At 41.8% G+C, this 288,358-nt stretch overlaps 1 protein-coding gene across 1 annotated transcript; it reads right to left on the reverse strand.

The window, feature by feature from the left end:
• Positions 1–62,385: 62,385 nt before the first annotated feature.
• LOC126263308 (glutamate receptor 2-like) lies at positions 62,386–200,995 on the reverse strand. Its single transcript, XM_049960396.1, has 6 exons — positions 200,958–200,995; positions 192,823–192,993; positions 170,452–170,675; positions 121,944–122,170; positions 103,395–103,648; positions 62,386–62,695 (listed from the first exon to the last, which is right to left on the reverse strand). Exons 1-6 carry the CDS (start codon positions 200,993–200,995, stop codon positions 62,386–62,388), a joined length of 1,224 nt encoding a protein of 407 aa, XP_049816353.1.
• Positions 200,996–288,358: the final 87,363 nt, after the last annotated feature.

Below are 288,358 nucleotides of genomic sequence, written 5' to 3' on the forward strand. Positions count from 1 at the left end.
CACCTGCATTTTTGAGAAAATCCTTTTCACTTTCATTGGAGACTTATACATTTGAATCGCACTCATAACTATATACCTCTGCTTTGAAGTCACAAATATCAAGAAGAAAATGGCTGTCCCATAATCACGCTAATTATCTTCAAAAACTATCACATTAACTCAATTGATATCACATTAATCCCATGAGAAGGAAATAATTTCATGTTCTGCACACACCTTTGAACTATGGCACTGTCTCACTCACTCTCTCTCTCTCTCTCTCTCTCTCTCTCTCTCCCTCCCTCCCTCCTCCCTCCCTCCCTCCCTCCCCCCTCTCTCTCTCAATCTCTCTCCCCTTTAATTTTGGTAGAAGTTTCCTCTGGTCTCTACCCCCTTTATATTTCTCATTTTCCCCTTCTCTAAACGTATTACACATCTGACAGAGTTCATTCTTATATATTCTAAATGGTTCATTTGTTGGTAATTATAGTCATAAGACATGACAATATGCTTCTATTGATATGTCCACACACTGGTCCTGAACTTCTGTTCTTTCATCACCATTTACAATTACCTCTGATCGATAATCGGTTTCATTATTTACTTCATTTGCGATTGTTTCTGTTCTTGTGTCCCTAGTTTGTACATCCACTGCACTCATTTTACAGTTTCTATTTTGAAATCTATTCTTATTGTAACAGCATTTTGATTTCTTGTCCCTGTTCTGAAAGTATTTGTCCTTGTGTTGCTCATGGGCCATTAACCACTGACTGCACCCATTCGGCCTACAACCTGTGTGGTTTCTAGTTTTCCAAGTCACTATGTAAGCTGTTAAAACTGTAGCTATCATAACCATGGTTAGCAAAACACACATCGTTAATTTGTTGTCCATTCCATCCACCTCTTTCAGATACAGTATTGTACCTGAAGTTTCGTTGGATACTTGTTCCATACTAATGCTCTTCACTATTTCTGTAAGGAATTCATCAAAAGTTTTGTAACTGCTGCTGACATATCTCTTCGAATTGTCTGGCAGTTTTTTTCCATAAGTTCCACACTATTTTTGACTTTGATCATCTTCCAATTAAACATTCTGGTGTCCTAAGCCAGTGTGCACAGAAATCTTCCATACAATTTCTCCTGTGAATGTCCGACTTTCTTGTGGGGACAGATTTGAGCCACCTATTAATTTGAGATAGAACAAAATTCTTCCAAAAACTTCTTTTGAATTCGGTAAATGACAGGTTCGCCAGGTTTAAATTAAGCCCCATCATTTTTCGTTGATTGCTAAAGCATCAATCACTATCTTGATTTCCTCTTGTCACTCATCTAGTAAGTCTCTGCCACAGTTCTTTATGAAATTTGATGGGTATCAACCCCTTTCCTTCGTTTGGGGATTGAGTTTTTTTCTTTACTTAAAAGTTAGTTTCTGTGTTGCAGTAGTAGTGGACAACTCGTTCTCTTTTGTATCTACAATCGTGATAACTCTGCCTGAATAAAAATTTCTAAAGCAATATATTCAATTTCACACACATCTACTCAAACATTTATTTCAGTTTTTAATTGCAGAAACAGATTCTTGTGCTTTACTTTTCTGTAATTGGTTCAACAGTCTCTTCAGTTCTCTGTGCATCAGAATCGAACCAACTGTTGCTATCAGCAAGTGAGTCTCAGCTTCAGATAGGTCTTTCTATGTATAACTTATTGAGTTCACTTATCCTCTTAGTTTGTTTGGTCAAAATAGAGAAGGAGACATCTATTTGGTAAACACAGTTTGGTATCTAACATACACAACATCCCTTCCATTTTGGTTTTACTTACTGTTAATATTGGTCTCCAAGTTTTTATTATGCTTGTGCATTTTATTAGTGGAATCATGTTGTATTATTATTCGTCATACTCATATTGTTTGTTTAGACACTTTTTTTCTAATATTTGTGTGATTTCAGAAGCGAATGACTGCTATACTTCAACTATACTCTGGCTCATTTCTTCTTTTGCATCTTCATATTTTACTGGTTCAGTTTTCATATTAACTGGACATGGACTTCCTGATTCTGTTTCCACTTTAATTTGAAACAGACTAGCTTTATTTACTGAGTCCAGAACATCGTCCACACCCACATATTCTACTGCTGGTGTCACCTGTTTGTCACCACCTGAAGCTTATACATTAACGCACTTACTGGTTCCAACTCCTGAGTCAGTGCTCACTTCCATCTTGAATTCTACTCAAATTTCTTTTTTGCAGGTTAAAATATGATACTCTCTTTCCTATCTTGCTATCACATGTATACAATCAAAAGCAATTCAGCGCAATGTCTTGGAATTTTTTCCACCACACTTTTGTGAATTTGTGCCAATGATTTTACCAAGTTTTGCAATTGTCCTTTCACGACAGTCTCAACAATGTAAAGTCCTGTCGTGGGACAGCTACATGTAACTGCACTCACTTCCCTGTTGTTAAACATTTAGAAAGGTATATGCCACAGACCTATGGTAACAAATCTTGTGTAACCTGATCCTATTACAGTACATGATATTACAGTAACACATAAGCCAGCTCAGAGCGTTTGGCTATGTGACTTCGTTTCGTGACATCGATTTCCAAGTGTATCGTAAATTTACACTCATAAAGAACCATTAATTTAGAGCGTATACGGCTTATAATAACAGTCAGAGATAAATAATTGTTACTACACTGGAAAAATACGTAACAAGTTGCAATATTGAATATTTATAACTGCCTCTAAACCTAGACTGAATTTATTGGTAAAGGCAGATGTATATTTAATTTCAAAGTGTAAGGTGGATGTGGGTTGGTCATTTACCTATCATATGCATTTAAATACTCTTCATGTCTTACCTGCAGTATCGTTTTGATATTTAGAAATATCCACCAAACTAATAATGATTAATAAGAGCCAGAATTGGAGCAGCAACTAACTTACCATTAGCATATCCTTCTGAAATATATACTAAAATAAAAGAAGAAGGTCAACTTTCATGACAGGACAAAAACTGAATAGTTTTTCTAATGAAATGGATTACTTTAATGAAAGCCTTTCTTTTATTGTTGCAAAATTAGTTGGTGACAAGATGGACACAAGCAGACACTGTGACTTCATAGCCTTTCGAATACAGTTTTAGGCATTAACCTGATATAGTTATTGAACATAATTAACATTAAATATTTGTTTGATCATAAGCAGATTTAACTGTAGTTGGTTGATAAAAAGGTGACAAGTTCCGCTCATATGCTTTCTTTAGTTGTATTTCGCTCTATTCAGTACTTTGTTATATATGACATTCCACACTGTCATTTCAGATTTCTACATTTTGTGAAAACACTGTTCAGCAAAAAATTACTTTTTTCAAAATGACAGATGAAGAGGATGATATACATTCATAGGTAACATTGAAATGTAAAACTACTTAAATTAAATCAGCTACATTGTTCAAAATTAAACAAATAGAACATGTGCACTGAGATGACTGTTAGTCTTTATAAAATATAGTTAATTATTTAATTACACAAGAGTTGTTGCCTTGTAGCAGTTGTGTGTTCTTAGTTTATGGTGACAAAAATGTTATACGATTTCTTCAGATCTCAAACATTGCAGACTAATAACGACTCACCATACTGCCGACCAGTGCCGTGGTTCTTGAAGTGCTTGTGGTGTAATTACTTTACCATAATTTTTATATTAGTGACCAACAATTTTGTAGACAACTTACAACTGTACAGACTGGTGCCACATCATTAACTGACTACCATTTTGTTGCGTATAAATGCCAATTTTGGCTTATTTTTATTTATTTATTTATATGGCTCAAATGCAGCGTCAAAATACAGGTATATAACATTAGTGTAGGTATGTAACAAGAATACAGAAAGACAAAATTACATATGAAACTAACTAAATGTCAGTATCTAAGTTTCTAATCCTTATAAGAGCTATATCGTCAATTTTCATGTGGTCGCTCCAACTCCTGTGATAGGAACGTAAGAGGCATTCATCTCCACTGTGCTAGATTGTCTGACTCAGACTCGTATAGTCACAATGTAGAGACTCTATAGCACACCATTTGTAAGCCGAGTCTGTGCGTCTACCATACCCTGTGTGAACTCCGTTCAACTTGACTCATAGTTTCCTGTCGAGTTCTGTGCCAGCGCTATCACAGCTATACTTTCGGAACCATCACGCTCTTCAGGATTTTCAATAAATTCTGATCTCATAGGTCTCTCAGCTCGATATTTCTGGCATATAGCTTTTCTAGATACTGTAATAGTGGGTTTCTTGAATGGAGTCTATTTCGTCGTAGACTTGATATGTGCTCCTGTACGGGTAATTACAGGTTCTCCTGTAGATTGCGGTATTCGCTAAGCAAGACGTCACTTCTATGGATTGTGGGTGGATAGATGTTGATCAGCAGAGGAAGAGAATAAATGAGTGTTGTCCCAGCCATTAACCGCATAGTGTGGCAGCTATTTAGCCATATGGGGATGCAATACTCGGCTGCTGAGAAGACCAGCGCAGTGGATAATGTGTGCAAGTATCTGCTGAAGCTGCCCATGTCATTAAACACAATTTTTGAAAAATATTGTTACGTGTTCTTATCTTGGAAGCGGTATTTTCAGGATGTTTTTTATATGAAAGTGTGCAGTCAAGTGTGACTTCAAGGTACTTACATTACTTGCTATATCAAAGGCTGTTTCACTCTGCGCTTTCTGTTAGCTTGTTTGTTGTTGAAATGGAATGTACATACTTCAGTTTTACTTGTACTCGGTTTAAGTCGCCATTTTATAAAATAGAAGCTCATAAATATTCTGTGAGAATTGTCTCTGTTTGTAGGAGATCTGGTACTGGGGAGATCGGAGATATATAGGTTCAATAACAGAGGGGATAAGAAGGAGCCCTTTGGTAGACCATTACTAATTTCCTCTCCTGGCTCACATTTTCTTCCAAGTAAACGCGGAAATACCTATTGTTTATCGTGGTGTCGAGGAGAGCTACAGTTTTTCGGCATCGAATTCTTTTAGTGCACTGAAACACCAAAGAAACTGGTATAGCCATGAGTATTCAAATACGGAGATATTTAAACAGGCAGAATACGGCTCTGCGATCGGCAATGCCTATATAAGACAGCAAGTGTCTGGAGCTGTTCTTAGATTGGTTACCGCTACTACAATGGCTGTTATCAACATTTATGTGAGTTTGAACGTGGTGTTATAGTCGGCGCACGAGCGGTGGGACACAGAATCTCTGAGGTGGCGATGAAGTGGGAATTTTCCTGTACGACCATTTCATGAGTGTACCGTGAATATCAGGAATCCAGTAAAACATCAAATCTCCGACATCGCTGCTGCCGAAAAAGATACTGTAAGAACAGGACCAACGACGACTGAAGAGAATCGTTCAACGTGAGAGAAGTGCAACCCTTTCGTAAATTGCTACAGATTTCAATGCTGGGCCATCAACATGCGTCAGCGCGCAAAAGCCCACTCGTGCAATTTTTATAAATGCACGACACGAAGCTTTACACCTTGGTTGGGCCCGTCAACACTGACATTGGATTGTTGATGACTGGAAAGATGTCGCCTGGTCGGATGAGTCTCGTTTTAAATTGTATTGAGCAGATGGATGTGTCTGGATATGGAGACTATCTCATAAATTCATGGACCCTGCATGTCACCAGGGGACTGTTGAAGCTGGTGAAAGCTCTGTAATGGTGTGGGGCGTGTGCAGTAGGAGTAGAGATGGGTAAAACAGTTCTTTTTAGAGACTGGATCAGAACTGGTCACTCACTGGAATGAACTAGTTCTTTTTCATGACTCACCACTCACCATTCATTCACAAAAATAAGTAAAAGGAAGGTACATTGCCTTTTCAATTTGGGTCACTAAATCTGTATTTTTATCTGATTTGGTCCTACTTTGAAAGAGTATATAAAGAGGTGCAATAATTTTGTGTTATGTCCCTAGTAGTTTTCAGATACAAAAGTTTTGAATTTCGTTTACTGCAAAAGTTATAAATATTACAACAAAGTCCTAAATATTTTTTATCAAGTGCAAAACTTTAAGAATGAAGACTGATTCTTGTTATATTTTGATATTTTTATTGGAAAAAACGCAATGTAAGAATTATAGCAATTGTAACTGAAGTGTATCTGCAGTCAGCATTACCATATACCTTCCCATAAAGGAAAAATAAATCAGTATTGTCATTTATGAATAAAATTTGATCCATTTTAGTCAATGAGCCGCCTCCTGTCCTCAGTGCATATTTGTTCTGCTTTTGAAAATTTTTGCTCACTGGCCACTGATGTTGCTGTGATACATAACACTTTTAGAACCAATTGATACAGCGCTGGCCATAGTAATTTTTTTTTTGCCACCAGTTGAAAGAATCGCTGTTTCTATGCAAATATCCCTCCAATACGTATTTGTCCAATTTGACAATTGCTGCATTTTCTGGTTTGTGGCTTGCTAGAAGTTGACTAATAGTTTCATTTAACTCCTACCACTGAACAAGTTTCATGTGCAACGGTGGTAACTGTTCGAGATATGAGCTCTGTTTTTTCTTGTTGAATGACCAACGCCTTCATTTTTACAAGAACCTTCATGTGGCAGTCGTGAAATGTTTTGTCATCTGAAAATCCTTGCCTTTGAATTAGGGGTCCAATAATGTTGCCTGACTAATCATTTCGTTGCTGGAGATAACACCAAATCACTCTGATAACCCTTTAAGCAAATTATCAACCAGTGACTTTGTTTCTTGAGGATATTCTGTACTTTTGTCTTTAAAAGGTTGTAGTTGCCAATCCATTAATCTTGGTAAGATTTTCATTGTGAGGTTGTCTCATCAAAAATTTTCCAAATCTATAAAGCCTGTTGCATTATCTTCCAGTCTTTTAAGTTTAAAGTGATCATTTTCCACCTAAAATAGCGAGATAAGAAATTATAGGATCTTTATTTAAAGTAAATCTTTTTAATATTTCGTAAGTAGTTCCATCAGGTAGGGACATCTTGTTTGAATTTCAGTCGGTCTTTTTTTCTTTTCTTTCTTTTTTTCTAATTTTATTGCATTTCAGCAAGTTTGCTTAAAGCAAGGGGTTTCTCCTTAAGAAACACAACAACTCATTTGAACTCATCAACGGTTTTCTATACGGACTTCTGGATTGCATGTTTTGTAGTGGGGTTTAAAGAATGTGCAAAGCATTGTGTATGTGGAAGTTTTAAAAGCATGGCACTTAATTTCGAATTTGGAGCATTTTCTGTTATTATGGAAGTGATTTTAAAATTGATATTGTATTTGGGATATCAGACTTTACCCAGTTTTAAGATGTTTTCTACAGTCTGTCTGTCTTTGAAATGTGAGCAGTCTAAAAGGTGTGACTTTAGTTCACTTATCTCTAACTTATGTTACTTATATTCGTCCACGCATCAGACGTACGGCAGACTGCCTTTTCGGTGACTGAAAATTTTTTAAGTTTTACTGCAAATCATTTTTAAATGCAGGACTTATAATGGCGTACATTTACTTAATGTGAACGGCTTTACAATATTTAAAAAAATACTAATTGGTTGTTGTAAATTAAAAGGAGTTAAGGGTGAAGGCATCACAAAAGAGATAAATCAGGACTTGGCCCAGATCCAGATGACACTGAAGGGTTGGACAGTGCTTGAGACTTAATTTGCCTTTTTGATAGGATACCTTCACCCGAGGTGGAAGCAGACGTCGGTGAGGACAGTTAACGAGAAATTATTTCTCAAATTTCTGCATCGATTGAAGGCGATATTGATCGGCTTCCTGACCTACATAGTTGTAGAGATACTGTAGGATGCTTCGATTTTAGATGTCTCTTCAGGTTTGATGACGAGCCAGAAGCCATTATCTGCTGACAATAGCGGCATTTTCCTTTTTCTTCCATTTTGGTAAAATGGTACCAAACATCGCTCGTAATTCTTCTACACAAAGGCAATCTGGATAACATGTTGTAGTGCAGCACTGGAAGTACACTGGTAAAATTAAAACATTTGCTATTAACATAGCCATTTTGCATTGTAAAAGCTTAAAGTGGGAACAAATGTACATGCAGCACAATACTAGTGAAGACAAACAAAACAAATTTATGTCTGTAAATATCATATCCCTTCAAAAACTTGCCTAATATGCGTCCTATGCAGACCTCCGCAAATAGACAGGATAGCCTGTTTCAAAACCGACTGTTGAAAATTCGATTCAACTTGGGATAATTCATTAAAGCTAGGAACACTAACATAAATATTCTGCCCTTTCATTGTGAAATTCAAGTGCATAGTTTCTTCTTCAAATGCAATAGTATTTCAGCTTGCACCTACCCATAATGCAGCCTATAGTCAGACCCCCATACATGTAAATATGCTCCCCCAAAAGACTGGAAACCTGAAGGGAAAACCTACACCTCGGCTAATGGAAGAGTTAAAATAGTCCATGAATGTCGGAGTCACTGACATCAGACTCACAAACGACCTCCTACCCTTGAAAATAAAATTGATTACGTACAGAAAGCAAACAGAATCAATGAAACTGAGAGTCACGGTAAGTAACACATGCCAATACATTAATCTAAAACATAAAGACCAGATGCTCTATGGAAAAGCTTGTGTGACCTAGGGAAGAGTAGGAAAAGTACGAGCTGCAGCTGATCCCATTGTCCCATCCAAGGAACTAAACCAGTACTTGACTTTAGCGATAACCTTCATTGAACCGTAAACAAAGCACAGACCTACTGATTATTTCACAGAGGTAAATAACGGTACTTGCGAAAAATTCTTTCTTGAGCTGACAACGCTGTCGAAAAATCCTTCAGCTCAGCATTTACTGTACAGGACGGCGCCGCAGTCCAAATACTCAAGCTTATTGTTGATCCACTAATGCTCCCTATACCTTGAAGCTCTTTCCTGAATAACACAGTAGAAACACTCGTTCCCATCAGAATACCAACATTAGAGATGTGATTGTTAAGAAGAGTAGCTGGGTACATTCTGTCTGAGGGGAGAATGAATGTAGACATCAGAAAAGAACCGAGAGTGAAAAACTTAAATGAGCAGATTAAGAATACAAAAACAACAAGGTTTATGTCAAAAGAATGGAAGACGGCAGATTACAGTACGTTTTGCAGTTACATACATAACTCTGGTCTGAAGTAAGAGGACTACTCAGGGCAATAATCTATTCAGGTTAAGGGAATAAATAAAAAATTAAACATAATATACAGGTTGGCCCAGGTGAATGGTCAATATTCAGGGATATGACAGGAACAATCATTCGACTCAAAAATCTTCATATGGATATATGTGCTCATTTGAATGGTTTCCAAGATAGAACATATTTAATGTACATTGTTGCTAATTTTTTTTGTTATTTAGTAGACTGCCATTCTTTACAATGTATCATAGTAGTGTAGACGAATTCGAGACGATATGGGACATGTGGTCTATCAAGTCGAGAAAGTACCTGAAACTGGCTTACCTACACCTCAATTCATGGGCGTTGCGCAAGAATTTCCGTATTGTCTTGCTCTCTTCACGCAATCTAAAAGCCCTTGAGAAAAAATGAATAGGACCCTTTTAAAAGAAATTTAATGTAGTTTAATTTTGTATTGTGACAAGTTTTCACTAGAGGGCGCGGATATCGTGTTATTCAAGAAAAACATACAAAAACAACTTTAAATATGTTTCGCCTCAGAAACCATTTGAAATAGGACATATCTCTATATTCAGTTTTTTGCTTCAAATGATCGTTCTTGTGATATGTCTGATAATTGACCATTCCTCCTAAGACAAACCCGTATATGTGGATTATCATGTATGTTAAAATAACCATTACATTTAGTATCCTATCCATCCAAAGTAATTAACAGGCGCATAAAGGCTACTGACACACCAACAAAAGGAACAATAAATCAACAGACATAGAAGAAGACGTAATAGTACACCTAACAAGAACACTCACACAACATGGAAACAGAAGAGCAACAATGCAAGATGATGATGATTAGAACAGATAAAATAAGAATACAAAGAATTAAGAGCTGAACTTGGCTGGAGACGTGCTCAGTGATGAAAGCGAGTTGCGAACTGTATCACTGAGCCAAGAGCGCAGAGAACAGGGTGATGCCTCAAGAGTTAGTTGCTTTGGTATAGAGCAGTGAGCTATTTGCAATCCATGCTTAAGAATGTTGGGGAGCAGTGAGCTAGTGAGCTAACTTGCAGTCTGATCCCTGAGAGTGGTCGGGAGCAGTGAGCTAGTGAGACAGCCACCTGTCTGATCGGTGAGAGTGGTGGGAAATGCTGAGGTATTGGGATGGCAGCGATGCCTAGATCACTTTGCGACACACTCCGGACACGCTGTGGACGAAGACCACAGCTTCTATGATCACTGGCAACACATTACGAGTGTGATGCTAAGTTAAAGGATAAGAAATAACAACTCGCTGAGAAGCATGTAAACGTGTATTGAGCCTCTGAAATCCGAGATAATATCTCTTCGAATTCAAGAGCGGAAACATGCTGGAAGTGTTTTCTGCATTAATGTATCGTTCTGAACACCGCGATTTTCATTTGCCTCGGTAGCTGCGCGGTCAGCGCGGTGGATTGCGAAATGAAACGACCTAGGTTCGATTCCCAGAAAAGATGAAAATTTTCTCTCCACTCACAGACTGGGTGTTGTGTTGTGCTTACTTTCATATCATCATAATTACCTTCATATTGAAATGACTGAATGGATACTGCCAGACAGCCAATAAATTGCAAAGAAAAGGAGCTTTCTTTTATTTTTTGTTTTCATGGAAGAAAAAAGCTTCATGTATTAATTAGGTTTCCAAATCCACATGCACACATGGTCTATAACACATTTTTTGTAGCTTGGGAAACATTTTCTTACAGATGTGACGTGGGAGGCTATTGCAGCAGCCTAGTGCAGAATTTTTTCCCGCTCATTACGGCCACCAGAAACGCATTTTGAAATCAGATGAGCTACCATTCATTTTTTTCGAATCATTCACCACATTCTCCCTAGAAAGATCCGGTGCTTTGAATCAGTTCAGGAGCAGAGTGCCCATTTCTAAGTTGGAGTGATATGGGACCCCTGCTATGTCTAGAGAAGACTCTTGACAGGTTACTTGTAAGCAAGCATCCTGTCTCATCACATGCATCCATTCATGTCTATTGTGCATTTTGACGGTCTTGGGCAATTCCAGCACGGCAGTGCGACATCCCACATGTTAGAACTTGTAACCTCCCCCTCACTTATCGACCTTAATGACAGTGAAAATTTAAACCGCATGTACCTAATGGAAATTTGGGAAAAGCAATCGTCACCGAAGTCAATTTGTCGGTAAAGAGGGAGGAAGGGTTACATCTAAATGAAAGGAAAAATGCAAATGAAACTGGTGGAAATTAATTTTGAAAAGGGGTAAAGTTAATAAGGAAAGTAAATGTGCGGCCGTTACGTTAACAATTAACTAGCGGTAATTAGGTATTTGAGATTTGGGGGAAATTATGGTCGCCAGTCCTAGGGACAATTACTATAGTAACTGAAAAAGAAAGGTTATTACACATATAATTAGCACTAGAAGCGTGGCAACTGAAGGTTGACACGTGTAGTGTGAAAACTGAAAGTTTGTCAGAAGTAATAAATTTCGCTACACTCTGACTTAATTTAGCAAAAGAATTAATAAAACCAGAAAATCGAAAGTTAATTTAGTGACTGAAGTTAATAGTGAGCTTTCTTTCTGAAGCACATCGAAATTCAGTAAAATACGGTTAGTCTTGGACTACCTCAACAATCATTTCAAAAGCTACTTGAATCTACGCAATTTAGAAATAAGAGATTTAACTTTGAACTTGAATTAAATGATTCTGAACAATTAACAATAGTAAAATTTAGTACGTACCAAGCCGAACTGCAGTCACAGGTAAGCTAAAATACGGTAACAAAACTCGCACTCTTAATTTGTGCTTGTGTAATCTAAATATTGTAGCCAGCTATGAATACCTTAACTGAACTTTGAAATTAAAGTGAAATCGAATGATGCTGGCGTTTGAATTTCAACGACACTCGGGTTCATTCCGGAAAAGGAAGGGACCCTGCTTGGTAATGCAACTGGGACAATGAGCAACAAACGTTCATGCTAAGTTGCTGTAATTTTGTGATGCAACAATTTTAAAAGTTTGAAAAGCTGAGGTCTGCCATACACTTCTAAAACTTTACGTGCTTCCAGTCTTCCTTGTTGGTTGATTGGAGGTTTGAAGCCGTCGATCGAGGAGGTGGCGACAGTCACTCATTGTCGGCCGTCGCTGTTGCAGAAGCTGGATGTTGGCGCGCCTTCTTCTCGACACGGTCACCAGACGAAATGGGCTCTTGATGTGTGCCAGCTAATGCTTCCCGTCCGCGACACCGTGTCAGAAACTAGCATCGCAAGTCGAGCGCAATTACATGCTGCCAAACTCCGAAAGCGCGGCAACTCGCGGGAGCTTCACACAACACACCTGCTCCACTGCTCCACCCCAGCCAGACTCTCTCTCTGCCCGCGCTCCATGCGACAGAGTTAACACTACCAAAGATCCTGAACACTTTGGTTCTCCACACGACCTATCGATGTAATGGTTCGATAGCATAGTTTTCCCTAGGCCAGACCCAGCGTATAAATACAAATAATATTCACAAAACAAACCAACATATATATATATATATATATATATATATATATATATATATATATATATATATATATATATATACAAACAGTAAAACAATTACAATATATAAAGAGACAGAAATGTCATATCTTCAGGTGACAAAACAAGGGAAAAAAATTATAGTACAATAGATGGAAATAGGACGATATGCATTTCCGGCGTTACACGTGCCCCACATTGTCTGAGGATGTTCGTAAACAGACTCAGAAAATGTCCCAAAAAAGAAACAGCGGAAACGCATATGCTCAAAACATCAACAAAATTTATTATTCGTCTAATTAACCATAAATCAATTTTTAGACCATAATAATTGAGTGGAGACACTCCTAATCTTATTCCACTCTGTCATCTTGCACAAAATAAAACAGGTTGACAACATATTAAAATTCATAGAAAACATAGAAGATGGTTTAGCTATTCCAAAATCGTCAAAATTTGTAACACTATCAAGAAATGGAATACTATTTACAAAATTAATCAGAGTACATGGTCATAAAAACAGGTAGATCAAAATACGCAAATTAATTATTAATTACATATTATACACATTTTTCTTCCCCCATGAACCATGGACCTTGCCATTGGTGGGGAGGCTTGCGTGCCTCAGTGATACAGATGGCCATACCGTAGGTGCAACCACAACGGAGGGGTATCTGTTGAGAGGCCAGAAAAACATGTGGTTCCTGAAGAGGGGCAGCAGCCTTTTCCGTAGTTGCAGGGGCAACAGTCTGGATGATTGACTGATCTGGCCTTGTAACACTAACCAAAATGGCCTTGCTGTGCTGGTACTGCGAACGGCTGAAAGCAAGGGGAAACTACAGCCGTAATTTTTCCCGAGGGCATGCAGCTTTACTGTATGATTAAATGATGATGGCGTTCTCTTGGGTAAAATATTCCGGAGGTAAAATAGTCCCCCATTCGGATCTCTGGGCGGGGACTACTCAAGAGGACGTCGTTATCAGGAGAAAGAAAACTGGCATTCTACAGATCGGAGCGTGGAATGTCAGATCCCTTAATCGGGCAGGTAGGTTAGAAAATTTAAAAAGGGAAATGGATAGGTTAAAGTTAGATATAGTGGGAATTAGTGAAGTTCGGTGGCAGGAGGAACAAGACTTTTGGTCAGGTGATTACAGATTTATAAATACAAAATCAAATAGGGGTAATGCAGGAGTAAATTTAATAATGAATAAAAAAATAGGAGTGCGTGTTAGCTACTACAAACAGCATAGTGAACGCATTATTGTGGCCAAGATAGACACAAAGCCCATGCCTACTACAGTAGTACAAGTTTATATGCCAACTAGCTCTGCAGATTATGAAGAAATTGATGAAATGTGTGACGAGATAAAAGAAATTATTCAGGTAGTGAAGGGAGACGAAAATTTAATAGTCATGGGTGACTGGAATTCGTCAGTAGGAAAAGGGAGAGAAGGAAACATCGTAGGTGAATATGGATTGGGGGGAAGAAATGAAAGAGGAAGCCGCCTTGTAGAATTTTGCACAGAGCATAACTTAATCATAGCTAATACTTGGTTCAAGAATCATAAACGAAGGTTGTATACCTGGAAGAATCCTGGAGATACTAAAAGGTATCAGATAGATTATATAATGGTAAGACAGAGATTTAGGAACCAGGTTTTAAATTGTAAGACATTTCCAGGGGCAGATGTGGATTCTGACCACAATCTCTTGGTTATGAACTGCAGATTGAAACTGAAGAAACTGCAAAAAGGTGGGAATTTAAGGAGATGGGACCTGGATAAACTGAAAGAACCAGAGGTTGTACAGAGTTTCAGGGAGAGCATAAGGGAATAATTGACAGGAATGGGGGAAAGAAATACATTAGAAGAAGAATGGGTAGCTCTGAGCGATGAAGTAGTGAAGGCAGCAGAGGATCAAGTAGGTAAAAAGACGAGGGCTAGTAGAAATCCTTGGGTAACAGAAGAAATATTGAATGTAATTGATGAAAGGAGAAAATATAAAAATGCAGTAAATGAAGCAGGCAAAAAGGAATACAAACGTCTCAAAAATGAGATCGACAGGAAGTGCAAAATGGCTAAGCAGGGATGGCTAGAGGACAAATGTAAGGATGTAGAGGCTTGTCTCACTAGGGGTAAGATAGATACTGCCTACAGGAAAATTAAAGAGACCTTTGGAGAGAAGAGAACCACTTGTATGAATATCAAGAGCTCAGATGGCAACCCAGTTCTAAGCAAAGAAGGGACGGCAGAAAGGTGGAAGGAGTATATAGAGGGTTTATACAAGGGCGATGTACTTGAGGACAATATTATGGAAATGGAAGAGGATGTAGATGAAGATGAAATGGGAGATAAGATACTGCGTGAAGAGTTTGACAGAGCACTGAAAGACCTGAGTCGAAACAAGGCCCCGGGAGTAGACAACATTCCATTAGAACTACTGATGGCCTTGGGAGAGCCAGTCATGACAAAACTCTACCATCTGGTGAGCAAGATGTATGAGACAGGCGAAATACCCACAGACTTCAAGAAGAATATAATAATTCCAATCCCAAAGAAAGCGGGTGTTGACAGATGTGAAAATTACCGAACTATCAGTTTAATAAGTCACAGCTGCAAAATACTAACACGAATTCTTTACAGACGAATGGAAAAACTGGTAGAAGCGGACCTCGGGGAAGATCAGTTTGGATTCCGTAGAAATGTTGGAACACGTGAGGCAATACTAACCTTACGACTTATCTTAGAAGAAAGATTAAGAAAAGGCAAACCTACGTTTCTAGCATTTGTAGACTTAGAGAAAGCTTTTGACAACGTTAACTGGAATACTCTCTTTCAAATTCTGATGATGGCAGGGGTAAAATACAAGGAGCGAAAGGCTATTTACAATTTGTACAGAAACCAGATGGCAGTTATAAGAGTCGAGGGGCATGAAAGGGAAGCAGTGGTTGGCAAAGGAGTGAGACAGGGTTGTAGCCTCTCCCCGATGTTATTCAATCTGTATATTGAGCAAGCAGTAAAGGAAACAAAAGAAAAATTCGGAGTAGGTATTAAAATTCATGGAGAAGAAGTAAAAACTTTGAGGTTCGCCGATGACATTGTAATTCTGTCAGAGACAGCAAAGGACTTGGAAGAGCAGTTGAACGGAATGGACAGTGTCTTGAAAGGAGGATATAAGATGAACATCAACAAAAGCAAAACGAGGATAATGGAATGTAGTCAAATTAAATCGGGTGATGCTGAGGGGATTAGATTAGGAAATGAGACACTTAAAGTAGTAAAGGAGTTTTGCTTTTTAGGGAGTAAAATAACTGATGATGGTCGAAGTAGAGAGGATATCAAATGTAGACTGGCAATGGCAAGGAAATCGTTTCTGAAGAAGAGAAATTTGTTAACATCTAGTATAGATTTAAGTGTCAGGAAGTCGTTTCTGAAAGTATTTGTATGGAGTGTAGCCATGTATGGAAGTGAAACATGGACGATAACCAGTTTGGACAAGAAGAGAATAGAAGCTTTCGAAATGTGGTGCTACAGAAGAATGCTGAAGATAAGGTGGGTAGATCACGTAACTAATGAGGAGGTATTGATTAGGATTGGGGAGAAGAGAAGTTTGTGGCACAACTTGACTAGAAGAAGGGATCGGTTGGTAGGACATGTTTTGAGGCATCAAGGGATCACAAATTTAGCATTGGAGGGCAGCGTGGAGTGTAAAAATCGTAGAGGGAGACCAAGAGATCAATACACTAAGCAGATTCAGAAGGATGTAGGTTGCAGTAGGTATTGGGAGATGAAGAAGCTTGCACAGGATAGAGTAGCATGGAGAGCTGCATCAAACCAGTCTCAGGACTGAAGACCACAACAACAACAACACATTTTTATGTAACCTTTTCATAATTAATATTCTCGTCATGAGAGTCCAATTAACGCTAAACAAGAAAATAATATTCAGTAGATCGAAAAAAACCATAAATATTGACAGCAGAATTCTTTCACATAGACTGTCCGGGAAGAAAAACAACTCCGCCTTCCGTACCCGCAAGTACAAAGAATGCCGACAGCGGCACAAGCGCCGACAGCGGCCCAAGAGCCGACAGCGACTCCGCCTCGCCAGTATTGTTGCTCCCGCCTGTGCGGCACGCTTGATCTCACTCGCCCTTGTAACGGCACTTCCAGAACGTCCGTTTCACTGAATTCTTTCGGAAAAACTCACTCCCGAGTAATCTCAAAGAGTCCATTAACACTATCACAGTACATAACTCAACACTGTCCATCATCATACGCATGTACTAGCCTGAAACTTAAAACAGCGTCTAAGTACATCGGCAATGACTAGTAAAACACACATTCATGAAATCTTACAGCTAGTTACAGGTGATCTAGATGTTTCAACTGCATGGTTAGCAATTTGGTTACCTGAAATACCAGGCTTCTGACCACGTTTATTGGAAGCTTCGCCAACCTTATGCAGAAAGCTCCATGCCTTCCTATGTGAATGTTAGAAGTTTATACTTTCTGCCGTCTTGCATCATCATACTCTTCTAGCAACGTCAAGACTTTGGAGAACGTACTCTGCAGTATCACTGTCGCCAGTTTCACTATATTCTTCGTAAAGTTGTTTGCATTCCACCTTGAAATATGTTACTTTCTATATCCACGGGGGATAAACAGTCCTGACAAATCGAGGGTAATTTTTAGGTTCTGGTGGAATAAAAGATATATTTATGTAGATAGTCGACAAAACTCCACCAATCAGCGCAGCGGAAATTCCATCTGGGTCGCGATGCTAGTGGGGCAGAGAGCCCCATATCGAGGATTACTGGCCGCTGTTGGCTGTGGGGTAAATTATTTAGGTATGACTTCTATGGATAGAAGTACTGAGTGTCCTCTGCAGTCCTGGGACTCAAAGTAGACATCAGGGTTGTAATCTCTTCGCCAAGCGGCGGATCTGAAAGTTCCCAAATCCTTCGCAACATAAACCAGATATAGATTTTCATTTTCAGCCCAGCCATTGAGCGTGATATCACATTCGTTGACATGCGCGTAGTTCCAATGACTATGGTGACCACCTGTGTAAGTAGCAATATTGAGCACGCTCGTATCATTTAAAAACATACAGAAAATGAGATCCATTATGTCTTGATGCAAATGGAGAAGACTATTATATATAAGATTTGGAAGCCTCCAGACGTGCCGTGGCCACTGGATGTTCTGCCGATTACCGTCCACCCGTTGATTTACGCTGAAGATTTTGGCTTAATGCATGAGAGTGTCATTTACACTACTTTATTTTCTGATAACCGGACTCTGATATCGAAACGATATTAAATCACGGACATTATTATTTACCAAACTGCATCAGTTCTACATGCGACCATAACAGTGTGTGCACCAGCGACTTGTCCTCCAGGTTGGCTCACCGTCGACTTTGTTCTCCTCTCACCGCTAAAAGCGCGAAAGGAAACATCCAGGAAAACGCACCAGAGGAAAATACAACGTAATTCCCTGGCTTACTTGGTTGACTGTTGCAAACGCGAATTTAACACAATAGAGTTCCCTTGGGAGTCGAATAGTCATTTAAAACAGATTACTTTTACATAGCATTCCAATTATTAATTCACGTATTTCAATAAAATTTCCAATTATTTAACATCAAAGATAATCATACAGTTTTATAAGCTTCATTTACAAACTAGTGTTGCTTATCATACTAACAGGTTTAAAATACAACATAATCAAAACATTTTAGCTTTTTATAGTCCAATTATGTATTTTGGTGTAATTACTTCACAGATTGAATATAAAATAACAATTATCAAAATTCAAAAATTTTAAAAATAAAATTTGGGTTATAACTATATTTCTGGCCATTGAAACTGCAGCACCAGAAGATAATAAGTGAAGCAATTTTCATTTTGTGCTTATACAATACATCAGAAAAATACACAATTAAATTTGTGAGCTATCACTGGGTATAGAGGGTGCGAAATTGTCCGCCACTGCAGCTAAGTGGTCAGCATGTCTGACTGCTGTGAAGAGAATCTGGGTTCCATTCCTTATACTGCCATAGATTTCACGCAGCCAAGGTTTGCCATTTGAGGAGCTACTTTAAGTGAGAAGTAGCCTGTCGATGGTCTGAGATATTCACCATGGCATGATGTTACCCCTTACCTCTCCATTCATAACTGAATGATGCCATTGTAAAGTCCGGCACGGCGGTCTGTTGGCACTGAATGATCTGTCATGGCCAGTATGTAGGGCTAGTAAGGGGTACAAAATTTAATACATAGAATTGCCACCTCTGGCAACAGCGATCGCTCTAGCCCACCCAGACATCAAGTCAAACTTAGTTTGCATAATGGATACCTTTACATCACTTCATGCTGCTTCAAACGTGTGCCAGAGTTTATCAGTCATAGTGCTGGCTAGCGATAGATGCCAGTCTCTCAGCAAAGTGTGACTACATCTTTTCAATGAATGAGGTATCTGGAGCATACCCTGTGTGTCAGGACAATATAGGTAAAATGTGGCCGTGTACTACATTATTGAGTGATAACGCTATGGAAACCTCGAAGATACAACACATACAATGGCCTTAAAACAGAAATGTAACGGCTGCTATACACATTACCGGATATGTGAACCAGAAGTGATAGTGTCGTGTACCCAATAGCGCCCCACCCCATCCCGCTACCTGCGGGGCCCATATGACACTGGTAAAGGCACTCATGCAACGTTCATTCTCCTCATGACCTCTACAGACTGATACATCCATTGTAGCTCGAGAGCCAGGACTCCATTAAAAAGACAGTGTAGTGCCACTTATATATCCAGTGATGTCGTTGGGTGCCTTACTGTTTGTGGGAATCTCTCTTCTGCATATCAATGGAAGCCGCAACGATGGTCGTCAGTTGTGCTGCAGACGTTGTCACTCGTCTTGCTGTAAACAAGTGTACGATATTGTACAGCCGAACAACATTGTCTGTCCTCTCGGTCGCAAGTCACATACGGCTGTTGAGATCCAGCATGGCGCTGAGAATGGCCGTTTCAATCCCATCGATTCTATATCCGCGAGGTGGTTGTGTGATTCAGACCGACATAAGTAACGATATCCTGGAAAGGTACACCATACCCTCAATTCTGACACCTGTTGGTACATATTTCTTCTTCTGACACAAGGCATAACACCATCTGATGACGGACAGTTAACATTCAAGTGCGATTTTGAATGAGATGTTCACTGTGTAACCTCTCATTACATACAGAATGTAGTCAGTGTTACTTCTACCTACTTTTACTTTGACTGACTGTGTTGAAATGCGAATCATTTGCTTAGCCCACCATTTGGAAAACGTTATGCAAATTTGATGATTTTCGCATGCCGCCTACACGGCAGACGGCATTGTATATGAGTCTCTACACACTTGAAATGTCAGAAAACTGTTGTCTTGATGAGCGGTCGTAATTTTTATAATCTTGATTTGGTTTGGAATACTTTCTCTGTCTTTCTTCTACATAGCAAAAATGCTTTATACCTAAATTTTCGACAGGCATAAACACTTAAACTATGAATACAGATCTCGTAAAACTACACTGGGAATATGAAACGGTGTCAAGAAAATTCGTAACCGAGTCAGAAAAGGTTTTGTTAATTCATCCTTACATTTGCTTCTTCCCTGTTATGCCATGACAGTTGCACAAATTCTAACAGTGGGGTCGACCTTTGGCTGCATGGGTGTCAACCCAAGAGTGGCTCGCTATTTCAGCTCATTTTACTGATTTTGCGTGGCTTCTTGGAATCTTTTGATGACAAATGAATCTAAAGCGGCAGGAGACGTATAAATGCCCGAGCGAGCTCCTTATCGCTAGCAAAATCGTCAAGACGAAATAAAAAACGTTACTGTAAATCACGGGACTAAACGAATCACTTTCTGTGGCATCTGAAACAAACGGTTTTAAGCCTTTAGAAGGCAAAGTATTGCAAAAGCTTTTGCTAGTGAAGCATGCAATACCTGAAGAGACAGAAGTGTCCTTTTTCTGTTGTTCAACGCTCCAAACGTGGGAGAACCAACTTGTGAGTAGTCTGGAGATTTTAAAAGATGGAATAAATTTAGCTTTATTACTATAATGGCATTGCTTAATACATTCGAAGAGATAGCTATCCTCAACTTCGATGAAATTAACGTTGATAATCCAGTAAGTTACTTTTTCAAAAAAATGGTTCAAATGGCTCTGAGCACTATGGGATTTAACATCTGAGGTCATGAGTCCCCTAGAACTTAGAACTACTTAAACCTAACTAACCTAAGGACATCACACACATCCATGCCCGAGGCAGGATTCGAACCTGCGACCGTAGCGGTCGCGCGGTGCCAGACTGAAGCGCCTGTAACCGCGTGGCGACACTGGCCGGCTTACTTTTTCATGTGATACTTAAACCACACAATAACGTTCAGGTGATGATGGCTTGCAGCTTTCTTTAGACAAGCAGGTGACCACTATATTACGCCTTCGACGTCACAACGAAATGTGAGGTCTTAGAAACAACTCTCAAAAAGCTGGTATGTGCTCCACTGCAGGCTATAGCTGTTGCTTTCGACATGGCAGCTAAATATTTTGGAACTATGGAGTAGCTTATGTGTATCCACATGTTAAACGTATTGTTAAATTCCTCTTACTGTGACAAAAAGTGTAGGCATTCTGTGTAGTATATTATTTGTTGAAATTACTGCTAAGGCACTTAGAAGAAGGACAAATTTTGAATGATGTAACGATGATACCAGAAAAGTTAGTACGAGATCTACTGTTCCATCAGAAAGGTGATCTTTCAGTTGTGTATCCTGTATGTTACTGGCCATGTGCACAAAAAAGGGGACAGCTGTAAAATTACGCTGTGGTGTTTCAGTAGGTAATGTGGCCAATAAATAGGAAATCAGATATCTACAAGATTGTTAAAATTAAACAATGAAAAATCCAGGATGTAATGTAACAATACTATGAAAAGGAAAGTTGCTGCTCACCATAAGCCGAGATGCTGGGTCACAGATAAGCACAACAAAAAGACTGTCACAAATAAAACTTTCGGCCAGTAAGGCCTTCGTCAAAAATAGACGACACACACACACACACACACACACACTCAGCAGACGCAACTCACACACACATGACTGCAGTCTCAGGCCACTGAAGCCACACTGCAAGCAGCAGCACCAGTGCATGATGGGAGTGGCGACTGGGTGGGGTAAAGAGGAGGCTGGGGCGGGGAGGGGGAGGGATGGTAAGATGGGGGGCAGACAGTGAAGTGCTGCTAGGGAGGATGCAGGGACGAGGTGGTGAGAGGGTATGACAGCTAAGGGCAGTCGGGAGGTAAGACGAAGGGCAGGAGGAGGTGGGGAGGGGGGGGGGAAGTAGCAGAAAAGGAGAGAAGTAAAAAGAATGGGTGCGATGGTGGAATAAGGACTGTGTAGTACTGGAATGGAAACAGGAAAGGGGCTGGTTGGGTGAGGCCAGGAAGGTTACAGGAATGTAGGATATATTGCAGGGAAAGCTCCCACCTGTGTAGCTCAGAAAAGCTGGAGCTGGTGGAAGGGTCCATATGGCATAGACTGTGAAGTAATCATTGAAATGAAGGATGTCATGTCTGGCAGCATGCTCAGAAACAGGGTGGTCTACTTGTTCCTTGGCCACAGTTTGTCAGTCGCCATTCGTGCAGACAGACAGCTTGTTGATTGTCATGACCACATAGAATGCAGCATACCTGTTGCAGCTTAGCTTGTAGATCACATGACTGGTTTCACAGGTAGCCATGCCTTTGATGGGATAGGTGATGTTTGTGACCAGACTGGAGATGGTGGTGGTGGGAGGATGTATGTGACATGTCTTGCATCTACGTCTATTACAGGGATATGAGCCATGAGGTAAGGGACTGGCAGCATCGGTGGATGGCGGAATACCACTGTGGGAGGGGTGTGAAGGATAGTGGACCGTACATTTCCCATTTCAGGGCATGACAAGATGTATTGAAAACCCTGTCAGAGAATGTAATTCAGTTGCTCCAGTCCTGGGTAGTACTGAGTCACAAGAGGAATGCTCCTCTGTGGCTGGACTGTAGGACTTTGGGAGGTGGTAAGAGACTGGAAAGATAAGGCATGGGAGATTTGTTTTTCTTTATGGTTGGGAGGATAATAATGGTCTGTGAAGGCTTCAGTGAGACCCTCAGTATATTTCAAGAGGGACCACTCATCACTGCAGATGCAACAACCGCAGGCAGCTAGGCTGTATGGAAGGAACTTCTTGGTATGGGATGGGTGCAAGTTGTCGAAGTGGAGGTATTGCTGGTGGTTAGAAGGTTCAATATGGATCGACGTATGGATGTAGCCATCTTTGACGTGGAGGTCAACATCTAGGAAGGTGGCTCGTTGGGTTGAGTTGGACCAGGTGAAGCAAATGGGGGAGAAGTTGTTGAGATTATGGATCAATGTGAATAGGATGTCCTCACCCTCAATCCAGATTGCAAAAATGTTATCAGTCAATCTGCACCAGGTGAGGGGTTTAGGATTCTAGGTGTTTAGTATGGATTCCTCTAGATCGCCCATAATAGGGTGGCATGCAATGGTGCCATATGGGTGCCCATAGCCATACCCTGGATTTGTTTGTAGGTAATACCTTCAAAGGAGAACTAATTGAGGGTGAGGTATAGTTGGTCATGTCAACTAGGAACAATGTATGGTAAAGGGACAGGAACTGTGGAGTTTCTGTGGAGGAAATGGTTGGTATCTTTTATATAGGACGGTAGGTTCTGGGTAATATGTTGAATTTGTTGGTGTACAAGAGCAGAGAGCCTCTCAGTGGGGCACAGTAACCACCAACAGTGAGGCATCCTGGGTGGTTCGGTTTATGGACTTAAGGGAGCATGTAGAAGGTAGGAGTGTGGCGAATGATGGGGGTGAGCAGAGAGATGAACTCCAGGGAGAGGTTCTGGGATGGGCTAAAGGATTTGGGGGGTGACTGGAGATCCTGCTGGATTTCTGGAATTGGGTCACTATGGCAAGGTTTGTAGGTGGGTGTATCTGACAGCTGGTGGCGTCTTTCTGCCAGGTAATCCTTGCAGTTCAAAACATCAGTCGTGGAGCCTTTGTCCGCAGGTAGGATTATACGGTTGGGATCAGTATTTAGATGATGGACTGTGGTTCTCACTGCAGATGTAGGGCTAGTTCACATGTTAGGGATTTGGGGATTGCATGCAAACTAATCTTCCATATCGCACCCGTATTTCGCCGAGGGAGCGTTGGAGGGACCTGTCACATGTCCGCAGGCTCGAACCGAGTTTTTACATTTACATACCGTAAGCTGCCTGCTCTATTCTTTGCCAGAAGAGTTCACCCCATAGTTGCGCTAATACAACATCCCTTATGGAATTAGTTGGAAATCGCTGTCACAGTTGTCAAGACGATTGTTTACTCTCATTTTCACTTGCTCTTTCGCTCGCAGAGCCCCAGAACCCTGTGGAACGATGCTGTACTTAGCAACAGCAAACTTGTCTGTGTGGGTGAGGCGAAAGCTCCTAGTGTTTGCCACACCACACTGTGATACCGCGTTATGTCTGCCCGATGTCCTGGCTGGTATACTCTTTCTCAGTGCTGTGTTTGACAAATACTCGTTACTTTCACTGATATTTCACGGATTTCGTTATGCCTTCGATTTTGTGAGCTAATGAGTTACTGAAATACGATTATATGCGCTATTTTTGCAGGGTCCTTGCAACCTTGCCATTGAGCGATTCTGTGTGTGGTAGGAAGGTCTGATTCTTGTGTTTTCTTCCCCTTCTTGCAGTTTGTCGGAAACACAGGAGTAACTGCTCATACATAAGGGTTCTTCCGAGCAGGATTTTCTCCTCGCAAATGGCTCAACGTCTTTGCACCTGAATAGTGTGAACAACACTGAGAAGTCGTAGCGATTAAGTAAAGCTCTCTCTGTCGCTCTCTCTCTCTCTCTCTCTCTGTCTCTCTCTCTCTGTCTCTGTGTGTGTGTGTGTGTGTGTGTGTGTGTGTGTGTGTGTGTGTGTGTGTTTTCTTCCAGTAGATGGAATGTCTCAACGTACTGTCAGGATTCATCTTCGTTAGATTGACCGGGCTCGGCAGGCATCAACCAGTTTTTTCGACAGATGAAATTAACTTGATGTCGTCGTGGACGCTGTTCAGTTGTCACACAAAAATTTCAGCTTTTCTTCAGTGAAGAATCAAATCAAGGAAGTATCATACATATCTGTAGAATGATTCAAGTTTCAGGCAGCGTTTCCCAAAACTGTTTTGTCAAAATGCTCCATAATCCATGTGATTCAGCCGCCCCTACCGATGGGTATTACGCAACCCGCAACGTCTTCTAAAACCATATGCAATATTTTCATGTTCTTCTACTCGCTGCGTGCAAACTATTAGTCCTACAGAAAAAATGAACAACATCTTTTTGTAGACAACATAGTTTAATTAGATTTTGTACTGCTATAATTTTTGACTTTTGGCCATAGTTCAGGGGTTATTCAAGAAAAACGCATTTGAAGGTCACTTTTGTACGTTTTTCTTGAATAATTCGAAAACTACGACCCCTACCGGAAATGTATCTTAGTAAAAAATTGGACTACATTAAATAACCTACAAAAATGTCCCATTAATTTTTTTCTGTAGGACTAACAGTTCGCACATAATGACCAAGAGAATATGAAAATCTTGTGTGGAGTTTGAATGTGTTGCAAGTAGCGTAAAAGCCACTGGCAGGGGAGCCGAATCACCATTTGTAAGTTTACAATACCAAGAGATAGAGCAAATCCCATAGTGACCTTTTCTATTTGTTTATAGAACTGCCAACATCACTTAGTGGAAGTGGCAGTGAGCACATGGCACAACATTACCATACCAAGTCAGTAGCAGAATTTAATAACCCCTGTAAGGAGAAGTGGTTCTGGAGGACTTGCAATGTGGAGTGACAATGAACTGATTCACTCCTTCAACTGTCCCTTCTGCTTTCTACCGAGTGAAGTGGATAGTGAACTTGTCTTTGGGAGGATGGCGACTGACACCCCCTGCAATTTACATTAAACGAATAAGGACAGGATGATTCTTTCGACTAGGATAGGGCAAATTTGCTTCCTCGTCGTCTCCAATACGAGATCCATCTATAATGACCTCTCTGTCGATGGGATTTTATTCACTAATCTCGCTTTGTTCCATTTTCTGGTATATTGATTGTGAAAAAAAATTATTGAAATTGTAAGTCAAATTTCTTATCGTACTTTCGAAAATAATTATAAACGTTAGTATGTAGATCCTTTAATAAGTGTTATAAATTGCTGTATTTCAATTTCATAGCTTCATCAAAAAAAGTCTGTGCTAACAGTCTAACCCTCTCATGCACTCTATTCCCTGACCCTGATGAATATACCCTTCCCCCTCCCCTCATACCACTCTTTTGGACATTGCTCTTGTGTTTTTCCGGCAGCACAGTCATTTCCAGTAACGGGGTACAGCATGTAACAAATTATAAAACCTTCTTCGCTATCAGAAACATTACTGTCACTCATCGATCCATGCTCCAAACATTTTTCCAGATTTGAAATATAAAAGATAAGTTTAAAATAATTAACACCTGACAGACATATATGAGTTACGTGTTAAGAAAGTTATCGAAGACCATTTCTATAGAGGTGGGAGCCAAAAAAACGATAATATTGGTTTTAGAAGTTTTTTGTAATCTGAAGTTTTTTATATCTGGCATCAGCGTGTGTGTAGATTGCAGAGTGAAAAAACTACTGTAAGTGCAGCTCGTGCACTTTTCCTGAGCATCTTATACCATGAACTGACAAACGAATTTACGTCATTTGTTCTCTTAATTCTGTCCACCCCATCTATCCAATAGCACCATACGAAGGACTGTAGCACCCATTCTTAATGTCATTTCTCGTGTCATTGTGATTTTACTCATCATGCTCAGTGCGGGTAGGAGGCCAGTAGGAAGTACATAACAAAAGTGCTGAGATTGCAGTTAGAGAGGTTGTCAGGGCGTGCTCTCACTGTACCCTTTCAGTATACATACAGGCCATTCTTCCACACCCTGCATCCCTGCTTTAAAATTGGCCAAAGAAAAATGTGGGCATAGTACAGAGGAGAGCACGTGGCTGTATGGTGATTGCAGAGAATCATGGCGGTGGCGGTGCGTCTGGTGGAGCTGATGGCCCTAGTGGCAGTGGTGACAGTGCTGTCGACAGCTGCGGCGGTGGCCATCGTGGTGGAGAGATTCCTGAGTGCGACCTTGCTACTCATGCAACCGGCTATCTGGGTGGTGAGTACATTCCTCCACGGTGCCCAGTTCGTCGTGCTCAACATTATACAGCTGATTGTGGCCACAGCCAGCCGTGTGGGGCAGTTCTTCTCGTCATCTGACAAGCCTCCGGAAGAAGATATCTGCTACAGTGACTAGGGTGCAGCAAGTGGTCGCTGCTGGCAGAAATACATTGTATCTGTACGCTTATGAAGTATGATAATAAAATTTGACTTATTTGGGGGATATCCCTGTTAACTGGCCAGGAGAAATAAACACACGGATATTGAATTCAGAACAAACTGAGTGTCGAAACTTCGTGCTGACTTTGAATCAGATCCACACTCTGACTTTTGTGAAATTTGTAGTAGCATGAGAAATATATGCTGCACATGCCTGAAATTAACTTTATGCTGCTTTGAGAATTTAGTGTGGTGTGATCTTCCTCACGCATTCATCAAACAGTGTTTGTAAACAGGACCTGGATATGTTTATAGGGAGTCTCCCACTATCTGGTGTGTATGCGAGTCCACAAGGCATCGATCATGGTTGTTGGAGGACTTCAGTGAACGTACTGTCAGTCAGCTGTAACGTAGACTGTCATTCAGTGACATGCCAGATGAATCTGCTGGACAGAAAAGCTCTGGTGCTGTAACACACAATTCGTTTGAAACTAACGGTATAAACTGCGTAGCCCAGACCAGAATGAATATTTTGAATTCACCATCTTTATTACACGTAATATTTTAACAATTCCTTGTTCATATACCATTCACCCTGACAAAACTGAACTTCATAATTTAATAAGTCCATTTGTATCCAATCACAGTCTCAACAAATATTTGCCATTGTTATATCGAAGATTAGAAGGGTAGATGATGTAACTAATGAAGACGTACTGAATACAATTGGATAGAAAAATTTGTAGCACAACCTGACTACAAGAAGGAATGGGCTGACAGGACACATTCTGAGACATCACATGATCACTGACTTAGTGCTGGAGGGAAGTTTGGGACGTAAAATTCGCAGAGGGGGACCAACAGATGAATACAGTAAGCAAATTCAGAGGTATGCAAGTTGCAGCTTCTATAACGCAGCATGGGTTTAAAACTAATGGTATAAACTGCATAGTCCACACCAAATAAATGTTTTGAACTCGCCATCTTTATTACACATACTGTTTTAACAACTCCTTGGTCATGCACCATTATAAATGACAGAGCTGAAGTTCATAATTTAATAAGTCCATCTGCATCTAGTCACAGTCGTAACAAGTATTTGTCGTCGTTATAACGAAGATTAGATGGGTCTTCGGACCAAAGACTACAACCACAGACAACATATCACTGTCTTCGGCTGCCTTAGCGTGACATTTGGTAATGAGTTTGATGGCAGAGAGTCCGACCTACTAGTGATGGTATTCATAAGTTGGATTAAACAAAAACCATATCAATAAAAATAAAGGTAATGTATGTAGACGGAATGGTTTATTTCAAAGCGGGGAGAAATTTCATTACAATGCAGCTGCAGACTGTACTGCTGAAATACGGTATAAGAATGAGGGGAATTATTCTAAAACATCACTAAATTATCTGTTATTCCTTAGACAGCCTTCAAAATTTGACAGTTAACATGTTTTGTATCAGTGGTGTTCCAACGCCAAACACTCAGAGTTTTCCCACTGCACGTCTCAGTAAGCTGCTAGACTGTTTATCAATTGAAGACATAAAGTCTGAAAATGAGTCCATAATCATATTTTGGAACTTCATTTTACAGGTCCATCTTGATCACACAAACTTTTACACTACACTATTGCCGGCTTCAGCTACTACCGTCTTCAGATCTGTTACAAACAAATACAGGGAGTAACCAAGTAAGTTCAGTTTGCTGACGCTAAATCTATAAAAAGCCTGGTGCTACATAAGAAAGATAAAATGTGTTTACATGATTAACAGCCTTGTATATCAGCCATACATACCATAAAATATTCTGATGTATCAACGTCAAACTAAACATTAAGATACATAGTAAGTGCTGGGGATGATCAGAATAATGAAGTGTAACAGTTTGTGTGATCAAGACGGACCTGTAAAATAAACTACTAGACAGTGGTCGCCACAGTGAAAATTAACGAGTGTGGTCACATTGTTGTAGAACAGACTGTAATGTCACTAGCCCAAGAACACAATAGCTTGTATATCAGGCATAGTAGTGACAGCAGTCACAGTTCTATTGCAGTTCAAGACGTTTATGTTTCTGAACAGCATATGTCAACACATCACAATACATATCACTAGTCCATCTGCAAGCAGACGGCATCTAATTGTCGATGTAGGCTGCTCCATATCTGTTGGATACTCCAGTGTTGAGCAAAAAATTTGGTCGTACTGTACTGTCCATTACGACCCTGTGGACAAGAAGGCGGTAATCCCATACTGTGATTACTATGGGTGCTGCGGCTGCAACAATGGATGTGCACAACACAGCTCTAATGATTGGACATATGTGCCATTGTCATAGCTGTGAATGTAGTGAAATTTTTCGGCACTTTCTCAAGCCTTGTGTTTTCTCTTTTGATGGCAAAGGAAACTGAGGTGGCAGCAGAGCTGTAAATGGGCGGGTGGGCTTCTATTCATTACAAAGGTACATTAAGACAAAGAAATGTAATTTTTCCCATAATGGAATTTTTTTCTCTTAAAAAAATATATATATGTTACTGTTAATCTCTAAACTGAACGGCTGAATTTGTTTTGCAGCCACGTTAGGTGCAATATGACGGCGTTCCCAGCATTAAGTAATGAGTTAAATATTCATAGTGTGCTTCTGGATGTTCTAGTGAGTTGCTACTTTTTCATGTTTCAATATACAATTAATAAAAGTCTGTAATGAAATAATCATAACGAACTTAATCAATTTCAGTCTTCAAAATTGCAGCGAACTATAAAATGTTTACAGAATATGTGTATAGACTGTAAGATAAATTAATAAAATGCTCAGATAGTGCTAACATGATACAACATGAATTACAATCATTCTTTCTGAAATTGCTATACCATTCTAGGTATAAATTGTCAAGAAAATATACATTTGTTAATTTACGTAATTCTTTACTGAACTGCATGGGTGAGAATGATTTTATATGGTAAATTATTACAGCCATTTCTTTGTCGCGCCATTCGCCACTCTTAGTGACACTGAAAGAGGTCTACAGAAAAGATGTTGCAGAATATCATCAACTGAGCATACTACTTGAGTTTATCATTTTGCATACATTGGTGTGCAATAGGTGAGCGAGAAGAGCACGTTCGTGGTGTACTGTCTTGTGACCTGGCGTCCTTGACTTGTGTCAACAGTATTTGTGAACATGAAATATTTACAAATGTGTACGAATTTTCGATAAAACTTTGATGCTATTCTGCTTCCTGAAAGTGAAACTCAGATTAACACATATACAATCACATTTATAAGATTTAATTCATCATCCAAAGATATTTATATAAATTAGAATACTGATATTGAATAATGTGCATCCTTTTGCGGCAGATGACATATCTAATTATCATCTTAGGCTCGGAGACCCCACTAATAAGTCAAGAAAAATGTCAAAACAGACTTCCGTAATAAAAAAATGCTGTGTCACCAAGTGTCTAACGCATGAAATACCAGTCTTTGCATTTCTAGCTGACGGTCTAGTCTACCTACGTTTATTACCGCTAGCTCCACCACTTGACATATGCTATCCTGAGTCTCATGTTGCGCTGCTAGCTTAGACAGCATTTTCTTAGAGTTCACTGTGTTTAGTGGTTCAAGTTTCACAGTAATCAGTCTTCTGCAGATCGGCTGTTCAATATTTATCCATTATAGGCTGTGCGTAGTGCCTGTCGTCACTTAATTTAGAACATTTCCATTTTGCATGTTAGATCCCGTATTCACTCTAGGAATCTGATTCCAGTGTTTTGCAGTACTATGTTCCACGCACCTTGCTTCACTGCTGACAACCTAGATAAATACTTTGCACTACACTGCTATCACAATTATCATGTGTTCACTCACTGTGAACCTGCACAGTTAACCATTTTGCAGGAATCATTCTCCTGCCTCCTCAGTAAACACACATCTGTTATATAATTCCTCTTTAAATCTCTCACGAAATTCTAACTCGCTTCTGTCACTGAATAGTAAACATTTAATGTCAAATGAAATCAGACATTACTAAACAAATTGATTTCCAACTTAAAGCATCTTCTGCTACATATTACAGTTTCAATCTATTTTTATATTCATATGATGACTGTTTCTTGCATTGATAATTATACTTGAACATTCATATTATATATCATAATTTATCCCGTATTATATCTAAAAACCAGCAAGCAGATCACATCGAGCCATTGATGACACTATCTAAAATAGCCAGGAATAGTACACTTCAATCCTTAAGAAGACGTCTCTTCTGTACATTTTATCACATCAAAAATATTTCTTAAGGTAAGTCTTCACTAAAATTCTTGCCGAACACATTTGGAATGTATACTTTATTAATCACAGAATACACTCTCTTTAGACACATTAATAAGTAAACAAATGAGAATACGTTACTCTGTTACTGTGATACAGAAGAGCTCCTAATGTAAACTGCTTGCTATTAAATACGAGCCACACTTGTGACCTATTGCTGAAGATCACGCGTGTCATCACCTATGTGGAATAATAGGCTTCCATTATCCTGGTAAATGTAAAGATAAAACTACAACATAAAAGCATTTCACAAGCTTATCAATAAACAAACTGGTTCCATTACAACTAATGTATGTGCAGCACTTACCCAGAACGCTAAATATGATACAACAATAACATAAGTTTACTGCAAGTTGTATCCAGAGGATTGAATGGGACCCATCTGTTTGGAGGGCACAGAGGCAGTAAATTTTAAAACTTTTTATTAAGAACTTTCATTCCTTTACTTCATGTTGAGATGCATTGACAGACCATCCAGTGCCTCAGTACATGCTGTTGAGCTGTTGCCATTCACACAGTCAGAATCTCTCATCAGGGAACACTTAGAGTGGACTATCTCCAGCCAAAACAGCCGCAAGAGAAAGTCACGTGGTGCGACATATGCGGTCACCAGGGCCTGCAGAGTTATGGCTTGCCTCTCTTGCTTGCCAGCCTCCAATCTACTTAAAAGTTCCTCTGCAGCACTCCCACGTCATCCTCTGGAATTTGGCCATAGAGGCCACCTTTCCCAGCAATTGGTTGCTTCCCCAGGAACCTCAGTTGTACATCCTTTTATCGTGAATAAAACCTTCTAGGATTTCTCTTTAACTTTTCTGGTAGTTATTTCAAAGGACCCTATTGATCTGGCCACACCATTCCATCATCCTGTACAAATTTGGTGTCATACCAGGGAGTTGATGTAAATAGTCATATATTTGATGCTGGGTGGTTGGCTGGCGGTAACAGTTATTTGCGTGGATTGTAGTTGTATGTGGCTCGCATTAGCCAGCGCTGCTTAGAGCACAGACTCTGTCCCTGCCACACGGCGCATTCTGCTTATGCTGCCAGGTGTTGCTGTTGTCACCTTGAGGGTCCAGGCTCGACACCAGAGTCGTTGCCACTGCCATCTCCATGCCATCGACTAATTGAGGGTCGTGACACTGGCACTATTGCCGCTATCTCCACACGACTGCCGCTAGCCACTGCTTTTGCATCCTGTCGCCGGTCTGCCGGCGAATGTATGCTCCTGCTTAGCAACCAGAAGAAGTAAGGAATTCCCTTCCTGTAGGGTTTCGTTTTTATTTCTTGTTTTGCTTTGATCTGTTATTGTTAACTGTTAGGTCCTTTTTTTGCTGGAACCATGTCTGAAAAGACACCCTCTCAGACAGAAAGTCCTGCTGAGAGTCATGTTACTGGATCCTTGCAACAAAAGTTCACAAATTTATGGATATAAATGTAAAGTTAGAAGGTCAGAATAGTATACAACGAAGGCAAGCCACTCCACTGAAGGCAGACTTTAATCCTCAAGCTACTCTTGATGAAGTTACAGGAATTTAAACTAGGTTGGCTGATTGTGAATGGAGAGATACAAGGAAGACTGGCCTGAATTTTGGTTTGTATGAGCTTACACAAAAGTTTAATTTTTCATACTCCTAACAACTGGTGACAGCTAAAACCACCATGCTGTCATATTAGTGGTTTGAATAGTTAAGTGACAGAGCCTACCAGAGTGCGTTCAATTAAGTTCACTGTCAATGCTCCTCTTGTGAATTTGAGATGGAAGCCAACAGACAGAGAAAGCTTGAGTTTGAAATCACACTAGGAAATGATTTTCTATGCCGGATTCAGAGTGTGAGTGATTTCCAGTCCCTCAGTGACGGATTCGATGGAGCAATTCACGATTTTGGTAGCAACAGCACCTCACAGACATGAGGAAATCCAGAGTAGGGAGCCACTCCCCAAAATTTAGATTCACACTGTACCTTGGTGCTAAAGGCACAAATCCCTGTAACAGCAAATGATTGTACTGCAAGAGTTTTCTGGCTGACAGTCAAAATGGAAGAGCCGAAAGAGACTAATTTTTGTTGAACCACACAACCAAAATGACGTTCTCAACAGGATATAGGTGCATGTCAAATGAGGCACGTGTAGAGAAAAAACTGTGGGGCAGAAAGTAAAAGTCCTGGTGTGTCTACACAATTTTTGGAGTACAAAACATAGTAATACCATGAGCAACCACACTGCCCGGTATGCAAGAAGTAGCTGAATGTGAAGAACCCTTTTCTGAAAACAGAATTAAGAAAGGATGGGAGTTATTATAAATCTGAATGGTGTATACAATCACACCACTCCTTAAGCAGCAGTTGCAAAATGAGTTGTTGCGTTAGACAGACTCAAAGCAGAGTTTACTCTATTTGGTTTTACAAGAGTATTCGTGGTTGTTTGAAGAAAGACAATGCTTGCCAGCTACTGATCTTGTATACCACGAAATTCCTATTGGAAATACAAGACGAACAGCACAGAAACCATACCGAATTCCACAGTTACAGTGTGTTGTGGAAGAAACAATACAGTAATAAGAGAATACATAAATTATTCAATCACCTGCCAGCCCCTGATCAAGTCCTGTTGTAGTTGTACCGAAGAACTCAATCTGTGGCAAAAACACGTATTGCCTATGTGTAGAAATGAGAGCATAGACAAGGTTACAACACCCAATACCTGCCCATGTATTGACAAAAAGCTGTACAGATTAGGGAACTAAAAGTTTTTCAGTTTCCTTGATATGCACTCAAGATACTATAAGATTCTATAGTCCCGCAGGACCAGTCAAAAATAAGCTTTCGTTGCATCCTTACGTTTGTATTAATTTTATGGATCCACCCAGCACATTCCAGAGATTTGCCAATTTGTTGTTCAAATGGTTCAAATGGCTCTGAGCACTATGGGACGCAACTGCTGTGGTCATAAGTCCCCTAGAACTTAGAACTACTTAAACCTAACTAACCTAAGGACAGCACACAACGCCCAGCCATCACGAGGCAGAGAAAATCCCTGACCCCGCCGGGAATCGAACCCGAGAACCCGGGCGTGGGAAGCGAGAACGCAACCGCACGACCACGAGATGCGGGCCAATTTGTTGTTATAAAGGTTAAAACCCACTACCTATCTGGACTATTTACATGACATCAGCGTTCTCTCAAACCATTGAAGAGCATGCTGAACAATTGAGAAATGTATTGATGAGGCTGCAGAATGCTAATTTAAGTTTGAAGTTGGAAACAGCTCCTTTGCAGAGTTGCAAACTCAGTATTTGGGACTCATTATTAACTCTGATGGAGTACAGCCAGAGTCACAGCTGACATGTCATGGATTATTACCCTGCTCCTACAAATGCAAAATAATTACGAAGTTTCCTCAGATTAGTAAATTGTTATCGTTGATTTGTAAAGGATTATGGCACTGGTAAGCCAGATTGCTGAAAAAAGCAGTAACATTTTAACAGACAGCGGAATGCGAAACCACTATGCTAAAAGTTAAAGAGGTGTTAACAGGTTCTCCTTCATTGGTATACTCTGACTCTGAAAAGCCATTTGTACTTATGTGATGTTTTGAAGTTTTCCATAGATTGTATTCCAAGCCAAGAGCACAATCACGAAGAAAAATCTTTGTTTATGCTTCTCACCTGCTCACCAACGCTTAAATCAATTATATTACTACATAAAAGAGTTGTTGGCTTTGGTATTTGATGCCAGATACTTCAAACATTGTAACTAACCTTGCGGCCCCTTGCGGTATTTAAAAGACCCGGTCACTGACTGATACACAGCGCTTTAAAATTTACTGGGTATGCTAATGAAGTGCGCCATAAATTGGGTGGCCTACATCAGAGCGCCGATGCCCTCAGCACAAAAGACTGAGTGGTGTAAGCAGATGAAGTGCTAATAGTAGAATTACAAGATTCCCCGAGAGAAGACTCCGATTGTACATAATGTACACGATGCCTGATTTTGAGTCTGATGGTAGTATATTGTACCACAAGCCCTTCTTTGAAACTGGTTAGTATTACGAAAATCGCTCCAGACCCACATCATCACTCACTGCCATGATAGCACTAAGCTTGTCACAGTGGCAACTGGTCTACAAAAGCCCGTTATGCTACTCACTATTGACGGCAAGGCTGGCTCCGTGATATAGATAAGTATATACACCCGCCCCTGCGGGCCACAGCCGATGCAGTTGTGAATCTCTTTGCAGACCTTACCGAAAGCTTTCAGATCTTTTGTGAAATCAGATATAATGGGGCCCTTCTCCCAAACATAACAGGAAAATGAGTTAATACGTCAATAGCTTACCATTCTTCCCTGTACTAGTACAAGTAACAGTTGCCAATTTGACGGGAAAACCATGGCTAAGGTATTTTTAAACAACTATATAACATCATTTGGAAGTCGTAGGGTCAGTATTGCCTCACGTGTTCCAACATTTCTACGGAATCGAAACTGATCTGCCCCGAGGTCGACTTCTACCAGTTTCTCCATTCGCAAGTCTTGGAAGTCCTGATGCCATCTTAACTGATCGGGGAGCACATTCTATGTTCTCATTATTTGTATAAGTGTGTAAACTACTTAGAATTAAAAGTGGAGGACTACTCCCTTCCACCCCAAATCTGATAGCCATATTGAATGAGTCCATAAACTCATCGCTCGAATGTTTATAATGTGAATAAAGCACACTCAGGTTAGGGTAGATATATTCCTTATGTCCAATCAGGTTACAGTAGCGGAAATGATGAGGCAACTGGACGCACCTCCAAGGAGGTGACTTATAGTCAGCCTATGAAATCACCTTCTGAGATAGACAAGTTACCTTCCAGGAGTAGATTCAAAGGAAGAAAGAAGCTTCTCACATCAACTTAAATATTTTTGGAAAGAAGTACAGCGAAATAACATCAGGGCCATAATTAGGCAAGTTCAGAGAGAAAATAAAGAAGCAAAATTAGCTCCTTACCAGTTGTTAAGTAATTACAAAGGGAAAGACAAAGAAATTCTGCTCTCCTTCTGAAGGACCATAGCAAATTACGCAGTTAATCTCCCCTGTTAATGCAGAGCTACAGCTAGCCGAACACTCCATGGTAGTTAACTTTGACAGGCTACAGCCTTATCAGTGAGTGCTGTGCCAGCCTGCCTGCTGTGCTGATGGTACCGTCCTGAGACGAGCTGCTTGCTATTAAAGCAGCACCGAGGAAGAAGACGCTACCTCCTGTGTAACGAGGAGGTAGACACGCTGGACCTTCTAGGTATCCTTATGTGCTCCGATCACGAGACTAAATGTTGGGCTGGCTGAGTCTTGGCTTGGCTACCCTTTCTTTCTGCAAAAATGGGACATTGTGACTCCAAAAACAGTTTTGTGTTGCCATATTGTGCTATTATGCACATTGTGGCGTGTGGACTGCTTAAGATTTAGCCTTTATGTAATGTTTTTTGGTATTTGTGTATGCAGAGGAAGTAAAAGTAGTGACTAACCCATTAAACAATGTTAGTGACAATAGACAGATGTAAAAATTACCGAACTATCAGTTTAACAAGTCATGGATGCAAAATACTAACACGAATTCTTTACAGACGAATGGAGAAATTGGTAGAAGTCGACCTCGGGGAAGATCAGTTTCGATTCCGTAGAAATGTTGGAACACGTGACGCAATACTGACCCTACGACTTATCTTAGAGGATAGATTAAGAAATGGCAAACCTATGTTTCTAGCATTTGTAGGCTTAGAGAAAGCTTTTGACAATGTTGACTGGAATACCCTCTTTCAAATTCTGAAGGTGGCAGGGGTAAAATACAGGGAGCGAAAGGCTATTTACAATTTGTACAGACGCCAGGTGGCAGTTATAAGAGTAGAGGGGCATGAAAGGGAAGCAGTGGTTGGGAAGGGAGTGAGACAGCGTTGTAGCCTATCCCCGATGTTATTCAATCTGTATATTGAGCGAGCAGTAAAGGAAACTAAAGGAAAATTCGGAGTAGGAATTAAAATCCATGGAGAAGAAATAAAACCTTTGAGGTTCGCCGATGACATTGTAATTCTGTCAGAGACAGTTAATGACTTGGAAGAACAGCTGAACGAAATGGACAGTGTCTTGAAAGGAGGAAATGAGATGAACATCAGCAAAACAAAACGAGAATAATGGAATGTAGTCGAATTAAGTCGGGTGATGCTGAGGGAATTAGATTAGGAAATGAGACGCTTAAAGTAGTAAATGAGTTTTGCTATTTGGGGAGCAAAATAACTGATGATGGTTGAAGTAGAGAGGATTTAAAATGTAGACTGGCAATGGCAAGGAAAGCGTTCCTGAAGAAGAGAAATTTGTTAACATCGAGTATTGATTTAAGTGTCAGGAAGTCGTTTCTGAAAGTATTTGTATGGAAGTGAAACGTGAACGATAAATAGTTTAGACAAGAAGAGAATAGAAGCTTTCGAAATGTGGAGCTACAGAAGAATGCTGAAGATTAGATGGGTAGATCACATAACTAATGAGGAGGTACTGAATAGAATTGGAGAGAAGAGAAACTTGTGGCACAGTTTGACTAGAAGAAGGGATCGGTTGGTAGGACATATTCTGAGGCATCAAGGGATCACTAATTTAGTATTGGAGGGCATCGTGGAGGGTCAAGTCGAAGAGGGAGACCAAGAGATGAATACACTAAACAGATTCAGAAGGATGTAGGTTGCAGTAGGTACTGGGAGATGAAGAAGCTTGCACAGGATAGAGTAGCACGGAGAGCTGCATCAAACCAGTCTCTGGACTGAAGACCACAACAACAACATATTCCTCCTTTATGGTGCCATTTTTGAAACAATTAGCTAGAAAATCTGGGACGTGATCGAGCCTGTAATAGAATGAGTTTATGTGTGTTCCCTGTTAGTGTGTATTTTACTTTACTGGATTAAGACTCCGTCCTGCAACTTTTGTTTTGCCTATAAAACCCCTCCTGTGCACCTATATAGCATGTCGAATACATATTCTTCTAATGTAATGTAACTTGCCCATGTGCTAAGGTTACAAAGGAATGGTCCAATTCGAAACCCACCCTGATGTTTATTATGCGGGAAGAATACAGCGAAAGAAATAGATTGGCAAAATTTTAGCTGCTGAGATACTCTCGAAGTACTTTTTAAACGTTGTTCAAATTACCCGTTTTTGTTGGACGAAGAACCGGTCATAACAGTTGTTTTTATAGCCCTTCCCGTCCAGCGCGCAATCGGCCCGTGACGAGTAAACGTATTGTAAATTTGCAGTATGTTTGAAGTACCTAAATTTTTTGAATAAGACGCAGTTCACATCGACAGCTAACCTGTTGCAGATATAATTCTTAAAAAGGTGAATAGCAGAATAAAATAAATCAAGGCAGTGTTCGATGTTTCAGAGGTTCCATGACATCTTTTGCATGTCGCCTCTCATTTTCATCAATTTTATTACTGTTTTATGTCATTGCACGAAGGTAACAGGCCGAATAAGGTTATTCTAATGAGAGTATTTGTACTGAGAGCTCGAAGTACTTTTCACTTGATTGCTATGCATGTTGGGAACTGTATGCAGTCTTGCATTTCGTTTCCTCTGTTACTTCCCTGGGTGGCCTGTTACGAGGCGAGCACCGGAGGACATGGCACACTGCGTTTGCGGAGGAAGGGGGAGGGGGAGGGGCGGCTGCACTTCTATGAATACTAAGAGGGTCGTACATCAATGTGCTTGAGCGCCTGGCAGGACGACTGACGTCGGCCGAGTTTCGCCTATTGTATGCAAATGGTTCAAATGGCTGTGAGCACTATGGGACTTAACTTCTGAGGTCATCAGTACCCTAGAACTTAGAACTACTTAAACCTAACTAAACTAAGGACATCTATGCCCGAGGCAGGATTCGAACCTGCGACCGCAGCGGTCGCGCGGTTCCAGACAGTAGCGCCTAGAATCGCTCGGCCACTACGGCCAGCTATTGTATGCAGGGCGAAACGACAGGCGAGCCGTCTGAATGTCGCCGCAGTTTATGTGTTTAACATTCCTGCACGTCTGGAATGAAGACTGCTGGAGTCAATTGACTGCATTGTCCTCATGATTCTGAGAATACTTGTGGACCATGGCCTGCTGGGCGCGACTGTCTGGCGCTGGATAGCCGGTGGTCTAGGCATGTTGTTTTCGTAACCGGTCAAACGGCAAGTTCAGTGCCCTCAGGTAAATAGCAGAGGCATGATTGGTCAACTTAAACTGAGGCCAGTTGACGTCACAAACCCCTGCTCGAAATTGGAGGGAACGGTCGCTACTGGTGCGAATGATGTTCTGAGACAGTGTGGGGGAATTTTGGAATCAGCACTGAACGCTGGTTCGCGGTTTTCGAGGGTAGTGGGGAGTTGAGTAACGTTGACTTCGCTCTTGTGTTGCGTGGGCGTAGTGCAGCTGGGATCTGATCTTCATCGGAGTCAGACGGTCTTGCAACTTAGTCGAACTTTTTCGGCGGAACTTAGAATCCTCGAGCACCCTTCGAGGCCAGGGGTTGGAACAGAGTTGCTGCACAGCGTCTATATCATCCGAGCGCTGCCCACCGACGACCTGCTGCAGGTTTCAGGACTGGTAAAGTATTTTGCGCTCTCAGATCGGCATGATGAAGAAGGTATCGGGAATCATCAGACCATGCAACGCTATGCCACTGCGCCAACGTCCAGACCCGATGGTCACGTGCCCATTTGAGCCGTAGTTGCCTACGTCGTGGAGTTAACAATGGCAGATGCATGGATCGTCGACTGCGGAGGCACATTGTTAGGAGTGTTCGGTACACTGTGTGTTCAGAAACACTTGTACTATGCGCAGCATTTAAGTCTGATATTAGTTCCACCACAGTTCGGCGCGTGTCCTATTTTACCAGTCTGCTCAGCCTACGACGTCCGATGTCTGTAATGAGGTGCGTCCGTCCAACCCCACGACGTCTGGACGTGGTTTCACCTTGGTTTCGTCATGTGCTGAAGACACGCACCACAGCATTCCTCGAACACCCGACAAGTCATGCAGTTTCCGAAATGTTGGTGCCGAGCCTCTGGGCCATCACAATCTACCCTCGGTCGAAGTCTGATAGATTGCACGCCTTTCCCATTCTTAATGATACTACATGCACCGTGTGTGCCTGACTAGCAGTCGTCCCTCGCCAGATGACGCTGCTATCGTCTGGACGGGTGAATATCGATAGTAGGTCGGTGGTCATAGCGTTCTGGGTGTTCAGAGAATTGCAAAGCATCCTGTTGAGAAGGACGCCGTTCTGTATAACCTCTCCAGTCATCCTGCACGGGAATGTGCCCTCATTTATTCACTCCATTCTACAGGTCGTTCGTAACAGCTAACAGCCTGTAGTAGAATTGATGCGTTACAGAACAGCGAAAATGTACATGTATTCATAGCTCTCAATTACGCATTTTCGACCCAATGGTTACTGTACATTTTCGCATTTATTTGCTCTATGCTATCTCCTCTGAAAATGTACATTGCTTTATAGGGAAAATTGAAGCTTCTAAGTCAATACTCTCTTGGTGGTGTAACAAGTGTAAGCTTCTAAGTCATGCAGTCAAAATGTACAGCCATTTCTATCACATATTTGAATCTCGCAAACTCCCTCATCAAAACCCATAGGGTACTTAATTTGGCAAGAAAAAAGCTTTCATAGCGAAAGTGAATGAAAAGATCAGAAAAGCGTTAATTTGTAATTATCTAATACAAAAAATACACTACTGGCCAGTAAAATTGCTACACCAAGAAGAAATGCAGATGATAAACGGGTATTCATTGGACAAATAAATTATACTAGAACTGACATGTGATTGCATTTTCACGCAATTTGGGTGCAAAGATCCTGAGAAATCAGTACCTAGAACAACCACCTCTGGCCGTAATATCGGCCTTGATACGCCTGGGCATTGAGTCAAACAGAGCGTGGATGGCGTGTACGGGTATAGCTGTCCATGCAGCTTCAACACGATACCACAGTTCATCAAGAGTAGTGACTGGCGTATTGTGACAAGCCAGTTGCTCGGCCACCATTGACCAGACGTTTTCAATTGGTGAGAGATCTGGAGAATGTGCTGGCCAGGGCAGCAGTCGAACATTTTCTATATCCAGAAAGGCCCGTACAGGACCTGCAACATGCAGTCGTGCATTATCCTGCTGAAATGTAGGGTTTCGCAGGGATCGAATGAAGGATAGAGCCAGGGGTCGTAACACATCTGAAATGTAACGTCCACTGTTCAAAGTGCCGTCAATGCGAACAAGAGGTGACCGAGGTGTGTAACCAATGGCACCCCATACCACGCTTTCAATGTGCGTTCACCGCGATGTCGCCAAACACAGATACGACCACCATGATGCTGTAAACAGAAGCTGGATTCATCCGAAAAAATGACGTTTTGCCATTCGTGCACCCAGGTTCATCGATGAGTACACCATCGCAGGCGCTCCTGTCTGTGATGCAGCGTCAAGGGTAACCACAGCCATGGTCTCCGATCTGATAGTCCTTGCTGCTGCAAACGTCGTCGAACTGTTCGTGCAGATGGTTGTTGTCTTGCGAACGTCCCCATGTGTTGACTCAGGGATCGAGATGTAGCTGCACGATCCGTTACAGCCATGCGGATAAGATGCCTGTCATCTCGACTGCTAGTGATACGAGGCCGTTTGGATCCAGCACGGCGTTCCGTATTACCCTCCTGAACCCACCGATTCCATATTCTGCTACAGTCATTGGATCTCGACCAACGCGAGCAGCAATGTCGCGATACGATAAACCACAATCGCGATAGGCTACAATCCGACCTTTATCAAAGTCGGAAACGTAATGGTACGCATTTCTCCTCCTTACACGAGGCATCACAACAATGTTTCAACGGGCAACGTCGGTCAACTGCTGTTTGTGTATGAGAAATCGGTTGGAAACTTTACTCATGTCAGCCCGTTGTAAGTTCCGCCACCGGCGTCAACCTTGTGTGTATTCTCTGAAAAGCTAATCATTTGCATATCACAGCATCTTCTTCCTGTCGGTTAAATTTCGCGTCTGTAGCAGGTCATCTTCGTGGTGTAGCAATTTTAATGGCCAGTAGTGTATTTTGTTCTTTTTTATCTGACTTCAGACTGAAAATTAAGACATCGTCGAACGTCTTGAAATTCCTGGGACTGATATTTTGCCTGTATCAATGTCGATAACAGGTAAAAATCGTCGAGATTCCCAATTCCTGGGGTGGATGAACTGTGTATATAAACCCAGTATATTCTGCCATGTAATATTCGAGAATTATGGTCCAATATACATCACTTCCCATTCCTGTATACGCCTCACTATTAGTATTGACTTTACGTGACTCTATAAGTGAATTAGACTCCAATTTTGTAGTTTTGCTTGTGTGATGTTTTTCTGTCAAAATGCTTCTTTCTTTCTTTTTTTCTTTCTTCCATGCTTCATGTCACTGTTTATACAATATCTGTCACCCCGAAGTGTAGGATACGTAGGGAGAAGAAAATGTACTTGGGACTTCAGTTTCAGGTTATGTTCGTATTCCTTAATTGTGCCAAATCGTTCATTGGAACATCCGAATAGCTACACAGAATATCTTTTATCTTATTTAAGTAATCTAATTGTTCTTGGGCTACTTGCTTTACATTTAACTTTACTCTTTCTTTCTTGTGTTCCTCTTGTGGTGTTTTCAGTAAGTATTACATACACTTTCATCTGATGAAAAAATGTTCCATGCCTGGTATTGCATCTCATTAAATGAACGTCAGTTACTTCTCCCTTGGTGTATACCATTTAATTTACTATCCAAGAATTCCGTCTGTGCTGCTTCTCCCATAAAAAATCTTATCCCAAATTAAAGCAAACCGATAAGTCTCTAATTACCAAAAACGAATGTTTCACTATCTTGCCATTCGGTTGAAACACTACTTGGGCTTGACTACTTTCGTTACAGTTTACAATGGGTCCGATTAATTTTATGCTACATACTAGTAAGGCCAATTCTTCCCTTTTTTCCTGAATTCTGCGAAATAAACCTGCAGAAAGGACATTTAAATCAAATTCTCTGTTGACATCAGCAACAACCGTTATCCTTTTATTAATGCTGATTGCTTAATCACATTCGATAAGTACTTGTTTGTTTTCTTTCCCTTTTTGTCGTTTCTGTAGCGTAATAGTTTTATTTTTGTTCTCCCCCGCCCCAACCTATGCCTTCAGCCAGTGTTTCAGAGCTAGAACTGACTGCCTGTAGTTTTCCAGTTCCGTTAGCAATGGAATGCTTCTGTTCCTATTTTTACTAATCCTCATGCAGTCCTTGATGGTTGCCAGCGTTACTGTTCCATCGACCTTTCCTTTGTCCACTCCTCCAACGTTTCACTTCTACACCCTAGTATCCTTTACTGATATCTGTTGTAATGCCATGATTGCAAATGTCAGCTACTAATATTATCATGATTTGCATTGCAGGCGTGACCATTCACCGATCGTTTGATTTTTTTGCCGTTCTCGAGCCGTGTATCTCTGGTATTGGCCCTCGAAGTTCCCCCGCTTCTGCTGATCTCATCGCCTCTGACGTCTTTTGATATCATTCACGTTTTCTCTCCATTTGTGCTGTGCGATCTTCCTCCAAGAAATCTATAAAACTGAGAACCGCATGAAAGTCTTATAAATCGTTGCCTGATGCAATAAATATTTTTCTATAATTACAAAGATTAATTTGCATTTCAATATGCATGTAACTTCAGATTGTGGTGTATCTTTCTGTCAGTACTTTGTTTGCTCAAAGATTTCTCAAAACATTCAAATAAGTCCCGGGCTTCTTTTTACATAGTCTTTAACGACAGCTCGTAGGAAGCCGAAAACTTGTTTGAATATTCAGTTCGATGGCGAAATTTTAAAATTCACATTTCTCAAAACGCACTCTAAGACAAAGAAACGACGGACCACGAAGGAATTATCCAAATGGGACGAAAACCGGTAGATGAGATGTACATGCGCAGGCAAACAAACGATTACAGTTGCAGAAAAATTGGATATTTTATTTAAGAGAAAGAGATTCACAAAAGGAGCAAGTCAATAACGCGTTGGTCCACTTCTGACCCTTATGCAAAGAGTTATTTGGCGTGGCACTGATTGACAAAGCTTTTGGGTGTTCTGTTGAGGATTATTGCGCCAGATTCTGTCCAATTGGCGCTTTAGATCGTCAAAATTCCGAACTACTTGGAGGGCTCTGCCCATAATGCTCCAAACGTTCCCGATTGGCGAGAGATCCGGCGATCTTGCTGGCCAAGATAGGATTTGACGAGCACGAAGACAAACAGCTGTAACCTCTCGCCTTGTGTCGGAGGACATTATCTTCCTGAAATGTAATGTCATAAAGGGCAACAAAGCGGGCCTGGGATCTCATTGACTGGATGACCAGCGAAGAAGTGTCTGGCGCCGCCCCAGACAGCAGTGGAATACCAACCTGACTGTCGCCCACTGTACGACCCGATAACCAGGAGTGACCGTCTCAAGTGTCGTCTCATTTTCATAGCAGGGCCCCTTTCATTGTCATCTATGGCATCCTTCCAGCAAAGCAGTATGTCGACGATGTTCTATGTCCCCGTTTTGTTACCCTTCACGGTAAACCATTCTGGCCTTACATTTCAGGAAGATTATGCCCTCCTGCACACAGCGAGAGTTTGCTAGCAAGGTCGCATAACCTCTCCCAATCGAGAACGTTTCGAGCATTATGCGCAGGGCCCTCCAAGCATCTCGGGATTTTGACATTCTAACCCACCAAATATTGTTCTACCTTTTCTCTTAATAAAATGAAAACTTTTTTGCTCATTTCTTGGTAGGCAGACAATACTAACCTGAGTTGATGCCGGTCAATCTAGATCTAGAAAAACTACTACCAGAAAATTAAATATTGTTATGAAATACTGAAGGTAATTCTGAAAAGACTTTTTAACACACCCTTTTATCTTCTTCTTCCCTATTACCTGATAAGCGTGAGAGGGTAATTATTTCGTGTTAAGTGTTTTATGTACCTTTGGAGCAATAAGGTAATGAGACTGATTTTCTTTGCAAGATGTGTCAACTCTGCAGGCTTGCGTAGGCACAATATCTTCGATCTTGGTCTATAAGCTTTTTCTAGTCCAAGTGGCACATCGACGCAACTGCTCATTTGTGAGTTGTGCTGTAATGAGTTAACACGTGTTTGTGTCTCTCGTCACGGAAATGGAACCGCATAATACTGCGCAACGGTATGCCATTTCTTTTTGCGTTAAGTTAGGTGAAAACGCGACGACAACTTACGGTAAGCTTCAGAAGGCCTTTGCTGAGGAGGTTATGTCAAGAGCTCAAGTTTTTCGTTGGCATAAACTGTTTAGTGAAGGCAGAACGAATGCTGAAGATGAAGACCGCGGTGGACGACCACCAACCTCACGGGGAATTGTTCATAAAGAGTGAGTGCCTCCTGGACAAACAGTTAACCAATATTACTACAAATAAGTTCTAGAAAAACTTCGTAAAAGAGTTCTTTCTGTCTGTGCCAACATTGCTGATAATTCGATTCTTAATCACGATAATGCGCCATCCCATACTGCTCTTTCAGTACAGCAATTTCTAACCTCAAAACAAATTTCAGTACTACCACAGTCACCTTATTCACCAGATATCGCTCCGTGCGACTTTTTCTATTTCCAAGGGTCAAAACGGCGGTCAAGGGACACCATTTTCAAACAACACAAGACGTCCAAAAAGCTGTACTGAGAGTCTCGGAGGATATTACAGAAGATGAGTTCTAGAAATGTTACCATTAATGGCAGAAGCGCTGGAAAATGTTTGTGCAATCAGAAGGGAACTACTTTGAAGGAGACAACACTAAACTTGACTAAAATGTAAGCAACATTTTTTTTCACATCAGTCTCATTACTTTATTGTTGCACCTCGCATAAAGTGAACATTTGAAAAATTAATATGCCTGAAGTGATTTTTACGGATAGATTCATTGAGCACTGTGGGACTATTATAGTAGATTTTTTATAAACGTTAATCTGTTTTGAATTATATCCTGTAGTGTGCATCCCACACGTCTACACCAGACTTTTCACATAAATAATAAATGAAACATTAAAAGTAGTGGCAGCATTACTAAGTAGACATATCCAGGGATGTGTGAAGCTGCTTAGCTTTAGTTCTTTACACACAAAATGGTTCAGCTTCCCCTACCACTATAACTATAGCTGGCATTCATAAACCACGTGCAAGATTTTCATATTCTCTAGCTCGCTATGTGCAAACTATCAGTCTTACAGAAAAATAAGCACGACCAGTCTAGGAAATTTAATGCAGTTAAATTTTCTACTGGGACACGTTTTCACTAGAGTCTGTAGTTTTCAAGTCATTCAAGAAGAAAGTACAATGTGACCTTCAAATGCACTCCCACTGGTCGGGATTTCTAGTATGTTATTCGTGGCACTCCCTCCCACCACCGTACAAATACTTGTGACTGCACGAATTATTTTTCATGTTCGGCCCTTACTCGACTTCGTTGACTGGCCACCACCATTGTCGAGCACTTACAAATTGTAAAATTAACGTCTGCGTAATTTTACCTAAACCTTTCGTGAATTTTAACAGCATAAAATAAAGAGTCACGTTGTTGTATTCATCAGGCCTTACGCTCACAGAATTACTGTGCTTGTAACGGTTAAGTTTGGATCAAACTGTCAACGTAATTAGCTTTAGCAGGACGTTTACAATCGTTGTTTGCGATCATTTACCTCAAGGTGACATTGAAATTAATAATGTTAACGAAATATCCGACTTTATTGTCAGTGTAATAGTCCAATCAATAGAGACCAAAGAAGTTCGAATATCGCGAATAGTTGGCGTAGTCGGAAATGTTTGTACAGGTGTGGGAAGCAGTGCCATCGACAACATACTAGAAATCCTTACTGGTCAGGGATGAGTGTGAGGTGCATTTGAAGGTAACTTTTGTACGTTTTTCTTGAACAACTCGAAAACAACTCATGTGTGGTTTGTGAAGGCCAGCAATAACATTGCAAACCGCATGAAACGAGAGCGGCAGGGACAGCTGAATCGCCCTGAATTTTAGTAACCGCACAATGTAAGGCACTGTTTACCTGGACAAAATCGTTATTTGTGGGCGAACCATCTAACTTAGAGAAAAGCAAAGAACAGCAATAGAAAGCTGAGGAAATCTGCAAATTAACTGACGTATGCTACATGTGTATAGCAATGAGTTTATAGCTTTTAAGTATGTTACGGAAATCTGAAGCGTGTGCACGTGACTCATGTAAAGTGAGGGCTTAAACAAGGGAAGCCATCTTGCGCGGGAGACTCTTTGGTTGCCACTAATTCGGCAGTCAGGATTGAGATCTGGGACAGGTACTACACATGTGTGGCAGTAGGTAGCATTTCGAGCTGTAACATCTATTTTCGACTTACTTGGTATCTGTATCGATATTTCTATGTCAATTTGTTTATATAGGAGGATATTACTTGACTACGTGTACATGTTTCAGTTATGTGAATTTTTTGAACAATGTTGTTCAAAATATGCTTGTTTCTTTGAATAACTACTGGAATGATTTTTATATAATATACTGTAAATGACTTGGTCCATAGTTAGGAAACGTAAGGTTGAGTGTGGTTGGCGCGCAAGTGACAACTCGTCCTTTGCGACAGGTAAGGAGTCCGGGCTGAGCAGTGCTGTCGTTAACATCTCGCTAGCAGTAGCGGATCATTGTGGCTCCTGTTATTGGATTTTTGAGGCCAGAAGAGCTTAAGAGCAGTATTTATGGGCCTTGGATGCTGCATTTGGTGATACTATTATCATGGCATGGTTTTTGGCCCTATAAATATATAACTCCGACGCCAAGAAGATCTGTAACAGGGTGAGGCCAACAGTACTGCCATGACTGCATCACCGCCATGTTAACAGCCACTGCAAATTACCCCACCAGTACCACCAGCCTTCCACTAAATTGTTTATATTTGGCACTATGTAAATGGACCAGGTATTTGTGAAATTTGGTTGATTTTAATAGTAATAGTGGTGTTGCTAAAAACTCTTACACCCGTGATTATCCAAAATCACAAACCTGGACAGGAACCCTATCCTAGTGAATTTAATTCCGAGTGTCCTAATTTATTATGGAAAGACTTATTTGGCAGCTGTAAAAATAGTTCTGACTGCTCTTTAAGGTGTACAGGTATAGTGTTTAAGGTTTCGTTTTATAGTTAAAGAAATACACCATTTCCAGTGCAATTTTAAATCATTCTGCAGTCATTCCATTAAATAATTTGTCTTACTTGAAAAGCTGCCTGACAATGGTAAAGTTGATCTGAACTGAGAAAGATTTTTAATTTTTGCATTTATGGACTTTGATCAGAATTACAAAGTTTTATCAGTGTTCATTTCATGAGAAAGTGTTTGAACTTAAGTTTAATGTTGTGTTGGCATTTGCACAGCAAACTATATTTTGAGTAAGTTAAAAGACTGCTTATCAAAGCACATTTGATATTTAAAGAGTTATAGTTTGTTGTGCTTTACTTAATTAATAACTATTGATGAGGACACTTACCCTTTATCATACGTACTTGTGTAGTTTTGTTGATGAGCATAGTTCTTCAAACTGTGAAGGTTTAAGAACCCTCATGTACTAGGCTAGTTAGTTAATGAAGCAAAGCTAAGGCTGCTTCAGAGCCTTTGCATTCTGTTTAACTGCTTCAAACCGGGTTTAAGAAAGAAATATTTACTGTGTTAGCTATTCTAATGCTAGTTGGTTAATGCACAGGCATAGAAACCCTGTACTAAGCAATTATGATACAGAGTATTATAATTAATAGACCCCATGATTTAACTCACAATCATTTCACAATCAGTTCATGCTCTTCCCTGTTTAGTATTGCAACTAGTTTCAGATGTGTTGGTGATTGGTTCTGTAAAGTGCTGCATCTAGTTCATTTTTAAGGTACATGTTGTTGAGAGCCATATGTTATCGTTTGCTACCTCATTGGCCATTTGTTTGTCTGACTTCCAAGTTAGTAGTACATTTATTTGCAAGGTTAGATTACTGTGCTGTAGTGTGAACAGATATAAAGAAAAAGTTTATTGTATGTTTGAAGGAAAGTTAGGTTAACCTTAGTACTGCCTTCTGCTTCATTATTTTGCTTGACACAAGAATGCCTAATTAGGCTGGTGACTGATTTTAATATGTAATGTTCCAACTTGCTTTTGTGCTGGGAGAATGTCTGTTCCTGACCCTACCGTTTACCATTGGTTATATCCTGCCTAGGGCATGGATGTTTGTGATGTCCTTAGGTTAGTTAGGTTTAACTAGTTCTAAGTTCTAGGGGACTAATGACCTCAGCAGTTGAGTCCCATAGTGCTCAGAGCCATTTGAACCATTGGTTATACTCTGCTGGAGTGTTTCGGAAATGAATCCCAGTTTGATTGTTCTGTTCCAACTAGATTATCTCAAGGTCAGCTTTCTCAAATATTCCTCGCAGAGGTTTAACGTTAGACTCGATTGCCGTTTACGATGGTCGGTGGTACCATTACAGAGTGAGCTGAAATTTTTCTAACAAGGAACCGCTTGATTACGAGGTCACAAGTTGAATCTCGAGTCAGACAATTATAGCAGGAAGAGTATTAGTTGCTAATGACCCATCATGTGCATCAGGAAGGTGACAAAAATGAGTATCCGGGAGATGCAGAGACCAACCTTCTATGAGATGTATCTACAATGCTTCACAAAATGGACATGTCGACATTCAAACCATTAACTTGCACCATGAACACTCAATGGAAAATGGCACTCCATAGTGATCACAAAGGTTGGCACCATTCAGATTGTAGGCAAAGGCCTTGAGAGTTACAAACCGTGTAGGACGTTCAGCTAGCTACCCACTCTTAAAGAATGCATTACTGTAGAATCGTATTGGTGTAATCGGGTGGTGAGAACTGATGGAGTATGACTGCATACAGATGAATGTGAAAGAGGCTTTCGTGGAGCTTGTCATGCTACTGGCTACCCTTTAAGGTGTATCTGCAGACAGTGCTATAATACGTTTTATAGGCGCAGGAAAAACAAACATCCAGAGGCTGAATTTGTTTGAGGTAATATGAATTACAATGTCACACACTTTTCAGGAGAGATAATTTGCTCTGAAGGAGTATGATTTTTATATGCACAATAGGAATCAAGCAAGGGCAAGTTATTTTGACCAGCTATTGGCCAAAAGCAGTGAACATACTATAGTTATAGTTCTCTTACGCCCATTTTCCCGCTCTTACTTGCTGTGGCGTATATATACCCTAGTGCCCTTGCAATATCACGCACACGATAAAGAATCGCAGGGGCCAGAGCACCTCCAACTTCTCGCTGCACAATAAATAACTTTCCAGTCAACTTACTGTCCAGATTAAAAGTCGACATAGTTCTATACGAATGTGTTAAGGCATTGATGTTAGTTGATCTTGACACACCTGTCTTGGTCCCTCTGATTTCCAGTGTTCCTTTCATATGCATTTTCTTTTCAATTCTCTATTAGTCGGAGATGAAAATAAGTACCTTACTGAAGGTTGGGATAAGTTTGTTTATCTCATCTACAAATTTGCGGGCCAATTCCGCAGTTTGCTGTACGTCATCAAATTGGCTGTCTGTCTGAAATTTCGTTATCTTATGTCTTTTAATTTTGAGGCACTATTTGAAGTTGTGCAAATCATTCACTACTACTGTTGAAATCACTGTAATCTAAGTCACTCGCAGTTTGTTCAAAATGTAGTAGGTCGCTATTACGCACATTCTGTAAGTTATATTGAGCATCCTTGAAACGTGCAAACACCAGTTTTTGTAACAAGTCTGCCTTGCCCTCCCTTGAATATCCATACTTTTTCTTATGCACTACGAGGTCATATTGCTGCAGACTTATTAGAAATCTGTTTATAAGTGTTCTCTTACTGTGCTGCGGATGATTTTCCATGTACGAAATTATGTTTACAACACGCTCCTTAGACTACGATTGTCCTTTACTACTTTTCACTGCAGATGGGATTTGTGGCGCCCTGTCTAACAAGACTGATGAACTACATGGCTCGACACCTGATTCAATATGTTTCATTTATTAAGCTCGTATAGTCATGATTTGACTCCTCATGTAGAACTGTTTTCCACACAGTCGAGTGTATACAACACCACACACTCCACTGATTCATCTTTCAGAAACGCCAATACTTCATCTGCCACTTCTTTCTCACTCTGCGAAATTCTTTGCATTCCCTGTTGACGAAATTTCAACTTCGACAACTGCTGTAGATGTAATGCAACGTTTGCTGTGTTTAACGTTACCATTGCTATGCTTTGTGCCAACACCATTTGCACTGTAGCACTGTTGTTATTCATCGACAAAGCAGTTCAACTGCATTATGTAGCCTCACGCTGAGCTGAGCACACCCTGTTGCCATTAACAGCCAATATTGTGTGGTAGACAATACGTGGGCTTCGAATGCTGTAAACATCATTGGCTTCTTGTAACCTTGCACTTGTAGTGGGTGTCACCAGATGTAGTGGATGGAGGTACTAGGCACTGCATTAAAATTCGGCGAGAACCTTCCAACTGATTTATTGTTTCCAACTACAGTGTCTTCATTCACCTCAGTCTGCATCACTGGGACCCACAATGCTGAGGAAGCATCCCAGCGGCCTGTGCAGCGTAATGCTGCATTGTGCACGCCTTGGCCGGCCTGCTGAGTTCTGATGATGTCAGGATGGCTGCGCCAGCAGCCGACTCAGCGGCCACCGCCTCTTTGTCTCAGAACTGCTCCACCGGGAGCCGTAGGCTAGCCCCACTGCTGCTTCTTCCTTGCTGGCGTAGTTGAGATTGCGGCAGCAACAAGCGCCCACGCTCTGGCGTCCGAATCTGCGGCCCTCGCCTTGGGATGTCTCCAGCGTGTGTCGGGAGCCGAGATGACTGCCCGCAGTAGCGAGCTGAAGAGTGGCCTGCGGCTGGCTGGCTGCGGACCCCACCTTGGCCTCAGAGGGTCGAACCAACGACCCGCCGTGGACTGGGATGCTCGTGCCCCAACTGTTGCTGCATGTAGCCCAGTGGTGTGACATGCCACGCTGTCCAGGAAAGCTGCCATACTTGAATGAATCTCATTAGAAAACGCTACCTATTTACACTCGGCTGTGTGCCTCTGTTTCGATAATGTGCCACTTCACGTCACATACTCATAACACGCTAGGTTGGCCAGTGGGCCCCTTCTGCCTGCAACTTGCGACTTGCATAATACCTATGCATACTCTTTCAGCAATTTGATGGCCCTGTGGCCTCTATTCTACTTCGCAACTGTTGGTATGCGTAACTCACTGCAATCTGGCCCACACCTGGCTGTAACTTGTGCTCGGAATATCACACAAAACTAACTTTCCCTATCCTAAACTGTGGTGCCACTACACACGTAAGGGATTCCTTTTAAGTGTTGAGTCGTGGTCTTGTGATAGTAGCATGTGTCATTAGCAAATATTCTGAATTATTTTGAACTTGTGGGCATTGAATATTTCACACTAGGCGAACTGGTCTAAACTCAAAAACTTTATTGCAGTTATTTTTGGGAGTGAACTGCACTCGGTATTTAGTTAGTTGGCAGTTGTGTAACTTTAACTTTGAACTTGAACGAAACTAACTTTCATTTAGCTCTCACTCAAACATTCATTAGTTCAATGATAAACAGGTATAAAGCTGTGATGAGAGTTACAGTAAACTGAATAAACTGAATTGTGTTAAAAATTTAAAATGCTATGAGTAGTGAACATTATTTTTCACGCAAACTACTACCTATATTTATTTAAACTTTGTGACACGATTTTCTAGGGTTAATGCGACATATTCATTGCTGGCCCCTAGAACATAAAGCAGCCCATACTTAGAAATCCAATCACATATTGAGAGGCCCTATAAACAGTGACTTTCTAACTTACAATTTATTAATCATGCAGATGTATGTGGAGGCTCATGAGCTAGAAGTTTACTTAACAATTTTTTTTGAGAGGTGGAGCTACTGCATGCCCACCCCCACATGATAGCCAACATAAAAGGTCTAGTTAACCATTAATATGTGCTTATCTGAAGATAGCTTGGGTCGAAAATTGAACACAGGGCAGATGGAAAAAAAGTGCCAAGGCAAGCGCCAAGGGAGAGAAAACTTGGCGATAGTTGGGTTGGGCAGTAAGAGCTGTAGCGGATATCTTGCTACTGCCACAGCTCATGCAAGTGCAGGTAAAGTTAACAGTGAGTATCATGAAAACGGATAATGTGTCAGTGCCATAGATCGTTATAGAGAAAGGAGTCCAGTGCGGCATCACAGTACGCTGCATTGCGTCCTCTGCTGCGCCGTGTCGTTAGTGACTTTGCACAGCATGATCAGCCTGACGCTGAACGGCGGCAGAACGCTGTTGATCGGCGTCTCCTGCTACTGCGTGGCACAGTTTTGCCACAGCTGCTCCTCGAGCACCTGTGCTTGTTCAGCATACTGCACTGCACATTCGTCAGTGAGCTACAGGCCGTTTTGTCGCGCATAGGCGATATATGCTGTCTTTCTGTTTTCTTTTTCCTTCGTGTTGCTCACACCCATGGCTATAGGAGCCACAGCCATTGGGGCGACGGTTTCCTTCTTGGTGGCCTTCTCCAGTGCCACTGCTGCAGCGGTCAGAGGGGCAGGCACCCGAACGCCCTTCTGTGTGGATGCAGGAGCATTCACCACAATTTGTCCACCTTTCACTGATAGCAGGCCTCAGGCAAGGACTGCACTTAGTTGCCTCAAGGCCTCGTCCTTTTCGGCAGTCATGGCGGCTTTAAAGCGGCCCCTCTCTCCCGCCATGGAGGCTCTGAGACCTGTTGTGCCTTTCTTCACGACGGTGCGGAAGTCGACGCTGCTGTTGTTCATAGGGGTGCAGGCTGTATCCCATCCGTCCGCCTCTGGGCGGTCGTTCCCACTGCTGGAGGGTGAAGCTACTTCTGCGCGGTCCCTCTTTTGTGCTGGGCTGGTCCATCCCCATCATCGTTGCTGTCGTCGTTTTTTCTGCTGCGTCGTTGTGGTCATGGCCGCCTCGTCGCATTCGGCACGCCAATGGCTGAAAACCCTGGGCAGCCGCGCCAGCTGACGACCTGCAGTCCGCCACACTAGGCGCAATTCGACAGAACTTCTCTGCCACACCTGCATTGCATGCTCACTGGAGCGCTTGACACACCGAGCCGTGTTGCGGCAACACTTGGTGAATGGCCCTTGCCCTGGCACTTGAAACACTGAAGCTGAGGGTCGATGCCAGATGGGGGAGCTTCTGCCATTATAGGAAAGCTCAGCAGCTTCCACAGCAGTAGTATATGTAAGAGAGAGTACTGGTGCAAAGAGAACATTTTTTTATATTCTCAGATTTAAAAACAAGATTTTGGTATAAATCTTTCCACAATCAAAAATTTATCCATATCCAAGAACTAAATTTTCATTTAATTAAAAAAAAGTTTATTCAATTTAAATTTAATATAAGAAACTAAATTTAAAAACAAATTTAAAATTTATTCAAATTTAGTAACACGATTTGAGCGATCTGTATTTTGATTTTTACCTTGAAATACAAAATGTAATCCAAGAATTTTCTCCAAGTTATTACCATCTTCTGAAAAGATTTCACTATAATTATCTGGAAGATTAATGTTATATTTGTTATCTAAAAGTAATAAATCTTTTTGTCCCTATTTAATTACCAAAATTCCAGATTTTGAAATATTGTAAGATTTATTTCTTCAGTTCGGTTAATTTAGTAAACACTTCTGCATAACAATTACTATAACTATTAAATTCACTTACTAGATTTTCAACACTATTATTCATGTCCACTTTGTTTTGCATTTATTTATATAAAAAAATTCGATTTTCACATGTTTGAAATTGAAAATTTTAAAAAGTTGACAGTATAAAATTCAAAAATTTTGAAAATTTAGATTTAAAAAAATTAAAAGTATCGATAAACATTTTAGTTTTTGAAAATCCAAATTTTTCAGTTTTCATTTCGCCTATCTTTCTGGAAATACTTCAAAAGGAAATGTAAACATGAAGTAAACACTTCTACAACCTTTTCTAATTTTTTAATTACTTACATAATTAAAAATTTCACTTGAAGTTCTTTGTTGTGGATCATAACTTAAATTCTTTGTACCATACATAATTATGTATACAGTTGAATTATTTGGTATATTTCATTTAAAAATGCACATAATTAAATTGTAGCTTTTTAGTAGTTAAAACATTCATTCCTCTAGGCATATTTATTTTGAATAAAACTGAATAGATTTACACTTATATCGTTATTTAATAGTGTTATTATTTTAAAATCTCTAAAAGCATCATACCCTTCAAAAGATTATTCAGTTGATCAAGATTCCATAATACTTGGGGAAAAATTTAATTCTTTCATTCTTTACATAGATATTTTGTAATTTACTATGATTGAATAAAGAAATATCAGTTAACTGGTTATTTTTTCAGTTGGTTTGGAAAACAACAAAAATAAAGCAAGACATATAAAATTCATCAGAATTATAACAATTAGTAATATCTAGTACTAAATTTCCTTTTCTGCTTGAACCAAAAATATCAATTGTTTGTAGTTAAAAAAATTAAAATTTCTGGATTCTTCAAATTCTTTGTTCTAGGAATATTCTGGTTCTTCTTTAACACCAGGAACAGAAATTTTCATACTATTTACAATAATTCTACCTTCTTTTGGAAGTTAACTATTATCATTATTAGTAGCCCATCAAAGATTAGGATCTTCTTGATCTTTTCTTCAACTCCAAGTGAAAATTACTGTTAAATCTCCTTCCCAAATTATTTCTTTAAAATCTTTAAAAAATTCTACCAAATAATTCCAATAAATAACGTACTTCATTTTGTTAGTATTGACACTTGTCATTGTTAGGAATATGGTTTTCCATAGTTCATTCATTTGACAGCTAGGTGAAGTTACCTCAGTGAGAGTTGATGCAGAGATAAATGAATGTTACATTCTAGATAAAATATTGTTTCCTTTTTTAACTCTAGTAACATCAAACAATTTTAAATAATAATTATCAGTCAGTTTAATATTCGATTTACCATCTTGTGCTGCAAAATCTATTCCATTTGTGTGAATAACATCAAAAATCATTACTTTCAAAAATTTAATTATTAAATAATATACTTTGACCAATACAATCTTCATTATTGATAAATAAAGAAACATCACTTTCGATAATGACTCTATTTAAAATTTTATCTTCTTTAATGTGTATATTAGATTGTTTTGATTGAATAAATTTTTCTAAAGTTTTCAGACTATATGGACGGACATGATTCTCTATAGTTCCTTTGTGAGTGTATAATTTATTATTTTTATGAAATATTTGGGGTTCAGAAATTGTATAAAATCCAACTATTGAAACGTTTTTACGAGTTTCTCTTGTTGTAATAATTAATTTCTTTTCTAGGAAAGATGATGTACACATTTATATTAATAAAATTTATGTAAATAAATGACAGACTGAAAACCAAAAATAAGAGTTCCAGAATAAAAATTAATAAATTAACATAGTAAACTTTTACCAATACTCTATTCAATGTTCAGTTATAGGACCCAATGGTTGTTTAAAAACAACACTAATGATTGATAGTTATATACTAGCACCTGCATGGTTAAATTGGAAAAAATATAATCATTTGTATGTTTATTCTAAAAGTCTGGATCAACCAAAATATCAACAATTTATAAAAATTTGTAAAAAATATAAGATGAACACAATGAAAAAAATTGCTACTTTTATTGAAAATAAGGATGAAATTATTGCTTTAGATGAATGTGAAAAACATAAAAACTTTCAATTTTAGTTTCTGATTATTTCATTCTTGAAAATCAAAATAAAGTTAGAGAATATTTTACTAGAGGTAGACACGATGGAATACATTTTGTTTACTTAGCACAAACTTATTCATCAATTCGAAAATAATTAGTTAGAGAGATAATCTAAGCTTTTTAAATATTTTCATACAAGATGACACAAATTTGAATTATATTTATCATGAATTAGATGGGGCTGATCTAAAATTCGATGAGTTTAAAGAAATATCCAGTAAATCTTGGAATAAAGTTGAATTTGGTTTTATTACAATGATATGACTAGAAAAACCAATAACAGTAAATGCAGAGGAAAAACTAAAATATTTTTATATATTAAACATAAATATTAAACTTAGATGTTGAACATAAATGTTAAATATAAACGATGAACTTAAATGTTCAATGTAAAAAAACGATTATTGCTTTTTATCCTTAATAAATGTTTTCAAAATATGAACCAGAGTCTGTTAAAAAATCTAAACGACACAGAATAATATAACAACAATCAAAACAAGAGTGTAAAAATGAAAAGAAAAAGAACAGTTACTGATACAATTGGACAAGTTAAATCAAGAATCGAAGGGTTAGGTGATAATGCTTTGAAAGCTATTGAAGAAAATAGAGACATTGAAACACAAATGGTTCTTTATACTCAACATTATTTAGAAGAATTAAGCTTATCCAACAACTAAACAAGATGATGGTGTAAAATAGACTATACATTAAGTGAATCAGATATAAAAACTTTGTTAGAGGATTATGAAAAATAAAGAAAATAAAAAATTGGAGAAAAATCGCCAAATGTTAAAAAAATAAATGTAAGTGAGGCAACATTAAAATTTGTCAATCATAGTCAAGTTACTGTTTTTGGATTAAGATCTGTTGGTACATTGAAATTTGTTGGTAAAATTACCAGTCAAATTTGGTGGAGATAAATTAACTTTTGGTGATATGAAAGTACAGATGGATGGGTGAAAGTTTGATTAAAGAATATTAAGAAAAATCAATGGAATATATTTGGATGAATGATGTTCATCAATTAATTGATAGATTAACACTAATACTGTGTAAAGAATAAAATATGATTATTATTATAAATTGGTTGATTTTGTAAATAACAATCCAAAAGGAATTCCATATTTTATTAGAATTTTGAATAAATTACCACATACATGTTAGGAAAGTCAATATGGAAAAGGATTAGTTAATACTTTAATTAATAAATTACCATTTGAAATGCTTTTACCTGGTCATAATTGCTGTTGTCCTGGGACTACAGTAGATGAAAGATAAGCATGTGGTGGTAAAGGAATAAATCTATTAGATGAGGCATGTAAATGAAAATATAGAGATAATAAGACATGAAGCAGAAAGAGAACATCAATTAATTGTGAAAGAAAGAATGTATGCTGCTGATGGTCCAATTGGTGAAAAATTTGCTGCAACTGCAGTTAGAAGAATATTGTATGGAAAACAAAAAGCGTTGCCCCAAAGGTCGCAACATGCAGGTGCGGACCACAGAGGAAGCGCCTGGTGAAGGGAGAAGGCCACAGGCATGAATACTGGACCAGGTCCACTCAAGGAGTAGTCTCAGGTCGCACCTGATGATGGTAAAAACGTACATTTCCGAAATATTGTGCAAGTGCGATGCTGACATCTGGCAGAACACCCAACAAAACAAGATATCATTAGTATGCCGGGAAAGCCTAAATATTAGAAACTATTAATGAATGACATAAACCAACGCGAAAAAATTTATTAATTCGTTTAGATGCTTTAAAAACTCATCATCTAGAAAACTGTAACTTTAAAATCTTTTCAAATAGTTTCATTTCTTGATATTTATCTACTAGAAGCTTTTGAAAACAATTGTCATTATTGTTAATATTAATATTACTCTTAGATATATTGATAACATCGATTAACTGTTGTTTATTAAGTTTAGGATAAGTGTTTATTTTTTATATAATTATTATTAATATTGTCCTCAGATCTTTCGATAAGAATATTCATAGTTGATTATTAAGTTTCGAATAATTTTTTAAATTCTCCATTTTACAGATTTCATGAAGCTCTTTTAAAGATTTTTTATTCAATTCATTATCGTTATTATAAATATTGTCAACAAGATTTAGAATAAGGTTAAATAATTTTCCTTTATTATGTTTGAAATAAATCTTAAAATTTTTTGTTTTACCAATAGATCAAAGTTGTTTTATACTTCCATATTATATTTCTCTCTTCTTCATGTTGTTCGTATTAAAATAATCAATAAATTCAAAGAGATCTGGTCTACTTTCATTTTAATAACCACTTGCTTTACAATAATTTTCTAAATCTGTATAACTCAATTCATGATTCTCTTTACAACAGTTTTGTATGTTTTGTAATAGCTCAGCTTTGGAATGCACTTTGTTGTGTTTTTATTTCTACAAAAAATTTAATTTAAAAAAAATCAAAACGCTCGTGGTTGAAATGTACCTTTGAGTTTTTAAATGAAAATTTCAATTGTTGTTACAGATAAGTAGTCTTTGACAGAACCTATTTATAAAGAAAAAGTTTATTAGATAAAGACTATCTCAGAGAAGTTAATCATAAAGAAAAATATTATTACAATTTTTATTTTTTAAATAAGTGAAAATTGTGTTTATGGATGTACGTAAATTTTTAAATGGGGGAAACAACAAAACTAAAATCTTGTTTTTAAACCTGAGAATTTTTTAAACATATGGTCTTTGCACCAGAAATTTAATACATATACTCCTCACAGCATAGAGACGTCACCCACGATGGTGGTCTCCGCTTGTTTCTCCGCGTGTGCAGCCTCGCGGTTTTGTTGCAAAAATATGCTCGCAGTAGCCAAACATGGACCACTGCCTCATCACATTGCCAAGGCAGCCCCCTTAGGGGTGCCTCAGTCGCCTCCATCCTTTCAGGGGAAGGTGTCTTCTTATGCGCTGGTGGCGCTTAAGCTGTATGGGCTCTTGATCGCCCTGTGATTGGCCACATTTGCTGCCAGAACGCAGATCAGCGAGTCTGAATCAACAGACTCGTAGACCAATTCGTTCTTGATGCAGCTCGTCATTCAGTTGAACCTTTGCGTGCATGGGCGTCAACACAACAGCACAGCTAAATTTCTTCGATTGATTTTAGATTTCTTCTGTTTCCTCTTTTGACGACCAGTGAATCTGAGGTGGCAGCATTTACAGTATATAAATACTCATGTGACTCCCGTTTCAGTAGGAAACTCGTCCACCCGCCTCTGCATTTGACATGAAAGGCTGCGACTCGTCTTCTCGGTTCTGCCTGACCTGGTCAGTAGATTCAGTGAGTCGCACAACCGATGGCCTCCTTATGGCAGCAAGTGTCTCCTGCAAAGTTTTCTTTCCCACGCTGTGGGGCGCAGAACACGACAATCTGCGTTGTTAAAACAACACACGACAATTTGCTTCTCGCCGCGGCCACAGCACAAAAGTTCTTCCTAAGCTGTCTTTGGCCAAGACAGCGTAGAGCACAGTGGCAGCGATGCACACGCTCGCTAGCTAGGGCCAAACTCCTACAGACAGTGAAAGCGTCAACTACTCCATTTTTATCTGTAGATTCGCAAGCATTACACAAATTCTTCGAGCGATCGTTTGACCTTTGCGTGCGTGGGCGTCAACACAACAGCACAGCTAAGTTTCTTCGATTGATTTTAGATTTCTTCTGTTTCCTCTTTTGACGACCAGTGAATCTGAGGTGGCAGCATTTACAGTATATAAATACTCATGTGAATCCCGTTTCAGTAGGAAACTCGTCAAGGCGAAACCAAATATGCTAATGAAAAACGCGTAACTAAACGAATAACTTGATGTAGCAGCTGAAACAACCAGTCGTAAGACCATAGAACGCAAAGTGCTACAAAATGCGTTTCCTATTAGAGCATGTAATTATTATTTGAAGAGACTGAAGTATCCTTTGTTCTGTCGTTAAACACTCCAAAAGCGGGAGAAGGAATTTGATAGTAGTCTGGAGATTTTAAAAGAGGTAGTAGATTTAGCTCTGTTAGTAGAATGGCACTGCTTCAAACTCTTCAAAACGTATATGTTCTCCCCTTTTACAAATTGAACGTTGATAATCGTGCAAGTTACGATTCGATGTGGTGCTTGGTCTACGTAAGAACGGTAAGGTGATGATGGCTTGCAACTTCCTTACGACAAGCAAGTAACCACTATATTACTATGCCGACGTTGCAGTAATATGTGATCTGTTAGAAACAACATAGAAAGAGTTGGGATGTCCTACAGTGTACATGGTAAAATGGCTACTGTTGCTTTCGACATTTTTTCGAGTATAGAAGCAGCTTGTTGGTAACCACATGTAAAACGTATTTCTTGACCTCTGCTGACGATTAAAGAAATGCGTGGGTCCGCAGCTCGTGGTCGTGCGGTAGCGTTCTCGCTTCCCGCGCACGGGTTCCCGGGTGCGATTCGCGGCGGGGTCAGGGATTTTATCTGCCTGATGATGACTGGGTGTTGTGTGGTGTCGTTAGGTTTAAGTAGTTCTAAGTTCTAGGGGACTGATGACCATGGCTGTTAAGTCCCATAGTGCTCAGAGCCATTTGAACCATTTTTTGAAAGAAATGCGTGGAAATTTTGAGACTGTCCTGTTTTTTTTAAATTATTACTAAACAATTTATTGAACAAGAAACACATTTTGTCTGACGGAACAATCAGATAGGCGACCTCTCAACTGCATGAATTGTTTCAGAGGCACATGTGTAAGATGCTGGATGTGCACATCTAAAAAGGAGAGCAGTTGTTTCATTACTTTAATGCCATGCTGAGAAAGGTACAAACCACGTGCTGAATAAAAGAACATGGTGGTAACTGTATTGTATTAGTACACGACAGCAGTAGGCACAGGGTGGACAGAGCAGCGGCTGCCAGCACTGCCAGAACTGGAGCCACTCCCTTCATATCCACTAGCAGTACGGACTACTTCTGCGCCCCTCCTACAGCACGCATTCTCCAGCAGCAGCAGGCATAGGGCCACCATTCCAGCAGCTGCCAGCACCACAAGTGCTGGAGCGACCTGCCTCGCACCTACCATCGGCGTGGACTGCTGCCGCTGGCGCTGTGTGCCATCCACCCACCACGAGTTCCACAGCAGACGATTGAGCACTCCCTCGCTCCTTAACCGCAGTAGGCTGTAAACAGTGGCAACTCTCAACAAGGCTTCTGTTTGTACTCACCTTATTAGTTGCTTCATTACATTGGCTTCAGAATATACAATGGTATCGAACGATAAGAGAGGGCTACAGTTAAATGCAAAACAATAGAATGAGTAGTAGGGAACCTGCTGTTTTATGAAAGACTTCTCTTGTAACACACAGCAGCCAAAAAGCCAAACGGCACCGTGGGCTCGTTGTAAAATTTGTTTCAAAATGAATCTTACATCCTGCTATGGACAATGCACTGTTTTGAGACTGCAACATAGAAAATATGTGTCAGACTGGGCCTTGAACATAGAACCCTGCCTTTCATGTTTGATATACTTTCCAAATGAGGTATCCTAGAGATATCCTTTCTGTTAGGATGCTAATTCGGCGATGGAAGCAGAAAATCTTGTGTGAAATTTGGAGAGTAGGACTGAGTTACTGACAGTGCTGAAGCTCATGAGTCTTGGATGGCTCTGTCAGTAGGAGCATTGTCTGCAGAAGGTAAAGTTCCTGATCTTGAACATCATGTTAACTTGTCAGCAAATGTTAAAAATTGTTTGTCTCATTGGCTAGGCCTGGAAGACAGCTACAGATTGTGTGGTCGAAAAGTCTCAGGAAGAGCAGGATGAGGCAATCTGATTTCGGGGACTGACTCTAGGTTGGCATTAAAGTTAAATAAAATAAAATAAAATAAAAAAGCAAATTTCATGATAGAGTACAGTCTAGATAGTGAATATTTTAAACTTTCATTATTTATCATTCACAAATGACAATTTTTGGCCACTGGCAATCATCAAATCTGTTAAATTCAAACAAAATTTACTGTAATATTATGAGAAAAAGCAAAGGTACAATATTAAAAGTCTCTTTCTATTTATTAACTTCTATTTACCTTTTAATCTAAAATTAAAATTTTCTTTCATTTCAACAAGTATTATAACGTCTAATAACAACATGTAGTCATTTGTGAAATATCTGTGGTAAAGAGAATTGTAAGAAAACTGCCTAAAATTATGCCAGAAAACGTTAATTTTTTAAAAATTCCCAACTGTTTGACCAGCATTCATTAAATTTTTTGGTTCCTTTGGTATGGATTCTGTAAATCCGGACTGGTAATTTATACAAAAAAGGTGCCTCAGCAATTTATGCACAATAAATTTATATGAAAGAAATTGTTACATTCCTACCTATCCGCTTTATAGCACAGACAATGTGGCCTGCAGTGGGACGTTATTTGTAACTAAAGGCAAACTATCTGCATAGCCACGATAACGAATCTGAACAGGAGATGGAGGCAGCACATCCTCTGTACATTATGTTGTCGCTCGATGTCCTATTGTTCAGAGAAAGTGCAGGTTGCTGAAGCTTGTAGGGCTGCATGAAATAAACTCCTGAAGATGACAGTGGTTGAGTGTTTCTATAAAGCAAATTCGACACTTTGGAATGCTATGTGCTTTAAGTAGCTAAAGAACACCAAGACTGCGTCCATCTTTATAATCTGCTTTAACAATATGAACTAGCTGCCCTCTGAAAAGTTCTAAATATGATCTGAGCACAACATCAGAAATATCAGCCATTCTGAATGAAAATTAGTTACTCACAGAGAAGAGCTAAAACTTACTGATAGTCCGCCTTTAACTGCATTTCATGTACAGTAGCCTGAAACATCGTGCTATTTTGTCTCTGTTCATAATACAGACCAAGGAAAAATTTTTTTGAAAAACTTTTTTTACTGTGATAGCTGACCTTTATAGATTTTTTATGAGCTGAATACAAATCTAGCTGTTGTTTTTTTTATATCATTCGTAGTTTTCGAGAAATATGCTTTTTATTATATAGTATCAAAATCCTATGCTATACGGTAAACGGGAAAATTAGTGTAACGCTTCGTTACAACATTAGCATGAACGTGAATGTATGGTGTCCCGGCGTATACAGCTGGTGAAGATTCTCGGGCTTTCAGACGGGTGGCGCTGTCTTCAAACTGCGACGTTTCCACGAGTGACATACTCATCGTACATGAGAATATCACCTTCACGGTGGAAGTAGAGGAGAATGGCTGTATTCCATTTCTGGAAATACTGATTAGAAAGAAGGCGGATGGCACGCTGGGCCATTCAGTGTATAGAAAGAAGATGCACACAGACCTGTACTTCCATGCAACCAGCTGCCACCATCCGGCGCAACGCGTCAGTACTGACCACCTTGGCACATAGGTCGGGCGTCATTTGTGACAAAGAAAGTCTCTCAGACGAATTACACCACCTAAGAGAAGTATTTCGGAAAAATTGGTACAGTGAAACACAGATTGGTAGGGTCTTCAAGAGGAGACAGGCTGACAAATTTCGGGAAGAGGAAGAAGAAGAAGAGGAAGATAACAAGAGACTCGACTTTCTGCCATATTTGAGGCCCCTGTCAGCCAAAATCGGGAGGCTACTGAGAAAATCGAACATAAATACCGTCTTCCGACCACCGCCGAAGACGAAAGACCTGCTGGGCTCAGCTAAAGACCCACTCAAACTCAATACACCTGCCATATATAGCATTGCCTGCGAATGTGGTTTACAGTACATTGGACAAACGCAGCGCTGCATCTCGAAAAGGTGCGAGGAACACATCAGACACGTTCGACTTGCACAGACAGAGAAATCTGCTATAGCTGAACATAGTATCAAAGAAAACCACACCTTTGATTCCGAGAACACCAGGGTGCTCTGCTGAGCCGGGAGCTATTCGGACACCGTCATTAAAGAATCGATCGAAATACGGGTCCACGAGAATCTTGTCAACAGGGACGAAGGTCATCAACTTAGCGCGGCTAGTAATCCAGCATTAGCCGCAATACGCCGTGAACGCACCAAGAACCGTGCAGCTTGCGATACGCGACCGGAATGCTCTGACGGAGACACGAACAGCGCACCCGCTTCCCACTCCACCCCGCCCACCGGCTCCTCTGGATCCAGCCTCCTGCGGACAGGTGGTGGGGGCACGCTGCAGGTATAAAGGGACCGGCATCCGCAAAATCTCGGCACTACGCCAGAAGATGATGAGTATGTCACTAGTCGAAACGTTGCAGTATGAAGACACTGCTACCTGGCTGGAAGTTCGGGAACTCTTAACCAATATAAGCATGGTTTGCATTTACAGTAAGCTACTTAAAACAATCATGTGTGTTAATAGAGGTTTCACTTGTCAGCTGGAATAGGTTTGTGTTTTCTTTCTCTTTTTTCTTTGAAGCTTCTTGTGTAGCTTTTTCTGCAATGAGTCTTTTGCTGAACTCGTTGAAGTGACCAACAGTAGTCCCCCATCATGTTGGTGTTCCAGTGGCCTTGGTAGCGTTTTTCCATCACTCTAATGTCCCAGTGAAAACACTCTCCTTGCTCCTCACTAACATCTCCCATATTGTCCGGGAAGTAATCGAGGTGACTGTTCAGAATCTTTCAGGCTCATTAAACATCCAAACATTTTAACTTCTTTAACATTGTAGCTATAATAGAAACATATTCTGGATCTTTTTCAGTCCTAAGAGTTTTGTAACAACTTGCTTGAATGATACCCACGCTTTTTTCTCATTTAATGGCATTGTGGATTCAAAGTTAACATCAAACATCAGTTTTCTAATGTCAGGTCTAACAGAGACGCCTTCTTTTGGTTTAGCTTCTGTAAGGTGTGGAAACGTTTGGCAGAGATACTTAAAACATGGTCTATCTTTAGGCAAAGCCGTTACAAACTGTTTCATTAGGCTTCACTTTATATGTAGAGGCAGTAGGAGTACATTATTTGGATCTACAAGGTTTTTACGTAGAATGTACCTCTCATCATGTTTTAAAGACTCCCTCACAGGCCAGTTCATCTACGCCAGTGTTGATCCCTAGCCCTACTGTTCCATTCACACAGAAACATGGAAATTTGGTAAAGCCACCTTGCTGACCAAGGAGCATGCATGTTACCTTTACATCGCCACATATCATCCAGCCATGAGCAGAATAGTATGTTTTATTTAGGACTATTGATAGGTTTTCATAGCTTTCTTTCATATGTACAGAATGTCCAACGGGTACAGAGGCATACATGTTGCCATTGTGTAATAAAACAGCCTTTAAAGTAGTTTTGGATAAATCAGTAACCAGCCTCCAGTCTTCCTTTTTGTATTCAATACCAAACTCATTCATCAGACCAGGAATGTCTGTGCAGTACACTCAATCACCTTCTTCTTGAAAAACCTTGGGAAATTGCTGCTCTCTATTTCTATACATGTATATTCTGGCTCCAACTGGCAGTAAGTGCATTTCTTTTAATCTGGACCCAAGCAATTCAGCTTTTCCTTTCTTTAAGCCCAGATCCCTAACCAAATCGTTAAGCTCGGTCTGAGTAAACAATTTGGGCTCTAGACTTCCTGTATTACAATGGAATTCGTGATCATCTGGTTCAATCTAAATCACATTGTACATCAGAAAATACTTCTGTTGGAATAGAATTTAAATCATCTGGTGGTTTAGGAACCGGCAAATCTATCTACACCATGTCCTACTGCTCAGATGGCGGACTGAAGGTTATGGTAGCTTATTACCTTCTTGTTTTTCGAATTATGATCAGTAATGTCAACACTGCAAAAGTACAGTCATCAGAATGACTTCTTGGCTCCCTCTATATCATTGGAACAGCAAATCTAAAGGCTTGTTTCTCCTTTTTGGACCATTTTCTTAGATCTTCAACGTACACATGACATACCTTATGCAGTGCCCAAGATTTATCTTGATCTCGAAGTTTAGATCCAAAGTATGATAGATAAACCTTTTTCACAAAGTCATAATGTTTCTTTGGTGTTTTTTAATCACAAATTCACCGCAAATATAACAAAAACTGTAAGCAGAGTTTTTACATGTACAGGAAATGGGAAAGTGAGGTTAGGTTGACAGTAAACAATACACCATCTGTTAACTCAAAAGTAGAACCCTCCTTTTTTGCCAGCAAATGTTTTTCAGCAGTGCTACCAACATCATCTACATTCATGACACCTCCATTTTAAAAGTATTTTAACTACTTAGAAGCTGTTAAATTCTTTAAACAATCGCTTAATTTAATAAATTTAACTGTACAATGCAAAGAAATGGTGGGTGATACAGTTTTTTAATTATCATATTTGGATTCCAAACCCTAAAAAAACATAAAAATAAGGTATTTTCAGCAAAAAATTTTCCATCGTCGGCCTGTGTAATCGTCCTATTGACCCTTTTGCTTGTTAAATTAACAGGAAATTAACATGAGAGAACATACTGGTACTGTCAAGCAAAGGTATTCTTTCATGCATATTTCCCGACGATGCAATATGTTTTACACAGTCACTTTTCCCGCATTTTGTTGCGTCTTATCCGATAGTGATCTTTGGTTCCCCTCAGTCTGAGCCTAACGACTGTTGTCGCTTCCCATGTTGCCATGCCACCTGTCGCACTTATGGTGGAGTCCACGCAAGAAGGTGGATGATCGGGATACGTGCAACTTCACGCAATAGTGCATCAAGTGACGCTTCAGCTGATAGCGTCATTCTGCAGTGTGCGATACAGGGTGAGCGTTGATTCTCATGTTAGTTTAGGCATGGTAAGGGTATTATGATTATGAGAATCACAAATCAAATTTGACAATTATTATGTCCAAAACCGACAGCAGTAGTTTACCAGTAGTGTTCACCTCAGCACTGCCAGTAACCAGGGTAGACAACGACTGGAGTGTGAGGTGTTGGACAGAGATAGAGCACACTGGCCACACCACAAAACATTCTCCTGCTGCATCTGCACAGGACACACCACACAGCTGCCTTCATACTTGTTCACCACTATAATCACTGAAACCTGGAAACGCTTTATCAACAGCATGTAACTGGGCATTTCCACCTAGCTATATCTGCTGGCAGCTGTAACCAGCTACGAAAATCAATCAAAAATCCCTGTTGAGTTGTGGCCAGACTAGGCAATCATGTCACACGTTTTATTACCAAAGCACATGATAAAACGAACTTTGGATTAACTGGAAAGATTTTAAAAAATGAAAAAGGCCATGTTTTACTCAGCTGTGAATCTGTAAATTTGCAGTTCTTGAAGTAGTCTCTACTACCAAAGCCTGTCGCGATATCACAACTTACATCGGTACAACTGCAGATTAACTAAAAGAGGGGTCGTTTTCTTTTGATGGTTACTGCTAATCCCTGTGCAGTTGACAGTCCTCATTGACACATACTGATGTACACAGTCTGTAGTATTGTTTCTTCTATACATGGTATCCATGTATTTGAGGGCACTAAAAAGTAAAAATAATAGTAGAGGGACCAGTTTATGTATGAGCTGTGACGAAACCTTCTTCACATTGTAACGGTATCAGCAATGCTGACACCACTATCAGCCAGAATGGATGCTTGTACCTCAGAGAGGCGTGTACAGGAACTGTGGGTTGTTTTTTACTAATGCTGCGGCAGAGCAGAAACAAGAAAGGTCATTCAGTATTCAAATTGTTTATTCTGCAAGACTTCTGTACAGAAGCTGTTGTCAGTGTCCCAGCTGTGCCACCCAGAGTGCCAGAGTAAGGCACCCTAGAAGTGGTCTTCATTTGGCTCCGGCTCGTGACATGGAACCGTCACATAAAGTGGTGGCTTGCAGACCAGCGGCTGGCTAGCTCATGACGCTGCTAACCAAAGTTGAAACTCTTTGGCCCCGTATTGTTCTTACGTCTGTTATGGAAACTGTCTTGAGCGTCAGTTACAATCAGAAGTGCCAGAACCAGTTGTAGTACAAATACAAGTGCTGCTAAGGGCTGAGGGGCAAGTTTTTGTAGTCAATCTGACCAGCTATGTTGTGACAGGAGCCTACCCCTGGCATGTAGCTCACTAAAGAAGTACAGCGTTGTGCTACAGCATTTTGAAGGCTGTCTCACTATTATGGCAGACTGTGGTACTGCAGCATGCAGTGACAGCAGTATTCTAGCACCTGGTGGCAGAATTTCGTATGGAGCTCGCGTGCACACCCCTCAACAGGCTCCAAAAACTGGTCTCCAATTGTTGGTGCAACTGTTTTTCTTTTCCTTTCATTACTATTATCTATGTTAACAAAAAAATATGTAAATTTGTATCTGACAGGGGAAGTTTCTGTGGGCAAAAAAAAAAGATCTTGATGAAACGTAACAAGTGTGTTGAGGGGACAAATAATGCAATATGTATTTTCTTGTTTGTGCCCAGTTTCAGTGTTAAGGAACAAAACACACCTCAAAAGTTAATTTGACATTTTAGATTTTGAGGGAATATCTTAAAAATGATGATGTATAAAAATGCTTTTATGTAAAAGTTGATATGTAATTGACATTCTTGAAAACTGTATAATCAACTTTTGTAATATTTGAAGTTTTGCAAAATACCCTGACTATCAATTAATTTTGAAAAACGAAAACTTTTGTTACAAGATCAATTAAACAAGCTTTCAAGCCACATACATCAATGTGTTATAAATCTGGTTTCTGGAATACCATTTTTGGGAAATAAGCTATGCTCAATGTACTGTCTGAGTGTCTTCAATATACCTAATTAAAATATCTAAACATTCATTATAATTCTATTTATTTCTTTTACTCATCTTTGTTTTTATGTTTTGAATATTTATTTAGCGTTTTCCATTTATGTTTTTAGTTTTTTTGTATAATATTTCACATCCATGTATTTTATTAATGAAAATAATAAGTAGCATTATTATGATACACAATCGTTACAGTAATGATTATCAACAATGTAATGCTTAAAACATAATGTTTTTACACCATGCACATAAAAGGAACGAAATTTCTTCAGGTAATATACATGATGGAGAATGAAACATGAAACAAAATTCAGCAGTATTTAAAAATGTTGCTATTGGTCCTCTAAATAACCTGATTTGTATCAGGCATATTTCAGAACACTGGTAAGCTTCAGCAAAGAGAACTGACTACAGCTTTATTATATTGTTCTCAATTGGAGATTGATGTCATAACCATTCAACAGAACAAGATTTGAACATCTTCTCAGAAAGTTCTTTCAACATCAGAAGCGGCTTATGTCCCACAACTCCACCTGTGCCATCAGGCCCTTTGGGATTACGAGATGAACAAATTTCATGTCCTTGGTTACGACGCTAAAAACGGCTTTTTCACACTGACCACTCAGATTTTCATAGTTTTAGAAGAAACAAATGGTGAATTTGGCGCGAGAATTCGAGAATCTCTTTTGGAAGCCCAAATGTGATTGTGACAGCATCTAAATCTGATAAAGAAACGTCAGACCATGCGAAAAGATATTTGAATAATGTTTTATTTTAAAGTAGGAGAGAAAAACCTGTGTTATTGTTAGATTCTTGGGGGTGGTAAATGTGAAAGAAACGTGTAGAGCATCGACAATGGAAAGGAACCTGAATCTGGTGACCCCAAAGGGCTTGACGGCACAAGTATAGCTGTTGAGCCATATATGGCTATCGATGTTGGAAGAACTTTGTGAGAAGATTTTCAGATCTAGTCTCTTCAATGATTATGATGTTAATCTCCACTTGAGACCACTAGTACATAATCAGTTCCTTTCGCCAAGGCTTACCAATGTACTGAAATATGCATGATACAAATCAGGGTATTTAGAGGATTGCCTGTGACAATATGAAATATTGCTGAATTTTCTTTTAGATTGTATCTCCAACATGTAGACTAAGTGAAGAAATTTCTTTCATTTTACATATATGGTGTAAAAAAATTGTTATGTATCAAGTAATTGTATACAGTATATCAGTATTGTATTAATATTTTAGCATAATAATTTGTTACTTATTATTTTCAACTAACGAAATACATATATGTGAAATGGTAAACTATAAACCAACAAGAACATGAATTTAAATTTAAAGTAACAATGTAAAACATAATACAAATATAATTAAATCAGATGATTAGAATAATAGTGAATGTTTAGATATTTTAATTGAATCAAGAACTTCCAAAAGGGACCAAGTCCACCTTTTGACAAAATAAATTTTTAATACTTTCTGATTCTTAAGAAGTCATTTGTAGAATTTAGTAACAAATGGACCAAAGTCTAATTTATTCTACACTCATGTTCAGGAAAAAACAGAACACCTTGAACGAGTAGAGATAGGATGATCATATTCGCAGGACATTTACATTAGTATTTTCTGTAGAAATGATTAGGAGTTCAACCATGTCGGCCTGTGGGTACAAGGTCAACATCGATATTGGGGCATAACACCATCTATCACTAAAAGTGGCCTGCAGCTCTCGTTGTCTCTATGAACTGACGGTATTGGAGACAGCGTAACTTGAGCAGATGTGAAGGCTGTCTCGCAGACATATGTACGAACTGCACCATCAAACCAGTGATCTTGGAGGAGGGAGCATTATTGCGATGAGAGAATGTGATGCATCCATCCTGGAAATTGCTGCTCCTGTGGGACGAAGTGTTTCAACAGTGCAACAAATGTGTGCAGAATGATTCACAGAAGATGGTAGAAAGTGGCGAGTTCTGTCAGATCGCACCATCCAGACCACCCCTTGAGAAGATCTGCACCTCATCCAAGCAGCATTGCACGACAAATCTGAGTCCTCCTCGGCTCACCCACATTGATGGAACTGTGTGACACATGGTACACTGTCAGGAGTGACAGTCCATGGTCGCTTATTATGGCGTGGGCTATGTACGAATCGTCCACTTTCCCGCCTACCTTTGACGAATGTGCAGAAACATGCTAGACGGCAATGATGTATGGAACGACATCACTTGGAATAGGAATGCCATCAGACAGTATATTCGGATGAATCCAGGTTCCGTTTGTTTGAAAATTATGGCCGCACATTGGTCTTCCAAAGGTGGGGGGAGCTGCATCACATTCGCACAAGACAAACAGCACCAACTCAAGGCCTTACGGTGTGGTGTGCTATTGGGTACAAACACAAACCACAGTTGATGTGTGTCCAGGGCACTGAGGCCAGTGTGACCTGCGTGAATGACGTCCTGCGACCTGTAGCCATACCCTTTCCGCACAACACCCCAGACGTCATTTTTCAGTGAGACAATGCACGACTGTATGTTGCTGCACGAACACGTGTCTCCTTGGTGTTACAGGATGTCAGTACTCTGTTCTGGCCTGCCAGATCACATCCCAAATCGAAAATGTGTGGTATATGGAGAAAGGGTGGATGGAGCACTGTGACCTAATGCCAACCACCACAGATGAACTTTGGAACCTGGTGAATGCAGCATGGCTGGATATACCACAGGACGCCATTCGCGCTTTATGGAACAAATTATCAGGGCCCATGGAGGAGACTTTGTCTACTAGGCAACAGGACACATGCTGAACCAAGGTAACTGAAAGACCTATCATTTCTGCAGAAAACACTTAAGTACATATACTGGAAATATGAACGTCCTATCTCTAGTCATTCAAGGTGTTCTGTTTTTTACGAACATGAGTGTATATGCCACAATGACATGAAAGTTCCCCTTGAACCTGCAAAAGACGCCAAGTCCAGGACTTGGTGACTTTTGCTAAAGAAACAATGTTACCGAATGGTAGAATAATGCATCTTCACAGTTGGTACTACTGCTTTCTTGATTTTATTTACGTTGCGAGGATTGCATTGTTGTTTGAAGACATAGCAAAATAATGGATGAAAGTGTAGCAAAAATGAGAAAAGAAGTGATCAACAAAGATCTGTATAAGAGAAAAACCGATTAAGAAAGCTAAAATTGAAGGTTTGGCTCACAAAAATCACAAAGGAAAGGAAGTTCGTACAAGGACAACTGGATCTCCATGCAATTACTTGCAGAGGTTATTACATTATTTTGAAATGCTTTACAAAACACGTGATTTTTATATGGCTTGGTGAGTTGTGTAGATATATTTTCATTCTCAGATGCGAGAAACATTGCTATAACTATTTTACTGAATATCAGCAAATAGGAATAATCCAGCATGTAAACAACAAACAAGATATATACCTACAAGTGTTAACAGTAGCAATACTGTACCCATAAAACACAGACGTCCTCGAAATGGTGAAGGATCAATGAAAGCAAATTACTTAACCTTAAATGTTCTTAACGAGGGCATAAAAGTAGATGTGATCCATGAAGCATTTGTGAAATTACATAGAATTACCGTAAAACGTCTCAGGTAGCTTTGTGCATTACTATTGCCAGAAAAAGCGGAGCAGGATGCTAGTGGGAAACATAGTAACTAGAAAGAAATGCCTGCAGATGAACGTCAAAGGATAAATGACCATATAAATTCATATTCAGTGCCTGAACCTCATTATTCTGGCGAGGAGAAGTATTATTTAGATGTCAAATTAAATGTGTTCAAGCTATATGAAGTTTTTAATGTAAAATAGCCAGATTCAAAACTGTCATATAATTACTATACAAAATATTTCAGAGAAAAGTTTTCGCTACTTTGGGATGTTCTCGAATAGATACATGTTGCAGGTGTGAAGATCTGTCTGTGAAAATTACAAACTCTGGAGTAAATGAAATTTCAAAGAGGATTGCTGTGGCAGAGAAAATAGTGCACCTGATATGAGCAGAGAAATTTCACAGACATACAAAAGTGGTAAAAGAGATAGATGAAAAGGACAGTACTGTAGCAGAATTGTCATGGATTATATGCAGAGTCTGTCATCGCCACATATACCATTGCAGGAAATATTTTATGTACGACAGTTATTGGTAAATGTGTTCAATATCCATGACTTAAGAAGTGGTAAATCCGTATTTTATGTATACCATGAAGGAAAGGCTCAGAAAGGACCAAATGAGGTATGTTCCTTCCTGTTATATTACACAAATTCAAGATAAAGAAGTACATTTTTTTTCAGGTGGGTGCCCAGACCAGAACAGAAATAATAGAGTTGCAAGTAGTAGTTATTATTGAAAGACACTTATCGTTTTGAGAAAATTGTCAAATATTTTCCCATTAAAGGGCATCAGTACCTTCCATACAACAGGAACTTTTCAGTAGTAAAAACAGCCACGAAAAATATTGACAAAATATCAACTGTGAAGGACAATTTTGAAATTATTGTGAACTCTTCTCCAAAAATAATTTCATGGTAGTCATGATTGTAGCTGAAGACATCACTGACTTTAAAAGCTGGTGTTCTACTGTATTAAGAAAACAGTTATCTCTTTAGAAATAGTAAAAAGGAAGATGTCAAGAGATAGAAAGGAACAGTTTGCTATTTCCAAATGCAACCAATTTTTATTCACATCTGATTTTAAAGCAACAATTAAAACACATGTCTAGCGATTCATACCTTTCATCTTCGCCTTCCAGGGAAAAGTCAAGCGGTTGCATTGGCAAAAAACAGGAATAAGATGAGTAGAAAAGTTTCCATTAAAAAAACAAAGCTGGAAGATATTAGAATGAGTAACTATTAGCTTGGTCAGTCACAGAATGAATGTCCTTGGGAACTTCATATTTCTGTTTTTTTTTTATCCAAATGAATACTTTCAGTATATTCAATACAGATCAAAAGGAATCTTTTTTGTAAAGAATATACATAATACTTGCAATAAGTATTGGCACAAATACGTATCACAAGTAATAAACTCACTAGAAATTTATCTTCACTTGCAAAAGGTACCAACTCCTACATTTTTAATAATTCAAAATATTATATAAATAAATAAAAGATATTACAACAGCAGTACTACTCCACTGGTCCTAAACCACATCAGATACCACCATATGCGCAAATAATTAAGCCATGAGTCTTAGGAAACACTTTTTGGTGTTTTCTTTGTGTTTGCTATTTTTTTACTTTGTCCATTTTGTAGCTTCCGGTTTCAATTACGTATGCTGAAAATACCCTGACAGTACATTCTGTATAGCTTATTTTCCAAAAATGCTATTTCAGAAACTCTATTACACATGGATGTATGTAACTTAAAAGCATATTTAATTTATGTTGTAACAAAATTCATCATTTTTCAAAACTAATTAATGGTAGTGGGGTATTTAGCAAAATTTCAAACCATTACTTAAGTAGATAACACAGTTTTCAAGAACTTGAATTGCATATCAACATTTAAATGAAAAGCATCATCATATATCATCATTTTGAAGATATTACCTCTCAACCCAACATGCCAAATTTCCTCTCCCAGTGTGTTTTACCACTAAAAGAAATTGAAATTATGCTAAAAAAATACATATTGCATTATTTTTCACCCTCTAAATACCCGCCAAGTTTCATCAAGATCTTTTATTTACACATGTGAATGTTCCCTTGAAAGTACTGTAAGCGTTACATATTTGCTATTGTATGTAAGTCTTTTAGATATATATTTTTCACTGCATGAGTGCTGTGCTCAGAGAGATAGTATCAGTGTAAAGTCAGAGGCATGGACTATTAAAGGAAGGTGGAAGTTGACACAGATAATATAGACCGCTAATGACATCATTATATTGAATCCAAAATCTTGATCAGCGGACTAGTAGCAGCATCCATTTGCTGGAGACTTCTGGAATACTGTTCAATTTTTCTTTATACCAATAGTGCCATTGTTTGTAAAGTTTACTTTGTGCAGCGTCTGGTTGCAGTGAAACATATTTGAAAAGAAGTAATATTTCGACACACAGCTAAACAAATTATGAAATTTAACTAATCTCCACAATGAGGCCCTGAAGACCAGCCATCGTGTCATCCTCTGCAATCTAGTGTCATATAGATGTGGTATGGAGGGGTACTCCACTCTTCCAGCTATTGTCAGCTTTGCAGACCTTGGAGCCTCCATTTCTCATTCAAATATCTCCTGAAATGGCATCACGAGACTGAGTGTAACGTTTTCCAATTCTTCCCCTCCTATCCCCTCGCCCAGGAAATCGATCCTGAGTCCTCCGCATAAGAGTCATGTGTGGTGACCGCTCTGGCTGCGGAGTGGACCTCAAAGATAAAGTTGTACTGAAAATGCGAAAATATTTGCAAACTCATTTTTCGAGGTTAAGTCAGTGAATTTGCAGATTGAGGCTAAGGAGCTGCACCATTACCAAGCAGATTCCAATGGCCTCTTATTTGAGAATATTTATTTGTGTCTAAATGTAACGAATTAAATAAGAAGGTTCTTTATGTAGCTATCTCATAAAAACACGTTTCCAGAAAAAACATTGTACATCCATTTAGAGGTTTCCACTTAACTACAGATGTATTGTTGCAACATGCATATGGAATACAAGAACTGTTTACATTTACAGATCAATAAGACAAGTGGTTGTGGGTACCATATCGGCCAACGTTGAAACACCCATATTAGTATGCTGTGTAGCCTCCATGGGCGTGAATGCAGGCGCTAACTCTGGCATCCAGTCTTTCGTACAGAAGGCAAATACTGTCCTCGGATACGTTAAGCCACGCCGCTCGACTGTTCACGAAGTTCTGTGAGGGCTGTTGGTTGATAAGTCACACGAGTGACTTCTCTTCCCATCATATCCCACACATACCTGATTGGAGACAAGTCTCGAGATCGTGCTCCACAGACAAGCTGCTGTATGTCTTGCAGAGCGCGTTGAGTTTCACAAGCAGCGTGTGGGCGAGGAATATCCTGTTGGAAAAACACGTCACCTTCCTGTTGCAAGAACAGCGAAAGAACAGGTCCAAAGAACATTTTGCACATACTGAGCGCTAGTTAGTGTCTCCCCCAGAAACACCAAAGATGATCGAGAGTTTTAGCTCATCGCACTCCAGACCACAAGGCCTCGGTGGGACCAGTGTGCCTTGAACGAATGCAACTCATTAGACATCGCTAACCAGGTCTATGTCGTACACGCAAAGACCAACACCTGCATGTAGACAGAATCTGCTTTCATCGCTGAAGACCAAGGTATGCCATTCCATCTTCCAAATGATTCACTGACAGCACCAGTCGAGCTGTGGCTTGAGTAGAAGACAGGCTAGAGGTATACATGCCTGTAGTCCCAGTGGTAGTAACTGGTTCGCAACAGTTCATGTTGTCATGTCTGGGTTCACAAGCTGTCTTATCCATGCTTTGGCAGCTGTAAGATCTGTCACTTTTGTCCTTATAATACGACGATCCTGGCGTGCGTCTTGATTCGTGTACGTCCAGAACCTTGTCTACATGTGTGAAAATGCACGTGACCACTGATACCACCATCATTGGCAACTGACGCAGCACGTCCAACTTGTATGGCTATTCTCCGAAAGGACAATCCTGCGATTCAGAAGGGCACAATTTTACCTCTTTCAAACCTACTCAGTTGGCTGTAGGAAGCACGAGTGCATGACCACGATATGATTGCCTACTTGCTTCACGCGTTTGCACCCCACTGAGCCTTCTGGCTGTGAGCATCCCCTATTAAAGGATAAGATACAAATGGCGCTCCAGTAGCTATGCCACTACGCTATCTATTGGCGGTCGACGCTGAAACCATTATTCCTGCATCTGCTATCCATCAGGTGTAATCGGGTGAAAATCGACATCATCTTTCCACCTGAATTAATTTTTTTCCAGTAGTGCATGTTGGTCCTGAAATCTAAACCTTGATGAATGACTAAGATTTTGAGATGACAATGTTAATATCGAACTCACTACCAGTGATTTCAATAATTATGTTTTCTATCTTGACAATTATTGTAGCAGTATCTGTAGATCTAATGCATTAGGCAAAAGTCATAAAACATAAATGCTTATTTTGTGTAAAAGCTGGACATTGTGAATAGAAAGGGATATCATATCTTATGAAAGCATAATGAAACATTTCGAACGTATTGCTGAGAACTGTCAACACAATATTTCAGACTGTTAATTATTCTCCCACCTGTCCAAACGCAAAAATGGTAATCATCACATCAACACTGGAAATTTCGGTGAAACTGGGTTAAGTGTTCTGCTACATTTGTAATACTAACACAAGTCTTTAAAGTTATTAAAATCAGGGCTTCATTTCAGTTATAAATGAGAAAAACTGTAACCATCAGATCTAGCTCGCATAATGAACTCAGCATTTTGCCCTCCACCATGTGACTTGGCTGTTGGTTTTTATGGACGCTGAATTATGAAAATGAGGATTTGATCGTCTCAGGGACTAACAGTAAGTGAAAAAGGTATATAAAGGTGGAGCAAAGAATGTATGCTTCCAAGTGATTAAAGCTGTTAAGGTTCTGCAAGCATAGAACTGCTGTGTGAACTACAAATGACAGAAGAATGTAATCTCTTACTGAATTATAGCGATAAATGATTACGACTACATTTTGTCAAAATGTAACACATCCTATTTCTTTGCATATCTTTTCTAATTAATAAAGGATTTCACCAATACATGTATATACATATCAGTCATTATGGTAAAATAGGCTGAAAATATCTTCTCAGGGACATGAGATATGTTGCCCCACTACTTATCTTTAATTTGGTGGCAAAACTACATGTATAACAGACATATAATCATTCAAATACATAATAGCGAGACCTGTGAAATTTTACATGTTATAATACTATTATTAAGTAAACTTGTAATATTGAATGCAGTTACTTAGCTTATTACTGGTTCCAAAAATTGCTGAAAATTTTATCACAAAATTACAAAAGGATAAAACTACAAAGAAAAACATTATACCATTGATTCAATACATATAAGACATTCAGGTTCCAGACATGACCATCCTCCTCTTGTTTGATGTAGGAAACGTGTTCTAAAATACCAGTAAGAGAAACAATAAACATCCCAGAAAAAAATCACAAACCACCAAAAAGGGAAATGAATATCATTATACAAACAGTCAAAAGAATGACTAAATAGAGCACAAACTCTGGAGCCAAAATCAACAAAAACAGCCACAAACAATGGATACAAAGAAAATTTAGTGACAAAATGAAACAATAAAATTAAGAAACAGAAAAGAGCAAATATCCAGATATCACCAAGACAAGGCAGAATTCCACACTAACTAATTACAAGAGACAATAACAGGAGTAACACAGAGTGAGAAACAAATAGAAAAAGAAAACAAAAGATGGTATACAATGATATGCAACTACAAACACACACATAGAAAGTATAATATTTTCAGAGAAAAGGCATCAAAATAATTCACCATACCAACAGGCCAATTGAAAGAACTTGCCAAAGGTAATAAAAATAACAGAGCTTTATTATAAATTGGAATAGATCAAGTAAAATGTAACACATACGTAGGTCAAGCCAAGAGAATGTTTGACACCAGATATGAAGAGCATATACGAATATAGAAGTACAGGACAGATCATTCACGATGTATATATGCAGCCTGAAGCGACGAATGAAAATTTCTGCCAAGGGTATGATTCTAACCCATGTCTCCCACTCAAAAATAATAGTGAGCAGGAGACCTGGGTTCGAAGTGCAGCCTTGACACAAATTTTCATTCGTCGCTTCCGTCTGTATAAATACATCGTAGATGTTTGAGACCTTAAAATTTCTCTTGAACCAAATACTTTCATTTGACAAATCATTCAGCTTTGGCTAAACACTTACACCAATCTTAATATAAAATTGCCACCAGACACACAGAAATGGAAATCGCAAGGATAAACAACAAACAATATTTCCTCATTCTAAAAGAAAACTAAGAGAAAAGAAACATCGCAAATGATGATACCAACATGGCAAGCCACACACTTCTAAAATTAATAGACAGTTTAGTATAATCTTAAATACAGACATGATATGACCACATCTCTAAATACATCACCCAGTCACTACCACCCCTCCCATTCAGTTCCAGAGCACTGCACCCACGTGGCAAACACGTGTGCATAGCACTCGTCTACATCACTCATTATGCACCCGCAAGCGGAAGCATGAGGCTGGAAATTTAGTCACTTGGTACCACGCTGCAGTCACTCACGGAGTGACAGGCAACAGCCGCATGCCCTTGCCACTTGGGTAAGGAAACGTAAACACTATCCTAACAGCGTCGACACAACATAGCGACACTAATAGGCCCAGCAAGTGATCAGCTGCATTTAGAATTAGAATTTGTTTTTAGCCGTCGATTTTCCGTATTTTCTATGGAGAATTTGTGCTGTATACCTATCACCGAGCGTTACCACAGTATAAGGACAATTAAAGTGATAAGTGAATATAGAATGTTATTGAAGGTCATTGTTTCAGTTGTGGAGCTGTATATTCCCGAGAAATAATAGTCGATGAATTAATATTCGCTTTCAGTCAGCTGCAAAAATCGCACTGAGATTTAAACATATTTTGAACAGAAGGAATTAAAAAGATTTACGTTGAGGATTGTGGTAACAGACTATATTTGTCAACTTTGTTTATAATTTACAAAGAAATCTTCAATCCAGCTACACCATAGTCCAGGAGGACTAGTTACATTTGATAATGTGAACAGAAAGAGAAAAGAGGCGTTATGTGTAGTGGTGAAAAGGCGTGGATATTATTCGAATAGTTCCTATCTGGATAATTATTCGTATGAGTAGGAGAATGAAAAGTGGCGTTCTACGGGTCGGAGCGTGGAATGTCAGATCCCTTAATCGGGCAGGTAGGTTAGAAAATTTAAAAAGGGAAATGGTTAGGTTAAAGTTAGATATAGTGGGAATTAGTGAAGTTAGATGGCAGGAGGAACAAGACTTTTGGTCAGGCGAATACAGGGTTATAAATACAAAATCAAATAGGGGTAATGCAGGAGTAGGTTTAATAATGAATAGGAAAATAGGAATGCGGGTAAGCTACTACAAACAGCATAGTGAACGCATTATTGTGGCCAAGATAGATACAAAGCCCACACCTACTACAGTAGTACAAGTTTATATGCCAACTAGCTCTGCAGATGAAGAAAATGAAGAAATGTATGATGAAATAAAAGAAATTATTCAGATAGTGAAGGGAGACGAAAATTTAATAGTCATGGGTGACTGGAATTCGAGTGTAGGAAAAGGGAGAGAAGGAAACGTAGTAGATGAATATGGATTGGGGCTAAGAAATGAAAGAGGAAGCCGCCTGGTAGAATTTTGCACAGAGCATAACTTAATCATAGCTAACACTTGGTTTAAGAATCATGAAAGAAGGTTGTATACATGGAAGAACCCTGGATATACTAAAAGGTATCAGATAGATTATATAATGGTAAGACAGAGATTTAGGAACCAGGTTTTAAATTGTAAGACATTTCCAGGGGCAGATGTGGACTCTGACCACAATCTATTGGTTATGACCTGTAGATTAAAACTGAAGAAACTGCAAAAAGGTGGGAATTTAATGAGATGGGACCTGGATAAACTGAAAGAACCAAAGGTTGTACAGAGTTTCAGGGAGAGCATAAGGGAACAATTGACAGGAATGGGGGAAAGAAATACAGTAGAAGAAGAATGGGTAGCTTTGAGGTACGAAGTAGTGAAGGCAGCAGAGGATCAAGTAGGTAAAAAGACGAGGTCTAGTAGAAATCCTTGGGTAACAGAAGAAATATTGAATTTAATTGATGAAAGGAGAAAATATAAAAATGCAGTAAATGAAGCAGGCAAAAAGGAATACAAACGTCTCAAAATTGAGATCGACAGGAAGTGCAAAATGGCTAAGCATGGATGGCTAGAGGACAAATGTAAGGATGTAGAGGCTTGTCTCACTAGGGGTAAGATAGATACTGCCTACAGGAAAATTAAAGAGACCTTTGGAGATAAGAGAACGACTTGTATGAATATCAAGAGCTCAGATGGAAACCCAGTTCTAAGCAAAGAAGGGAAAGCAGAAAGGTGGAAGGAGTATATAGAGGGTCTATACAAGGGCGATGTACTTGAGGACAATATTATGGAAATGGAAGAGGATGTAGATGAAGATGAAATGGGAGATACGATACCGCGTGAAGAGTTTGACAGAGCACTGAAAGACCTGAGTCGAAACAAGGCCCCCGGAGTAGACAACATTCCATTGGAACTACTGACGGCCTTGGGAGAGCCAGTCCTGACAAAACTCTACCATCTGGTGAGCAAGATGTATGAAACAGCCGAAATACCCTCAGACTTCAAGAAGAATATAATAATTCCAATCCCAAAGAAAGCAGGTGTTGACAGATGTGAAAATTACCGAACCATCAGTTTCATAAGTCACAGCTGCAAAATACTAACACGAATTCTTTACAGACGAATGGAAAAACTAATAGAAGCCAAGCTCGGGGAAGATCAGTTTGGATTCCGTAGAAACACTGGAACACGTGAGGCAATACTGACCTTACGACTTATCTTAGAAGAAAGATTAAGGAAAGGCAAACCTACGTTTCTAGCATTTGTAGACTTAGAGAAAGCTTTTGACAATGTTGACTGGAATACTCTCTTTCAAATTCTAAAGGTGGCAGGGGTAAAATACAGGGAGCGAAAGGCTATTTACAATTTGTACAGAAACCAGACGGCAGTTATAAGAGTCGAGGGACATGAAAGGGAAGCAGTGGTTGGGAAGGGAGTAAGACAGGGTTGTAGCCTCTCCCCGATGTTATTCAATCTGTATATTGAGCAAGCAGTAAAGGAAACAAAAGAAAAATTCGGAGTAGGTATTAAAATCCACGGAGAAGAAATAAAAAGTTTGAGGTTCGCCGATGACATAGTAATTCTGTCAGAGACAGCAAAGGACTTGGAAGAGCAGTTGAACGGAATGGACAGTGTCTTGAAAGGAGGATATAAGATGCACATCAACAAAAGCAAAACGAGGATAATGGAATGTAGTCGAATTAAGTCGGGTGATGCTGAGGGAATTAGATTAGGAAATGAGACTCTTAAAGTAGTAAAGGAGTTTTGCTATTTGGGGAGCAAAATAACTGATGATGGTCGAAGTAGAGAGGATATAAAATGTAAACTGGCAATGGCAAGGAAAGCGTTTCTGAAGAAGAGAAATTTGTTAACATCGAGTATAGATTTAAGTGTCAGGAAGTCATTTCTGAAAATATTTGTATGGAGTGTAGCCATGTATGGAAGTGAAACATGGACGGTAAATAGTTTGGACAAGAAGAGAATAGAAGCTTTCGAAATGTGGTGCTACAGAAGAATGCTGAAGATTAGATGGGTAGATCACATAACTAATGAGGAAGTACTGAATAGGATTGGGGAGAAGAGAAGTTTGTGGCACAACTTGACCAGAAGACGGGATCGGTTGGTAGGACATGTTCTGAGGCATCAAGGGATCACCAATTTAGTATTGGAGGGCAGCGTGGAGGGTAAAAATCGTAGAGGGAGACCAAGAGATGAATACACTAAGCAGATTCAGAAGGATGTAGGTTGCAGTAGGTACTGGAAGATGAAGAAGCTTGCACAGGATAGAGTAGCATGGAGAGCTGCATCAAACCAGTCTCAGGACTGAAGACCACAACAACAACAACAACAACAACAGATCATTCAAACAAATTTACTAGCCAACAAATTATCTGTAAATTAAATAGCCTATACATATAATGGCACTGTATTTTATTTGTTCACTTCTTGTACAGAATAAGTGTTTGTTCCCTTGGCTCAATGGAGTATCTGTTTCATAAATGGCTTATTAATGGCTTGTGCAGAAATGAGCCCTTGTGGCTAAGTGGTTTAAGTTCCAGACTACAAAACTTAGGCTTCGGTTCAATCTCTGTTCCCATCGCTTCTTTCACCTATAACAACAACAATAACGCCACGTCAAGTTGCACCATATTTCGGAGTATGTGTTGAAACGTAGATTCGCCTCCAATTCACTGTAGAAGTTTGTTCAGAAGTGGGAGGAAGTCAAGCACACACCGCCATACATAGAAAAGCTCTGCAGTGCTGAAACCATCCTTCAAGTTGGGCACAGCTTTACGCGATTTACAGCGTTGCAAATGATATACAAAACTACTTACAGGTGGACAGTCTCAGCAGGATGGGCCATAATGCTCTGGGCAGCCACAATGTTAAGCAGCCAGTTTAGGCAGCCAGCTGACGGTCAGTCGTGGCCGATCAGCCAAGCGCAATGGCCGTGGAATATGTTAATGCCTTTTTTCTTATAAGGTACTGTATTATAATTGTAAAAATTATTTTCCATGATTTTACTTGCTTTATGCACTGCAGATTATAAGTTCACTTACATAGGTGTTGGAGCATGCGGAAAATATAGTGACTCATTTTTATGCAATCAGTTTTGCAAGTCTCACTAGTAAAAATTTACAAATACCGGAAAAAGCCACATATTAAACAAGGGAGTATCGATGACGTTCGTCATTGTTGGAGACAAGGCATTTGGTATATCTGAAAACTTAATGTGTCCTTATTGCGAAAGGCGTTTAACGAACAATAAAAAAATGTACTTTTAGCACTCTGGCATATAAATGGAGAATGGAGAATTTTTCCATCGCCTGGTGGATGTTCGAGAAGAATTTGCAATTGCAATAATAAATGTGTGCTGCGTCTCACAAAGTAATGTTCCAGAAAGAGATATCTGTTGTAATCGCGACAGGAACTTTCGCAAGGTTGTTGCTAACGAAAACGCGGCGGGACCGACAGGAGTGGCCCGCGAACAAACAAGACGGGTGAACGGGAATGGAAGGACAGGCACGACGAAAGACAACAGAGCAAGATACCAAAATCAACAACAAAGTATTAAGCAATGGGGTCACAAGAGACAACCACACGAAATCAAAACCACACCCACTCATAAACGAGAAATAAGCACACACAACGTAAACACGATGTCTGTAAGCGAGATGTCAACTGAATCAACGTGAATACCAGATTGCCTCGCTGAGTTGTTTTTTCTTTATTCTTATTTTGAAACCTTTACAATAAAGGTAGGTCGGCAGCGGGTTATGTATGCCGCTTTTCGGCCACAGTGAACAGAGACAGGAAACAGAAAGACAGAAAAACAAACAAACATGGTGGACAAAAACGGGAGACAGACATAGCAAAATAAATGAAGCCATTCACAGGCACACTGTTGGAATAAAAAACGTTCATCACTAAACACAACGGGGAAAAACGAGTTTAAACACGTGAACGGAGGAGCACAAACAGAGAAACACTGAAGCATTGACGGAAAGACAACACGAGCACTGGCGACGATCTCTGGCACACGAAGATGCACTGTTCGTGCACAAAGCGGGGGACCTTCCAAAGGGAAGAGGTGCGGGTAGGAGGGAGAGGAGGGGGGTGTTTATGCCAGTGGGAGAGGAGAAGGGAGGAGGAGGGGAGAGGGTAGGGGTGTTGTGGAAGCCCGGGGGAGGGGAGGGAGGGAGGAAGAAGAGAAGGGAGAGAGGGTGCCCTGGAGGAAAAACACAGGGGGGGGGGGCAGGGGAGGATCAAAGTTGGTAGGAGGGGTAGATGGAGGGGATGAGGGCATCATCAGGGAGGGGGAGTTGGCGCAAGACACCTTGGGCAAGAGTATGGAGTGTGGAGAGCTGGAGAGCGGGTGGGATGTGGGAGGTACAGGTGCGGCAGCAGACGGGAGTGGGAAAGGATGGGCAAGACAAAGGGGATCAAATTTGCGGGAGGTTTAAAGGATCTGTATCCGTTTGAGGAAAAGGAGGAGGTGTGGGAACGGAATTAAGTCATACAGGATCCACGTGGAGGAGGGGAGGCGGATGCGATGGGTGAGGTGGAGTGCATGGCGTTCCAGGATTTGAAAGGATTTGTAGAAGGTAGGAGGGGTGGTGATCCAGGCAGTATGGATATAGCAGAGGATAGGGCGGATGAGGGATTTATAGGTGTGGAGGACGGTGGAGGGGTCCAGACCCCATGTGCAGCCAGAAAGGAGCTTGAGGAGGAGGAGTCGGGAGTGTGCCTTGGCTTGGATCGTCTGGAGATAGGGGTGCAGGAGAGGTGACGGTCAAGGGTGACACCAAGGTACGTGAGGGTGGGGGTGAGGTTGATAGGACTGCCGTAGATAGTGAGATAGAAATCGAGGAGATGGAAGGAAGGGGTGGTTTTGCCTACAATGATCGCCTGGGTCTTGGCCTCGCTGAGTGAGATGCAGCCGCCTAAATACACGACAGGATATGTCGCTATAGGCCGCTGGGACCACATGCTCCACACAGTGGCGCTCTCACGCTAGACTCAGGGCCAGGAGTGCGTGCGGCCACGGCTTACGGCGCGACTGCTGCAGCGACCTCTAGTGGTCATCGAGTTCCATGCCGACTGGCGTGGATTCTAATCCCCGCGGCGCTCGGTACCAGAGTATCTATAAATTTGAAGACATATTATACGTACCACCAGAACTGAAAATTCCCTCAGGTCGTACTATCTGTCGAAAATCAGCATGAAATTTGCTTCAGGATGCAAGGAATGTGTGAATACTTCGAGAAGTGCACGGAGACTGAAAGCAGCCACATATGTTCTCCACGAGACACCTCCTCACAACTGGCAGCGCGGAGCCAGCTGGTTGTCGCAACGGTCCAGTGCGCGGGCTGCAGTGCACGTCATCCTTTTTATTGGCTGCCGCAGGCGTCCTGCCTGGTGCTTTACGGCCCTTGCACTACAAACTCGGCCCCCTTCAACTATCACTCCACCTGCCAATACGTCTCCACTTCCTAACTGCTAACATGACGCAAGAACTCTACGTCAGCAACCAACAACGTCAATGCACCCGACAAATACTCTCTATCTTCAACACCTTTCTTAGATTGCTAACACTGTCAGATATGCATGGCTCCTTAATATAATTACAGAATTCATGTTTGAAGTGCTACAAAATGGGAGAAACAAGCAAAAACTCAGTGGTTCCTGACGATTAGCGTCAACAGACTTTTAATCTAAAGCCTCCTAAAACGTTTATAGAATGCTGCTGGATGTCTACAGTCATCCAAAGTGTCTTAGGATTAACTCTGAGCGAGCTTGCCTCCGAACGAACATGCTTATCTACAGTGCCAGCTAAACTATCTGGCAAGGAGTCCATTTCCAAGTGATTAAGTGCATAGTTTCACAAGCGCAAGGTCCCTGGATCACATCTCGCTGTTGGAGCCTTTTTTTATTCCCACATAACTAATTACATAATATTTATCCTGAAAAATAGCTAAACAAAATATTTTTGTAAGAACATTGGAAATGAAATACGATACACGGCCATTTAAAATCAAATCAGGTTAGTCTTCTATTTATATTATTGTACCTGCATTTGTGACACGTATGGAGCACTGCACGAATCAGGATGATACTGATCGTAGAAACATGTAAAACAGTTATTATTGTCGCATATAGCTCCGTAATGAACTCTGAGTTTTTGCATGAGCATGTTTTTTCAACGTTTCTAATGCAAAACAAACTTGGTTTGCTCTCATAAACGGTTCTAGGTCATCACACAGTTTCGCGGCGTACCAAATATTGGTGCAGACAATTGATGGTGTGTGATGGAATGAATTGTTATGCACTCTTCTCTTGAAGCTATCTCTCAGTTGTATTCGATAAGATTCCAGCAATTTTGTAGTCGTTTTATACAGCTTTTCCCTTGGCTGTAAAAATATAGCTGCTCCACCAAAGCAATACATTTTGGAGAAATTACCTTAATATCCACGTTGGCAGACCCTTTCTGTGCTGAAAAATTTCGTTGTGCAAAACCGGGTACGTCTGCCCTTCCCATGAATCGAGGAGCAAAACAATTTGTTCTTCGCTCACACGTGGCTTCAAGACGTCAATTACACTCACGCTCATAAATTAAGGATAATGCTGATACATGGCGAAACAATGCTCTGGCGGGCGGTTTGAGGGTTTAAATCACCTCAGGGTATGACAATGCGGTCCATTTGACCTGCGGTCGTCGCACGGTGGCGTTGTCAGCAGTCCACATTAGTAGAGGTGTGTTGATGCATGTCAGAGTACGTTGCAGCGTATAAGTGTGCAGATGTGCTAATGGTGACTGTGTGTTGAAAATGGCTCAAAGAACACATATTGTTGACGTTATGAGGGGTAGAATACTAGGGAGACTGGAGGCTGCTCAAACACACCAGGTCGTAGCACAGGCCCTCCATGTGCCACAAAGTGTAATCTCAAGGTTATGGCAACGTTTCCAGCAGACAAGAAACGTGTCCAGGCACTACAGTACGGGACGTCCACAGCGTACAACACCACAAGAAGACCGATATCTCACCATCAGTGCCCACAGACAGCCACGGAGTACTGCAGGTAGCCCTGCTTGGGACCTTACTGCAGCCAATGGAACAGTTGTCTCCAGACACACAGACTACAGACGACTGAACAGACATGGTTTATTCGAGACCTTCAAGGTGCTTTACACCGACGCCTGGCCACAGGAGAGCCCGTAAAGCCTGGTGTCAAGAACACAGTACATGGTCATTGTAACAGTGGTCCCAGGTTATGTTCATGGATGAGTCCATATACGAGTCTGAACAGTGACTGTCGCCGGGTTTTCATCTGGCGTGAACCAGGAACCAGATACCAATCCCTTAAAGCCTTTGAAACGGACCTGTATGGAGGTCGTGGTTTGATGGTGTGGGGTGGGACTATGATTGGTGCACATACACCCCTGTATGTCTCCGACAGAGGAACTCTAACAGGTCAGGTGTATTGGTACGTCATTTTGCATCAGTATGTCTGCCTTTTCAGGGGTGCAGTGGGTCCGAACTTCCTCCTGATGCATGATAACGCATGACCCCACTGAGCTGCCATCGTGGAGGAGTACCTTGCAACAGAAGATATCAGGTGAATGGAGTGGCCTGCCTGACTTCTTGACATACTCTTCCCTTTGCTATCACAGTACTCCAAGTCAAACCTAATCCTCCTTACATCTGGACATAGTCATTTCCGTTCCACAAACACATACTTTATAAACATAAAGCTCAAATGCTAACATATCACGCACCCACCACTACTACTAAGTTTAATACTTCCGCAGTAACTTATTGCCTACCATACGAAATAATTCTGACCGAAAATCAACCACGAGTGGGCGTGTCCCTTCTGTTTTTCTAGCATCTGCTACCACTGTGTCTTAGAAAGAGAGAGGTAATCAGTGAGATGTTAAAGAAAACCCCGATTGCAGCAACTACCGTATGTTACTGTCACAAGCGACCTTGGTTCTACAGACGCACACAAGTATCCAGGTTAAAAACTATACCCACTTTACAAATCTAGATACGACATTACCTCTGAATGAGGTGGTTTTTTCGGGACAAATACCGTGACGGTGATCATAGGAATGCGAATTACCAGACCACGATGCAACCTCGGGATAAAATTACCGCATTTTGGAAGTGCATATACACAGACATACAGGCAACAGGGTAAACGCTCTCCGAATGTGGAGGTGACCGGATACAGTCGAGTAGAGTGGTATATTACGCCTCCCGATCAGTGCATTTGGGCTAGGTGTTCGCAGCTGTGCTACATTTACAGGCAATTTTAGAACACAGAACGAGATGTTATGTCGTGATCGCATGGATAGATCTGACCTAAAATGGATAGAATTGCGAAAAATGACGAGGGAATAGGTATAAATTGACACAGTATACACAGAAATGCTGTGAAATTTAGGAAGTACTTGCTTATCTTCCGGTTCGCACAGAACAATTTGTACATGGGAACAAGTTCGCAGCAAGAGGAGGAATCCGGGAAAACGTCGACATAGAAATGAAGGGAATCAGGGAGGTAGTCAATTTTTTTCCGTCGAGGCATTATTATACTGTATGTCTGTTGAGGTACCAGTGATACACGTGAGTTGACTAGTGTATTTGATGCTATTCAGGAGGACAGAGAACCATTCACCTCTCAACTTACATGTATTTGCGTTAAAGGATAACAGAGGGCAGACAGGATGATCGATTGAGATAGAGCTGTAACGAAGTACGATTTAATGGTTGAGTGATTCATTCTAGAGAAGGAGAAGTTGCTGCAGGTTAATTTTTTTCCAGTGTTCTGTCGGGATGCAACAGTCACGTGACATAGCCTGCGTTCTACTTGTATACAGCCAAGCTTTCTGTATGCTGTTTAAAGTACTGTCTACTTGCGATCGTTAACGGTAAAAATGTCGTTGATCAGAGGACTTCCATCTCATACGTGATCAAACTTGATACACTGCTCTAAACTAACTTTGATGTATATGATGTATTCCTTCCCTCCTATTGCATCTTGGGTGTAAAATCGAGACTTCAGCATCATAACTATGTTAGCGATAGGAGCTTGTGATGCGTTGCAACCCTGTGTACACATTTGCCTGACAGAGTGCTGTTTACGGAGTTGGTGATGGAGTGAGTTGAAAGTTTCACATGTCAGACGCTGCTGCTATGCGTTTATTTGTTTCCTTCTAGGATGTATCCCCTGCTACTAACGATCGTTTTATATAGGTCTGATGCAGGCATCGTATAATTCCTGAACGGTGATTGGATGTGAACAGTGCACACTATACGTCTCCCAAAAGTTATATTGTGCTCGTATCATGCAGAGCAAGTGTTTTACGATTCGATGACATAGTTTCCGTAGAGAAACTGGGAAGGAGGATGTATGCCATGCGCTTGAAATATATTTCCCAGAAAGGAATATTAACAATAATACATTCCATACCTCTGATAGGTCGGAAGAACAGTTGATTTAACATTATAGGCCCTTTATAAGTGCATAATGTTGTAGGCTTAGGAGTGCATGTGTTTATGTTCTCTCTTAACAATACCTTCCAGGTACCAATCCTAGACTCTAGAACAGTACTTTATAGTTGATAGCATGGTTGATTTACGCAAAAATGCGTTGAACTCCATCCCTCTGGAGCTCCATCACCTATAAAAATCATCCCTTTCTTGTTCTTCTTAACTGTCCGCTATTACATGACGGCACTTTGAAATCTGTTACTATACATCGGTAAAGAGTGCTAAGCTCCTCGACATGGACGCATCTCGAGATGGGTGAGGACTCGGAAAGCTCCATTAATTCATCAGAGGTGGAGTGTAGCAGTCTTCATCTGCTCGGTTGCAGATTAATTCGCTAATGGTGTTGCATTGTGGGTTGGTCAATGACAATGTGAGGAGGGTCTTTCACTCTCTAAATTTACCATAAGATGGCGAGAATGCTCTGTGACTCCCATACGCAGAGAGATAGATTGTAAATTAAACACTATGCTCGAGGTGATAGAAATATGTGGAGCACTGTCAGATATACTTTGATTATTTGTTTATTCGAGAATTAACACTGAATGGATGTACTGCACAGTCATCTATCCACGTTCGCACTGATACGCGCAAAGTGGAGAAGGGGTGGTTTAGCTGTTATACTGAAATTGGGGAAACATGCTGTCACATCACTGGTCAGTGTTGAGGTTACTGTAAAATTGTTCGCGCTATCAACTGTGATGCTTATTATTAGAGTACATGGATGGTGTCTTTTACATCCCATCCATGCACTTGTTACCACATAATGATTGACTGATATCGCTTGTTTGAGTTGGGGAGAAGGTTTTGGTGGATGGACAGCAACTTCTGGGGTGGATAGCACCGAAACACTGATCACGTACATGAGTGCAATATGAGGAATCAGTTGAAAGGGAAAGCAGAGTCATCACCTATTCTGTCAGTGTGAAAGTCGAGTTTAAATGCAGAGCTCGTGAATCATCTATGGATTGTAGTTTGGAGACCTACGCCAACGCAGTAAAACTATTCCAGTTTCCTTATATTGTAACTGTCTTTTATTTAAAATCAACCAGTGTGTTTCGTGTTATGCTATCCGCCATAAGAATACGATTTACACCATGCAAGGTCTAGTTTCCTGCGAAAGGCCGTGGATCGGAACTTCTTAATCTCAGTCTAGAACGTGACACTGGCCTCGAAGTTGTGTCAGAAAAACGAAATGTTTAGCATTGTACAAAAGCGTGTTAGAAAACAGTGTTTGAACCAGGACCAGAGGGAGCGTCTCTTGTGACTTAGTATAGTCTGTGGGATACGACAATTCGCCTAGAGTATAGGTGATCAGAGTTTAAAGTGGTGTCTGCGGTGCCTGTGTATTTAATAGGCGACAGTAGCAGCAGCAGTTTGAGGTGTGAATTCGGTGAGAGAGTGGGTATACCGTTAGGAACGCTTGGAGGGCTGTACGCTTTGCTATTCTGGGATGAGCACTGCAAAATCTTTTTCTCCACACTGGAGGCCCACTGCAGCTATGCGTCATTGCTTTGGCATCGGTGCCTATGTGACTTCTATATCAGATGAAGTTAGTGCAACTTCTATAGGTCGTAATTTTTCTCTGTTGGAGAGTAGAGAATAACGATGATAGCATGTTGGGCTGAGTGATCTGAATGGACGCAGGTCTGCAGTACTTTTATGTAGTTTTGGGACGTATCACAATGTGCGCTTTTCCATCGAATGGGCAAAACCTGCTCCTGTTGCACTAACTCAGGTCGTTCTGTTTCTACATGGTATGCAGAATTTGGTGGATGTGTCTTTCTCTGAGTTCTGCTCAGTTACGACTTAAAATGGAATGATCACATGCACGAAGCTGTAGAAATGGGCTCGGCTGCAAGATGCATAGGGGGTGACTAAAACCAGGTTGTAATTTTACTGTAGCAGACATGCTCGAGGAAGGTGACTCGTTTCGAGATATCAGAGTGCCAGAAATATGATTCACTTGCGGGTGTGATCCGATGCAGGTATGTGCTTGAATGGAAAGACCTGATTCCAAATGATGGACATCATTTCTAGCGCATAGCGTAAGACTAGAGATCTGAAAAAGCTAGTGTACATTTCATACGACCTCAATTGGCACATCATCTACTACTACTGTTTGCGTTCCTTCTCAATCAGTCATCGCCTATAACTCAGTGGATATATTGCAGAGCCTCTGACATGGTATCGAGACAGAATACGCTAGACATACTATATAATTATCTAGTTGGGGCGGTGTGAGGGAGTCGCAAATACCGATTACATACTACGTTCCTTAGCCGAATTACTTTCAAAATTCGGTATTTTATCCCGAGTTTGCATTGTGGTCTGGTAATTCGCATTCCTATGATCACTGTCACGGTATTTGTCCCGAAAAAACCACCTCATTCAGAGGTAATGTCGTATCTAGATTTGTAAAGTGGGTATAGTTTTTAACCTGGATACTTGTGTTCACCAGTAGAACCAAGATCGCTTGTGACAGTAACATACGGTAGTTGCTGCTATCGGATTTTTCTTTAACATCTTACTGATTACGTCTCTCTTTCTAAGGCACAGTGGTAGCACATGCAAGAAAAACACAAAAGACATGCCCACCCGTGGTTGAATTTCGGTCAGTATTATTTCGTATGGTAGGCAATCAGTTATTCAGGAAGTATTATACTTAGTAGTAGCTGTGGGTGCGTGATATGTTCGCATTTGAGCAGATGACTGAATAGCGAACTAATACTTAGTATGTGTTGGGCGACTTTAGTGATCAAGTGGAAATTTGAGAAGATTGTGTATAGAAGTGCATTTGCGCTGGACTGTTATTCCCTCCCATGTAAATTGTTCGGTTGACTGCTTCTGCACATTTCGCGCCTTTATTTAGTTGAGAGAAGATCGATTGTGGTGTGTGCATTTGGCATGTGGAAGACAAGTTTGCCTGTTCGCTAGATATAGGGAAGACCTTAGTTGGCTTGTAAATTGTAGGGGTGATTTGGAATATGTTACATAGCCGCCATCGATATTCGAGAGTAGAAATAAGAGTTTAATATATTTGTATCTAGTTAGCCAGTGGTTTACAGCATGCTGCACCTCGCTAAAGTTTGGGGTTTGTAGAGAAATATTTTCCAGTTTATATGTTGGGAATTATGTCGCGCTAGCAATCGGTTGGCTGGTGGCTAGTGCTTGATATCGAGAAGTACAGCGAAAATGGTATAATATTATGAGGAACCGTGTGGAAATACTTGTGTTTGTGTAATCCGAGAGTCTGGAGATGGGTGTAGAAATGCAGGCAAGCAGGCAAGTCCAGACCAGTAACAGTAGCGCGTTTGTACGGAGGGGGGAACGAGCCTGTGTTTGCACATCAGTTCTGTGAGTGACTTCCATTCATTGAGGGCTTTCTGATGGAAAAGGAGTGATTTTGTATGGCGTAGGATACGAATTGTATGTTTACTACATGGACACAGTTCACGTTGACATGTTGCTGAGTTGGAGATCAGTTTCATGTGTAAATGAGTAGGTGTCTTTAGGTATGTGACGATACGTACAGCATTTTGCGAGGTTTAGTTGTTGGTGCAATATGTATCAGTGTAAAATAGTTCATTGCGGTTGAATGTCAAGTCTGTAGAAAGAAAGAAAAGGTGGACGGTGCTTTCCTAGGACTAGGGAGCATTGTGATATACAGGGTGTTACAAAAAGGTACGGCCAAACTTTCAGGAAACATTCCTCACACACAAATAAAGAAAAGATGTTATGTGGACATGTGTCCGGAAACGCTTAATTTCCATGTTATAGCTCATTTCAGTTACGTCAGTATGTTCTGTACTTCCTCGATTCACCGCCAGTTGGCCCAATTGAAGGAAGGTAATGTTGACTTCGGTGCTTGTGTTGACATGCGACTCATTGCTCTACAGTACTAGCATCAAGCACATCAGTACGTAGCATCAACAGGTTAGTGTTCATCACGAACGTGGATTTACAGTCAGTGCAATGTTTACAGATGCGGAGTTGGCAGATGCTCATTTGATGTATGTATTAGCACGGGGCAATAGCCGTGGTGAGGTACGTTTGTATCGAGACAGATTTCCAGAACGAAGGTGTCCTCACAGGAAGACGTTCGAAGCAAATGATCGGCGTCTTAGGGAGGACGGAACATTGCAGCCTATGACTCGCGACTGGGGAAGACCTAGAACGACGAGAACACCTGCAATGGACGAGGCAATTCTACGTGCAGTTGACGATAACCCTAACGTCAGCGTCAGAGAAGTTGCTGCTGTACAAGGTAACGTTGACCACTTCACTGTATGGAGAGTGCTACGGGAGAACCAGTTGTTTCCGTACCATGTACAGCGTGTGCAGGTACTATCATCAGCTGATTGGCCTCCACGGGTACACTTCTGCGAATGGTTTATCCAACAATGTGTCAATCCTCATTTCAGTGCAAATGTTCTCTTTACGGATGAGGCTTCATTCCAACGTGATCAAATTATAAATTTTCACAATCAACATGTGTGGGCTTACGAGAATCCGCACGCAATTGTGCAATCACGTCATCAACACAGATTTTCTGTGAACGTTTGGGCAGGCATTGTCGGTGATGTCATGATTGGGCACCATGCTCTTCCACCTACGCTCAATGGAGCACGTTATGATTTCATACGGATACTCTACCTGTGCTGCTAGAACATGTGCCTTTACAAGTACGACACAACATGTGGTTCATGCACGATGGAGCTCCTGCACATTTCAGTCAAAGTGTTCGTACGCTTCTCAACAACAGATTCGGTGACCGATGGACTGGTAGAGGCGGACCAATTCCATGGCCTCCACGCTCTCCTGACCTCAACCCTCTTGACTTTCATTTATGGGGGCATTTGAAAGCTCTTGTCTACGCAACCCCGGTACCAAATGTAGAGACTCTTCGTGCTCGTATTGTGGACGGCTGTGATACAATACGCCATTCTCCAGGGCTGCATCAGCGCATCAGGGATTCCATGCGACGGAGGGTGGATGCATGTATCCTCGCTAACGGACGACATTTTGAACATTTCCTGTAACAAAATGTTTGAAGTCACGCTGGTACGTTCTGTTGCTGTGTGTTTCCATTCCATGATTAATGTGATTTGAAGAGACGTAATAAAATCAGCTCTAACATGGAAAGTAAGCGTTTCCGGACAGATGTCCACATAACATATTTTCTTTCTTTGTGTGTGAGGAATGTTTCCTGAAAGTTTGGCCGTACCTTTTTGTAACACGTATAGCCTGTGTGTGTGTGTAGACATAGGATAATTTATAAAAGATAACTGCATTGTTGTGTAAAATGTGTATATATTGTACTGTAAAGTTACTGTGGCTTATGTTGTGTAAAACGTGTATATATTGTATTGTAAAGTTAGTGTGTTTTATGTTGTTGCATGACTAAAGAGGATGACTGTGTGTACTATCATGAGGGCGTATAGATTTTTTGTGGAAAATTACGTAGGTAATGAGATTGGTTCAAGAAGCACAGCCGTCAAGAGTAGACATTAACTGTATATAGATCGGTGTCAGACTGTAGTAGCAATAGTAATATTTAATTGTAGTTACACTGGTAGATATGTTCCTGGCTTCCAATACTGTTGTGAGTCTGGTATGTATTTGATGATCTATAGACAAGTTACCGGTTTAACTGTCAATGCAATTTAGCGATCTGTGCAAAACAATTTTATGGCTGAAAGTACCAGAAAGAAGAGGTGGATGGTGCTTGGATACCGGCGGCATCGGAAATTAGGCGAGTAAATTCGATAAGAGCCAATCATAATGCTCTATTCATTCACATCCTTTGTGCTGGGATATGGGAGCATCTACATAGCTGTGAGAACATTTGCGTTTGTTGAGAGCAGGAAGAGTAGCACATGATGAAGTGGGTACCACGTTAGGTCTGCGAGGAAGACTGCATTCGATGTTATACTGCGCCATTTTGGTAAAGACGTTATGTTAGAGGAAGAATTTCCATGCTTACAAGCTGAGACAACACGAAAACTCCTACAAAAGCACACGTTAAGTATTTCTGTGGGGGCTATGGAATTTACTAGAGTTCGACTTGGTTATTATTTTAGAAAGCAATGTGGCTTCAGTGTAACATTGAGAAAGTTGTTAGATGCACTTGCGATGGTAAGTAGCTACGAATGGCTAAGCATCAGTCAAACGTCACACATGGTCCGTTAGAATCGCAAAGGAGAAAGCAGCTTGTGCTATTCTGGAATGGATTTCTGCAGCGTCTTCGCCTGACCGCAGTTAGAATGAGGGTAGCGACGAACCCACGCACATAGCCCTGCTTGGAGCATGCACTCTGTAAATAAGTCTTTGCTCCCATCCGATCGCATCATCAATGGTGCCTAGATGCAACTTTCACCTGCGTTCGGCGGCAGCTTGCGTCTGCGCTCCCACCCGATCACGTCAGCACGTGGGTCTACCTGAACACTTATTTGGATAGGAATTTCTGAGAAATATAGTATGAATGAGATTTCACTGCCCCATGCTTGCGGGACCCTGGTGTGGATCTGTGCGTGGTTTGACAGCTGACGGCCGCGCCGCTTCGTTGGGGTGGTCTGTGCGCTCTATTGGAAAGGAGTTGGCGGAGGGTGCTTGCACACGTTGTTTGCATTATTTTGCATGCATGTCTGTAGGCTGTGCTATGCGTTATTTGGACAGTTTATGCATACTGAGTGTGTCTACACAGCCATGTGCTGCATTATTTAGGAGGAGTCTGCCAGTGTCTAATGAAATTATTTTGGAAAATTAGGAGTTGTTTTACGTGTGTGGACAGCGTTATTTAGAAGTAGTTTACATGTCTTTGAAGTGTGTGAGATGGCCGCAAGCATGTCAGAGGGTATATTTTGTGACACTATGATAAATATAATCCTTCACTAAATAAACTGTTTCAAAATAAATAGAGTGCAGTCCTTGCTTACTCTATACAGCAACCCAGAGCAGGATGAGTCATTTTCGCGCCATTTTCCCCCTCCAGACCACCATCTTGGGTTACGTCACATCTGGTGGCAGTACTGTGCACTAGGTCAGTTGGAGTCTAGATCTCGTGGTGGAGAAACTGCCTGTAAAATAAACACTTGTGTCCAGAGTCGTTTTCCCGCCATTCCCCTCCCCCCCCCCCCCAACCATCTTGGATTACGTCACGAAACGGACGACAGCACCCTCTGCTGGTGGTACTGAGTACTAAGCCTTGTGGTGAACACATTGTATGCCGCCACGTTGAATAACAGTACTTGCATCATCACCTGACATCACGACAGCGCCCTCTGGCGGCGACGATATGAACTAAGTCAGTTGGGGTCTGGACCTCGTGGTGAACACACTGGGTGCCGCCATCTTGGATTGTGGTACTTGTGTCATCACCTGACACCATGAGAGCGCTCTCTGCTGGTAGTGATGTGTACTAAGTCAGTTGGAGTCCTGACCTCGTGGTGAACACACCTGCATGAAATTGGTTAAATAATAAAGACTTATGTCCAAGTCCTTTTCTCCCACGAATCCTTAGAAGGAAATGGTGGTTGGGAAGATGAGGTTAGTACAAGTGTCCTTTCTTTGGAGCCATTTTCTTAGATTAGCAGCTAAACCCCAAGTGAGCTTTGTTTATCACCAAAATTCAAACTTGGTGCGAGTTCGTAGGAAGAGGTGGAGGTCGGGTGACTTAGGTTAGTGGAGGTAGCCATGTGATCTATCTTCCCGCCATTTCCTTTGCTTAGTAGAGATAACCGGGGTGTGATGTATTATCCTGTTGGAATTAAAACTTGGCACCAGTTCATAGGATGAGGTGGCGGTCGGATGACTTAGGTTAGTACATGTGATCTACCTTCCCGCAGTTTTCTTAGGTTGGTAGCGAAACCTCAAGTGACCTTTGTTTACTGCAAAAATTCAAACTTGGTTCCAGTTCGAAGGAGAAAGTGGCGGTCGGTTGACTTAGGTTAGTGGAGGTAGCCCAACTGAGCTATCTTCCCGCGATTTTCTTTACTTAGTAGAGATAACTGGGGTGTGGTACATTATCCTCTTGGAATTTGAACTTCGCGCCGTTTTTATGAGTGGGGGGGGGGGGGGGCGTGGCACTTTGCAGGGCTGTCCATACATCCAAAAGAGTACGATGGAGTGGGAATCTCTTCTGAACAGCTCGTTGCAAGGCATCCCATGTCTGGGGAGTTTGATGGCCAGCGGAAGTGGTTGAACTCAGAAGAGTGTTCCTGGAGCCACTATGCAGCAATTGTGGACGTTTAGGGTGCCGCATTGTCCTGCTGGAATTGCGAGAATCCGTCGGAATGCACAATGGACACGCAGATGATAAGACAAGATATTTACGTGTCATCTGTCAGAATCGTATTTAGACGTATCAGGGTTCCCATATTACTCCAACTGCACACGCCCCACACCATTACAGAGCTTCCACCAGCTTGAATAGTCCCCTCCTGACATGCAAGGTTCATGGATTCATGAGGTCGTCTTCATACCCGTACACGTTTATCTGCTCGATACAATTTTAAATGAGACTCATCCGACCAGGCAACATGGTTGGGTTGGGTTGATTAACGGGAGGAGACCAAACAGCGAGGTCATCAGTCACATTTGATTAGGGAATGATGGAGAGGGAAGTCGGTCGTGCCCTTGCAAAGGAACCATCCTGGTATTTGCCTGAAGCGATTTAGGGAAAACACGGAAAACCTAAATCAGGATGGCTGGACGCGCGATTGAACCGACGTCCTTCCGAATGCGAGTCCAGCGTGTTAACCACTGCGCCACCTCGCTTGGTCCAGGCAACATGTTTCCGATGGGCTCAGGGAGGCGTATAGCTTTGTGTCGTGCAGTCATCAAGGGTACTCGAGTGGGCCTTTGGGTCCAAAAGCCCATATCAATGATGTTTCGTTGAACGTTTCGCACGCTACACATGTTGATGGCCCAGCATCGAAATCTGCAGCAATTTTCGGAATGGTTGCTCTTCTGTGACGTTGAACGATTCTCTTTAGTCGTCGTTGGTCCCGTTCTTGTAGGGTCTTCTTCCAGCTTCAGCGATGTCGGAGATTTCATGTTTTGCCGATTTCCTGATATTCACGGGACACTCGTGAAATGGTCGTATAGGAAAATCCCCACTTCATCGCTATCTCGGAGACGCTGTGCCCCATCGCTCGTGCGCCGACTGTAACACCACGTTCAAACTCATTTAAAATTTTGATTACCTGCTGTTGTAACGGTAGTAACCGATCTATCAGCTGCGGCAGATGCTTGTTGTCTTATACAGGTGTTGCCGACCGCAGCGCCATAATCTGCCTTTTTTTTCTGTATCGAATACGCATGCTTTTACCAGTTTCTTTGGCATTTCAGTGTATATGCGAAACATGTCTGACGAAAAATAATCTTGAATTTCAGAACTATTAAAACGAAAAATTACCCTCTTGCAAGTAAGACTTGTACTCTGATGATCCGTACAAATTTAATTATGTATACAGACAATTAATCCATTCCGGGAATCGATAATCTCGACCTGTTTTGCTTGTTATCGACGTTGATACTGGAAAGATACCGGTCCACGAATTCCAAGATTTTCGAGAATGTTTTAATTTCTATAATATAAATGTGACATAACGTGACGAAGGAGGCAGGAGGCCATTATTGTAATCATTAGTAGTTCCCCATTCAGGCTGACTGCGCCGCAATGGTAAAAGTCAGTCATCAGGCAAGGAATGACTTTATTGCTCATATGACTGGTTTCGTAATATATACATGATCAGATATCCAGGATCAATTACTGCACTTAGACATCGCCTTTCAAGTCGATGTAAAACAACCACTCGCACTTCTTGTAACTGAACAGTGCTTTTAAATAAATGTCAATTGTGTGAGCAATTGCCTCTTTTATGTGGTCTTTTAAGCAGTGTGTTCTGCTCTACAAACAAAATATCTCAAACTCATTTGAGACAGACACTGATCAGCGAGAACATTATGACCACCGACCTATCGATATAAACCCGCCCAAGAGATAGCAGCATCACCTGGTGAGGAATGGCCGTTAGTAAGGCACATGCATGACGCATGTAGTATCAGTGAGCTTGCTGCCTGTGTTAGAAAGGGGAACACGTGTGACCTGTCTGAGTTTGACTGAGTCCAGATTACGATGGCCCGGAGGCTCGGCACGAGCATTTTGGAAACTACGCGACTTGTCAGGTGTTCGCGGAGTGCTGTTGTGAGTATCTTCAACTTGTGCGGGCTGGGTGGCTACCCCCCATTACAGATGTATGACTTCGTAGACTCGTAAAACAAGATGGGTGGCGAACTGTGGCGGAACTAACATCAGATTTTAACTCTGGGCAGAGTAAAAGTGTGTCTGAACACGCAGTGCACCAAACACTCCTAATGATGGGCCTCCGCAGCCGACGATCCATACATGTGCCATTGTTAACTCCACGATACGTCAACAGTGAGTGAAATGGGCACTGGACCACTGGACGTTGTCGCGTGTCAGAGCGTTGCACGATCTGACGAGTCCCGATACCTTCTTCATCGTGCTGATGGGAGGGCTCGAATCAGTCGTCTTCCTGGGGAATAGTTCCTTGACACCTGTACTGTGGGATGGAGACAAGGTTTAGTGGATTTCGTGCAAGGCACCATGACCTCCAACGAGTATTGTACACTGGTTGCAGGCCACATTTGTCCTTTCATGACAATAACGTTTCCCGACAGCAGTGTTATATTTCAACAAGATAATGCGCCATGTCACAAGGTCAGGAGTGTGACAGAGCGGTTCAAAGAACACAGTGCTGCGTTCCAATTGATGTGCTGACTCCCCAACTCACCAGATCTGAACCCGATCGAACACGTATGGGATGTGATTGAACGGTGGCATTAGAACTCATCGGCCCCCTCCGCGGAAGTTACGGGAACTAGGTGACGTAAGTGTGCAGATGTGGTGCAAACTCCCTCCAGGGACCTACCGAGGCCTCATCACTTCCACGCCACGACGCGTCGCCGCTGTTATTGGTGTCAAAGGTGGATGTACTGGCTATTAGGTAGGCGGTCATAATGTTCTGGCTGACCATTGTATGTTGTGGAATGATCTTGTTGCAAAATGGCGGTGCCAGTTTGCTGTTTAGTGTACACTGCATACAAAATTCGATTCAGCTATCGTTATCCACACTGTATACATTATGTACTTCCATTTATCACCAGTCTTTACAACCAAGTATGGTCTCTTCCTTTGTTCTAATCGTAGCAAATCAAAATCATTTGCATTACAAATCGTTCCTGCAGGTTTTCCGGATCAAAAAATATAATTTAAAACGGTGTAACGGTCGTTACACCTTTACATAATGGAATGTAGTCGAATTAAGTCGGGTGATGCTGAGGAAATTAGATTAGGAAATGAGGCACTTAAAGTAGTAAAGGAGTTTTGCTATTTGGGGAGCAAAATAACTGATGATGGTCGAAGTAGAGAAGATGTAAAATGTAGACTGGCAATGGCAAGGAAAGCGTTTCTGAAGAAGAGAAATCTGTTAACATCGAGTATAGATTTAAGTGTCAGGAAGTCGTTTCTGAAAGTATTTGTATGGAGTGTAGCCATGTATGGAAGTGAAACATGGACGATAAATAGTTAGGACAAGAAGAGAATGGGAGCTTTCGAAATGTGGTGCTACAGAAGAATGCTGAAGATTAGATGGGCAGACCACATAACTAATGATGAAGTATTGAATAGAATTGGGGAGAAGAGGAGTATGTGGCACAACTTGACAAAAAAAAAGGAACCAGTAAGTAGGACATGTTGTGAGGCATCAAGGGATAACAAATTTAGCATTGGAGGGCAGCGTGGAGGGTAAAAATCGTAGAGGGAGACCAAGAGATGAATACACTAAGCAGATTCAGAAGGATGTGGGTTGCAGTAAGTACTGGGAGATGAAGAAGCTTGCACAGGATAGGGTAGCATGGAGAGCTGCATCAAACCAGTCTCAGGACTGAAGACCACAACAACAACAACTGTTGTAACGCACGAAACCACTTTCACAGGATAAAATATCAAGAATTAATGATTGGTTGCCATGATTAATGTACCACGAGCGTCTATACTTACTGGTAATTAATGGCTTCTCGGTAGGGATTCTTCTTTGTGAATGCAAAACCTTCTTGCAATGCTTTGGACTCGTGCACTGACGTGACTGGGCACTGCACGTCGCTGTTGCTCTGCAGATACCTCGTCTTGGACACCATCACGGCGTGCTTCTGTGAGCTGCACAGCCTTCTAAACATTTCGGCTGCTGTACGAGGCATATCTTTGCCCTCTATGTGCAGCTTGTAAATCTTCCTTTCGACTGGATTTTTTGAATCCTGCAAATCGGCAAGAAAGAAGTAATTTATATTTTGTTACATTATTCTAATATTATTACTGTACCATTTACAATTTTCACAAAAAAACTTATTTTGCGAACAAGCTGAAATATTCTTTGGTATGATGAGAGTGATAAGTGAAGCCGCCCTCTGTGACTATCTCTGCTTTGTTGCCGAAATTGCATCAAATGCCGAACCATACTGATAATATATTATTATCGAATACATCGTGGTTTTAGGAAAATTATTAGTAAAATGTCTTCAAATATAGAGAAAGAAGATGGAAGGATGGTTAGGGTTGGACGTCGTGTCGACGACGAGACGGTGCAGAAACTCTGATTTGGAAGAAGAGTCTTAACCGATTTAGGGAAACCATATAAAACCTAAGTCTGGATGGTTCAATAGGGATCTAAACCGCTGTCACCCCGAATATGAGTCCAGAGTCTTTTCAACGCGCTATCTCACTGGTCGTTACTTAAAAGACCATAGCGCCTCGAGTTTTTGTGCAGATCTCATCTTTGCTTCAAGTGTGGAAATTTGGAAAGTTCACCTTGGTCATTCGCAGTACGTACAACAGCTCTCATTGGATTCCCTCACAGGATAGTGAATGAAATCGTGCCAATTTGAAATAGTGAGCCCTAGTTCGTAAACTACCGATCGAAAGCTATAAATGAGGATGTGTAAATTTAGATTTTCCATTAGCATACAAAAACTAATTAGTACATTTAAAAACTAGTATACTGAGAACAGTTTTTAAAATGGAATCTCCCAGCTTATATGCAGACATGGCGTCGTCGCGTCAAGTTCCTTGTGGTTGCTTACACACCCACAGTGTCACAGGCAGTGAAAATTCTAGCGAGAAATTCCTCCTCAGACTCGTCAAGTGTCTCGTTCACAAGACTTTTCTCGTGACTCGAGAAAGAGAATCCAAGTGAGTACAGATAAGGAGAACGAGTTGACCATGAAACAAAATTCGATCTTCCTAGCCATCTTTTAGAGGATGTCTGACGCAGGCACTCTCACGCAAAATATGCAAAATGTGCGGACACTCTATAACGATGTAACACTTTTTCTCTGAGAGCAGATTGGTTTTATTCAGGATTACAATACACCATATTGTGCCCCAATCTTTCGGCTACAAAATCCTATTTTTCAACATAATCTCCATTCAATCGGAAGGTCTTATACCACGTTACTGGGAGGACCTGTATGCCCGCATGGTACTACTCTACTGGTCGACGTCGGAGCAAATGTCGCCCTGCATCACTAATTGGATCAAAAGTTATCAATATCAACATCGTAGTTCATAAGCAACGCCGCACAGGCGGCCCTTCGTTGCTCTTTAAGGTCTTCTGTTAGGTGCCGAGGAACACAGCGGGAACATACCTCTGAGTACCACAACTCGGGGACGAGTGTGTCAGCACCACAATCGAAAACGTCCACGAGCAGTGAGGTGTTCGTGATCCGTGAATCACCTCGAATGAGAGTGTCCGCACGTTCCAGCATTGGAAGAGTCACAGCTGTGTGCGGTCAGTCAGCGTGCGGGTGACTGTACACGACGACCTTGTTGTGATGATGACAGACACCTCGCCCAACCATTCATCGTGCTTTCGTTCACTGCCAGTTCTCCATAGACATTCTGCAACCGCTAATAAATATCTGCGACGCTCTGATTCCCCGTCAAAAGAGTCTCAATGACAGCTCTCTACTTGGAACCCAACTCCGTTACAAACGCAATTTTGAAGGCTACTACAGCACCACCATCTCTCGGAACTCCATGAAACTCTAGGAGCTGAAGTGGGAATATTCTGCGGTGTTCCACAACAAATTCCGCATTTTTTCAACCGAGATTGGCCAAGAAAAAAAACTGTTGCATTTCTTGTTGGACGCCTCTTGTGGGATATCTCTAAATAGCTAAGAGATGTTCTTAGGTGCAGTTAAGTGCGCTTCACATGTATAAGGATGTGTTAACTAGTTGTTGACATCCCTCCATATCCTCGAGCGCCATGCACTCCACCTCGCCTTCTGTATATGCCTCCCGTCTCCCACAAGGATCCTCTACGACCTGATTCCTTTACCCCATCTGCTACTATTCCTCGAACATATCCGCATACTCTACACCCCCCGCCGCCTTGATCTCACTTGTCCCCTGGTTGCTCCTCTCCTCTCCCATCCCCGCCCCCTGCCACGCCTTCACTGTTGTGTCCCCCCTACCCTCCATCTCCACACCATTCATCTCCTTTCCCAAGGTGGTTTCCGTAAAATCCCCCTCCTGAATGATGCCCTCTTTCCTTCCATTTATCCCTCCTATCAACTCTGATCCTCACCTCCCCCTCCCTTCCTCTGTCCTTTTCCTGGGCTCCCTCTCCTCCCCTTCCATCCTGTTTTTCCCCACCTACCCTCTCTCTGCCTCCTTTCACCTCCTCCCCCCCCCCCTGAGTCCTTTTGCATTCCCCTCCTCTGCCTTTCCCCACTCCCTCTTGCGTCTTCCCAGCCCCCCCCCCCCTCTTGTGAGTCCTCGTCCTCTCTCGGTTCCTTCCCCCCTCCCCCCACTTCGTTTTTCCTCTCCTTTTTCTTTCCCATCATCTGTCCAGGTTCCCCCCATCTGCCCTCGGCTGTGGTGTGTCATCTTTGTGCCAGCTCTTTTGTGCAGTGTTTTAAGTGAGTGTTCAGTGTTATGCTTCTTTTCCAAACTGTTATGAACAGAAATCATGCTGTCGCTGGGTGTGATTTTTATATCTCTTGGGAACAGACACCAGACTGTCGTCGTGTTTTTTAATTTGTCTGAGTATTATTTTACCTGTCTGCTTCCTGTGTATTTTATTAGCATCGCCAACTCTTTGTTTTATGTTTTAAGTTCCCCAATTTTCCGCCATTTTACCATTTAAGTCGCCGATTTTATCGCCTGCTTTTATTATTTATTATCTTCATTTCTTTAAGAAATTCTATAGGCTGAAGAGCGGCGTACTAAGCTGCTGCCAACCCACCCCCTTCGGGGGGAGTCGAATCTCAATAAAGAAAAAAAAATCGTTGACAGTATACAGCTACAAGGTCATTGCAAATCTGTGTTGATGACTTGTGACGTTGCCAGTCACATTGAAGGTGCTTCTGTTATTTAGCGAAAGGTATAAATAAGATAAGGAGGCAGGGCCATGCTGTACACTCTTGTTGGGGCAGCAAAGTTGGTACTCATGACCTGCAAGGGACTCATGTGTGAGAATCCTGGTTCCCAAAGCCGTAGCGAGTGTGTAGACCCACATGGCACAGTCGAATTGCTGAGCTCATATTTTGATAAACGTTTACGGAAATCAGTGGTAACAAATTGCGTTATCTGAGGAAAAATACTGATTCAAGTTGTTGTTGTCAAAGTTTAGAAAATATAGTAAGCTTGCAAACATGAAAATTTATGAAGATATTATTCAGAAGCGGCCGAAGATTTCTGAACATTGACGCGCAGACTTGAATCGTTGCGACTCACAGAACATGCTGTAGACGGTATTCCTGTTTGAAATTACAAAATGTAACAAATTATCGAATTCACAAGCCTCGATAAGACAAATTTTTGAAACGGTAACCCCAAATTCTAGTTTCGTCAATCAGTCACACCCGCTGCACAGTGACTAGCTATATACTCAAAGTCACATTTTTCGATTGCACTTACGGCTGTGAGGAAAAACAGAAAGACTGATGTAATTTGACCATCGTCAGCTCGCAGATGCCAGAAACAGGCGTGCATTATTTATATGTGCCCCCATGAGGTACGAGTTTGCCAGATAGGTTGCACGACGGCATAAAAACATCCGACATTTATGTGTTGTTGTATTCTATAGGAGCAGCTGAAAGGAGTTAGCTCGCAGACTTTTCAAAACCATAACATAGGGAGTTTCAGCGGCAGAGTTATGCAGTAACACTCCTTGCTTCTCAACTTTCGACTCAAGGTGTACCGGATTCTTCTGATAAATCTGAGTCTGGTGTCTGCTTTTCCCACAGTCTGTTTTATGTGGTCATTCCACTTGAGGACGCTCTGGATGGTTACCCCTAGTAATTTTACGGCATACCCTGTCTCCATTTGTTTGTCATCAATAGTTCAGCTGTACGGTAGTGGATTTCTTTTCCTATGTATGCACAATATGTTACATATATTTACGTTCAGGATCAACTTCCAGAGCCTGCACCATTCATCAATTCTCTACAGGTCGTTCTGCAAATTCTTACTATCTTCTGGCGTTGCTACTTTGGTATAGACAACTGCATCATCTGCGAATAGCCTTAAAGATGATCCAACGCTTTCTACTAGATCATTTATATATTACCAAATAAGCAGCAACCAGTCGCAAAATCATGTTTTCTTTATTTACTTATGCAAATCGATTTCAACTGATTAACAGCCATCATCGGTGCTACAAATACAAGAATAAAAATAATTAATAACAGTGACCAAATGAATAAATGTACATAAAGCAACGTAAAACCAATTAAATGTATATAGACGCATTAAACCATTTAAAATGCACATACAAATTTACCTTTCAATGTATATGGTCCCTGAGTAGTAACACTGTCTAAAGCACAGGTCAAACATAAAGTGATACATAGAGAATTGACTATGACAGCGAGAAACCATAAGGGGGCGCTGCAAAGCAAACTCGCCCTCTACGCGGAAAGATACACTCCTGGAAATTGAAATAAGAACACCGTGAATTCATTGTCCCAGGAAGGGGAAACTTTATTGACACATTCCTGGGGTCAGATACATCACATGATCACACTGACAGAACCACAGGCACATAGACACAGGCAACAGAGCATGCACAATGTCGGCACTAGTACAGTGTATATCCACCTTTCGCAGCAATGCAGGCTGCTATTCTCCCATGGAGACGATCGTAGAGATGCTGGATGTAGTCCTGTGGAACGGCTTGCCATGCCATTTCCACCTGGCGCCTCAGCTGGACCAGCGTTCGTGCTGGACGTGCAGACCGCGTGAGACGACGCTTCATCCAGTCCCAAACATGCTCAATGGGGGACAGATCCGGAGATCTTGCTGGCCAGGGTAGTTGACTTACACCTTCTAGAGCACGTTGGGTGGCACGGGATACATGCGGACGTGCATTGTCCTGTTGGAACAGCAAGTTCCCTTGCCGGTCTAGGAATGGTAGAACGATGGGTTCGATGACGGTTTGGATGTACCGTGCACTATTCAGTGTCCCCTCGACGATCACCAGTGGTGTACGGCCAGTGTAGGAGATCGCTCCCCACACCATGATGCCGGGTGTTGGCCCTGTGTGCCTCGGTCGTATGCAGTCCTGATTGTGGCGCTCACCTGCACGGCGCCAAACACGCATACGACCATCATTGGCACCAAGGCAGAAGCGACTCTCATCGCTGAAGACGACACGTCTCCATTCGTCCCTCCATTCACGCCTGTCGCGACACCACTGGAGTCGGGCTGCACGATGTTGGGGCGTGAGCGGAAGACGGCCTAACGGTGTGCGGGAGCGTAGCCCAGCTTCATGGAGACGGTTGCGAATCGTCCTCGCCGATACCCCAGGAGCAACAGTGTCCCTAATTTGCTGGGAAGTGGCGGTGCGGTCCCCTACGGCACTGCGTAGGATCCTACGGTCTTGGCGTGCATCCGTGCGTCGCTGCGGTCCGGTCCCAGGTCGACGGGCACGTGCACCTTCCGCCGACCACTGGCGACAACATCGATGTACTGTGGAGACCTCACGCCCCACGTGTTGAGCAATTCGGCGGTACGTCCACCCGGCCTCCCGCATGCCCACTATACGCCCTCGCTCAAAGTCCGTCAACTGCACATACGGTTCACGTCCACGCTGTCGCGGCATGCTACCAGTGTTAAAGACTGCGATGGAGGTCCGTATGCCACGGCAAACTGGCTGACACTGACGGCGGCGGTGCACAAATGCTGCGCAGCTAGCGCCATTCGACGGCCAACACCGCGGTTCCTGGTGTGTCCGCTGTGCCGTGCGTGTGATCATTGCTTGTACAGCCCTCTCGCAGTGTCCGGAGCAAGTATGGTGGGTCTGACACACCGGTGTCAATGTGTTCTTTTTTCCGTTTCCAGGAGTGTACATCAAAAATAAGAATGAGAAGAAGAAATGACATACAAAGTGCAGTAAAATATAATGACAAAATACTGTTGCTGCAGAATAAGTGTTTTGCAGGGTTCTCTAACACTTGCACTAATAGTGCAGTGATGTGATCATTTTTGTCTTCAGTGTTCTATTTTTATTTTTGTGCAAGTATCTGTCTCAATATTTGTCTTTCGAAGTTAATTTTATTTGCTGTGTGTTTAGGGCAGTTCCAAATAAAAGGAAAGTATATAGGTTTTCAACTTTGTTGACTAGCTTAAAAATTCTTCATGCTAGTTGTGCTCAGATTATTATAAAATGTGACACCAAACATTTTGAAACAATGAATGTGATGTGAAACATAATGATCTACAGCCAACAATAACTACTTAATTGCTACTTCATTAAAATTATAGTACTTCATAACACACACACACACACACACACATATATATATATATATATATATATATATATATATATATATTCTCTGGAACTTGTTGGCTTGACTGATTGGGAACCATATGGAGCCTACCGTTCATTTATATATGTTGTAAACAGCAACGGTCCCATCACACTTCCCTATGATACTCCGGATATTACCTTTACGTCTGTCGATTTTGTTCCGTTAAGACGAACGTGTTGAGTTCTGTCTGCAAGAAAGTCTTGAAGCCAATCGCAAGCCTGCTCCGATACTCCTTAAGCTCGTATTATTTTCATTAAACGGCGGGACGGTGTCAAACGCCTTACTGAAATCAAGGAACACGGCATCAACCTGAGCGCCGTTGTCCACTGCGCTGTGGATCTCATGGAGGAACAGAGCGAGCTGAGTTTCGAAGGATCTCTGTTTGCGAAATCTATGTTGATTTTTTTAGAGGAGATGCTCATTTTCCAAAAACGTCGTAATTCTTGAGCATAAAATATGTTACACAATTCTACAACAGATTGACGTCAACGATATAGGTCTATAATTGTGTTGATCTGTCTTCAAAACTGGGATGACCTGCGTTTTTTTCTAGTCGTTAGGTACATTTCGTTGCTCAAGCGATCTACGATAAATTATTGCTAGAAAGGGAGGAAGTTCTTTCTGATAATCTTTGTAGAACCTTATAGGTATCTCATCTAGTCCTGACGCCTTTCCACTACCAAATGATTGTAGTTACTTTTATTCCGTGATTTGTTACCTCAATATCTTCCATTTCGACGTTCGTACGACGATTGAAAGGAGGGACAGTGCTACGATCTTCCGCGGTGAAACAACTTCGGAAGACCGAATAAACTTCCGAAACAGGCAAGGACTATTTGGATAGAAGAGTTTAGCGATTGTAAATCATATCCGTTTGGATATCATATGACCACACCACAGTGTACCTAGCACAGATAAAAGTTCAAATTATTACATAACATAACAAGTGGTGGCTTTCCTGAAAAAATGGTTCAAATGGCTCTGAGCACTATGGGACTCAACTGCTGTGGTCATCAGTCCCCTAGAACTTAGAACTACTTAAACCTAACTAACCTAAGGACATCACACACATCCATGCCCGAGGCAGGATTCTAACCTGCGACCGTAGCAGTCGCACGGTTCCGGACTGCGCGCCTAGAACCGCGAGACCCCCGCGGCCGGCGGCTTTCCTGAAATGAAAACAGTATGTACCCAAATGGCCTTGACTGAAGTCAGTGTTCACGTCAGTCCTAATCGCATTGGCTGTTCGAGATCCGGAAATAAACGCCGAGAAACAAAGGGACGGCTGCACATCGCATCTACGAGTATTGTCACACTACGACGGCACAACTATTTCCTGCTGTTTAACAAAATGGGAAACAAGATCTGTCACTCAGGTGCCACAGCATACTGGAAAGCCCTTGCCAAACTGAAAATACTATGACAGAGTAGTAGAAAAGAGAAACCATACACAGTGTTGGTGGGTGACGCTCTTGATGCGGACAGCAATGAGTTCTTCCGAGAGTATTACGCTTATGACATGCCTGGAAAACGTCCCTTATTGGTGCATAAAAATCTGAAAGTTTATTTCAGGTAAAAAGGTGCAGCACAGTCCAGTTTAACCGCTTGTTTATTTTAGTTTTAGTTTTAAATTATTGTATTCCAGCAGTAGATATAAACATGCTGCAATAACAGTCGGTTCCTTGCACCTCGTAAGCAGTCGAGATGATTGACAAAGTATTTAAGAAAAACATTGTTTGTCAGAATCTCCGAACGTGGGTGAAACGTTCTGGTAATGAGGCAGAGTGGATAATATGGTCTAGCGCTGCCAGATGACGTTACAGGAAAGTACAACGTTCTAAAATTTGTACAGTGTGCCAACCAGTCAGGGAATAGTTTAGGGAATTGTTTTAAAACTTTTACTTCAAAAGTAAGCATCAAGACTCTACATGTTTTCTCCTTGAATAACTTCTGCCATGCTTGTGTGACCCAAGCTGCTTGCCTTTCAGGACCGAGGTACTTCTGTCTGGTTAAAGCTGCTAACAAGAGACGCCTTCAGCACTCTGTGGGATGGACGTAAAAAAACTCTGTTGAAGTTTCTGGCGAATTCATGGAATCGATTTAGCCAATAGTGAGCTTTGGGGGCAAGTGACGTGTGTGGACACTGGAGACCTTTGGAGAGCAGAACACCGTCGCTTCCCTCGTTTGTGATCCAGACCTCGACTAGGAGAGACGTCTTTCGTGAGAGGCAAAGCTTCTGGCGCTACGCCCTGTGACCGGCTACCGGCAGAAAGTAACAAGAACCACAACCTTCCCCACAGTCCACTTATTTAGTTTGTTCGACCTCCTAAATTAGTAACTTCCTACCCTAGGCGCGGCCCATATATTCTGTACAAAATTATACGCTCTTCACTAGGCCTAAGCAGTAAAGGAAACAAAAGAAAAGTTCAGAGTAGGTATTAAAATCCATGGAGAAGAAATAAAAGCTTTGAGGTTCTCCGATGACATTGTAATTCTGTCAGAGACAGCAAAGGACTTGGAAGAGCAATTGCACGGAATGGACAGTGTCTTGAAAGGAGGATATAAGATGACCATCAACAAAAGCAAAACAAGGAAAATGGAATGTAGTCGAATTAATTCGGGCGATGCTGAGGGAATTAGATTAGGAAATGAGCCACTTAAAGTAGTAAAGGAGTTTTGCTATTTGGGGAGCAAAATAACTGATGATGGTCGAAGTAGAGAGGACATAAAATGTAGACTGGCAATGGCAAGGAAAGTGTTTCTGAAGAAGAGAAATTTGTTAACATCGAGTATAGATTTCGGCGTCAGGATGTCGTTTCTGAAAGCCACGCGGGATTAGCCGAGCGGTCTGAAGAGCTGCAGTCATGGACTTTGCGGCTGGTCCCGGCAGAGGTTCGAGTTTTCCCTCGGGCATGGGTGTGTGTGTTTGTCCTTAGGATAATTTAGGTTAAGTAGTGTGTAAGCTTAGCAGTTAAGTCCCATAAGATTTCACACACATTTGAGCATTTTTGTTTCTGAAAGTATTTGTATGGAGTATGTACGGAAGTGAAACATGGACAATAAACAGTTTGGACAAGAAGAAAATAGGAGCTTTCGAAATGTGGTGCTACAGAGGAATTCTGAAGATTAGATAGGCAGATCACATAACCAATGAGGAGGTATTGAATAGAATTGGGGAGAAGAGGAGTTTGTGGCACAACTTGACTAGAAGAAGGGATCTGTTGGTAGGACATGTTCTGAGGCATCAAGGGATCACCAATTTAGTATTGGAGGGCAGCGTGGAAGGTAAAAATCGTAGAGGGAGACCAAAAGATGAATACACTAAGCAGATTCAGAAGGATGTAGGTTGCGGTAGGTACTGCGAGATGAAGATCCTTGCACAGGATAGAGTAGCATGGAGAGCTGCATCAAACCAGTCTCAGGACTGAAGACCACAACAACAGCATTTAACATCAGTCCTGGACACCCAATCTCAAATCCTTACCGCTCGATTACATGCATTGATGTCAATACATTCCGCTGCTACAGCGTGACAAAGTGAGCACTGCGATAAAATTCTAACCTATGTTGTTGTGGAGACTAATAATCTTCAAAACCAACTCTAATCATCAAAATAGCGGTTTAGCGTAGCCTCGTTTAGCATAGCCTCCATACATATTCGTTCGTGACCCAAGTGTATTTCCACAAATGGACAGAATTTCTGTTCTAGCCAACTTCTTGTTGTTGCGAAACTGACATGGTTGCTGCAAAGACGCAAGCGGGAGAACAACAAGGAAAGAAATCAATATGTAGCTGAAATTAACTGTCAAACATTAATTTGTTTCAAATGAAACTACATGGTTCCAGAGACCTTTTCAAGGCTCAGACATCTGTGATGTATGTATGCATTTACACTGATGGGAAAAAATCGAAACACCAGAAAATAATTAATATAGAGTAATGAAATTACATCTACATTTATACTCCGCAAGCCACCCAACGGTGTGTGGCGGAGGGCATTTTACGTGCCACTGTCATTACCTCCCTTTCCTGCTCCAGTCGCGTATGGTTACAGAGAACACGTTTGTCTGCACAAATATTAAAGTGACTAACACTGAAATATCACAGTACGATGTAAGCCGGAGATAAACCATTGCAAACGTCTGCTGATAGGGTAGGGTACGAAGTTACCAGCTGTAGGCCAGTCTAGGAGGTCGAACAAACTGAAGAAGTGTACAGTGGGAGAGGTGGAGGTTCATGTTAACTTCTGATGGTGGCCGGTCATGGGGCGCAGAGCTGAGGCTCTGCCTTCCATGAAAGACGTTTGTTCTAGTCGAGAAAGAAGCAGCGTTGTTCTGCTCTTATAAAAATGGCTTTTTTTATAATACGAATATTTATATATGTGTTTGGAGAGAGAGAAAGAGAGAGAGAGAGATTGATTTTTGACTGAAATTTTTACTTTAAGTCGTAACTGGTACCTGAATTTTGGTCGCTGCCTCCTTGAATGATCAGCTTCTGCACCAGTTGTTGACGTATTGCAATTTGGAGGAAGTTATTGTTCTTTAAGGTTTAAAATACGACTCTGTTAGTTACTTGCCTGTATTGCTGATAGCTTTGAGCCCAAGTTTTCGTACCTTTTCATACCCAAGGGACCACTGTTGTAAGTAAGATCAAAAAGCAATCTGCTTTTCGTGAGAAAAGGAGATTGCTTAGCACACAAACTTCCTTCAAACTACACGTCCTGCTACATCAAAATTGGTCAGTGGAGTTGAGCACCATATTATTGTACAAGAACATAATCCAATTACTGTAATTAAGAAATTATGAGAGGTTGTTACTTATTGAATGAAAATTATAGAGAATGCATTTCTTTTCCTGTGTTTTAGTGAACTTCGTACACTTACAATTCTGTCGATTGAAAGACGGCGACGACAATGAATTTCACCTCCTTTTCCAAAAACAAGATATTTCTATTCTTCACTTCCAGAAAATTTGTATACATAAATGTTTGGCAACTCTTACACATACTTTACTCGGTTTTATCACTAAAATATCAATTTTCATTAAATGTGACAATACGTTCTGAGCGACGGCCTAGCAACACGTAGTCTTTCCACAAGATACAGATTAACAGTTCTCTCTTTTTTTTTTAGAGAGAGAGAGATTCACAACTACTATCGTTGCGGCGATTGCGCGCTAAAGAATTTGTTGCTGTCCAGCTATACGCTTCACTTCACTTCAAGTACTTTTTGAATCAAATTTACATTTACGGTATTTCCACACATTACTGAGATTACTGAGCTTCTCAGAATAAAATCAGACACAGTTTAGTTTAAAAAAAAGGGGCAGTGAGGCTCACATAACATTACACTCTCCAGAATCCTTCAGTGTCCACACAAGTCACCTGCCACCTAGGCTTATTACTGTCTAAACTGATGGCGTGCAACTTGAGCAGAGGGCTGAAGGCGTCTCTCGTCAGCAGCTCTAATAATCGGCGCAACCGCCAAAATGTTGATTACAAGCATGAAGACGTGCTTGCATTATGTGGACGACACAGGATTTGTCATCCAATGAAATCCCACATGTGCTCGATTGGAGACATATCTGGTGATCAAACAGGACAAGGCAAGATCTCGACACTCTACAAGAGCATGTTGAATTATAACAGCGCCACGCGGGCGAACGCTATCTTGTTGGAACGCCCCCCCCCCCCAACCCCCCCTCCCCTGGAATGAGGTTCTTGAATCGCAGCTCAACAGGTGAATCACCAGGCTGACGTACAAATTTGCAGTCACTGTGTGTGGGATAACCACGAGAGTTCTCCTGATGCCATACGAAATCGTACCCCAAACCGTAAGTCCAGATGTAGGTGCAGTGTGTCTAGCTTGCAAAGACGTTGGTTGCAGGCTCTCAACTGGCCTCCTCCTAACTAACACACAGCCATCATTGGCACCGATGCAGAAATGGCTTTCATGAAAAAACACAACAGACTACCACCCTGCCCTCCAATGAGCTCTCACTTGACACCACTGAGGTCACAAATGGCGGTGGACGGGGTCAGTGAAATGCACGTTACATGGCGTCGAGCTCGAAGCTGTCGTTGAAGTAACCGATCCGTAATTTGTAAGTAGTCTGTTTAGGTTTATACGCCGGTGACGCCACGTAGCGCTCTGTATGAAAATCGCTGACTGCGCTGTGTGCAGTCTGTGGCTGGTTGGACTCATTGTTGGAATATTCGCTTGTGTAGTGTTGGGCAGTTGGATGTGAACAGCGCGTAGCGTTGGGCAGTTGGAGGTGAGCCGCCAGCAGTGGTGGACGTGGAGAGAGAGATGTCAGACTTTTGAGAGGTTGCTATAAGCGGACGATCTGGACGTGTGTCCGCCAGAAAAAGGAAATTTGTAATGATGGATATCATGAACTGATAGATATACAGGGTGTTACAAAAAAGTACGGCCAAACTTTCAGGAAAAATTCCTCACACACAAAGAAAGAAAATATGTTATGAGGACATGTGTCCGGAAACGCTTACTTTCCATGTTAGAGCTCATTTTATTACTTCTCTTCAAATCACATTAATCATGGAATGGAAACACACAGCAACAGAACGTACCAGCGTGATTTCAAACACTTTGTTACACGAAATGTTCAAAATGTCCTCCATTAGCGAGGATACATGCATCCACCCTCCGTCGCATGGAATCTCTGATGCGCTGATGCAACCCTGGAGAATGGCATATTGTATGACAGCCGTCCACAATACGAGCACGAAGAGTCTCTACATTTGGTACCTGGGTTGCGTAGACAAGAGCTTTCAAATGGCCCCCATAAATGAAAGTCAAGAGGGTTGAGGTCAGGAGAGCGTGGAGGCCACGGAATTGGTCCGCCTCTACCAATCCATCGGTCACCGACTCTATTGTTGAGAAGCGTACGAACACTTTGACTGAAATGTGCAGGAGCTCAATCGTGCATGAACCACATGTTGTGTCGTACTTGTAAAGGCACATGTTCTACCAGCACAGGTAGAGTATCCCGTATGAAATCATGATAACGTGCTCCATTGAGCGTAGCTGGAAGAACATAGTGACGAAACTAAAATAAGCTCTAACATGGAAATTAAGCGTTTCCGGATACATGTCCATATAACATCTTTTCTTTATTTGTGTGTGAGGAATGTTTCCTGAAAGTTTGGCCGTACCTTTTTGTAACACCCTGTATATATGATGACTTTTGAACACTATTAAGGTAAATACATTGTTCTCTATAAAAATCTTTCATTTGGTAACTATGCCTATCAGTAGTTAGTGCCTTCAGTAGTTAGAATCTTTTACTTGGCTGGCAGTATTGGCTCTCGCTGTATTGTAATAGTTCGAGTAACGAAGATTTTTGTGAGGTAAGTGACTCATGAGAGGTATAGATTATTGTTACTCAGGGCCACTCTTTTGTAGGGATTATTGAAAGTCAGATTGCACTGCGCTAAAAATATTGTGTATCAGTTTAATGATGATCAGAATAAGTAAAGAGAGAACTGTCTGAGTACGTTCAGCTTTGCTCAGCTGTTTGAAAATCAAATAACGTAAGAGTTTTTCCTGCACTGTAAGTCTTTACACACTAAGGGGAAGTTTCACATTCGTTATGTTACTGTGGAGCCAGCTGCTGCTCAAATCGCTGCTGCAGATGCAGTACGATGCGCCAGAGCCACACATTGAACACGTTGGTCTTCCCTCTGGGCAGTGCCACATGGCTGTCCAAAGCCCATGTTCTTGTGACCGTACGTTCTCGTGATCATCACTACCAGCAGTCAATTGCAGTGACTACATTTATGCCAAGTTTTTCTGCAATATCGCGGAAGAAACATACGGCTTCTCCTGGCCCTGTTACATGACCTTATTCAAAACTCAGTGAGGATTTGATAATGTTGTCTTTGTTGCATGTATTTAATGCAAAACAGACTTACATCCCTGTAGTGGCGTTATGGTGCTACTAGCGCCACTCTTGTACGACTGGTATGATTGAACCGAGGAAAAAATTGCTGTTTTGCAGCGCGCGCCGCAGCGCGTTCTGTGAAGCAGTCGCCCTCCGTTTCTGGCGGTGGCACCGCTGTGGTAATCGCAGCTTTGGTGTCTCCCTCTGGTGGAAAAGGGGAAAGGTTGCCTGTTCACGTGCATTTAAGGGGGCTATAAGCTCGCCAGTCAGTCGGAGTGAGTCTGGGTCAGTCACTCGTCACCAGTTGCTCGTCTGTCTCTCGTTCGCATTTGTGCGGCAGTTAGTGCCTGTCTGTCGTTCGGAGTGCTAGTATGTCTGTCGTTTGGATCAAACTTTAAAGCCAACGAAATGAGAGTCTTATCACTCCGACAGTAACAGAACTCAGCTAGTGGTCGCCCGGTCGGAGCTGAGTTCCTGCATCTGAGTTTGCGCGTTAGGCCGCCAGTCTGCTCGAGTTGCTCGGGCAATGGTCATTGGCGGTTGGATCGATCGGTTGGTCGGTCGCGCACTGAGACACAAGATGACTTGTCCGCCTTGAGCGTCGTGAGTCCAGTGGGCCGCGCCGTATAGCGAGGGATAGTGGCTCCGCGGCCGACACGAGAGCTTCAGGAGTCAACCCACGACGTCGGTCTGGCTGGTGCGAGCTGCGACGCTGTGAGACGGGAGATCGGCGCGCCTTCTTGCGTCCGTTGAAGCGGCTGGCAGCGGACGGTTCGGGAGAGCGTTGGGGGTGCTGCGCTAGGTCTCCGCCAGAAATCGCAGTTTATTAGAAGTTAAGTGATTGGAGATATGTTGTTTCATTTACTTGTTAAATTCTACTTGTTTTCTTAGTGAGGTCACCAGCCGCTTTGTTTTGGGGTCATCCCACCATTCTTCTCCGTTTGCCCAACCACGGGAAGGTGGTTATTTATGAATTGACTGGTCCGTTTTTCCCTTGTGGAGTAGGGGTGGGTTAGAGCAACCTGCAGTTCTGGTTGTTCAGTAATCTCCCTGTCAATCTGCCATACGTTAACATCTGTCTCTGTCATGTTTGTCGGATTCGGTGTTAACGAATTTATTGCTTGAAGTGTAACGGCCGAATTCCTGAAATATGTTTTTATTTTGCCTATCACCTTGAGAGGCGGTATATGTGCAATGTAGAGCATCCATGCCTCCTACGGGGTGCATAGTTTATGTGCGTATGTGAGTTGTTAAAATTTTTAGTTTAAAGTAATCTGGTGTGTTGCAGATTTGCACCAGTGTAGTCTTTCAGAGGTTGTTGTGAGCAGTGGTGGCTACGGCTGTGTCAAAAGGGAGCAGTAAGGTTCTCAGCCCAAAAGCTCATACTGCTAAAATTTTGTTCTTTCTGCCTCTGAATAAATTGTAACTTGATATTTAGAGGGTGCTTTCTGATTATAATTTTAAATATGTTTCTAAAAAAAAGAGAAAAGGTTTTAGGAATAAAATTTCCATCTGTTGAAAGAAATTTGATTTGTTTTCATCGGTTACCCACTGGCAACTACTTCCACGCTCACATAGTGTGATTAAATGTGTTAATGTTCTTGATGAATCGCTAGTAAATAAAGTAAATTATTAAGAAAAAGTTTTGAAAGTAAATTCACGGTTCAGTGATATCATTTTTCGGATGTAGAAATACGCCTATCAGCTTTCGTTTACATCGCGCAACTCTTTCTTGTTTGGCAATATTTTTCCGTCAGTGTATAAATCACAGAAGGCTGAGACTTGAGAAGGTCTCTGGAACCACGTAGTTTCATTTGATTAAAGCACTGCCTGAGTTTCAGGCAGGATCCTCCCTTTCGTTCGGTGCTGAGGTGTTATTCCAACAAAGTTGGAGAGAGTCTGCAATGCCGTTGGAGTTTAGGCGGAATACGAAGTGGGTTGAGGTGTGAACGGCGATTTGGATTCATGAGGGAGGCGTGCTAGTGTTGTCTGTGCAGTTGTGCCATGCTACTGTGCGAGGGTCGTATAGTGGTTAGGAAAGAGGAGATCTGAGTTCGAATCCCGGCCTTGGTATAAATTTTTGTTCATTGCTTGCATCTGCACATATATATTTATTGTGGTGTAAATGTTTGGCAAAGTACACTACTGGCCATTAAAATTGCTACACCACGAAGATGACGTGCTACAGAAGCGAAATTTAACCGACAGGAACAAGATGCTGTGATATGCAAATGATTAACTTTTCAGAGCATTCACAAAAGGTTGGCGCCTTTGGCGACACCTACAACGTGCTGACATGAGGAAAGTTTCCAACCGATTTCTCATACACAAACAGCAGTTGACCAGCGTTGCCTGGTGAAACGTTGTTGTGATGCCTCGTGTAAGGAGGAGAAATGCGTACCATCACGTTTCCGACTTTGATAAAGGTCGGATGTAGCCTATCGCGATTGCGGTTTATCGTATCGCGACATTGCTGCTCGCGTTGGTCGAGATCCAATGACTGTTAGCAGAATACGGAATCGGTGGGTTCAGGAGGGTAATACGGAACGCCGTGCTGGATCCCAACGGCCTAGTATCACTAGCAGTCGAGATTACAGGCATCTTATCCGCATGGCTGTAACGGATCGTGGAGCCACTCTTGATCCCTGAGTAAACAGATGGGGACGTTTGCAAGACAACAACCATCTGCACGAACAGTTCGACGATGTTTGCAGCAGCATGGACTATCAACTCGGAGACCGTGGCTGCGGTTACCGTTGATGCTGCATCACAGAAAGAAGCGCCTGCGATGGTGTACTCAACGACGAACCTGGGTGCTCGAATGGCAAAACGTCATTTTTTCGGATGAATCCAGGTTCTGTTTACAGCATCATGATGGTGGCATACGTGTTTGGCGACATCGCGGTGAACGCACATTGGAAGCGTGTATTCGTCATCGCCGTACTGGTGTATCACCCGTCATGATTGTATGGGGTGCCATTGGTTACACGTCTCGGTCACGTCTTGTTCGCATTGACGGCACTTTGAACAGTGGGACCGAGCGAGGTGGCGCAGTGGTTAGCACACTGGACTCGCATTCGGGAGGACGACGGTTCAATCCCGTCTCCAGCCATCCTGATTTAGGTTTTCCGTGATTTCCCTAAATCGTTTCAGGCAAATGCCGGGATGGTTCCTTTGAAAGGGCACGGCCGATTTCCTTCCCAATCCTTCTCTAACCCGAGCTTGCGCTCCGTCTCTAATGACCTCGTTGTCGACGGGACGTTAAACACTAACCACCACCACCTTGAACAGTGGACGTTACATTTCAGATGTGTTACGACGCGTGGCTCTACCCTTCGTTCGATCCCTGCGAAACCCTACATTTCAGCGGGATAATGCACGACCGCATGTTGCAGGTCCTGTACGGGCCTTTCTGGATACAGAAAATGTTCGACTGCTGCCCTGGCCAGCACATTCTCCAGATCTCTCACCAATTGAAAACGTATGGTCAATGGTGGCCGAGTAACTGGCTCGTCACGATACGCCGGTCACTACTCTTGATGAACTGTGGTATCGTGTTGAAGCTGCATGGGCAGCTATATGTGTACACGCCGTCCAAGCTCTGTTTGACTCAATGCCCAGGCGTATGAAGGCCGTTATTAGGGCCAGAGGTGGTGTTCAAATTGCGTGAAAATGTAATCACATGTCAGTTCTAGTACAATATATTTGTCCAATGAATACCCGTTTATCATCTGAATTTCTTCATGGTGTAGCAATTTTAATGGCCATTAGTGTATATGTTTATGGTGGTGTAAATATTTGGCAAAGTAAATAAGTGAAACTTTGTTTTACTGACACTGAGGGTGTTCATTGCAGCAGCGCCTGCTTGGGTAATCAGGGTGTACGAGCCATCGCGCAGCAGCCCCGACATGTCGTGGAAAGGCAGCCGCGGTTGCCCTGAAGCCAGAGCCGCCGTGAGTGCGCCGCAGTAGGCTGTGTACAGCAGCAGCGCAGACAAAGACGCCACCGCCAGCGACGCCCGCACGCAGTCACGTGACGTCGTATCCTGTCCGGTGCCGACACCTGTACACAACAGCAGCGCGCGAGGGCGCTGTACAAAAGCGTAGCTGCCACTGCCGACGCTAGTAACGCAAAACGGACACAGCAGACTCCCAAAGAGTTAAGGAAGCTCAGTCAGCATTCACATGCCTACTAACTATCTGCTTTATACCGTCGACTTGGCGCCGCGTGGTCTAAGGCGTCTTGCACGGTCCGGGCGGCTCCCCCATTGGAGGTTCAAGTCCTCTCTCGGGCATGGGTGTGTGTTGTCCTTAGTGTAAGTTAGATTAAGTAGTGCGTAAACTTACGAACCGATGAACTCAGCAGTTTGGTCCCGTAATACCTTACCACAAATTTCCAATATCCCTCGGCTTGTTTCAATATACAACATAAAGGAAAATCTGAGGCTGAGGGTCATGCTAACGACTGTCGCCAAAGCTGGCATCCAAGAACACGGCACATAACGTCATGTCTATCAATCTGGCATAAGAAACTGACAACAGATGTGTCTGTTGTCAGTTTCTTATGCCAGATTGATAGAGATTACTGACCCCTGACAAACTGGAATAACTGCAATTTCCAAATTATTTACTTGCGAAGTTACTGAATGGTTTTCTGCTGCTGTGTAGTTGCTCTCTAACCAGCAGTCCATATGAGCAAATAAATTGTGATTTTACCTGCAGTTACTCATATTTTTGGTAACTGTTCTATGCATAGCTCTGTTTAAAAAACATAGCTCGATGATGTCAAATGTTTGTGAAATCGTATGGGACTTAACTGCTAAGGTCATGAGTCCCTAAGCTTACACACTACTTAACCTAAATTATCCTAAGGACAAACACACACACCCATGCCCGAGGGAGGATTCGAACCACCGCCGGGACCAGCCTCACAGTCCATGACTGCAGCACCTAAGACCGCTCGGCTAATCCCGTGCGGCCTGGATGATGTCATAGAGTCGAGCTGAACATGTCTGCTTTCGTGCCCAGCAACTACCCTGCTGTAAATAATAACCTGAAGCTGTGATCCTGCAGTGAAATTATCTATGCCTTGGCTAGAACTACGAATTAATTAAATACACGAAAATATGAAATAAAAGATGAATGAATAATTTTATAAAAAGGGTTCTGCCCTAACATCTGTAATTGATGTAGACTATGGAGAATTGTGTTGAATAATGTTTATTCGATAAAGCATATCTCAAATAAATGGAAAGTGGTCCTACGATTTCCAGTGAAAATACAGACAGATAATAACATTATCAAATGCCGTAAAGATGCATAGAAAGTGTTATGAGAATGGTAGTAGAAACCCCAAGCTAAATAGTCATCCAAGATGGGCGAAAGCTATATCCATTTCATGATCACAATACACAAAATATTCATAGCTCAAAGTAGTTAAGAGTTAAAAAATATGATTTACTCATTAACACGTGTGGGATAAAATGTAAATGTCGTGTGAGTAGCGCCTCCCGTCGGGTAGACCGTTCGCCAGGTGCAAGTCTTTCGATTTGATGCCACTTCGGCGACTGGTGCGTCGATGGGGATGAAATGATGATGATTAGGACAACACAACACCCAATCCCTGAGCCTCCTTTGTAGACTGAACAGAAGTTACCACTTGCTTTACCTGCGGCTAAAATTACGCCATCCAATCCCATAAATGTGACCACCGCCTATGTTCGACGTCGACAAGCAATAACTTGTCACAGACGGCAGGTGGCAGGACTTACTTTGGAGGGTATATACAGCGTGTCGGGGGGACGTGGAAAATAGTGCAATCGTTGCCACACTGTGGAAACCCAGCGATTTAGCTGACGTCCAAACCGGAATGATCACTGGCTTTCCTATCAAGGGTTGAGCGTCTCCGGAATGGTGACGCTATGGTTAAAGTGGACTGTGAGTGGCAAAATGTCGCTATCCAAACCGGCGTCGAGTTAGCTGTGGCGCACCAGGGCCGGAGACGACAGGGGTGACTGACGGCTATAGAGATGTGTAGGGGCGAATAGAAGTGCAGCTCTAGAACAACAGACTACTCAGAGGAACCAAGGTGCCACCAACAGTGTCTCCTTAGCGAGTGTTCAGCGAACGTTGCTGCGAATGGGGCTCCGCAGCGGACGCCTGATTTATGCACCCATGTTAACTGCTGTTAATCGGCGATGAAGGCTGGAATATTTGCGCCAATATCGCAATTGAGTGGCGACTGGTAGCCTTTTCAGATGCATCGCGTTTTATGCCCCATCAGACAGACGCCAACGATTGTTGTCCAGGCCAAATGAGGCAGCGTTATGGTCTGGGACTGTTTTCATGGCATTCACTGTGTGAGCTTGTCATTCTGCATGGCACAGTGGATCAACTCAAGTATGTGTCTTTCCAAGGGGACCATGTCCACCCCTACATGCACTTAGTTTCTTTCCTGTCACGATGGCTTCTACCAGCAACAACAATGCGATATGTCACACAGCTCACAGTGTAAGTGTGTTGTTCAAAGAGCACCAAGATGAGTATACCATATTCCCCTGGCAACCAGACTCCCTGTATTGAAACACAATAGATAATCTGTGGGGAACCTCAATCGGACTCTTCCAACCATGGATACTTAACCGAGAAACATAGTGCAGCTGGCCACAGCACTGGAATCAGCATCGCCCCACATTCCTGTTGGTGAACCTCATTGACTCTTTACCTGCACGTCCATGCTGTGAAAGGTGGTTATTCAGCCTACTGACAGGTGGTCACATTAAAGTGACCGGATTTTATACCCTTGCAAATCGTTGCATCCTGGTATTTGTATGAGATTTTAACTGTGACACATTGATATTATAGTTCTTGGATACAACGGTTTTATGAAGTTCACAATAGTACATGTCTGAACATTCAAAGCAAGCTTCCAGTCTTTGCACCACATTTAAATTTTGTTAATATCCGAATGAATTCTTGTATGGTCTTTTCAGAAAGTACTTCATTATAGATAACTGCATCACCTGCAGAAAGTCTGAGGTTGCTACTAATATTGTCTGCAAGATCACTGATATACAACACAAACGGTAAGGGACCTAACACACTTTCCTCACTACACCCAACGTGACTCTCCAGCCAAATTAACTTTCCGCTTCCTTCCTACCAAACCATCCTCAGCACTGCCACATATTTCGCTTAATACCACATGCAGTCGGACTTTTGGTAATAAACATAGCTGTGACACAGTCAAATGTGTTTCGGATGTCGAGAAATACTGCATCTACTTGACTCGCTTAATCCGTAGCTTTCAGTATGTCATGTGAGAAAAGTGCAAGTTGGGTTTCATAAGATCAACGTTTTCAGAATCCATCCTGTTTGGAATGAAGGAGGTCATTCTGTTAGAGATACGTCATTCTGTTACAGCCCAAAATATGTTTTAAAAATATACAACAAATGGCTGTGAAGGATGTCGGACGATAGTTTTGTGGACCTGTTCTGCTACCCTTGCTGTAGACAGATGTGGCCTACGCTTTTTCCCAATTACTGGGCATGTTTTTTTTGAGGTGTCTACGACAGATTATAGTTAAAAGAAGAACTAACTCAGCTGTATATTCAGTACAGATTCTGATAGGGTCCCCATCAGGCCCCGGAACTTCGTTCAATTTCAGTGATTTTAGCTGTTTCTCAGAGCCACTGTTACTAATATATATTGGACTTATCTTTTCAGTGGTATGAGAATTTAACTAGGGTAATAGGCCTGGGTTTTTCTTTGTAAACCAACATTTGAAAACGGGGTTAAAAATTTTTGCACTTGTTGTGTTACTTACAGTTTCAATTGTTGTCTCTTAGTGAGTGTTTGGAAACTAACTTTGGCGCAACTAACACCCTTTACACACACGAGAATTTGGTTGAGTTTTGAGAAAGATCTTTTCACAATATTCTTTTACCATAGTTATTGCTCTCTTGAAAGCTAAACACTGTTCATTCAATATCTCTCTACCTACTGTACTATACTTTGTTTTACACCTATTATGCAGTACACACTGTTTCTTAGGAGTTTATTTACAGTGACTGTACGCCACGGAGAGTCCGTCCTATCATGGACTGTTATATTACGTACGTAATCATGTATACTGTGTGGTAAACTACAATTTTGAAATTGAGCTATAGTTCCTCTACATCCTCCTGTCCTGAGCTAAAAGTTTCAAGTTCCTCACTAAGCCGTAACACAACTCCTTCTTTATCTAGTTTATTGAGTGTATAAGTCTTTCTTCTTGTTTTCATTGCCCTTTATACTTCGGTAATCATTATGGCCACAACTGCCACACGGTCATTGATACCAGTTTCGATCTGGACGTTCTCAGAGAGTTCACGTCTATTTGTTGCCTAAGATATTTTCATCATGTATGGGCTACCGAACTACATACATATTATTTCAAATCTTTACGAAACATTTTCTCGGTGACATCCTCCAGAAAATGATAAAAGGGGAAAAGTTTATCATGTACTACATTTCTGCTGTTCATGTAGTCAAACTTCAGCATCAGACATGATGTCTTGTCTTCCAGCATAAAGTCAAGCGCCAGCACGCCAGGTGGGAACGTTAGAGCAGAGAAGGCTGTGAGACGACGTCAGCCAATTGCACGCTGACCGACCCCTCTCCAGGATGACAACGCGACAGCAGCGCGCTCTACACACAGCAGCGCGCTCTACACAAAGAGGACATAAATGCCGCACCATCTGGCCGCGGCCCAGTTCTACGAGTTCTACAGTGAGTTCAAGAATAGCATCAAAACTAGTAGCATCAAGAGTAAAGACTAGTCATTTCGCTTCTACTATGTAGCATTGTCTATACTGAAGAGCTTTTTTATTTCGTTTGTCGCCCTTTGCTTGCGACGCATCTGTTTAACACAAAGTTAAGTATTGTAATCATTTCCTTATGCAGCAACATTCATTAATACGATTTGTTTTAATTGTTATCCCGCGATCCGATAAAGCAGGTTTCCTATACTCCCCATATTTGATGAGTGGCAGTATACAACATTGGCGACGAGTTATACGAAATACCCCGTGCCTGGTGGCCACCGTTTTTCGTGTGCTATTCTATTTGCTGGCGCCTTAATTCTGCATTGTCTTTTCTTTGCAGGGTGTGTTTACTTGCTTTAATAGTGTCTCTTGTAGTGTTTTTGCTAATCAGTGTTTTAAGGTGGTCCTTGCAGAATTTTTCTTTTTGCTTGTGTGCTTATTTTTGTTGCTTGCCTTGTTTGTTTATTGCCTTTGTCTCTTCCAACATGCCCACCCCACCTCTCCCACCCCCTGCTCAAGCGCCACAGCTGCAAGCGATAGATGCAACGCAGCTAACACAGATGTTTCAGTTTCAGACCCAGCAAACATTAACACTGCTAAACACGTTACTGCAGCTCCTGGAGAATCAAACGAATACAGAACGACAAGCACAACCTGCAGCTCGAAGTGCTACACCGCCTTTTCGCCAGTTTAATTAACAACAAGAGGAATGGCTTGAATAATTGCAACAGTTTGAAGCCCTCCCTTTGTTCACAATGTACCAGGTACTGTGAAACTTCACTGTTTTTTGTCCACGGTAGGAAGTGCAGTGTTCCACCTCATTCAAAAACTACTCCCTAATGCCATACTGAGTGAACTTTCCAATGATCAGGTTGTAGATTTGCTAGCTAATTACTATGAATGAAGAAGTGAATGCGGTAGCAGCTAGGTATCAATTGTTTAATTGCAAGAAAAAGTCAGAACAAACTTATCGTGAGTGGGTAACAGATTTGCAGGCTTTGATGAGGGAATTTAGATTACATTAGATCAGATTAGTACTTTTTCCATAGATCATGAATACGACACTGTAATGACGTGGAACGTGTCATGTTAATAAAAGGTGTCTATACAAGATATTACATTGCACAAAATATTACATGACACTTAATATTTTTAAATTTTTTGCGGTAGGGGAAATTACCCACTTACTATATCCAAAAATTCATCTAATCAGTAAAAGGAGTTACCATTCAGTAATTCTTTCAATTTCCTTTTAAATGCTATATGGCTATCTGTCTGACTTTTCATGCTATTAGGTAAGTGTCCAAAGACTTTTGTGGCAGCATAATTTACTCCCTTATGAGCCAAAGTTAGATTTAACCTTCGGTGGTGAAGATCATCCTTTCTCCTAGTGTTGTAGCCATGTACACTGCTATTACTTTTGAATTCGTTCGGATTGTTAATCTCAAATTTCATAAGTAAATATATATATTGTGAGACTACAGTGAAGATCCCTAGCTCTTTAAATAAGTGTCTGCAGGATGATCTTGGATGAGCTTCAGCAATTATTCTGATTACAAGCTTTTGTGCAATGAACACTCTTTTAGGCAATGATGAGTTACCCCAGGATATGATGTCATACGAAAGCAGGCATAGTAAGCTAATTTACTGAGATATATATCGCCAAAATTTGCAATGACCCTAATAGCATAAGTAGCTGAACTCAAACGTTTCAGCAGATTCAGTGTGTTTTTTCCAGTTCGACCCCTCATCAACGCATACACCTAGAAATTTTGAATATTCTTCTTTAGCTACCGATTTCTGATCGAAGTCTGTATTTATTAATGGTTCATTCCATTTACTGCGTGGAACTGCATATACTGTGTTTTGTTAAAGTTTAATGAGAGCCCATCTGCAGGGAACCACTTAATAATTTTCTGAAAAACATCGTTTACAATTTCATCAATTAATTCTTGTATGTTGGGTGTGATAGCTATACTTGTATCATCGACAAAAAGTACCAGCTTTGCATCTTCGTGAATATAGAATGGCAAGTCATTAATATATATTAAGAACAACAGAGGACCCAAGACCGAACCTTGCCGCACCCCATTCTTCATTGTTCCCCAGTTTGAGAAATCACCAGTTTCTTGCATATTATGTGAACTGCTTATCTCAACTTTCTGCACTCTTCCAGTTAGGTATGATTTAAACCATTTGAGCGCTGTCCCATTCATAGCACAGTACTTGAGCTTATCCAGAAGTATTCCATGATTTACACAATCAAAAGCCTTTGAGAGATCACAAAAAATCCCGATGGGTGACTTCCGGTTACTCAGAGCATATAATGTTTCATTAGTGAAAGTATATATAGCATTTTCCGTTGAAAACCCTTTCTGGAAACCAAATGACACTTTGTTAAAACTTTATTTTTACAATGGTGTGATGCTACTGTACAATACATTACTTTTTCAAGAATTTTGGGTAAGGCAGTCAGAAGAGAGATTGGGCGATAGTTGTTCACATTAGGTGTATCCCCTTTTTTATGCAGTGGTTTAACAATGGCATACTTCAGTCTATCTGGGAAAATACCCTGCTTCAGAGAGCTATTACATATGCAAATTCAAATGTGCTTATGGTGCTTTATATTTAGATGTTATGCTGCATGATGCAATTGTGTACAATGTAACTGATGTCAGATTTTGAAACAGTCCGATCCGTCATTCAATCACATAGTGCACTTCTAGATTAGTACAATTCAGGCGCCATGTCGGCCGATAAATTTGAACAACCGCCAATTTGTTGGGTCGAGTCGCCCCTTGTTCACGACCGGCCCGGTAGGCAGCTTGCACGTGCCATGCCACATAACCAGTTCTCCAGGCCGCATCAACAGCTCTCTAAACAGGTGAACAGAATTAAGACATGCTGTCGATGCTATTCGCAGCACATACGCCAAGACAAGCACAGTGTTATGCTTGTGGCAAGAAAGGTCACTTCCAATCTATATTTTTGCAATGGTACAAGCATAAGAGTTCCACTGGCTAACAAAATTCTATCACAAGGCCCATGTAATCAATGCAGCATATTCTAAGATGGCTGCAGACATTAGCACAACTAGCAAGCACATAGTTTCTTCACTGCTCCGCCAGTCCAACATACTTTTTGTACATTTGCATATCAGAGGAAACGTGTGAAATTTCAGTTGGACATGGGTACCTCTGTTACATTGCTGAGTTGTAACACGTATGAACTGTTTGGCTCCCGACGCCTATCTCGAACTAGCACTCACCTGGACGAGACATTCCTGTTCCCAGAAAAAGGACTTTGCCTGCCATGTATCACTCGCATATGCGAACTGTTACTTTCACTGTACTACAGTCACGCGATTGTGAGACCATATTTGGCCTTGATTCGTTTGATTTGTTTGTCTTTACCATTCAGGATAATGTGATGTCAGTGACAGCATTCAATGCAATAGACTGTGTCGCTAGCTTGCTGAAAGAATTCCCTGAATTCTTTTCGTAAGATTTAGGCAAGACTAACGATTTTCTTATCCATATTACTATGAAAGCCAATGCTCAGCTGAAATTTAGCCAGGCCAGAACTGTTCCCATTGCATTATGGGACAAAATCTTGCTGAACTTAAAGAATTGCAATATAGCAGAGCTATTGGGACCATACAAGCTAGTCAATGGCAAATCCACTGGTTTTGCTCTACATCTACATCTACATTTATACTCCGCAAGCCACCCAACGGTGTGTGACCTTCAGGTGACATTCGCCTCTGTGTTGAATTTATGTCTACAGTGAATGATGAGTCTACTGAGATTGATATGTATCCGTTTCCATGCCCAGAGGATCCCATGGACAGATTAGGCGCTTGTCGTTACTTTTCAAAAACTGATTTTCGCGGCGCATATCTTCAAATAACGCTAAATGGAAAATCTCAAAAAGTACGTGTTGTGAACACTCATTTAGGTTTGTTTAAATGTTTGCGTTTGCCTTTTGGTAATGCTTCCGTACCTGCCATTTTCCAACGGTATTTGGAACAGCTGACTACTCAGGTACCAAACTGTTCAAACTATTTCGATGATATTGTCGTAGCAGGTCGCACACCTGAATAACACATTGAAAATATATGTGCTTTGTGTCGTGTATTGCCTGATGCAGGACTAAAGTGTAGACTGGACAAGTGTGATTTTTTTAAAACCTGAGTTGCAGTATCTTGGTCAAGGTGTACATCGTCTTCAGTCACATTTGGTAGTCATACTTCATTTGCCAGTTCTTCGCAGTGTCACAGGACTGCAGTCTGTCTTAGGGAAAATGAACTGTTATATTCGGTTCATACCGAATGATATTCAGTTCATACCGAATGACCCCCCCCCCCCCCTCCAAAGAACCATGGACCTTACCGTTGGTGGGGAGGCTTGCGTGCCTCAGCGATACAGATAGCCGTACCGTAGGTGCAACCACAACGGAGGGTTATCAGTTGAGAGGCCAGACAAACGTGTAGTTCCTGAAGAGGGGCAGCAGCCTTTTCGGTAGTTGCAGGGGCAACAGTCTGGATGATTGACTGATCTGGCCCTGTAACAATAACCAAAACGGCCTTGCTGTTTTGGTAATGCGAACGGCTGAAAGCAAGGGGAAACTACAGCCGTAATTTTTCCCGAAGGCATGCAGCTTTACTGTATGATTAAATGATGACGGCATCCTCTTGGGTAAAGTATTCCGGAGGTAAAATAGTCCCCCATTAGGAACTCCGGGCGGGGACTACATAGGAGGACGTCGTTATCAGGAGAAAGAAAACTGGCGTTCTACGGATCGGAGCGTGGAATGTCGGATCCCTTAATCGGGCAGGTAGGTTAGAAAATTTAAAAATGGAAATGGATAGGTTAAAGTTAGTTATCTTGGGAATTAGTGACGTTAGATGGCAGGAGGAACAAGACTTTTGGTCAGGCGAATACAGGGTTATAAATACAAAATCAAATAGGGGTAATGCAGGAGTCGGTTTAATAATGAATAAAAAAAAATAGGAGTGCGGGTAAGCTACTACAAACAGCATAGTGAACGCATTATTGTGGCCAAGATAGACACGAAGCCCACGCCTACGACGGTAGTATAAGTTTATATGCCAACTAGCTCTGCAGATGACGAAGAAACTGAAGAAATGTATGATGAAATAAAAGAAATTATTCAGATAGTGCAGGGAGACGAAAATTTAATAGTCATGGGTGACTGGAATTCGGTGATAGGAAAAGGGAGAGAAGGAAACTTAGTAGGTGAATATGGATTGGGGGGAAGAAATGAAAGAGGAAGCCACCTGGTAGAATTTTGCACAGAGCACAACTTAATCATAGCTAACACTTGGTTCAAGAATCATAAAAGAAGGTTGTATCCACGGAAGAAGCCTGGAGAAACTGACAGGTTTCAGATAGATTATATAATGGTAAGACAGAGATTTAGGAACCAGGTTTTAAATTGTAAGACATTTCCAGGGGCAGATGTGGACTCTAACCACAATCTATTGGTTATGAACTGTAGATTAAAACTGAAGAAACTGCAAAAAGGTGGGAATTTAAGGAGATGGGACCTGGATAAACTGAAATAACCAGAGGTTGTACAGAGTTTCAGGGAGAGCATAAGGGAACAATTGACAGGAATTGGGGAAAGAAATACAGTAGAAGATGAATGGGTAGCTTTGAGGGATGAAGTAGTGAAGGCAGCAGAGGATCAAGTAGGTAAATAGACGAGGGCTAGTAGAAATCCTTGGGTAACAGAAGAAACATTGAATTTAATTGAGGAAAGGAGAAAATATAAAAATGCAGTAAATGAAGCAGGCAAAAAGGAGTACAAACGTCTCAAAAGTGAGATCGACAGGAAGTGCATAATGGCTAAGCAGGGATGGCTAGATGACAAATGTGAGGATGTAGAGGCTTATCTCACTAGGGGTAAGATAGATACTGCCTACAGGAAAATTAAAGAGACCTTTGGAGAAAAGAGAACCATTTGTATGAATACCAAGAGCTCAGATCGAAACCCAGTTCTAAGCAAAGAAGGGAAAGCAGAAAGATGGAAGGAGTATATACAGGGTCTATACAAGGGCGATGTACTTGAGGACAATATTATGGAAATGGAAGAGGATATAGATGAAGATGAAATGGGAGATACGATACTGCGTGAAGAGTTTGACAGAGCACTGAAAGACCTGAGGCGAAACAAGGCCCTGGGAGTAGACAACATTCGATTGGAACTACCGACGGCCTTGGGAGAGCCACTCATGACAAAACTCTACCATCTGGTGAGCAAGATGTATGAGACAGGCGAAATGCCCTCAGACTTCAAGAAGAATATAATAATTCCAATCCCAAAGAAAGCAGGTGCTGACAGATGTGAACATTACCGAACAATTAGTTTAATAAGTCACGGATGCAAAATACTAACTCTCTTTCAGTTTCTGAAGGTGACAGGGGTAAAATACAGGGAGCGAAAGGCTATTTACAATTTATGCAGAAACCAGATGGCAGTTATAAGAGTCCAGGGGCATGAAAGGGAAGTAGAGGTTGGGAAGGGAGTGAGACAGGGTGGTAGCCTATCCCCGATGTTATTCAATCTGTATATTGAGCAGGCAGTAAAGGAAACAAAAGAAAAAATCGGAGTAGGTATTAAAATCCACGGAGAAGAAATAAAAGCTTTGAGATTCGCCGATGACATTGTAATTCTGTCAGAGACAGCAAAGGACTTGGAAGAGCAGTTGAACGGAATGGACAGTGTCATGAAAGGAGGGTATAAGATGAACATCAACAAAAGAAAAACGAGGATAATGGAATGTAGTCGAATTAACTCGGGTGCTGCTGAGGGAATTAGATTAGGAAATGAGAAACTTAAAGTAGTAAAGGAGTTTTGCTATTTGGGGAGCAAAATAACTGATGATGGTCGAAGTAGAGAGGATATCAAATGTAGACTGGCAATGGCAAGGAAAGCGTTTCTGAAGAAGAGAAATTTGTTAACATCGAGTTTAGATTTAAGTGTCAAGAAGTCGTTTCTGAAAGTATTTGCATGGAGCGTAGCCATGTATGGAAGTGAAACATGGACGATAACTAGGTTGGACAAGAAGAGAATAGGAGCTTTCGAAATGTGGTGCTACAGAAGAATGCTGAAGATTAGATGGATAGATCACATAACTAATGAGGAAGTATTGAATAGGATTGGGGAGAAGAGAAGTTTGTGGCACAACTTGACTAGAAGAAGGGATCGGTTGGTAGGACATGTTCTGAGGCATCAAGGGATCACCAATTTAGTATTGGAGGGCAGCGTGGAGGGTAAAAATCGTAGAGGGAGACCAAGAGATGAATACACTAAACAGATTCAGAAGGATGTAGGTTGCAGTAGGTACTGGGAGATGAAGAAGCTTGCACAGGATAGAGTAGCATGGAGAGCTGCATCAAACCAGTCTCAGGACCGAAGACCACAACAACAACAACAACCGAATGATGGACAAATCGCAGCTCCACTCCATCGCTGGTGTCGCAAGAACGTCCTCTTTATTTGGACAGTTGAGTGCCAAAAAGATTTTCAAAAACTTAAAGAAGCATTGCTCAGTGCTCAGGATCACTTTTAATCCTGACAAACAGGTTGTGTTGCAAGTTGACACTTCTTCTTACGGAAGTGGTGCAGTGCTTTCGCACAGATTTGGTGATACAGATAGACCTACTGCTTTCACGTCAAAAATGCTGTTCATAGCTCAGTGTAACTATTCACAAATAGTGGAAAGGGCGTTGGCTATCGTGTATGGTGACACCAAATTCCACCACTATATGTATGGCAGAAAATTCTACTTAGTGACGGATCACAAGCCATATCAATCCTCGTTTCATTCGACGAAACCGGCTCCTGTACGGACAGTCTAGAAATTGCAACGATGGGCATTGTTGTCTCAATATCAGTACGAGATAGTGTATCGTCCGACAGCTCAGCATGGTAATGCGGACGCTTCTGCTGCATCTTGTTGTCACATCGACACTCAGGATTCTGAATTGCTTCAATCCTTTCCTTTGAACTATAAGAAAATTGCACAGGTCGCGGAAGCTGATTCAGATCTGAACATTTTGGTAAAATACATTCGCACATCTTAGCCTCACTCATTGCATAGCATAAAGAACTCGGTAGTGTGCCGATACTTTGCACTTCGGCATATCCGCTGTACAGCAAGGTGTGGTTCTTGTTCAAAATGACAGTGGACAGTCACGTGTGTTGATCCCCAAAGCTTTGAAAAAAGAAGTTTAAAAATGGTTCAAATGGCTCTGAGCACTATGGGACTTAACTTCTGAGGTCATCAGTCCCATAGAACTTAGAACTACTTAATCCTAACTAACCTAAGGACATCACACACATCCATGCCCGAGGCAGGATTCGAACCTGCGACCGCAGAGGTCGCGCGGTTCCAGACTGTAGCGCAAAAAGAAGTTTTGCAGTTACTTTACCAAGTACACAGTTAGCGCGTCGAAAGTGTACTTGGCAGGGTATGGACATCCAAATAGAACAGATGACGTCACAGTGTCACGCTTGTGCGGAAAATCAGTCCGCTCCACCACAAAAATTCTCTGCTTGGTCTAAGTCGCAATCATCATGGCAACGTGTGCACATAGACTTTGCGAGACCTTTTCTGGAACACTCGTTGGTTGATTGTGGTAGACTTCTACAACAAGTTTCCTTCTGCTGTGCCAATGAACTCGACAGCGGTCACGTAGCACAATTCAGATGTTGTCCCCTATTTCTTGCCTTGAAGGTTTGCCTGAAGTCATAGTGTCGGACAACGGCCCTCAGTTCACGTTAACTATATTTGAAACGTTCTGTGTCCACAAAGGCATACAGCATCTAACTAGTGCACCATTCCGTCAACAGGCGGCGAAGCGAAACGTTTTGTCAAAACCTTCAAGCAGCAGATGGCCAAACGTCGCACCGCACACTCTAGGGATCAAGCACTGCAACTGTTCCTCGCCTCCTATCGATCGCATCCAAGAGATGGTTGATCGCTGGCGGAATTGCTTCACGGCCGTCGCCATCGGAGGCTGCTCCACCTGCTCCATAGCATCCGGCGCCGAAGGAAGGCCGCAAGTATCGCTTGGCGACACATTATATTCTGTTTTTCAGGGTTTTTTGCGGCAGCAATCGGTAGGTGCGAGGGTAGATCTTCCGTCGACTTGGCGCATACATGTACCTCATTTCAGGCCCAGACGGATTGCAGCGCGAACATCAGAATCAAATGCGCCACTGTCATGTGCTCGGAGATCCTTCTGTGTCTCTTCCCCCATGATTTACAAATCCCGAGGACAGCGCGGCCACAGCAGCCGCCAGAGGCTGTCATCACGACACTGGGGGACGACCCCATGGAGACGGAACCGTCGCCTCCTCCGCCTCCTCTCGTCCTACCGACGGAGCTGGACCCGCCCTCGCCACAGCAGCCAACGCTTTCTACATCTTGTTATGGGCCTCAGGAGTTGGACACGTACCCTTCTGGTCGTTTTCCAGGGGCGTTTCCGCCAGAGCGAAAGTCGGACGGCGGGATAACATCAGAAGCCTGACGTCCCTTGCAGCTACAGCTTCCGGTCCAGTGCAGCGTCCACGATCCTGTCTCCCCTCCCGCTGTCTAGCTCCTTATACGACGACAGTCCATCGCTTTGGGAGGGAGGAATGTTCCGGCGCAAAGTCAAGAGCCGGTACGCCAAGAGGGAATGTTAGAACAGAGAGGGCTGAGAGATGACGTCAGCCAATTGCACACTGACTGACCCCTCTCCAGGACGACAAAGCGACGGCAGGGCCCTCTATATGAAGAGGACAAGCTCCACGCCGCCTGGCCGCGGCGCAGTTCTACGAGCTCTACAGCAGTGAATTCAACTATACCACCAAGGCTAGTTATTTCGCATCTACTATGTAGCATTGTCTATACCAGGGCTTCCCAACGTGTGGTCCGCGGACCCCTTAGGGGTCCGCCGGCTCTTTCTAGGGGGTCCGCGGCCACCTTTCACCAAATCGTGTAAAATAATGATTAAAATTATTGAACAAGAATGTGAAAATAATTCATCACTTTTTTTCGTGTGAAAAACATGTGTACTTTTACTTCAGGTCGTATTCCCGAGCAGCCTTTGCGGTTCGTAAGTAAGAACGCATACACAGTTTAGTGCCGGAGAATGCGGCTTCTCTGATCGACTGTTTCGCAACAATACGGGGGTCGTTTGTGCGCCGGCTCACGGCGCTTGATGCGCTGAAACCTTTTACGCATGCGCGGAGCGAGCGTTGCCGACCAATCACAGCGCTCGCTGGCACGTACGCGGCCCCAGACATCATTAAATGTTAAACTTGCTTTGTTAGTGCACTACCTATTTCATAAGTCGATTTTTGACCAGTTTATTACTTTTAACATGGATAGGTGGCTGAAGGCAGGATCATTGAAGAAGGGTGCAGTTTCGCCATCACCTTCACAACAAGGGAAGTTTCCAGTTGAAATGAATGAGGAGGGAGGACGACCAAAGGAAGAACAATCACAAGAAGCTCCACAGCCGGATTTATTATGTGAAAACGCTGCAAGTACTCCATTGGTTGCAATATCTTGTGGAAGTGGGATAACCAAGGAGTGTAAGTACAAAGAAAGCTATTACGAAATTGGCTTCATGGAGACAAAGGAGGGTAAAGCTCAGTGTGTAATTTGTGCGCGAGTCCTTCCGATCAGTTCAATGGTTCCAGTTAAATTGCGCCGTCATTTTGAAGGTACTCGCCCGGATTTACAGGCTAAAGACATCGATTTTTCAAAAGGAAGAGTGCTAAACGAGCTGCTTCTTAGCATTGCATAAAAACTCATGCAAAAACAATTAATGAAAATTCATTAAAAACTTCTTCACTGGTTAGTTATCGAGTGGCAAAAACAGGCAAAGCTCATACCATTGTAGAAAATCTCATAAAGCCGTGTGTTAATGATATTGTTTCTTGCATGCTAGACGAAAAGGCAGTAAAACTTGTATCTTCGGTGCCATTATCAAACAATACTGTCAAGAGACGCATTGTTGACATGTAAAATGATGTGAAAGACACTCTCGTTTCTCGCATCCAACACAATTCATTTTCTCTGCAGATAGATAAATCCACTGATGTTGCAGGATTAGCGATTTTACTGGCTTTTGCCCATTATGAATATTCTGGATGTTTCGAGGAGGACCTCTTATTGTGCAGACCACTACCTGCCAACACAACAGGTTCTGAAATATTCCGTCTATCGCATGATTTTTTAATGACTAACGAAGTTTCACGGTCTAATTGAATAGATGTGTGCACAGATGGTGCAAAAGCTATGACGGGTCCTACAGTCGAAGCAATAACGAAAATAAAAGAAAATGCCAAGAATTGCAGTAGTAGTCATTGTGCTCTCCGCAGATACGCTTTAGCTACGAAACAGGCTCTCACGTGGCAATGCACTCTCTCGGTTGTACGAATTAAGATTGGAAGTCTTAGCTTTCCTTTTGGACCATAACACCAAATTAGCAGACCATATTAATGACGAAAATTGGCAGTGTATACTTGCCTATTTGTCAGATATTTTCTCCAAAATGAACGAAATGAATATTTCACTCCAAGGGCAAAGTGAAACAAAGGTCACTGTTATCGACAAAGTTCGAGCATTCAAGAGGAAAATCAAGGTCGAGTGTTTTCCTCTTCTGAAGGAGTTTTTGAAACACAAAACATTTGCGCTTGGGAAGAATTTGTTACATCAAATCCTGGTACATCTCCGAAGCTTGATGTCATTGTTGGAGCATTATTTCCCAACAGCTGAAGATGAGAAGCGGCAGAAATACGAATGGGCGGTCAACCCATTCACTGCATCCAAAAAGCCGAACATTCTATCATCAAATGAATATGAGTTGTTCATAGAAATTGCCACAGACCCTACCTTGAAATCAAGTTTTGACATTGACGGTTACTCACAATGTTGGATCCATTTCGATAAGAAGAAATACTACCCTCTTGTTGAAAAGGCAAAACGTGTACTTCTTCCATTTACCACAACATACATGTGTGAATCTGGATTCTCGATCTATGCTGCCCACAAAACTAAGTACCGAAGCTGTCTAGATGCGGAACCAGACATCAGTCTCCAGTTGTCAAGAACTGAACCCAATTTTTCAAAATTGTGTAAGCAGAAGCACCCTCAACCATCACGTTAGGATTCCATTATTATTCCTACAGACTCATCTATAGTAAAGAAGAAAGCATTTTTCTTCGTAGATGCTCAGTGAACGTACCTGAACAATAACTCTGTAGGAATTTTGTTTCTGTCTTCTATCATTTACAAAATAATAATTAATTGAATTCTGTTGGCATTGATATTTTTGTTACGAAAATTAAAATGATCTTTAAAGCTAATTTCTTTTCTATATAATATATTCCGTCCTCTCAGTTAAAAATATGGCCTGCCTATACTTCAATTACAATTACTTGACACTATATTGTGGCAACTGGCTGCGAGCGTAAACAAATGAAGACTTTTCACGTGCCACCTTGTAAAAGGTAAACCTCCTCTGCCAGAATTGTTTTCTTTGAGAAAAAAAGTCTTACATTCTGTGAAATGCTTTGTCTTCTTATATAGAAATAAGAGAGTCTGTTTCTTTGTTTTCCTAATTTGCTTACAGTCGAAGCTGACTGCCACGATATAGCCCAAGTAGTAGTTGAAGTTGTCAGCTGTAGCTAAACTGTTGCCACGCCGTCTGCCAGTTGCCAGCTACCAACTGACAGTACACTGTTGCAACGCCGCCTGCTAGCTGCCGGCTATGGACTGACAGCTGCCGTTCAGTAGATACGCAAAGACGTAAAAATAACTAGACTTTTCGAGCTGTTTATATGGGCACGAAAATCGATTGTGGAGTCTGCCTCTTTTCTTCACAGCCGCGCGGAATGGCCGCGCAGTCTAAGGCGTCATGTCGTCGTGGATTGCGCGACCGCTCCCGCCGGAGGTTCGAGCCCTCCCTCGGGCGTGTGTGTGTGTGTGTGTGTGTGTGTGTGTGTGTGTATGTGTGTGTTGTCCTTAGCGGAAGTTAAACTTAGGTTAATAGTGTGTAAGACTAGGGACTGATGACCTCAGCAGTTAAGTCCCATAGACTTTACATACATTTGAACATTTTTCTTCGGATTTCACGATAAACCACACACACACACACACACACACACACACACACACACGACTGTTACGAAACATGCATACTCCTTACACAACAGTAGCCAAACAGTAGAAGTGAACAGACCACAAGCGGCAGCTTGTCAACAGCGAACAGTTTGGACATGACGTTGATTGCTCTTGGAGGAAGGCAGCTCCAACGTGTGAAATGTCAACTACCAAGTAATTTTAATCAGGCTATAGTTTGTTGAACACAGGGAGTAAATCCACTAGTAAGTGTCTGGATACAGTGGGAATTCAAATTGGATCGTTAATTTCAAGTTGTTTTCATTCATCTCTAAACCAAAGACTATTGATACTACGGGGGGGGGGGGAGAGTGGGGGGGGGGAGAGTGGGGGGGGGGGGGGGTCATTGGGGACATGGCACTTGCATTAAGAAGCTTTCAGTTCCCATGGGTTTCGCTCTGAAATTTAAAGTTACTGTGCTCTTGACTGACTAGGGGTCCGCCATGGATTTTCGACTGAAGAAGAGGTCCGCCAGCTGAAACGGTTGGGAAGCCCTGGTCTATACTGAAGAGATTTCTTATTTTGTCTGTTGTCCTTTGCTTGCGACACATCTATTTGACACAAAGTTAAGTATTGTAATCCTTTCCTTTCGTAATAAACTTCATTACAACGATTTGCTTGAATTGTTGTCCATCGATCTGAGAAAGCAGGTTTCCTAGATTCCCCATATTCGACGAGTAGGCAGGATATATCATTTTCATTGATTACTTCTTTACTACCGACTCTATTTGCAACACAGATTGCAGACGTTATTTACTGTAGGGGTAGCCCTCTGCTGGGTTGGTAACCCGTACCGAAGCGTCAGGATGAAGATGGACGACCTGTGCGGCGTTGTTAGGCGCAATAAAACAATATTCAAAATTATGACATCTGTTACTGAAAATACAAGTCGTTGCTACTTTTTCTACTCCGAATGGCGCCACACATTCCGCAGAAGAATCAGAAGTCAGTGACTCACTGATTTGGCAGTTTTGCCACCCACTGACGAGGTAGACACGTCATGTCGGTAGCTATACTTTTGGAGTTGGTTATGACCACGATATGTGTGTTTTGATTCACACACCGTTTTGGGGAGTTCTCGATCCCTTCCACATCAGTGCCCGTGTTGTCCACACAGGACCGCAATTAGGGAGGACGTGTAGCCGTACTCAATGCTGAAGCTAGGCTGTAGATACAATACACCTTCAGCCCTGGACTGCAGTTATGTTGGTAGAGCCTCGGTCTACCCATCAGCTGTGCTGACATCAGTACTGGATGCTGGACCCTATCTGTTGTTCTTCGGATCACTGATCGTCTTGTAGCGCAGAAAGTGCAAGACCAACACTAGAAAAATCTCACACACAAGGTGTTGCCATAAGTGAGCAGAGAATTGAGTACAAACGACATGAACGCTGTCGAGTGCCAAAAGCTACTAGGGGTGGAGAATTTATGTCGCCGAGGACATGCTCAGCCCTGTGACATCTTTCGTAATGACAGAACTGATTCTGCTCCTCCTGAAACTTCAGCGGTCTTCAGTTCTGTTGTTAAATTTGCTTAACCAATTTTTACAGGGTCCTTTTTGCTTAGTCAAACTCTCGCTAATCATTGTTATATCCTACATTGTGTCCTTGTACAACGTTACGGGAGTAACGAAGGCGGTTCATTCTACACTGTTCTAACAACTTTCCGCTGAGTTGCCTGACCCAGTAACGATGTTGAAATGTTTACACTTCCCGGGTGGCGGGTGGCAAAACTCCCACTGTTTGAACTAAGAAAAATGTTTACTCTCACGTTCCCTTGCTAGTTCTGTCGCGTAACAGTTCCCTCCATTTTAATAAAACTCGTCGCAACTTTTGCACTTTTCTATCTTTTTCGTTATGTATCTTAAATATTAACATTCACTTTGGACCATCTATAATCAGAAAAAAATCTTATGCTAGCTTAAGATTAGTTACAAGCTTTCTCTAAGTCTACAAATGCTATAAACGTACGTACACTAGGTTTGCTTTTCCTTACCCAATCCTCTAAGATCGGTTGTAGGGTCAATATTGCCTCACGTGTTTCTATATTTCAACGCAATCCAAACTGAACTTCCCTGAGGTCGGCTTCTACCAGTTTTTCGGTTCTTCTGGGAAGAAATCGTATTAGTATTTTGCAGTCATGGCTCATTAAACTCGTTGGCAAGAGACCGCGCAGAGCTCACTGTTGGCCGTATTCTGAGGTGAGTGGAGGAGGAGTAACAGTCGCACCCATGAATCTCAACGTAAGAAACTGGTCGCAGTCACATGGTGTCTTCAAAAGGAGACATGAGTGATAAAACTCGGCACACAATTACTCAAAGTTGTGTTTCTGATATAGTGTGCAGCGTGTTAGTCCGAAAATTTCCTTAAATGATGAAAAGCCGTGAGTTAAAAGATAGTGGGCTGATATAAAATTTGCTGAAGTAGTTGACATTAATAAACCCTGAAACAGAACTGATTTTCTCACAAAATTATTTAATAATATTAGTAATTACTTGCCTAGGTTAACTGTATCTATTACTTTTAATGAGGAACGTTGCGGACGTAGTAATTCAGGTGATCAGACAGCAGATGAAGCCAGCAGAAGATTGTTAGCGTACACACAGTATCATGAATACATAGATGACCAAATCCAAATGTTGAGGCCGTCCCAAATTAAACAGGAAAAGAAAGACGATGCAAATGATGAGAATCTCGTAGGTAATAGCGGTTATGCGAACGAATCAGTTGACATGTTTAGTTCGCCAAAAATAAAGAACCGACTGAAACACAAGAGATAGATCGAGAACACGGCGGTCCGGTAGAACAGGACAGTGAAAAGACTTTAACCTGTTTAAACTTTAATCCAAACAAATTGCAACACTCAAATTAGTGGTCTTGACAGTCAACTCAAAACTATGGCAACTCGTTTGGACAACTTAAGACATAAGGAGAAAAAAGGAAAAAAAGACGAAAAAGCGTGTACTTTGAGTATTTCAGTAAATGACATAGAAAATGAAATTAATACTATAAATGCAAATATTGCATAACGCAGGGACAAATTTACTATCTTAATGAAAGGTTTGAACTTGAGATTATAAATACCCAAGAGAAAATAGAACATTTAGTAGCCACAGAAGTGGGCAAAACGGTTTTTGGTTTGAAAACAGATATTGTTGACATGTGCAAAAATGAAATCTCACACTTGAGGAAAATAGTTTCTGCCACCAAAAAAGTTTTAAGTAAACAAGTTACCGATTGTGAACAGAAGTGTGACAAAAACACCTTGCAAATTCAAGACAAAATTTCTGACCTTGAAAAGAAAATAACGGGCAAACCTGGTGTTGTCAGTAATTGGCCGACCAATTAATAAATAGTTGAAAGGCAAGGAACAGTTCAATCCCCATATGTATATGTATGTTCCCTGCTTATTACTCATGCTGATTCATTCGCCACAAAAATTTATCACATTACTTTTGGTACATGTACGAATCTATGTTACAAATTGCCTTATAACAACGAAATCTGAGGCTATCTCATATCATACATAATCAGGGAAGTCTGAACAGTGATATGGAAATGGATTAATAATTGCTTGAATAATTGGAAAAATTGATTGGAAAGAATAAATGAAAACTTTGAAGGTAATTTATGAATCTGTTCACAATCTTGGGCGAACTTTAACAGATACCAATATCAACAGACCTTTAATATCTTTACATTAAAGGTCAACAAACATAATTTGTGTTACGTGTTGATGCTTCCGGTAGTGTGCGGTACCAAATAATCACCGGAACCATTGAAACTGTCCATCTGTCACACGAAGCACAATATTTTTAGTGTAAGTAAATCAAGTTTAGTAGGTGTCTATCAAGTCTAAGTCATTACCTTTACATTACCCCGATTGTGTTTAGTCCTGAGTATGACAATGTTGATGCAGGATCACTCCTCCAGATGCAGTGTGAATTATTGTCTGCTGCGAACCACTTGATGCACGATCTCGGCTGCGAGTGAAATGATGAACACATAGGAGCTGACCTCTTAACCGTGCGAATAAATATTCCTTTCCTAATAACTTTTTATAATACTTTTAATGAACAGTTAAAGTACACATTTTTAACAATGCTGGTAGGACGAATCCAAGCATACGACCGTACACTACCACTTCCCAAAACAAAATGGTGAAGATACAAGAATTAATAAATTGAAGAGCATATTTCGTACTTTGTTTCATACAGATATTTAACGATGTATCAAAACATTATCCTTGCCACAAAACAACTCGTTAATTTACTTTTGACGGTGACTTTGTCTTATAGCTCATTTAGTTTATACAGGGTGGTCCATTGATCGTGACCGGGCCAAATATCTCACGAAATAAGCAGCAAACGAAAAACTTAAAAGGAACGAAACTTGTCTAGCTCGAAGGGGGAAACCAGATGACGCTATGGTTGGCCCCTTAGATGGCGCTGCCATAGGTCAAACAGATATCAACTGCGTTTTTTAAAAAAAAAACCCTCTTTCATTACATATTCGTGTAGTACGTAAAGAAATATGAATGTTTTAGTTGGACCACTTTTTTCGCTTTGTGATAGATGGCGCTGTAATAGTCACAAACATATGGCTCACAGTTTTTTTTTTTTTTAAATTGAAATACAGAACGTGGGTACGTAGGTACGTTTGAACATTTTATTTCGGTTGTACCAATGTGATACGTGTACCTTTGTGAACTTATCATTTCTGAGAACGCATGATGTTACAGCGTGATTACCTGTAGCCGGCCGGTGTGGCCGTGCGGTTAAAGGCGCTTCAGTCTGGAACCGCGTGACCCTACGGTCGCAGGTTCGAATCCTGCCTCGGGCATGGATGTGTGTGATGTCCTTAGGTTAGTTAGGTTTAATTAGTTCTAAGTTCTAGGCGACTGATGACCTCAGAAGTTAAGTCGCATAGTGCTCAGAGCCATTTGAACCATCTGATTACCTGTAAATACCATATTAATGCAATAAATGCACAAAATGATGACGGTCAACCTCAATGCATTGGGCAATACGTGTAATGACATTCCTCTCAAAAGCGAGTAGTTCGCCTTCCGTAATTTTCGCACGTGCATTGACAATGCGCTGATGTACGTTGCCAGGCGTTTTCGGTGGATCACGATAGCAAATATCCTTCAACTTTCTCCACAGACAGAAATCCAGGGACGTCAGATCCGGTGAACGTGCGGGCCATGGTATGGTGCTTCGACGACTAATCCACCTGTCATGAAATATGCCTTTCAATACCGCTTCAACCGCACACGAGCTATGTGCCGGACATCCATCATGTTGGAAGTACATCGCCATTCTGTCACGCAGTGAAACATCTTGTAGTAACATCGGTAGAACATTACGTAGTAAATCAGCATACATTGCACCATTTAGATTGCCATCGATAAAATGGGGGCCATTATCCTTCTTCCCATAATGCCGCACCATACACTAACCCGCCAAGGTCGCTGATGTTCCACTTGTCGCAGCCAAGTTGCCCAATAGTGCATATTATGCCGGTTTACGTTACCGCTGCTGGTGAATAACGCTCCGTAACTAAACAGCACGATTGCAAAAAACCTGTCATCGTTCCGTAATTTCTCTTGTGCCCAGTGGCAGAACTGTACACAGCGTTCAAAGTCGTCGCCATGCAATGTCTGGTGCATAGAAATATGGTACGGATTCAGTCGATGTTGATGTAGCATTCTCAACACCGACGTTTATGAGATTGCCGATTCTCGCGCAATTTGTCTGCTACTGATGTGCGGATTAGCCGCGACAGCAGCTAAAACACCTACTTGGGCATCTTCATTTGTTTCAGGTCATGGTTGACGTTTTACATGTGGCTGAACACTTCCTGTTGGCTTAAATAACGTAACTATCCGGCGAACGGTCCAGACACTTGGATGGTGTCGTCCAGGATACCGAGCAGCATACATAGCACACGCCCGTTGGGCAATTTGATCACAATATCCATACATCAACACGATATCGACCTTTTCCGCAATTGGTAAACGGTCCCCCTTCAAGCTAGCCGAGTTTTGTTCCTTGTAGTTTTTTCGTTTGATGCTTATTTCGTGAGATATTTGGGCCGATATATAGCATATACATAAGAAAAGAAGAGAAATAAAAATAATATGATACAGAACAAGTGGAATATGAAGTAGGAGTGTGTGACATTAAGTTAAGCCAGATCACAGAATGAGAGGCAGGGTTGAGTGCTTTGACAGCTCGCAGCATCTGGTTCACCTGCAAGGAATGAAAAGAATACAGGTGGCTGAGTGTTGGGCGCAGGTTACTGCAAGGCTGGAGCACGCAGGCTTGGCTGAAGCGTGGAGGTGACACAATGGCGGGTAAGGTGATTGAAATAAAACGTGTATACCATATTTGCAATGAAACTGCATTACAGATCCTACAAACACGATTCAGTACAATTGCGCTACACTGCGCACTGATGTACGGAGGCACTCAGTGGCTGCGCTTATTTCTGTTTTTGAGGTTTTATAATCCTGGCCGGTATGGGCATAGCCTTTATTTTCGGCCATTGGAGTTATTCTGAATGGTTACAATTTATATGGGCATGTCAGCTTCTTTTAACCCATACATATATAATTTTTCTCCCCTAACAAAGCGCATATTGTAACCGCATAGTCCCATTATTGTCAGTCAGCACCTGCACATGCAAGGCCAGAGTATCTGTGTTGTGCATTTACAGTGACTTTCACTGCACAAGTTTGTCAAGCACGTGTTGTAACATGTATTCCTTTGTGAAGACCTCGATGCGATGACAACTGAATTCCATATGTAAGGGCCTGAGAAATTTATTTCACCTCGTCGCTCTCACTTATTCAGTGGGGAGACCAGCCATACATCCAACATCCGTCGACAAGGTAAGTTCCTTGCTGCTTTCACAGAGCTGTCGAGCACAAAAAATTCGTGTTACGTGAAGTATTGCCAATTTTAGTTTACCATGCGCACACCCACACATTATTTCAACACATGTACACTTGACAATTACCAGCCAGGTTCGTACGTTTTCGCTCTTTGGTTTTGAGCGTCTTTCATACAGATGCATTACGTTCCACATACTGCACACATAACATAATAAAAATATACTTATCCTATTGATTTGCTGGCATGCCATTATCGTCGCCAACATAAATTATAGTCTTTAACATATTATCTCCCCATTTTATATATAATGTCATTACTTGTCATTTGGTTCTACTACATTTTGTCAGATTTCATTTTCGTTACATTATTGTATTCCAGTTATATGAGTACACATTTTATTCTCGTCTGGTTTTATATGTTTCATACAACATTCATACAATAACAGACTCTGTTTTCATATATAGCATAAACTAACATACATTTCATCTCAATTTACAGTGACTTCTTGTCGGATCATATTTATCAATTCAAAAAGAATCAAAGAAATAAACAATAGTCGCTACAATAGATACTACACGCTGCTCAGATGACTACGCATGACCTCGCCTCGCTAGCATTCTCCAGGAAGGATCTACACACTACAGGGTTGTGGAAATTCCACGGAAAGGCATTTATGTGCTCAGTTACATCTCGTAATAGACTTAACTGTGATCCCAAGAACAAAATAGTTTGTTCTTCTTTGATCCATTATGGACTGTGGGACAACAGCTGGCATGTACTTCTTGATGCAATAATTTACCAACAGCCGTATGTATTGTAGAAATTTATTTTATGAACTTCTTATGTGCTACCAGTTTCGGCATTACACTGATGCCATCTTCAGGCCCCACAGGTCATAGTCGTAAAATCGCTATACACGGAAGGAGCCATATAACTGGATCCGTGAATCAAATCGTTATCCAACAGCTCTTGGTGGCCAGGCGACACAGACTTATCTTACACTTTAATGATGACTTTGTACAAATTTTTGTCTTTTCTGTAGAAATGCGCTTTTTGTAAGGGATATTAATTGGAAGGAAAAGATATTATCTACTATCAGGGAGACGGTGCCAAGTGCGGCCATATAAGCATACAGCATAGCAGCTTCCTACCTTTACCTGTCAAATCAGCAATCATGGCTCGTCTCGTTTCTAGGCAGAATTTGATTTTAATTTACTCCTTCAAGGGTTTTATCATTCCTTATCTCGTGGACATGTAACAGATACAATGAAAGTTTCATTAATTCCTTGGAACAATAATATGAATCATTTACCTCAAAAAAATTTATCTCAGCAATTGAAAGGTCTGTTCATATTTCACTCGGCGCCGTTCTTTAAACGGTCGCCATTGAATGGGGATGTGGAAATAGATTAATAATCGTTTGAATAATTCGAAAAAAATATTGATTGGAAAAAATAGTTGAGAAAATTTTGAAGGTAATTTTTGAATCTGTGCACAATCTCGGGTGAAGTTTAACTGATACCAGTGTCAACAGACTTTTAATATCATTACATTTAAGGTCAATGAACATAATTTGGATTATGTACCGCTGCTTTGTTAACTTTGTTCATAATTTGTTCAACACTGTATTGTTATTTTAATGAACTGAAATGGTCATAGGATATTATTGGCCCATCTGGATTTTTTTCCACCGCCCTATTTAACGCCACTTCTGTGACTTTCGCATGAATGAAGGTGAAATGAAATGATTAAAACAACAAAAATACCGAGACCTTGAATGAAGCAACTCAGTCTGGCAGAAAATCTAGTTGCAGACGTTGTTTTAATGAGAGTTCACTGCAATAATTTTCACTGCAACAATTTTCTCTGTTTTCTAGTGTCTTACATGTATGTACAGTTAGCATTAATAGTGGACATTATTTAAGTGTCTAACATAGATTCAGCAGTGTATGTCATACAGAAAGTATTTAAGGGCAAGCAGTAGGCTGTGCTTGTCTTTGGTTGGTTTCAGTGAGCATTGGTTGGTCGTTGTAGGTGAGTCTCAATGGGTGTGCAGCCAAGCACACATGTGAGTTACAGTATTTAACCTTTCAGTGGACTTGAAATAATTTCGCCAGTTGAGTGGCAGACTAATTTTCCTCTATACTAAATTATTTGACTTGTTTTAGCGATTGACTTCAGATGACTATACAATCATTAATTAAGTTTAATATATTTGAGGCAGCTTTGAACTATAATTATTTACTGCAACTGATATTTTTATTGATATGTATTCAGTATGATAAACTTTACATTGAGATTGATAGTGGAAAACTGCACTTTTGGCTGTGAATGTTTGCTGTTGCTCTTCATGAGTTAATATGCAGTTAAATGATCTTTGCTCACACATGTTTCTCTATTCAGTGCTTTGCTTGCACTGCACGCATTAATTATTGTTTCATTGTTTTTTAAAAGTATTTTATTTGAATCCACAGTTTATGTGAGGCCATCATTCACATATTTGCGAAAATTATTTGATAAATACTTACTGCCATCATTATTTGTTGGAGTGAAAGGACATAACGAAGGGTACACTATTTATTAATTTAGGGATGTATCAGCCACCCCTCACCACTTTTATAAATCAATCAATCGGTTTCACTGACAGCTGTCAAAATTGCACTTGTGCTGCAGGAAAGGGGTGGAGGAGGGGTGGGGACACGTGTGCCAGGGGAATTGGGAGGGGGAGTGGTGGGGAGTGCTTGTGCCATGGGAATGGGAATAGGTAGGGGTGGAGGATTTCTCAGAAGGGTGGATTGTCCCCAGGAGGTCATAAATCAATCAGCTGTCAAAAGTATGCTCATACAGCTTTGCCCCATTGAAAGGTGGCTTTCATTTGTGTCGTTCATTTCGCAGATTATTCTGCATGTTTGAAGTAAATAAACCCATATAATGGTTAATTAGTCTTATTAGGTAGATTAGAAAGAGAGATACGTGATGATTCAACACATGTCTGAAATAATACGGGCTTTGCTAATGATAATATTTAGTTGCATGTTGTAGGTGTAAGCAAAGTAAATTTGCCAGTGGAGGCGAGGAGCGGATGGGCACAGCCGGGGAGGCGAAGGCCGGCGAGCGCCGGAAGAGTATTGTGCAGGGGCCAGGGGTCCCAGGGGATGCGGCCACTGACCGGCAAGCATCAAAAGGAACACCGCCGGGTGCCAGGTGAGAGAGAGGGGGGAAATGTCGAGCAGACAGAGAGCGTCCAACGTACATGCTGGCGCTGCCCGGTCGCGCGCTGTTTTAGCGGCAAATGGGCTGAGCTCTGATTGGGCAGTTCATAAGAAAGTGCGGGAAACACTGAGGGTCAACGCCCGCTGTTTGAACAGAGAAATTTTTGGATAGGTGGAGAAATTGTATCACTCTGCGAGGGAGATGTGGGAGGCCGTTGCAGCGTCGGGATTGGCTGATTAGAGTTTGATGGCAAAATTGTCATAAGAGCATCGGCAGAGCGAGGCAGGCTGGAGAGTGTCTTTTGCCATGAAAGCGGACAGTCGCGAAGTTCGGTAGCTCTGAGATAGGGACTTAGATTCTGAATACTGTGCTGTGTATGATCTAGAGTCTGCAGCTGCAGTAGGACATCAGTGTCCACGATATGCATTGCTTTGACTACTAGTATAATTACAGTTGATCCCGCCTTATAGACTGGCAGTCACCATTGAATGTAGTCAACCAGTGCACAGAGCTATCATACTGGTATTGCACGTTAGTACAAGACACACTGGGCAGCACCTTAAAGGTTGTTGAGCCAGTCTTGAAAGCGTTTAATACCATTTAGAGGAAATGTAGGGCTTGTGGTATTAGCAGTTTCTGAGTAGTCTATTCTGCTCAAGATATTTGAGAGACTTATCTTAATTCAGCGACTTCGCAGCTGCAGTCGTCGCCCCAGCAGTATCGATGGAGCCAGCAAGCTGGTAGATGGTATTGTAAAACTTGCAGCAGCGGCAGTTAAGTTCAGAAATAGTTGTTGGATCGTGTTCTTGCCATCCACTGAGTGTCCATGCAGTTTTGCTTACGATTCGTTATTGGTTATTTGTCTTTTTGCATGTTGTTTGGTTTGTTTCTTGGTGGTGGTGTCTGAAGTACGTATTATTTCAGACACAAAAGATATTATAGGAACGCAGTCAGATCGCATTTACCATTTGCTTATCCAGGGGCATAATTAAATCTAACTTCGCATCAACTTAACATTAAGAGCTGAGAGCCAATCTTACCAGTGTAGTATATCTAAGAACAGTGTACAATTTGTTTAATTTGTTTTCATTCATGATTTGTTCAATATGATCTAATTTCTATCGTGAGATAGTTTACAATAAATACAAGGTATTTACAATATCGCTTTTGATTCAGCAGTAGTGGTAGTTACCTGTCACTGTCACATTAATATATTTTATGCATGTTAAATAACAGCAATAACCCCAATGTGAAGGCCTCCACCATTACTTTCATATCGTCATAATTGACTCTCCATTAGGTTACCTCCATTGTTCATATAGCTGTAGGGGCACGTACCACATGCCAAGAACTTAAAAAAATTAAGAAATGCAAAATATGGTTGTTATAGGCAAACTTTCCTGCTTATAGGGTGTGAATCATTCATCTCAATGGTTTTTCATGCATCTTACATTTTCATTTTAGGTCATTCGTTCTGGTCAGGTTAGTTTGTCCTGAACTCAGCTGATCAGTAATTTACATAGACTTATTATCTGTTTGACATCCTAAAAAAGTTTTGGGGCTAAGTGGCGTTGACATACAGCAGTTAACGCAAATTAGAAAATATTAACAGGCGAATGCCAGACTGTAACCAGGAAGTGCAAAATAGTTCGCAATAAAACAACTGAATTCATGTGAATTACTTATCTATTTGTAGGGCCTGAAAAAATATTGGCATCTATGTAAGAAAGATAAGTGGACAGACATTATGTGGAAAAGCACTGTCAGAACTTTGGACTGAAAGCACGAAATACAGATTCAACCTATCGTTTAGCTCTTCTAAACACTACACTCAATTTGAACAACGCTAACGCCTGAGTTATTGGCACAGCTGGTAAGTGGATATGATCTGAAAATATCGATTATACGTAGTTTTAACTACCACGTAGATCCATAAAAAGTTAACGATGTGATGGAAAGAAAGCAACAAAGAAAATACAGGTCACTGTGGTGACAAAAGTAATGAGATAGAGATACGCACATATAGTAGTAGAATGATAAGTATGATAAGTATAAGTAGCCAGCGCTTGAGCGAAGGTTCGTGTCTTAACACCTGACTTCATGCTCAGCACGTTCTGTGGATGGTGGCATGGACCTCTGGTATTTTACGTGGCAGGACAGCAACAGCAGTTCGACATGTACAAACCGTAATGCTGAGCATGCCATGACAAGCCGCTTTTCGACGTGTTGGCTCCTAGTGGGAACAGGCTTTTAGATAACTGATGACTACAGTGACACTAAAGACATTCATTCGCAAAATTAATCTAAATAAAACTGTCAAAACTGGAGTACAGTGGAGTCTGTCGTAGACTGGTTAAATACTTATGAAAGGAGGAAGAAGCACAGAAATAAACTTTTTGATCAATTTGATTGCATGACGTTCTGGCTTATGGTGCCAACTGGTTTACAATAAATTCCAGATGTATGCTTGGAAATTAATACATAATTGTTGTTGTTGTTGTGGTCTTCAGTCCAGAGACTGGTTTGATGCAGCTCTCCATGCTACTCTATCCTGTGCAAGGTTCTTCATCTCCCAGTACCTACTGCAATCTACATCCTTCTGAATCTGTTTAGTGTATTCATCTCTTGGTCTCCCTCTACGATTTTTACCCTCCACACTGCCCTCCAATACTAAATTGGTGATTAATACATAATTATTAAATCAAAAATGTTTGTTACAGCCTCAAATTCTAATATATATTTTATTTTTAGGTGCATGTGAGTACGTCTTCACTGTTACAATTGAGAATGACATACTTGCAGTCAGCATATTGCTTACAGTAAATTACTTAATCAACTGTCCACTTAAAGTTTCCCAGAGAACTCATGTTGAATATGACCAATGAATACATCATCTGATGTACTGCAATAGACAATGTATCTTAAAGAGCAAATCTCTTCTTTAAAATGGAAGTAGTGAATTGATTGTACAAATTATTTATATTTACTAAAGTTAATAGTAGGAAATCTAACAATCTATTTAATTGGTATATTTTCATACAAATTACTGACATCAAATGAAAAATTTTTCATTGACGAAAACAACAACATTTTAAATTTTATTACTAAATGTTCAGAGCTATACATTGTGTACTAGCTTCCATATGTAACAGTTGCTTTCCTCACTTATAATATTAGTTGGGCTGTGCCATCATCTTTTCGGCATGCATCCAGGAAACACTCAAAAGATGATGAAATATATTATTAGCCATCAAAAGTTCATGAAACGTTACCAGGACTATCGATAAAGTGAAACATTTAAGTTTGAGTGAGTGAACATTTGATGAATCTCTAGCTGTGCTCATAGAGTTGGAATTCTATGATGCAAAATGAGGCAGTACCTTATCTATTTCTTTATTAAAATACAATTAAATAAGTTTTATTATTACCACATTGAACTAGATGGTCAGATCAGGTTAAGAGATATTACTGCTTTCGAAAAATGTTGAAGTTTCTGATGTATTACCTTACAGACATGAAAACAGATATCGTTCCTTCATCTATCTAACACTATGATGTTTTGGTATTTTATTTTGTTATTAAATTCCTTACAATGTTGACATCTCAGTTATTATTGTGTTGTTTTTAACATTTTATTCACCTTACAAATAATTTTATTACCTTACAGGTGTGTTTTTTGTTCGCCAACAAGAAGCTGTACCACTTCCGAAGCTACCTGTGCATTTCCTATAAGATTTTCAATGACATTACTCTATAATTTTTACCTTACTCCTTTGACAGCCCTATTTTAGTACTGTTGAACATAATTCCAAAAAGATTTCATAGCCTTTGAAAGTGTGAACCTCTAGTCTTTGAAATAATGTAAAATTTCAGTGACTGCTTAGTTTATTTCTGCACTACAGTTATAAAGGACTTTATCAACACGTTTGGACATTTTCTTTATGCAGCTATCAATGGGGATTTTGCCTTCCAGCAGAGAAATTGATATATTCATTAATCTTATTACATGTGAGCTCTGACACTTGTATTCAAAAAGTAGCACATAACATATGTTGATAGTATACTCGTATTAAAGAAAGAAGACATACAACTTTCTGTATCTACTGTTAATTCTTACACAATTAGATAATACAAGTATATATTGTTCGAAGATTATTTAACAATATCACTTAATTTACGAAACAGTTGTGTACCGTTTATAAATTTTCGTCAATAATATTGGAGCTATTCTTGTTTAATGAGGTGAAGCATCATTAAAAATATAGTGACTTCCATGTTCAATTTTTAAATATAACCTTTATCGCCACTGATATATTTTCGAGTTCTGGGCAATGTCACAAAGGTGCTTGTTTGTTAATTACCACCTACTCACATTATCCCATGTTGCATAGTCTGTTCTTGCTGGAGCGAAGATAGAGTGACATCATCAAGTACCATGCACATGAAGTTGAGCAAGCAGTAAATATACAAGACGACTACCCATGCTTTTATACCTTGTCAATGACTACACATCAATGAAGGAGCTTCTCTCCATAGATGAAGTCTAAAAACCATTTGAAACTCAACAACACGCATATTTTAGATCAAGAAGAAGAAAAATCGATTACTTATCTGTGATGCATACGACTCCTGACAGAGTAATGTCTTCATTTTCAATGGCGTATCTTGAACTGTACATACGGTTTACTCACGTCTCCCCTCACGCAAATGTATCTGCTCAAGTCTAGACATTCTTGATGACCTAGTATAATCCCTCATCTGGTCGTATTAGCAAATTATCTCAACCTAAAACGCTGCAAGATCCACTCAACATCTCTAGGATAAATATCTTCTTAAACAGTAAGGAGCTGAACAACTTGAATGACTAGATCCAGTTTCCGAATTGTCTCACAATATTGGAATTCAGAGATTTCTCGTAGCTGTTTTAAAACTCACACCAACGGCTAGTAGATCTGAGTAACATTGCAAATTTCCTTACGTTTACAAGGCATTATTTACAAGCACACTGTAATGTAGCATATTATTATTATTATTTTATTTTCTCTCTCGTTCTTTTCATTTTATACATGTGAGATATACACATAAAATGAGAATAATTTTGTGCCATAGGCAATATTGCCATACAAAAAAAAAAAAAAAACAAGTAGAGATATGCTCTTCATTTTTTAATTTTTTTATATTCAGCTGTTCGTCTCTATAACTGGTGGCGGGAGGAGGTGTGACGAGTTCCGAAGAGTTGGTGTTGTTGAAGGGATGTGTATTCCAGTTGTACATTGAAGGGGTGTTATGGAAGGTTGTCCAGATAGCAAGGTTTATTGGCACATTCACGACGACCGTCCCCGTCTGTTCATCATTCCGCAACGCGCTGAGAGTCCTGCTTCAGGAGGATCGAGGCAGACAGGAGTAGTTTGCGTGAGCAGAGGAGGGGTGCACGATGGCGGTAGCAGGAAAGAGAAGTACGTAAATTTAAATGCTGAATGCATGAATTGAATACTGAGGATCTGTTGATATTGATGCCAGTTGGAGTTCACTCATGATATGTGTACCTTCCATTTTTTTTCAATTACCCTTCCAAGATTTATTTTTTTGATTATTTAAGCAGCAATTATTAATCAGTTTCCATTATGTATTACATTATAACCCCCCCCCCCCCCGCCACTATTCAACGGCGACCGTTCAAAGGACGGCGCTAAGCGGAATATGAAAAGACCTTTCGGTTGTTGAGATAAATTTTTTTTAAGATAAATGATCCATTTTATCGTTACAAGAAACTAATGAGGCCTTTGTTGCATTTGTTACATGTCCGTGAGATTGGAACTATTAACAACTTGAAGGAGCAAATTAAAATTAAATACTGCCTACAAACGAGACGTGCCGAGAATGCGGATTTCAGCGGTTAAGGTAGGAAGCTGCTACGCTGAATGCTTATATGGCCGCGCTTGCCACCGTCTCTCTCTTTTCCTTCTAATTAATATCCTTTACGAAAAGTGCATTTCTATAGGAAAGACGAAAATTTAAGTAAAACCAACATTAAAGTGCAAAATAATCTACATCTACATCTACATGGATAATCTGCAAATCACATGTAAGGGCCTGGCAGAGGGTTCATCAAACCACCTTCACAGTTCTCCATTATTCCAATCTCGTATAGCGCGCAGAAAGAACGAACACCTATATCTTTCCGTACGAGCTCTGATTTCCTTTATTTTATCGTCGTGATCGTTTCTCCCTATGTAGGTCGGTGTCAACAAAATATTTTCGCGTTCGGAGGAGAAAGTTGGTGATTGGAATTTCGTGAAAAGATTCCGTCGCAACGAAAAACGCCTTTCTTTTAATGATCTCCAGCCCAAATTCTATATCATTTCTGTGAGACTCTCTCCCATACTTCGCGATAATACAAAACGTGCTGCTCTTCTTTGAACTTTTTAGATGTACTCCGTCAGTCCTATCTGGTAAGGATCCCACACCGCGCGGCAGTATTCTAAAAGAGGATGGACAAGCGTAGTGTAGGCAGTCTCCTTAGTAGATCTGTTACATTTTCTAAATGTCCTGCCAATAAAACGCAGTCTTTGGTTAGCTTTCCCCACGTTTTCTATGTGTTCCTTCAAATTGAAGTTGTTCGTAATTGTAATACCTAGGTATTTAGTTGAATTTACGGCCTTTAGATCAGACGGATTTATCGTGTAGCCGAAGTTTAACGGATTCCTTTTAGCAATCATGTGGATGACATCACAAGTTTCGTTATTTAGAGTCAACTGCCAATTTTCGCACTATTCAGATATCTTTTCCAAATCATTTTGCAATTTGTTTTGATCTTCTGATGACTTTATTAGTCGATAAACGACAGCGTCATCTGCAAACAACCTAAGACGGCTGCTCAGATTGTTTCCAAAATCGTTTATATAGATAAGGAACAGCAAAGGGCCTATAACACTACCTTGGGGAACGCCAGAATCGCTTCTGGTTTTCTTGATGACTTTCCGTCAATTACTACGAACTGTGACCTCTCTGACAGGAAATCACAAACCCAGTCACATGACTGAGACGATATTCCATAGGCAAGCAATTTCACTACAAGCCGCTTGTGTGGTACAGTGTCAAAAGTCTTCCTGAAATCCAGAAATACGGAATCGATCTGAAATCCATTATCAATAGCACTCAACACTTCATGTGAATAAAGATCTAGTTGTGTTTCACAAGAACGATGTTTTCTACATCCATGTTGACTGTGTGTCACTAGACAGTTTTCTTCGAGGTAATTCATTATGTTCGAACACAAAATATGTTCTAAAATCCTGCTGCATATCGACGTTAACGATTTGGGCCTGTAATTAAGTGGATTACTCGTACTACCTTTCTTGAATGTTGGTGTGACGACTTGCTTTTATTAAGTGATTTAAGTTGCTTCAGTATTCCGAGGATATTTGCTTCTACGTTACTCATGTTGGCAGCTGTTCTCGATTCGGATTCTGGAATATTTACTTCGTCTTCTTTTGTGAAAGCATTTCGGAAGGCTGTGTTTAGTAACTCTGCTTTGGCAGCACTGTCTTCGATAGTATCTCCATTGCTATCACGCAGAGAAGGCATTGATTGTTTCTTGCCACTAACATACTTCACACACGACGAGAACCTCTTTGGATTTTCTGCTAGGTTTCGAGACAAAGTTTCGTTGTGGAAACTGTTATAAGCATCTCGCATTGTAGTCCGCGCTAAATTTCGAGCTTCTGTAATAGATCACCAATCTTTGGGATTTTGCGTCTGTTTTAATTTGGCATGTTTGTTTCGTTGTTTCTGTAACAGTGTTCTAACCCATTTTGTGTACCAATGAGGATCAGCTCCGTCGTTTGTTAATTTATTTGGTATAAATCTCTCAGTTGCTGCCGATACTATTTCTTTGAATCCAAGCCAAATCTGGTCTACACTTACATTATTAATTTGGAATGAGTGGAGATTGTCTCTCAGGAAGGCGTCAAGTGAATTTTTATCTGCTTTCAGTCTCGCTACGACAACCCTGTGTTCAGTAATCCCTGTATCGGTTTTGATGCTCGTTATTAACTCAGGATTATTTGTTGCTAAGAGGTCAAGTGTGTTTTCACAACCGTTTACTATTCACATCGGCTCATGAACTAAGTGCTCGAAATAATTTTCAGAGAATGCGTTTGGCACAATTTCGGATGATATTTTTTGCGTTCCTCCGGAAATAAAGATGTATTTTCGCCACCATATCGAGCGTAAATTGAAGTCACCACCAACTACAATCGTATGAGTCGGGTACGTTTTTGAAATCAGACTCAAGTTTTCTTTGCACCTTTCAGCACCTGTTTCATCTGAAAATCCAATTATTATTATTTTCCGGTTGCCAACAATGACCTCTGCCCATACTAACTCACAGGAAGTATCTACTTCAATTTCGCGACAAGTTAGACTACTTCTAACAGCAACAAACACGCCACCGCCAACCGTGTTTAGCCTATCCTTTCGGAACACCGTTAGGTTCTTCGCAAAAAATTCGGCTGAGCTTATATCCGGCTTTAGCCAACTCTCAGTTCCTATAACGATTTGAACATCAGTGCTTTCTATTAGCGCTTGGAGCTCTGGTACTTTCCCAACACCATTCATTCAGATTCTGTAGGACTGTATCAGAGAATATCAGGCTCATTAATGAATACGCATATAAATCTGCTTTAATTGAAAAGTACCGATACAAACAAAATTTCATGTTTAAATTTTTTTTCTTTTCATAATTTTGTCAAACACTGTTCACAATGGAGTCAAATGAATTGGCTATTGTTGAAAACTCATTACAAAATGCAATATGCCAATATGTCGGAAATCCGAGCTTGGGAACAGTTGAAAGTAACGCGCGAACTCGTGAACTGGCCACAGGTTGGCGTCCCACTATTAAAAAATGATGACACTGGTAATATAACTAATCATGATGTCAATTTAACGACCATCGATATGACAATTTCTTAGTTCTCACGGGGAAACATTTTTTCAAATAGTGAAACTGAAGCGCGCGTCAGCGAAAATGCCTTTGATTATTTGCTCACGACGTCGCGAGGGGTAGAACAGGAAACAGTTCATAGAAGCAATGTAAATACTGGCGAGATATACATTTTGGCACAACTCATGCAACTAATAACACGACAGTTTACACAGCAGTTCACAAGACATCAGGAAAATATAGAGCACCAGCTTACACAGCAAAATCAGGCATTCAACGATTTCAAGAACAGTATTGGTCAACAGTTCAGTGAGGTGAGCACTGAGTTATCTGACGAACTATTCGGGAAGTTGACAGGGCTAGGTAAACAACTAAAACAAGAAATATTTGCCGACATGTCCCGTAGTATAAATACGTTAACGGAAAACTACTGGCGTTCCAAAACAACATATGACAGACGGCAAACCTAGGCTTTTAGAGAAGTTAGATACCTTCACTGGTTGCCCACAATACGGGGCTAGCCCATCGAAAGAAAATAGCGAAGGTTGCACAATGCAACAACACTTGCTGGCAGTTGCACCTGTCGAGCAAGCATAGTTGCCATGCGCTACCACACAAGTAAACATAAACAAGCCTGTCATTGGTAGCGCGTCCACCCCCGGTAGCTAAGTGGTCAGCGCGACAGGCTGTCAGTGCCAAGGGCCGGTGTTCGATTCCCGGCTGGGTCGGAGATTTTCTCCGCTCAGGGACTGGGTTTTGTGTTGTCCTAACCATCATTATTTCATCCCTATCGACGCTCAAGTCGCCGAAGTGGCGTCAAATCGAAAGACTTGCACCTGGCGAACGGTCTACCCCCACGGGAGGCCCTTATCACACGACATTTACATTTACTGACAGCGCGGCGTGCTTGTCATAATTACTTGCAGATGAGGGATTACTTAGGCGTCGACAATTCCCGATATTTGCTCCTGAAGGGAAAAGAACACACCCTGTAGTCTTTATCAGAGCATCTCGAAATGTTTTACCTCTTACCTGGACCGAAGCCCAGAAAATTAGATTTTTTGTTGGATACACACAGGGCGACGATCCGCTATGGGCTGCGGACATGGCGGAACGTTGCCACTACTAAGAACAGTTTGAGAGAGCCTTTCTGGATAAATATTGGTCTGAGACCGTACAAGAGAGGTTCAGACGTGGAGTATTCAACCCAGCTCCATTCAATAGCAAACATGGAAGCTAAAGGAGCTATTTTGAAAAATATTTGAATATAACCAGATACTGGACGAACCCGGTATCTCAGGCAGGCGCGCTGATAATTTTAAAGAGCTATCTACCTGCCCACATTAGGGGCAAACTCATTACAATCCCGGAACACAACATCGAATACTCTCTCTCTCTGTACTGGACTCAATAGATTTGATATACGAAGAGAGACCAGTGCAGCCCAAGCCTGTTAGAACGCAGATAGTGCCACAGGGATTTATGGACCAACATCTGAACAATGGACTAGTAGTAGAACACGGTTGGCAACCTTACCCCACACAGACCTATGGTGATGTTAACGGTAATCACAACGATAATGGCAAAAGCCGTAAATTCGAGACATATGTAAAAGAAACGGGCGTAAATTTAACAAAAACAACTACAATGGGGAAGTAGCGTATGCCCGGCCTGTATAATATCTACAGACACAAGCTAACGGCAAAAATCAGCTGATCGCTTGGCAAACACAAAACAATACCATACAACCGAATAACCCACAGACAGTGGAATTCGGCCGGCACAGTAACACACATACGCTGAATAACGCGCAGAAGCAAGGAGAATTTCAGTCGAGAGCACCTCAGGACACTAGTTGGCGTAATCAAACACCAACAGTCCACATAGAGGAAGTTACGCCTAACCCAGAGACGCATACAACCGCAACGCCGGAAAACTGGACCGCTCATGGTAGGCCCCCGTTTTGTGACCTTGGAGGGGAGTGGGGCACGAGCTTGATCGACACTTGCTTTATCAGATACGATCAAGGTAGGTATGCACTTTAAGTTTTGTATATGTATGATAATATTAGATTTAGTATGCTCGAAAACCACAGTCCAGAATTTATGTTGTTAGTTCATAACGAAAATTTTTGTTTATGTTTTTTCTTGTACTCCAAATGTGGAAATGATAAGGTAAGTGGATGTAACAAGGCAGAATTTTACTTTTATGTGACTAGATACGATGATTCTTTAAAGTCAACGCTTCGCCTTGCACGTAGCCCAGTTACAAATGAATAAACGAACTTGTCAAACGCACGGTAACGCGATGGACTACACAACTCACAGTGACATTAATGGTAATAGAGCTACGCAGTGCATGCGCATTGCGGTCAAGGCTAGTCAACCAACCGTAAGCTCGTGTGCGCCAGAAGACACAGTGGAAAGTCCTGGAGCACCCAAAACAGAAAAACCCTATGAGCTACAGCACCAGCAGTTTTGAAAGCCTGTTGCATAAGAAGGGAAACAGAACATTAATGAAGACTCTACACTACAACTTCGACTGCTTACACAATACACACAAACAGAGATAAGCTAAGGGATTATATACATGCAAAGGGATCCTAAACTACGAAATATTTACTAAAGTCATGCCTTATGTACATTATGTCTATATAGTTACAAATTTAAGTATTGAAAGCACACGTACTAATTATAATTGAGGGACCAGAAAACTCTTGCTGCAGGTAAACAAGCGAGTACAATATACGTGGCAAACTGATTAAGAGGTCGCACCACGCTTATAATACACTTTATCTTTCAGATTTACGAGGTAAGTAGAGACGCACATATGACATTAAACGAATTTGTGGTAGCATGACGGCACACTGAAGTAAATGAATACATGGTTGAATATATGAAAGAGGTATTAGTGACCATCGAGCCACTGTGCAATTATATATGAAAATTTAGTTTTAAGTTAGTATTAAGTTTTTGTCTTCCAGGGAACGATGAATCGACACGTTCTAAAGTGAAGAAAGATAAATGCTTGTCGAGTGTTAGATACCATATAAACATAAGAAAGGACCGCACCGCAAGTAAATAATGTTGTAAGTTTATGATATGTATGAATGTGATAGCGGGAAAATATGTGTAGAATACAGCTGCAGTACATTTGCGTATCACGATGCTTAACTAAGGTGGAGCACTGCCAAATAATCAAGGGGTCCAACACCTGATTGTTATTGTAGTGGTCTTCAGTCCTAAGACTGGTTTCATGCAGCTCTCCATGCTACTCTATCCTGTGCATGCTCCTTCATCTCCCAGTACCTACTGCAGCCTACATCCTTCTGAATCTGCTTAGTGTATTCATCTCTTGGTCTCCCTCTACGATTTTTACCCTCCACGCTGCCCTTCAATAGTAACAGAACATGTCCTACCAACCGATCCCTTCTTCTAGCCAAGTTGTGCCACAAACTCCTCTTCTCCCCAATTCTATTCAGTACCTCCTCATTAGTTACGTGATCTACCCACCTTATCTTCAGCATTCTTCTGTAGCACCACATTTCAAAAGTTTCTATTCTCTTCTTGTCAAGACTATTAATCGTCCATGTTTCACTTCCATACATGGCTACACTTCATACAAATACTTTCAGAAACGACTTCCTGACACTTAAATCTATACTCGACGTTAACAAATTCCTCTTCTTCAGAAACGCTTTCCTTGCCATTGCCAGTCTACATTTTATATCCTCTCTACTTCGACCATCATCAGTTATTTTGCTCCCCAAATAGCAAAACTCCCTTACTACTTTAAGTGTCTCATTTCCTAATCTAATTCCCTCAGCATCACCCGACTTAATTCGACTACATTCCATTATCCTCGTTTTGCTTTTGTTGATGTTCATCTTATATCCTGCTTTCAAGACACTGTCCATTCCGTTCAACTGCTCTTCCAAGTCCTTTGCTGTCTCTGACAGAATTACAATGTCATCGGCGAACCTCAAAGCTTTTATTTCTTCTCCATGGATTTTAATACCTACTCCAAATTTTTCTTTTGTATCCTCTACTGCTTGCTCAATATACAGATTGAATAACATTGGGGAGAGGCTACAACCCTGTCTCACTTCCCTTTCATGCCCCTCGACTGTTATAACTGCCATCTGGTTTCTGTACAAATTGTAAATAGCCTTTCGCTCCCTGTATTTTACCCCTGCCACCTTTAAAATTTGAAAGAGAGTATTTCAGTCAACATTGTCAAAAGCTTTCTCTAAATCTACAAATGCCAGAAACGTAGGTTTGCATTTCCTTAATCTTTCTTCTAAGATAAGTCGTAGGGTCAGTATTGCCTCACGTGTTCCAACATTTCTACGGAATGCAAACTGATCTTCCCCAAGGTCGGCTTCTACAAGTTTTTCCATTCGTCTGTAAAGAATTCGCGTTAGTATTTTGCAGCTGTGACTTATTAAACTGATAGTTCGGTAATTTTCACGTCTGTCAGCACCTGCTTTCTTTGGGATTGGAATTATTATATTCTTCTTGAAGTCTGAGGGTATTTTGCCTGTCTCATACATCTTGCTCACCAGATGGTAGAGTTTTGTCAGGAGTGGCTCTCCCAAGGCCGTCAGTAGTTCCAATGGAATGTTGTCTACTCCCGGGGCCCTGTTTCGACTCAGGTCTTTCTGTGCTCTGTCAAACTCTTCACGCAGTATCGTAACTCCCATTTCATCTTCATCTACATCCTCTTCCATTTCCATAATATTGTCCTCAAGTACATCGCCCTTGTATAGACCCTCTATATACTCCTTCCACCTTTCTGCTTTCCCTTCTTTGCTTAGAACTGGGTTTCCATCTGAGCTCTTGATATTCATACAAGTGGCTCTCTTTTCTCCAAAGGTCTCTTTAATTTTCCTGTAGGCAGTATCTATCTTACCCCTCATGAGATAAGCCTCTACATCCTTACATTTGTCCTCTAGCCATGCCTGCTTAGCCATTTTGCACTTCCTGTCGATCTCATTTTTGAGACGTTTGTATTCCTTTTTGCCTTCTTCATTTACTGCATTTCTATATTTTCTCCTTTCTACAATTAAATTCAATATTTCTTCTGTTACCCAACGATTTCTACTAGCTCTCGTCTTTTTACCTACTTGATACTCTGCTGCCTTCACTACTTCATCCCTCAGAGCTACCCATTCTTCTTCTACTGTATTTCTTTGCCCCATTCCTGTCAATTGTTCCCTTATGCTCTCCCTGAAACTGTACAACCTCTGGTTTAGTCAGTTTATCCAGGTCCCATCTCCTTAAATTCCCACCTTTTTACAGTTTCTTCAGTTTTAATCTACAGTTCATAACCAATAGATTGTGGTCAGATCTGTATTGAAATTTTTATGTATGTTTGCCACTTACGTAAATACTATTTTATGCTGATTGTACATAACATGTATTATTGATGATACAACTCTGTATACCTCAGCAAATGAAATGATTATCCTTTATACAATGAACATAGCAAGTAAATATTGAGGTGCACTTTAAATACTGAATAAGTACTCTATACGATTGGTATCGTCAGGTTCGCGTTATGTTTATAAACAACAAACTTTTTTGTTCTGGGTATCACAATTAAGTCTAGTAACGAGGCGTAACTGAGCGCAAAAATGTCTTTCCGTGAAATTTCCTCAACCCTGTAATATGTAGATCCTTCATGGAGAATGCTAGAGAGGCGAAGTCACGCGTAGTTATTTAAGCAGCGAGTAGAATCTGTTGTATTGACTATTGTTTACTTTTTTAATTCTTTGAAATTAATAAATATGCTCCGACAAGAAGTCACTGTGAATTGGAATGAAATGTATGTCAATTGATGCCATAAAGGAAAAACGAATTTATTATTGCGTGAATGTTATGTAAAGAGTGTAAAACCAAACGCGAGCAAAAAGTATGCTCATATAATTGGAATGGAATAATGTAACGAAATTATAATTTAACAAAATGTACTAAACAAAATGACAGACTGTATTGTATATAAGCAACGATGATGACATGTCAACAAATGAATAGGATAAGTTTAGGTTTGTAGTTGCATTTTTATTCTTTTTTTGTCTTGTATGTAGTATGTGGAAAGAACACTACAGAAATTTTGCGTAATGCAAATGTATGAAAGACGCTAAAAAATAAAGCGAAAAACATATGAAACCTGCCTGTAAAGTGTTAAGTGTGCGCGTGAGAAACTAAAAAATAATAATACTTCGTGTAACATGAATTTTCTGTGCTCGACAACGTCGTAGAAGCGGCAACAAACTTACCTTGTCGGCGGATGTCGGGTGTACGGCTGGTATCCCCACTGAATAAGTGCGACGGGATGAAATACATTCCTCGGGCTGCTGATATGGTAACCAGTTGTCACCGCATCGAAGATTTCACAGAGGATCACGCCGCTGAACACGAGGTTCACGAATTTGTGCAGTGAAGACTATGTGGACGCACGACACAGGCACTCTGACTTTGTATTAAACACATGAAAGTGAGTAGGGACGGTAACGGACGTCAAGCTCCCCGCGCATGCTTCGCAAGCTAAACATTGGGCGGATATTAACTGCCAACAATGGGATTATGCGCTTACAGCAAGCACTTTGTTATGAAGGAAAACTTATGTATGTATGTGTTAAGGGAGCTGACATGCCTATATAAACTGGTAACCATATAGGATAACTCAAACGGGCGAAAAATAAAGGCTACGCCCATATCGGTCAGAGTTATCAACCCATAAAAAGGTAAATAAGCTCAGATACTGTGCACCTCTGTATGACGTCAGTGCACAGTGGGGGGCAATAGTATTGACTCATATTATTATTTTTCTCTTTTCTCCCTCGTTCTTTTATTTTTATACGTATAAGATAGCTCTTCAATTTTTTAATTTCATTACATTAAGCTGTTCGTCTCTATAACTGGTGGCGGGTGGACGTGTGACAAGTTCCGCTGAGTTGGTGTTGTTGAAGAGATGTGTATTCCAGTTGTACATTGAAGGGGTGTTATGGAAGGTGGTCCGGATAGCAAGGTTTACGACCGTCCCCGTCTGTTCATCGTTCCGCGACGGGCCGAGAGTCCTGCATCAGGAGGATTGAGGCAGACAGGATAATTTGCGTGATCAGAGGTGGGGCGATCCGGAACCAGTATTCTCATGCCAGGCTCTGTGCACGATGGCGGTAGCAGAAAAGAGAAGTACGTAAATTTAGATATTGAATGTATGTGTTGAATATTGAGGGTCTGTTGATGTTGATGCCTGTTGGAGTTCGCTCAGGGTAAGTGCACCTTCCAATTTTTTCTATTTTTAATTATTCTTCCAAGATTTCTTTTTTTGATTATTTAAATAGCAATTATTAATCAGTTTCCATTATATATTACACTTTATTCCCCCCGCCACTATTCAATACCATGTAGAAGCATGACTTTTTTCATCGTCTACAAGGTGAAAGAAACAATAAATAGAAGTATCCTAGGACCAGCTGACGGTTGAACCCTGGACCTTTAAGTCTAACAATTCCCCGTTTAACTAATGAACCACACAACTGGAGGATATCCTTAAAAAAATAATTCTTTTGAGAATGGTAACTCACAGAAGCTAATTAGTAATACATTCCTACACATTACACGTGGCTCTCCGGTAACGGCTCTGAAATTACTTGAAACAAATTCAAATAAATCTGCTTTGTGGGAGCTGAGGAGGCGCGAAGACTTATTTAAAAACTAAAACATTGTTAAAGCCATTTCCTCAAATACTTTTTGTACAGAGAACACGTTGTTATGAAACTTTCTGACAAATTACATTTTGTGTGAGATAAGAAAGTAACAGGAGTACTTGTTTACTAGTTATGTAATTGAACCGGGGAAAATAGATCACTGGACCATTAACTATCTAAGGTTCTCTAATTCCCCCATCAGTACCCACTGCCTGGAGTCTTCATCCGCCCGCCCTTACTAGTTAAGCGCACTCCTGAAAGTTCCCATTCCAGCGTCCTGGGTTTGAGTCCTATACTGATTTTCTTCCAGTTTCCTGGATGATGCGAGTTCACAGATAAAATGATGGACAGGCTGCAATCTCTCTTCGTCTACATTTTTCGGCCGTCTTTCTTTCAGCAGTTTACCTTGCTACGATCGCACATACGTAGGGGATTCATAACATAGAGAACACCCTTCGTTGCGAAATGTGATCTTGTTGCCAAAATCGAAAACATTACTCTTCACTTGTTGAAGTTGCTCAAACCTACGGAAAAACGTTGCTTCAAAAGGATAACAATACATACCATTTTACTTCGTGTACTGACTTAGCAAGTAACACACTTCCCAACGATGCCTAGTCCCAACCATGTTTTCGTTAGCAATTACACTAAGGTCATTAAAATTGCTACACCACGAAGATGACGTGCAACAGACGCGAAATTTAACAGACAGGAAGAAGATGCCATGATATCCAAATGATTAGCTTTTCACAGCATTCACACAAGGTTGGCGCCGGTGGCGACACTTACAACGTGCTGACATGAGGAAAGTTTCCAACCGATTTCTCATACACAAACACCAGTTGACCGGCGTTGCCTGGTGAAACGTTGTTGTGATGCCTTGTGTAAGGAGGAGAAATACGTACCATCAAGTTTCCGACTTCCTTAAAGGTCGGATTGTAGCCTATCGCGATTGCGGTTTATCGTATCGCGACATTGTTGCTCGCGTTGGTCGACATCCAATGACTGTGGCAGAATATGGAATCGGTGGGTTCAGGAGGTTAATACGGCACGCCGTGCTGGATCCCAACGGCCTCGTATCACTCCCAGTCGACATGACAGGCATCTTATCCGCATGGCTGTAACGGATCGTGCAGTCACGTCTCGATCCCTGAGTCAACACATGGGGACGTTTGCAAGACAACAACCATCTATCTGCACGAACAGTTCGACTACGTTTGCAGCAGCATGGACTATCAGCTCGGAGACCATGGCTGCGGTTACCCTTGACGCTACATCACAGACAGAAGCGCCTGCGATGGTGTACTCAACGACGAACCTGGGTGCACGAATGGCAAAACATTTTTTCGCATGAATCCAGGTTCTGTTTACAGCATCATAATGGTGGCATCCGTGTCTGGCGACATCGCGGTGAACGCACATTCAAAGCGTGTATTCGTCATCGCCATACTGGCGTATCACCCGGCGTGATGGTATGGGGTGCCATTGGTTACACGTCTCGGTCACCTCTTGTTCGCATTGACGGCACTTTGAACAGTGGACGTTACATTTCAGATGTGTTATGACCCGTGGCTCTGCCCTTCATTCGATCCCTGCGAAAGCCTACATTTCAGCAGGATAATGCACGACCGCATGTTGCAGGTCCTGTACGGGCCTTTCTGGATACAGAAAATGTTCGACTGCTGCCCTGGCCAGCACATTCTCTAGATCTCTCACCAATTGGAAACGTATGGTCAATGGTGGTCGAGCAACTGGCTCGTCGCAATACGCCAGTCACTACTCTTGATGAACTGTTGTATCGTGTTGAAGCTGAATGGGCAGCTGTATCTGTACACGCCATCCAAGCTCTGTTTGACTCAATGCCCAGGCATATCAAGGCCGTTATTACGGCCAGAGGTGGTTGTTCTGGATACTGATTTCTCAGCATCTATGCACCCAAATTGCGTGAAAACGTAATCACATGTCAGTTCTAGTATAATATATTTAACCAATGAATACCCGTTTATCATCTGCATTTCTCCTTGGTGTAGCAATTTTCATGGCCAATAGTGTACATCTACTACATCTACATCTGCATGGATACTCTGCAAATCACATTTAAGTGCCTGGCAGATGGTTCATCGAACCACCTTCACAATTCTCTGTTATTCCAATCTCGTATAGCTCGCGGAAAAAATGAACACCTATATCTTCCCGCACGAGTTCTGATTTCCCTTATTTTATCGCGCTGATCGTTCCTCCCTATGTAGGTCGGTGTTAACAAAATATTTTCGCAGAGAAGATTCCGTCGCAAGAAAAACGCCTTTCTTTTAATGATCTCCAGCCCAAATCCTGTATTATTTCTTTGGCACTCTCTCCCATATTTCGCGATAATACAAAACGTGCTACATTTCTTTGAACTTTTTCGATGTACTCCGTCAGTCCTATCTGGTAATTATTCCACACATCGGAGCAGTATTATTCTAAAAGAGGACGGACAAGTGTAGTGTAGACAGTCTCCGTAGTAGGTCTGTTACATTTTCTAAGTGTCCTGCCAATAAAACGCAGTCTTTGGTTAGCCTTCCCCATAACATTTTCTATGTGTTCCTTCCAATTTACGTTGTTCGTAACTGTAATACCTAGGTATTTAGTTGAATTTACGGCTTTTAGATTATACTGATTTATCGTGTAACCGAAGTTTAACGAGTTCATTTTAGCACTCATGTGGATGACATCACACCTTTCGTTATTCAATTTATTCCAATTTCATACTGAAGTTTGCCATTGCTGTACTGCTTTTACATACTAATTTTTCTCGCTATAAAAGCCTGCTGCAGCCTTTATAAGCCTTCAATTTAAAGTGTCTCGCCAACGGATGCTGCTGACTGAGAGTTACGATAGAGATTTTTCCATCGATTTCATGTCTTATTACGCGCACCCTCCGCGAATAAACTAAATAATTACTCACTGTCGCCCGGCCAACATACGAAAAAAGTTCCAAATTCAAATTCCATCACATCCGCGAACTGTTCGTACACTTTTGGTGTGACCGTTCCGCGTGAAACCCTAAAAAGGACTCTGTCCTAGCATTCCTGCACATTGTGACCTGCTGGAAAAAAGGGGCTCTCAGCTCCAAAAGTTCCGCAGAACCTGCGCTGCACAAGGGGTACAATTTACTAAATCACACCACTATTGATAGTAATACCTTTTGTAAGACGCCTTCCACACTAATTATCTATCAGTAAGGCTAAGAGCTCAATTCTCACTGGCACTATTTTCTATTTATCGGTTTTCTTATTTTTATTTATTTTTTTTAAACCATTTTCCACTGTTTAGACAGCTAAACAAGCTCTTCATTATTTCTACCTTTTGATAAGTCGTGGTTTTGGGTCTCAGAGACGTAATTTTCACCCCTCCCTTCTTTGCGGGTCACAGCTACAAACGAAACTGACAGCTGTTATAAAATTACGTAACACACGAAGATATTTTTCCTAGTGAAACAGATAAATGCAGTTGACAGTCATATTAGAGTTTTCTTGGCATTTCAGCTACACATCTTTATTAGTTCAAACATTGTGCCCTACCTTGCATGAGGAATATTCCCACGACCTGCAGGAAATCGCTGTATGTTCCCTTGTCACCTCCTTCATTCTCGGCAGCTTTTCTGCACCTCCTCTGAATTCTGAGCACCACCCAAGTGGTTACTACCAAGGTCACGGTGCACAGCCAGAGGCAATTGTCGAAGGGTAGTAGAAAGTGGACCCATCTGAACTCTTGCTCCCTCGGTTCCTGAATGTACACGTTCAACCTGCGGACAGTAAAGCAGAAATACTAACTTCAGACAAACGTACATTTCCTAAGCTAACAACACTAACACACACTGTAAATCCCCCTCCTATCTCAATAGATTACGAGTGTTCTTGCAAAGTGATCAACACATTTTAAGCCCAGAAATTTACGAGCAAAGGGAGAGCGTGACTCAATGAAAACATGATCTGATCTTCTCACTAACGATATGAGATTGTAAGCTCGTGGAAATCAAAATAAAAACGAGACAAGCTACTCGGAAGTAACAACTCAATTTTGAATACGTGCGTGAAACACTTAATCCTATACCAGTCCAACTTTCAAGTGTTCACATTCGCGTCTCTTAGGTCTCATTTGTGCAAGGATAAATGATTTTGTCGTCTGTTACCAACTTTGCCTAATAGCCTATAAACATTTAGTCACTTTGATGAATGAAATGACCCGAAATGACATTATCTCAGCAGCTAAAAATCTCGTAATAGTATCAGCTTCAACTTACTTTGTTTGAGGAAAATACTTCATGAAACAAATAGTTTCAACGCGGAACGCATTGCAATGAGATCCTAAATTCAAATTAAAAAAAAAAAAAACTCTACCCCGTGAAAGTACATTTGTATCCTAACGTGGACGCAAATAAACATATCTGAAATTGGTGATACAGTACCTGGAATAGGTGTGAGTTTAGGAATCTACAAAATCCAAATGCAAGTCGCCGAAGTGGCGTCAAATCGAAAGACTTGCACCCACCTAACACTCTACCCGACGGGAGACCCTAGTCACACGACATAAATGGTTTAAAATACTGAAATGAGATTTTGGCAAAGCAAACCACAGTGGAGAATATTTTGCCATATAGTTATTACGAAAAATTTCATTATGTAACTACAGACTTTTTCGATGAAACAATATAATTTTTGAGGGCCGCCTATAGCTAGTGAAACGAGAAATGCTATGGAGTTTAGAACAACGTAAGTGGAGATACTACACATTTATTTTGTAATGAAGATGTGCTTTTTCATAAGAGACTGACCTTACTTTTCCTCAGTTCCTCACTTAATAAACTTAATAAACCACTGTTTCAAAATTCTCTCTCAACTGTGTCTACAAAAAATATTAGTGAGCTGAGATTGTGTTAACTCCGCTGCGTTTTGGCAAAAGAAGCAAATTTTTTAACATGGCAACAAGAGAAACGTGTAGGTTTTACTCAAAATTCGCCACTGATGCTGCTTCTCTGAAAGCTACGAATGGTCAACAAGTCAGGCGAAAATAAATCGCTGCGTTTTCGAAACTAACCTCCTGCAGAGTTGACAGATCTTTTTGAATGATCACCACGCAAGCGTGGGTGTGGATGGGAGCCACATAATATTTTAAAAAAAATGCGAGTGTAGGCTTCAGTTTAGAACGCACTGCCCCTCCAGGGCTCGGCGTTTCCCTTACAGTGTCTTCCTGCAAGACCCACCAATACCACTCTCCCAATGTCTGCCCTGCCGTCTGCACATCTACCAACCACGGCATTCTGCACGGACTCTACTAGTGATATCTGCCCGCAACCTCCATTTGATTAAATTTATTTGAAGTGCCAGTACTTTTCGCATGGCACCACCGATGCTATTGCAAGACAGAGACATCTAGTGGTACACTGAGGCATTTCGATGAGTGTAGCGCATTGTAGTAACCACAGCATTCAAAGTAACAGTTGTCGTGGAGATTGTGGTACATGATTCTAGGAGACTGTGACATGGTTTCTTTCTTATAGTGATCTTACTGAAGAGATCAATGACAGTGAAAGTAAGTAAATTTGAGTTTGTACTACTGCTGTTATGAGTGGTTTCGAATGAACCACTGGAGCAGTATGTACACTCTTTGACATAAAACTTGACCGGCGGCCGGCCGCTTCAGAGGCTAAGTCCTCGCCGATCGCGACATGAGACAAAAAAACTGGCCAACTCGCTAATTCTCTAAGTCCGGTTATCTGCACAATCTGGCAACACTGTAGACTGCGGCACTTCCTGGAGGAAAACTTGTCCCATGATAGAGAAACTCTAGGCTGATTACGCCTGTGGTCTAGCGGTAGCGTGCGTTGTTTCTGTTCATAATGTCAGTGGATCGAGAGCAGCTGGCATAAAATATTTTTATAGCCTCTTCTGTCTGAATGCTGAAGACGTGAATGTAATGGTAGCGCAGATTCAATCTATTTCGCTTTGTGACACACCGATATCAAAATTTTATCCAGTAACGATTTTGCGGCAGATTTCCTGCAGACTGTCCTCCTCTCGACGCCGTATGCGGCAAAGCTCCGGGATCCATTTGCTGGCTACTGGCAGCGGCCGTGGCGACAGCAGCGGCGCTGCACTCCCCCGTTCTTTATCGAAAGCGCCTGCTACCGCTCATCGCTTTTGATGATTTAAAACGCTTTATTATTAAATGTTGCTCCACAGAAAATTTCTACAATTTCCATTCACGCTCAAAAGCAACGGAGACAGACGCCCTGATTAGTAGGCGGGTATTATATTACATTAATCGGCAAGAGCTGAGTATGGCCCGAAATTAATTTTATAGACTGGGACGAAATTAAACCACCTCACTACATTCGATGAATTTATAAATGCTTCATACCTCGTTTCTTTTCCTTTCAAACTCAATTATTTGTGCAACTTTTGGTCAATGTTTGGATGTTTTCGTCAAGCCAGAGTGAGCGTCTGTGGTGTAAAGTGTATTACAGTTCTTGTTTCATTCCTTATGGTAAGTCTATGCGATAAACTGTGTGAATACCTTGCAATGCATGCTCTGTAGCAGTGCAGGAACACTGCACATTTGGAGTTCCATGTATGGGTTCATGAAGTATTTATTGTTGATCGGAAGTGATAGTTAAGGTCATCAGATTTAAACCAGAAAAATTTGTCGTTTTGAAGGTTTCAGAGAACGGAAAGGAATTGCTAACGCCGGTGTTAGAAAACGTCTACAGTTAAATGCTATTGCAAAAATTTAGAAGAAGGGAACTACATTAATGAACATGTGCACTTCATAAACAACCTTCTAACATGTTAGACCTATATGACGAACAAAGCTCAAATTTATATCGTTGACAGTCAGTTTGAATCTTTTCAGGGTCTATTTTACAGTGAAGCACCTTGGAATTTGCAAAGCAGAAATCCATGATGTTAACTTAATTTACTAAGTCGAAATCGGGCGAAGATTGATGTTTAAAGGCATTCTTCAGATTTCGCATAAGAAATTTTTACTAGCAGTTTGCAACTCCATTAATTAAAATGGAAAATAAAAGGTTGTAGTCAGCGGCTTCTACCGTGATTCGAACTGCTATGTCTTATAGCACAAGCACTGCAACGCACAAGGGAACCTCTGAGCTAACGACACACTGGCGGCCAGAGGCGGAATATAGTCACTGCGATGTTGCCTGAGCCTCAAAACGCAACCTTAAACACCCGAACAGAGGAGGTGGAGATTACTGTTTTAACGTCCCGTCGACAACGATGTCATTAGAGACGGAGCACAAGCTCGGATTAGGGAAGGATGGGGAAGGAAATCGGCCGTGCCCTTCCTAAGGAACCATCCCGGCATTTGCCTGAAGCGATTTAGGGAAATCATTGAAAACCTAAATCAGGATGGCCGGGCGCGGGATTGCACCGTCGTCCTCCCGAATGCACACACAAACAGGTGTTACTTATGTGAAGAACGCCGTTCTTGGAGTCCAGAAATTAAATATACTTTCTAATTGTGTCATCTTGCAGTGGATTATATCGTACGAGTCTTCGATGTGGAAAACGAATGTCAAGTGAATTTAGCGAGGTAACGCCGACCTACACCCGGAAGTAAATGCACTATCAGAGTGTTGACAAATACTTGCTACGACGCTGCCATTTCTAGGCTCTCTGACGAGGCAGCTCTTCAGCGAAATGCTTGCCGTGATTCTCCGATACGGTTCTTCAGAGTGGAGACGCGCGCGCACGTTTGGTTTTTATGCGGCGTTCTCCCCTGATGGTTTCTGACGTCGCCTTGTGGGCTATGTATACATATGAGACATTCAATTATCATTAATCCAGAATGATACAAGTTTCAGCTTCCGGCGTGGAAGAAGGCTGTTGACGCCGACATTATATCATTTCAACGTAGGGAAAGCAAAACGGATCATGTTTCTCATTCAACATAAAGCATGTGAGATAATTTTCCGTAACGTTCATAATCATCTAAAAATACAAACGAAGTAAAAATACACCGGAAGCTTATTCGAATTGAATATAACGCTTTGCACCTCGATGTCGAATTTGTCCACTTGCAATCTTTTGCAGCATACACATAGAACGTCATGATTACCACGAGAATGAAGAAATATGTTGGTAAGGATGGAAGCAAGAAGAGACGCAGTCAACAAATATTCTATTCCTCATGGCATTCATTTCATTTGACACGTAAGAAGAGGTAAAGCGGGAATTTACTTTCGTTAACACGAAAGATATGCCGCACATATTGATAACGAGGAAGTCTGCGTCTTCATACGTTTCCTCCTTGAAATCTGTGTGCTCTATTATATACTAAGTAGCCCGATCATTGCTTCAGTAATGTTACCCTCTTGTTTGACCCCGTAACGATGAACAGATTCCAAATGCATGTCTCCCTTCCTGGGTTGTTTTTTGTGTTTTATTGCTTGGAATTCCTGAAGCAGACCACTGTGCCTTCCCCCCTCGTGGGTTAGGTCTCAAAACTAAACCGCTTTGTATCCAATGGCATAATTTATTCAGACAGCATCAGCATAAGACTATCAAACAAAGCCTTCCATTTACAGTTGCAGCACTCTAACCAGCACTGACCAAAGTGTAATCCACGGTCATGGTCCTAAATTACCAGCTGTCTGCTACTGTGGCAAAGTCCGTACTACACTTTCGATTCCGCAGCACCATTTTATCTGGTAACACTGTGTAGTTGCACAGTTGTGCTACCAGGTCTGTCCTCACACTGTCAACTTTATGTATCTCACTTCTCCTGTAGCGTAGATCACGAGGAGCCGAAGTAAATGAGTGTATTCTGCATGACGTAACATTCAGTATTCCCTTCTTTCATAGCCACTCTTCATGTGCATCGATACCAAATAGGAATGTGAAAACTCTTGCGAGTGAGAGAATGACAATAACAATCGTAACAAGAACAAGCAAATAATGAATGATGTTTATTCCAACGCAGAACGAGAATGGCTTTAAATATAAAAATCTGTATCTATATCTATATCCATATCTATTGATCTTTGAGTTGGCACAATGCAAATATATTCTTAGCATTTAGATACTGAATTTAGTTCTGGATGTTTGCAGAGAAAAGGAAAAGTCGATACTTCTCGCTAGTGTAATATAATGTGAACCAGCAACTACCCTTTCCTTAGAACACGACTCAAGCAGGTCCTCAAGTAGGTAGCAAGGCACTGCTGCATTCTGTTCCCTGACATTGCTCTGATGACGGTTAATGCAGATAGTTCCGATTATGAAATACAAAACGTATTGCAGGTTAGTTCCTAGGATAGTAACATTAAATTTGCGTTGTAGACGGCACATGAACGTGACGACTATCCATATTACTCATCAATATAAAAAGACAATATTTTGGGAATTTAGCAGGATTACTCAAAATGAATTCTGAAATTGGGTGACTGACTGCACAGGTGCTAAACGTCGTCAAGAGTATACGATGTCCTAATCGCATTAGGAATATGAAGATCGTCTTCGACAGCTCGCAACTTTCACATTGCTATCTCCACCCTACTCCAGACAGCCCTCGGTGGAGTTGCACTACGTTGCCGATGTTATGGAAGGCCTTCAAACCGACAACAGACCACATATTGAAAAATACAAGCGAATTCTCTTGCAGCGTAAGCTTATTGTAACTAATCTAAAAATTATTGGAGAGGAACATTGTCCTATTCAAAAAAAAGTAAAATGTTACACACTGTTGACGTCAAACGGACATTATCTATGTCCTGTCTTGTGTCCTACTCATCTATAATATCAAGTGTACTATGAAAATGATTATATATAATGGATGATAGGGTAATGCATTGATACCAGATGGTGGGGGCCGGCCGGTGTGGCCGTGCGGTTCTAGGCGCTTCAGTCTGGAACCACGTGACCGCTACGGTCGCAGGTTCGAATCCTGCCTCGGGCATGGATGTGAGTGATGTCCTTAGGTTAGTTAGGTTTAAGTAGTTCTAAGTTCTAGGGGACTGATGACCTTAGAAGTTAAGTCCCATAGTGCTCAGAGCCATTTGAACCATTTGAACTATTTAACACAAAATGACATTAAAAATTAAAGTTATTCACGAGCAGCTAGTTGAGAATATGTATGAACATTAAATGACACGACGAACTGAAATAATATGACAAAGAGTTCAGCGCTCACTGGGAATAGAGCCCCACACATATCGTTGTTGACTACACACAAAGAGACATCAGCTACCGAATTTTTCTCTACCAGCTGCTCAGAATAGCATCTTGAACCTACAGTCATCTCGCAAATAGTTCCGTGTCTCACTGGGAGTTAAAAACGTCAGATATCGTTAGTGTTGACAACGAATGAAAATACATTAAAAATCAAAATTGTTATCCACCAGCAGATAGGTGTTCTCATGATAGAGCTTGATAATACATAATTAAATCTTTAGTGCCGGGCCAGGATTCGATCCCATTCACGCGTAATATGTGAAGGTGTTGAGGAATCTGCAGTTTTGAACAAACAACAAATTGTAGCCGAGCTGTATTGCCACGAAGGGATCAAATTCCGCGTTAAGGGCGGTCTGAGTTGCATTCCCAGTTTAGAACCAATTTTATCGACATACAGAAGCTCAAATAAAAGATGGAATAAGTGTCCTGTGACCATACATAGCGTTTGTGTCGTCACTTGAAATAAATAACTAGTATAAGAAAGGTTACTGGTGATAGAGTTTCTACATGTCGCCACTCCAGACTTTATTGTGGTTCAACCTACCGTCTACTCGGTAAAGAAGGAATATCATCTTTAATGTGAATTTTCAGATCACGCAGCCATTATATCTCCTTCACTTGGTGTAGCCAGGAGAGAATGGAATCTGTCTCTCCCTATCTAAAATCATTGACGGAAGTGGGAATCGAACCCAGACCATAGGTATAACAACCTACCATCCGTCCAACAGACCACGAAATCCTCTTCTCTGCGAGTCATTTTTCTATCGTAAGGCAGTTGCGCCAAACTGGATGAGAATTCTGACACACAGGCTCCCTGTAGTAATTTGCAGCATGTTCAGTAAATTCATTTACTTGGTTGACCGAATCACCATGAACTAGCTGCCTCGGCTACCCAGTGCATACATTCGACTATTTTGTAATCACAGAAATAAAATCACGTGACTGCCACCTACACACAACTGCCAACAGTGTAGGATGCAGAAGTTTAAATAGGAAGTGTTCCTTTCCACTTGAGCTATTCTATTGCGCTATCTGTTACTAGAAAACGTCGTTCAGTCCAAAAGAAAAGCTGTAACTGTTTGTCTCTCAGAAGTCAAGACCTGGCCATATGCATAATCTCACAGTGCTGTGAAATCCAAAAGTTCTGGAGGAATAGTTGCCGAGCTCTGCGAGCTGCTGTAGCTACGTGTCAGCTTGTGGCATAGATAAGATGTCGCGAGTTCGAATACATTCAGTGCTACATTTTTTAAAACGCAATTCTGCTCTCTGCTGAAGGTATCAATCTAATGGAACTTTGAACATAATTCCCTTCACTTCTCAACCCAAAGTAGTCGCATGTGGAAAAAGGGCTAACTACTGTGACATTTTGTTCTATTCAGGTTTAATAGACAGCAGGCAGCAGATGCATCTCGAAGATGTGCAGGGAGAGCGCATCGTGCCATAATATGTCAGAAAAGTATTTTCTACATTAGCCGTCGTGTGGTAGTGATATTTTATTCTTCTTCAAACTTTGTTTGACAGCTTTAACTCAGAACAAGTTTTCTACATGCATGTAATCAATAAACTGCATGTGCATTGTCAGACTGTCATAGGTAACATCAGAGAATTCGCATATATCGTTGATGATTAATTTCTCTCTCATGTTTACTATTGTTTTAACAACACTAAAGGAAACCTTACGAAAATTGTGCACTGTATTATAAGAAATGAAATAAAACTAACCATGATAACCTTACGACGAAAGTATCTGTACACAAGCATGCCTCTATCGACACGAATTAGTAAAATACTACTCACTTAGATTTTGATTGGGTCTGTGTTTAATTGGTATGCTGTGTCATACTCAAGAGGTATGCAAATGTGGCATTTCATAAATATAGTTACGTATTCCTAGAAACCCAAAATTCTCTTGTCAGCAGCGGAAAGAGGCCTTACCTGTTGTGCAGCATTGTAAGTTTTTCAACATTGCACTATGAGCTGAAAGCATTTTCTTGCGATTTCCTTATTGATGTTTGATCTGACTGCTTGTAGCTCTTTCACAGAAGGGATAAAAACGTTACAGTCAGTGAGACTGGAACTGCGAACCGTAACAGACGCTTTTTCACAGGGCAGCACGTTACCACAGAGCTGGCGAGGAGGTATGGGTCTTAGCTTCCTATTACGAGGGCAATAGTAACTAGAACTCGTAAACCGCTATTTGAAGGTCGAGATTAGTTGCGGTTTCCACCTGCAACGACTTTCCTGGGCTGAAAACCGTAAATTTTCAATCTTTTGTTACCCTTCAAGCGATAATAACTCAGATTATTCAATGGAAATGACAGGTGAAATCAAGTGAACTTTGAGGCTTAATTCCGTGCACACCAGGAAGTAACTCGTCGATCACAGAGTTGCCAAACATACGTTGCCTTGTTGCCAAATCTCAGTTACAGTACCAGCAGGAAGAAGACGAACCGATGTGATCCTACAGCGGTCTGGGAAGTGACCATTGTCTCCAAGTCGCGGCTGCTACGGCCTGGAATACGTAATGCGTCTGATTCGCTTTCTGTAACTAGGTTTAGGGACTGGAGCGTAGTTACTAATAATACTCAGAACTGACTGCAACCGAGCATCATAAATCAGTAACTCTCATTGTTGTTTTTATATTTCTTTCGTAAGTGTACTCAAAACTAAGAAAGTCATTCACAGGCGTTTTCGTGCCTCGCCGATAGTCGAGCACAACATACAAATAAAAATAAAAAAGAATGTGTGTGTGTGTGTGTGTGTTTGTGAGAGAGAGAGTGTAAAAAATTGTTGTAAAGAAATTGAATCATGGTATTTAAAGAAATCTTTCATTAAAATGATACGTTCCACATCATTACGAAATGTCGTATTCATGATCTATGGAACAAGAGTTAATCTAATGTAATCTAATCTAATCTAATCACATCATATTGATGATTAGCCATGAAGAGTCATGAATTACCGAAATTTTGGCCAATACCAGTAACCAAATCTAAACTTGAAAATAAAAGACGACAATTTTTGTAATAAACCGTGACTCCTATCAAGACCCTTTCGTCCCTGTTATCTAACCACGAAAGATCTCTGATATACCTCCATTCTGAAGTAACAAAGTGTGCATGCATTTAAAGATGAAGTGCATGATGTGAAGTTCTGTGATGGAGATACGAACCCAACACGTAATCCGATTGTTAACTAAGAAAAATCAAATGTTACATATCGGTTTTTCTTACGAGCCGCTAGGTGTCTGAATCTAAAATAAGGATACAAACTTTTGTGCCTAAGCGACAATCGAACTGCACACCTACCGTGCATCCACGAATATAGCTTAAGTATCGGTTGCTTACTCATGAACAGTAAGATGTGTGCGTGTTTGACCAGAAATAACGACACCTGTTGCGATTGTTGGAAACACATGAACAGACATTGAAATTGCGCGTTAATTTTCACTAGCAGGTGGGTGTGCACTTGATAAAGCTAGAAATGAAATTATGAATATTTTTGTACTGGATCAGGTTTCAGACCCACATACTTACCTTTGGAGGAGACCTAGAGAAGATTGCAGTCTTGGGAAAAGGAACGAAATGACTGAACTATACTGTTCCGAGAGATTCAGATCCTCGAAAGAGGAGATACGAATTCGAATCACAGTCCAGCACCAAATTTTTAAACGTCTCTAGTTCAATCAAGTACAAGTAAAATAAGAGCCCTGTCCCTTTAAATGGCTATCGGTTCATCAAATAAAATAAAATTTTCTAATGTAAGTAAGCTTACTGGCGACTGTATTTCTGTTTACCATGACTTCCGCTGTGTCATTTCCCAACGTAAACCGGCTCTGCCCAGTTAGTAATGAAGGAATGTGATGTTTAATGCGGATTCTGGATTATAACGTCTTTCTCTTGAGGTTACCAGAGGTAAAATAAATCTGTTTGTGCCTCTTAAAAGTAAATGCCTGAACCCACGCATTGCACCTGTGATAGCTCGTTCCACCATACCATTGTGGCCACATTACCCAGCCCCAAGAGTGTGCTGTAACGGATGATGTGCTTAGCTTACAAAATTAGTCACGGTGGAAAAAATGCGAGTCTATTAAATGGTCAAGTAGAAGCAAGCTTCTGACGCAGAGATTATGCTATTCTCATGTCAGCAGGATGTAAAGACTCTTCTAGGCATCATAGGCTGGATGTGAAGCCATTTTGATTTTTCACAAATTCAGCAAATTTCTTAGTTCGAGAAAATCCACTGTGAAGTTGCCGGATAATTCGATTATTACTGTTATTATTAATATCATTTTATTCATACCGCTGCTGTAACACAAGTGCTTGAACATCATTTAATGCCTTTTGGTCACTATAGATGTAGTTTCCCAAGAACAGGTTCTTTCCCTGTCTACGGAATCCTTTTCATGTTAATATCAAACACCAGCAATTACTCGTAGATTACTTTAAAACTAAAGTAATTGACGAAGACGTTACTTGGTAACTAAAACGCACTGCCTTTCTTCATTTACTTTCGCCTAGAAATGGCTATCGAGTACTGACAAACCAAAAGGCAAGAGATCTTACTGCCTTCCGATATACGTTGCTGTTAGTTCTTCCACATGATTTGGTCGACATGACCTGTTTCAAGTTGTGTATGACAGACAGTGTTTTAGAAAATCTATTGTTTCCCTTTGAAATAAACAGAAGTATTTTCATTCTAAGCTGTCCAAGTACAAAATTTTCGCAATATTAGTTCAAATTTAATATTCGCTTCTATAATGTAGGAAAGTATTTCACAGTCGCAAAACTCGCATCCAAAACGTTGACCTTACACTTAGTCGCTGACCATAAATTCTAGCTCAGACTGACACCAGTTTAAATAACCAAATGTAGCGAAGACTGTTTGCCAGTGCTCTTTCTCACCGAAAAATACGCAATTCACTCATTTGGCTCCATAAGTACACTGTAACAGTAATTTCTGTGTGAAATTTGTCAGTAAGCTTTTGCCTTCCAACCGGCAAAATACGGCAGAGTACGGCCGGTAAACAATTCACAAACCACGATTTAGTGCCAATAAGACGATTTCTTTAAACATTGTCGAAGCTGAGGGAATTTAGTTTCTGCTTAAATCGTCTTAAGCAGCAACGTTCACAGATATCTCAAATAGGAAAAAGCTGAATATCCAGGTACGAAGGTTGTAAAACAAACTTCCCACAGTTTGTGTCAGGTTGATCTTTTCGTCTGATAACACTGCTTAAGTATTTTGTCTAAGAGGTATCACAAGTAGTATCCCTGTAGCTGTGGGAATCATTGGTTGAAAACGGGTTTGACACCAATGGGTACAGTGCTGCGAAATTGTCACAATTATTATCAACCTAAGTCTGAGTTCATCCACAAACTGAGGCGTATTTATAATATTGGAGCTAGACTGTGTATCCTTGTCTTTCTTGAGTGGTCATTGGAAGGCGTTTACACACACGTATACAATACTATGAATACTTCGAACGCTATGGTTAACGTTGCGATAAAAATTTTGTCGATATGTGCTTACGGTCGCCAGACGTCATATTAGCTGGTCTCGCGTTTTACCTGAAGACTACGGTCGTGTTCCAGCAGCGGTATGAATAAAATGATATTAATAATAACAGTAATAATCGAATTATCCGGCAACTTCACAGTGGATTTTCTCGAACTAAGAAATTTGCTGAATTTGTGAAAAATCAAAATGGCTTCACATCCAGCCTATGATGCCTAGAAGAGTCTTTACATCCTGCTGACATGAGAATAGCATAATCTCTGCGTCAGAAGCTTGCTTCTACTTGACCATTTAATAGACTCGCATTTTTTCCACCGTGACTAATTTTGTAAGCTAAGCACATCATCCGTTACAGCACACTCTTGGGGCTGGGTAATGTGGCCACAATGGTATGGTGGAACGAGCTATCACAGGTGCAATGCGTGGGTTCAGGCATTTACTTTTAAGAGGCACAAACAGATTTATTTTACCTCTGGTAACCTCAAGAGAAAGACGTTATAATCCAGAATCCGCATTAAACATCACGTTCCTTCATTACTAACTGGGCAGAGCCGGTTTACGTTGGGAAATGACACAGCGGAAGTCATGGTAAACAGAAATACAGTCGCCAGTAAGCTTACTTACATTAGAAAATTTTATTTTATTTGATGAACCGATAGCCATTTAAAGGGACAGGGCTCTTATTTTACTTGTACTTGATTGAACTAGAGACGTTTAAAAATTTGGTGCTGGACTGTGATTCGAATTCGTATCTCCTCTTTCGAGGATCTGAATCTCTCGGAACAGTATAGTTCAGTCATTTCGTTCCTTTTCCCAAGACTGCAATCTTCTCTAGGTCTCCTCCAAAGGTAAGTATGTGGGTCTGAAACCTGATCCAGTACAAAAATATTCATAATTTCATTTCTAGCTTTATCAAGTGCACACCCACCTGCTAGTGAAAATTAACGCGCAATTTCAATGTCTGTTCATGTGTTTCCAACAATCGCAACAGGTGTCGTTATTTCTGGTCAAACACGCACACATCTTACTGTTCATGAGTAAGCAACCGATACTTAAGCTATATTCGTGGATGCACGGTAGGTGTGCAGTTCGATTGTCGCTTAGGCACAAAAGTTTGTATCCTTATTTTAGATTCAGACACCTAGCGGCTCGTAAGAAAAACCGATATGTAACATTTGATTTTTCTTAGTTAACAATCGGATTACGTGTTGGGTTCGTATCTCCGTCACAGAACTTCACATCATGCACTTCATCTTTAAATGCATGCACACTTTGTTACTTCAGAATGGAGGTATATCAGAGATCTTTCGTGGTTAGATAACAGGGACGAAAGGGTCTTGATAGGAGTCACGGTTTATTACAAAAATTGTCGTCTTTTATTTTCAAGTTTAGATTTGGTTACTGGTATTGGCCAAAATTTCGGTAATTCATGACTCTTCATGGCTAATCATCAATATGATGTGATTAGATTAGATTAGATTACATTAGATTAACTCTTGTTCCATAGATCATGAATACGACATTTCGTAATGATGTGGAACGTATCATTTTAATGAAAGATTTCTTTAAATACCATGATTCAATTTCTTTACAACAATTTTTTACACTCTCTCTCTCACAAACACACACACACACACACACATTCTTTTTTATTTTTATTTGTATGTTGTGCTCGACTATCGGCGAGGCACGAAAACGCCTGTGAATGACTTTCTTAGTTTTGAGTACACTTACGAAAGAAATATAAAAACAACAATGAGAGTTACTGATTTATGATGCTCGGTTGCAGTCAGTTCTGAGTATTATTAGTAACTACGCTCCAGTCCCTAAACCTAGTTACAGAAAGCGAATCAGACGCATTACGTATTCCAGGCCGTAGCAGCCGCGACTTGGAGACAATGGTCACTTCCCAGACCGCTGTAGGATCACATCGGTTCGTCTTCTTCCTGCTGGTACTGTAACTGAGATTTGGCAACAAGGCAACGTATGTTTGGCAACTCTGTGATCGACGAGTTACTTCCTGGTGTGCACGGAATTAAGCCTCAAAGTTCACTTGATTTCACCTGTCATTTCCATTGAATAATCTGAGTTATTATCGCTTGAAGGGTAACAAAAGATTGAAAATTTACGGTTTTCAGCCCAGGAAAGTCGTTGCAGGTGGAAACCGCAACTAATCTCGACCTTCAAATAGCGGTTTACGAGTTCTAGTTACTATTGCCCTCGTAATAGGAAGCTAAGACCCATACCTCCTCGCCAGCTCTGTGGTAACGTGCTGCCCTGTGAAAAAGCGTCTGTTACGGTTCGCAGTTCCAGTCTCACTGACTGTAACGTTTTTATCCCTTCTGTGAAAGAGCTACAAGCAGTCAGATCAAACATCAATAAGGAAATCGCAAGAAAATGCTTTCAGCTCATAGTGCAATGTTGAAAAACTTACAATGCTGCACAACAGGTAAGGCCTCTTTCCGCTGCTGACAAGAGAATTTTGGGTTTCTAGGAATACGTAACTATATTTATGAAATGCCACATTTGCATACCTCTTGAGTATGACACAGCATACCAATTAAACACAGACCCAATCAAAATCTAAGTGAGTAGTATTTTACTAATTCGTGTCGATAGAGGCATGCTTGTGTACAGATACTTTCGTCGTAAGGTTATCATGGTTAGTTTTATTTCATTTCTTATAATACAGTGCACAATTTTCGTAAGGTTTCCTTTAGTGTTGTTAAAACAATAGTAAACATGAGAGAGAAATTAATCATCAACGATATATGCGAATTCTCTGATGTTACCTATGACAGTCTGACAATGCACATGCAGTTTATTGATTACATGCATGTAGAAAACTTGTTCTGAGTTAAAGCTGTCAAACAAAGTTTGAAGAAGAATAAAATATCACTACCACACGACGGCTAATGTAGAAAATACTTTTCTGACATATTATGGCACGATGCGCTCTCCCTGCACATCTTCGAGATGCATCTGCTGCCTGCTGTCTATTAAACCTGAATAGAACAAAATGTCACAGTAGTTAGCCCTTTTTCCACATGCGACTACTTTGGGTTGAGAAGTGAAGGGAATTATGTTCAAAGTTCCATTAGATTGATACCTTCAGCAGAGAGCAGAATTGCGTTTTAAAAAATGTAGCACTGAATGTATTCGAACTCGCGACATCTTATCTATGCCACAAGCTGACACGTAGCTACAGCAGCTCGCAGAGCTCGGCAACTATTCCTCCAGAACTTTTGGATTTCACAGCACTGTGAGATTATGCATATGGCCAGGTCTTGACTTCTGAGAGACAAACAGTTACAGCTTTTCTTTTGGACTGAACGACGTTTTCTAGTAACAGATAGCGCAATAGAATAGCTCAAGTGGAAAGGAACACTTCCTATTTAAACTTCTGCATCCTACACTGTTGGCAGTTGTGTGTAGGTGGCAGTCACGTGATTTTATTTCTGTGATTACAAAATAGTCGAATGTATGCACTGGGTAGCCGAGGCAGCTAGTTCATGGTGATTCGGTCAACCAAGTAAATGAATTTACTGAACATGCTGCAAATTACTACAGGGAGCCTGTGTGTCAGAATTCTCATCCAGTTTGGCGCAACTGCCTTACGATAGAAAAATGACTCGCAGAGAAGAGGATTTCGTGGTCTGTTGGACGGATGGTAGGTTGTTATACCTATGGTCTGGGTTCGATTCCCACTTCCGTCAATGATTTTAGATAGGGAGAGACAGATTCCATTCTCTCCTGGCTACACCAAGTGAAGGAGATATAATGGCTGCGTGATCTGAAAATTCACATTAAAGATGATATTCCTTCTTTACCGAGTAGACGGTAGGTTGAACCACAATAAAGTCTGGAGTGGCGACATGTAGAAACTCTATCACCAGTAACCTTTCTTATACTAGTTATTTATTTCAAGTGACGACACAAACGCTATGTATGGTCACAGGACACTTATTCCATCTTTTATTTGAGCTTCTGTATGTCGATAAAATTGGTTCTAAACTGGGAATGCAACTCAGACCGCCCTTAACGCGGAATTTGATCCCTTCGTGGCAATACAGCTCGGCTACAATTTGTTGTTTGTTCAAAACTGCAGATTCCTCAACACCTTCACATATTACGCGTGAATGGGATCGAATCCTGGCCCGGCACTAAAGATTTAATTATGTATTATCAAGCTCTATCATGAGAACACCTATCTGCTGGTGGATAACAATTTTGATTTTTAATGTATTTTCATTCGTTGTCAACACTAACGATATCTGACGTTTTTAACTCCCAGTGAGACACGGAACTATTTGCGAGATGACTGTAGGTTCAAGATGCTATTCTGAGCAGCTGGTAGAGAAAAATTCGGTAGCTGATGTCTCTTTGTGTGTAGTCAACAACGATATGTGTGGGGCTCTATTCCCAGTGAGCGCTGAACTCTTTGTCATATTATTTCAGTTCGTCGTGTCATTTAATGTTCATACATATTCTCAACTAGCTGCTCGTGAATAACTTTAATTTTTAATGTCATTTTGTGTTAAATAGTTCAAATGGTTCAAATGGCTCTGAGCACTATGGGACTTAACTTCTAAGGTCATCAGTCCCCTAGAACTTAGAACTACTTAAACCTAACTAACCTAAGGACATCACTCACATCCATGCCCGAGGCAGGATTCGAACCTGCGACCGTAGCGGTCACGTGGTTCCAGACTGAAGCGCCTAGAACCGCACGGCCACACCGGCCGGCCCCCACCATCTGGTATCAATGCATTACCCTATCATCCATTATATATAATCATTTTCATAGTACACTTGATATTATAGATGAGTAGGACACAAGACAGGACATAGATAATGTCCGTTTGACGTCAACAGTGTGTAACATTTTACTTTTTTTTGAATAGGACAATGTTCCTCTCCAATAATTTTTAGATTAGTTACAATAAGCTTACGCTGCAAGAGAATTCGCTTGTATTTTTCAATATGTGGTCTGTTGTCGGTTTGAAGGCCTTCCATAACATCGGCAACGTAGTGCAACTCCACCGAGGGCTGTCTGGAGTAGGGTGGAGATAGCAATGTGAAAGTTGCGAGCTGTCGAAGACGATCTTCATATTCCTAATGCGATTAGGACATCGTATACTCTTGACGACGTTTAGCACCTGTGCAGTCAGTCACCCAATTTCAGAATTCATTTTGAGTAATCCTGCTAAATTCCCAAAATATTGTCTTTTTATATTGATGAGTAATATGGATAGTCGTCACGTTCATGTGCCGTCTACAACGCAAATTTAATGTTACTATCCTAGGAACTAACCTGCAATACGTTTTGTATTTCATAATCGGAACTATCTGCATTAACCGTCATCAGAGCAATGTCAGGGAACAGAATGCAGCAGTGCCTTGCTACCTACTTGAGGACCTGCTTGAGTCGTGTTCTAAGGAAAGGGTAGTTGCTGGTTCACATTATATTACACTAGCGAGAAGTATCGACTTTTCCTTTTCTCTGCAAACATCCAGAACTAAATTCAGTATCTAAATGCTAAGAATATATTTGCATTGTGCCAACTCAAAGATCAATAGATATGGATATAGATATAGATACAGATTTTTATATTTAAAGCCATTCTCGTTCTGCGTTGGAATAAACATCATTCATTATTTGCTTGTTCTTGTTACGATTGTTATTGTCATTCTCTCACTCGCAAGAGTTTTCACATTCCTATTTGGTATCGATGCACATGAAGAGTGGCTATGAAAGAAGGGAATACTGAATGTTACGTCATGCAGAATACACTCATTTACTTCGGCTCCTCGTGATCTACGCTACAGGAGAAGTGAGATACATAAAGTTGACAGTGTGAGGACAGACCTGGTAGCACAACTGTGCAACTACACAGTGTTACCAGATAAAATGGTGCTGCGGAATCGAAAGTGTAGTACGGACTTTGCCACAGTAGCAGACAGCTGGTAATTTAGGACCATGACCGTGGATTACACTTTGGTCAGTGCTGGTTAGAGTGCTGCAACTGTAAATGGAAGGCTTTGTTTGATAGTCTTATGCTGATGCTGTCTGAATAAATTATGCCATTGGATACAAAGCGGTTTAGTTTTGAGACCTAACCCACGAGGGGGGAAGGCACAGTGGTCTGCTTCAGGAATTCCAAGCAATAAAACACAAAAAACAACCCAGGAAGGGAGACATGCATTTGGAATCTGTTCATCGTTACGGGGTCAAACAAGAGGGTAACATTACTGAAGCAATGATCGGGCTACTTAGTATATAATAGAGCACACAGATTTCAAGGAGGAAACGTATGAAGACGCAGACTTCCTCGTTATCAATATGTGCGGCATATCTTTCGTGTTAACGAAAGTAAATTCCCGCTTTACCTCTTCTTACGTGTCAAATGAAATGAATGCCATGAGGAATAGAATATTTGTTGACTGCGTCTCTTCTTGCTTCCATCCTTACCAACATATTTCTTCATTCTCGTGGTAATCATGACGTTCTATGTGTATGCTGCAAAAGATTGCAAGTGGACAAATTCGACATCGAGGTGCAAAGCGTTATATTCAATTCGAATAAGCTTCCGGTGTATTTTTACTTCGTTTGTATTTTTAGATGATTATGAACGTTACGGAAAATTATCTCACATGCTTTATGTTGAATGAGAAACATGATCCGTTTTGCTTTCCCTACGTTGAAATGATATAATGTCGGCGTCAACAGCCTTCTTCCACGCCGGAAGCTGAAACTTGTATCATTCTGGATTAATGATAATTGAATGTCTCATATGTATACATAGCCCACAAGGCGACGTCAGAAACCATCAGGGGAGAACGCCGCATAAAAACCAAACGTGCGCGCGCGTCTCCACTCTGAAGAACCGTATCGGAGAATCACGGCAAGCATTTCGCTGAAGAGCTGCCTCGTCAGAGAGCCTAGAAATGGCAGCGTCGTAGCAAGTATTTGTCAACACTCTGATAGTGCATTTACTTCCGGGTGTAGGTCGGCGTTACCTCGCTAAATTCACTTGACATTCGTTTTCCACATCGAAGACTCGTACGATATAATCCACTGCAAGATGACACAATTAGAAAGTATATTTAATTTCTGGACTCCAAGAACGGCGTTCTTCACATAAGTAACACCTGTTTGTGTGTGCATTCGGGAGGACGACGGTGCAATCCCGCGCCCGGCCATCCTGATTTAGGTTTTCAATGATTTCCCTAAATCGCTTCAGGCAAATGCCGGGATGGTTCCTTAGGAAGGGCACGGCCGATTTCCTTCCCCATCCTTCCCTAATCCGAGCTTGTGCTCCGTCTCTAATGACATCGTTGTCGACGGGACGTTAAAACAGTAATCTCCACCTCCTCTGTTCGGGTGTTTAAGGTTGCGTTTTGAGGCTCAGGCAACATCGCAGTGACTATATTCCGCCTCTGGCCGCCAGTGTGTCGTTAGCTCAGAGGTTCCCTTGTGCGTTGCAGTGCTTGTGCTATAAGACATAGCAGTTCGAATCACGGTAGAAGCCGCTGACTACAACCTTTTATTTTCCATTTTAATTAATGGAGTTGCAAACTGCTAGTAAAAATTTCTTATGCGAAATCTGAAGAATGCCTTTAAACATCAATCTTCGCCCGATTTCGACTTAGTAAATTAAGTTAATATCATGGATTTCTGCTTTGCAAATTCCAAGGTGCTTCACTGTAAAATAGACCCTGAAAAGATTCAAACTGACTGTCAACGATATAAATTTGAGCTTTGTTCGTCATATAGGTCTAACATGTTAGAAGGTTGTTTATGAAGTGCACATGTTCATTAATGTAGTTCCCTTCTTCTAAATTTTTGCAATAGCATTTAACTGTAGACGTTTTCTAACACCGGCGTTAGCAATTCCTTTCCGTTCTCTGAAACCTTCAAAACGACAAATTTTTCTGGTTTAAATCTGATGACCTTAACTATCACTTCCGATCAACAATAAATACTTCATGAACCCATACATGGAACTCCAAATGTGCAGTGTTCCTGCACTGCTACAGAGCATGCATTGCAAGGTATTCACACAGTTTATCGCATAGACTTACCATAAGGAATGAAACAAGAACTGTAATACACTTTACACCACAGACGCTCACTCTGGCTTGACGAAAACATCCAAACATTGACCAAAAGTTGCACAAATAATTGAGTTTGAAAGGAAAAGAAACGAGGTATGAAGCATTTATAAATTCATCGAATGTAGTGAGGTGGTTTAATTTCGTCCCAGTCTATAAAATTAATTTCGGGCCATACTCAGCTCTTGCCGATTAATGTAATATAATACCCGCCTACTAATCAAGGCGTCTGTCTCCGTTGCTTTTGAGCGTGAATGGAAATTGTAGAAATTTTCTGTGGAGCAACATTTAATAATAAAGCGTTTTAAATCATCAAAAGCGATGAGCGGTAGCAGGCGCTTTCGATAAAGAACGGGGGAGTGCAGCGCCGCTGCTGTCGCCACGGCCGCTGCCAGTAGCCAGCAAATGGATCCCGGAGCTTTGCCGCATACGGCGTCGAGAGGAGGACAGTCTGCAGGAAATCTGCCGCAAAATCGTTACTGGATAAAATTTTGATATCGGTGTGTCACAAAGCGAAATAGATTGAATCTGCGCTACCATTACATTCACGTCTTCAGCATTCAGACAGAAGAGGCTATAAAAATATTTTATGCCAGCTGCTCTCGATCCACTGACATTATGAACAGAAACAACGCACGCTACCGCTAGACCACAGGCGTAATCAGCCTAGAGTTTCTCTATCATGGGACAAGTTTTCCTCCAGGAAGTGCCGCAGTCTACAGTGTTGCCAGATTGTGCAGATAACCGGACTTAGAGAATTAGCGAGTTGGCCAGTTTTTTTGTCCCATGTCGCGATTGGCGCAGACTTAGCCTCTGAAGCGGCCGGCCGCCGGTCAAGTTTTATGTCAAAGAGTGTACTTTAAATTTATTAAATTCTAGGCCCATTTCTGTTGCTTACTTAGGCCTATAGTTTCTTTTAAGCATTATGACTTCTTGGAAGTTTCGACATTTGTGATTGTATCTATGAAAAATACAAAACTTCTTTCAAATATATCTCACAGAATGATGGGTGGTTGAAAACTGTAAGTCCCAGTGGTTCAAAAGTGAAACGACAACTTTAAAATAATTGATTGTTTACTTTTCGCCAATTTCTTTTGTATTCGTAGCTTCCTATGCTAATTAACGTTAGGTTTCTGAAACATTTTAAAATTATATTCCAAAGTGAAACCTCTTCCTTAAAATAATAGATAGTATACTTTCTGCCATTTTTTTCTTCTGTTCGTTGCTTACTATGATGATAAAGATCAATTTTGTGGAAAATTTTAACGTTAAAGTGTTTTACATTGCTGGAACTCTGAGGGTTAAGCTATTCTCACATGAGACATGCTTCTCATCGCGACGTGGTGTCCTCTATGGTTGCTGTACGCTGTGAAACGACCTGCTGTGTCTCAAGGAACGCGCTCCTCATTATGATATATGATCTCAACACTCTCCAGTGACAGTTTGACGCTGCATCTGGCATGTAAGTGTGACTGTATCTACAAATATCATTCTTTGATGTTTAACGATGACAAATTGTAACAGGACGACGCGCTTTTGATAGCTGATCATTGTCCTGTAGCACTGAAACGGTATGCGTTCATAGCACGTAAATTGTAACACTAAAAGCATCAAATACGTGAGGTCTTTAGCTACCTATATGTAGTTTCCTGTTATTTTATTATAACTAATCGTATCTAAAAGAAGCGTTTTTGAGAGATCTTCGGTTTGTTGTTGTCTTGAAGCAGCTTACATTCATACCATGTAATAAATAAAATAAAATAAAAACATCAACTACGATATTTAACTCCAAAGAATATGGTGATCCCGAAGTTCTACTTGCGAAATGTAAACGATGTCGTTTTAATTTGTTTCATATTCGATGGATCATATACACGACAAGTCGTAATGACATCAAATGAGCCATCTTACACACAGACCACAAATTAAGAAAGCAAGGCAAACAAAAAGTATTGTCCAAAGGGCTGTTCATAAATAAAGCATTTATGTCAATTGGCAGCGTTGATGAGACGAAGTTAACATAATGTTTAGTAAACAGCACTAGTCGTCTCTCGAGGAAGGGTGGCCACTGACCCTGAGAAGATGAGCGGCAGAGAAAAGTCGACGACGCGATGGCGCTCGGGCGTCATCATGACGAGGGCAGCAGCAACCTCGACGTGCCCTGAAAGCAGCCGCCCGACCAGGCCATCCCAGCTGCCGCCGCGGCTGCGGAAACCCCAGCCCGCGCTCTGCTCGAGCCGGTACCTGCCACATACAAACACTACACGTCACACCCATTAAGGCACTTGGACGTCATCATGACGAAAACGGCGGCCACCTCGACGAGTCCCGACAGCAGCTGCCTCATCAGACCACACCAGATTCCACTGCGGTTGGAGAACCCGCAGCCCGCGCTCTTATCTTACACGTACATTTTTGAAATTTGTGGTAACTTCCTATGGGACCAAACTGTTGTACATTTTGGAAATTTGTGGTAAGTCCCTATCGGACCAAACTACTGAGGTCATCGGTCCCTAGGCTTACACACTACTTAATCTAACTTAAACTACACTCATGCTCATAAATTAAGGATAATGCTGACACATGGTGAAACAACGCTCTGGTGGGCGGTTTGCGGGTTTAAATCACCTCGGGGTATGACCACGCGGTGCATTTGACCTGCGGTCGTCGCACGGTGGCGCTGGCAGCAGTCCACATGCGCAGAGGTGTGTTGGTGTATGTCAGAGTACAGGGCATCGAGTAAGTGTGCAGACGTTTTCAGACGTGCTAATTGTGACTGTGTGTTGAAAATGGCTCAAAGAACACATATTGATGACGTTATGAGGGGTAGAATACTAGGGCGACTGGAGGCTGGTCAAACACGGGCTCTCCGCATGCCACGAAGCGTGATCTCAAAATTATGGCAACGATTCCAGCAGACAGGAAACGTGTCCAGGCGCTACAGTACCGGACGTCCACAGTGTACAACATCACAAGAAGACCGATATCTCACCATGAGTGCCCGCAGACGGCTACAGAGTACTGCAGGTAGCCTTGCTCGGGACCTTACCGCAGCCACTGGATTAGCACAGTCACTGGAAGAGTTGTCTCCAGACACACAGTCTACAGACGACTGAACAGACATGGTATATGCATCCAGAGACCTGTAAGTTCCATTCCACTGACCCCTGGTCACAGGAGAGTCCGTGAAGCCTGGTGTCAAGAACACAGTACATGGTACAGTGGTCCCAGATTATGTTCACAGACGAGTCCAGGTATATAGTCTGAACAGTGATTCTCACCGGGTTTTCATCTGGCGTGAACCACGAACCAGATACCAACCAATTAATGTCCTTGAAAGGGACCTGTATGGAGGTCGTGGTTTGATTGTGTGGGTTGGGATTATGATTGGTGCAAGTTCACCCCTGCATGTCTTTGACAGAGGAACTGTAGCAGGTCGGGTGCATCGGGACGTCATTTTGCCCCAATATGTCCCCCTTTTCAGGGGTCAACTGGGTCCCACCTTCCTCCTGATGGATGATAATGCACGGCCCCACCGAGCTGCCATCGTGGAGGAGTACCTTGAAACAGAAGACATCAGGCGAATGGAATGGCCTGCCTGTTCTCCAGACCTAAACCCCATCGAGCCGTTTGGGATGCTCTCGGTCGACGTGTCGCTGTACGTCTTGAAACCCTTAAGACACTTCAGGAGCTCCGACAGGCACTGGTGCAAGAATGGGAGGCTACACCCCAGCAGCTGCTCGACCACCTGATCCAAAGTATACCAACCCATTGTGCGGCCTGTATACGTGTGCATGGTGATCATATCCCATATTGATGTCGGGGCACAGTGGCGTTTTGTAGCACATGTGTTTCGGGACGGTTTTCTCAACTTATCACCAATACTGTGGACTTAAAGATCTGTGTCGTGTATGTTCCCTATGTGCCTATGCTATTAGCGCCAGATTTGAGTAGTGCCACGTAGTGTGGCACCACACTCTGTAATTATCCTTACTTTATGAGCATGAATGTAGCTTACGCTAAGGACAACATAGACACCCATGCCCGAGCGAGGACTCGAACCTCTGACGGGGCAGCCGCGCGAATCGTAGTGATACGCCCCAGACCGTGCGCGTACCCCGCATGGCATTCATGTACATGCCGCACAGTCAACACTACGCTACAGGTCACAGCATCAGGCACTCCGTTATAAACATGAAGAAGGCGCACACACCTCGACGCGCCCCGACAGCACCCATCTCACCAGGTTGCTCCAGCTGCCGCCGTGGCCGTGGAGTCCCCAGACTGCGCTCTCCTCGTGCCGGGACCTGCTGTAGTCAACACACTACCTATCACAACGTGAAGGCGGGCTTATCGCATTCCGTGTTACCGTGTGAGCTAAAAGTACATGGTCATGGAACAAGTCACAATGCCTTTCACTGGTAGTGAGTAAGAATACACTCTAAAACAAAAGAAAAAAAGAAAAGAAAAACGTACCACGAAGGAGTTATGGAGATTGGTCACAAACTGATATTCATAAAGCTACCGACGGAAAACGCAAAACTGTAAATTAGTGGTCGATGGATGAATGTGTGATGCTGCAGAGCAATTTCACTGCGTTCCTGGCAAGGATAATAACCAGTGGACATGTCGATACCGGGGCATAAAGTACTTGCTAATTTCATTGCATTTACACAGTTGGACGGTAGCTAGGCCTCGCGGATCTGCCCGTGAACAGTGTACGCAGATGTCAACATTTGAGAGAGGACGTGAAGTTGGGCTCAGTGAATCCAGTTGGAGTAATTACCGAATCTCTCCACATTTGAATCGGATCGATGGCACTACTCAAAAATGTCGGCAGGAATGGTTGAACCATACAGAACTAGACAGATGGCAGAACGTGGGGCCTGAACAATTGTCAGAGAGGCACTGAGAGCCAGATTCATGATTACCATCGATCCTACGTGCAACTGGTGCTTCAGTGACCACAAGCAGTAGTAACTGTTGGCTCACAGAAGGGGGACTTAGCTCACAGTGCCCCTTGTGCCGACTACCATTGACCTCTGTACCCCAACAAGCTTTTTTGCGGTAGTGTTTGGCACATTGCCTGGGGTAGAATTGTCTTCAGTGATGAGTCAAGCTCCAGCTTCGAACTGAGCCCTGATGATCAGCGAAGATGTGTCTGGAGACGCTTCAGACAGCGGTGGGATACCTACCTGACTGTCGCGCGCCATACTACCCGACAACCAGAAGTGAAGATCTTGGGTGCCATTTCATTGCATAGCAGGATTCCTTTGGTTATCATCCACGGTAGCCTTACATTACAGCACAGCGGTAAGTCGACGATATTATGCGCCCCGTTTTTGCATCTTTTCATGGCAATCCATCCTCGGATTACATTTCTGCAAGATATGTCCATCTGCAGCTTAAATTACGTTCCTTTCAGAGTATGCAGATGCAATAGTTCCATATTTAGCAATTATATACAACCGCTAGCTAACAGAAAGTTCCGAACCTAAAGACTGGAAAGTTGCTCAAGGCACACCAGTACCAAAAAAGGGAAATAGGAGTAATCCGCTGAATTACAGGCCCATATACACTCCTGGAAATGGAAAAAAGAACACATTGACACCGGTGTGTCAGACCCACCATACTTGCTCCGGACACTGCGAGAGGGCTGTACAAGCAATGATCACACGCACGGCACAGCGGACACACCAGGAACCGCGGTGTTGGCCGTCGAATGGCGCTAGCTGCGCAGCATTTGTGCACCGCCGCCGTCAGTGTCAGCCAGTTTGCCGTGGCATACGGAGCTCCATCGCAGTCTTTAACACTGGTAGCATGCCGCGACAGCGTGGACGTGAACCGTATGTGCAGTTGACGGACTTTGAGCGAGGGCGTATAGTGGGCATGCGGGAGGCCGGGTGGACGTACCGCCGAATTGCTCAACACGTGGGGCGTGAGGTCTCCACAGTACATCGATGTTGTCGCCAGTGGTCGGCGGAAGGTGCACGTGCCCGTCGACCTGGGACCGGACCGCAGCGACGCACGGATGCACGCCAAGACCGTAGGATCCTACGCAGTGCCGTAGGGGACCGCACCGCCACTTCCCAGCAAATTAGGGACACTGTTGCTCCTGGGGTATCGGCGAGGACCATTCGCAACCGTCTCCATGAAGCTGGGCTACGGTCCCGCACACCGTTAGGCCGTCTTCCGCTGACGCCCCAACATCGTGCAGCCCGCCTCCAGTGGTGTCGCGACAGGCGTGAATGGAGGGACGAATGGAGACGTGTCGTCTTCAGCGATGAGAGTCGCTTCTGCCTTGGTGCCAATGATGGTCGTATGCGTGTTTGGCGCCGTGCAGGTGAGCGCCACAATCAGGACTGCATACGACCGAGGCACACAGGGCCAACACCCGGCATCATGGTGTGGGGAGCGATCTCCTACACTGGCCGTACACCACTGGTGATCGTCGAGGGGACACTGAATAGTGCACAGTACATCCAAACCGTCATCGAACCCATCGTTCTACCATTCCTAGACCGGCAAGGGAACTTGCTGTTCCAACAGGACAATGCACGTCCGCATGTATCCCGTGCCACCCAACGTGCTCTAGAAGGTGTAAGTCAACTACCCTGGCCAGCAAGATCTCCGGATCTGTCCCCCATTGAGCATGTTTGGGACTGGATGAAGCGTCGTCTCACGCGGTCTGCACGTCCAGCACGAACGCTGGTCCAACTGAGGCGCCAGGTGGAAATGGCATGGCAAGCCGTTCCACAGGACTACATCCAGCATCTCTACGATCGTCTCCATGGGAGAATAGCAGCCTGCATTGCTGCGAAAGGTGGATATACACTGTACTAGTGCCGACATTGTGCATGCTCTGTTGCCTGTGTCTATGTGCCTGTGGTTCTGTCAGTGTGATCATGTGATGTATCTGACCCCAGGAATGTGTCAATAAAGTTTCCCCTTCCTGGGACAATGAATTCACGGTGTTCTTATTTCAATTTCCAGGAGTGTATCTAACGTCGATTTGCAGTACGGTTTTGGAACATATACTGTATTCGAACATTATGGAGTACCTCGAAGAAAACGATTTACTGACACATAGCATGGATTGAGAAAATATCGTTCTTGGGGAACACAACTAGCTCTTTATACTCATTAACTAATGAGTGACATCTACAGCGGATGTCAAATTGACTCCATATTTCTAGGTTTTCGGAAGGCTTTCGACACCTTTCCTCACAAGCGTGTTCTAACCAAACTGTGTGAGTACGGAATATCGCCTCAGTTGTGCGCCTGGATTCTTGATTTCCTGTCAGAAGGGTCACAGTTCGTAGTAATAGATGGAAAGCCGTCGAGTAAAACAGATGTAATATCCGGCGTTCCCCAAGTAATGTTATAGGGCCTCTATTGTTCGTGATCTATATTAACGACATAGGAGACAATCTGAGCAGCCGTCTTAGATTGTTTGCAGATGATGCTGTCATTTACCGTCTTGTAAAGTCATCAGATGACCAAAATGAATTGCAAAATGATTTAGATATCTGTGTGGTGCGAAAAGTGGCAACTGACCCTTAATAAAGAAAAGTGTGAAGTTATTCATATGGGGTACTAAAAGAAATTCCGTAAATTTCGATTACGCGATAAGTCACACAAATCTGAAGACTGTAAATTCACCTAAACACTTAGGGATTACAGATAACCTAAACTGGAACGATCACATAGACAATGTTGTGGGTAGAGCAAACCAAAGACTGTGATTCATTGGCAGAACACTTAGAAGGTGCAACAGGTCTACTAAAGAGACTGCTTTCACCACGCTTGTCCGCCCTATTCTGGAGTGTTGCTGTGCGGTGTCGGATATATATCATGTGGGACTGACGGATGATATTGAAAAAGTTCAAAGGAGGGCGGCTCGTTTTGTATCATCGCAAAATAGGAGATATAGTGCGACAGACATGATACGTGAACTGGAATGGCAATCACTAAAACAAAGGCGTTTTTCGTTGCGACGAGATCTTCTCATTAAATTTCAATCAACAGTTGTCTCCTCCGATTGTGAGAACATTCTGTTGGCGCACACCTACAGAGGGAGAAATGATCATCACGGTAAAATAAGAGAAATCAGGGCTCGCACAAAAAATTTTAAGTGCTCGTTTTTCCCGCATACCGTTCGAGAGTGGAACGGTAGAGAGACAGCTTGAAGGTGGTTCGTTGAACCCTCTGCCAGGCACTTAATTGTGAATAGCAGAGTAATCACGTAGATGTAGATGCACATGACGAGAGCTTCTACTGGTTGTCTTCGTGCTTGCATGAACCTACCTTGGTCAGCGAGACTGCAGGGCGTCTTCCCAACCGAGAACGTTTGGAGCATTATGGGTAGGGCCTTCCATTTTGACGATCTAACGCGCCAATCGGATAGAATTTGGCACGTTATCTCTCAAGAGGACATCCGACAGCTCTATGAATCAATGCCAAGCCGAATAACTGCTTGCATAAGGACCAGAGGTGGACCAACGCATTAGTGAACTGCTCAGTTTGTGAAGTTCTTTTTCTTGAAAGAATCATACATTTTTTTCTGAAATTGTAATCATTTGTTTGTCTGTACATGTACATCACACTTAGCGATTTCCGTCCCGTTCGTATGATTTCTTCTTGTTGCGTCTCTTTCTTCTTAGAGTGTATTTAAATATCAGGACAGAAGACTGTAAGAAACTCAAACATTTTTTACAATGACACATACCAGATGTTTTCAAACCGTGCGTCGCAGCTGCCAGGGGCGTGGCGGCCTTGCAATAGGGGCGTCCCAGAGTTTTCAAAAAATAGTAATTTCGTTTATTTGTTTTCTGAGTAAAGGAACAACTTTTGAACGGTTAGTGATATGAAGATTTTTTTTTTAGTGTATGTAGTGTGGACTGAAGAGATCATCCTTGATGACTTATTCTTCTAGGATGGGATGTAAGGATAAAAGGAACACACTTTATTTATTACACATTCAGTTAGGCTTGGGCACGCAATGGGTCCTTTAGCCTGCTGTCTTTGGTGATGTCTATCTCCTGTGGAGGGTGAAATGTGTCCAGGCTGTTATGTGTGACTGCTTCCTCGTGTTGTGACAGAGTGCCTATGGGGGTTGAAACGTTATTGACTTCGGTACTCGATACTTATGCCATCTTGCAGTGTTTACCGTTCCTACCGATTCTAATTGTCGAACTTCGTCCCTAAGGGCATCGATTTTGTCAAAAACTCGTAGAGCCTTGTCATGGATATTCTCTTGTATAGTGGTTTCGTGGAGTGCGGTGCGGATGTCGACGTTTCTTGTCCACCACGGAGCTCCTGTGATCCATCGATTACAGATGTTTTGCAGCGCTTGGAGTTTGTTGTAGTTGGAGACGCACGTAGTTCCCCACGAGGTGGAGCCATATAACATTGTGGGTCCCACCGTTGCCTTATACAATTGGAGTTTAGTCTTAGGGTTGAGATCCTTACTCTTCAGGAACGGAATCAATGACCTGGCCATCTTCTGGGCTGCCGTCTTCTTGTCGTCAACATGCTGCGTAAAGAGTAATTTTTTGTCAAGGTAGACACCGAGATACTTCACTCCCGGCGACCATGGGATAAATTGGTCAGCTATTTGGAGTCTGTCGTTCAGAACTGGTTTTCTCCGTGTGAACAGAACGGCTGCCGTCTTCGTCGGGTTGATAGCTATCTTATTTTGCAGCGCCCAGCGTTCCATTACAGCAAGTTGCCGTTGCATCCTAGCGATTAGCTGGTCCAAGTGTCGTCCAGTTGTCAGAAAGGCCGTATCGTCCGCATAAAAACTCGTCGTAACAAGGGGGACTGTTGGGATGTCATTTATATGTAAGTTGAAAAGCAGAGGCGAAATGACAGAGCCATGCGGAATTCCTGCGGAGATCAGTTTCATTTCGGAGTTTTTATCGTCGACTCGGACATACAGTTTCCTGTCCTGCAGAAAGCTGTCTATGAGTCCAATGTAACAATCCGCAATAGGGGTAGTGCGATGCAGTTTGACGATAAGGCTGGGCCGCCACACCTTATCGTAAGCTTTTTCGATGTCAAGGAAGACACCAATCGTGAAGTGCTGCTTGTTGTATCCTTCTTGTATCCGTTCGGTGATCCGTAGAAGTTGAAGTTCGGCAGATAATTGTCAAGTGTCGGCAAGAGGCTAATTGGCCGGTAACTGTTGGGTTCTGCTGAGTCTTTACCTGGCTTGGGTATTGGAACTACTCGAGCCGTCTACCATGCCGTAGGAAAATATCACTGCAGAAGACAGCTGTTGAGAATTCGGGTAAGGAGCACAGTTGGCTTCCTGGGCAACTGTTTCAAATCGGTGTTGCTTATGGAGTCGTTGCCCGGCGCATTATTCCGAGTCTTCCGGATAATTTTACGGATCTCTGCTGGTGAGTTGTGGGCGGCTCGGCACAGGCGCAGCACGAAGAGCAGTCCATTCTGCTGTAACGACGGCTTCCTTTTCTTGCAGGCGGACGTCGTTCACGGGGGTAGCTGGTGTAGACATCTGTTCTTGGTAAGTCGTAGCATACAGCTCCGCCTGGGCGAGTTCGTCATAGAGGAGGCCATCTGGTCCTTTGATGGCTCGTTTAGGTGGCCGCTGGTGTCGTATGTTCTTGACTACCTGCCATTCGTTCTTGGCGCGAAGTAAGAATTCATCCATCTTATCTTCCCAGACCTGCTGTCGCCACTCGGCCACTCTCCTGTGCAGTTCTCGTGTTAAGACGTGTGTTTCTCGTCGATCGATCGGGTTTCTATAGTGGAGCCAACGTCGCCTGCTCCTGTTTCTCTGTGTCTTCAGTTCTTGGATTAGAGGCGGGAACTCGTCGAAAGCTACTACAGGGTAGACCGTGTGAGTAGTTGCCCTCCGTTTGGCTACCTTTATCTTCTGCGTCAAAGTTTGTAGTGCGATGTCGATGGCTTCCGGTGTTGAAACGTCCTGCATCGGGCAGATATTGTTGTCAAGATATGTCCGAAATTGACCCCAGTTCAGAGTTTGTGAGGTGGGGGGGGGGGGGCGGATGGTTGGCCGTTGCGTTTTCCACTATGCTGATAACAGGTCGGTGGTCAGAAGAAAGATCGTCGACGGTGCGGAGCTGGAGGTTCGTCTCAATATTTTTGATGATAGCAATATCTAGGACGTCTGCTTCTTGCCGATCGACGTAAGAAATCCGTGTGGGCGCCCGTGGATCATGGACTGTGATGCCCAGTTCTTCTTCCATGGCAATCAAAGTTCGTCCACGACGGTTCGTACGCCGAGAATTCCACGCAACGTGCTTGCTGTTAAGGTCACCTCCTAGGAAGATTTTATCAAAATTGGTGAAGATACTGCGTAGGTCGTCTGGCACCAGGTTTTTACCGGGGCTGTTGTACGCCGCAATGAAAGTGATGTTGCCTGCCGCCGATCGAACGGTTACTGCTGTTGCCTCCAGATGTGATGGTGCCGCAGTTCCCTTTTAAGCAGAACTGCGGTCCCTCCACCTCGTTGGCCTTGTCTGTCCGTTCTATAGACGTACATGTAACGAAATCTCAGCTCAGTTGTTGGACGAAGGTGCGTCTCCGATCCGAGTGCGATGTCGGTTTTGTGACGTTGTAAAAATTCAGTGAATTCTGTTTTCTTGTGTTTCATTCCGTTGGCGTTCCATATACAGGTTTCTCGTGGTCCCAGGGCGATCCATCTTAAGGTGTTCCAAAGGCCTTCAATACACTTTCGATTAAAGAAAGTATCCCCACTAGTTGTTGCTGCACGGCGGTGAGAAGTTTCGCGACATCAGAGAGCGCTGGAGCTATAGATTCCATCAAATGAGCTGGTGAGACGTAGGTTTCCGGTTGCGGTCGGCGTGGTGATGCTGCGTGGGCGTATGAATAATGCTGGCGGTATTGTCGAGGTGGAAGTGCTTCAGGAGGAGGCTGTGTTACTGGCTGCCGTGTCGCCGCCGGCTGTTCTTGTGGCGTTTGCTGACGGTGGGGCGGAGGGTGTGGAATCAGGTTGGAGTTCCGTATTACACGAGTCCTCCGTTGAGAGGGCTGCGGAGAAGACCGTTGTCTGTATTTCCTGAGAAGTTCCTGGTACTTTTGGCAGCCACGCCATGTGGCAGGATGGTCCTTTTCACAGTTAGCACATTTCGGCGGAGCCCCTCGGGGATGAGTACATGCTAAAGATCGGTGTTGCCCTCCACATCGAACGCGGTGAGCAGGCAAGCTGCAATAATTAGCCGTATGTTCGAATCGCTGGCAGTGGCAACATTGAACAGGTCCTTCTTGTCTGTTGTAGGTTTCAATAACGACTTTAGTATATAGAAGGCATTTGATGTCGTAAATCTTGTAGTTTTCCTTTTGGATTGGCAACATGACACTGTAAGCATCTTAAGGTCGTAATTCCTTCGTGTTGTCGTCTCGATTTAAAAAAAAAATGGTTCAAATGGCTCTGAGCACTATGGGACTCAACTTAGAACTACTTACACCTAACTAACCTAAGGACATCACACACATCCATGCCCGAGGCAGGATTCGAACCTGCGACCGTAGCAGTCGCACGGTTCCGGTCTGCGCGCCTAGAACCGCGAGACCACCGCGGCCGGCTCGATTTTTAAACTGGTGGACGTTGATGACAGGTAAACCCTTCTCTATCAGTGCGTCTTTCAGTTCTTCCTCCGTAACATCGGCAGGTAGACGTTTGACAAGCACTTTGAGGTCCTTGTCCTCTGCGGCCTGATGTGTAAAAAAGTGGATGTCATTCGACACAAAGAAATTGATGGCCCGCCGTTGATCTTCATAGGAGTCAAAGTGATATTTGATCCTGTCTCGTTGGTAGATGGCCTTAAGACTGCCGTCAATATTCGCTTTCAGCGCCTTGTTGAGTTCCATGTAATTCTTGGTATGGTAAATAGTAACGGGCGGGACTTTGCGTAGTAAGTTCCGGCCAGAGCCATCTGTCCCCTCTGTATCTGCTTCGAGATTGACATCACTCGTCTGGTCCATACGTTCTGGAGCATCCGTAGTATCTTCCGTCGCAATAGCCGCATAACGGTTGGAAGTTTTCAGTTCTTCTGGATGTTGTCGCTTCCGAGAGTTGTTAGTTAGGAGAAGCGTTGAGTCGCTTTCTTTGGCGAACTAGTGTAAAATCGCCCTCTCCGTCGGTGGGCTGCACGGTCCAAACTTCTTCAGAGGAGACTCCCTCCATTTCGTCGTCGTCTTCTGGTGGAGAAAATTGTTCCACGTCGTCTACTTGTTCTTCAGGATGTGAAGTAGGAACTGTACTAGTGCGGTTGTCGTATACTTCCTGACTTTGCAGAATCATGTGTTGTATTTCACGTCTTAGTTCCCGTTGTTGCCGATCGTTCTGTGTTAGCGGATGCCTCTCGTCACAGGGGTTTGACGTATGTTGTCCTCCGCTCTGCATTCTCATAGCGCTCGTCGTGGTCCTGTCCTCATTATGTTGCCTGTCAGAATCCGTTGTCGCTGCAGGGGTCGTCGCCGTTGTATCCGTCCTGTGGGGAGCGCCCGCCGGGACGGCCGCCGGGGCGGGCCCCACCGACCGGCCAGCGGCCGGCCCCGGCGCGACCCAGCCGGCTGGCTCGGACGCGCGCGCTCCGTTCTCCCCACTCATCGGCATCGCGCGCTCAACTGGATATGTAGAGGGCCAGCAAGAAAGTATCGTTACTGTGGCAGCATGGGAGATGGCAGTCAAGTATAGTGGAAGAAAAAGACGGACGATAAAAAATATACATTATGTTTTCCGTGCACTTCACGTAATTTTAGAAGACGATGACTTCCAGTTGAATGAAGAAGTTAAATCTTGTGTTTGTGGATCATTTACCTGAACTCAATGATTACTTTCTGAAGGTCCTTACAATACAGAGCTTCCATCAACACTTACCACTGAAGAACAAGATAAATTTATTGATATTGCTTCGGGCTTCACATCGAGATCGAAGTTCGTTTCATCGTTACTGCCTGAGTTTTTGGAGCTTCATGAAGCAGACGTATCGACAAGTAGGTAACAAGGTGTTTTGATACCTTTAGCAACATTCTACTTATATGTATTTTTAACATTGGCAGTCATCAATAGAAAATACTGATCGGGAATGAATGTGGAGAAAGAATCCCGAGTCGGAATTATCATTCTTCTGACGAGATCTGAAGAACTGAGGATGAAGAAACAAGCTAAACCAACCCATTAATTTCGTTACAAAAGTAAGAAGTAATTACACTAAAAGTTAAGCAAACCAAATTGTACCAATGCTTAAAGAAATAGTTTCATTCCTTTTTCATTTCGGAAAATTAAGCTTATTTACCCCACACTTCGAGCCGTATGTCATGTGTGAAGGGAGTCGCGGGTAAAGGGAGTCGTGACACAAAAAGTTTGAAAACCACTGCTATACACAATAAATAACATGTTATAATGTAATTCTCTAATGAACTGCAAGGAACTCCTATACAGAATATAAGGGGCGCTCAAAAAGAAACGAGCTGGAGTCTGGGATGAGCAAACCGGTGACAGGAGGCTAATATCGTGGCGTGTGTAACGAGGTGTGGTTCCGACCAGAGCGTGAAAGTTCACATCCCCTAACTAGAGGGCACGCGTGTGCACGTCACGTGACTATACAGAGCTAGCAGCAGCACGCATCAATCGTCCATCGCTGCCAGTCGCATTGCAAACAGTGACATGGAGGCGTCAACAGAAGAGCAAAGAGGTGTTCTCTGACAGTGGAATGAGTAGGAGGAACGGATATTCATCGACGAATGTCACAAGTGTACAGCGAACACCGCATGTCTCTTGCAAGGGTCAAGGGGGGCACAAGCGCTTCCGGGAAGGACGGGTGTCGTTAGCCGATGATGCACGGTCTGGAGCACCACACTGCATTACCGATGACATCGTCGAGCTGGTGGATGCACTCATAAACCAGGACTACAAGTGACAGTGAAAGCCATAGCCGCTGTGGTCAGATTGAGCGTCGGAAATGAAGGGACGACTGCACATGTGCAGAGTGTGTGCCCGAGTGGGTACCCCACAGTCTTCAACCGCACCACAAAGCATGTCGAATGGCCCACTGTCTTGCTCATCTGCAGCGCTATGCTCGGGAAGGGAATGCGCTCCTGGCACGAGTGGTGGCTGCAGATGAGTGTTGGTGTCATCACCTCGAAGCAGAATCAAAACGACAAAGTCTCCAGTGTAATCATCCAGGGTCACCACAACCAACAAGTCAAGGCCATCCACACGAGTTCAGGGAAGGTTATGCTGACGTTCTTCTTTGACCCCTTCTGATTCTCTTCATGCAGCATGGGACAACAGTGAATGTCCAGAGTTACTCGCAAACCTTTACCACCTTTCGCCAAGCGATCAAATCAAAACGACAAGGCAACCTCGCCCATGGGGTCATTCTGCTCCATGACATTGCAAAGCCTCATATGGCCAACACAGTCGCGGCACTCCTGCAGAAATCCGAATGGGAGGTTCTCGGCCACCCTCCATACAATATAGACATATCTCCCTGTGATTACGCCATTTTTGGTCCCCTTAAAACGGCTCTGAGGGGCAAACGATTCACCTCGAACGACGACGTCCAGCTCTACATGCGGAACTGGTTAACATTGCAGCCCCAGGAATTTTATGAGACAGCCATTCACCACCTCGTGTAACAGTGGGACAAGTGTTCAACAGCCAGGGTTAATACTTTTAACATACAGGTACTGGTTTCTGTGATTGTATGTTCAATGTGCCAAAAGAAAATATTTCAATTTAAATCTAAAATTTTAGCTTTATCACTGAAATATTTCATTCTGCTCTAAGTCTAATGAAAATTAAACCTACATAAGAGTGCACAACTTTCTTTACTGTGGTTGTAATGTATTATTCAAGTGCAAATTATTTTTCCGCCTAGCGCTCAATGGCAGATGGTAGAAATATATTTTGAATGAGGTTATTTTATTATACACAAAGCCTGTGAGAGATTGTCCAACGTGTGGGAAAGAAACACCAGCTATATATAGTATGTTGTTTGGGAAGGCAAACTGGTCGTTTTCCTATAAAGAACTACTTAAAAAATTTATAGCTTTGGCGTTGTGCAGCATCGAAATTTGAGAACCGTTGAGTCAAAACTTCTTTGGATTGTGTCTGGTTCCCTAACTGGTTACCCATCTGCCATCAGTGTGAAGTGGATGTACTAATTTCCAGCAGGGCGTTAACTATGATGGGGAGAACGATAAATCTACCACTTTTCAAGATGGAAACCAAAAACAGAAATCTGTGGTTTGAGAGCTGTAGGGCGTTAGAGTCAGAGAATTCTTCAGATAATGCAATGGGTCAGTCCTCTACAATTCATTAATAACCCCAACAAGAGCATCACACTGTTCAGTAGACTACGAAAGGCATTCAAAATTTTGACCTTGTGGCTTTACCAATACTTGGAGTCTATAAAAATAAAATCTGAGCCCCATGTCAAGACAGCATGCCACAAACCTAGCAGGTGGATTTCATCAACGTAATGCAACGAATGTAATGGCTCCTGTCAGTTCCTGGCCTCATATCCCGAAGTTTACTTGTGCTATCAGTTGTGTGTAACTATGTGCTACACTCCATCTCGTTGGCTGTTAACAGTGCTGGCTAATATGAAAGCAACTTACCCCAGTTTGCGGACGCGCTGAGATTCTAATAAGGATTATGTATGTAAGGCGTTGCAAATGTTCCTGCTTGCGAGGATACTTGATTAGTATGAAGTATTGATGTATTAAGGTTCATAGTATTCAGCTGAGAGCAGTTTTCACTAACAATGAACAGTACATGAACAGAGGCCTCAGCTAAAGTGCATGGAAGCTACACAACTGGGTGCAAGTTTACCTCCACTACACAAAAGTCAGTGCTATGCTTGATGGGAAATGTCGCAAGGAATTTGCTGAGGCCAGAGAGAGATTATTGAACCACAAGACACGATCTTGGTGATAAAATGGGAGATGTCATGATGAAATCTAGAAAGACATTCACTTATAAACGTCTTTCATATTACACCACTGGCCACTAAAATTGCTACACCACGAAGATGACGCGCTACAGACGCGAACGTTAACCGACAGGAAGAAGATGCTGTGATATGCAAGGTTGGCCCCGGTGGCGACACCTACAACGTGCTGACATGAGGAAAGTTTCCAACGAATTTCTCATACACAAACAGCAGTTGACCGGCGTTGCCAGGTGAAACGTTGTTTTGATGCCTCGTGTAAGGAGGAGAAATGTGTACCATCACGTTTCCGACTTCCATAAAGGTCGGATTGTAGCCTACCGCGATTGCGGTTTATCGTATCGCGACATTGCTGCTCGCGTTCGTCGAGATCCAATGACTGTTAGCAGAATATGGATTCAGTGGGTTTAGGAGGGTAAAACGGAACGCCGTGCTGGATCCCAACGGTCTCGTATCACTAGCGGTCGAGATGACAGGCATCTTATCCGCGTGGCTGTAACGGATCGTGCAGCCACGTCTCGATCCCTGACTCAACAGATGGGGACGTTTGCAAGACAACAACCATCTATCTGCACGAACAGTTCGACGACGTTTGCAGCAGCATGGACTGTCGCCTCGGAGACCATGGCTGCGGTTACCCTTGACGTTACATCACAGAAAGGAGCGCCTGCGATGGTGTACTCAACGACGAACCTGGGTGCACGAATGGTAAAACGTCATTTTTTCTGATAAATCCAGGTTCTGTTTACAGCATCATGATGGTGGCATCCGTGTTTGGCGACATCGCGGTGAACGCACATTGGAAGCGTGTATTCGTCATCGCCATACTGGCGTATCACCCGGTGTAGTGGTATGGGGTGCCATTGGTTACACGTCTCGGTCACCTCTTGTTCGCATTGACGACACTTTGAACAGTGGACGTTACATTTCAGATGTGTTACGACCCATGGCTCTACCCTTCATTCGATCCCTCAAAACCCTACATTTCAGCAGGATTATGCACGACCGCATGTTGCAGGTCCTGTACGGACCTTTCTGGATACAGAAAATGTTCAACTGCTGCCCTGGCCAGCACATTCTCCAGATCTCTCACCAATTGAAAACGTCTGGTCAATGGTGGCCGAGCAACTGGCTCGTCACAATACGCAAGTCACTACCCTTGGTGAACTGTGGTATCGTGTTGAAGCTGCATGGACAGCTGTACCTGTACACGCCATCCAAGCTCTGTTTGACTCAATGCCCAGGCGTATCAAGGCCCTTATTACGGCCAGAGGTGGTTGTTCTGGGTACCGATTTCTCAGGATCTATGCACCCAAAGTGCGTGAAAATGTAATCACATGTCAGTTCTAGTATAATATATTTGTCCAATGAATACCCGTTTATCATCTGCATTTCTTCTTGGTGTAGCAATTTTAATGGCCAGTAGTATATTTATCACTACATGAGAGGCACGTTACAAGCAAGGGTCAAAGACTATTTATTCACTGTTTCACATATCTACACGCTGTACATTGAAGGTAGAGTTCCGGTGACCAATTAAGTGGTTGGGTAATTATCTTCTGAATTTGTACGGTCCTTGTGGTTGAGGAAAAAGCTCTCTTACTCGAAAGTTGGATTCTTACTCTTGCTTTTGCCCTGACTCTTCGTGTGGTCGGCGTGTGTTCCACGCGTTAAGTCCAGACATTAGTGACTGAGGTCGGTATTTCTGATCCGCAATATTCACGATTTCTTCCTTCCTACCTCTGCGTTGGCGTATTGGAGTAATTGTTCAACGCACAACAAAATTAAAGGATCGTTTTTCCAAAGCCCATAATTGTCTCCCACTGCGACACATAAGTTCGAAATTTGGTTGAAAGGTACCTACCACCTTCCTCTGTAATGGTGCAAAAGGGTGTCCCACTGCGACTTCATCCTCGGGCTCGGCGGCGCTTCATACAGCAAGGTGTCGACACATGCGAAAAGAAGACCATGTTGTAAGAGCGACCGGAACGGGCGGGGGTTTGAAGTGACGGAAAACGAGGCGGGACACGCGGAGCGGCCCGCGAACAACAACACAACGGGAAAGGACGAACACGACCAACAAAGGACAGAACGAACAACAACAAGATCGAAACAACGTAGTAACAAGAAAACCTAACAACCACGCCCACTTGTACACAGAACAAGAAATTAAATAAGCTGTCTAAGGCGAGGCGATGTGTCCAGAGACGTACGCAAGGTTAGACTGGCTGGCTGAGCGAGAGGCAGACGCTTAAGTACTCTATCGGGGACGCCGCTATTGGCCGCTGGAACCACGTGTTCCACTGTGGTGCCTTCACACTAAATGCGGGACAGGAGGCGCGTGCCGCCACAGCTTACAGCGCGATGGTGCAGAGACCTCTAGGGGTCTTCGACGTCCATGACGTCTGGCGGGGATTCAAATTCCGCGGCACGCGGTACTAGAGACCACAACTCAGAAGTTCGTGTGACGTGTAAGGCGGGTTGATGATGTCACTTTGACATCAAACGTCACCAAAATTCTGCCCAACGTCACTGTGGACGGATCGCACGTTGAGAAGGTCGTCGCAGCCCCTCTTACCCACATTTCACTCCTTCTTTTGACGTCTCTGGGATAGAGGTTCTTTACCACCTTTGACACTGCTGACACCCTCAGAGCTTTCAATCCTTCTCTAAGGATACTATAGTGCTACACAACCTGGAACGTGATCGCGCTTGTTTGGAGTGCAGCACGACCGCAATTTTCGCCTTCGTGTATAGGCTGGAACCACTAGGGACCGTTAAAAACCATTCAACGAAATTTGAACTTGACCGAAGCGGCAAAAAGTACTTATTTTTTCAGCCCTCCTATTTTCCTTTCTCCTGTGGCGTGATCACGGGGGGAGTGCAAGATTAATATGTGCATGAGTAAAACGGCAAAGAGTCCCTTTAAGACTCCCCTGTTCGTCCACACCCTCGATGCCACCCACGCAACTTTGTTGCATACGTTCAAATGTACTTGTCAGAAACTTTACTTAGAGACCAGTTCAGTCTGGCGACTGTTGTAGCGCATGAAGGTAGGCAAACGGTACCGAAGGGGTGTAGAAAGGGTTGCCTAACTCTCAAGAGCTAGACCAATTACCAGTGATTTATTTGTCAAAGTTTCTGAATGATATATTTGTCACGTGCGCAACTAAGTTGCGTGGGTAGCACCAAGGGTGTTACCGAACTGGGGCGTTTTAGAGGAACTCCTTGCCTTTTTATTCAAGCACATGTTAAAGTTGCACTCCCACATGATCATGCCACAAGAGGGCGGAAAGCAGAAGGGTTTAAAAAGCGTAAGTACCCTTTGCTGCTTCATATCACTTTCCAGTTTCGTTGAATGTGTTTGAACGGACCCTAGTGGTTCCAATCTGTACACGAGAGAGAAAATAGCGGTCGCGATGTACTTCAAAGGGGTGCTGAGGCGTGGTGCCTTATATAGCTCCTGTCTAGAGCCTGTGTTTCGGGAGAACGACTCATGCGTGCACAGTGACAGATGATCTGAAGCGGGTTCAGTCAAGTATGTAGTTCTAATTCTCATCTTCCAGAGTACAGTAGCAGACAGAGACATTCAAGAAACAGGTCAAGAGAATGTTTTTGTGAATTGTTATGTTTATTTCTTGAAGGTTTTTGTGTTTATGTTTGTACAGTTTTGTATATGCTTTTTGCAGTGTGAATGATGCATGAATGTGGTCTAAAGTAAATATGTAAATCATTGTTCTGCTAATGAACGCTGTAGTGTGAGAAAGTTTTAAGACAGTGTGAATGCAGACGACAGGGAATTTTGTATCATAAGATGTTAAGTAAGTTTTTACATCAATATGGATACTCTGCAAATCACATTCAAATGCTTGGCACAGGGTTCGTCGAACAACCTTCACAATTCTCTGTTATTCCAATCTCGTATAGCGCGGGGAAAGAATGAACACCTATATCTTTCCGTACGAGCTCTGATTTCCCTTATTTTATCGTGGTGATCGTTCCTCCCTATGAAGGTCGGTGTCAACAAAATATTTTCGCATTCGGAGGAGAAAGTTAGTGATTGGAATTTTGTGAGAAGATTCCGTCGCAACGAAAAACGCCTTTCTTTTAATGATGTCCAGCCCAAATCCTGTATCATTTCTGTGACACTCTCTCCCATATTTCGCGATAACACAAAACGTGCTGCCCTTCTTTGAACTTTTTCTATGAACTCCGTCAGTACTATCTGGTAAGGATCGCACACCGCGCAGCAGTATTCTAAAACAGGACGGACAAGCGTAGTGTAAACAGTCTCCTTAGTAGATCTGTTACATTTTTTAAGTGTCCTGCCAGTAAAATGCAGTCTTTGGTTAGCCTTCACCACAACATCTTTTATGTGTTCCTTCCAATTTAAGTTATTCGTAATTGTAAAACCTAGGTATTTAGTTGAATGTACGGCTTTTTTTTTACGGCTTTATAGTAAAAGGAAAGCTAATTCGAGTGCAAATGAAAGCAGTTAATAATGTAAAGTATAAACAAAATATCAGAGTGTTAAATATTTATTTCGGAAAAAAATACAGTTTGGAAGTGTTTTATTTGTTGATTGGTTAGTCATGAAAAGAGCGGACTAACGCGGGAAAGTAATGTTTTTCTATTGGCCTTAAAGAAAACTGACCAATCAGAACGTTCTTCGCACGTCTTTTCTCTTGGAGATAGAGAACGCTTGCAGCAGTCTAAAGCAGTCGGAGCCAGCCTTTAAATGGTACGGTCGTGTGTAGTATGAGCTCCGAAGGAAGTTATAGTTTGCCGGTTTTAGTTGTGCTACATGCCTCAAAAGTGTTTTAAAGTCAAGGAATATTTATTCCGGTGTCTTCGTTTTTTTTCTTTCTTTCTTTTTGGAAGTACGGATTTTTAGGTAATTTTGTGTATGAGAAAAGACAGTAATCCCGCGTGGAATATTGAGCAGATCGGTTACCAAAAACTGGACTGCTTTACACACTGATAAACTTAATAGTGTGGCGAGCATTTTCATTTAAGTGCAATCCGTGTTTAGTAGCTCTTCAGATTTCGGGAAATACGATACCATAAACTTGATAAAGTAAATGAAAGGGTTTGTGCAGGACTGTGTTAGGATTAGCACGGGCTTGGCAGTGAACGTGTAATTCCTGACGTCAGAATACATCGAAGTTTTGCCTTTCATTCAAAATTAAGACCTTTTCCCGATTCGTGGAACAGTTAAGTTGTATGCAGCCTGGTGCGAGTCGCAGTACAGTAGGTTTCTGCAAGGCTTTCCCACCGGCTACCTGCTGCGACGAGTTCAGAAGAAGGTGCAGGTAAAAGGACGAAAAGGAGCAGCGCTGCCGCAGTGCGATCGCGTTTCAAGGGGTTGCAGCCACACGGTGTCCTTAGAGAATGGTTGAAATGTTCGAGGGTGTCAGCAGTATCAAAACTTGTTAAGAACATCTTCCTGTTGCCCGTCGCACTGCGAACTATGGGAATCAACGACTAGGAAAAGGGGTCGTTTCACTGACGCCCATTATGCCACCCCCTGATGCCTTTTCGTGTCAATTCTGAGCGCCGATGCGTCTGAAATATTTTCTCGGCCACCAATAAGAAAACCGCGTGATTTCAATGTTGGGGTCGCGGCTCTGACTTCCATCCTACAGACGTCAAAAGATGGGGAGAAATGTGAATAAGGAGGGCTGTGACGACCTTCTCATCGCGTGGCGCTTCCACGATGCCCTTGGGAAGAATTTTGGCGAAATTTGGTACCAATGTGACATTATTAACCCACCTTACCCGTCACATAAACTTCTGAGCTGTGGCCTGTGGCGACACCTTGCAGTCTGTAGCGTCGCCGAGCCCGAGTATGAAGTCGCAGCGCGCCACCCTTGCACTACTGGAATTCTAAAAAGTAATCGTTTAATTCCATTGCGCAGTGCATGTTGCACAATTCTTCAGTTTTGCAGATGGGTTCTTATTGTAAACGAAGTTAAATCACTTCACTTCGATCGAGGCTTTGCTGTTATACAAGAATCAACCTCAGGCTTTCATTGTCACACACGGATATAGGTCGTGTTTCACGTTATTTTCCCATTCACATAATACTATTGCGGGGATTAGAGAATATATGGGGTTCTTTTCTGTTTTTGACCATGTGTGGTATTTTATTTCCACTTGGTCTGTTAGAGGACGTATATGCCTATCGCTTCTGAAATTTCATGCTTATTGATTGAATAATAAAAGAAATTACTTTCAAGTCCATCCTTTATTATTTTTCCTCCAGTAATCAGTTCTAAACTTCGTGACTTTTATGCTCGATCCACATGTGCCTGTTCATCTGTTTCCCATCTTCGTAGCTGATATGGGTACAGCTCGCTGAAAGTGATCTGTCTTCTGTAGAATTAATAGAACGATAAACTTCTTTCGACACATAGAGTATTTTTCATCTTTGCATACAAATTTAACACAATATAAGGCAGGTCTGAGCTGCAGAGAACTTCGAGACAGGTTCTGTAGTCATGAATAAGCCAATGGTTGTCTCTTTTATGATGCATGCTTCTTGCTGCTCGGTTTTAGGCAATACAAGGTGCAGTTTATATCTGAATTGCTCTCGTTTTCTTTACAAGAGAAGATGCAGCTACGTTTATAACTTGTGTTAGAATGATCTAACGCCTTGGGTACAATTTTGCATTGCTTTAACGTATGCTGGAAGTAGTATAGCTAGGAGAGAACGAGTCCATTTTGTTTGTGCAGGTTGCCTACATCAGGCATGCACTCAGGAGCAAACCTATTGTTCACCTTTGATTGACAGGTACTTAACCTATTGTTCTCCTTTCATTGACAGGTCCTTAACCTATTGTTCCATTAAGTGGTTTTCCATGTCACTGCACATAGCCTATTGTTCCTCCATCCCCTCCCACTCCCCTCCTCCTCAGGAAACCTGCACCTCACTGCTACAGGTACACTTTCAGGTCTAAGTTAACCTGTTGTTCTCCTTTGATTGACAGGTACCTAACCTGTTGTTCTGTTAAGTGCTTTTCCATGTCACCCCCCCCCCCATTTCCTTTTGATTGACAGGCACTTAACCTATTCCCCCCCGCCCCCTCCAACCCTTCGCCCTCTCCAAACACCCTCACCCCTCACTGATACAGGTGCACTTTCAGGTTTGAGTTATTGGAATAGGACTCCTCTCACTATTATCAATTTGATTGACTACTTAATTAAATTGATCAATTAATTAACCTCTCTGGTAGGAAAGTGTCACACTCCCCAGCCATGCACCCCCTGGTGGAAAGTTCAAATTCCATCAGAACAATGCACCCTTCACTAAACTAAGAAAATAGTGGGAAAGAAAGGTCACTTGGGTTACCTCCACTAACCTAAGTCACCTCATCGCCACTTCTTCGTAGGGATTGGTGTGAAGTTTGAAATTTGGAAATTTTGAGCTATCTCTACTAATCTAAGAAAAGGGCAGGGAAGATAGGTCAATTCGTCTATCTGTACTAACCTAAGAAAATGGCAGGAAAGATAGGTCACTTGGGCTACATCCAATAACCCAAGTCATCCAACCACCACCTCTTCCTAGGGACTTGTGGGAAGTTTGAATTGTGGAGAGAAGATAGGTCAATTCGACTATCTCTACTATCGTAAGAAAATGGCGGGAAAGAAAGGGCACTTGGGCTACCTCCACTAACCTAAGTCATCCGACCACCACCTCTTCCCAGGAAAGGGTGGGAAGCAGACTCGACCTGTGCTGGACGTAAGTCTTTATTATTTTGCATACAGTCTTCATTTAAGCAATTACAGGCAGTACCTCCAGCCAGTGTGTTCGCCACGAGATCTGGAGGCCAATTGACCTTCTACACAGTACTGCCAGCAGAGGATGCTGTTGGAGAATCCGTGACGTAATCCAAAATGGCTGCCATGACGTCAGCTGATGACGCAAGTACCGTTATCCAAGACAGTGAGAAACAGCGTGTTCACCATGAGGTCTGGGCCTAGTACACAGTACTACCACCAGAGGGTGCTGTTGTCTGTTCTGTGATGTAATTCAAAATGGCTGTCTGGTGGTGGAGAGGAAGGGTCTCATAACAGGAAATTCAATGGATATTGTTTATTTATAAAAAATCAGTTTGTTGTGGGGGTTGGATTTCTCTTGCTTATCATTCTCTGCTGTTTGGAAACATAAAGGTCTTGTAAGAATTAATTACATAGAGCAAACATGTTGCATTACCTAATGTTTGGCACTGTATTCTGGATGTCTTAACCTAATGTTTGGCACCCTGTCAGCACTTAACGTATTGTTCTGTTAAGTGTTTTTCCATATCATCCCCATTTCCTTAAACTATTCTACCGACTTTGATACCAAATTAAGTAATTAGTTATGACCTCCCACCATTTTCTGGTACACTTTTCGAATTTCACATGCTTTTGAACGCCATTTCTTGCGCATTCTTCTCTATCACCCTCCCCCTTAAACTACTGTACTGCATTTTACATAAAAATTACGCAAATTAACCTATTGTTCTGCACTTAATCTGCTGTTCTGCTCCATGTCATCCACTCACAGACATTCTCCCCTTAACTATTGTACCGCTAACACCACCTTGATATAAAAATTTTATGCAAATTAATTAAATCTGTATTCCTCATGTGTATGGAGTAGGAGAATACAGTTTAAACAGAAGATTGCTAATAAAAGAATGTCCCCCCAACTTGATGCCCGACACCGACACCGCCGCCGCCGCCATCAGCTGCCAAGCGATGTGCAGGTGTCAGTTTGGGTCCTGCAAGGATGAGGCAGCGACATCTCTTTCATACATAACACCCAAGAAATTCCTGTCAAAACATGTGTTCACCTAGGTACCATTGCTTGCGCGATGATACATAGCTGCAGTGTGGGTCTAGTGCCGAGATAAATGCCCCAATGCTTCCCAGAATAACACAGGGTTCATTGTTCCTCGCGTTCCTAACGGAACTTGCGAGCTGTGTCTAACGTGCACGCGTACCCAGCGCAGCTAAAACTTCACAGCAATATGTTTGTCCTACTGTCAATCTATGTCTCAGAAAATTTAAACGTTCACACCGCTAGAAAGCCTGTACGCTCATGCGAAAACACCATTAATCATAAAAGCATTCTTGTTGTTTGGAAAGAGATCACTTTCTAAGCTCAGAGAGGGGAAATCTGGCATGCCCGCCAGAGATGGATGGTCTGCTTCAACTTGTCTTTGAACACCTGCTTTCTCAGAAATTTCCATACATACCTTACCTCCATTATTGTTCGAATTAGTTTGTGGACAGTCCTATGTCCTTGCACAAAGGATGTCTTGTGAATTAATAGAGCATTATGATTGTATTTTGTACAGATCACCATATTGCACTGACAGTTAAGCTCTGCAAAGTTCCCCTACATATCATCAAATACGGAAAGACACTTACTCGAGTACACTGCTGTTCCACTGAGGACAGGAGCTCGAATATTAGAGCATGAAGCTGATCTCCAACAGTGTTGATGTAGTAAACATACAATTCATATCCTGTGCCATACGAAATCATCCATCTTACATCATTTGTACATATACTGCAAAGAAAGACAGCACCATATATACTCCTTGCAGCACTAGATATTTCCCTGCGAGGTTAGGTGGTCATCCACTCCTGACAGGTGACTAGAGTGCCCTCAGTGAACCGAAGTCACTCTCAGAACTGTTCTACAAATTCGGACTCGTTCCCCATTGGCACAAACGTGTTACTGTTTCTGGTCGGGACCTGCTTGCTTGCTTTTCTACATCCATCTCCAGACTCTGGGATAAGAAGAACACATGTATTTTCGCATGGTTTACCATAATATTAGACCATTTTCGCGGTACTTCTCCATATCAAGCACACAGCAGTAGCCTGCCGATCGCTCACACAACATAATTCCGAAGATATAGACTGGAAATTATTTCTCTACAAACTCAAAACCTTAGCACTTATCCCGTCTGCAAAGACCTTTACGTGGGAATTCAAAACAAATAAAGGAAACTAGTATTTCCACTCGCGAATACCGATGTCTGTGATATAACAGATTCCAAATCATCCCTATAATTTACCAACTAATATGTTTCTCATGTCTGGAGAACCAGCAAACGTGTCTTTCACCTGATAGATGCACACACCACAATCCATGTTCCCTCATCTAAGTAAAGGCGCGAAATGTGCAGAAGCAATCAACCGAACAATTTACATGGGAGGGAATAACGGTCCCGCGCAAACACACGTCCCTATTCAATCTGCTCAAATTTCCACATGATTACGAAAGCTGCCCAACATATACAAAGTATTAGTTCGCTATTCTGCCGTCTAGAGGACGACAAAGTTAACTCAGCCTTTGCATTTGGAAGGCTCCTGCCGTTAATGGGAAACGCGAATCATTCCCGTGCAGGTCACTGGCGCTGCAGGCCAAGCACGCATAGACTGAATGATCCTACGAAATCGTCCATATACATATTTTGTCCATGTACTTACAACTAAATGATACTATTGTGGTCTCAGTTGAATGACACTCGACAATGAGACGGCCATAGCTCTAGAAATAGAAATATCGGTGGCCATTCTTATGACTTGACATACTCTTCCCTTCCTATCACAGTATTCCACGTCAAATCCATACCTTCCTTACGACTGGACATAGTCATTTCCTTTGCACATGTCAGAACATAAACACATACTTTATAAGCCTGATGCTCAAATGCAAACCTATCACGCACCCCCTACTACTAGGTATAATACTTCGTCAATAAGTAATCGCTGGCGATACGAAATAATACTGAGAGAAAATCAACCATGAGTGGACATGTCTCATAAGTTTTTCTTGCGAGTGCTACCACCAAGTCTTAGAAAGAGAGGTTTAATCATCTTACAAACCGACAGATGTTAAGAAACTCGATCCCAACAACTACTGTACGTTACTGACACAAGTGGTCTTGGTTCTACAAGTGCATACAAATATCCGTGTTAAAAGCTACATCCGCTTTACAAATCGAGGTACGATATTACCTCTGAATGAGGTGGTTTATTATCCAGACAAATACCGTGACGGCGATCACTGGAGTTTATCGTATCAGACCAACATTGCACTTACACGTCACCAACGGCGCGACCTCGTAATAAAATTACCCAATTTAGAAAGTGATTGGGCTAAGGAACGTGGTATGAAACCGGTATGTGCGAATTCCGCACGCCACCGCAGCTAGATATTTCTACAATATTTGTAATGCACTCTGTCTCGATCTCATGTCAGAGGTTCGGTTATACGAGGCCTGTTCAGAAAGTAAGCTCCGATTGATTGCCAAATTGAAACCACAGTGAACATCAGAAATGTTTTACTTGTAACAATTAGCTACACCTTTCAGCTACTTCTCTACGTAGTCGCCGTTCTAACTTAGACTTTTGTCATAGCGTTGTACCAACTTTTCAATAGCCTCATCATAGAAGGCAGCCGCCAGTGCTTTCCGCCAATTCTCCACGCTGGCCTACACCTCGTTGTCTGTGTCAAAATGTTGTCTTCAAAGACAGCGGTTCATGTGACCAGAGATGAAACTCAGGGGAGACAATTGCGGACTGTATTGTGGGTAATCTAACATTTCCATTTGAAAACGATGCAGGAGCATCTTCATTGCCCCTGCAGAATGCGGCTGAGAATTGTCTTTAAGAAGAAACAGCACGACAGTTATGTAATGTTAGCTGCATAGCTTCAGGCGAAATTTCTCACCAGGCCCTCGTACTTGGCGGCAGACACTATTTTCTAGACATCTTTACGCACTCACTGCGAGCTCAGAAATGAGAAGAGCGACGTGATGCTAACTGGGGTTATACTAGAGACACTACCCAACACATCTGTGCAAAGCTTTATCGGATTTTCATAGTCGTTTCCATTTCGCGACCGATCGGAGCTTACTTTCTGAACGCCCCTCGTATATCCACTGGGCTATAGGTGATGTACACAGTTAGTGGAGCTATGACGACATGTTACCATTTCCACCGAGTGGTCAAAAGACAGTCTTGTTGCATGAACTCAGCTCACCCTGTTTCTCCTTGTGATGCAGAAGGTCTTAGATGTAGCGCTCTCTGACTTCTGTTCAGTTCCAACTTAAATTAGAACGATCTCATGGACAAAGCTGCAGGCAGAGAATGAGGAACAGTTACAAGATGCAGAGGGACTGTCTAGAAAACCATGTGGAGGTTTGCTGAATGGGGTCATTAGCAGATACGTTCAAAAAGGTGACTCCTTTCCAGATGTGAGAGTGGTAGAAATATGATTATAGAATGAAGGCTTTCATGACCAGATGACATAGCTGCTGGTAAACCTTTCGGGATGCGAGGTCGTGGTACAAGAAAGTCTTCTGTTCCTGACGTTTCGTCCAGGACTGCGCTGAACATTCTCAGAGGCACTCCTCCGCTGAGTCTTGCCTACTGACCGGTCGGAAGTCCGAGAGCGACATATATACTATAGGAAGGGGGCGTGGTCGAAGTAACGCGTGATGAGCGCGATAATCCTTGTCAAAGATAAAACTTAACTATCGATTGTCGTCTTGTCAAAGATGAACTTCTCTAGCGATTCTGCAGAGCTATTGTCCATATGTCACTAAGTTTCATTGCCTCCTCTTTCCTACTAAAATTATCCTGATGCTTATAAATTTCAATGGCTTATCTACATAGTCGTGGATAATAATTTAACGTTGTAGATAAAATTTCTGTTTCAGAAAACTTCACTTCGTGGTTTCCTGACTGAAGAGCATGCTCTGCTACAGCCGACTTCTCTATTTTTCCATGTCGGCAAAGACTTTTGTACTCTTTTAGCCGTGTATTTACGCTCCTCTTGGTAGTTCCAATATAAACTTTACCACACTTAACACAGAATTTTGTATACACCACATGTCGACAGAAGAGGGCGTTTATCCTCTACAGATCGGAGTAGATTTTTTTTTTTTTTGTTGGTCTAAAGACAAGTCTGATGTTATGTTTCTGTAAAATCTTACCAATCTGATCCGTTACTTTTCAAATAAAAGGAAGAGAAACTGTATTTTTCCGTAGTTGTGATTCATCCTTGTCCTTCGGTCTTCTGTTACTTGGTTGCAAAATTCTCTTTATCTCTTTCTGTAGTAGCCATTTTTCTCGAAGGCCTGCTTCAGATGTTTTATTTCAGCGTCCAGGTGTTCCGACGTGCATATCCGTTCGGCATTATCGACAAGACTTTTAATGGCACCTTTCTTTTGTTGTGGATGGTGATCGGAGTTTTTATGCAAATATCTGTCCGTATGTGTTACTTTCCGAAAAACTTTATGTTCTAAACTTCCATCGGACTGTCTCATAACTAAAACATCCAAGAAAGATATTCTGTTATCATTTTCCATTTTCATGTAGAACTGGATTTTTGAATTAATTTTATTTAGATGATCTAGGAATTCTCCCAAAGCCTTTCTACCACGGGACCAAACCACAAATGTGTCATCTACAAACCGATACCAGCGAGATCGTTTGTTATTTGCTTTGTCCTGAGCCGATTGTTCGAATTTCTCCATATACAAATTAGCGATCTCAGGACCTAACGGGTTACCTATTGCTACGCCATCAAGTTGCCCATAAAATTCATTGTCCCACTGGAACTGACACGAAGTAAGGCAATATCTAAAAAGAGCAGTCAAATCTCCTGGAAAAATATCCGTTATAAAAATCATAACTTCGTTAACTGGAATCATAGTGAATAAAGAGACTATCTCAAAACTTACAAGAATACCTTCAGGAGCCAGAATCAGTCCTTCGCCGGCCGCGGTGGCCGTTCGGTTCTAGGCGCTGCAGCCCAGAACCGCGCGACTGCTACGATGGCAGGTTCGAATCCTGCCTCGGGCATGGATGTGTGTGATGTCCTTAGGTTAGTTAGGTTTAAGTAGTTGTAAGTTCTAGGGGACTGATGACCTCAGATGTTAAGTCCCATAGTGCTCAGAGCCAATTAGTCCTTCAAGTTTCTCAATGAAATGACGAGAGGCTTTTATACATGAGTTAGTTTTCCCAATATATGGCTGTAAACGAGTTGCCAGATGGCTTGCTATTTCATACGTGGGAGGATTGATGGCACTAACTGTGGGTCTCAAAGGAAAATCTAATTTATGAATTTTGGGTACACCATATAGTCTAGGACACATAGCTTCACTCTTCAACAAAGCGCTTTTATCTTCTTTTTGAATAGAGGTAGATAACTTAATCAGATTATTGGTTTACAAAAAATGGCTCTGAGCACTATGGGACTCAACATCTTAGGTCATAAGTCCCCTAGAACTTTGAACTACTTAAACCTAACTAACCTAAGGACATCACACACACCCATGCCCGAGGCAGGATTCGAACCTGCGACCGCAGCAGTCCCGCGGTTCCGGACTGCAGCGCCAGAACCGCTAGACCACCGCGGCCGGCATTGGTTTACCTCAGTACGCTGGCCTTAGGGTCCTTCGTAAATTTTGTGTACTGTCCTGACGTTAAAAGGTTCTCAGTACGCTGGCTTTAGGGTCCTTCGTAAGTTTTTTGTACTGTCCTGACGTTAAAAGGTTCAAAATTTCGCTTCGATAATCCTCTGTATTCATAACAACAGTAGCACTCCCTTTATCAGCAGGAAGAACCACTATCTTTTCATCTGCATTTAAATCTTTGAGAGCCTTCCTCTCGCCTTTTGTTAAATTACTTTCCAAAGTTTTACTGTGGCGTAAGACCCTGGTGGTTTCGATTCGAATTGCATTTGCAGTTTCCTTGGGGGAATTTCGTATATCTGCTCCTGTACTCGCGATAATATCTTCAACTGGTACTCTCATAGGTGTTATAGCGTAATTTCCTCTTTTTGCAAGGACGGAAATCCCAGCTTGAGATAACATTCCGACTTGTACCGATCCAATGCTTACCACTACCTTGATCGCAAGTTCTCGTACTGAGCTACGAAGGTCTTCCACGACTTAAGTCCACAGTTGCTCAATGACATGATCACTTCGTATTTTTGAGGATCTGCCTGAACGTGGTTCGCAGTCTATTGATATGCAACCATCTTCGAAGCAGTTGTATCGCTACTGTAGCCATGAGTTGATCGTGGCGTCGTCGCTGAAAGTCAGTTGAATCTTGCTAATAATTTCCACTTGGATTTCGCCAAGCATTTGGCAATATTTTATGCCACAATTCTGCTAAATTTCTTCCTTCCTTTTAGTGGAATCCGACAGGCGCTCGCTACACGTCCTCACATACAGTCCGACTCCCAGCGACTGACGCCTTCTAGCGGGGAAAACTTCACGACCTACTAATGAAATTCCCTCCCCATACCTCCACCGAAGAAAGTCACCCACTTTTAATTGGTTACGCGGAAAGGAAGAAGGTTCATCACTTTTTCCCGAATTATATCTTAGTTGGTTGCGCTCGAAATAACGTAATAAATCGTCCAAGCGCCGTAAAAATAAATCCATATGCGTGTAATCAACTGAGAATCTCAAATACAAAAAATATAACCAACATTTGTTTTCGAACTCCAAGAGATAAAAATCTCACAAGCTGAACAAAGCCCAGCCAGTGTAATATTACTGCTAATCATCAAGTATTAGGACAACATTTAAGAAGACTACCAAAAATTCCTTCCTCCAAAGGGACGTGATACTTCTGCCTACCGTATAGTTCTGTATTCCAACGACCCTGAGGCAACCTAAGGGCAATCCAGAACTTACCACATGTTGTGAATATAAACAGTAAAATATTTTACACCACACTTTGGTATTCCTATGTAGACGAATTTAACAAATTGTGCTTTGTGATAGACATTGTGTCTACTAGTACACCTTAATTCTCTCTATTTATTATTTATTTATTTAAACTGATTACGGCCATCAGATCCTCTCTTACATCGGACCAGGGTTTCACACATACATTGCCTTTTTTCGCTGTAGTTACCTAAGAGAAAACAATTTTAATACGAAAAACAGTATCAAAATTCCAGAATGAGATTTCCACTCTGCAGCGGAGTGTGCGCTGATATGAAACTTCCTGGTAGATTAAAACTGTGTGCCGGACCGAGACTCGAACTCGGGACCTTTGCCTTTCGCGGGCAAGTGCTCTACCAACTGAGCTACCCAAGAACGACTCACGCCCCCTCCTCACAGCTTTACTTCTGCCAGTACCTCGTCTCCTACCTTCCAAACTTACCAGAAGCTCTCCTGCAAACCTCGCAGAACTAGCACTCCTGAAAGAAAGGAGTACTTGCCCGCGAAAGGCAAAGGTCCCGAGTTCGAGTCTCGGTCTGGCACACAGTTTTAATCTGCCAGGAAGTTTGATATCAGCGCACACTCCGCTGCAGAGTGAAAATCTCATTCTGGAAACATCCCCTAGGCTGTGGCTAAGCCATGTCTCCGCAATATCCTTCCTTTCAGGAGTGCTAGTTCTTCTAGGTTCATAGGAGAGCTTCTGTTAAGTTTGGAAGGTAGGAGACGAGGTACTGGCAGAAGTAAAGCTGTGAGGATGGGGCGTGAGTCGTGCTTGGGTAGCTCAGTTGGTAGAGCACTTGCCCGCGAAAGGCAGAGGTCCCGAGTTCGAGTCTCGGTCCGGCACACAGTTTTAATCTGCCAGGAAGTTTCAGTATCAAAATTATTTGAGTGTCTACACTGACGATGTCAGTAAGTATTACTGACTATAAACTCATAAAGTTAATACTGGTAGTACTTATGCTGCTAATGGTGATGACATTAACGACAATAATAAGATTAATGATAGTGGAAGATACAAAAAGAGTTTATAGGCGTACAACATAGATGTTTCCTGGTATATCGACCTCTGAAGAAAGGAACTTTAAGGAGACTGCACCAGCTAAGAATAGTGGGAAATGAGGAAGATCTGGTTGGAGAGAAGGATGTACAAGAGTAAAGAGTGCCTACAGGCGCAATAGTAATAAATATTGTTGTTTTAGTAGCTATGTCATTAACTTTCTTCTGAAGCTGAAGATGTTATTCAGTTGTCTAATCTATTGCGGGTGGTTGTCCCAGAGACTGAGAAGAGCTTCAAGGAAGTGGCTGAACGATGGCGTGGGACAGAAAGCATTTTTCTCTGATGGGGACAGCTGTTTCTGCCATGTTGTTCAGACGAGAGCTATAAGGTCGAGGAGGGATATGAGGGACAGCAGAGAAGACGGAGGGTTTGGAGGTCTGTGCGCAGCCAGGACAGCTGGGATGTTGGTGAAATATGATCAAGGAGTCTAACATCACAGATATTACGAACACAGGCATTCATAACCAGTCTCAGGCGCCGTTAGCTTTCCTGTGAAAGGCCTTGAAAGGTAACATTGCTGTAATTAAGAATTGGAATTATAAGCGTTTGTATAAGTTTATCTTTCAGGTCAAGAGGAAAGAGCTTTTTTTGTTGGGCATGGAGAAATGCTGATGCCTTCTTGCACACTGCAGTTACGTACGCAGTTCAATTTAGATTTCCATCTATTATTACTCCTAGACTCTCTGCTGAAGGAGTCCCATTTAGGGTTACAGATGGTAGGAATTTCCGATATTTCGAGCTAATGAGCCTAGAGTGACCAATCAGTACCGCTTGGTTTGTTGAAATCGTACGTAACACAGAACGATAATTTCAGATCACGAAATTTGTGCTACAAAGCTGATTTTAACTAAAAAACAAGAGAAAAACACGACAAAATGTAACTTAGTAACATATTATAACTACCAAATAACACGTTTATTGTATGTATAAAAAGAAAGGTGTACGAGTAAAAATAAAGGCTGATACAGTTTCACAAATAAAAAATAAGTGAAACGCGTACAACAATAAACAAACTGCCTTCAATTACACTACTGGCCATTAAAAGTGCTACACCACGAAAATGACGTGCTACAGACGCGAAATTTAACCGACAGGAAGAAGATACCGTGACATGCAAATGATTAGCTTTTCAGAGCATTCACACAAAGTTCGCGCCGGTGGCGACACTTACAACGTGCTGACATGAGGAAAGTTTCCAACCGATTTCTCATACACAAACAGCAGTTGACTGGCGTTGCCCGGTGAAACGTTGTTGTGACGCCTCGTGTAAGGAGGAGAAATACGTACCATCAAGTTTCCGACTTTAATAAAGGTCGGATTGTAGCCTATCGCGATTGCGGTTTATCGTATCGCGACATTGCTGCTCTCGTTGGTAGAGATCTAAAGACTGTTAGCAGAAAATGGAATCGGTGCGTTCAGGAGGGTAATACGGAACGCCATGCTGGATTCCAACGGCCTCGTATCACTAGCAGTCGACATGACAGGCATCTTATCCGCATGGCTGTAACGGATCGTGCAGCCACGTCTCGAACCCTGAGTCAACAGATGGGGGCGTTTGCAAGACAACAGCCATCTGCACGAACAGTTCGACGACGCTTGCAGCACATGGACTATCAGCTCGGAGACCGTGGCTGCGGTTAGCCTTGACGCTGCATCTCAGACCGGAGTGCCTGCGATGGTGTACTCAACGACGAACCTGGGTGCACGAATGGCAAAACATTTTTTTTTTTTTCAGATGAATCCAGGTTCTCTTTACATCATCACGATGGTCGCATCCGTGTTTGGCGACATCACGGTCAACGCACATTGGAAGCGTGTATTCGTCATCGCCATACTGGCGTATCACCCGGCGTGATGGCATGGGGTGCCATTGGGTACACGTCTCGGTCACCTCTTGTTCGCATTGACGGCACTTTGAACAGTGGACGTTACATTTCAGATGTGTTATGACCCGTGGCTCTACCCTTCATTCGATCCCTGCGAAAGCCTACATTTCAGCAGGATAATGCACGACCGCATGTTGCAGGTCCTGTACGGGCCTTTCTGGATACAGAAAATGTTCGACTGCTGCCCCGGCCAGCACATTCTCCAGATCTCTCACCAATTGAAAACGTCTGGTCAATGGTGGTCGAGCAACTGGCTCGTCGCAATACGTCAGTCACTACTCTTCATGAACTGTTGTATCGTGTTGAAGCTGCATGGGCAGCTGTATCTGTACACGCCATCCAAGCTCTGTTTGACTCAATGTCCAGGCATATCAAAGCCGTTATTACGACCAGACGTGGTTGTTCTGGATACTGATTTCTCAGTATCTATGCACCCAAATTGCGTGAAAACGTAATCACACCTGTCGGTTCTAGTATAATATATTTGTCCAATGAATACCCGTTTATCATCTGCATTTCTTCTTGGTGTAGCAATTTTAATGGCCAGTAGTGTATTATTTCTCCTAGACCCTCTGCTGAAGGAGAGAAATTGATATTTGTCCCATTTAGGGTTAAAGATGGTAGGAATTTCCGATTTTCTACCTAATGAGCCTAGAGTGACCAATCAGTACCGATTGGATTGTTGAAATCGTAAGTAACACGGGACGATAATTTCATATCACGAAATTTGTGCTATAAAAGTTGATTGTAACCAAAAAAACAAGAGAAAAACACGACAAAATGTAACATAGTAACATATTATAACTACCAAATAATACGTTTATTGTATGTATAAAAAAAAAGGTGTGTGTGTAAAAATAAAGGCTGGTAATGTTTCACAAGTAAAAAAAGCGAAACGCGTATGACAATAAACAAACTGCCTTCAATTAGTTCCATAGACGGAACACACCTTCACGAATTTTGAAGCACGTAAGGAACGACGGGAAAACAGAAAAAACTGACGATTGGCATTATCGTTGCGTGTGTGGTACTCACGTAAAATTAAGTCTGCGAGATAGGATCTCCCACAAGTCGCACAGGCCTCCTTTGCAACTTGTCGGGTTCACAGACACCACAACTGGGTCCTCCTGGAACAGTCATTTGTAGTACTGAGGAATGTAGTGGGAATAATGAAAGCTCAAGCACAGAAACATGCGTGCGTTTTAGGCTACGGAAGTTTCACGTACGAAGTGTGTTCATAAGCATCGATCCTTACTTTACTTTAGATGTGGCAAGGGCCTTATCGACCATACGCCTGCTCTATGAGCCTCTTCCACTTCTGCCTGTCCAATGCGCTGTCTGTGCAGTTGCTGCTGTTGTTCATCCTCATTGTGTCCTCCCGAATGTTATCCCGCCATCTGATTCTGGGTCTCCCTCTTCTTCTCGTTCCTTCTATTGCTCTGCTGAATGCCATCCTATGTAGTCTATTCTCTGTCATTCTCGCTATATGACCTGCCCAATTCAACCTTCTCCTCTTGAGCACTTCGACGATATTACGGTATTTGTGCAGCCCTCTTAATTCTTCATTTCTTCTTATTCGCCAGTCCATGATATTTTCGTCGTATACAGGTCCAAAAATTTTCCTTAGTACTTTCATTTCGAATATTAACAGTTTTTCTTCATCTTTCTTTCTAAATATTATTGTTTCACATCCATATAACATCGCAGGTATAATGGTCGATTGATGTAAGCGGATTTTGAAGTTACTGCTAAGTGATGTTTTTCTTAGAATTTTGATGAAACTAAAAAGTGTCTTGTTTGTTGTTGATAAACGGGCATCTATTTCTATATCTGTTCTGTTGTTATTTACTAAAAATACTTCCTAGGTACTTGAAGTGGTCAACAGTCTTGAAATTGAATCCATCTACAGTCAGAGGTGCATCTTTTCTGGTTTTCTTACTTATGGGCAGGTATTCTGTCTTTTCTTCATTAACATGTAATCCTGTTTTCTCAGCAATTTTGTAGTAATTTTGCATCATTCTGATTAATTCTCTTTTGGAACTACTTATTAGTGCTACATCATCTGCAGAGACAAGTCTTGTAATGTTCACATCCTGTAGCTGGATCCTTTGTGGACTGGTTTTAGAAAATTCTCTATCAATATTCTCTAGGACAAGGTTAAACAAAATAGGTGAAATCGCATCCCCTTGTCTCAGTCCAGTGTCCACTTTAAAATCTTCAGTTTCTCCTACCGGTGTCTCTATGCGACATAAAGTTTCATCGATACACATTTTAACTAATCTGATTCATTTTGATGGTATTTAAATTCCTTCATTAAATTTAGGAGTGTCTGTCGGTGTATGCTATCATAGGCCTTTTTAAAATCTACAAATAATATGTGGACATCTACATTGAATTCCCACGCTTTCTCAGTTACTTGTCTTAGGGTGAATAAATGATCTAATGTGGATCTGTTTCTGTGGAAACCGCATTGGTAGTCCTCAATCAGTACTTCTGTTATTGGTATCAGCCTGTTTAACAGGCTGCTTGATAAGATTTTGTAGGTGACATCTAGTAAGGCACTTCCTCTGTAATTATCACAAGCATCGATCCTTGGTTGGTAGAAATACATTTATTCATTTCGAGGTACAGAACCCTGATCAAATGGTTCAAATGGCTCTGAGCACTATGCGACTCAACTGCTGAGGTCATTAGTCCCCTAGAACTTAGAACTAGTTAAACCTAACTAACCTAAGGACATCACAAACATCCATGCCCGAGGCAGGATTCGAACCTGCGACCGTAGCGGCCTCGCGGTTCCAGGCTGCAGCGCCTTTAACCGCACGGCCACTTCGGCCGGCCCAGAACCCTGATCCCCTTACAAGTAGTCTCCTTGGTAATGTGCACACTTGGCCCACTGCTCCCGCCATTGTTGGAAATACCTCTGTAGTACTTCTGTAACATGTCTTTTGGAATGCTGATCAGCTGGCCCATCGCAGTCCGCATGATGTCTTCTCTTCACCGAAATCGTGTCCCTTTCAGGGCATTTTCAGCATGGGAAACACCCAAAAATCCCGTGTAGGCACGTCGGGGGAGCAGGTAGTCTGAATAATCACAGGAATGTCGTGTTTGGCGAGGGAAATCAGATGTGGAGAATGGGCGGGTGCGTTATCACAATGGATCTGCCAAGATTTTTCTGCCCAAAGATCAGGTCGATTGCGCTGCAGAGTGTCAGCTGGGGCCACGAAGAATCTCCTGATAGTATTCCTTTGTGGTGGTTTGGTGGTGCGTACTCGTAATGTATCACACCATTACAGTCGAAGAAAATTCTAAACGTGAACTTGACTTTTCTGCGGACGTGTTGTACTTTTCTTGGTCCCCTGGCTGGGGATGTTTCCACTGTGTCGATGGCAGCTAGGTTTCTGCGTCGTACCCATAACCCCACGTCTCATCGCCTGTGATCACCATGTTCAAAAAGTTGGGGCTGCTCTTTGCATTGTTCAGCATGCCCTGTACCGTTCCCAGACGATGTTGATCAGCCGGCCTGGATGGCCGAGCGGTTCTAGGCGCTACAGTCTGGAACAGCGCGACCGCTACGGTCGCAGGTTCGAATCCTGCCTCGGGCATGGATGTGTGTGATATCCTTAGGTTAGTTAGGTTTAAGTAGTTCTACGTTCTAGGGGACTGATGACCTTAGAAGTTCAGTCTCATAGTGCTCAGAGCCATTTGAACCATTTTTCGATGTTGCTCCTGCTGCATTGCCAGCATTCGGGCACATTTCGCAGGCAGTCTCCACATGCAGAAATCGTGGGTCAAAATTGACTGTACCGCTCCAATGCTTAGCCGTGTACCGTTCACAAGCACTCGTACTGTGATACCATCCTCTTCCATGATCAAAGTCCACACTTGCTCAAAGACATTGTCATTGTGACTTGTTGAGGGTCTGCCTGAATGTGGTTTGCTGACTACTGACGTGCGGACATCTTTGAAGCTGTTGTACCACCCATTTCTCCGTGAGTTGGTCATGGCATCATCTCTGAAGTCCAGTTTAATCTAGCGTGTGATTTCCACTTGAATATCATCAAGCTTTTGGCAAAATTTTATGCAATATCGCTGCTGAACTTGTTACGACGCTCGCACACTGCCTGTCTTCGTTCACAGTCCTGCTGCCAACGGCTGACTCTTTCCGCTGGCGGGAAAAAATACACGGTTGCACATGAATGTCTCCCACTACATCACCACTGAAGAAGTCACCCGGGAAATAATAAGGTTCAATACCTTTTGAACACACCTCGTATTAGTTATCTGCAGCAATGTTGTAAGTCATTATCCACAAATCCGTAAGTAAGACAGTCTCATCTATGACAAAATACGCATTTGATCTTACCTGCAGAAATACAACTGTTTCTATCAAACAAAGAAATCTGGTCGCCTTTCACCAACAAACTTCAGCCAATAAACCACAAACAGTTTCTAGTTATGTTTACTGCCAGATGTACGAGACCACTGTCATTAGCACTAAACCTATAAATCCGTTTCCAGAATTATTCTGAATGCTACCTCAGGCCTCAAAATTTAGGAAACCGCATTTTAGTTACAAAAACACATGTCTCTACGTTTGTGCGAAAACACATAGAAGAGCACAATGGCGAAAGCGGTGACAATTTTCTAATAGACAGAAAATTGCTTGTTAAAACTGGAGACACCAGAAGATTTCATATATATTATATAATGCTAAGACATAGATACCGAAACCATATTTTAAACTACACATGATATCCAAGGGCAGATGTGGATTGTGAGCATAATTTATCGGATATAGACTGAAGGTTAAAACTGACGAAATTGCAGAAAGGTCGGAAATTAAGGAGACCGGACATGTAAAAATCGGAAGAACCAGGTTTTGTTTTAAAGATTCGAAGGTAGTATTAAGCAACAATATTGACTGAAACAGGGGAAAGGAATACAGTAAAAGATAGAAAGGTAGCTTCGAGAGATAAAATAGTGAAGTCACCTAGGATCAGTTGGCAAAAAGACGAGGCCAAGTAGAAATGCCTGGATATGTAACGTTCCCTGGCAAACTCACACACTAACAAACTGAAATTTAGCTCTCAGCAATCTGTATATAATGTAATTATTTAACGAAAAACATTATTGAATTTTGTGTAAAAGACATTTGTTATTATTTTAATATTTTTTGTAGTAATATTCTCTCTGTATTTAGGATGGTAATATTTCTATATTCATTAGGTAATTGCAAAATGTGTCAATATCTGCGATAACAGAGATGTGAAATTCAGCCAGAGGGAAATAATGTAGTGAAATTACAAAGAAATGTTAATAGTCAGCAATACTATAAAAGGACAATGCACTATGTATTCTTTGGTCTTCCTCGCTTAGAGCTGTAAGCGGTAGGAAGCTGTGTAGATGTATTTCGTGAATGTGTAGAATTCTTTTGTCTCTGTCTGGACGTAGCCGCCATTAGACGACGCGCTACGAATTAATGTGAGTTGAATTGTTGTTTGAGCTAAATATATCAGTATTTATCAAAAGTGTGAATTATTTATGTAAATTAGCTTGCCCACGTCATCTATAAAATTTCTTTAAGAATTTTTCAGCATTTTTTAGCGGTGTTGCTGGGCTGTGCCGCGACCAACAATCGCAGATCTGAAGAGGCGGCACATTTAAAAAAATTTATCAAACCCGTAAATCGGGAACAGATGCATAATAATCAATCGTGAATTAAGAAATTGTTCTTTCTTTACAGTGATCCTGTGGCTGATAAAATTTGAATTAATTATACGTTTGTGCATTCGTAGGCGGATAGTTAATGTTAGTTAACACTGAAATTTAAACAGTTTGGTTCTTTAAAATAACTCAAATGCACAGTGAAGTAGGTTTGATCAGTGATAAATGTCGGCTTGGCAATAATTATAACATTTTCTGCTGATAGAGATAATCTTGTGTTCTATGGCTATTGCCGGGATAAAATTCAGTAAAAATATTTAACAAAAAAACCCACTGCATCAGGAAAGTGTATGCCAAGGCCGAATGATCTAAAGGACTCAATTCTCAACTAAATATTATTATCCAGTTAATATGAGTGCACGTAATATTTTTCTTTAAATGTACGTAATTAGTAAGAAAGTAAAATTTTTTATTACCACACGAAAATAAGAGAACGGTTCTACAACAAAGTTCGCACGAAAGAAAATTAACTTAAAAGGCAAAAGATAAAATTTATTATTCTTCTTTAACGAATTCGACATTACGGCGATTTCGTTACAATTGGCGCCCAACGTGGGGCCCGAATATGCAGTGGCCACTAAATACCCGTGAGATAACTAGGGAATTAATATAGTCGAACTTTGTTGGAGAACATTTAATAATTTTTCTATGTATTGTATGTATTTCATAACCAATATTGTGTGGTAATACCTGTGTATGATTTTTTGCATGAGAACACTATGTATCCAGAGGCAAGCTGAAGAAGAGAGCTCATTATTTCGAAAAATTAATTACCTACCACAATATCAGGGGGCAGCTGCACCCAAGATAGATCACCAAAAGGTAAAGCTACAGTGTAGTTGTCCTGTGGGTAGTAAAGTAGCCTCAGTGCAGTGTTCTCGGATCATTAGTGGTGTGCTTGTTGTTAGTACTTTGTTTTAAAATAACAGGACATTTAGGTAGTTAGTCATTGTAGTATATAGTAAGTGTGTATTAGTTAATGTCCATTTCTTGTGTGATTATGTCAGTGAAACCTGAGTGTTAGGATATTTAGTTCAGATTTTATTTCTTGTGTTTACTATGGTTAGACTGCGTAGTCAGAAAGATATCAATATGGATAATGAGCAACAGTCAGTAAGTAGTGATACCGAGTTGGAAAGTGGGATACAAGGTAATGTCAGTGACGTAGTTCAGGAAGTACAATGTGAGAATCTGGGGGCAGAAGGGCAAGAAATGTTGCCACTGCCACCCAGTGATTCAGTTGATAGCGGAAATTCTGTGCAATCTGCAAGCACTGGACACGGACCAGAGAGTGGTGTGATGTCAGAAGTGCAATCATTAAGAGTTATGTTCGAGCGCATGCTCAATTTCCAAGCTGAATTTGTACATATGCAAGCAGAGCGTGACCAGAGATTGGTAGCTGAATTTGCATGCAAACAAGCAGAGCGCGATAAAGAACGTGATGCCAAACAAGCAGAGCGCGATAAAGAACGTGATGCCAAAGAAGCAGAGCGCGATAGAGAACGTGAAGCTAAACAAGCAGAGCGTGACCGACGCCTGCATGAGAGGGACTTACAGTTGATGCAAACTTTAGAAGTTATGCAAAGTGAGATTGTTAGTTTGAAACAAAAATATGAAACCATACCCAAAGCGGTGCAAGAATTAAGCGAAAGAGTAGACAGTATTCAAGTGGCTAACGCCAATATCGTAGAGGAGATCAGTGTCTTGACTAATAGGGTCGAACAACTAGAACTCGACACAACTCAAGTAATTGAGGACAAAGTGACCGAACAAGTGCACAAAGCAGAAAGTAAATTCACTAAGGAAATAGATGAGAAAGTGCACGCCGCAATTGAGGCCAGAGAAGTGGACTCAAAAGCGGATGTGCAAAATCTTAAAAAGATTGTGCAAAAAGACATTCCGCTGTGGCAGCGGAGTGTGGACCGGCGTCTTGCCGAAATGGAACTTAGCATGCGGCATGACGATGCGCAGGCGTATGTCACGCCAGCCAGGTCCAACAATGATAGGCATATAAATACTGCAGTAAAAAATTGCGACTGTGAGACAGAACAGGCAACCAATGTAAGCGGAACAAATAAATGTCATTCCAAACTAGTGATTGAAGAAAGTCTGATTAGGAACCGACAGTTTCAGATCTTTACAACGGAGAAGAAATCTGTTCACCCTGTAGTGTTTATCAAGGGATTTAGAAACATTTTGCCTAGCGTTTGGAGTCATACCCAGAAAATACAGTTTGTTATGTCATACATACAAGGAGATGCTGCATTATGGGCAACCGAAGCAGCTGACAGTTGTGATACATATGAGCAATTCGAAAAGGCATTCTTGGCCAAATATTGGTCAACATGTATTCAGGAGAGATTACGGAAGGAAGTATATAATCCAGAGCCGTATTCTCCACGACTAGGCAATTTGCGAAAATATTTTGAGAAGTACATTAACAAGACCCGTTACTGGGACGAACAGATTTCATCCCGGGATTTGATCAGACTTTTGAAATCACACTTGCCGATACATGTAAAGGAAAAGCTTATACACGTGCCTGAAAATGATATGGAACATTTCTTGTCTGTTCTGGACTCAATTGACCTGATTCAGGAGGACGTTAAGGCAGCCTCTGAACAGGCTAGAAATAACGGAAACGGTTATAGAAATGGTAGAAATAACACGCCTCCACCAAGTAATGGAAACGGCGGAGGTAATAATAGGAGACAAGAGTATGCACAAAACGGAAATAGAGGTAGAGACCGGAATGGCAATAGTCCGCCGGTGAATAATGACCGAAAGAGGAAGTTCGATGACCGGTATGAAACAGGCCCACCAAGCAATCATAGATGGAAAAATGCCAGGGGGCCGTACAACACTAATACTTATAATGATGCAAACCGAACTTGGCCACAGAACCAGAGGCCCAGTCCGGACCGGCAAAACAATGATAGATATGACAATAACCGACCGCCACCACAAAATGCGCCAATTGCGCAACCGTGGCGGCCGACGCAACACAACGTGCACATAGTGGAGGTCAGTGACACAGAGCAGCCACGCCCATCCACTAGCAATAATTCAACAAACTAGATGCAGCCGAGATACGCTCTCCATCGTCGGCTGAGGTTTGGAGTGAGAGCAGCCCGACACAGAACAAAACACCGAACAAAATCTGTATCCTTAGATATAATGACGGGGTACAGATGGGAGACGAACTAATAACTGAACCATCCACGTGCATAAAGGAACACAAAGACAAAGTACAAGCGATAATAGAGATCAAAATTAACAATATTGATGTGCAAGCAGTCATAGATACAGGTGCTACTGTCAGTGTTATGAGTATGGACTTATTCAAAGTACTGGGGAAGGAAAGGCGTATGCTGACTTTTCCCGTGAATAATTGTAAAGTCACTGGAGCCATAAGTGCACAGCGACAAATAATTAAACTCCAAGTGCAGGTAGAGATGTGTATAGGGGAAGAAGCCATAGCGAGCTCATTCCTGGTAGTAAAGGGATTAAAAGTAGCCTGCATTTTGGGGGTAGATTTTTTAAGAGAAAGGGACGCAATAATCGACCTTTCTCGGGGAAAATTAAGTTTGATGAATGCTGGTAGGAGAATAGAATTGTCCATGCTCAGATCCGGAGAGGTACCTGTACCTGTACCTAAATGTAATGCTATTAATATAAAATGTAGGAATCAGTCGATACTACATTTAGACAATCATTGTCTAGGACAGAATCTCTATTATCCTGACGTACAAGGTGATCAATCAAAAGCGAATATGGACGCATTAGTGAACAAAGTGTCACAGTCCGAAAATTTGAATTCTATGCAACAGCAGGATTTGGTACAGTTATTATTTAATTATGCAGAGGTATTTTCAGAACGACCAGGAATTGTTAAGGGATATCAGTACAAGATCGAGGTAAAGCCTCACAAAACTTACTGTCGAGCCTCATACTCCATTCCTTGGTCCAAGAAGGAAATAGTAGCTAAAGAAATAAGAAAACTGATCGAGTGGGGAATAATAGAACCGTCTTTGTCCCCTTATAGTAGTCCTTTGGTGGCGGTAGCAAAAGCTGACGGACAGGTACGGTTAGTACTAGATGCAAGAGACATAAATGAAATTATTGTACCTGTCAGGACGCATCCGGAAAATCTTGATGAGCAAATTCAAAAATTCCATGGAGTGCAATATTTGACATCTATTGATATGAGAAGTTCTTTCTGGCAAATCCTGCTTACACCCGAGTCGAGGAAATATACTGCATTTATATTTGGGGGAAGGAGCTACCAATTTAGGGTACTACCTTTCGGCCTAAATGTAAGTGCAGGAGTTTTCATAACAGCCCTCGACGCGGTTTTGGGTCCGGATTTGCTGCAAAGGGTAACAGTGTATGTAGACGATCTAGTGATTGCCACTGCCACCTGGGAGGAGCACGTAGAACTACTGAGTAATAACTACCACTAACTGTGTGCGTTCTTTCCCACAGCAGGAAAAATGCCTATAAGGATAGTACACTGTTTGTGAACTTGTTGCATGTTTCCTGGAGCACCGCGAGAAGACGTCGCACGGGCGAGCTGATATCCAACGCGCATCCGGCTACATAAGCTATGCAGCGGCCACAGCAGCCCGTAGCAGACCAGACAGCCACGCCCCTCCGCGTCGTAGCTGTCAACGCCGGGGGCGGTGACCTACACGGAGTCAGCGCGCCGCGTCGAGCGCCGCCCAACAATCACTCCGCACCGCTCACCAAATACAACATTATTGACTTTTTTTGAAATGTTAACATAAACTGAATAACATGTTAATGACTTCATTTCGATAAACATTGAACATTTACTATGTATGTCCGTGAGTGATATATCCTAGGACAAGTGACCTTGTAGTGCATCACAAGAATAATAGTATCACACACAAAAAACCTTCCATTGAACTGTATGTGACTGTGATATTGTGTAATTGTGTAACCCCGTTTGTGACAAACTGCTAATTTAATTCAAATGAATAACTGTTAAAAAGACAATATTGACTATAAACCAACTGGGATGGCTGGGCTCCGGCACAGTTTTGCCCAGGTTTCCTGTTTGCCTACGCCCAAATGGGGGAGCCATGAACTTATATAACCCTGGGACTAAATAAAAGAGCCATTCCGTAAAACATACAGAAGTGTAAAGAACGTTACTGGCACCATTGTGTCAAAGTGTAAAAACTCTTTGCCAAATGCTGCCAGGGGGCAATGTAACGTTCCCTGGCAAACTCACACACTAACAAACTGAAATTTAGCTCTCAGCAATCTGTATATAATGTAATTATTTAACGAAAAACATTATTGAATTTTGTGTAAAAGACATTTGTTATTATTTTAATATTTTTTGTAGTAATATTCTCTCTGTATTTAGGATGGTAATATTTCTATATTCATTAGGTAATTGCAAAATGTGTCAATATCTGCGATAACAGAGATGTGAAATTCAGCCAGAGGGAAATAATGTAGTGAAATTACAAAGAAATGTTAATAGTCAGCAATACTATAAAAGGACAATGCACTATGTATTCTTTGGTCTTCCTCGCTTAGAGCTGTAAGCGGTAGGAAGCTGTGTAGATGTATTTCGTGAATGTGTAGAATTCTTTTGTCTCTGTCTGGACGTAGCCGCCATTAGACGACGCGCTACGAATTAATGTGAGTTGAATTGTTGTTTGAGCTAAATATATCAGTATTTATCAAAAGTGTGAATTATTTATGTAAATTAGCTTGCCCACGTCATCTATAAAATTTCTTTAAGAATTTTTCAGCATTTTTTAGCGGTGTTGCTGGGCTGTGCCGCGACCAACAATCGCAGATCTGAAGAGGCGGCACATTTAAAAAAATTTATCAAACCCGTAAATCGGGAACAGATGCATAATAATCAATCGTGAATTAAGAAATTGTTCTTTCTTTACAGTGATCCTGTGGCTGATAAAATTTGAATTAATTATACGTTTGTGCATTCGTAGGCGGATAGTTAATGTTAGTTAACACTGAAATTTAAACAGTTTGGTTCTTTAAAATAACTCAAATGCACAGTGAAGTAGGTTTGATCAGTGATAAATGTCGGCTTGGCAATAATTATAACATTTTCTGCTGATAGAGATAATCTTGTGTTCTATGGCTATTGCCGGGATAAAATTCAGTAAAAATATTTAACAAAAAAACCCACTGCATCAGGAAAGTGTATGCCAAGGCCGAATGATCTAAAGGACTCAATTCTCAACTAAATATTATTATCCAGTTAATATGAGTGCACGTAATATTTTTCTTTAAATGTACGTAATTAGTAAGAAAGTAAAATTTTTTATTACCACACGAAAATAAGAGAACGGTTCTACAACAAAGTTCGCACGAAAGAAAATTAACTTAAAAGCAAAAAGATAAAATTTATTATTCATCATTCTTTAACGAATTCGACATTACGGCGATTTCGTTACAGATAACACCTGACATATTGAACCGAACTGATGAAAATAGATGACATAAAAATGCAGTAAGTGAAGCAGACCAAAGCGTAAAAACGTATCTAAAAATGAGATTGACAAGGAACGCAAGATGGCAAAGCAAGTACGGCTAAACTAGAAATGCAAGGCTATTGAAGCGTAGATGACTATGGGAAAGATAGATGCTGCCTACTGGAAAAATAAAGAGACCTCTCTAGAAAAGATAAGCACTTTTGTGAATATTAATACCTCTTATAGCAAGCCGATACCAAGCAAAGAAAGGAAGGCTGAAAGGTGGAAGACATACCTCAATTGTCTAAATGAGGGGAACAAACTTGAACTCAGGATTGTAAAAAGAGAAGAGAAAATAGGTGAAGATGAGATAACAGATGTAATACTGCAAGAAGAAGTTGTCAGAACACTGAGAGACCTGAATCGAAACAAGGCACCAGTAAAAGAAAACTTCCCCATGAACCATAGACCTTGCCGTTGGTGGGGAGTCTTCCGTGCCTCAGCGATACAGAAGCCGTACCGTAGGTGCAACCACAACGGAGTGGTATCTGTTGAGAGGCCAGACGAACGTATGGTTCCTGAAGAGGGGCAGCAGCCTTTTCAGTAGTTGCAGGGGCAACAGTCTGGACGATTGACTGATCTGGCCTTGTACACTAACCAAAACGGCCTTGCTGTGCTGGTACTGCGAACGGCTGAAAGCAAGGGGAAACTACGACTGTAATTTTTTCCCGAGGGCATGCAGTTTTACTGTATGGATAAATGATGATGGCGTCATCTTGGGTAAAATATTCCAGAGGTAAAATAGTGCCCCAGTCGGATCTCCGGGCAGGAACTACTCAGGAGGACGTCGTTATCAGGAGGAAGAAAACTGGCGTTCCACGGATCGGAGCGTGGAATGTCAGATCCCTTAATCGGGCAGGTATGTTAGAAAATTTGAAAAGGGAAATGTATAGGTTAAAGTTGGATATAGTGGGAATTAGTGAAGTTCGGTGGCAGGAGGAACAAGACTTTTGGTCAGGTGAATACAGGGTTATAAATACAAAATCAAATAGGGGTAATGCAGGAGTAGGTTTAATAATGAATAAAGCAATAGGAATGCGGGTACGCTACTACAAACAGCACAGCGAACGCATTGTTGTGGCCAAGATAGACACGAAACCCACGCCTACGACAGTAGTACAAGTCTATATGCCTACTATCTCTGCAGATGACGAAGAAATTGAAGAAATGTATGATGAGATAAAAGAAATTATTCAGATAGTGAAGGGAGACGAAAATTTAATAGTCATGGGTGACTGGAATTCGATAGTAGAAAAAGGAAGAGAAGGAAACGTAGTAGGTGAACATGGATTTGGGTTAAGAAATGAAAGAGGAAGCCACCTGGTGGAATTTTGCACAGAGCACAACTTAATCATAGGTAACACTTGGTTCAGGAATCATAAAAGAAGGTTGTATACATGGAAGAAGCCTGGAGATACTGAGAGGTTTCAGGTAGATTATATAATGGTAAGACAGAGATTTAGGAACCGGGTTATAAATTGTAAGACATTTCCAGGGGCAGATGTGGACTCTGACCACAATCTATTGGTTATGAACTGCAGATTAAAACTGAAGAAACTGCAAAAAGGTGGGAATCACAGGAGTTGGGACCTAGATAAACTGACTAAACAAGAGGTTGTACAGAGTTTCCTGACTAAACAAGAGGTTGTACAGAGTTTCAGGGAGAGCATAAGGAAACAATTGACAAGAATGGGGGAAAGAAGTACAGTAGAAGAAGAATGGGTAGCTTTGACGCATGAAGTAGTGAAGGCAGCAGAGGATTAAGTAGGTAAAAAGACGAGGGCTAGTAGAATTCCTTGGGTGACAGAAGAAATATTGAATTTAATTGACGAAAGGAGAAAATATAAAATGCAGTAAATGAAGCAGGCAAAGAGGAATACAAACGTCTCAAAAATGAGATCGACAGGAAGTGCAAAATGGCTAAGCAGGCATGGCTAGAGGACAAATGTAAGGATGTAGAGGCTTACAGGAAAATTAAAGAGACCTTTGGAGAAAAGAGAACCACTTGTACGAATATCAAGAGCTCAGATGGAAACCCAGTTCTAAGCAAAGAAGGGAAAGCAGAAAGGTGGAAGGAGTATATAGAGGGTCTATACCAGGACGATGTACTTGAGGGCAATGTTATAGAAATGGAAGAGAATGTAGAGGAAGATGAAATGGGAAACATCATACTGCGTGAACAGTTTGATAGAGCACTGAAAGACCTAAGTCGAAACAAGGCCCCGGGAGTAGACAACATTCCATTAGAACTACTGACAGCCTTAGGAGAGCCAGTCCTGACAAAACTCCACCATCTGGTGAGCAAAATGTATGAGACAGGCGAAATACCCTCAGACTTCAAGAAGAATATAATAATTCCAATCCCAAAGAAAGCAGACGTTGACAGATGTGAAAATTACCGAACTATCAGTTTAATAAGTCATGGCTGCAAAATACTAACGCGAATTCTTTACAGACGAATGGAAAAACTGGTAGAAGCCAACTTCGGGGAACATCAGTTTGGATTCCGTAGAAATATGGGAACACGCGAGGCAATACTGACCCTACAGGTTATTTTAGAAGCTAGATTAAGAAAATGCAAACCTACATTTGTAGCATTTGTAGACTTAGAGAAGGATTTTGACAATGTTGACTGGAATACTCTCTTTCAAATTCTGAAGGTGGCAGGTGTAAAATACAGGGAGCGAAAGGCTATTTATAATTTGTACAGAAACCAGATGGCAGTTATAAGAGTCGAGGGACATGAAAGCGAAGGAGTGGTTGGGAAGAGAGTGAGACAGGGTTGTAGCATCTCCCCGATATTGTTCAATCTGTATAGTGAGCAAGCAGTAAAAGAAACAAAAGAAAAATTCGGAGTAGGAATTAAAATCCATGGAGAAGAAGTAAAAACTTTAAGGTTCGCCGATGACATTGTAATTCTGTCAGAGACAGCAAATTTGTGTGGAGTGTAGCCATGTATGGAAGTGAGACATGGACGATAAACAGTTTGGACAAGAAGAGAATAGAAGCTTTTGAAATGTGGTGCTACAGAAGAATGCTGAAGATTAGATGGATAGATCACGTAACTAATGAGGAGGTACTGAATAGAATTGGGGAGAAGAGGAGTTTGTGGCACACCTTGACTAGAAGAAGGGATCGGTTGGTAGGAAATGTTCTGAGGCATCAAGAGATCATCAGTTTAGTATTGGAGGGCAGGGTGGAGGGTAAAAATTGTAGAGGGAGACCAAGAGATGAATACTCTAAGCAGATTCAGAAGGATGTAGTCTACAGTACGTACTGGGAGATGAAGAAGCTTGCAGAGTAGCATGGAGAGCTGCATGAAACCAGTCTCAGGACTGAAGACCACAACAACAACAACAAATTATGGAGATCCATATCAAAACTATTCCATCTGGTATTCTGAGTATATGAGGCAGGCTGAACACCCTCAGACTTCAAGAAGAATGTAATATTTCCAATCCCAAGAAAAAGGCAGGTGTTGATGGGTATGAATATTATCCAACTGTAAGTTTAATTAGTCAGGACTGTAAAATAATGACGCAAATTGTTTACAGATAATGAAAGAACTGGTAGAGGTTGACCTCAGGGAATAGCGGTATGGGTGTGGAGAGATGGAGAACATATGAGGCCAGAGTGAACCTATAGTTTGCCTGAGAAGATTGATTGAAGAAAGGTAAATCTCATTTTATAGCCTTTATAAATTTAAAGAAAGTTTTTGGCAGCATTGACTGGAACACAGTTTTTAAAAGTCTGAAGTTATCAGGAATAACATACAAGGAGTAAAAGGTGATGTACAACTTCTATAGAAACCAAAATACCGTTACAAGAGTCGAATGGGAAGCTGGACTTAAGAAGAGAGGGGGAGATGGTTGTAGCCAACCCTCCAGTACACTAAGCAAGCAGTAAAGGAAGTCAAGAACCTTTTTAAGAAGGAAGAAGAATTAAAAATTTTGAGGCGTGCCAAAGACATTGCAATTTTGTTAAAGACAATAAAGTGCTGAATGGTTAATATGTTGAAAAGAGATTATACTGGGGAACAGTCATTTTGTTGTCCGAGGTCTGTGACTTGTTCTTAACTAATTTTTGCTCTCTGAATTCAAAACTGTTTGCAGTTTTTCTCTCATCAAGTTTTTAAACTACAGGATACTCTCTCTTTACCCTAAAAGTCATTAAAACTGGGCATACAAGGGAAAATAAAGTGGGTACTAACCAAACGTAGTAGAATATTAGTATATTATATTCATTCAAAGGTTATTATAATATTCAAAGTTACATTGTGTTTATACAAATAATAAAAGCAGAGATATTATTTCCAAAGAGGGTAATTCTTGAAACACTGGCACTGTTATTTCAGCTGAATGCGGCACAGGGTGTACAGCTGACTTTAAAGTAGGGTAATCTATTTTATATTTGTTTCTTTGTTATATCCTGAAGTTTTTACTATACGAAAGTAACAATCACTGGAGTGGTCTTCGGGTTCTCTCCAAATCATTGGTATACCAAACGGAAGTTTATCGCATGTTCCTTTTATCCACATTCGCAAACCGTCCACACACTGTTTGCAGAGTTTGTGAGGGGCCCATGATTTATCTTGGTCGCCAATTTTTACTTTAAAATAAGCAAAATAGGCTTCCCTGACAAAATTACTGATGTTTGTCCGTTGACTGGCAATGGTAAAAGTGCCACATATGTAACAAAACGAATCAGGGCTGTTTAAGCACTTACGACTCGAACTACTAGCGGCAGACATAACGAAACTTTTTCGTTTATATATAAATAAGAAGTAAATACTGCTAATCTTGTGTAAATACAAATTCTTGCACTACGCGTCAGAAACCGGTTTCACTTTATCAGAGCGACAAGTACACCTGTTTACTACAGTGTCTCACGCGCAACTGACCACATTAGTCTCTAGACAATATGAACGTAAACATGTCGCGCGGCGTCATTTTCCCCTCCAGTCGTCACTCGTTTAAGGTTCGCCAACAGAGTGCAGCACTGCTTTCTGTAACAAACAAGTTACCTGTCAGAAGCGTAATCGCATGCGCGACAACTGTAGAAACAAAACTTGGCGTGATAGAAAAAAAAAAAAACAATTTTGGAATCAGCATGTCCATTTACCTCTAAAACAGCCTAAGAATCGAAGTCAACAGAAACTGAGTTACAAATTGTTCCCCAGTGTTATAAGATGGACGTCGTCAAAAGTAAAACGAGGATGATGAGATGTGGACAAATTAAATCAGGCGATGCTGACTACGAAATGAGACAGTAAAACATCTAGACGAGTTTTGTTATTTGGGCATCAAAACAACTGACGATTCCTGAATGTAGACTGGCAATAGTCAGAAAAGTATTTCTGGAAAAGGTAAAGTTGTTAACATATAATCCTAGGATGTCTTTTACGAAGGTATTTGGAGTGTAGCCTTGTATGGAAGTGAAACGTGGACATAACAGACAAGAAGAGAACAAAAGTTTTTGAAATGTTGTGTTGAGATTAGATAGACGACAGATCGAATAAGTAATGAGGAAGTACTCAATCGAACTGGGTAAAAAAGAAACTTCTGGTACAATTTACTAAAAGAAGAGATCAGTTGAAAGGACACATCTCGAGGCATCAAGACATCGTCAGTTCGGTAATACTATTGTGTGAAGTGTTGGTGAGAAGGGGGCGGGGGATTGTAGACGGAGACAAAGGCTCGAATACAGCAACCAGGTTCAAATAGATGTACTGTAATGTTATACGTATTGAGGAGAGATAATGGGACGTCCAGTATTGGTACGAGGTACGATGAATTTGTTGTACGGCTGAGCTCTGGCGGTCAGTTTCAAGGCCGTCAAAGAGCCACGGCCGGTGCAGAGACAGCGACCATTGCAGGCGAGCCGAGGTGCAGGCCCAGAGGCTTCGCTGGAAATGGGAAAATCCCGGTACGGAGATTTTTCACACTTAAGAGGACAGACATTGCTCAAAGAAATGGTGAAGTTTCAGACAAGCTGAAATATTACAGCACCTTGATAATTGTATAATAATTTACAGTCAAATGTTAATGCAAATCTGAATACATCTGTGAGCTCATAAAAAATAAGGTGCATCCAATGACACAAAAATTTTTCAGTATTTTTAAAACTGCTGAAGTTAATATTTCACAGGGAATGAACATTTTCACAGTTAATCTCTGAACTTTTAAACGCTTCAAGCGATTTCAACATACGATATCTCAGCTATCATCTCTGAAAGACACGCATCTGTATCTATTTTATTTCTTGATTTATTACGTCTCTTATTTTGAAAGACCTAACTCGAAACAAGGCCCCGGGAGTAGACAACATTACATTAGAACTACTGATAGCCTTGGGAGAGCCAGCCCTGACAAAACTCTACCATCTAGTGAGCAAGATGTATGAGACAGGCGAAATACCCTCAGACTTCAAGAAGAATACAATAATTCCAATCCCAAAGAAAGCAGCTGTTGACAGATGTGAAAATTACCGAACTATTAGATTAATAAGCCACGGCTGCAAAATACTAACACGAATTCTTTACAGACGAATGGAAAAACTGGTAGAAGCCGACCTCGGGGAAGATCAGTTTGGATTCCGTAGAAATGTTGGAACACGTGAGGCAATACTGGCCCTACGACTTATCTTACAAAATAGATTAACGAAAGGTTCAAAAATGGCTCTGAGCACTATGGGACTCAACTGCTGAGGTCATTAGTCCCCTAGAACTTAGAACTAGTTAAACCTAACTAACCTAAGGACATCACAAACATCCATGCCCGAGGCAGGATTCGAACCTGCGACCGTAGCGGTCCTGCGGTTCCAGACTGCAGCGCCTTTAACCGCACGGCCACTTCGGCCGGCGATTAACGAAAGGCAAACCTATGTTTCTAGCATTTGTAGACTTAGAGAAAGCTTTTGACAATGTTATTGGAGTACTCTCTTTCGAATTCTGAAGGTGGCTGGGGTAAAATACAGGGAGCGAAAGGCTATTTACAGTTTGTACAAAAACCAAATGGCTGTTATAAGAGTCGAGGGGCGTGAAAGGGAAGCAGTGGTTGGGAAGGGAGTGAGACAGGGTTGTAGCCTCTCCCCGATGTTATTCAATCTGTATATTGAGCAGGCAGTAAAGGAAACAAAAGAAAAATTCAGAGTAGGAATTAAAATCCATGGAGAAGAAATAAGAACTTTGAGGTTTGCCGATGACATTGTAATTCTGTCAGAGACAGCAAAGGACCTGTAAGAGCAGCTGAACAGAATGGACAGTGTCTTGAAAGGAGGATATAAGATGAACATCAATAAAAGCAAAACGAGAATAATGGAATGTAGTCTAATTAAATCGGGTGATGTTGAGGGTATTTGATTAGGAAATGAGACGCTTAAAGTAGTAAATGACTTTTGCTGTTTGGGGAGCAAAATAACTGATGATGGTCAAAGAAGAGAGGATGTAAAATGTAGACTGGCAGTGGCAAGGCAAGCGTTTCTGAAGGAGAGAAAATTGTTAACATCGAATATAGATTTAAGTGTCAGGAAGTCTTTTCTGAAAGTATTTGTATGGAGTGTAGCCTTGTATGGAAGCCAAACGTGGACGATAAATAGTTTAGACAAAGAGAGAATAGAAGCTTTCGAAATGTGGTGCTACAGAAGAATGCTGAAGATTAGACGGGTAGATCGCATAACTAATGAGGAGGTATTGAACAGAATTGGGAAGAAGAGAAATTTTTGGCAAAACTTGGCTAGAAGAAGAGATCGGTTGGTAGGACATGTTCTGAGGCATCAAGGGATCACCAATTAGTATTGGAGAGCAGTGCGGAGGGTAAAAATCGTAGAGGGAGACCAAGAGATGAATACACTAAACAAATTCAGAATGATGTAGGTTGCAGTAGGTACGAGGAGATGAAGAAGCTTGCACAGGGTAGACTAGCATGGAGAGCTGCATCAAACCAGTCTCTGGATTGAAACCACAACAACAACAATCTTTTCATTATGCAAATGTTCGTCAGATCATCGTATTTTCCACATTTACACAGCAAATTAACATAGCGTCAGTATCTGTGGGTGTCGAAAATTGGGCAAAGAGGCCACAAATGTTGGAGATTATAAGAAATAAAAATAAAATAGGGAGTAATTTTAAGCAGAACAACCATAAAGGGGGCGCAAGAAATATGGTAAAAATTTGTGGAGAGATTCGATAACGATAATATAGTCCCGCAGAATTTATTTTGTGAAGGGGAATTGAATGACGGAATGAATGTATGTTTGGTGGAAAATTCCTCGCCACCATCAGCAGTCAGTCATGGTGCAGTATTGAGAATCAAAGTTGGTGGAAACAAACCTGTGGTGTCACCGCCAGACACCACACTTGCTAGGTGGTAGCCTTTAAATCGGCCGCGGTCCGGTAGTATACGTCGGACCCGCGTGTCGCCACTATCAGTGATTGCAGACCGAGCGCCGCCACACGGCAGGTCTAGAGAGACTTCCTAGCACTCGCCCCAGTTGTACAGCCGACTTTGCTAGCGATGGTTCACTGCCTACTTACGTTCTCATTTGCCGAGACGATAGTTTAGCATAGCCTTCAGCTACGTCATTTGCTACGACCTAGCAAGCGCCATTATCAGTTACTATTGATATTGTGAATCATGTACCGTCAAAACCGACGTTCATCCTTAATGGATTAAAGTTAAGTATTCCACCAGCTACGTCCGTTTTTCTAAATTCTAATTTCCTTGTCCTGTCCCAGACCTCACGCCAGCCTGCGTTAGCTAAAACGCGTGCATTTCGGCCTCCTCTAGTAACACGGTGTTGGTTCTCCTGCCAACCACAACATTGGCGACGATGCAAAACCGCGTTCTTATCGATATTGCCCCGATTTACTTGTGTAATGGCTTCGCCACATTCTCCAGATGTACTGTCCGAATTTTATCGCTTACAGAATCAGCAGACGCAGGCCTTACTGGATGCCCTTGGACAGCTCGTCCAGGGTCAACGTGCGATGCAAAACGATGCGGCATCAGCCGCTCCACCGCTACCGCAGCCACAACACGCTGTTGCACCAACTTTTCGACCTTTTGATGCTGCACTGGAAAGCTGGACGGAGTGGTCATGCCAATTTGGATTCCATCTCGCCGCCTACAGAATTCAAGGTAACGAGCGGCAGCCTTATCTCTTATCATCGGTTGGCGTACAAACGTACCGTGTGATAGTCAAATTATTTCCCCGACGCGACGTAGCAACTCCGTCCTACGAAGAAATTTTGTCTGCATTAGATGCATATTTCAAAGAATCAGTCAATGTAGTTGCGAAAAGCTATACCTTCTTTCGTACAAAACGTACGGCAGGTCAGACTAATCGGGAGTGGTGGGTTGCAACGTTGCAAGGCCTTACTAGGGATTGTGCTTTTGAGTGTCAATGTGGACTCCCTTATTCAGATACTATGGTACGTGATGCAATTGCACAGAACGTTTCTGATGTTCGTATAAGCGAACAGATTTTGAAACTAGTCAATCCCTCCCTTCAACAAGTGATGGTGTTAGCTCTCCTGCCAACCACAACACAAACCAATTGTGGCTTATATCCCATGCCCCATCCTATATATCTCCAACCAATCTGAGTGTAGTACTTAAATGATGTGTAAAAATGGTGTCATATTACATTATTTCCAGAGATAAGTGTTGAAATGATGTGTAAAAAAATTAAATCATTTCTTCCTCACCTTCTCGTAATTCCAACCAATCAAAACACTGTATTAAAATAATGCGCTAGGTATGTAGTAAAAATTACGTAACTTCCACTTGAACGTCAAAGGTATTCATCATTTTCTCCCTTTTACCTACAACCAATCATAGCTCAGTACTAAAATTTCAAGATGGTGGAATCAAACAAACCTCATACCCCGCGCCTCTTCCTATCTCAAACCACTCAGAGTGTATGATGTGTAAAAATTGTCTAGTTACATTATTTCCGATCCAATCACAGCATATTGTTAAAATGAGGCGCCAGAAATGCAGAAAAATTACGTAATGTTCGCTTGAAAGTCGAAGATATGTGTTATTTCCCTTTAAAGATATTCATTATTACCGAAAGAAATTTACATGTCTCTGGCACAATACTAAAAATTACTTGAAGGTCAAATGTATGCACTACATACGGAAAACGTCTTAGCTGTATCTCAAATTCCGTACTTTTTACAAACATGTAATCTCTTTACATTCCTTACGTCAAATATTATGCGGCACTTTATAAACATTTCTCTCTGCAGTTTATATGTTAAAAATACTCTGCAACCCGATGCTCCCTCTCATGGAAAGTTATTATTTTCTCTCTTTCTCCGTCCATCTATGTGTCTGTCTCTCTCGTACCATTATTGTCCACTGACCGTTACCGTCCGCTGATCATTATTGTCCACTCAATATGTCAAATTCTGTACTTCTTACGAAAATGTAATCTCTCTGTATTTCATAAGTTACATACTATATCCCCTAAACACGTCTCTCATAGAAACTGCAAAGCATTTCTCGTGATTTTACCCTCTATATTATTTCATCACTAAAATTAAAATATTTCTTCATTAAATCTCAAGTCACATGTGTGTTTGTGCACATCCTTTCAATTATGTCTCGTTCTTAAATGTCATTTCTCAAGCATACAGTACACATGTTGCTTAAAGTCAGTTCAGTTCCTCATCTGCCACTGCCAAACAGCAAGAACGGTTCAGTGCAGAGGGAATTATCTCTGCATGCCCCTGCTATGCTGATGATATGAAGTACAGGTCAGAGACAGACAACCGCTATCGTGTGTGTGTGTGTGTGTGTGTGTGTGTGTGTGTGTGTGTGTGTCTCTGAGACAGAGAGACAGGGTGAAACAGAGAGAGAGAGAGAAAGAGAGAGAGAGAGAGAGAGAGAGAGAGCAAACTATAGCGTGTGAGAAGAGTAACAAATAAGAATCCAAAATATGATGGATATAAATTTTATTATGAAAACATTTCTATACTGAATGTTTTTTTTTTCTTCCATTATATGAACAATTACAAAGGATGACTGATTTTTCACCGAAAAAGTAATCAGTTCATATTATTTACGTTTTACATACAATGTTTTCAAACATACAATTTTTTTACACACAGTGCGAATACAGTTGCTTACTGAACTTCCGTAGAAAAGTATATACAGTTTCTAATGAGATCAAAATACAATGGATCACTGAAAAAATTTTCAATCAGAAAAGGTGGTATTCATGTCAGTTTACATTATTTACATTTTTTCTTCCAGCAATTTTCCTCAATTTATATTATTTACACTATTTAAATGTTTTATTTCACCAGAAAAAGTGGTATTCACCTAAGGCTACAGTCTTCAATTTAAGATTATTACATTTTATGGTATTATGGTATTACTACATTTTATGGTATTCAGATATTTACATTATTTACAATTAACATAATCATTTTTGATGCGGTAATGCCCACAGGCCGGTGTATTTACCTTATCAGGATATATCGTTTGTCATCATAAGCAGAGAAAAGTGAATTCAAGTTGTTTTAAAGTCGAAAGAACATACTGCTTCGAGTGAACGACAAACTGCTCAGTAGTTTTCACTTCCGGATCCAGAACGCACTGCTTGTCATCGTCAATGGTGAGACTATATGTAAACTGTTCTTTTACGCCTTTCGCTATGCGCATAATGCGACCATACTCGGCCTCAGGCGCCCATATTTTTGCATACAGACCCACACATTCTGTGACAGGCTCCCCACTCAGTTCATCTTTCATCAGACCAATCGTTCTTATTCACCAGCGGAAGACTGCATTGGCTACACGCTGGGAATCCCGAAGTATCGAACCTCGTACGCTAACCACCACTGACATCCTAACAGATAATTGGTAGTCATATATGGTATACGAGGCTATCAGTCTGTGTAGCACAGTTTGACACAATTTGGCGTAACGTTGCAAAGTGATATGAGGTGGATGGGCATGTGAAAACTGTGGTCGACTTCGGTTTATTGGTAGAATTTGAGGAAAGAGTGGTTTACCTGTAAAGGAGACCACATATACGACGCTGGTGCGACCTGTTCTTGGGTACTGCAGGAGTGTTTGGGCTCCGCACCAGGTCGGATTGAAGAAAGACATCGAAGCAATTCAAAGGCGGGCGGATAGATTTGTTACCGGTAGGTTTGAACAGCATGCAAGTGTTACGGACGTGCTTCGGGAACTTAAATGGGAATCACCGGAGGGAAGGTGACGTTCTTTTCGAGAAATACTGTTAAGAAAATTTAGAGAACCGGTATTTGAAGCTGACTGAAGAACGATTTTACTGCCGCCAATATACATTGCGCGTAAGGAACACGAAGATAAGGTACGAGAAATTAGTGCTCATACGGAGGCATATAGACAATAGTTTTCCCTCACTCTATTTGAGGGTAGAACAGGAAAGGAAATGACCAGTAGCGGTACAGGTACTCTCCGCCAAGCACCGTACGGTGGCTTGCGGAGTATCTACGTAGGTGTACGTGTAGATGTATATGTAGAATGTGTTCCGTATATATCCATAATGGAAATTGAAGGGGAGCTTTTTAGAAATACTTACAATCGCAATTGATTTGTCGAAGACAATTCGTCTGCTATGTTCAATGACGATAAGATTTTCATTAAAAATAAATCTCCTTTGGAAGTTAAGTTCAAAAATGGCTCTGAGCACTATGGGACTTAACAGCTGAGGTTTTCAGTCCCCTATAACTTAGAACTACTTAAATCTAACTAACCTAAGGACATCACACACATCCATGCCCGAGGCAGGATTCGAACCTGCGACCGTAGCAGTCGCGCGGTTCCAGACTAAAGCGCCTAGAACCGCGCGGTCACTTCGGCCGGCTTTGGAAGTTAGGTTTTGCAATCAATGCAGCTGGCCTAAATCTGGCCTCCTACGGCCTTGCAAGTCTAATGTCCCATGTCCTATGCGTATTTTGCATGGTCTTGCCGAAATGGCATTTTTCCTGAGTTTTAAGAAATTCTTCTCGCCATCATTGCGCGCACTCTTGCAGTATTGTGCGTTAATCTCTGTGTATGGGTTCATCCAGACAGGTTGCTTAAACAATAGTTTTCCAGTAACTTTTTTAAAACCAGTTTATTTTTCAAATATTGTTTCGAATTTCTGTAATTAATTGCATAATTTTTCTTGTCATCCAAGTCCGGAAACAATTTCTTTGGTTTTTTGCTGTCTGATGGTGGTGCCATTTTTCCGGACATAAAGGTAAATCTGGATGTAAATCATGAATACTTTTAGGGTATTCAAGATCATCTTCCAGTATGTACCATGTGTTCGAAACGTTTGGTTTCTTTTCCGTATCAAAATTTTTGACTCTCTGAAGGAGGCCATTCAAGATTAGATACAGGAAAATACTGCAACATCACCCAGCTATATAAGTTGTTCACATAGAAATAAATGATGTTTGATTCGTCGATGTTTTCATTGTAATCGGACATGAATCTGTTGACAACTGCATGTCTACAAGAACAATGAATGATTCCGCCTTTGATGCCTCATTCAATAAAATGGAGTTGATCAGTATCGGTTATTAGCTGCAACTCCTCTTAAGTAATATTCAGCAATGAGTCCCATGCCAAACCAGCGGATGCAATATACGAGCAATGTGGTAATGTAACGTGCAGCATCTAGTTCATACGTCTCAAAGCAAAGACAGTCAAAGTTTTCAAAAACGTCAGCAAGGAGCAGCCCATCAGTATTTCAATATAAAACAGAGTATTCTCCAAGTGTTTTACAATTGAATGCGTTCCATGCATTGCAGGTTTTTTTGTGTTCTGTCTTAGTTATTGTTTCACCCGTTTGCAAATTCTTAAACTTTTCGGTTGAGGGCAGGAAATCTTACAGTAGAATCGATTCACTGCTTTCACATTCATATGGGAAAATTCTAGTTAACGAAACTGAACTCTCGATCATCGGGAAAATTTGCTCTTGTTATCTTAAGTTCTTCTGGTTTCAGATAGGATGTACAGTTTTCGAGTAAACACATCAATAATTTGTTGAATAAATAAATGTGAAACCTATGTTGCACCTCTTCTCTTAATGTATTACTGAAGTGTTCTTTGTGAAAGATTTATATTTTCCCATATTCCACGCCAGAATAGAAACATGACCTGGATTTAGTGTAATGTCATCACCATATGGTGTTTTTCGTTCAAAAAGGCTCTTAGTCAAGAAATGCTCGTCGTAATTGGTCAGATAGTGGAAAATTGTGGCCACAGTACAGTGATGCATATACACTGAGGTGACAAAAATCATGAGATCTACATCTACATGAATACTCTGCAAATGGCACTTAAGTGCATGGGAGGAGGTGTATCAAACGACCTTCACAATAATTCTCTACTATTCCACTCTCTAACAGCGCGCGTAAAAAACGAAAACCCCTACCTTATGTTATTATGATTATCATTTCTGCCCATGTAGGTCGTCGACAAAATATTTTCGCATTCGGAAGAGAAAACTGATGATTGAAATTTCGTGAGAAGATCCCGCCGCAACGAGAAACGCCTTTTTCTTGTGATGTTAACCCCAAATCTTGTATCATGTCCCTTACACTCTCTCCACTATTTCTCGATAATACAAAACGTGCTGCTCTTCTTTGAACCTTCTCGATGTATTCCGTTAATCCAATCTGGTAAGGATCCCACATCGCGCAGCTGTACTCCAAAAGAGGACGGCAAGCGTTGTGTAAGCTGTCTCTTTAGTAGATCTGTTGCATCTTCTAAGTGCTCTGCCAATATAACGCAGTCTTTGGTTCGCCTTCTCCACAAAATTTTCTGTGTGTTCTTTCCAATGTAAGCTGTTTGTAATTGTAATTCCTAGGTATTTCGTGTCACCTAGTATCGTGTCGTATGGTTGCAAACGGTCTGCAGGTAGCGGAACATCCAGAGAACCCAGTCCATTCCACGTAAACACAGACCACATCATTAATGAATCACCACCAGCTTGCACAGTCCCTTGCTGACATCTTGGGTCCATGGCTTCGTGAGGTCTGCGCCACTCTCTAACCCTACCATCAGCTCTTACCAATTGAAACTAGGACTCATCTGACCAGGCAACGATTTTCTAGTCGTCTGGGGTCCAACCGATTTGGTCACGAGCCTGGGAGAGGCACTGAAGGTGACGTCGTGCTGTTAATAAAGGCACTCGCGTCTGTCATATGCTGTCATAGTCCATCAACGCCAAATTTCTCCGTACTGTCCAAACGGATATGTTTGTCACACATCGCACTTTGACTTCTGCTGTTATTTCGTGCAGTGTTGCTTGTCTGTTAGCACTGACAACTATATGCAAACGCCGCTGCTCTCGGTCGTTAAGTGGAGACGGTCGGCCACTGCGTTGTCCGTAGTGAGAGGTAATGCATGATATGTGGTATTCTGCGCACAATCCTGTGGATCGCGGAATACGAGGTGCGACAGTAAAGTAATGAGACTGATGTGAAAAAAATGTTGCTTAGCGTTTTACTCAAGTTTAGTATTGTCTCCTTCAAAGTAGTTCCCTTCTGATTGCACACACTTTTTCCAGCGCCTCTGCCATTGATGGTAACATTAACTCATCTTCTGTAATATCCTCCAAGACCCGCGTCTTCTTGTGTTGTTTGGAAATGGTGTCCTCGACCGCCGTTTTGACTCTTGGAAATAGAAAAAAGTCGCACGGAGCGATATCTGGTTAATAAGGTAGCTGTGATAGTACTGAAATTTGTTTTGAGGTTAAAAATTGCTGTACTGACAGAACAGTATGGGATGGCGCATTATCGTGATGCAGAATCCAATTGTCAGCAATGTTGGCACAGACACGAAGAACGCTTTTACAAAGTCTTTCAAAAATTTCTTTGTAGTAATATTGGTTAACTGCTTGTCCAGGAGGCACCCACTGTTAATAAACAATTCCCTTGGATTCAAAGAAGCACACAAGCATGCATTTCACTTTTGACTTTGACATGCGAGCTTTTTTTGGTCTGAGTGAGCCCTTTGAGCACCATTGCAAACTTTGGCATTTTGTCTCTGGATCGTACTGAAAGAATCAACTTTCATCACCAGTGATAACACGACTCAACAAATCTGGATTCATTTCCGTTTGCTCTAACAGATCGGCTGCCACATTTTTCAGTGTTTCTCGCTGTTGTGGTGTGAGATTTTTGGGGACTATATTTGCAAAAATCTTTCTCATACCAAGATCTTCATTTATTACTAGACGAACCGTTCCTCGATTGATGTTCAGTTCTTCTGCAATCATTTTCACAGATAATCTTCGATGAGATCGTACGAGTTCACACACCCTTGGCCAAGTTGGCATCCATCCGTAAGGTTGACGGTCGTCCACTGCGGTCTTCATCTTCAGCATTCGTTCTGCCTTCACTAAACATTTTATGCCAACAAAAAAACTTGAGCTCTTGACATAACCTCCTCTCCAAAAGCCTTCTAAAGCTTACTGTAAGTTGTCGTCGCGTTTTCATCCAATTTAATGCAAAAAGAAATGGCATACCGTTGCACAATATTATGCGGTTCCACTTCCATGACGAGAGACACAAACACCTGTCAACTTATTACAGCACAACTCACGACTGAGCAGTTGCATCGATGTGCCACTTGGAGTAGAAGCAGCTTATAGACCAAGGTCAAAGATATTGTGCCTAGGCAAGCCTTCAGGGTTGCCACATCTGGCAAAGAAAATCAGTATCATTACTTTAGTGTCACTCCTCGTATTGTGTTTCCTAACAATTTATGAAACAAATGTCCCAAGTGTCTAGCTCTAACTACCATTCCACGTTCAAAGTTTAATTCCCGTCATGCGGCCATAATTACGTTGAAAACCTGTTCCCGTAAATCACCTGAGTATAAATGACAGCTTCGCCAATGCACTGCTCTATTATACCTTGTGTACTCGACACTACCGCCATCTGTCTATGTGCATATCGCTATCCCACGACTTTTGTCACATCAGTGAAATTCACACTGCACCCAGGATGTGCTGCACCTCTGTACACAGAGATGAAATGACAGGGACTGTGGTGCTTCATATCGTCTTCAAAGGGTTTCTCATGAAAGTGCACCCTTTCCACAGCAAAACACCGATTCTTCTTTGGGGATTAGTATCGTTTGTTTGTTTTGTAATAAAAAGCCATTCACAGTCTCAGCGACTACACTTGTTGAGTAAAACATTCCATTCAATCACTGCCTATATAAAATTTAGATTGGGAATATTCCTGGTTACATTTGCAATATAAACAACAATACTGAATGTTCTATGTAAATGCAGCTAACCGGAATACGAACTAGTGTCTGTACTGCAACTACATCCAACACTTGATTCCCATATGTTCCGTATCAGCATCAACCACGAAAAGCAGTTTTAGTTTATTATTACATATTCAGTAAATTTCACAGATTCGTTCTTCCCAGTGGACATTATGCGGGTGACTGGGTTAAACTGGGCACAGTCAACTAAATGTGCACTTAATCGTGGCTTGGAATAAAAATAACACAGACATTGTTCACATATTACAGCACACCGATGAGAAGAAATAATGCTACACCGCGCTAACTTCGACAAGGTTTTCATGCAATAGAAATGACATACGCCAGTATTATAAGCACCCTGCAACAATAAAAGATTTACATCTACCTCAAGACGATATTTTGCAATGTGCGGTGGTACATCTAGAATTTCTTTGTCTTTCCTCTTGTCGTCTACAGTCATCCATTCATAATCTGAGTACTGGATGCGGCAGATATTTACAGACATGTGTTTGAGCTCTGCAGGGAACTGTATGTTGGCAAAGTATAATTTCTCAACATGCGACTAATATTTAGACTCGCGATGTGCATTGTGATTTAAAAGATACAATCCTGTTAGAATTGACAATTTAAAACATGCACTATCCTTTAAGTTGGCATTTATTACTGTGGGTTTATCTGCTGTTACTTTAGGAAGTTTCCTGTATAATCCTGCATTAAATCCCTTAATTCCATTAACATTAATGCGCAGTTTAATGACTTCCTTCAGTGCTTAGCCATAATCGCAAGCTTCGAATGTTCCCAGTTTTTTCCAAGAGTCCCTTTGTGACAGTGATTGAGTACCATTCATTGATGCACTCCCGCCGGAGCCTCGAGTCTTCCCTCGGCCATGGGTGTGTGCCTTGTTCTTAGTACAAATTAATTTAAGTAGCGTGTAAGTCTAGGGACCGATGAAAAAAATGGTTCAAATGGCTCTAAGCTCTATGGGACTTAACATCTGAGGTCATCAGTCCCCTAGACTTAGAACTACTTAAACCTAACTAACCTAAGGACATCACACACATCCATGCCCGTGGCAGGATTCGAACCTGCGACTGAAACAGCAGCACTGTTCCGGACTGAAGCGCCTAGAACCGCTCGGCCACGGCGGTCGGCGGGGACCGATGACCTCAGCAGTTCGGTCCCTCAGGCAGTCACTCACATGCATTGATGTCAGCAACAAACAGCTATAGAGGCGGATTCTTTGTATTGAGGTGTATCTGTTTCTCCTGGCCTGCCTTTGGCAAGAGAAAATTGCAGACTAGCAAACAATGATCGTGATGGACTGGTTAATTTGATGAACGTTGGTCTCGAAAGTGGGGAACCAGGCATCGACGAAATCTCTAGGGTCGTTAAATCCAAGTCTATTATCTATAACAGCATTACCTATTCGTCTTCTAAATGCAGACTTGGAATCAAACTATTCGAGATTATCATCTACTCATGCTCATAAATTAAGAATAATGCTGATACATGGTGAAACAACGCGCGGTTTGTGGGTTTAAATCACCTCGAGATATGACCATGCAGTGCATTTGACCTTCGGTCGTCGCATGGTGGCGCTGGCAGCAGTCCACATACGCAGAGTTGTGTTGGTGCATGTCAGAGTACTGTGCAGCGAGTAAGTGTGCAGACGTTTACAGACCTGCTACTGGAGACTGTGTGTTGAAAATGGCTCAAAGAACACGTATTGATGACGTTATGAGGGGTAGAATACTAGGGCGACTGGAGGCTGGTCAAACACAGTAGGTCGTAGCACGGGCCCTCCATGTGCGACAAAGTGTGATCTCAAGATTATGGCAACGATTCCAGCTGACGGAAAACGTGTCCAGGTGCTACAGTAAGGGACGTCCACAGTCTAAAACACCACAAGAAGACCGATATCTCACCATTAGTGCCCGCAGACAGCCACGGAGTACTGCAGGTAGCCTTGCTCAGGACATTACCGCAGCCTCTGGAACAGTTGTCTCCAGACACATAGTCTACAGGCGACTGACCAGACATAGTTTGCCCACATCTCGTGGTCGTGCGGTAGCGTTCTTGCTTCCCACGCCCGGGTTCCCGGGTTCGATTCCCGGCGGGGTCAGGGATTTTCTCTGCCTCGTGATGGCTGGGTGTTGTGTGCTGTCCTTAGGTTAGTTAGGTTTAAGTAGTTCTAAGTTCTAGGGGACTAATGACCATAGATGTTAAGTCCCATAGTGCTCAGAGCCATTTGAACCATTTAGACATAGTTTATTCGCCCGGAGACCTGCAAGGTGCACTACACTGACCCCTGGTCATAGGAGAGCCCGTAAAGCCTGGTGTCAAGAACACAGCACATATTCATTGGAACAGTGGTCCTAGGTTATGTTCACGTACGAGTCCAGGTATAGTCTGAACAGTGATTCTCGCCGGGTTTTCATCTTGCGTGAACCAGGAACCAGATACATACCTCTTAATGTCCTTGAAAGGGACCTGTATGGAGATCGTGGTTTGATGATGTGGGGTGGGATTATAATTGGTGCACGTACACCCGTGCATGTCTTTGACAGAGGAACTGTAGCAGGTCAGGTGTATTGGGGCGTCATTTTGCACCAGTATGTCCACCTTTTCAGGGGTGCAGTAGGTCCCACCTTCCTCCTGATGGATGATAATGCCCGGCCCCACCTAGCTGCCATCGTGAAGGAGTACCTGATAACAGAAGATATCGGGCAAATGGAGTGGCCTGCCTGTTCTCCAGACCTAAACCCCATCGAGCACGTCTGAGATGCTCTAGGTCGACGTATTGCTGCACGTCTTCAAACCCCTACGACACTTCAGGAGCTCCGACAGGCACTGGTGAAAGAATGGGAGGCTATACCCCAGCAGCTGCTCGACCACCTGATCCATAGTATGCCAACCCGTTGTGCGGCCTGTGTACGTGTGCATGGTGATCATATCCCATATTGATGTCGGAGTACATGTGCAGGAAAGAGTGGCGTTTTGTAGCACATGTGTTTCGGGACGGTTTTCTCAACTTATCACCAATACCGTGGACCTACAGATCTGTGTCGTGTGTGTTCCCTATGTGCCTATGCTATTAGCGCCAATTTAGTGTCTTGCCACGTTGTGTGGCACCACATTTTGCAATTATCCTTAAATTATGAGCATGAGTGTAATTCATACATTTAGTCATTATAAGAACAATACATCGTCAAGTCAAACTAATATGAGCACCTTTTAGAAACCTGAATAACCACCTTTTGCAGCTTGGGCGTTCACGAAGAGAGTCAGTGAGGTTCTGGAAGTACCGACAGGGATGTACAACCATGCCGACTACAGTTCCATGGCCTATTGCGCTGGATTACGCGGTTGAGGATCTATGGCGCGAACTGCCCACACACTCTCAACCGGGTTTAAATCCGGGGGGTTTGGTTGCCAGGGGGTACGACAAAATCATACAGATGCTCTTCAAGATGTGAACATGAACTGTGAGCTGTGTGACACGTTGCATTATCCTGCTGATAGATGCCGTCGTACCCAGGTGAAACAAACAGCATGTAGGGGTAGAGAAGATCCTCGAGGATAGATGCATACTTCTGTTAGTCAGTTGTGATCCAGAATGAATATTCTCCAGGCAATAACGCTCCCTCCTCCAGCCTGAATCCTTCTGACACTTGTTGCAAGTAGTTTGTTTTCAGAAGTTTCACACTGTACATGCCAACGGCCATCTGTCCAATGGGGCATATAACGTGATTTATATGAAAAGGCCACCTGTCGTCGCTGGTTGGATGTCCAGTTGCGATATTAGCGTGCAGTTCCAGCTTTCCACGCTGGTGAACAGCAGTCAGCATGGGTGTTCGAAAGAAGTGCCTGCTGCGGAGGCCCACATGCAGGAAAATTTGTTGAAGGTCGCTGAGGAGACACTCTTGGTAACTCCTTGGTTCGTATAGTAGGTCAGTTGTTCAACAGTTGCACGTCTGGTCACCCGTACACATCTCCGCAGCTGTTATTCACCCCTGTCATCCATGGTCCGTGGCGCACAATAGTTGCCTTGAGGCCAGTTTTCTATAGCGCGATTTTGCCGTGAGCGGTATACTTTAATTACGGCAGCACAGGAACATTTTACAAACTTAACCCTTTCGCAAATGTTTCAACATTTTACCCGAAAGCCAATTATCATGTCCATGTGGACATCAGACATATCGCTCCGTTTTCGTATTACAACAACGCCTGTAATGTTTTCCACGGCTCTCTGACAAGCTTTATATGCCCTTCACTGCTAGTGCTGCCACTTGTCATCTGTGAGTGGTTATTGAATATTGACGTCGAAGATTGGCGGTAATTACATTAATGTGATTAGACCATTTACTATTAGATTAGTTGATGGAATTGTAATTTTGATATTTATGTTTTAACTTTTATTTTTAAAATATTTATTTTAGTTATATTATTTTTTATAATACCTAAGCGTACCGAGGTGATAGTCTTCTTCTGCAGGTTCTTGCTGTTGCTACTGCTTCTATTTGCAGATTTCCCAACTGCTCGATCAGACCACTGATTTTGAGAAAGACTGCAAATTCTGTAAAATTAAATGAGAAAAAATATGCATTCATAGATTTGATAACAGAATATTTCAATGATAGTGTGCATAAGAAGAATGCTTACATTTTCTTTTCCAATTTTCGACTACCACTGCTTCCTTCACTGCTAAAAAACTTTGCTACTTTTTTGCAGATTTTCTTTTTCTAGGCGGTAAAGGAACTAAAAAGGTCTGAATATGAAGCAGAAATGACTTCAGCAAGTTGGAATCTGTGCTTCATATAGTCTCCGAATACTGCCAAACACTTCTTGCTTCTGCTGAGTCACAATTCGTATCTTGTGTGCTAGCTCAAAGGTACCACATATTCTGTAACATTAAATGAGAAAAAACATGTACTCGTAGGTATGATAAACGAGATGTTTGAATGACAGACTAGATAAACAGAAGAATACTTACATTTTTGTCGAGTTTCCTACTCTGGGCTCTCAACTCGCAACTGATCTCACGATGTTGTCTGTCCAACGTTGAGCGTCAACTGAAAGCTTCTGCAAGTTTCCTCGTTTTGTACCCTCGCCTTGCTGCTGAGGCAGAAGAGACCTCTTATCCTGTGTGCTGAATCAGAAATTGCACAATCAAATTCCCTGAAACGCCAATTTCCCTTAACCACCAAGCATAGGGAGACAGACCTAAGCAAGCTGAAATTTTTTTTCTCAGACAAGAAACAGACGGACGAAGATTTGTTCCCTCGGTTTTGCTTGGTTTATCTCGTGACTTCAAAAACTTCCATCCTCTCTCTAGACGCAGAAGAGAAGCTACACTTTAAAAAAAATCGCGGTGAACCGGTTTTATGGATGCCTATGTGTTCTTATATACAAACAGCAATAAAATCCAATGCCCACACAAAGAATTCCAGAGGAAAATAGACAATGTCTGCATCAAAATGACGTGACACATGTTATGTAACATCATGAATGTCATGAAATTTCTTATTTATTGTTGTTTACCTCTTGCATTAAAAAATCACTCTTTTAACACAAAGTATAAAAAGTATAAAGCTTACACAGTCTGCGGCACGTTAACCAAGTCCACTACATGCCGGTGTACTTGTGAGAGATAGGATAATGCTTGCTCACCTTGAAGATATCTCGGGATGTTGACCTACGTCGTATGCGCCCCAGATGAATTACTGCTTTGTGAGACATTGTAATTGAGCTGTAGAAAACTTTCAGTCAAGAGATATTATTGTCTATCGCTTTCGATTGGTTCATGTTACAGTAACATTGTAAAATAAGAATGCACATATGCAGACGAAAAATTCTACTCAGCAATTTTCATGTATAGAAAGCAGAGCTTCAGCTCACAAAAAACTATTTCTCTTTCAGCCTCAGAGCTGAAAATATCGTGGGAAGGTTGGTATGAAGCAGATGCATTAATTACAAAGCTAAGTTTCCTAAGGAGCGCTATTATTTAACGAAAATTTTGTGCTCATTGAACTGAGTAGACGCAATGTAGTTTCCAATTAAACAATTACACTGGGAGTGGCGATTTTGAATATTTCGAAGAAGCTTCTCCTTTCGGACTTCCACTCGATCTGCATTTTCCAAACCTCCCCACCTCAAACAAATCTGAGGAGGTATGAGAAATCGAACCTACGTCATTCACCACCGAAGGCAGTGATGTCAACCATTCGACTAAGGCAGAGGCAGAATTTGTTGTGTGTGTAAAAAGCACGAGAACCCTCTCTCTCTCTCTCTCTCTCTCTCTCTCTCTCTCTCTGAAATACACTCATGTTCATAAATTAAGGATAATTCTGATGCTGATACATGGTGAAGCAACGCTCTGGTGGGCGGATTGCGGGTTTAAATCACCTCGGGGTATGGCCATGCGGTGCATTTGACCTGCGGTCGTCGCACGCAGAGGTGTGTTGGTGCATGTCAGAGTACGGTCCAGCGAGTAAGTGTGCAGACGTTTTCAGACGTGCTAATGGTGACTGTGTGTTGCAAATGGCTCAAAGGACACATACTTATGAGGTTATGAGGGGTAGAATACTAGGGCGACTAGAGGCTGGCCAAACACAGCAGGTCGTAGCAGGGGCCATCCGTGTGCCACAAAGTGTGATCTCAAGATTATGCCAACGATTCCAGCGGAAAGGAAACGTGTCCAGGTGCTACAGTACGGGACGTTAACAATGTACATCACCACAAGAAGACCGATATCTCACCATCAGTGTCCGTAGACGGCCACGGAGTACTGCAGGTAGCCTTGCTCGGGACATTACCGCAGCCATTGGAACAGTTGTCTCCAGACACGTAGTCTACAGACGACTGAACAGACATAGTTTATTCACCCGGAGACCTGCAAGGTGCATTACACTGACCCTTGGTGAGAGGAGAGTCCGTAAAGCCTGGTGTTAAGAACACAGTACATGGTCACTGGAATAGTGGTCCCAGGTTATGTTCACGGACGAGTCCAGGTATAGTCTCAACAGTGATTCTTGCAGGTTTTCATCTGGCGTGAACCAGGAACCAAATACCAACTCCTTAGTGTCCTTGAAAGGGACCTGTATGGAGGCCGTGGTTTGATGGTGTGGGGTGGGATTATGATTGGTGTACATGCACCCCTGCATGTCTTTGACAGGGGAACTGTAACAGGTCAGGTGTATTGGGACGTCATTTTGCTCCAGTATGTCCGCCTTTTCGAGGGTGCAGGGGGTCCCACCTTCCTCCTGATGGATGATAACGCACGGCCCCACCGAGCTGCCATCGTGGAGGAGTACGTTGAAACAGAAGACATCAGGCGAATGGAGTGGCCTGCCTGTTCTCCAGATCTAAACTCCATCGAGCACGTCTGGGATGCTCTCGGTCGAGGTATCGCTGCACTTCCTCAAACCCATACGACACTTCAGGAGCTCCGACAGGCACTGGTGCAAGAATGGGAGGCTATACCCCAGCAGCTGCTTGACCACCTGATCCAGAGTATGCCAACCCGTTGTGTGGCCTGTGTACGTGTGTATGGTGATCATATCCCACATTGATGTCGGGGTACATGCGCAGGAAATAGTGGCGTTTTGTAGAACATGAGTTTCGGGTCGTTTTTCTCAACTTATCACCAATACCGTGGAGTTACATGTGTGTTGTGTGTGTTCCCTATATGCCTATGCTATTAGCGCCAGTTTTGTGTAGTGCCACGTTGTGTGGCACCACATTTTGTAATTATCCTTAATTTATGAGCATGAGTGTAGTTACTTCAGACAACAACATTATCCATACTAATATTATAAATTCGAAAATAACTGCCTTTGACGCTTTCACGACTAACTTGCTAAACCGATTTTGATGAAATTTGGTATGGTGATAGCATGAACGCTCGGGAAGAACATAGGCTACTTTAGAAAGTGTGTGAAATATGGGGAAATAATTACTCTTTGAATTATTACTCTTTGAAGAAGCTATTTACTCTTCGACTTTCGAACTTTATCGTAATTCTGAAAATGCTTTTGTTATTTCATATTACAATTCAACGTAATGAATAATTTCTTATGCAATTTGCAACGTGTTTAATCCATTCTTCCATAATAACGTCAGTCACAAGCCCGTTACGTTTTATACGGTGGGTGTCGCACATCTCTTGTAGCTTCTGAGGCGATTGAAGACTCAAAACGACAGCGTCATTTAAATGCTGTAAGACAAACAGGGAGACGTCGTGGCTTTGCATGTGGAACGTGGGAATCTTTAAGGGAGGCTGCATTTGACTGTGATACGCGAGTGCAACCTCGGGAAACAGACACGCGAGAGCATCTGACGTATTTCCACGTACATATATAGTAAAATTTGCTCTACACTGAACTACCAATTATTTATTTTTTGTCTTCATCATTTAAGAAGTATTTTTTAGGTACCGTTACAATCACTTAGCACAACAAAACTATCGATACGCATCTACAGTTCGTGGTATTATGGTTAGTGTGGCTGCCTCTTGATCACGAGGCTCCAGGTTCAGTTCCCGGCCGGATCGGATTTTCTCCGCTCGGGACCGAGGTGTGTGTTGTCCTCATCATGGACACACAAGTCGCCGAAGTAGTGTCAACTAAAAAGCCTTGCACCAAGAGGTCGAACATCTCAAATGGCATCTCCCTGCTAATAAAGCCAGACACGTAGTTTATTTTATTTTATTGATACCCGACGGTACCGCGGGTAGCAGCTAGTAATATTAATAAAAAGATGTAATGAGTGAACGAGATTACAGGTTTTACACAGCAGGAGATGACACTGATAATTTCCGGTCCACTTTAGATAAGACATGATGAAGGAATCAGGTCCAGTATTAGATTTCTTGGAGGGAGACGGTTTTTTTACCTTAATAATAATAATAATAATGATGATAATAATAGCTCTCTCAGAGGGGTTAAAGCGCGTCTGTTCTCCAATATTGGCGATCTAAGGATCTGGTGTAGGAACACACAACCAGCGCAAGTAGCGTTTTTCATCTACAATATCTTTCAGGAAGAAGGTAGTTTCTGTCCTCCTAGAGCTCCTAAAGTCATATTAATTCCTTTAAAAGATTGTGGATTCAAAGATGTGAAGGTAGGATTTTCCTGAGGTGTTATAAAATAAGCAAGTTGTTGTGCATAATTTTTCTTAGAGAGACTGTGCAATCATTCTAGTGTCCCCGTGGGAAAGACTGTAGCACATATACAGTGTGTTCATTTTAACTGAAGACATTTAAATATCCCGAAAACTGCACATCGGAACAAAAAAGTTATAATTCCAATTTGTTTGTTTACTATTAAAAACAGTCTTGATCACGATTTATTTATCAAGGTAACCGGTTTCGACCACTACTGTGGTCATCTTCAGACCATTGAGTAGGAACCTCTTTCTGTTGCAGAAAGAGGTTCCTGCTCAATGGTCTGAAGATGACCACAGTAGTGGTCGAAACCGGTCACCTTGATAAATAAATCGTGATCAAGACTGTTTTTAATAGTAAATATTTGTAAGACATTGATCACTGCAGTTCCCGTAATGCATTCAAAAGTAACCAATTTGTTTGACTCGAAGGGAAAATCCAATGACATCACACTCAACAAGCCACCCTACATCTTGCTTGGGTGGTGGTAGGGCAACTTTGAAATCTTGAATGGGAATCCCCGATTTTTAATGCAGATTACGACTTTACGATAAAATTTACATACATTTTGTCTGAAACATTTTCTTCTTTTCGCCACGGCCCAGGAATAGAAATGGGTACACAATCGTAATTTACGACACGCCGCTCTATGGTCCTTGAGTATCCAATGTCATGTGGATCCCCATCACCATGCCGCGAGGGTAGGACAGGCCAGTGTTTCATAACTTCTAATTGGAAACTCCATTCGCAACGTTGTATTCCTCCGACTTATCGAACTGGGGACTGCCTGACGCGTCACTATGGCCGCGGCTCGAGGCGAACGCTACTCTACTTTTCCAATTAGACTGAGTGTTCAAACGTACCACCGCCAACTTCAATACACTTAGTGATCCACTTTTCAAATGAACGTACACTGAACAAAATCATATCTGCGGGAATGTCACACAGGCGTTTCTGATGCAGTCGACCATGATTTCACAGCCTGTTTGCACATGCCGATACACCTTATCTTTTAAATATCCCCACAGAAAAAATCCGCCGACGTCAAATCCGGCGACCTAGCGGGCCAATTAATAGGGCCACCTCTGCCGATCCACTGACCAGTGTAACTACGATCTAATATCTCCCATGCTTCAATTGCGTAATGCACTGGACAACCATCATGCTGAAACCACATACATTGTCAAACGTCAAGGGCAACATCCTGAAGTTGTATCGGTAGTTCCCGTTCCAAAAATTTTCGATATTTGCGTTCATTCAACGTTTCGTCGATAAAATACGGATCAACGAGTTTATTTCCCATGCTGCCACGCCATACGTTAACCGACCAAGGACGTTGATGATCAACTTGCCGAAACCAGTGGGGATTGTCTACACTCCAGTAATGCTTGTTATGCCGGTTAACGCGACCATGGTTTGTGAATGTAAAATCTTTGGAAAATAGTACCTCGGGAAAGACCGGGGCCGTCGTTTGCATTTGTTGAAGTGTCCATTCACAAAACCCTACCCATTTATGGAAATTGGCGCCATGAAGTTCTTGATGCAGGGTCACATGGTATGAATGATACTTATGACGATGCAGCACTGTGACAATAATTATGTGTAATTGCCGGAGGCTTATCCGCCGGTTATAGTGCACTGCCGCTAGAACAATTATTTCATTAGTTTCTCCTGTATCACGTTTGCTTCAGTTCCTTTTGCCGGTCTGTACGCTGCCATCAGACATAAAGGCATTCACAACCTTGTAGAAAAACGAAAGAGATTGAGCTTTCTCTAGGAAACGCTCGGCATACAAGGCAACAGCAGTCTCAACATTTCTCCTACATCCTCTGTAAATCAGGATCAATGCAATTTTTTCTTCTGTGGTTGCAACATCCATCATCCACTTGCATGTCAGTTGTCCACATGATAGGTAGATGTGCAGGCAATAAACACTGCGCAAGTATTGTAATGTTTAGAGCCGCTATCTGTTCTACGTCTGCGCGGTACTAGAGCTCCGACAGCGGTGCATCGCCTGTTTTGACACGTCGTAGTTCGCGACACGGCCACGGTGGCGCGTCAAGCAGTCCCCTGTCCGATATGTCGGAGGAATACAACGCTGCGAATGGGATTTCCAATTAGAAGTTATGAGATACTGGCCTGTCTTACCCTCGCGGCGTGGAGGTGTGTCCCCTCGTGCAATTGGATATTCAAGAACCATTGAGTAGCATGTCGTAAATTACGATTGTGTACCCACTCCTATTCCTCTGATTACAGCGCCATCTGCAATAAAAAACAGAGGTTCCGTTTGAAGATTTCGAAGTTTCCCACACGCGGGGTAGGGTGACGCGCCGAGTATGGTATTGTTGGGTGTCGCACTCCGTAGCAAACAAATTGGGATCATAACCATTTCTGATCCAATGTATAGTTGTCGAGGTATTTCAACGTTTTAATTTAAAATGAACACTGTATAGTGTAGCCAGATCCTGTTCGCCAAAAGCAGCACTTTAGGGGGTAGCTTAAACAATTGGAGGACATAGGAACTAACAGTCGCGATATAGAAAAGTAAGTTTTCAATCATCAGCTAAGTATTTCTTTATAATGAATTACAAAGAAAGTTCGTCCATTGCTACAGCTACAATCAGAAAAAAATAAGATTTGCTTGCTGTTTATAGTTTGACAAGTTGCTCTCATAACTTGAACAAATGTCGTAAAACTACTTTGAACCGGCCGGAGTGGCCGAGCGGTTCTAGGCGCTACAGTCTGGAACCGCGCGACCGCTACGGTCGCAGTTTCGAATCCTGCCTCGGGCATAGAAGTGTGTGATGTCCTTAGGTTAGTTAGGTTTAAGTAGTTCTAAGTTCTAGGGGACTGATGACCTCAGAAGTTAAGTGCCATAGAGCTCACAGCCATTTGAACTACTTTGACCCATGCAACGTAACGAAGGATTTAGTGAAGAGAAATAGCCTGTTCAGGTCATGGGAGGAGAAAATGTCCCAGCGAGGTGGCCAAATGAAAGCGTGTGACAATCGGATACAACAGAACGGAAAACCAACGCCAATACGTCATCGGGTTCCCCAGAGAACCAGCCGCAACGGTAACCAAAAGTGTGTTGGCAACTTCCTCCATACAAAATACAAGCCGACACTTGAGATACGTATGTTCTCTATACTATAAAATGGCTTGTTAGATTCCTCATAAACAGAGAAAGATGGTCTATATTCCATATGTATTTTACAAAAATAAACCAAAAGCTTGAGTAATGTGTAAAGAGTTGTCGGCTCCTGATTGACTAACACAACCACCACGTTTTGTGAGACTGTAGACGAGGAGCTGGAAAAGCACTTGTTACTAGGCTGTCGAAAGGCGAAGTGTGCAGAAACGACGTCAGATTTGAGTGATATCCAAAACTGGTGAGATGTGGCGTATCCGGTACTTTTCTCGTCTGGTGTTGTCTTCCCCTCAACCACCAATCAACCGAATTTTAAAGGAAGGGATTAGCATTTTTTTATGGGGCATACGATTCTTGATAGCCAGTCAATGATTTAGATGTGTTAAGTAATAAGCATAGTGATTAACTAACGCAGCTCGAATGATTAAAATAGGATTCTTGCATGTGATTCCCTAAGGAAATTGTAAATGTGGCATGCTTTTAGTAGTTAAAACCTGGTTAACATCTCTTTTATTTTCTCATTTCCAGATTGTTATCTGACGACGACCTTAGCATTGTAACAATCCCCTTTCGTATTGTGCACCTACTGTATGTAGGGTGTTGACAGAGCACAGAACTGGTAATCTGGGATGGGAATTATTGTGGCCGGCCTGTGTGGCCGAGCGGTTCTAGGCACTTCAGTCTGGAACCGCGCGACCGCTACGGCCGCAGGTTCGAATCCTGCCTCAGGCATGGATGTGTGTGATGTCCTTATGTTAGTTAGGTTTAAGTAGTTCTAAGTTCTAGGGGACTGATGACCTCAGATGTTAAGTCCCATAATGCTCAGAGCCATTTGAACCAATTTGAATTATTCTGCTGCAGCATTGTAAAACAGATGTTGGCCTTCTTAATTCCCGAATTCTGTACGCATTACCATGGCTAGGTCACGGCATTGCACTCATTATTGAAGCTACCAGCAACCTATTACTTCGTTATGTGGCTCGCCAAGCCTAAGGTAGTGTTGTACCTTCCAGCACCCAATCTTTTTGAAACTTCCTGGCAGATTAAAACTGTGTGCCCGACCGAGACTCGAACTCGGGACCTTTGCCTTTCGCGGGCAAGTGCTCTACCAACTGAGCTACCGAAGCACGACTCACGCCCGGTACTCACAGCTTTACTTCTGACAATCTTTTTCTTCACACACTTCAATGTGCCACGTTGCGTATTTGCGAAGATCTTTGACCCATGATAATCTTGTTTATACAGAGTGTTTCAGAAGTGATAGTCAATATTCAGGGATATGACAGGCTGGCTCTGAGCACTATGGGACTTAACAGCTATGGTCATCAGTCCCCTAGAACTTAGAACTACTTAAACCTAACTAACCTAAGGACATCACACACAACACCCAGCCATCACGAGGCAGAGAAAATCCCTGACCCCGCCGGGAATCGAACCCGGGAACCCGGGCGTGGGAAGCGAGAACGCTACCGCACGACCACGAGATGCGGGCAATATGACAGGAAAGATCATTAGAAACAAAAAGTCGAGTAAACATGGGGTCTAAAACTCATACCTTAAGTAGTATGAAAATTTCCTGATATTCGATATTGTGAAATAAATCTCTTCTACTGCAAGCTCTTTGCTTTCCATATTTTGGGAACTGGTACACGGACCAAAACAAGAAAAAAATGTGCAGTAAACTTGTGTTCTAAAATGCATACTGTAAGAGCTATGAGCACTTGTTCATCTTCGCTAATTTGAAATACAATTTTTCTAATGAACAAGTACTCGTAACTTTTAAGGTATGCATTTTAGAGCACATGTTTACCGAACATTTCTTTCTTGTTTGGTCCATACTAACACTTCCCAAAACATGGAAAGCAAAGAGCTTGCAGTAGAAAAGATTGGTTTCACAATATTGAAGATAAAGAATTTCTCATAGCTGTTAAGGTATTCGTTTTAGAGCCCATGTTTGCTTGACTTTTTTGTTTCGAATGATCATTCCTGTTATATCCCTGAGTATTGACCATCACTTTTGAAACACTCTGTATAGATTACAGCTAGCGGTGTGTGCAAGTTCTCTCTGTTTTACGAGTAACTACTCGCTGAAGCAGATGAAACAACTATAATGCTTTTCTCTTAACAGGTATTGTCATAGCTACGCAGCTCATAGGTAGCTGAATTCATGCTTATTTCTTAACCCGTGAATCGTAATAGATTAGAGAAACGATAAGAGTTGTTTAGTCCAGGTAATTTACCATTGTAATTTGTAACACAGCAAGAAACTTCGTGGTTTATGTGCATTATAGCACATGTGCAATATAAACAAAGATTGCAATATTTTGCCAAAAAATTTAATTGGATTTTTCTTTTGCTTTTCTGACATCTAAACTCATCTACAACAAATTATTGGTTAAAAAAATGTGCACTAATGATAAATATGAAGAAATACAAACAATAAGAATTGACTATTTCGTATTTCTTAAGAACACTAATGAAATTTTGGAAAGTGTGACAGGCCAATTTTTAGACCTGTTAGAGTAGTTACTTAATATCTGGTATTGTCTGATCTAACTAGCATATGGCTTCCATTGAACTGTTTGTGTTTAGTATGTTTCAAAATACAAGGAGCGCACAAAAAGTACCCATTTGAGGGTGTTACTGATGCGGGTATATAAACATCAGCAAGTAGGCAAGGAATAAATAGTATTGGAACAACACCGATTCTATTCCAAAGTATCGTTATCCAAGATGGCGGCGATGAAATCATCCAAGATGGTGGCGATGAAGTCATCCTAGATGGCGGTTTTTGGAGGTAAGTTTGAATTTTGACAGGAAAGAACCATGCCCCCCTCCCCCAGTAAAATGGCAGTAAGTTCAAATTCCAACATGATAATGCGTCACACATAGGAAAATTTTTGGCGGGAAAAATGTACTTGTCTTTATTAAGTAACCAATTTCAAGCATGTGTGTTCGCCACTGAGTCTGAACTCCAACTGGCCTAGTTCATATCGTCACCACCAGAGAGCGCCACTGTAGCGTCAGATCATGACGCAAGTACCGTTATTCAAGATGGCTGCACCTAGTATATCCACCATGTGGCTTGGCACACAGAGGACACTGTTGTGACGTCAGCTTATCACACGAGTACCGTTATTCAAGATTGCTCTGACATCTGGAACACACCACGTCATCCGACATTTCGTGAGCACGTTGGGGCTCTTCATAGCCGCCACATCGTCTGACAGCGAGCACATGGGCCTGCCAGTCGCCACATCCGGCGCATGGGCCCTCCCTAATAGCGCGCCGTGGTCCTGCCTGCTGAGGCAGCGTAACCGTACATCACCGTTTGACTACACGGCCCCAAGCCCGCACCTTTATATGCGCGTCATACATAGTATCCTGTAAATATGCTTACCCACATTACGCATCTAACCTATCAATTACCCAAATACTTTATTCCATTTCAATTTTAATCATATTCAATAATTCTATTTACAATTTCAATATTCAATTATCAAGTGAGAAATAGCAAATTTTCCCACTATCAGTGCGGTGCTCATTCTTGACCTAGTACCCCCACGGCCCCCCACCCCTATAATGCTGCACCCCTATTGGCCACGTGATTCGACTTCATATAGGTATGAAAAGGTGTTCACTATACTTTCAACTGCCTAATTTCAACTGCTTTTCAAGGTCCAGACCGCCACCTCTTCCTAGGAACCGTCGCCAAGTTTGAATTCTGGCAGTAAAGAAAGGTCACTTGGGCTTTCTCAACAAACCTAAGAAAATTGCTGCAAACGAAGCTCATCATACAGACCTGCAAACTACTCCTACATAACTCACCTATAACGCTGTACACACACGCTTGTTAATTATAAACTGTCAAAAATAACACATTGCACAACCTACAGACTTGCGAACCACTCGTAAATAATGCAAAGCATTTACGTAAGCATTTACGTAAGCAGGTAGCCAAACAACTCGTGAATTGTCAAAATAATAATCCATCTAAAAGACTCTGCTTGCTAATTGTCAACTGTCCAAATCATACACCAGCCTTTATATAAAGAATTAGAGGCAGCGCCACCACCAAGTGTATTCGCCACTGAGTCGATAGCCCAACTGACTTAGTTCATACCCATGCCACTAGAGGGCGCTTTAGTGACGTCAGGTGATGACGCAAGTACCGTAATCTAAGATGGCGCCACCTAGTGGGTTCACCACGAGCTCCAGACACTAACTGTCTTAGCACATTTCGTCGCCGCCAGAGGACGCCTCTGCGAAACCAGCCGTCATAAGTACAGTTATCCATGATGGCAGCAAACCGTTTGTTCTCCATGAGGTCTAATACTTAGTACCACCAACAGAGAAAGCTGTCGTCCTTTTCGTGACGTAAACCAAGATGGTGAGGGAAAATGGTGGGAAAACGACTCAGCCTGCTCTGGCCTGCTGGGGACAGTAAGGATGGAGTGCACTCTATTTATTTTCAAACAACTTATTTAACCACCCTGATGCACCTGGGACCATGCTGCACAGCCCACAGACACGCAACCAATTCCTAATATCAGTACACAATAGCAAACTGCTCCTAAATAATTCTTCACACTATGGCTACGAAGTCTTTCGCGACGTATTTCTTGAGTAAAAATCTGTCGGTGTACATGCCGCGTCAATTCAGGATAAAACTCCAAGCTTTCGACCACTACCTCCATGGTCGTCGTCAGGGCTAAAACTAACTGTCGTGAACTAGCGAGGTTCCCACTTTTATATGCAAAGGACGGCTTCTGATTGGCTGGAATACGCCATGGCAGCAGCGATATGGCGCGTAGTGAAGTGGTGCCCTCTATTTCCATAGATGTAGTTGCTATCCCGCGTTGCTTGCAGCGCCATCCCTTGAATCAGGAGGTAAAGTGCGAGAAGTTTTTCTCTGTGATTTTTCTTTATCCAGTGCACTCTTCCAAGTGTTGCTAAGTGCATAGCCGTTGTCTCTGTTAAAGTTATTATCGCTAAGTCTAATTTCGACTAAATCTTATGCTTGTTAAGCAACGAGCTACAACGGTGCTACAGCGAGCAAGATAGCCAGGGTCCTGAAGAGGCAAGGAATAAAACCAGTTTTCCGACCACCTAGGAAAATTAAGGAAATGTTGAGACCAGTCAAAGATAGTCTCGGCTTAAGAGTGCCGGGAATTTATACTATTCCTTGCGAATGCGGCAAGAATTACGTGGACCAGTCTGTAAGAACCGTTGCCGACCGTTGCATCGAGCACCAACGCCACCTGAAATACAGGTATTTGGAAAAATCAGCGGTGGCTGAACATAGCCTGCTTAACAAGCATAAGATTTCATTTGAAGAAACCAGAATGATAGCCCACGCATCGAATTACTGGGACTCTGTGATCCGGGAAGCAGTCGAAATTAGACTTAGCGATAATAACTTTAACAGAGACAACGGCTATGCACTTAGCAACACTTGGAAGAGTGCACTGGATAAAGAAAAATCGCAGAGAAAAACTTCTCGCACTTTACCTCCTGATTCAAGGGATGGCGCTGCAAGCAACGCGGGATAGCAACTACATCTATGGAAGTAGAGGGCACCACTTCACTACGCGCCATATCGCTGACGTATTCCAGCCAATCAGAAGCCGTCCTTTGCATATAAAAGTGGGAACCTCGCTAGTTCACGACAGTCAGTTTTAGCCCTGACGACGACCATGGAGGTAGTGGTCGAAAGCTTGGAGTTTTATCCTGAATTGACGCGGCATGTACACCGAGAGATTTTTACTCAATTCTTCACACTGTTGTGTAGACATGCTCAGTACTCGTAAACTGTCCAAATAGCACATAGCAGGGCCTACAGAGCCGTTCGCGAAATAATGCAGTCAACGCACGCAAGAACAGTCCACCACCCCCTGTCCACTAGAGTACACAGGAGTTAGCGATATGTGACACATCAGTCAGATGTCAAACCACGCACAGCCTCTACTTGGCTTCCGCAAGCATGAGGTGGCGGCACCCCCATTCATACGTAACACCTGCGAAATTCCTATCCACTAGACACCGATGATGACGCGATCACACGTACGGTCGATGCGGCAGTCAGCTGTCAAAGCACTCACAGACTTCCATTTAGGGCCGCTCGACAGAACACTCGCAAAGTGAGGCATTCGCAGCTTGGGTCCCGTGCTCTCCGTCACAGTCCCCGAGCCAGCGTCGTCGAACACCGGTGAAAGTTGCATGCCTCTATACAATCTCTGTTATACTGACACAGCATCCCAAAGTGAGTTCACGCCAGTCTCATATTCGAGGCATCTCCAGGCGCCACTTGTCTTTAACATTGAAGGCAGAATAGGACAGAGCGTGTTGACACACGCGTTCAATCGCACGTAGTCGCCCCAACTTGACTAACACATCGCCATCTAAAACATTCTCAGTGTTATTCTTACGTCACATAGCTTTGTGAAAAAAAAAATATCAGCCAAGTCCAGCTCTCCGTAATTTTATAGTGCCCCAGAAATAGTTACCACTTGCTTTCTTGTTGTCTCAGCTTGTATGCGCCAAAATTCCTGCCCTGACAGAACCTGTTTACCAAAATATCGCCGAATCCAGTCTTCATCCTGGACATAATGTGATAGCCTTCCTGCTCTCATCATACGCAGATGTTCCCACCGCTCCTATACCCCACCACAATCAATCTGGCATTTTCTTTCTGGGGCTTTCTGTCGTTATTTTGCAAAGACTGCTAAATTGCACCGACAGTTCCCTCAGTCTATATACCGCCAATCTGTTCTTTCTTTCTACAGACGCTACACTCAGTGGTAACAAACTATTTTACACTGATCACCATTTTGCACCAACTACTAAACATTGCAAGGTTGTCTACAGTTCATCAAATACATACGATACTTGCAAGAATATTGGAGAATCAAACCGATCTCCAACCAGGGAATATATCACCGAGTACTGTCGCGATCTAGTAAACATGCAATTCATATCCCCTGCCATATCAAATCATCCTCTTTACATCAGCGAACCGAAGTCTCTCTCTTAGAACTGATGTGCAAACACAGGCTCGTTTCACCCCGGCACAAACGCGCTACTGTTTCCGCTTTCTTGCTCGCATTTCTACAGACATCCCCATACTCCTCGATTAAAAGAACAACCATATTTTCGCCATAATATTATACAATTTTCGCCGTACTTCTCGATATCAAGCGCACAGCAGTAGCCTACCGATCGCTAACAGACTGTAAATTATTTCTCCACAAACACCAAATTTTAGCGAGGTGCAGCATGCTGTAAACCATTGACTAACTAGAAAAAAATAGAGTAAACTTATATTTGCACTCTCGAATACCGAAGTCGGCGATGTAACAGATTCCAGATGATCAATTTTATTTACAAACCAACTACAGTCTTTCCCACGTCTAGAGAACAGGCAAACGTGAGTCCAACAAATCACACTCGATATTCCCTCAACTAAATAAAGTCATCAAATGTACAGAAGCAGTCGACTGAACAATTTACATGGGAGGGAATAACGCTCCACCGCAAACGCACCATCTTCTCAAAATTACACCTGATCACGAAAGCCGCCCAGCACATACTATGTATTAGTTCGCTATTCGGTCGTCTAGAAGATGGTAAAGTTAACTATGATACATTCCTACACTCCAACAGGCCTCTGCATTTGGAAGACTGCTACCATTAACATGGGAACGCGAATCAATACCACCACAGACTTTACATACACGAACACATTCTTGAAAACCCCTCACATACATCTCCTATCATTGTACTTACAATTAAATCTTACAATCGTGGTCTCAACTGAACACTATTCGGCAATGAGCGAAGTATTGTAAATACACTCTGTTGAAGGCTGTGGCTCTGGAAACACCTGTCTGTACCTTCCTTACCACTAGACATACTCTTCCCTTCGCTATCACAGTACTCCAAGTCAAATCCATACCCTCCCTGCAACAGCGCAAAGACATTTCCTTTACATTAACAGATATATTTTATAAACCTGATGCTCAAATGCAAACATATCACACACCCAGCACTAATACTAAGTATAATATTACCTCCTCAATAACTGGATGCATATAACACCAAATAATGCTGACCAAAAATCCACGATGGGTGTGTATGTCTCTTACGTTAGGAATGGATTGCGCGTCTGTGGGCTGTGCAACATGGCCCCAGATACATCAGGGTGGTTCTTTTGTATCAGTATCACAGATATACTGTATGGTTAAATAAGGTGTTTGGAGTGGAGTGCACTCCATCTTTACTCTCCCCAGCAGCCCAGGGCAGGCTGAGTCGTTTTCCCACCATTTTCCCTCACCATCTTGGTTTACGTCACAAAAAGGACAACAGCTGTTGGTGGTACTGAGTATTAGATCTCATGGAGAAAACACAGTTTGCTGCCATCATGGATAAAACTGTACTTGCGTCATCAGCTGGTGTCACTGAGGCCTCCTCTGGCGGCGACGAAATGTACTAAGACAGTGGGGGTCTGGAGCTCGTGGTGAACCCACTAGGTGGCGCCATCTTAGATTACGGTACTTGCGTCATTACCTGACGTCACTACAGCGTCCACTAGTGGCATGGGTATGAACTAAGTCAGTTGGGCCATCGACTCAGTGGCGAATACACTTGGTGGTGGTGCTGCCTCTAATTCTTCAAATAAAGGCTGGTATACGATTTGGACAGTTGACGATTAGCAAGCAGAGTCTTTTAGGTGGATTATTATTTTGACAATTCACGAGTTGTTTGGCTACCTGGACGTAAATGCTTTGCATTATTTACGAGTGGTTCGCAAGTCCGTAGGTTGTGCAATGTGTTATTTTTGACAGTTTACAATTAACAAGCGTGTGTGTAGAGCGTTATAGATGAGTTACGTAGGAGTAGTTTGCAGGTCTGTATGATGTGCGGCATGTCTGAGCGTGTGTTCTGAGATACATATACCAGCAACCCCTACGAAGAGGTGGTGAGCTTCGTTTTCAACAATATTCTTAGGTTTATTGCGAAAGCCCAAGTGACCTTTCTTTACTGCCAGAAATCAAACTTGGCGACGGTTCCTAGGAAGAGGTGGCGGTCTGGACCTTGAAAAGCAGTTGAAATTAGGCAGTTGAAAGTATAGTGAACACCTTTTCATACCTATATGAAGTCGAATCATGTGGCCAATAGGCGTGTAGCATTCTAGGGGTGGGGGGCTGTGTGGGTACTAGGTCAAGAATGAGCACCGCACTGATAGTGGGAAAATGTGCAATTTCTCATTTGATAATTGAATATTGAAATTGTGAATTGAATTATTGAATATGATTAAAATTGAAATGGAATTAAGTATTTGGGTAATTGATAGGTTAGATGCGTAATGTGGGTAAGCATATTTACAGGATACTATGTATGACGCGCGTATAAAGGTGCGGGCTTGAGGCTGTGTAGTCAAACGGTGATGTACAGTTACGCTGCCGCAAAAGGCAGGACCACGGCGCGCTATTAGGGATATGAAATGGAACGAGTGTATGAGGATTGTGGTAGGGAAGGCGAACGGCCGACTTCAGTTTATTGAGAGAACTTAGTGTGGTTCCTGTAAAGGAGACTGTACATAGGATGCTATGGAGAGCTGTTCTTGAGTACTGCTCGAGTGCTTGGGATCCACATCTTGTCGGGTTAAAGGAAGACATCGAAGCAATACACAGGCGCGCTACTATATTTGTTACCGGCCGTCTCGAAGAACAAGCGAGTATTATAGAGATGCTTAGAGAACTCAACTGGAAATCCGTGGAGAGAACGCGACGTTCTTTTCGAGGAACACTACTGATAAAATGTAGAGAACCGGCATTTGAAGCTGACTGCAGGACGATTATATTGCCACCGGCATACGCTTCGCGTAAGGACTTCGAAGGTAAGTTACGGCAAATTAGTTTTTCCCTCGCTCTAGGAGGACAAAAGGGGAAATTACTAGTAGTGACGAAGGGAATCGCCCGCCGCGCACCGTTTACTAGCTTGTAGTGTATGTATGTAGATATAGATATAGAAACGTGTTAACTAAAGTATGGCGGTAGTCTTTATGAATTTCTGTGAAGAAGTAGGTCACGAAATATTCTGAACTGACTCATCCAATAACAAAAGATTAACTTAGTACTGGCCACACATTTTTGATTAACAGCTTTCGAAGGCGCAATGCGTCCGATTGTTTCAATTAAGGATTTTTAGAATATATGAGAGGGTATTTCCGAACTTGTTGGACGTTTATAGATACAAGGGTGAGTCAAATGAAAACCTTAAATTTGTAATAACAACTCGAAATTTCGCGCCGTTATCTTGTAAGTTGGTAAGCGTGCTACAAACAGCGTGCAGAATGACCTGTAGGTGGCAGCATAGTGCAGATCCACACATACCGTCGCAGTATCAGCATAAAGATGGCCGGCCCACTTGTGACTTGCGCCAGCGAAGAACAGCGTTCTGTTATTCGGTTTTTGCGTAGTGAAGGTGTGAAATCTATTGAAATTCATCAGCGAATGAAGGTTCAGTACGGTGCTGCATGTTTGTCACAGCAGCAAGTCTATGAATGGAATAGGAAGTTCGCAAAAGGTGTGACTTCAGTGCAAGATGCTCCTCGTCAAAGTTAGGCACAACGAGTTGTGACTCCACAGACCATTGCAGCAGTTGAAGCCATAGTGAAGGAAAACCGCCGAGTGACACTGAATGACATTGCAGCTTATTTACAGATTAGTCATGGGTCAGCACACCACATTGTGCATGATGTGCTTCAGTTTCACAAAGTGTCTGCAAGATGGGTGTTCGCGGCAGCTTACTGCTGAAATGAGAGAACGACGTGTTGATGCTTGTGAAGAACTTCTTTGGCGCTTTGAACGAGAAGGTGACGACTTCCTTACAAGAACTGTTACTGGGGACGAAACCTGGGTTCACTTCCACCAACTGGAAACGAAGAGAGCGAGCAAGGGATGGAGCCATTTCTCTTCACCAAAACAAAAGTTTTGAACAGAACCATCAGCACAGAAGGTTATGCTGACTCTCTTTTGGGATGAAGAAGGCGTCATTTTGGAGCATTACATGCCTAGAGGGACCACTGTCACCAGTGCATCATACACAGATCTCCTAAAAAATCATCTGCAGCCTGCAATCAAATCAAAGCGACGTGGATTGCTGTGAGCAGGTGTCCTTTTGCAACATAACGCAAGGCCCCACACTGCCCGTACAACAGTTGTAACAACCACAGACCTGCTTTTTGAGTGCCTTCCTCATTCAACATACTCACCAGACCTTGCCACAAGTGATTTCCATATGATTGGACCACTCAAAGACGCAATGGGAGGAAAGAAGTTCCGAACTGATGAAGAGGTACGCCACATGGTGCATGAGTGGCTGCGCCGACTACTAAAAGAATTTTTTTTTCTAAAGGAATTTATCCACTTTGTAAGCGCTGGAGGACTTACATTGAGCGTGGGGGAGATTATGTTGAAAAGTGATACAGCTTTGTAGCACCTCTGCACAATAAATAATGTTTAAAAAAATATTTAAGGTTTTCATTTGACTCACCCTCGTACTTTCGTAGCTGCCAAAGTAGCTGATACTTTCATGTATGATTTGTTTCATCTAAATGTGAGTGAATGATATAAAATATATCGTGCTCCGGTTGCATATTAATGAACACACGACTGCACCACGCAAATTTCATTTCGTAATGCATCGTGTACGGCTATAGGGAATGTGGTGGAATATTCTAACAAAACTACACTGATACAGAGCGAAAGGTGAATACTTTTTCTTGGTATTATTAGACTTACCACCACCGTTCCTGTTTTAATCGTGTAGCCCATGAGATCATTGCGTCGCATTCTGATGCCTTCTGTTCGACAGGAGAGCTGAGACGTTGGATTCCAAGTACAAAAACCCTGCGTCACCAGAGGGTACCCTTCGGCTACTCTGTAAGCCTCCAGGATACGTATGGCGCTTCCTGGCGTCGGCACCGCGACGAGGAAGAGGCTGTCGAACTGAATGTGGACGTCCTGCAGCACGGCCTCCGTCTCGTTCTCCCTGAGGAGCAGCAGCCACATGAACTCCGACTGCCGCGTCTCCAGCACCTCCTGAAAACAGACTGCTGCTGTCAGCGATAATGTCCAGCGTTACAGCTCCGCGTTTAAACAAAGTATAATGTTTTATCACACGAAAGTTTAGTAGATTTGATAGAGTTGTAGGAACTGGAGCAAATACTGGACACAATAAGAAACCAAAACGTTCCATGAAATAACGAGATATATGTACGACTGATGAAACATGTGTCACTAAAAATAAAATGCGGATTTGAAATACATTTAATAAATGTTACAATTAAAAGGAAGTGCTAACAAATAAGAGAGAAATCGTTGTTATGGCCACTTTTTAAAAAAGTATTAAGAGAAAATCATGAAAATATAGTGATATGTTTTTTGTTAAATTCTGTCAATTTAAAAATTGTTGCCCAGAGATGAAGCAAACAAATAGCAATTTTTTTGCAAGAAGAGGAAGATAATAAGCTAAAATGTCGAGAAACATCAACAATATTAGAGAAAAAATTAAACCTTCTTAACGACTGTGATGAAGTATTTCGTATATACACCAAGGTTTGTGAAAATTCCAACATCTAGAAAGTACAAGCCATGTGACTCAAATTTTAGCTAATGTGTAGAACAGTGCACCAGCAAAATGTCATTGAGACTGGAGAGAGAAGATGCACATTCTACTTAGCTTTGGCCTCTGTTCTATGACCAGAGAGTAGTAGAATCTTCTCGGTTTTGAAGCTGTGTAAGTTCGAATACAGTTCTCGAGCTTTCGATGGCTTGCTCCTCCATCGGCATCATGACTAAAACTACCGACTGCCGCGGCTGGATTTTTTTTTCCTTTATTGTCAAATCATTCCCCTGCCCTATATGGGCAGGGGAGCGCTGGCAGCGGCATAATCCGCCGCTCTTCAGCCGAGTGCTACATTTAATAAAAAGATGTAAACGATACTTAGAATAGGCGATAGAAAGGGGGACATAAGAAACTAATAAGGGGAGACAGTGGGGGTTAAAATATACACTTACATGGCGATGTTCATTGTGGGACAGTTAAAGTTTACGTAAAGCACGTCTCCCAGCTCCCACAAAGATCCTCTCTGACCTCATCCCCTTCCCACGTCTCCTACTTTTCCTTGAGCAGATCTGTATTCTCTACACCAACCACCGCCTCAATCCCCATCACCCCCTGGTGTCTCCTTTCCTCTCCACTCCCCACCTGCTGCCACACCTTACTGATGTGTCCCACACTCTCTCCATCTGCACACCCTCCACCTCCTTTCCCGAAGGAACTTCCAACGTCTCCCCATCCTGGATGATGTGCTTCACCCCAATATTTATCCTTCCTTCCAACTCTGACCATCCTCTTCCTCTCCCTTCCTCTCTCGCAGTTTCTCTCCTTTCCCTTCCACTCTGCTGTTTCCTCCCTTCTGCCTCCCCCCCCACCCCCCATCCTTCTCATTTTTCCTTTCCCAGTCCTTGCACTCGCTTCTATGCTGATCTCTCCCCACCTGCCATGTCTCCTGCCCCTTGGCATGCTATTGGCTCCCCCCCTTCCGCCCCTTCCTGCCCCCTCCTCCGCTGACCCCTCTTCTATCTTTCCTCTCTCCCTCTTCTCTGATCTCCCCTTCTTTGGCAGGTCCTTCCAATTTTAATCCACTTACTTTGTAGTGTTTAGGTGCTCGCCAAGTATGTAACATAAGTGTGTGCTCTGCGTGATTGTCCCATGTGGCTCTTATTACTGTCAACGCCTATTCAATTGTGCTCTTCGTGCCGCCAGTATTAACATCTTCCATCTTTGTTGAGTGTCATTTTAATTATAAATGGATTTTATGTAAACATGCCTCATCAAACTACTCCCTTTTTGTATATTTTAACTCCCATTGTTTCCCATTTTCATGTGTAAACTTCATCTTTTATCCCCATATTTTATGTATGTACCATTTTCCGGTGTTGTTTTATGTAGTCTCTTGGCTGGAGAGTGGCTGATTGTGCTGCTGCCAGCCCACTCCTTATCACATGCGGCAGGGGTATGAAATAACAATAAAGGAAAAAAGCAGCCCTGGTAGTCAGTAGTTTCACTCCTGAATTTTATTCAGGAGCTCGAGAATTTTATTCAGATTGATGTGGCTTGAAAACCAAGAAGATTTTGTTCTGATATGCTGCTGCAAAAGACTCCGAGGACATAGACAGTAGTAGTATAGATAAAGGTTCTGGCACATTTGGTTTATATTTGTGACATCTTGCATCCTGATCAGTGTCCTACCCATTACATCAGAAGCTCAACTTTCCTTATCAGTGATGTCATCATTCTTATCAATGATGTCATCATGTGATAGATTGCACTCCAGTTCCCCTTCACCCTCTTTACAACTATCCTGTTTGTGCTTTGTACCACACCCCCTTTCCCCCATCTCTTTCCCCCTTCCCCACCCACACTCAAGATAGTCACAACATAATATTCAAATGAGGCAGTTAATCAGTATGTAGACACGAAATTACACGTTTATCATGAATTGACGCCAAGTTCTAAGACGTGCTTTATTTCCGAAATATGTGCATAACCTTTTCTTGAATTAGCATCAGTCAAAGATATTTGCGTAAAACAGCGCACGTTCAAAGATGTTTAAAGATATTTCTCTCTGAATTGCATAGACACGCACACACAAAAAACACAAACTCATAATGCCTAATTTACAGTGTCTTTTCACTTTAAAAATTTCAATTCTCACTGTCTCTTTCATTTTGAGCTCATACGTGTGCACAAAATATTTCCATTCATGCCTCATTATAATAATATATTACTGAGGAAATGAAGAAAAAAACGAACATACTATATGTAGACATAAAATTTATTACAAAAAGTTTTATAGTGGACTTTGACAGTTTATGCTGTCATATAAAGTGAAGCATACGAATTTAACATATATTCTAATTCGTCTACAACACATTTTAGAAATTATCTACTGCAAATAGTAGATTGTTATGATCTATGGATATATTTGAGACATCTCCATTACACAACCAAGTTTTGACTGCAGTATCTGCCTTCACAAAATCTAAATACCTTGGAACTGCATTTTATGAGTGAACTGTATACAATACGAATAACGTATATTAATGGAATAATAAACTATTCTGTCATACTGATACACAAAGAGTTCAATGTGTTAAATACATTGCCGGCCGGGGTGGCCGAGCGTTTCTAGGCACTACAGTCTGGAACCGCGCGACCGCTACGGTCACAGATTCGAATCCTGCCTCGGGCATGGATGTGTGTGATGTCCTTAGGTTAGTTAGGTTTAAGTAGTTCTAAGTTCTAGGGGACTGATGACCTCAGAAGTTAAGTCCCATAGTGCTCAGAGCCATTTGAACCATTTTTGTTAAATACTTTCATACCTATCGAAGACTTCAGAATCTGAAAAGCTCTTGTATCAGCCTTAATAAAATCCAAATGGCACGGAACTGCATTTTGCAGGCAAACTGTAAACAATACGAATACCATATCCTTTATGTAACGATCAATCATTTTCTTACACTGATAAAGAAACAGATCATTATAATAAATACCTTCATACCTACAATGCACTTCAAAATCGGTGAAGCACTCGCTCTTGAGCGCGTGCATTATTTCTGCATTCACTTGTGAAAGAGGATTTAGATCACCAATTACTTTATATGTGAGAACTAGACACTCTTGCGAATTAAACAGGGAACCACAACAATCTAAATCTAATATTAATAGCTTTTATAGATCCACTACATGATACTTTGTGAATAGAAACTACCATTTTTATATACATAGTCTTCTCTCTGCGAGACTTCAACAAAATTTACGAATCTCTGTTTTCTAAATCGCCTGTGTTCACCCTGTTTACTGTTCTGCAATACATCATGCACATTTTACAGCTGTTGAGCAAGTAAAGTTCCCCTGCACTGATGGTCGAGAGTCTTGGTTGTTCAATCTTGCAATCACTAACTAGCTAGCTAACTAACCAAACGTCCTACTTACTAACAAGTGAACCTATTAACTAAAAAACTAACTGGCTCACGAACCTAATTTTTTATTAGATTCGGAGTAATTACTCTTGTTTGTCGAGAAGTCTGACAACTGGTGCAAAGAGTAAGAGATGCTTGCGCTGCAATTACACCAGACATGTTATCAAGATGTGTGCAGGGATTTACAGCGCAACTCAATAAATGCATCGAAGTTGGAGGTCAGCTCCTTTAACTTTTTATTTCATAAAACGGTGAGATACAAGGGATTTACGGACAACAAGCAAGCCGAAAGTGGGAGGCGAGGGGATTCACTGGAAACTAGCACCCCGAAATTCATTTACTTGCAACTATTTGCAAATAATCAACAATAAAGCGAAACCAATCGTTCCTTTTCAGGGCCACCAAATCTTAAACGGGATTAGTCTCTTCCTCATTTAGTCATTTACTTTGTTTACCCTGTGAGTTAATGAGTTCACTCGTTAGTATGTTTAATCTTTGGTTAGTTAGCTAGCTAGTTAGCATGATTCGTTTGATAATTAAAAGCTGTGTGGCCTCAGGACCACAAAACTTATCCGAATCTGTGGAAAAATTAATATTTGGGTCAACATTTGTAAAACTCTAATCTCTCTCTCCCAAACCCCACCCAAAGGGAGAGAGGGAGAGTTTTAGTTTTAGCGAATTAAAATTTACGAAGTAAATAAGTATTTTTTATTTATCCGTAACCATTTTCCACGCAAAAATGAGAACATGAATTTTCTTGAATTACAGCGCCAGCTACCAAGAATCAATACAAATGTTTAAGACAAAATAAACGTAGTTTTTATGTAGAAACTGATTCTGCACTAACAAACGGGGGTTCCCATTTGAAATTTTAAAGTTGCTTCCCGCTCCAACCCCAGGGGGCTGGGGTGGCGGCCTAATTCTACAACCCACAGCTGTCTTCCTCGGAAATAATCAACTTTGGATTCTGCACATTTTTTCGTGTGAAGCTTATTTTTCGAGTTATTCTGGTTTGTCAACTTAAAATTTACACCCTGTATTTTCCAAGAGTAAAATGTGAATGGTGTGTAACATTACATTTAAAAAAAAAAACATGAACACAATGGGGTACGGTTTTGGGTATTCTCCTATACTTAGCCGACGATACTGTATGAAGAACCCTTTTTCTGCTGTGTTATTCTTACTTGCCTCTATTTCGTACTATTTCCTTACAGGTAGAGATACCTATGTCTTCTTATGTTTCACTTTTTGGTCTTATTATTAAGATATTTAGACCTTATATGATTATGGTAGATCACTACTATGCATTCTTGTAAGTTGTTATCCAAGTTTGTTGTTATCGTGTATGTTTCCAGGTCACAAAAAGTGAATACTTTCCTTTGTGTATTTTCTGGTACTCGTAACTTTATTGCTACGTATTACATTATCCCTTCTGGCCCCTACTGTAAAATACGAGATTTCGCGTTATAATATTTAATAGGGTGACATCTTGTGAGGGTTAGATGGCTTTTCAGAGTTGAGTATTTCTTTTTTTTTGCGCTGATAATGTTTCCAATCATTATCACACATCACTAGTCTAATGGATGTTTTATTGAGGATTATTTGTGATTTGTAATAGCCGGCCGATAATTTTTCTTTATTTGGTCCATTTACAGTTATGTCTTATATCTACTCCTTTATCTTTCATTTAATTGTTACATGCTTCATTTCCAGTTACTGTGTTCAGCTGTGTAAGCCAGATTACCCTTATTCTCTCTTGTTTTGAATGACTATAAAACGCTCACTAGTAATCAGTCTGATGTATCCATGTCGACCTCTAAGCCTGACACATTTTGATGTATACTGATTCTTTTGATCAATATATTTCCCTGTTCTCCCTGTTGACTGTAATATTTGAATTTGTGTGCTACATTATTTTAAGTTTCACAATGACTGTGAAATATTTGTATTTCAAGCATTTCTGTATATTATCGTTAAGGGATCTTGGGAAAGTTATTGAGATATTTTTTTACACTGTGCACCTTTCTTTGTTAAACTTGTTTAGTTTCTTGTATCTGGTGTCATAGAGCTTATTCATAATACAATTGCTACCTTGGTTATAGTAATTTGTTCAGATATCCAATGTTTCTGGATCCTTGTCCATTGGGACGTGTGATACTCTGAATGGTACGATCTATTGTACTGAGTTATGAGTTTCCTGAAGTATAAATCCGCTGCTGATAATACCCTGAAGAAAATATTTGAAATGTTGCCCAGCACAGCACAACAGACTATCATCCTGTATCAACATAAGAAATTGAAATTACTACAGTATTTAGCAGCAATTATGTTCATGATAAAGCCGACTGCAGTGAATTTTATTCCTATCTTTGCATGAGTTCAAATTAAGACACGAGGTGCAGTTACCCAAAGAATACAATGAAAATGTGGTTACAAGAGCAACTGAAACTAAAACGTAGATGGATGGCTGGTTAAAAAAAGAAAACAAAACAATTACGTGGCCTACCTACCAGTAGGGAAAGTTTTATGCTTTCCAACTCCCAACTTAGTTTTGAAAAAGTAGAAAAACCAGCGGAAAATGCTCCTCTCGGAGCTCAAGAAAGCTAATATGTCCATTTTTAAAAGACTCTGATAGGTAAGTGGGGAATCAAGTGCCTCAATCCTCATTCTGCCTTCCACGCCACTAATTTATATGTGCTTGTATCTATGATAATGAAGTTTATTAAAAATACTCTTGCCTGAAATGTCAGTTGTAGTCATTTACTCAGATAGTCCTTGTTTCTAGATATTTGTCTGTTTGGACATTTAATATACTGAACTGTGCGATCTGTTGTAGTAAAAAAATTATATATAGTAATGCTAGTGGTACCGTTCCTTTACTTATATTTCAAAGTCGTTTGGCACAGTTTATATTATTGTCATTTGGTTTTTTATTGGATAGACAGTACATTGTAATGTGTATGTGTGATACTTACGAAAAACTTATAACTTATGATAACTGTGACTAATTTAATATCTTATTATTCTACTTTGGTACAAATGTTACTTAAAACTTTACTGTAATGGTTGTTGTTATGTTTTTTTTTCTTAAAATTACCCTTGTGCACTACTGCTCATATGTACTAGGCATCTTTTTGGTTTAACTTTGAGTTTATGAGTATTTGGTTACTCAGGTTATCTCCTGTCTGTGTATGTCTTCTTACTGTTGGCACAGGTACAAGACGATCGTCATAGACCAATATCGATAGTAAATAATTTCCTGAAAAATACCCAAGATGGGGCTGTTATATGAGCCAGTCGTCTGGTCATGACTATTCCCCAATGACCTTTGTGGAGGAGCGTCAGGATACACTGTTTGTAGGTTTATGAAATCACCACTTGGGTGTGATCATTGTGCCTCTGAAGCAACAGATCATCGAGAGTTGGTAGTTCGTTTCAACGAATCGAATTACTTCCCAGATGCTTTCGTTGTCTAAAGATCAGCAAGCGACAACTGCTGAGTCCAAGAGGAAGTCGGTTGTTGCTGCTTCTGCATCAGCAGCCGTATGGAAAGATCTCTGTTGCCGATTTGAAGTGGTAGTTTTGATGCATACGCATGTTTCACTGCGGTCCTACACTGTATGCCGTAGGTGTATCGCAACAGAAACATTGCCCATTGCTGCAGACAACACGCCACTCTGGTTGGAATGTTTTAGTTGGCAAAAGTGGTTCATTATCAGTTAATAGATTCAAATGTCAGCCGTAGATGTAATCATGGAACTCCTTCAGGGTGAAGATTTTATAACTGCATTGCATTTGTGTTAGAGTCTTCGAGAGAAATGCAATACAGTGTTGCACCCTACCAACATCATTCGACCAGACCACTCCCAAGGCATAGTCTGATGCGTCTGCTGCCACAATGTTGGGCTTCCAAACGTTGTAGACCACGAGACATATTGAAAAAGAAGAGATTATATGAGCGCCTGGAAGGTCTCATCACTTGTGGGAATCAAATTCCAGTAACATTTTTCCAAGTAGCTGATGGAGTCGTTCA

This window comes from Schistocerca nitens, chromosome 6, assembly GCF_023898315.1.
Source record: "Schistocerca nitens isolate TAMUIC-IGC-003100 chromosome 6, iqSchNite1.1, whole genome shotgun sequence".
NCBI classification, from domain to species: Eukaryota; Metazoa; Arthropoda; class Insecta; order Orthoptera; family Acrididae; genus Schistocerca; species Schistocerca nitens.

Coding starts and splice junctions, on each gene's coding strand:
- LOC126263308 (XM_049960396.1), bottom strand. CDS start 200,995: ATGGTAGACGGCTCGAGTAGTTCCAATACCCAAGCCAG. Junction 170,676..192,822: donor CTGCCGCTCATCTTCTCAGG/GTCAGTGGCCAC, acceptor TACTGTCCGCAG/GTTGAACGTGTACATTCAGG. Junction 122,171..170,451: donor GGGAATATTCCTCATGCAAG/GTAGGGCACAAT, acceptor TGTTGTGTACAG/GTGTCGGCACCGGACAGGAT.